Genomic DNA, 277,937 nt, shown 5'->3' with positions numbered 1-277,937 from the left:
GAAGCAGCAAGAAAAGCTTCATGCAGACAATGGAGTCCAAGGTGAGTCTAGAAGGAAGCCAAGAGGTAGATCTAGAGAGGAAAACAATCTAACCCACTCATTTTTCAGATGAGAACCAAGGTGAGGTTGTTAGTGTTTGGGACAAACTGCCTCAGTTTACCCAAATAACTCGAGGAGACCACCAAGTCAAGCAGAGACAGATTTATTACATCCTCATGAGGACAGGCAAAACCCAATTACACATTGAAGTCTTGCAAAGATAGGCCCGATCCTTTAGGTTTTTATAGTAATCTTGAAAAGGACTGTGCCCACATACACCTAGGGTGGATGAGCTCACAATCTAACATCCAATCTTGTCTCACCCAAGGTGCGTACCTAGCTCGTGATCCATGTATGGAGACATGTCCAAGAACAAAGGGGAGAAGGGGAAGGGGGTACAAGTCTGAGGAATGTCAAAGAAAGTGGGAGGCAGAAATCACTCCCTTATCTGACTGCAATTAATCCATGACAGGGACTGGGGTTTTGACATGTGAGAGGGGAGTTTTTTATTACAGGCCATAAACTAAAGTGTAGCTGGCATGTGGGAACTAAGCAGAATTAAATAGTGCACTTCTGGATAATTAAATAGTGCAATTAATCCACGACAGGGACTGGGGTTTTGACATGTGAGAGGGGAGTTTTTTATTACAGGCCATAAACTAAAGTGTAGCTGGCATGTGGGAACTAAGCAGAATTAAATAGTGCTAATTGGTAGAACTGTGACGAATAATAAAACTTACTGGGGGACTGGATATCTCCCAGACCCCATCCCCAAAGTTTACAGAACTGTCCCAAGTCCATTATCTCAACAATAAAATTTAAAGGAGACAGTGAGAATTTAGCAAGCAATTAACTTTTAGGCAAAGCAAGAGGCTAGCTTTGGGGGGTGGGGGGAGTAGGTATCTTTCATACTCTATCCTCAGAGTTTAATCTGACTCAAATCCATAATTGTCCCACACACTCGTAAGTAGTAAGAATTGTTTTGTCATTCGTTCAGACAAGGACCATGACATCAGGGTGATGTCATGACTTGCACTGAATTGGATTGAAGTGAGGTAGGGCTGTGCAAGGTCACCAACCTCACTCTCTCTTCCAGAGTCATCTGGGTCCAGTGGAAAGATATACATCAGAATGACTGGAGATGGTCCCAGATGTTTTAAGGCAATTGGGGTTAAGTGACTTGTCCAGGGTCACACAATTAGTAAGTGTCTGAGGTGACATTTGAACTCAGGTCCTCCTGACTTCAGAACCAGAGATCGATCCCCTGGGCCACCTAGATGATTTGAACCCAAGGTCCCCTGGTTCCCACTGCAATGATTTTATCCATCATACCTTAAATATGTACATAGGACTCTGCACTGGAAGCTGAGAATGGGGTTGGGGGAGAGGTGAAGGGGTCTTAGTTTAAGTTTAAATGGAGGGTGAAGCTAGGTGGCACAGTGGATAAAGCAATGGCCCTGGATTCAGGAGGACCTTAGTTCAAATCCAGCCTCAGACACTTGACACCTTACTAGCTGTGTTACCCTGGGCAAGTCACTTAACCCTCATTGCCCTGCAAAAAAAAAAAAAAGATTAAATGGAGAGGAAAGACACTAATAACTATGGTGAAATTCAATTCAACAAGCATTTATATTGATACAATAGGAGGAGAGTCATGGGGAAATTCTCTAAGAAATTGAAGGGGGGTAAAATGTCATTAATGGCCAGCAAGCTTAACCTAGGAGATTATGGAAGGCTTCATGAGCTATGGAAAGAATTCTAGATTTGGAGTGGAAGGCCCAAGGCTGAAGTCCTGGTTCTGCTTCTTATTAGCTGTGTGGGAAAATGGAAACCTTGATTTGCTAGAGTCCCCCAGTTATCCAAGTAACCAGAACAACTGTATGAGGTCTGGCCGCATTGACTAACATACCAACGATCCTTTTCAAGACCAAGGGTAAGCCTAGCTGGATGTGCAGGGAATCAGTAACTCTGAAACCAATCAAAGACTCATATTGGGGGCAGCTAGGTGGCGCAGTGGATAGAGCACGGGCCCTGGATTCAGGAGTACCTGAGTTCAAATCCGGCCTCAGACACTTAACACTTACTAGCTGTGTGACCCTGGGCAAGTCACTTAACCCCACTTGCCTCACTAAAAAAAAAAGAGAGAGCGAGAGAGTGTTTGCCTCAGTTTATATTTACAATCTTCAGCAAGTCTCTTACCTAACCTCAGTTTCCTCATCTGAAAAAAATGAGGGGCTGTTGCACTAGATGAGGTGCCAAGGAAAGAAAGGAAGCCCTTTCCATAGAGAAGTATCTCCCATTCCTCAACCACTTGGCTTACAATAATTTTGCAAGACACTGCCATTTTATAACTAAAGATCCCCTAAGCTGCATCTCCCCGGTGATGCTGATTTCAAGCAGTAGAGACTGACTACAGCAAAGATAAGGGCAGGAGAAGATGATGAAACCGAAATTAGTCTAGTTTGTCTGAGACTTGGAGCAACTTGAGGAGAGTCAAGTGAGATAAGATTAGGAAGTAAAGCCAGCATAAAGACACCTATTCATTACATCAGAATCAGAAGTATCTATTCCATGAGAAACAAGGAATCAAATGAAGTTGAGGGGAGCAGGGTTTGGGGGGGGGGGGTAGGGCAATGAGGGTTAAGTGATTTGCCCAGGGTCACACAGATAGTAAATGTCTGAGGCCAGATTTGAACTCAGGTCCTCCTGATTGCAGGGCCGGTGTTTTATCCACTGCACCACCTAGCTGCCCTTCCAAATAAAATTTTAACATGGTGGAGTGCCACAAGGAAATAAGCATTTATTGAGCAACTTCCATGTGCCAAGTTAAGTCCTTTTTGCAAATATCTCATCTGAATCTCACAACAACCCTAGGAGGTGAGTGCTATTATTATCCCCATTTTACAGTTGAGAAAACTGAGGCAATCAGCTGTTAAATGACTTGCCCAGAGTCACACGCCTGACAAGGATCTGAATCTAGATTTGAACTTATCTCTTCTGATTCTATGTCTGGTGGCCTATCCACTGTGCTACCACCTGCCTGAAATAATCAGACTGATTCTGTTTCTGTTTTTAATTGATCTATTTACAATTAATTGATTTTGGCCAGTGGCTGCCTAAGTCATAATTCAGCCGTTCTGTAATGAGTTAAGTTTAGAAATCCAGTTCTCTTGTTAATTACTGTTCAATTCTTGTGTTAAGGAATCTGTTACCCTTAAAGGATTTCTGGTTTGTTCTCCAAAAAAGTCTGGTCCACTATCTCTAATACTTCAGGTGGACTCAAACAATAAACATTTCTTAGGAACTGGAGGGAAGGAGGGGGTTTTCACTAGCCCCTTATTCCCAATTTCTCACCACTCATAACTTGTTCCCCATCTACAAAGTCCTGTTCTTTATTCTGCACTTCCCTAAAAACTATAAGAAAGGGTAGTCATTTCCCACCTCAGGGTCTTAGCTTTCTGAGAACACTGAAATCTTATTTATTGGTAAATTCATACTGTACTATTAAATTGATCATGCTTGGAACTTTGTACCTTGGTTTATCTTATTTTGATCATAGCAACTAGAAGCCACAAAGAGATGGGGTAGGGGAGGGCTAGTCCTTGGAGTAGTAACCTCTTAGCCACCTTCCTCCCTTCCCCCACCAAGAGCCTTTAGGTGACATGTTCACCAGGGTGGGTTTCTCTGCAGATAATTGCTCCAAAGACCTGACTCCCCAGTCCTAGCCTTTCCAATTCAAGGTAAGCCCTCATACTGTAACTGTTGTAGCTTTGTTTGTCTTGGCGCCTATCTGTATTTAGGTATGATTGTTTGGTAGTACTTGGCAGTAGAAAACTCAGAAAATCCCCCTAAAGCACAGGTCCCTTAGAGAAATTGTCTTTTCTTGAGGGAGACTCCTGGCTCAGGCCAAGGAGCCATCAAAAGATGCATGCAGTGCTGCCCGTATAGGGAAGTCATAAATAAGTCCCAGGCCACTCACTGCCCTCAGCAGGAAGGGGAAGTAAAGTCCCAGGCTTCTTGATATAATTGGCAAGTAGGAAGAGTGACACTTCTCATTCAAAAGGGTTCGAGTAGCACCATGTCACAAGTCACATTATTATCGAGTGGCATAGCCGGTAGTCACAAATTACCAAAGTTGGCAGGTGATTGATAAACTGGTAGTGGATTCTTCCCAGCCAAAAGGTAGTAACTAAAAGTAGAAGTCAAAAAGATTAAGTTGAATAATGAGAGAAGTCTCTCGAATTGAATCAACCTCAATTATACAAATTAGTCTAAGATATATCAGAATCTGGAGAGGTTCCATATTTGAGCTGAGAAGGGACTTTGCACCTGTGCACACTATTTTTTTTTTTTAAGAAACTTTGTCACTGGTGTTTATTGTCATTGTATGAACAGAGTTAAGAAGAAAAAATCCTGCTGGCAAATGCTTCTCTGTTTTTCTCTGTGTTTTGTAAAATAACTTTTTCTTGGGAAAAAGAATGGGAACTTTTATGAATAGTTCACTAAGTGTTCAAAAAGGCCTCCCTTTCTCTCTACATTTCTAAGCTTTGGCCAAGTTTTGGAAATACAGAGAGACAGATAAGAAAAGGGAATCATTTCCCTCAAATTATATGATGTTATGACATTGTAAACTAATTGGAAACTGAATTTGTGACTAAAATGTAAGTTTTTATTGCAAATTTACAAATTGTGGTTTGAATAGTTTTATAAAATCTAAAATATTCTAGTGAGTTTGGAGTTAGCATTCTTTAAAATATGTTTTAAGGAAATTCAGAATATAATTATGAATGTTATATAGATTTGTTTTATCACTCTTCCTGTGGAGAAGGAGAGATTTATTGTTTTATAGCTGAGAGGTCATTTTGCTGATTAGAAAGAAGCTAGTTCGAAAACAGTATCAGGGGCAGCCAGGTGGCACAATGGATAGAGCACCAGTCCTAGAGTCAGGAGGACCTGAGTTCAAATGCAGCCTCAGACGCTTGACACTTACTAGCTGTGTGACCCTGGGCAAGTCACTTAACCCCAAGTGCCTCACAAAAAAAAAGAAAAAAGAAAACAATATCAATGAAGTTTCACAGTGAAGGGAAAAAAAAACAAGTTTGCAATTTAAAATGGTATTTTTATGATTTCTGCCTTAAGCATGAGAATGGTGTAGACAAAATTAGGAGCAAGATCATAGATATACATGAGAGAAAGAACAAAGGAAGAGAAAATCTGAACCAACATCTCCACCCTGACCCCCAGGAGGGTTTATACCTTTGCAGCTTAAAGAAGGGAAAGTGGATTTGGGCTAATTTCAAAGGAAGTTTACAATTTGAATTGTAAGAATTGTCTTGTTTTTTGCCCATGAAAAGAGAAGTTTATTTAAGGGAGCAACTTGAATGTAAGTGAAATTTAATTTGGAAAAATTCTATATTTTATTTCTGTGACTAATAACAGAACTTAATTATTTGGGCAAAGTAGAAATAGGTCACCAAAGGGTATTTGATAAGATGGATATGAGAAACATTATGTGGTTATTCTTTATGATATAGATACTATAATAACATTTTTCCAACATGGAGTTGCTTGAAGATAGTATACTAAACGTCTGTCCTTGAAGGACCTTGGGAAGAAGAGTACATTTTATATATGTGAGGAATGTAAAATCCTTCCATACCCTAAAGAAGGCGATGAAAATATAAGACTGCCACTTTAAATCTTTGACAGTAGACTAACTGGAAGTAGCAGGCCCTGTAATGTAAAGTACTGGGAGTACATGGCCCTTAGGAAGATTGAGATTTTGATTTTGTGATTGTAAATCCAGATTCGATGTGGTAAAGGTTTGTCCTGAAATTCAATTATAATGCAGGTTGGCAGTAAGGCAAAATGCCAAAAGAGCGTGGATCAAGGAAAATATGAGTTCTCTTTTGTTGGCTGTGCCTACTTCCCAGGATTTTTATGAGAATCACATGATGGTGAAGTGCTTAACACAAGACAAGGCATATGGTAAGCTCTGTATAAATGTTGATTATTGTTATTTCTTTAATTAAGGCAATTGTTCCGTATCCTAGGTTTTAGACATGATTAGTATACGCTGCCAAATGTGATAAATGAATAATTTTCTATGTTAGTTAATTTGGAAAATGCATTTGGCTGAACTGATGTCATCTGACAAAATAAGTTTTTTTCATGTTTTAAATTCATGATATTGTGAATAATATTATGGTGTTTCTAAATTTTCTAGTATTGTAAAGTCTGGGAAGCCATCATATAAGAAAAACTGTTAGAAGAATGATGAAATTGTGTCATTGGAGAATTTAACTCCTTTTGATTTGGATTCTGTATAATTATTAATTGGGCTATTAGTGGCTTTTGTCATCATGTTAAAAACCTATCAATTATTTAATGGAATATGTTTTAAAGGGGAAGAATAAGACACTGTATGGGAAAAAGAAAAAGAAGAAAAGAATGGTGAATGGTTTTTTTGAAGGCCCGGTAACTTTTTCATTGCTAACTAACTTATCGCAACAACATGAGAGTAATAATAACTATATCCATCCCTACGCTATGATTGGTGAAACTTTGCTATTTGAGGTGAAATGTCATGGGACTGTAACCTGCTATTGATTTGAGTTTTGAAATCAGGTACGATTGTCAGAATGATCAAAGCAATAATCCACCATTTGAGGGACATGCCACAAGCTGATCAAAGAGAGCCCAATCTGAGAAGTACTGCAGGTAGATGTCTGTGCCTGGGAAGGTTGAGGGGATGACCTTGCCATGGACTATGGTAGGAGCCTCTTGACTTAGTTTTCTCATTGTATTATTTCCTTTCCCAACAGGAATGTTTCCTACCTGATTAATCCTGAGTATGGCTATGATACTATGTGGATAAGGTGGAACATTGCTGTATAATTGGCTGTTCCAAATAGTAAATACAACTCTTAACTAAAATCAAACGGAACTAAAGATGCTTTATCCTATTCCACCTGTGTTGCATCATTCTATGCCCTTAGGCTTAACCTTGGAGGACCAGTTCTGTTGCTGTTGTAACTGTGTCCCTGCTTCTTTCTTTCATAGCAAATCTTTCTAAGCAGGGCAGGTAAAACTGTGATTTTTTTTTTAATAAGGAATCTTCTTGTTGCAATAGCACTCCAGCATCTCTGCACTGCTATAATAGGATGAAATGTCCTTGAAATATCTCAGAATTATATGAGAATAAGTGAAGAAGTTTGTGGGACAAAGACATTAATCTATTAATTGGTAAGGTTAAAATCAGAAACATTTTCTGTTTGGTTATAAGGACAAGAATTTGCATGCAATCAGTTATCTTAGAGGAGAGAAACTTATAAACCATCTTGTGTTACCTCAAAGGGAAAACCAATTTTACTTAGATTTATTATTTAGTTTGGGATTAACACCTGCGTGTAGAGCATGTCTTGAAGTGCTGGCAATTTACATGTAGACAGCTTGTTTGAGACCCTTCTCTCTGTATACAATCTGAGATTAAATACTTAGTATATTTATACATCGTAGCCTAAGTCTTTTGTTGTCTGTTACAACTGAAGCTACATAAGGATTTAAGTCCATTTGTATGGCCAATGAACCGAGAGATGAAAGTCATCTACTTTGGGGGGGGGGTGCAATGAGGGTTAAGTGATTTACCCAGGGTCACACAGCTAATAAGTGTCAAGTGTCTGAGGTCAGATTTGAACTCAGGTCCTCCTGAATCCAGGGCCGGTGCTTTATCCACTGCACCACCTAGCTGCCCATTACCTACTTATAATAGTGCTATTTTTAACTATGTTTTCATGTTTAGGATTAGATCCGTAAAGTGTCTCATCCTCTTAAGGAGAGAATTAGGTGGAATAGAAAATTTTAAGAAAGTGACAAGACTAAACAATTACATACGTCAGATGTAAATTTTTCTAATGGGATATATGGACCTTGAGCATGTTCCAATAAGTTGTTCTAAAAATTGGTTCAAGGCTTTATATATAAAACTTTATTGTTCACCCTCTGCACAAACTATACTTTAAAAAAAATGCTTAATTTAAAAAGCGTCAAAGTTCTGCCTTCTGAGGTGCTTTAAAATTGTTTAGTTTCTGATTTCTTTGCAGGGAAATCTGAGGTTCTATTTATTGGCAAATTCATGTTTTACTAATAAAATAATAATAATAAATGGTTGTCCTTGGAACCTTGTGCCTCAGTTTACCTTATTTTTGTTTGTTTGTTTTTTTGGTGAGGCAATTGGGGTTAAGTGACTTGCCTAGAGTCACACAGCTAGTAAGTGTCAAGTGTCTGAGGCTGGATTTGAACTCAAGTCCTCCTGAATCGAAGGCCAGTGCTTTATCCACTGCGCCACCTAGCTGCCCCCTAGGCCCATTGTTCTGTTCAGAAACCATTCTCATTATTAGAAAAGTCTTTCATATTCTACCTCTATGTAACTTTATCCAATCAGTCAGCAGTGAACAAGCACTTATTAAATGCTTATTGTATGCTAGATACAGTGCTAAACATTTGAGGATACAAAGCAAGGCATCCCTTCCCTCAAAGAACTTACATTCTAATGAAGGAGGTAACATGTAAATATCTAAGCACATACAAGAGATACATAGTCTCGGTTCTGCCTCTTTCTCAGCCTTTGAGATAGTTGAAGACAGAAATTATGCGTCCACTAACTTTCATATTCCCAAAATCAAATATTCCTAATTCCTGTTCTTCATGTTTCATGGTTTCCAGATCACTCAACATCCTGGTTCTATTAGAGGTGAATAAAGGTAACCATCTGAAATGGTTAAATAAGTGAATTTGTTTTGCTTGAATTATGTGGATTTGTTACAAGGGTTTTTTGTTTTTCTTTTTTTCCATTGGAAAGAGAGGAGAATAGGGAAGCAGAAGAAATTGTTTTTTGTTAATGAAAGAGAACATTAGTTCACTTAAAATTTAATAGCAAGATGACCATCTAGCTGGAGGCACAGAAAAGAGAAAATACTCTCCTAAGTCAGGGTAGGGGGTAGAACTCATTTTTCCCCCTGGGTTGAATCAATTTTAATGAAATGGAGTCGGCCAGGTTTAGGGGCTTTCACTTAGGGAAAAACATCTCTAAAGACAAAAACATCTAGTAATCCTGGGCTATAGAACTTAAAGACAATCTAGTCCATTTCATAGATACAGGAACTGAGACCCAAACATGATTTGCCCAATGTCAAAAATCTTTAAAAATAATTGTAATATAAAAACCTTAAATCCTTAGAACTAAAGTCCTTCTCATACCTATTTATAATATGGCAATGATCCTGAACTCTGGAAGGCTGTGTGCTCTTGTAGGTCTTTCAAAGATAATAAAGAGTGCTTCAATTCCAAGAAGATCATAGTCTGGGGTTCGGAGAACAGGTGGTGAATTTTATAAGCCACAGCAGCTCAGAGAAAACACCTATGAGGAACGATAGCAATCTGTGTGGGTGGAGACATGAACACTGATGAAAATCATGAATCCTTGAAGTTCAGAAAGAAGTTGCCATCTGCCTCTGGTGTTTAACTCAGAAGTGCTATTTCTACAAGCCTGTTTAATTGGCCAGCCCCAACATCTGCTACTCCGGCATGGATCCATGTCTGTTCTGTGCTGCTATGCAATTGTAAGATGACACTCTCACGGGCTGGAATCTCAGAGCTGGATGGGACTTCAGAGGCCACTCACAAGGAACTATAAGTGCCTGAAAAACCTCCTCATTTTCCTTCTTCTCAATCTTTCCCCCTATCACGGAGCTCAACTATTCTAGTGATTTCCCCTCTCCGATTGTTATGGAAATCGCTTCTTTTGTTTTCTCATTCAGGCTTTTTAGCCCTACCAGCCCAACTGCTTATTTGCCATCCAAATCCGACATGTGCAAAGAGCACTGGACTTGGAGTATAAGGAACCAGGCTGAACCCTGCCTCTGCCACTGAGGCACCTCATATGGCCTTGGGCAAGTCATTTAAGCTGCTTGACCCTGGCAGGTGCTTAGTGAGTGTCTACTGACTAACTGCTCCTGGACTTAGTTTTCCATCTATAAAATTAATGAATTCAATTAGACACCTTCTCAGGGACCTTCTGGCTCTAAATCAATGGTCCCACAAACTAATCATTTACAGGCCCATCTCCATCCCCATTTTCCTATCTCTGCCAAGGTATCATCACTTTCCCAGGCACTTAAGACTTAAAACCTTAGTTATCTCTCCTCTCTTCCCCGCCCCCATCTAATCAGCCACTAACAGTACAAGATGGCATAAATAATAATTATTGCTAGGGCTCCTCAGTGGAGCTGTACAAGTAGATAAGACTACAAATCTATTTCAGGTTAATTATAGTTCCCCTTATATAGCACTTCATGTTTTACAAAGCACTCTGAACAACCTTGAGAGGGAGGTAGTCAAAGTATTATTACCCCATTTTATAGGTGAGGAAATTATAACTCAGAAAGATGATGAAAGTTATATATATATATATATATATATATATATATATATATATATATATATATATATATATATATATATATATATATATATATATATATATATATATATACTGACCTTGGACATATATGTGTGTGTGTGTGTGTGTGTGTGTGTGTGTGTGTATATATATATATATATATATAAAACTTTCATCATCTCAAGGTTGTTCCCCTGTCAGTTTGTAGCAGGAAAATGACCTTCCCAGAAAGGCAGTATGGCCTAGTGTAGAGAAAGTCAAACTTGGTGTCAGAAATGACCTGATTTCAAGTGTTATCTCTGATACAAAACAGGTGACTCTGGGCAAGGAACAACTTGTCAGCAGCCTAAGCAATTCTCTAAGGCTATAAATTACAAACTGACAGGGTCGGTGGAAGGAGTTGCCACAGTAGTAGATCCCCCACACCAATGGGATCATCCATTTAGAAAAAAAACAAAAAACGAAATCAGAGGGGCAAGGGAACTATTGTTATTTTATTTTATATTATATATTTTTCATTTGCATTCTGGTTTAGTCTTAATTCCATTTTTAATAGAGCCTGGAACAAATGAGAAAATAAGGCCTTTTAGATGATTCATTCTTCATTTATTTGTTTATTAATCATTTATTAAGTGCCAACTACTTGCAATGTGGTTAGGAGCTAGGTTGAGTACAGGAGAAATCCACCAAGGCCTCTTCCCTCAAAGACCTTATAATCCAGTAGTTATTTCCAAAAGGGGGTATCATAAGTGAAGTTAAGATTTAAGTTTATAGGCAGAGATTCCAGAATCATGTCCTTTCTTTCTGCTTTTTGATTTGGGGTTTTTGATAGGAAGGAGACTTCAGACCAAGTCAGGGAATGGTAACTGCCATCTACAACGATTTAGCATTAGCAAAATGCTTTGCACAGTCAATCCTAGTAACAACTCTATGAGGTAGCTACTATTTGGGGAGGGATGCTAAGGAAGGTTGGACCTGTGATTTTACTCACGTAGGGACCTCCTCCTGGGGAAACCACCAAAGCAGACCAGCAACTGTTCTTCAATTTACAGTCTTTGAAAGCTGACTTGGGGCATTGGAAGTCACCCAGGGTCCCACAGACAGTATGGGTCTACGGCTGGATTCCAATGAATCCAGTTCTTCCTTATTTCAGGTCCAGGACTCTATCTCCTAAACCCACACTCCCCACAAACCCAGGAAGAAGATAGAGAATCAAAAACAAATTGACAACTTGGCCGGAGGTGTTTGTTTTCCATTAAAGGTAGGTGTTTGTTATTTGTTACTTTCTGGACACATTTCTTGTCCATTTCGGTATATTTCCCACTTCCTTTTTGTGACACCTAATTTATCTTTTCTTGGGGAAATGTTTCCTCCATACAGAAAATGGCTTCTCTTCTATGATAGAGGGATTTGGGGTTTTTTTTCCATTATTTCTAAGGGCTCAGGTCAAGCTGTCGAAATTCGCCAGTTTTTGTTAAGAAATTGCACCACAATCTATCAAGGCCCAGGAATCTGAAATGGTTTCCATTGTAAATTAAGTATTGGCTTCTAGAGAAACTCATCAGGAGAAATATCTGAGGACTGCCAGAAAACACTTAGAAATGCAGGTCAGGGTTCTAGCATTTGGGGCTGGCAAGATGAGAGTCGTCTTGTCTTGGGAAATGGTTCGAAGTGGATTGTGGGGGGAAGACAGATGCCAAGGAAAGAGGGTTTGGTTCTCAGTATGCATTTGGAACACTTCAGGGAGGGAGAAGATAAACGTTTGTCTAGCTCTGTAAGGACACAGTAACAAGAGGAGGGAACCGGGGAAATGGCGGGGGGGGGGGGGGGGGGCATCAGAAGACAAAGTTCACCCTAGCAGCTTTAAACTGGTCTTAACTTTTAGCTAAAAGTTTGCTGTACGGGCCCGGGGGTGCTTGCCAAGCCCTCCCTTAAGGACGTGCAGAAAGCAAAGGGGGGAAGAGGGAGATAAGCAAAAAGAGCTTCTAAGTCAGGAGAGGCGGCAGATCAGTGAATTCTCCAGAGTTAACTGCAAGATTCTTTATTAATCAATATTTATTAAGCGCCGACTATGTGCCAGGCACTATGGTAGAAGCTAGGGGTCCAGAAAGAGGCAAAACACGCTCCCTGTGCTCAAGAAGCTTACAATCTAATGGGGTGGACAACATGCCAACAAATATGCAAAAAGCAAGCTATATACAGAATAAATAGGAGATAATTAACGGAGCAAGAGGGGTTGGAGAAGGCTTCTTGTACAAGGTGGGATCTTGGCTGGGACTTCAAGGAAGCCAGGGGGGTCCGTAGTCACCGCGGAGGAGGCAGAGCGGTCCAGGCGTGGGGGACGGCCAGAGAGAATGCCCGGAGCCCAGAGAATGAAGGTCTTGCTCTTGAGACTGCAAACACTGGATCGAAGAGGGCGTAGCGACCAGTTGGGTGTAAGAAGCCTGGGGAATGAGGGGAGATGAATTAGAAACCCTGGTCCGGGCGGAGACGGGAACCATCAGTTCACTTTCCAGGTACTTTAGCGTTGCCGAAATCCAAGAGGCTCCTCTCTAGCCGTTCACCCTGCCCTTTAAGGCCTCTCCTGGGAAACAGACTTAGCTAAACTGACGGCTTGAGGACTGCCCAGCCCCGCCACATGCTGGGTGAAAGTAGTGACGCAGCGCGCCTAAGGATTTCCCGCGTCTTTCCCGGGTTCTGCCCTGGCTACTTTCTAACCTTCTGGTTCCACTAAGGTTCCAAATGGATCTGGAGTTGTTTTTTTCCTTTTGGTAAACTGGGGCTAAAATATGGCCTGAGAAAAATTACTATCCGCCCAACGTGGGGCTCGAACCCACGACCCTGGGATTAAGAGTCCCATGCTCTACCGACTGAGCTAGCCGGGCAGGTCGGAAATTTAGGCTTTTCCCTGTCCCTTCATAGAGTAGAAGCCGCACTTCCTTTTAAGGCGTGTGATGAATTGCTGTCTGAGCAGAATGCTTCACCGAACACTTTTTGCTTCGGGAAAGTTTTTTCGCGACTTCTATGGAGTTTGGGCTGAACTTTTTTGATTCTGCGTTTCTCTGGCGGGTGATTTTTAAGACCCGCCCCGCCCCCGGCCCCCCGGCCCCCCCACCCCCCCTTCCAACTCTGAGGCTAGTCCTATGATTTCGCAAGAATGTCACCTCCCCCTAGTGGTGAGTACCTTTTCCCCCGTTTCATTCCTGCAACTGCCCTGCTGGTAAATCTACTAGTTACTTCTTTGCCTTGGCTTGCAGATCGCCAGGAAAAACCCTTGCTTACAGAACCCAGACCCGAGACTGTAGCTGCTGAGGCAGGGAATGAAATCACGGAAGATTGACCATCCGTGCTTTTGTGACCCCCTGCCTCTGGGAGCGCGGGGTTGGGCCGGGGCGGCTTCTTCAGGGAACCTTCGCAGAGAGTTTAATATGCAAGAGATCGTGGCCGACATTTAGTCCAACTGGCTCATTTTACAGATGAGGAAACTGAGGCACAGAGATTAAGGTTCTGTGGTTTTATATTGCAGGACCATGGTCTTTGGATATATTTTGTAGATCCTTATAATGTTTCCTCCCTTATAGCATGTAACTACCTAGAGGGCAAGGTCGACTTCATTTTGTCTTAACATTCCTAGCAGTGCCTGGCACATTTCACTTAATAAATTGCTTATTGATTGATTGATTGCTTATATAATAGGATCCTAGAGTTAGAAAATCCCTAATTTTCCAGATGAAGAAACTAAGTGACTTGCACAAGGACACACGGGGAGTATCACAAAGAGAATTTAAACCCTGGCCTTATGACTCGACATCCCCTTGCTCTTTCCATTTCCTAGACCCTCCCCCCACCCCCCTCCCGGTCCCCCCCCCCTCCCGGTCCCCCCCCCCCCAATCCCCTCTAGGTACTCTGCGATTCAGTGACTGGCCTCCAGTCTATTCCTCCTCACACGGGACTCTGCCCCTCCCCACTCCATGTCTTTGCCTTAGCTGTTCCTCTTGCCTAGAACGCGCCCTCCTCGCCTCTCCCTCTGGGCTCCCTTCCAGACTCGGCTTGGATTCCAGCTTCTGCAAGAAGCCTTTCTCGATTCCCTTTAGTGCCAGTGCCTGCGCTTTGAGATTCCTTTGCATCTCTTCAGAATATATTCTAATATACACGTCAGCCGCTAAGCTCCTGCTTCCTTCGAGCTAAAATCTCGTTTTCTGCAAGAAGTTTCTCCCGATCCCCTTTCATCTTCGCGCCTTTTCTCAGAGATTCTGCCCGATGCCTCCTGTGTCTCTGTCGTTTGCCCATAGCTCTTTGCGTGTCGTTTCCCCTGGTGAGCTCTTTGAGGACCGGGCTGGCTTTTGTCCTTTTTTTGCCTCCTCAGCGTAAGCACAGGGCCTGGCGTCCGGCAGCCACTTCCTGTGTTTGGTGACTTGATGAAGAGATGATCATTCTGTCAGGGTACAGTAAGACTTTGAGGAAGATGAAACCCAAGCAGAGGTTAACCCAAGACTCCCGAGTCAGGTCTGGGATAAAGAAATAGGATGCCTGATTTATGGACTTCGGGAAGAAAGCAATGAAACCTAGACTTGGAGAGTTGGAAGGGACCCTGTTGGTCACTGACTCTAACCCTTCATTTTATAGGTGAGGAAACTAAGGCCGAATGAGCTAATGACTTGCCTAAGGTCACAGAATTAGTAAAGTGGCAGAGCTGGGACTTGACCCCAGGTTCTCATATTCCTGACCCTAGTGATCTCTTTCGAGAGGAAGAGCATACAGCCTGTTAATGGCACCAGCAGAAAATCAAGTCTCTCAGTCTAGAGCCTGGTTTATTTTAGTTAAATCGGTGTAGCTCCTAACAGGGCTTCCCAATTCATCAGTGGGCTCAGAGTTCCTGAGGAGGTGAGGAATTACTCCAAGAAAAAGGTTTCATAAATGTGTTTGGAAGTCCCAGTATGAGAACTCTCTTCACTCATACAGATTACAACCCATCTAGAAACCTACTGTATAAACCCTAGAAAGTTGTATAAAGTTAAGTGACTTCTTGTGGGGCACTTACCTAGTTAATGTTTTTAAGCCTAGCACTCTCCATACACAGACTACATTTTTCCAAGTGGATGGAGGTACTATTGTGATTAATAAAATACAAATGAATTGTAAAGTATATGAATTCAGATTAGGGAGGCAGCCCTGACAGTCACAAATGGTGAAGTTTGACCTTTGACACTGGGTGACTGAGCAAATCAATTAAACACTGAGTCTCATCAGATTACCTGCTGTCTAGGGGAGGGGGGAGTGAGGGGAGGGAGGGAGAAAAATCTGAAATTGTAAAGCTTGTATAAACAAAAGTTGAGAACTATCTTTACATGTAACGGAAAAAAAATTTTTAAAAATAACATACCTTATAATTAAAAAAAAAACTCTTAGTCTCTCAGTTCCTCAAGTCCATAAAGTTATGGACAAAAGAGTTCAAAATACTAGATTTTTGTCATTGTGGATTTCCCCAATAGATATTATTAGCAGACTATTTTAATGTTGGGGGAGGGAACTTGACTTTTAAGTTTAAAAGGGCTCTTTATACTAAAAAAAAGTAAAATAATAATAAGTAGTACTATTCATATTTGAAGCAGAAGTATGGTACTGTGGATACAACACTAGGTCTAGAGTCAGGAAAACCTGAGTTCCGTTTTGACTTTAGACACTTATTTTCTGTGTGACTCTGGACAAGCCACTTGACTTCTGTATGCTTCAGTTTTCTCATCTGTAAAGTGAGGATCATAATAATACCTACCTTCCAGGGTTGTTGTGAGGATCAAATGAAATAATCATTGTAAAGCACTGCTCATAGTGCCTGACACACAGAGTAAGCACTATATAAATGATAGCTCTAATCATTATTATTCTGTAGAGGAAAAAACGGTCAAGAACCTTAGGGGAAATGATGGAAAGAAATGGAAATAAAGGAGGTCTAACAGCACCAGATCTTAAATTATAGTGCAAATCAGTAATTCTTAAAATATTTTAGTAGTGGTTGGTAAAAAAATAGGGAGGTTGATCCGCAAACTAGACTAAACATAGTAGAGAAGCGAAAGTGTCTAGTGCCCTCTTAGTATTTAATAAGCACAAAGACTCACTATTTGAAAAAAAAACTGTTAGGAAAATTGGACAGCAGCATGGAAGAAATTAGATTTATTTACAATACCACGTGCTTTATCCCAAGATAAACTCCAAAGGGCCACATGACCTAGATATGAGGTCACATCTGTTGCCTTGAACCCAACTTGATGTATCACAAACAAATGAGAGAAAAAAAATTCCTCTCAGATCAGTGTGTAGGAGAAAAGTTCACGACTAAAGAAGTGATTGAGGTTTACAGAAGAGAAAATGGGTCATTTTGATTATTACACAAATAAATCCAGTAAAACTAAGACTAAAAGGAAAACAGCTCTGTTGCAAAAAATCTTTTCAGCAAGTTTCTCTGATAAAGATCTCATTTCCAAGATACATAAAGAACTGGTTCATATGAATAAGAGTAAGAGTCATTCCCCAAGTAATAAATGGTCAAAAGATTTGAATGGGCAATTCTTAAAGAAAGAAACCCAGGCTGTCTATAGCCATATGGAAAAAAAAAATGCTCCCAAATCACTACTAATTAGAGAATTGAAAATTAAAGCAATTCTGATATTCCACTTTACACAGATCAGATTGGCAAAAATGCTTCTTCCAACCCCACAAAGAAAAATAATAAATGTGGGAGACTGTGAGAAAATAGGCATATTAATGCACTGTTGGTGGATCTGTGAAAGGGTAAAATTATTCTAGTAAGCATTTTGGGATGATATGCAAAAAAGCACAAGCCCTTTGACCCAACTATACCACCGCTAGGCCTATACCCCCAAAGATATCAAAGAAATGGGAAAAGATTTTATATATACAAGAATATTTATAGCAGCTTCTGTGTGGGCAGAGGGGAGGGAAAAAACCAAACAGAAACTAAAAAGATGGCCATCAATTAAGGAATGGTCAAATCAGTTGTGGTCTATGAATATGATGGAGTACTGTAGTGCTATAAGAAATGAGGAAAGAGATGATTTCAAAAAGACGTAGAAATATTTATATGAACTGATGTGGAGGGAAGTAAGCAGAACAAGGAGAACAATTTATACTAGAACATCAATATAATGAAAATGAACATTTTGAGGATTTTTGTAAACCGATGAAGGATGAAATCGGCAGAACTAGGAGAGCAATTTATACAGTAACCACAACACTGTAAAAACAAACAACTTTGAAAGCTGTGAGAACGATGATCGATACAATAACCATCCCTGATCCCAGAGGACCAAGGATGAAACATGCCCATTTACAACCTGACAGAGAGGTGATAAATTTAAGGTTCAGAATGAGACATTGCTAGATAGATATTTTTGAACATGTAATAGAGGTTTACTTTGCCCTAACAGAAACAAGAATATGGGATAAGGAAACGATGGCACCAGGCTTCTCCGGACATGGCCTGCCTTATTTCCATCTGGAGATGCATCTGGTCAGTGAATCATCAGGGTCTGGTGACTCATGTGATCTTAGGCACACACCAAGTCAGAGAGGCCGACATTGATATTTTTGTTTATTGCAGATAAGGGAATTTGTTTTGCTTCACTGTGCATATCTGTTATAAGGAGTTTGTTTTTCTTTTCTTTTCTTTTTTCCTCTAATGAGGTGGAGTAGAATGCAGAAGGGAGATAGACTACATTTTTGTTCATTAAAAAAGCAATTTTAAAAATTGAGTTTGGAATGATGCTACAGATGTAGGATGATTGCATACCCTTTCAGATGAGGTCAGTGCATTGTTAGTTTTGCTTAATTGTTTTGTTTTGTTAGAAGAGCCCTCTCAACAGTGAGGATAATATGTAAACGTCTGTAATGGAATGGAAAAAATAAAGTACATCTATAAAACTTTTTTTTTAAGTCCACCCTCTGTTACTGTGTGACTGTGGCCTCTTCCATTTTCTGGAGCTCAGTTTCCCAATCTGTAAAATTGTGAATGGGGGAGGGGCAGGGAGTGAAAGAGATCACCATTAAAGCCATTTCCAACTCTTGGTCTATGATCCTCTGAGTCCAAAATGGTGACTGTAGCAGCCCAAACACAAAGAAAGGAAAAGGGAGTAGATGGAACTTGCTGCTGGTGTTGTAGGTCAGTCAGAAAGGCAGAATACTAAAAGTAAGGGCAATTAGAGTTTACCTTCTCCTGGTCAGACCATATCAGGAATCCAGCATTTACTTCAGACCAGCCCATTTTGGGGGACATTACAGGTGTGATGGAGAGGGTCCAGAAGAGGGTTACCAGGGTAGGGAGAAGGCTGGAGACCATGTCCCACCTGAAGATCCTGGGAAGAAACTGGCATTGGGCAGCCTGGAGGACTGAGGACCGACTTGGGGCAGGGCTGGCAAATAGCCTGACTTCCACAGTTGGAAGTACCATCACCAGGAGCAGCAGGGTTGGGATTATTCCGCTTGGCCCTAGGGGACAGGATGAGGCTCAAACTTCTCAAAGTAACAGCTCAAAGATTTATTCTTGGTAAGGAAACAACATATCAAGGTGGTCTTCATTAGAGGTCTTCAAGAAACCCTCTGCTGGGTGGTCCCTCCCTGGAGATTCAGGTTCAAGTTGGTTCCCCCCGGTCTCCAAGATCCCTTCTGAAAAGTTGGAAGCTTTGATTCTGTGATATTTTGCTTCATCTGAGGATTTGCATGTAGGGCAGATTGAATGTCTGGGTTGCTTTTTCCCATTAGTGGGATCTGAGGATTTTTTTTTTCCCTTTGGTTACTTCTGATAAATAAATTCCTCTGTTGCCAATATGTGGTGTTCTTCCATTCTCTCAATGTTCTATTTTTATAGCTGTCAAACTGACACAGCTGAGCCTTTAATAAGCTTTATTCATTTCAACTCTTTCTTCTTATTTTTCTTCCCCAAGGCTAAGAAAAGTCTGTCTCTATTAAGCATGTTCATCTTTTAGTATACAAACAGATGTATGAATCCAGTGGCCTTTCTCTGCATTCCTACTCCTCTGTGTTTCTGAAGCTTCTGATGCTGTTCACCTCTTCCTTGATCGAGGCCATCTATTATGAGCTCCCTCTCCCCCCACCACCCCAGGGCTCAGAAGCTATGGTTTTATAGGTTTTGTAGAGCTGAGATAGCATCCATGTGGAGTCAGAGGAGTTGGGTACAAGTATCCTAGCTCTGGAACTTATTTACAATGTAAATTGAGGCAAGTTGTTTGTGCTCTCTGAGACTCAGTTTACCCATCTGTGGAATGAGGGGGCTGGCCTAGATGATCCCTGAGAGTTTATAAGTCTCTCCTACCAGTATCAGAGAGGTGGCATCCTTTCCAGGTCTATGTAAATGACCTTCCTCACCTGTATCCTTGAACCTACCTCATCCTGTTTCCTCCAGGATCTTGTGCCATCCAGCATCTTCATTCTCTCTCATCTTCAACCTCTCCCATTCTACCAACTCCTTTTCTTCCTACAAATATGTTTAGGTCTCTAGGTGATCTGTCTTAGACCTCTACCATTCTACTGAAACTGCTTTTTCTAAAAATCACTAATAACTTCCTAATCACTAAGTCCAATAGCATCTTCCCAGGCCTCTTCCTGACCTTTCTGCAGCCTTTAACACTATTGAGTATCCCTTCTCCAACACTTTTTTCCATTACATTGTTCTTAACTAGTTCTCCTCCCACCTTTCTGATAGCTCCTTCTCATCTCTTGAGTTTCCCCTTCCTCCTTATACACTTAAGTATGGGCATCTGCCCATAGTGTGTGAGGATGAGTTACTAGATGGGATAGGCATGCATCCCACGTGGAATCCATTGGTCTGGAAGATCCTAGAGGAGGGGCCTTGTATCTGGATTTCAGCAGTGTGGAAAGAATAAATACTGATCCTGAGATCAAAGCTGGCACTCTCCACTGATACTTTGAACTTGGGACACTGCATACAGCTTGGGACTCTTTTGTCCTCCCATACGGTGATAGCAACATTAGGGAATCAGTGTGGAGAGGACCTTAGCAGATAGTTAATTGCCTCTAGCTAGGCTCCACATGGGAAAAAGGAATTCTTAGCAAGAAGCTAACAGAACAAGTCTAGATATCAGTGTGTGTGTGTGTGTGTGTGTGTGTGTGTGTGTTGGGATCTATAAAACTGAAAAACTACCCCTTGTCCCTTTGCGGTTTGGAAATCCTACCTAGCCATTGAGATTGGATTCAAATACTATCTAATGGAAAGAGCAGGACGTTTGATGTTGTTGGTATTGGGAACTTCCTCTATCAATATAAATGGTCACATTCTCAGCAACTTATTCTTTATTTTTTTTTAACAGGGCAATGAGGGTTAAGTGACTTGCCCACGGTCACACAGCTAGTGTCAAGTATCTGACACAGATTGAACTTAGGTCCTCCTGAATCCAGGGCCGGTGCTTTATCTACTGCGTCACCTAGCCACCCATCTCTGCAACTTATAGAGAGAGTTACCCGAGGCACAAAGGAGTTAGTGGTCTAACGTGTGTCAGAGTAGGACTTGAATACAGGTCTTCCTAAATTTAAATTGACTCTCTCCATTACTTCAGGCCACGTTTCATAGTTATTATATTGTACTGGGAGCGGGGGAGGAAGGAAGGAAGGAAGGAGGAAAAGGAAACAAGTCTCTATTAAGCGTTTACTATGCATCAGGCATTGTGTTAAATTCTGGGGCTATGCATAACATAAAACAAGACAGTCGCTGCCTGACCAGCTCGGCCCTCCTACAAAATTTAGGCCCCAGAAAGAGCTCACAAAAGGAGAAGGGGGCAGGCCTTGCAGAGGCCCAGTCTAGGTTATAAAGGCAAGCCAGAGTGCTTGGATGTTCCCGGGTGAAGAAGTCCTGTGTGTTAAGGGAAGTTCCACGATAAGTGTGGCAAAGCCATGGCTTTGATGTGTATTTGCTGATAAGGTCACATAATAAGACTTCCAAGGGCTCCTAGATGTCAGCTAATACAACGCTTTCATCTTATAGTTGAAGAAACTGAGGCTCCGAAAGGTTAAACCATTCATCCAGGTTTAGAGGTCCTAAATAGCCGACTTGATATTCAAACCCAGGTTTTCTGATTCTGATATGGTTTGCGCCCCTTCTTGCCAAACTGACTGAGAGCAGAAACCAGACCTTAATTACCTTGATCTCTTCCCCGTGGCATAGTTCCCTGCCCATAGTAGTTGTTTATGTTTCCCAACACTGGAGGTCTTCAGGCAAAGACTGGATGACTGTTAAGGGCTAAAATTCTAGCTAAACTGTCTAAAATATCTAATGAGTGGTCGCCAATAAATTATAAGCTTTAGCAAGAGTTAGATTTTTAAGCATTTATTAAGGAGAATAAGAATTTGGTAGAGAGAGAGAAAGGCCTAGATTCCTATCTATTAAAGGGAGAGCACATTTCTAGCTCCCTTCTCCCCCAGAGTCCAGAGGAAGGAGCGTGAGACCGAGCGCCAGTCTCTTCCTTCCTCCTCCCACTAGCCCGCGTCACTTCCTGACGCCTGGTCTTGCCCTCAAAGACCTTCGCTTCATGGGCAGAACAGAACAGTAAGTATCCAGCAGGTGGCATCATTCCAATCGTTACATGACCCTTTGCCTATGGTGTGGTGGCTAGGATTCTGTTCCAAGTACAGGCTGGATTCAATGGCTACTTCTGTCTCCTTCAATTCTGAAATTCTGTGTGATTTTGTGCTTTGAGCTTACAGAGTCATCTTAAAACCCTTCTTAGATCTTGCCGGTTCCTTGCTTCTTACTTAGACTAGAAGCTTCTTGAGATGAGGGACCATTTTCATGGTTTCTTCAGCAAAGTCTTGCATGTATTCACTTAACAAGCCTTAAGTACCTGCCAAGTACCAGGGCCTGGGACTACAGACACAATACCAAAACAGTTCACATTTTCAAAGGTGTTGTGTTCTATTGAGAGAAGCGGCATGTATATACACATGTAGTACACTCTCCTGGACTAATTCCCAACTTCCACTATTGGAATTCTAACAGTCTTTTGGGATTTTTTGGGGTTGTTTTTGTTTGTTTGTTTTGGGGTTGGGTTTTTTTGGGGGGGCAATGAAGGTTAAGTGACTCGCCCAGGGTCACACAGCTAATAAGTGTCAAGTGTCTGAGGCCGAATTTGAACTCAGGTCCTCTTGCATTCAAGGCTGGTGCTTTATCCACTGTGTCACCTAGCTGCCCCCAAATTCTAACAGTCTTGCTCATGAGCCCCCATATGGTGTGCTCCTCATACTGATTAAATAATATCATTTAGCTTTTACAAAAGGATATTTATTAAGAAGGTGTAACATAAATAAAAGATATTTTAAAAAATAATGCTTCAAAAGGGGAGTGTGATCTCCTCTGTGCATGCATAGTTAGTACCTAGGGAGCGTGAGCTCAGACTTGAAGTACAAAGTACTGAGAAACACATGTAAGAAATGTGTGAAACAGAGGGATACCTTTCAAGTTCTTGACCCAAAGAATCTTTTGCTCCCCTCAGTATGATCTCAGAGTTCCCTTCTGGGTGTGGTTTGGCTGGTGGATAAGTTACTCCCTTAGAGGACTTAGTGTCTCAGACGACAGGTCCATCTGCTATTAGACTGGGTCAAGCTGGTGTAACGATTGGAATGACACCACCTGCTGGAGATTTACTGTAGAAAAGCTCCGCCTTGAAGTGAAGGTCTTTGAGGTGTGATGAAATAATTAGATTTAGCAGATACTCAAAGACCCACCTGGAGATTAATCTAGACTGATTGAATCAAGTGAGAGTGATTAACTGCTGATTAGCCTACTTCAAGTTAACTGGATTGTAATCACAACTTGAGAACACCTTCAGAACCAATGGATTTGGATGATGCCAACCAATCAGCTTGAAGCAGTGTGTAAGGACCGCCTCTGTTCCAGAACTATAAAAAGCTTCCACAGTCAGCTTGCTGGACAGTTCCTGATTAAAGCAGGCTCCTGGAGGAGGACTTGAGGAAGAACCCAACCAGGTTGGAACTCTATGCGAGATAGGCTTTTTCTTAACTTTCTGAACTCCTTGCGAACACCTGTATGCTTTAATAAATGTTTAATGCCCAAAGACTGGTGCTGAAGCTTCTAATTTAAGGCGACCACAATTTAGATTTTAAACATCACATAGGGCAAGACCATGCGTCTTTTCTTTAGCGTCAGGAAGTGATGTTTCCTTGTGGGAGGAAGAAGGGGGAGCCTGGCACTCTGAATGAGCTCTTTCCTGAGGACTCCGGTGGAGAAGGGAGCTAGAAATGCGCTTTCCCTTTAATAGATAGATGAATGTAGGCCTTTCTCTCTCTCTTTACTAAATTCCTATTCTCCTTAATAAATGCTTAAAAGCCTAACTCTTGCTAAAGCTTATAATTTATTGGCGACCATTCACTAGATATTTTGGACAGTATAGCTAAAATTTTAGCCCTTAACACTGGTCATTTCTCAGTGAACTCACCTACAGTTGTTAGCAGTTCCAGTAGTCCTTTGCTACCAATTCTCATGATGGTGAGGGACTACTGACAGCTCTTCCAACCTTCCTGGGATCACAAGGTCATAACCTGGTTTAGTCTAATAATAACTTGCATTTCTATAGTACTTTCAGATTTGCAAAGAACCTTACATATTTTCTCATATGATCCTCACAGCAACTCTGGAAGGTAAGTGCTATTATTATTCCCATTTTGCAGTTGAGGAAACTGAGGAAAATGGAGGTTAAGTTTTGCCCAGGGTCACACAGCTAGTAAGTGTCCAAGACCTAATTTAAACTTAGATCTTCCTGAAACCAGAACTCTATCCACAGCACGACTTGGCTATCTCTATCTCTGGATACCTGTTTAATTTATATTTAGGGAAGAATAAACACAAAAGTCATAAAGGAGTGAGAGGGGCTATATATTCTTGGACACATGACAACTGAGTAGGAAGTAGGTTGTTCAGCCTTTCTCCCTGTCAGAGATTCACAGCATCCATTCTTTTTTTTTTTTTTTTTTTTGCAGGGCAATGGAGGTTAAGTGACTTGCCCCAGGGTCACACAGCTAGTAAGTGTCAAGTGTCTGAGGCCGGATTTGAACTCAGGGAGTCCTGAATCCAGGGCTGGTGCTTTATCCACTGAGCCACCCAGATGTCCCCCACAGCATCCATTCTTTTTTGTTTTGTTTTGTTTTTTAGTGAGGCAATTGGGGTTAAGTGACTTGCCCAGGGTCACACAGCTAGTAAGTGTCAAGTGTCTGAGGCCGGATTTGAACTCAGGGAGTCCTGACTCCAAGGCCGGTGCGCCACCTAGCCGCCCCCCACAGCATCCATTCTTTTTTTTTTTTTTTTTTTTTGGCAGGGCAATGGGGGTTAAGTGACTTGCCCAGGGTCACACAGCTAGTAAGTGTCTGAGGCCAGATTTGAACTCAGGTACTCCTGAATCCAGGACCGGTGCTTTATCCACTGCGCCGCCCCCGAGCATCCATTCTTAATGAAAAGGTTTCAGGGAAGTAAGTGAGAGGAATGTGCAGACTTCTGGGTACAAATCCTCATTTACACTTCTTCAGCCAAGGAGAAGTAGAAGACTCTTCAGTACCACACTACCAGCCTGAAGTAGACAACCTCTCAGTCGTTCATGGCTGAGAGTAGATGCACCAAGTCTCTACAGTGGGGCTGAAACCTGCAGGGAACATTGTGCATGCTTTTTGTAAGTCACCAGGGAAAACAAATCAGCATATGCTTTAAGGACTGAGTCCTCATTGGCCCATCCCTCCATTACACATAAATAGACAGACAGATAGCAAAATAATTTGAGTGGGAGGAATACTAGCAGCAGTGGAGGTTGGCCACCATCCCAAGTCATGTGACTGCTAAATCAAAATGTGATCCTTGACCTTGTGGCCAAACACCTACACTGAGTGGGCAAAAAGGCATGAGTTGCCTTCCTTTTCCATTCCTCTTCCTTTTTTTATGCTTCCTTTTCCTGATCTCCAAAACCTTACTAGGAAAGACTATTGTGCAACAAGGTCAAGTAGCCAGGGAAGCAATGGTATATAAAAGATACTGTATGGTTGCTCAGGGTCCTTTGAATCGAGTGTTCTGCTTCCCATTCCAGCCACTGACCAGTATTCCACCTCTGTCCAGATGTTGGGGTTCTGGTGGGACTGCATGTATTCTTTCTTCTACTTCCCTTCTCCTTTTGTAAGTTACCCCCCCCCCCCAAAGCCTGTGTGTTTGCCTTGACCACAGTCTATGCAATGTGACTGGAGCCCAAACTGGAGCAAGAGAATAACTAAGGCAATTACAAAGAGCCTTGAGTAGGGCATGGCAAATGAACCAAACTAGGAAGGATGTGAGGGGTTCTCTGCAATGAGAGAATACATTCCAGGCAGAGGAGACTGCTTGACAAGGGCATGGAGCCATGAGATGGGTTGTGATGCTCAAGGAATAGCAAGTAGACCAGTTTGTCTGGAACACAGAGTGCCTGAAGGAAAGAAACGTGTAACAAACCTGGAGAAATGGATTGAAGGCAGTCTGTGAAGGGCTTTTTAAAAATTTAGTATTTTCCCCAATTATGTGGAAAAACAACTTATTCTCTCCCTCTCTTCCCTGACCCCTCCCTGATACAGTAAGCAATTTGATATGGTTTATACTTGTACAGTCATGCAAAATACATTTCTATATTTGTCATGTTGTGAAAGAAAAAACAGACCAAAAAAACACTGAGAAAAAAATAGAGGAAGTAATGAAAAAGTATGCTTTGATCTGCATTCAAACTCCATCAGTACTTTTTCTGGAGGTGGATAGCATTTTTCATTATAAGTCCTTCAGAATTGTCTTGGATCACAATATTGCTGAGAATAGCATTCAAAACTGATCATCATAACAATATTTCTGTTATTGTGCACACTGTTTTCCTGGTTCTGCTCATTTCACTTTGCATCAGTTCATCTAAGTCTTCCAGGGTTTTTCTGAAACCATCCTGTTTGTCATTTCTTATAGAACAATAGTATTCCATCACAATCATTTACCACAATTTGTTCAGCCATTTCCCAATTTATGAGCATCCCCTCAATTTCTAATTCTTAGCCACCACAAAACTGCTATAAATATTTTTATACATATAGATGCTTTTCTTTTCTCTTTGATCTCTTTGGGATATAGACCTAGTAGTGGTATTGCTGAATCCAAGGGTATGCACAGTGTTATTGCCATTTGGGCATAGTTCAAAATTACTCTCCAAAATGGTTGGATCACAATTCCATCAATGGTACATTAGTGTCCTAGTTTTCCCACATCCCTCTAACATTTATCATTTTCCTTTTCTGTCACATTAACCAATCTGATAGGTGTGAAGTGGTACCTCAGAGTTGTTTTAATTTGTATTTCTCTAATCAATAGTGATTTAGAGCTTTTTTATATGACTATAGATAGTTTTGATTTTTTTGTCTGAAAACTGCCTATTCATTTCCTTTGATCATTTCTCAGTTAGGGAATGACTTGTATTCTTATAAATTTGACTCAGTTCTCTACTTGAGAAATGAGACCTTTGTCAGAGAAACTTGCTGTAATTCCCCCCCCCCCCCGCCAGTTTTCTGCTTTCCTTCTAATCTTAGGTGCATTGGTTTTCTTGTGTAAAACTTTTTAACTTAATATAATCCAAATTATTTCATATCCTATAATATTAACTATCTTTTCTTTGGTCACAAATTCTTTCCATATCCAGGTAAAATTTTCTATGCTCTCCTAATTTTCTTATAGTATTACTCTTTGTGTATAAATCTTGTACCCATTTTTGTAAGATATTGATTGGTCTATATCTTTTTTGTTTTTGTTGGTTTTTTTGGTGGGGGGCAATGAGCGTTAAGTGATTTGCCCAGGGTTACACAGCTAGTAAGTGTCAAGTGTCTGAGGCCGGATTTGAACTCCGGTCCTCCTAAATCCAGGAACGGTGCTTTATCCACTGCGCCACCTAGCTGCCCCCACCTTTTTTGTTTTTCAGTGGTTCAGTCATGTCTGACTCTTTGTGACCCCATGGACTGTAGCACTACAAGCACTTTCTTCCTCCACTATCTCCTGAAATTTGTTCAAGTTCATGTTTGTTGCTTTCATGACATTAGATAGTATCCAATTCATCCTCTGCTGTGCCCTTGTCCTTTGGCCTTCATTCTTTCCCACCATCAGAGTCTTTTTCAATGAGTCCCGTCTTCTCATTATGTGGCCAAAGTATTTACGCTTCAGCTTCAGTATTTGACTTTTCAGTGAGCAACCTGCATTCATTTCTTTAAGTATTGATTGCTTTGACCTTTTTTCAGTTCAAGAAACTCTCAAAAGTCTTCTCCAGCACCACAATCTGAAAACATTGATCCTGGGACTTTCTCAGCTTTACTCATAGTCCAATTCTCACAGCCATATATTGCTACAGGGAAAAACCCTAGCTTTGACTGTATAGACCTTTGTTGACAAGGTGATATCTCTGCTTCTTAGTATGCTGTCCAGATTTGCCATAGTTTTCCTCCCAAGGAGCAAGCATCTTTTAATTTCACTGCTGCAGTCACAGTCTGCAGTGCTCTTTGAGCCCAAGAATATAAAATGGGGCACTGCTTCCTTTTCTTCTCTTTCTATTTGCAAGGGACTGAGGGGACCACTAGTCAAGATCTCAGGTTTTTTGACGTTAAGCTTCAAGCCAGCTTTTACACTCTCCTCTTTCACTCTCATCAGTGGTATCATCTGAATATCTGAGATTGTTGATATTTCTCCCAGCAACATTAATTCTAGCTCTTGATTCATCCAGCCTGGTATTTTGTATGATGTACCCTGCATATAAGTTAAATAAATAAGGTGACAGTATGCAGCCCGGTTGTATTCCTTTTCCAATATTAAACTAATCCGTTGTCCTATGTTGGTTCTAACTGTTGGTTCTTCTTCTTCTTCTTCTTTTTCTTCTTCTTCTTCTTCTTTAGTGAGGCAATTGGGATTAAGTGACTTGGCCAGGGTCACACAGCTAGTTAAGTGTTAAGTGTCTGAGGCCAGATTTGAACTGAGGTACTCCTGACTCCAGGGCCAGTGCTCTATCCACTTCGCCATCTAGCTGCCCCCAACTGTTGCTTCTTAACCCACATATAGGTTCCTCAGGAGACAACTAAGATGATCTGACACTGCCATCTTTTCAAGGACTTGCCACATTTTGTTGTGATCCACACAGTTGAAGGCTTTAGTGAAATCAAGAAAGCAGAATCAAAACAATTTATAGTCATGTGAAAACATGCTCTAATTCATTGTTGATTAGAGAAATGAAAATTAAAATAACCTTGAAATACCATTTGAGATATCATTATAATTGGCTAAAATATTTGAAGGGGAAAGCAACAAATGCTGGAGCAGAAGATGTGGAAACATCGGAACACTAATTCATTGTTGGTGTAACTGTGAACTGATTCAACCATTTTGGAGAGCAATCTGGAATTATGTCTTGGTGATGGTCAAATCTTTCCTGTATAGTTCTTTTGTGTATTTTGCCAACTCTTCTTAATCTCTTCTGATTCTGTTAAATCCCCACCATTTTTGTCTTTTATGATGCCCAGTTTTGCATGAAACTTTCCCTTGATACCTCTCAATTTCTTGAAGAGATCTTTTGTCCTTCCCATTTGATCATTTTCTATTTCTTTGCATTGCTCATTTAAGAAAACCCTCGGGGGCAGCTAGGTGGTGCAGTGGATAGAGCACCAGCCCTGGAGTCAGGAGGACCTGAGTTCAAATCCGACCTCAGACACTTAACATTTACTAGCTGTGTGACCTTGGGCAAGTCACTTAACCCCAATTGCCTCACTAAAAAAAAAAAGAAAAAAAAAAGAAAACCCTCTTCTCTTTTTTTGCTATTCTCTGGGATTCTGCATTCAGTTGGGTATATCTTTCCCTTTTACTTTTCTTATTTACTCAGCTATTTCTAAAACCTCATTAAAAAGCCAATTTGCTTTCTTATTCATATTTTCCTTTGGAATGTTTTTGTTGTTGATGCCCTCTGTACGATATTATAAACCTCCTCTATCGTTCTTCAAGCATTCTATCTACGAGATCTAATCCCTTAAATCTATTCATCATCACCACTTCATATTCTTAAGGCTGTTACTTAGGTCTTACCTATACGGTCTGATGGTTTTCCCTATTTTCTTTAATTTAAGTCTGAATTTTGCAATAAGAAGCTCATAATCTGAGCCACACAGTCAGCTACAGGTCTTCCTTTAACTGACTATAGAGTTTCTCCACCTCTGGCCGCAAAGCATATAATCAATCTGATTTCTTAACCCTCTGGTGATGTCTGCATGTAGAGTCACCTTTTGGCTTGTTAAAAAAAGAGTGTTTGAGGGGCAGCTAGGTGGCACAGTGGCTAGAGCACCAGCCCTGGATTCAGGAGGACCTGAGTTCAAATCCAGTCTCAGACACTTGACACTAGTTGTGTGACCCTGGGCAAGTCACTTAACCCCAATTGCCTCACCCCCAAAAATAAAAAAAAAGTGGTTTTGGGGGAAGCTAGGTGGTGCAGTAGATAGAGCATCGGCCCTGGATTCAGGAGTACCTGAGTTCAAATCTGGCCTCAGACACTTGACACTTACTAGCTGTTTGACCCTGGGCAAGTCACTTAACCCCCATTGCCCCAGGGGTGGGGGGAAGAGTGTTTGCTATGACCAGTGGGTTATCTTGACAGAATTTTTGTTAGTCTTTTCCTTGCTTGTCTTTGCTCTCTAAGCCAAACTTGCCTGTTATTCCAATCAACTTTTGATTCCCTACTTTAGCCTTCCGGTCCCCTAAGATGAATGTGACATCTTTTTTGGTGTTGTTTCTAGACGATGTTGTACGTCTTCATAGAGCTGATAACTTGGGCCTCTTTGGCATTAGTGATTGGAGCACAGATCCGTATTACTGTGATGTTGAGTGGTTTGCCTTGGATTTGAACAGATACCATTCTGTTTTTTTAAAGATTATACTCCAGTACTGCCTTTCTCACCCTTTTTATGACTATAAGGGGTATTCTATTTCTTCTAAGGTTTTCTTACTCACGGTAGTATATGTAATGATCATCTGAATTAAACTCACCCATTTTCAACCATCCAAGTCCACTGACACCCGAGATGTCAATGTTTAATAATCTTTCCATCTCCTGTTTCACCACATCCATCTTACCTTAGTTCATAGATCTTACATTCCAGGTTCCTGTGCAATATTGATCTTTATAGAACTGGGCTTTCCTTTTGTCACTAGACACATACACAGCTGAGCTTCTTTTCAGCTTTGGTCCAGATGCTTCAATGATACCTGAGCTACTTGTATTTGTCCTCTGTTCTTCCCCAGGAGCGTATTGAATACCTTCTGACCTGAGGGGCTCATCTTCTGATACCATCTCTTTCGTCATCTTAGTACTGTCCATGGGGTTTTCTTGGCAAAAATACTGGAGTTGTTTGCCATTTCCTTCTCTAGTGGATCAGCTTTTGTTTAAAAAAATTCCCCACTATGACCTGTCCGTCTTAAGTAACCCTGCATGGCATAGCTCATAGTTTCATTGAGCTACTCAAGTCCCTTCACCACAACAAGGCAGTGATCCAGGGTGGGGGCAGGGGGCAAAGAAGGAAAAAAAATCACCTTTTGTTATTTTTGTTGTTCCATTGTATCCATCTCTTTGTGACTCCCATTTGGGGTTTTGTTGGAAAAGATACTGGAGCACTCCAGCTCCTTTTACAGATAAGGAAACTGAGGGACACAGGGTTAAGTGACTTGCCCTGGTTAAGCCAGCTAGTAAGTGTTTGAGATCAAATTTGAACTCAGTGGGGCAGCTAGGTGGTGTAGTGGATAAAGCACTGACCCTGGATTCAGGAGGACCTGAGTTCAAATCCAGCCTGAGACACTTGACACTTACTAGCTGTGTGACCCTGGTCAAGTCACTTAACCCTCATTACTCTGCTCTCTCCTCCCCCAAAAAAAGTTCTAACTAAAATTGTAATTTTTGTTATATTGGTTTAACCTACCCAAGGACAATCAGTATTTCTCCAGTTGTTTAGATTCGACTTTATATGTGTGAAAACATGTTTTGTAATTGTGTTCATATAGTTTCTGGGTTTGTTGTGGCAAATAGACTCCCAAGTATTTTGTGTTGTCTGTAGTTATTTTAAATAGAATTACTATTTTTTCCTCTTCCTCTTGGACTTTATTGGTAAAATATAGAAATGTTGATGATTTGTGTAGACTTATTTTATATCCTGTAATTTTGCTGAATTTGTTAATTATTGCAGTATTTTTGTTTTGTTTTGGGGAGGGCAATGGGGGTTAAGTGACTTGCCCAGGGTCACACAGCTAGTAAGTGTCAAGTGTCTGAGGCCGGATTTGAACTCAGGTACTCCTGAATCCAGGGCTGGTGCTTTATCCACTGCACCACCTACCTGCCCCTCAGTATTTTTTTTTAGTTGGTTCTCCAGAATTCTCTAATATACCATCATATCATCTGCAAAAAGTGATTGTTTTGTTTCCTTGTTGCTTATTCTAATTTCTTCAATTTCTTTTTCTTATGAAATTTTAAATAAGTAAATTACATGTCGGAATCACATCATCTGCTAGCATCACCATGGAGATGAGAACAAAGATCAGTACCATGGAGTCCTTCATAAAATCTCTTCTCCTTTCCTCTGTCCTAATCAGCAGTTCTACCAGCTTCAAGTGTGGTTTAGCAAAGAAAGGGAGAAAAAAGAAAAAACTTAAATTAATTGGGGAAAGGTAAATTGTTTAGCATAAATCATGTTCCCCCCATAACTAATATGGGGTGAGTGAGAAAAATGGAGGTTGGATAGGATGAGAGGATGGAGATGGAGAGCCTGAGCATCCTGGGACTTGGGTTAGAGCTTGAAATGACAATGAAGATAATTTAGTCCAGTCTATTTACTTAACAGATGAGGAAACTGGGACATAGATAAGATGATTTACCCAAAGTCACACAATTCAGTTCAATCTGTTGAGAGACAGCAGAGCATAGGGAACAGTGGAAAGACTGGAGAGAGGCAGAAGTAGAAATGGGGCCACTAAATCACACATCCCTATCTATGTTCAATTACATTTTAATCTGGTTCAGGCCACCCTGGGAGTGTTCTGGGCCATGTGACTGAGACCTCTGGTGTAGTAGAGAGTTGGCCAGGTGGCACTGGGTTCAAATACTGCTTCTGAAACAAACTGGTTGTGTGACTAAAGACAAGTCACTTGATCGTTTCATGCTCTAGGCCACTCTCTCAAACCATAAGTAGTAGATCAGTGGGCTCATCTGTCAGGGTTGAAGAAGTTCCCCGTACCAAGGAGATCACAGTCTAGACCACAAAGAAAGACTCCTGGACCTAGAGCTAGGGAACTTGGGTTTGAATCCCTGCCCAACCATTCCTAGCTGTGTGGTAGTGAGCGATTCACGCCACTATTCCAGGGTTTAATGATATATACAATCTCTACATTATATATAATTTATGTACATACAGATATACGTCTTTATACCTTCCTCAGCTGTGGGACCTTGAGCAGTTAAAAAACAAACTGCATAAAACAGACTCCACACTTTCCTCTACAAAGCCCTTGTTCTTCCTTGGCCAGTGAAAAGTCTGTGTTTTTTCAATGATTGTTAAGTTCACATTAAAAAAATACATTTTGGGCAGCTAGGTGGCACAGTGGATAGAGCACCGGCCCTGGAGTCGACAGGACTTGAGTTCAAATCCGGCCTCAGACACTTAACACTTACTAGCTGTGTGACCCTGGGCAAGTCACTTAACCCCAATTGCCTCACTAAAAAACAAAAACAAAAACAAAACATGTTATTGTTTTGTATTGAATCTTCTCATGTTCTGTTGTGTGCATGGCAATGTTGTTTTTTCTCTTCTCATTTTGTATTTTCATTTAAAATATATTTTAAAAGTTACTAAAATACATTTTCATTTTTGAAAAACTCCTGTGTGACCCTGAGTAAGTCACTTAACCCTCATTGCCCTGAAAAAGAAAAAAGAAAGGAAGGAAGGAAAGGAAGGAAGGAAGGAAGGAAGGAAGGAAGGAAGGAAGGAAGGAAGGAAAGAAAAACTGAAAATTCTGAAGCTCTGAAAGAACAAAGGGAAGCAAGTCATATTCAGTAACCAAATTCTGAGGGTCCGCCTGTCCTTCCGGTTGTTACTGATGAGTATTTTCTTTTTACAGATTAGAAAACTAAGTCTCATGAAAGGGAAACAACTTGACTAGTGTCAAAAACAAGATTGGAACCCAGTTCCTTGAGACTTTTAGAAACCCAGTTCTCTGATCATTATACTGTAATGCTCCTTGAGCAAAATCACACATTTTGTAACAGATCTGGGACTAAAATTCATGTCTCCTGGTTCTTGGTCCAGTCTTCTTTCTGCTACCATGGAGTTGGGAGGAGGGGAGAGCAGAATAGACAGCTTCCTAGGCTGAAGAGGATATAGCAAGGGACACTTGTTTGTATTATTTTAATAAATGCACATATTTTAATACTCAGACCTTTGCTCTATGAGGAATGTATTGTTTTAGTGTTTATTTGTTCTGTCTCATGTAAATGGCAAGTATTATTATAGAGAGAACTTGGTATAGCAGGAGAACCATTCACTGGGCATAGAGACAGGAGACCCACTGTTCAGATCTCAGCTCAGTATCTCTCCTGGGGTAACCATTCTTCATTTCTGAGTCCATATCCTTAACCACGAGGATAGCAATGTTTATGCACCCAGGCTCACAAGTTTGTTATGAGAGACGTGCTTTGTTAACCATTAAGAATGGGGTCATTATTATTAAGAGAGGTGATGTAGCACAGTGGGGAAAATGTCGTATTGGGGGTTAGAGGCTTGGGTTCAAAGTCTGGCTCAGACATTTACTAACTATGGGCAAGAAGACTGTAAACTTTGGCAGATCCTGGCAAAGTGCAAAAGCTTCAAGATATGGATTGTATATATATGTGTGTGTGTGTGTGTGTGTGTGTGTGTGTGTGTGTGCGTGCATATATGGAGAGAGAGAGGGAAGGAAGGAGGGAGAGAGGGAGGGAGGGAAGGAAGGAGAGAGGGTGGGAGGGAAAGAGGGAAAGAGCAAGGGAGGGAGAGAGAGAAGGAAAGAGGGAGGGGGAGAGAGAGAAAGAAAGAGGGAGGGGAGAGAGAGAAGGAAAGAGAGAAGGGGAGAGAGAGGGGGGGGGGGAGAGAGAGAGAGAGAGAGAGAGAGAGAGAGAGAGAGAGAGAGAGAGAGAGAGAGAGAGAGTCATGGTTGTTTTAAAGCTGGAAGGGAACTTGGAAGCCACTGACTCTCCCCACTGGCCCTCCAATTTTGCAGATGAAGAAACTAAGGCTCCAAAGAGGTACCTTGATGTACCCAAGGTCACACAGCTAGCAATTGCCTGAAGCAGGGTTTGAATCTCGTCCTCCTGACTCCAAATATTCACTACATCCTTCTACCTCTCAAAGGTATCGGTGAGGAAATGTTTCTTTTTCCTTTTTCTTCCTGAGACAAGCCTTGATCAGAGAGACTCGTTCTATCCCAACCATTCAGGAAAATCATTGACTGAATCATGGAGGGTCTTGAAGTGGAAGATTTGCCTACACAGAGGAAATCATGGATCCTTTTAAGTCCTGAAGAAATCCATGATTATTCTATTCTTTGACTATTTTTAGCTAAAGGACCATCCCTGGGAACCACTTTTTCTTTCCTTTGAGCCCAAGTTAAAAGACAGGCGCATGAAATCAGAAGCAGACCTTGGAGTCGGCTCCCATCGATTAATCACACACTCGGGGACTTGGCTTATGGACTAATGAGACATTCTTTCCTGACAGTAGGAATGGAGGTGGCATATAAGGATAATCTTCTGTGGCATCTAATCATGTCCCCTTCAGGGACACAGCAGTCCTTTGAAGTGCTATGTTGAACAAGAAGATGCTTTTTAGGTTATTTAAAGGGCTGGCAGCTCCAGCCCTGGAGCAGTGGGTTAGAAGGATACTGTACATACACCTTAGGTCATTAAAAATATTTTATTGATAATGTGTTCATGTTCTAACATAACAAGTATTTCCTTATCTATCTTGCCCCAGACCCTCCCTTATAACAAAGAAAAAGAACCAAGCCAAACCAACCAGCCCAGGCAGCATCTGAATCTGTCCACATCTACCACATTCAACATTTATAGTCAGCTGAGCTCTAGGTTCAAGATGGGTCATTGTGTTTCTTCCGAGTTTCTGTATCATTCTTATTTTCAATATTCTTGTCATCGTGGATAATGTTCTCTTGGTTCTGTTTACTTCACTTTTGTATCAATTCATACCAGTCTTCCCGTGTTTCTCTGAGTTCTTCATATTTGTTATTTCCTACAACATAGTAATGTTCCATTCCATGACTCGACCATTTGTTCAACCATTGCTCAGTTGAGTATCATACTCTCTTCCCAGGTTTTGCCATGACAAAAGGTGCTGCTATGAATATTTTGATATAAATCCCTTTCTGTCAAATGTATATTTAATTTACACTTCTTTATTTCAAGTTTCTTTAAAAACAGAACTCAATGGGGGCAGCTAGGTGGTATAGTGGATAGAGCACCAGCCCTGGAGTCAGGAGTACCTGAGTTCAAATCTGGCTTCAGACACTTAACACTTACTAGCTGTGTGACCCTGGGCAAGTCACTTAACCCCAATTGCCTCACTAAAAAAAAAAAAAGAAAGAAAGAAAAGAAAAATAGAATTTAATGATATATTTTGTAGCACCTTCATTTCCAAACATAAATTTCCCCCTCCAATTTCCCATGAGGCCACCACTTGTAACAAAGAACTAAAAAGGAAATGAAAATCCCTGCAAATCAACCGACTCTGACAGCATATGTAGTATTCCATACCAGTTGTCCCCCACCTCTGCAAAGATGGGATAGAGGTACCTTTTTTCCTCTCTTTTGGGGAACCAAGCCTGTAATTACAATTACACAAAGTTCAATTTCATTTTTGCTATTGTTCCCATTTATATTTTTGTAGTCATTGTGTTTATTGCTTTCTGACTCCTAGAAAGTTCAGTTTATATCAGTTTATAGAAATCTTTCCATACTTTTCTAAGTTCCTCCCATCTGTGACCTTTTTTTTTTTTTTTAGTGAGGCATTTGGGGTTAAGTGACTTGCCCAGGGTCACACAGCTAGTGAGTGTTAAGTATCTGAGGCCGGATTTGAATTCAGGTACTCCTGACTCCAGGGCCGGTGCTCTATTCACTGCGCCATCTAGCTGCCCCATCTGTGACTTTTCTATGATGCAATCACATTCTATTACATACATACATGATAATTTAATCAACCCTTCACCAAATTATTGGCTTCCACTTTCTTTTCATGGTTTGGTATTCCCCCCACCCCACTCCTGCCTTTTATTGTTCAGTTGTTTCAGTCATGTCTGACTTTTTGTGACCCCATTTGGGGTTTTCTTGGCAAAGATACTGGAGTAGTTTGTCATTTCCTTCTCCAGTTCATTTTACAGATGAGGAAACTAAGGTAAACAGGGTTAAGTGACTTGCCCAGGGCCACACAGCTAGTAAATGTCAGAGGCCAGATTTGAACTCAGGAAGATGGCCTCTATCTACTGTATTACCTAGCTTCCCTTTTTTTAGTCTGTCACAAGAGGTGCTGCCCTGAGTATTCTGGTATATATGGGACTTTTCTTGTACTCTTTGATCTCCTAGGGTTATATGTCCAGGAGGGGGATTTCAGTACCAAAGAATAAAACAGCTCTGCAACTCTTCTTGCATAAACCAAATTATTTTCCAGAATGGTGGGACCAATTCATGGCTCCACCAATGATATATTCACATGCCTCATTTTTTTGCCATCTCAGCTCCCAGAAACATAACAAGGCAACATGGATATGTAAACTTAATCTCACTCACCATATAATTTTGTAAAAAGAACATTCCCTAGATTAAGAGTCAAAGGACCTGGGTTTGAATTCTGATTCTGCCACTTACTTACCAGAGTAACCTTGGGTAAGTAATTTCTCCTTCATTCCATCATCTACAAAACAAGGTGATTGGACTGGATTTTACAGAATTTTAGAATTGTAAGGAGCCTTAAACACCATGTAGACCAACCAGTAATTGAACAAGACTTCTTCCTTCAAAGTCTCTCTCAAGTGGTCAACCTGATTTTGAAGCAGATTTATTATGAGGATGTTTTCCCTTACCTAAAACCTAAATCTATCTCCCCATCATTCTGAGTTCTACCTTTTAGGTCCAAGATATGTCAAGGCTTTTTAGATCAGAGGTGTCCAACACTAGGTGGGGGTAGAGAGAGTAAAAAGGGAATAAGTATTTATATAGCATTATTTGTCTCCTGGCATCCTCATAACAACCTTGGGAGGCAAGTGCTATTATTATCCCCATTTTAAAGTTGAGAAAACCGAGGATGACAGAGGGCAAGTTGCCCAGAATCATACAGTTAGTGTCTTGAGATGGAATTGGAATTCAGTTCTCCCTGACTCCATGCCAGCAAGGTGTGCGCTATAGTGCCTCCTAGCTGTCTGTGTGGATCCTGAACCAGATTGAAATACAAGTGGGAAATGAACAAAATAGAAAATGCAATAAACCATAGATGATATGTGGCCTAGAGGGGTTCTTACATACTGACTAGTTTCTATTTGAGTTGATTTGGTTCTTCTGGCTCTAAAGCCTAGGATTCTATGAGTTGAAGATTTTTGTCCTGGATACTTGAAGCTTAACATCCAAAAAGACTCCTAAGATCTTGGCAACCGGTCCCATCACTTCTGGGCAAATAGAGGGAGAAGAAATGGAGGCAGTGTCAGATTTTATATTCTTGGACTCAAAGATAACCATAGACAGCCACTGCAGCCAAGAGATTAAAAGACATTTGCTCCTTGGAAAGAAAGCTATGGCAAATCTGGACAGCATGCTAAAAAAGCAAAGATATAACCTTGTCGACAAGTCAGCACTACAGTTCTTCTAGTAGCAATGCAAGGCTGTGAGAGCTGGGCTTTATAAGGAAAGCAGAGTGCCGCAGAATCAATGCTTTCCAATGGTGGTGCTAGAAGAGACTTTTGAGAGTCCCTTGAACAGCAAGGAGGTCAAATCAGACAACACTTAAAGAATTTAAATCAGACTATTCACTGGAAGGTCAAATACTCAAGCTGAAATACTTTGGCCACGTAATGAGAAGAAAGAATTCTTTGGGGGAACAAAACAGGAAAGATTGAAGGCAAAAGGAGAATGAGATGGCAGAGTATGAGATGGATAGTGTCATGGAAGCAACCAACATGAGCTTGGATAGACTTCGGGAGAGAGTGGAAGAAAGGGCCTGTGGTGCTACAGTCCATGGTGTCAGGAAGGGTCAGACACAACTGAATCACAAGCATGGCCCAGTGGAGAGAGAGCCAACCTCAGAGGCAGGAAGAGCTGACTTCAAATACTGCCTCTGAGATATATTGGCTGTGGGGGGCAGCTAGATGGCGCAGTGGATAAAGCACCTACCCTGGATTCAGGAGGACCTGAGTTCAAATCTGGTCTCAGATACTTGACACTTACTAGTGGTGTGACCCTGGGCAAGTCACTTAACCTCCATTGCCCAGCAAAAAAAAAGAAAAAAAGAAAAGAAAAGAGATATATTGGCTGTGTAAGCCTGAGCAACCCCTCAGGGTCTCAAGGAAGCTCTCTAAGATGATAAATGACCAAATATTGTGAGAGGAAGTTCCCCACACACCTAGAAAGCACTACCCTCTTATAAAGTAATGTAAACAGTTCTTGGCTTTGTGCATTGAGGGTGAAGTTAGCTCTTGGATAAATCACTTCCTTTTTCTGAGATTCTTTTCTTTATAGACAAATAAAGATTTTTGAAAAGATTGTAAGAAGATAATAGGAGCAGGGTACCTCTAATGTTCTACAAAATATACATGGGGTTTCTTGGAAGACAAGGGAAGATTTTCTGCAGTAGTTTTGGATTTTTATTGGATGTACGTTTCATTCACTTCAATTGGACACATATTTGAGTGGCTACAATATGTAAGGTAAGGGACTGCCTTACCTAGTGGACAGAGGTCAGGATAAGTTGGGTTCAAGTCCTTAGGTTATTGGCTTGTTTGGTTGTGTATTTTTTTTTAAGGCCTATTAGTTTTTGCTATTTTCTTAATCAGTACCTAATGTTTTTAAACAAGGAGTTTAATTGGGGCAAACTTGTATAATAGCTCAAGATGGAAGAGGAAAAACTCTGACAAGAAGAGGCAAGAGAACTGAATGGTAAAAAGGAACTTGGGAAAATGAAAGGAGCAACAGGAGGGGAATCAAGCAAGATTCTTGGGACCCCCCAGTCCTGGATTTCCAGGAGTATGGTGGTAGGAAAATATCTCTGTACTGGTCAGATCTCACTTTTGTCCTATGCAACTAAATTTGGACCAGTGATTCTATTTTCCAGACCTCTGTTTCTAAATCTAAAACAGAGATGAGAGTAACTATCACACGAGGTTATGGTGAACGTCTTTTCTGTTGGGCCCTGGCCTGAGGTCTGTAGATGATTATAGCTGCCCTCTCTAAGGTGTCACTTAGGGATGGGGTGGAGACCAACTATCACACAAGACAGAAGTAAAGAGCTTTTCAGGCTATAAAGCCCAACTTGAAAGAGTCAATATCCTGGGGGAAGAGGCAGGGTGGACTAGGGGGCTTAGCCTTGGACCTGATAAAACCATTGACTATTAGAACTAGAAAAACCCCTAAGGAAGCTACTTATCTATTCCAGAACCCCTCATTTGATATATGACTTCGTTTAATTTTCTTTTCTTTTTTTTTTTTGCAGGGCAATGAGGGTTAAGTGACTTGCTGAAGGTCACACAGCTAGGAAGTGTCAAATGTCTGAGGCCAGATTTGAACTCAGGTCCTCCTGAATCCAGGGCTGGTGCTTTATCCATTGTGCCTCCTAGCTGCCCCAGAACCCCTCATTTGAAATATAAAGAAATTGAGGCCCATTAACTTGCCTATGATTACAAGGCAAGTTAGGGCATGAGACAGGAGAAGAACCCAGGTCCCCTCCTGGTCTTCCATGAAAAACCTATAAAAGTTTCACAGAATGTTAGAAATGTCTGAGACCTTCAAAGTCATCTTTTCCAACACTCAACCCAAGGCTCTTTCATCATAAGGAAGGCATGGCCTCCATTAATACCTTCTCTAACGTCTAAAGATGGCTCAGTATACAAAGAGCAGGATGAGATCCATAGGAAATTCAGTATCTGACCTAGTAAATTTCAAAGTGAAACTGGGCAGATGGAAGCCCCTGCTGTGACTAGTAATACATTTTTCATGGCAAGGCTAGATTCCCAGAGCCTATGGCTCTGTGGAGAGACGGCTGGTAACTCCACCAAATGAATCGCTGTGTCCCTGCACCTTGGGACCCAAACAGGTTTGAGGAAACAGAGAAGGTGCAGATGGTTAAAGTAAGGCATCACTAGGCAGAAGGATCACTGGATCTGGAGTCAGGTGAAGTCCACAAATATTTATCAAACTCTTATCAAGCCCAAGGTTAAGTGCTAACAGTACCAACACAAGCAAAAAGAGAGACAATTCCTACCTGCAAGGAGAATAACAAGGAGCTCAAAAGGAGGAGGAAGTAGATGTGAAAGCAGTGGTTGGGGGTGGAGATGAGTCAGAAGTGCACCCTGGACGGAGATGAACACACCATTGGCCTGGGCCTCCCCCTGAAAATGGAGGTTCTCAGAGGACCTGGCCAGAAAGAGAGGCCAGAGGGGCAGGATGTGAGTAGTTCAGGGGTAAAGGGAGCTTCCAGGGTGAGGAAGATTCTATGTATGGTAGATAACGTCCTATGGAGGTGAGTCAGCAGGGCAGCCTGGAGAGGAAAAAGGAGTTCAGAGGTCTTGGGTTCAAATCCTACCAGTGCTACTTACTTGTGTGACCCTGTAGGTATGTCCCTTAATCTCTTTAAGCCTGTTTCCTCCTCTATAAAATTTGGGTTTGAACCAGATGACCTCTGGCCAGATCACATCTAGAGTTCTGTGTTCAGTTCTGGACATCGCATTTCAGGAGGGACCATGATTCCTAGGTGAACATCCAGGAAAGCAAATGGCCTCAAGTTCATGCTGTGGAAAAACCTCTGGTTTTCGAGCCTGTCTTTCCTTGTCCAACATCCTATCTCCTTCCCAGCCACATGCTTTCTTCTTCTGGTATTTCCCTTTTTATAGATGCCCAGAACTTTCCAAGCCAGAAATGTTCAGTTTCCTAGTTGATTAGCAACTCCCTAAGTGGGACCTCAGCTGTAGGAATCCAATCAGACCCAGCTGAATGTTCCCTGGAAAACACATAAACTTGCTTCATCCCAGAGCTGCCTTGTATGTATATGGTGTGTAGATGGTTCCAAGGCTTGCCCTTTCTGATCCCACTTGGGAAGTTTCAGTCTCAGTCCTAGTCTCAGTCTGAGGAGTTAGTGGACTGTCCTAGGTTGGCGATGCTAGTCCTATCTTCAGAATCTAGTGGGATAACCAAGTTTTTCAGGTGTTAGCTACTGCCCCAGTCTGAGCCCTAGAATCATAGAACCCTTCCCTTGTTTCCTCTGCTCTTCCCTCCATATCTCCTAGAGTATTTACAATTAAATCATGTAGCCTTCCCTTAAAGATGCCAAGTAGAAGTGCTTACTGCTTTCAGCATTGATTGGGCTGTCTGATTCTCCTATGAAGCCTCCCTAAGTCCTAGCAACAGACCCCAGCATCTTATCAATCCTATTATACCAGCTTATAATAGAAGTAAAGAATCCTCTCCTATTATCTACTGCCCACAGGGAGCTTCGGGGAGAGAGAGGGAGGCTGGGATTCTTGTTAGGTCTATTGGCAGCAGCTGCTGTGTTATTACCCCAAAGATCACCTTCTCTGGCTCTCTACTAAAGTAACTTCCAATAAACCAATCTAAGGAATGGAGCTGAGAAGTGGGAAGAATGTTCCACCCCTCAAGATTGTGTATTATAGGCAGTGGAAGCAAAAACCATTACATATTAGGCAAGAATCAGGGGATCCAAGTCTTGCTGAGAGCTGGTATGTGCCCATTATCCTAGCTCAGTAGAGGCCCATACCCAAAAGCAAACATGTCACCACAGCCCCAAACAAAGTCATTGTAAGATAGGCTCACAGTAAAGAAGTATTTATAGAAATCAAAACTAAACAGCCCCAAGAAGTTTTTTTTTAAACTTCTCCTTTATACAAATAAAACAAGGCTGCTAAAAGCTCTCTGAATAGGAGAGGCAAGGAGAGCCAAGCAAGTTAACTAGACCTGACCTTTCACAAATCTTTTCCATTTCCCATGTCACAAGTCCATTCTTAGGTACAAGAGGCAGCCTGGTTAAGGGGAATGAAGACTGGCCTTGGAACCAAATGACCTGGGATCAACTCTCACATCTGTCAGGTACTCATTGGGTCAAATCAAGTAGCTTGACCTCTTCGAGCCTAGAGCTCACCTTTTCCTCCCCTGGAAAATGGGAGTTGATAACATCTACCTGGCTCACAGGACTTCTGGGAAGCTCAGTGCCCTAGAGCTGAAAAGGAGCCTCTAGTCTGAGCCCCTGTTTATACAGTTGAAGAAACTGAGGTCCAGAAAGGGTAGGTGATTTGTCTCAGTGGTAAGATCTGTACCCTTTTCCTTTGAATTCTGAGTCAGTATTCTTTTATCTATACCAAACTGACTCTAAGACAGAATGAAATATGAAAGTGTTTTACAAGTGCATGATTGGACATTTCCAAAGGACCCTACTCACCCACCTCCAGACAGGTGATAGATACAAGATGGGGAATCAGACATATGGTCCTGGCCACTGGCTGGCAAGGTGAGTGTTTGTTTTACTTGACTTTGCACATATGTGGCAAAGGTTTATTTTCTCTTGTCCTTTTCAATTTTTGGAGGGAGAGGAGATGAAAAATAGGGAGAGGATAGCAAAGAAAAAAGAAGACAAGAGGGTCACTGATGCCCTTTTTTTATAATGCCCATAAGAGAACAGAAGGCTGGAAAGAATCACAGGCAACAAAGTGCATACTCTTTGATCCAGCAATACCACTGCTAGGTCTATATCCCAAAGGCATTTTTTTAAAAAGGGAAAAGGACCTATTTGTACAAAAATATTTATAGCAGCTCTTTTTTTGTGGTGGCTAAGAACTGGAAATCGAAGGGATGTCCATCAATTGGGGAATGGTTAAACAAGCTATGGTATATGATTATGATGGAATAAGAAATTATGAACAAGATGCTTTCAGAAAAACCTGGAAAGATTTACATGAACTGATACAAAGTGAAGTTAACAGATCCAGAAGAATTTTATTAATAGTAACTGCAATATTATAGATGAATAACTATGAATAACTTAGCTATTCCCAGCAATGCAATGATCCAGGACAATCCCAAAAGACTAAGGATGAAGCATACTATCCACCTCCAGAGAAAGAACTGATATTGTTTGAATACAAACTGAAACGTGCTATTTTTCACTTTGTTTCTTTGTTTCTTTATTTTATTTGAGTTTTCTTGTACAAAATGACTAATATGGAAATGTTTTACATGATCACACATGTATAACCTATATCTGATTGCTTACCATCTCAGGGAAGGATTATGGGAGGGAGGGAAGGAGGGAGAAATAGAATTTGTAACTGCAAACTTAAAAAAATGTTTAAAATTGTTTTAACATGTAATGGGGGGGAGAACCATATATTTAAAAAACCCTACAGACTGTATAAAATGCTTGGGAATTTACCTGTCAAGACACACACAGGAACTATATGAACAAAATTACAAAACTCTTCATAGACATAAAGACAGATCTAATAATTGGAGAAATAGTAATTGCTCATGGGTAGGCTAAGCCAATATAATAAAATGACAATACCAAAAAAAAAAAAGAATCACAGGCAATCAAGATAGCCTTGAAGGTTATATGTTGAATTTATTTTATATTTAAAAATAAAAGCAAGTAGTACACAAAGAGCTACACTTTGATACATAGTCCTCTTTTTATATTCTGCTGTGTATATGGAATTGCCTTTTTATTTTGTTTCTTATGTTCAGAATAAAGAAATAAAAAGAAAAACAAGTGTATAGTATTGTATGTAGACATGTATACACATATGTAGAAAAGATACATGGTTTCATTCGTATCAGCATTCACTCCGCTCATGAAGATTGTGACTTCTTTACATTTTGGCAGATTGTCTTCACGAATTCCTGGGGACAAAAGGAAATCAATATCTGTTGGCCAACTGCCTGGTGATGAGCCTCTTGGAAAAGCTCCCCAGACTGGCCTCCAAATGCCAGGCCTACAGTCCAACTGCCACAGCTTTTTTTCCAGCTTGGGCTCTAACTGGCACAGCCTTTAAGAACCCAGTCACCTCCATGCCAAAGAGCCATAAGGCTTCAGAGAGTCTAGCCAGAGATAAAGACTCTAGCCTGGGCTAAGAGAGAGCTGCTTGTCTGCCATCCAAGGACCACCCTTCTCCATCCTCAGAGCTGGCCCCCAAGTGATGAAGGGGTTGAGGTCACTCCCAAAGACTTAAGGTGTAGAAGGTTCTGGATCAGTCAGTAAAGCAACCACTCCAGGAGAAATCCCAGATCTTTGACTTCCATCTTTGTACTCATTGAACATGAAGGAGATTCTGTCTCTGCTTCTCATCTGGATGAAACTGAAGACTGATGGAGGATTCCTTGTCCTAGCTCGAGAGATCTCTTTGTCTTCTATCCTGGCTACAGCCTCCTCCTCAGGACATAAGGTTGAGAGGGTTGATTTTCTTGTGTGAGATATGCAGAGATTTGAGCCAGTCAGTCAGTTAACAAGCATTCATTAAGTGCTTACTATGGACCAGGAATGAAGTACCGGGGATATAAAACAAGGCAAAAACACAGTCCCTGCCCTGGAGCTCCTAGGGGAGCTCACATTTAAACTGGGGAAAAACATATAAGTAGGTGCAGCCAAGACATATACATAGTACATGGAGGGAATATGAAAAAGGAAGTCATTAGTAGCTGGGAGAAACAAGAAGGGGCCCCTGTAGGAGGTGGCATTTGAGCCTCCTGAAGGAAGCCAGGGAAACTTAAAGGGCAGAGGTACAAAAAATGGTCAGAGCCCATGGAGTGTCCAGTTGGAAAAATTGCAAGGAGGCCTTTGTGGCTGAATCATGGACTATGTTTTAGAAAAACCATCTGCCACCCCCAGCTCCACCTTTTAACATACCATACTCACAAATTGGATAAACTATCACTGCTCACAAAAGCAGGCTATGAAGCCAAAAGACGTGGTTTTAGGTCCTGGTTTTGCCATTTTCTAGGCTTATGGGATACTCCTGGGTAATGATATCCCCTTCACCCAGCATGCTTAGCACAGTACCTGACACATAGTAGGGGCTTAGTAAGTGTTTATTAGATTGGACTGGATAGTGCAATGCCTGGTATTCAGTAGGTATTAATAAATGCTTAATCAAGTTTTTGAGTTTAATTCTTTGTGCCTGTTTTTTCTCTAGCCAAGAAATGGGGATCTGTTTCCTTCTCTGTGAAATGAGGAGATTTATAAGGTCTCTTTCAGTTTAAACATTCTGCTAGTATCCATCCAATATGGAGATTCCTCACTCACTGCCCCAAATAGTTACAGCTCACTGATCAATTTGACAGGAAAGGGAAGGGGATCAGAGATCCAGTTGACGATGGTCAGAAACTACTGCCAACATGCAGACCAATTCTGAAGATGCATGGGAAATGAAGGTCATGTGTAGCCTAAGGAATGAAGAGAGTCTGAAAAAGGAGGGTTCAATTTTCATTCAGGGAGTAAATTAGAAGAGTTCTCTGATTGACTTTAGAGAACAAATTAATTTATGATTCTTTGTTATTTGATATTGGCAGCTAGGTGGCACCATAGTGCAACAGAGCTCTGGGCCTGGAGTCAGGAAGACTCATCTTCCAGAGTTCAAATCTTACTTTAGACACTTACTAGCTGTGTGACCCTGGGCAAGTCATTTAACCCTGTTTGCCTCCATTTTCTCATCTGACAAATGGGCTGGAGAAGGTAATGGCAAACCACCCCAGTATCTACGTCAAGAAAACCCCAGTTGGACACAACTGAAAAACAACTGAACAACTTCAATTGGGTGTTGAAGCCAATTATCTGTACTGACCTTCCCTGCCCCCCCCCCCCCATTTTAGAAGACTTACCAGAAAGCAGCAGAGCTAAAAGTGGACCTGAGTGTTTCTGTACAAGGGAATGGGGAAGTAGACACTCCCTGTGTGAATGAAGGTACATCTGCCACCTCTTCTGACATTTTTTTTCTCTGAAATCCATTGACTTTTGCCTGTGACTGGGGCTTTGCTGTAAGTTCCATTTAAATTACTATTAGGTCAGCCTATGGTGAAGTCTGCAAACTCCATGCTCATTGGAGGCCTTATACTCAGTGATTCCTTTTACCAAGTGCTTGCCATGTGAGAGGCCCTTTCATGGAACACTGAAAACCAGTCTCTGGGACTTAGTGAAAGAAGGACTCAGAAATAACCATGGCAAAGAATATGGCAGTGTGCATATGTTGTGTGTGAGGAAGACCCGAGTTCAGATCCTGCCTTAGATGCTTATTCGCTATTTGACCCTGGGCAAATCATTTGGCTTTTCTCAGCCTCAGTCTCCTCATCTGTAAAATGGGGATGGTAATAATAGGACCTACTTATTGGAAGAATCAAAGGAAATAACATGTGGAAATTGCTTTACAAACCTTAAAATTTATAATGCAGGATGATGATCATAATGATGGTGATGCTTCAGGAGAGGGAGAGGCAAAATACTATAGAAGTGATATATATATATATATACATGTATATGTATGTGTGTATGTATATGTATATGTATGTATGTGTATTTAAGTTCTATATATAATATAGAAATTGTACTCTAGGAGGAGTAAGATCCCTCCTAGTTCCTGAAGCAAAGAAGGCTTCCTAGAGGAAGGGGTATTTGAACTGACCTTAAAGGATGGCTAGGCTTTCCAAAAGAGATGAGAGAATAGAATGGAGATGAGAAAGGTTGTATTCTTTCTGGAATAAAAGGAATCAGCAGGAGACAGGGCAGAAAGCTAGGTTGAAACTAGGTTCCAGAGGAACCCGTTGTCAGATTAACGAAGTGGGATGTTCTGTAGCTGATTGGAAAGCCATAGAATGTTTTTGAAGAGGGGAGCAACATGATTTGGGCTGTGTAAGGACCATGGGACTCTTGGCCCATCTAGTCATGATCATGAAGAGTGAGAGCCAATTATCAGGCAAGCATTCCATGGTGGGGCTCATCCCAACAGGAGAACCTAGATTGAATCCTCACAGTGGCTCTCACCATGAGACACTTAGGAATTCTTTCCTCTGGAGACAATCTCTTGACTAATGATTCACGTGTTAACTTTTGTTGGTCTTATCTTGTCAGGCAAGAACATTCTTGCTCTCAGGAGGTATCCACTTTCCCTAAGAGCCAGGCACTGGGGGCAGCTAGGTGGTGCAGTGGTTAGAGCACTGGCCCTGGAGTCAGGAGGACCTGAGTTCAAATCCAGCCTCAGACACTTGACACTTAATGGCTGTGTGACCCTGGGAAAGTCACTTAACCCCAATTGCCTCACCAAAAAAAAAAAAAAAAAGAGCCAGGCACTGAATCCCAAAGTGGTGGATTTAACACCTGCCTCTGTGTGTCCCTGGGCAAGTCACCTAATTTCTTAGAGCCCTGGACAACACTCTTAAAACTCGAAATTTCAAATAAGTTGCCATCCAGCCTTGCTGGAAGGATCTTCCTCACTAAGTTATCTATATCGTTTAAAACACAGCCAGAATAATAATAGCAGCTCATGTCCCAATCGACCACCCATGATCAACTAATAAATTTAAAGTGCTTGAACACACTTCCCCCCCCAACAAAAAATTCTCAGGGTGTTTATTTAATTGACCGCTATCTCTAAGGGTTTGGTACTGTTAGTATATTAAATGCTGAACCTGGCAGAGTGATTAATTCAGTTTATGCTGTTCCCAAGACTCCTTGCTTTTTGTTTCCTCTTTGTTTCCTCTGGCACACTATTTCTTTAGAAGCCTGTATGAACTGCTAGGCTCCCCTAAGGAGGACAGGTAAATAAACAACCTAATAGGCTGAGGATGGCAATGTCTGTCCTGAGGCAATTTTGATATAGTAAAGACAAATCTCCTCTCAGGACCCATTTCCTTCTCAAAAAAAAAAATGAGAGGGTTGGGCTGGATGATCTCTGAGGTGTCTTCTGGTGCTAAAATCTATGATCCAAAAGGGACATGGCTTATGTGCCATTCCCATCAAATAATTCAGTGTTGAGTAAAGAAATTGAGGCAAAGAGACCTTTATGTCATCTACGTTTATCAGTACCTTCTCATCCTAATCTTCTCTGAGTTGTTCTCCACAATTTTGTATCTTTGGTACATACTCCTTCAGGCTCCTAACTAGCTCTTGGATTTGGTTATCCCCAAGCCAAGCTGCCATTTTGTCTGTTCTCATGACTTGGACATTACCTTCTTTCCCCAAAAGGGTTATTATCTCTTTAATTACTAGAAAGAGAGCACAATACTCTAAGGTAGGTATTCTAGGGATGGTACCATTATAAGTTATGAATCTGCTCATCTTAATGATCTTTTGTCCTTATGATAATTAGATTTTTCAACCTTACCCTGGTATTAGTTAAATGTAGTAGATTCTCTTAAGACATGGAGAGTAACTTCTGGAAGCTGATGACCTTTCTCAAAATGGTGAAATCCACAGACCATTTTAGATGTCCTAAAGACCCCACAGACCACCTATTCTTAAACACTTGCAACAGTCCCCACCCAAGCCCAGGACAGTATTTTTGTTTGGTTTGGACATGTGATTTCATCATTATAGGATCGAGGATTGTAGATTTTAGTTAGAGGAGGTCTTAGGGGCCATCAATTTTAACCCCTTTCATTTTACATTTGAGGAAACTGAGGCCCAAGGAGGTTAAGTAACTGCCTTGAGGTAAAAGAGACAAACAATATGCATCAGTGGTGGGATTCTAACCCATGTCCTCTGACCCCAGAGTCAATGCTCTTTCTACTGTCCCATACATGAGGAGATTTCCTTCACCAATGACAATCAGCATTTTATCTATAACTTATAGGCCCAACGAGTTGCTTGGAACATGCATAGGTCATGTAACTTGACCATGGTCATTCAACTAGTATATCTCAGAAGCAGGACTTGAACTCAGGTCTTCTGACTAAAGCTGTATGGCTGCCCATCCACTTCACCACCCTACCTATGGAGACAAAAAATATCACCAGAGTAACTGGAAATATAATAATGAAGATTAATTAAATGACCTCTTTTTCTTACTTTCCTTGACCTTTATGTAGTAATTGTCATTGTTGATTCTCTTTCCTCTGCCAACCTCAGGACAGTGTGATATAGTGGATAGAACAATTGATTGGGAGTCAGAAAAGGTTTAAATCCTGCCTCAGGTGCTTACTAGTTGTATGTCTCTCAGTAAGTCACTTAATTCCTCTGAGAATCAATTTCCTCATCTGTAAACAAATAAAAGGGAAGGGGTGTTATAATGTGGTAAGGATCAAATATGGCACTAGACTTGGAGTGAGGAAAATCTGGATTGAAATCCTGTCTCAGAAAATCATTTCACCTGTCTTGGTCTCAGTTTTCTCATTTGCAAAAGAGGGGAAGGATCAACTCAATAGCCTCTAAGATCCTTTTTAGCTCTAAACTGATGTTCCTGTGAGAAGAGCACTTTACAGTTAAGCACTATTTATGGGGTGTCCCAAAAATCTTAGTGCAGCCTTAGTGCACTTTTGGGACAACACACACATATGCACAGTAGCTTCTATAATTATTATGCCCTCTTTGTTCGACAGAATACCTTCCTGATTCTCCCTCTGTCTTTGGAACCACTCCTTTTCTGTCTTCTTCACGGGCTTCTCTTCTTCCTCCTATGTCCTTTCTCTAAATGCTCTCTAGGATTCAGTCCTTAGGTCCTCTTTGTACACACTCTTCTCTTTACGAACTTTCCTTGAATAACTCATCCACCCATAACATAACTCATACCATTCTCCTCATCAGGGATTCACCTAGCTGACTCCTCTGCATCCTTCAAGGTCAGCCTTATCCTGGAAGCCTTCACTGACTGTTTTAGCTCAATGATTATCTTTTTTTTCTCTGATCTCCACTTATTTTGGGTCCTTTCATTTATTATTATTTATGATTCCCTTTTTAGGTTTCTATGTCTGTGACAATTAGCAAGCCCTTGGAGGACAGAGAGTCCTAAATATTTTTATATTGCCTTGGGCTAAATGTCTATGGCAGTCAGAGGTTTTCAATTCTTGTTCTAGCCTACCTTTCTAGGCTTATTTCCAAATGAGTCCCCCTCATACACTCTAGGCCACTGATGTTTCCTATAAATGATCTTCCATCCCTTCATGCCTTTACCCAGGCTACTCACTAAGTATAGAATTTCTTTCTCTCCTCTAGGTCTTGGAAGCCTTTGTTCCCTTAAAGACTCAGGTTAGCTGTCTTCTACCAAAGATTTTTCCCACTGCTCTCAGTTGTAAAGGTTTTACCCACTTCAAGTTATGTTGCATTTTATTTGTATATATTTCGTATTTATCTATATTTTTTGCTGCTAAGTGATACATAGACAGAGTTGGAGTCACCAAGACCTGAGTTCCAATTCTGCCTCAGACACTTAACAGCTCTCAGCCTCAATTTCCTCATCAGCAAAATGGAGATAATAATAGCACCTCCTTCAGAGGGCTGTTGTGGTGATCAAATTAGATAATATATATGTAAATTCATCTTGCAAGCCTTAAAACACTATCACCAGGGCAGCTAGGTGGTGCAATGGATAGAGCACCAGCCCTGGAGTGAGGAGTACCTGAGTTCAAATCCGACCTCAGACACTTAACACTTACTAGCTGTGTGACCCTGGGCAAGTCACTTAACCCCAATTGCCTCACTAAAAAAAACAAACAAAAAAAAAAAACACTATCACCATCATCGTCATCGTCTCCCACCTGCCCCCAGCAAAATGTAAGTTCCATGAGAATAAGATGTTTCATTTCTATCCTCATATCAGCTGTCCCTGCATTGTGTTTCATGCATAATAGTTGCTTACCAGGTGCTTGTTGAATTGAATCACATCCTTCTTTCCCAGCCTCACATAGTGTAGGGCCAGGCACACAGTAGATGCTTAATAAATGGATGCATTCCATCGGATTTGACCACAAGGAATCAGCCTACAACTGCACCTTAAAGACCCTTTTAGATTCCAATTTGAGGAGCACCATTCTAGGATCCTAGAGAAATACTGCTTCAGAGATTTAAAATAAACAGCAACCCAGACCATGAGTTGTCCCAAAGCCTCACTTGCTACTAGGGAAAATCCTTGGCCCTAGAGTCTCAGCCAATGGTACCGTTGTGTTCCATGCATATGGATCACAAGTGGGTGTTGTTTATACCAACAAGAGACCAGCTGAGAATCTAAAAAGATAGAGGAAGGTGATGAGGGTGGGCAGAAATTGGGGTGAGGGCCAGGGAGAGAAAAAAATTCTCTTTTGCTCCCAGGGAACAATAGGCATGTGAGGGAGAACTGGGAAGATAAATTAATGCCTCTGTTTATAATTAACTGAAATCAATGCTCAGTGCTAGCTTTCAACTCCTGTAATAGTTTATTCTCAAAGAAAATCTCTCAGAATTCAATAAAACTTGCATACTTCTCAACTGTTCCAGGAGCAGAAGAAACTTTCCCCACCATTCAGAAATTTGAGAGACACCACAGCCACCTACTTCTAAAAGATGATATGGGCTTCATTTAATAGGCTCCTAGTCTTTAAATTTAGTCAAGTCCAGCCAGTTCATTCCATTTTGCCAACAGGTCCTGCCCAGGCATCTGTGTGGGGCTCCAGTTGCTGATTAATGCATTTTCCCAGCATATTTTTCTTTCCACATTCTAATAAATGAGTTTGCTCCATTATAGCTGGCAAGTGCAAGGGGTTTTTTTTGTTTTTGTTTTTTGGGGTTTTTTTTGGAGAGCCTTGAGAGGGATGAAATTATAACCACTGACCTCGCATTGGCCACATCTCTAAATGATGCAAGACCCACACAGTGAGTCAGAATGGTAGCTGTGGCTGGATAAGATATGAAAATTGATTTAATTTATCCACCTCTGGGGTGGGGGAAAGGGCAGCTAGATGGCAGTGGATAGAACACTGGGCTTGAAATCAGGAACACTCATCTTCCTGAATTCAAATCTGGCCTCAGACACTTACTGGCTGTGTGACCCTGGGCAACTCACTTGACCCTGCTTGCCTCAGTTTCCTCATCTGTAAAATGAGTTGCAGAAAGAAATAGCAAACCACTCCAGTATCTTAGCAGCAGTAGCAACAGCAACAACAAGAACAACAACAACAATAACAAAACCCAAACAAACCCAGATAGGGTCACGAAGAGTCAAACAGGACTGAACAGCAATGGGTGGGGGAAGGGGACTCTGGGATTTAGAGAGAATATTGTAATAGTAGATGAGCACAATGAGCTTATGTGCTAGCAAACAGTTCAAAATATTAGAAGTTTAGGACATGTTGAAGAAACTCATCCATTTAATCTGATTTGACCACAAGGAGCCAGCTTACAGCTACACTTTAAAAAGCCTTTTAGATCCCAATTTAAGGATCACCATTCCAAGGTTCTAGGAAAATACTGCTTTCATTTCAAAAGAATAGATTGTTCCAAATGCTTCACTTGCTACTGGGGAAAGTCTTTGGCCCTAGAGCCTCAGTTCAGTGCTTCCATTTATAACACACATGAAGAAATTGAGAACAGGCTAGTACAGAGAAGAAATTTCCAGTCTGGCCATCCTGGGAAGGGGTACTAGCATGAGTGGTCGTGGTGGCCCTCATTTGGTCTCAGGAGCAGAGTAGGTTGGGTTTTTTTCCTTTCATGTATATATGTTTATTCAGTCAGAATGTGTTGGAACTCATCTGAGGCTCAAAATTGTCCCCCCTTTCCCTTGAGGCATGTTTTTTCATGCTTGAAGTTTCTCTGCAATCAATATGCTTAGTTAATGGATACAACCCATGAGCTCCCTCCTCCACTCCCCAGCCAGACCCACACAAAAACAAAGCAGGGATTTTCCAGAGTATAAAAATCTTAATCGATTAAAAAGAAAATAAGCATGCTCTCATTTGTCACTGGATGATAGAACTGCAGGTGATGAGTGAACCGAGCCTTGAGAGCCAAGGCTCTGGTGGGGCCCTACGTCAGGAAAACATTATTGCCGAGACCATCTCTTCCTAGCCCCTGCCCCTAAACCCAACCCGCCCCGGGCTTGCGTCCACACACAGCCCGGCCACACACTGTCAGCTCAACCGGGAGCGAAGGGAGGCAGGGAGAGGAAAGGGGCGCTGAAGCTGGCCTTAGGAGGCGCGGATTTTGGTCCCGACTCTGCTTACTTACTCGTTGAGCCCTTAAGTGAGTGGCTTCCTTTGACCCAGCCACAGTTTGCTCATCTGTCAAGTGAAAGGGTTGGGCTCCCTCATTTCAATTCCTTTCCATGCTAACTTTTCCCCCAGAGAAGCCACTGCCCTCTCTCCTTGGTCCTGATCCCCCTGAGCTCAGCATCGGTCCGTCAGTCCTTCCCTCCCTTCTGGCCCTGGCCAAGGCGGACCGCGGGGCTTCTCGGGCTCAGACTCGGCCCGGTGGCGGCGGCGGCGGCTCGCTCTGGGCCGGTCCAGAGGCAGCGGTCGCGGGCCCGCCCTTGGCTGGGCGGGAGGATGAGAGACCGCAGCGGCGGCAACACAGCTCCCACAGCAGTTGCCGGAACTCCGGGCGCAGCAGGCAGTAGAGCAGCGGATTGAGGCAGCTGTTGGCGTGCGCCAGGCAGATCGTCAGCGGGAACAGGTAGCTGTGCACCAGGTAGTAGGCCCGGTCCCATGGCACAGCGTTGAACTTAACCAGCACCCCCCAGAGAGTGATGGCGTGATTAGGCAGCCAGCAGAGGAAGAAGGCGAGCACCACCACCGTCACGGAGCGGGTCACTCGCGAGGGCCTCCGGGGACTGCTGGGGGCCCCCGACGGCCCGGCGGCCCCTTGGAGCCAAGGCCGTGGCCGCCGGCGCAGGAAGCGCACAAGCAGCAGGTAGCAGGCGGACAAGGTGACCAGGGGCAGCAGGAAGGCCACGGTTATCTTCTGCACGTGGTAGACAGCCAGCCAGTCCCAGCTGCCGTCGGGGAAGCGGAGCAGGCAGAGCCGCTCGCCGGCCACGCTGGCCACGGTGGAGAAGAGGGCCGTGGGCGCCGTGGCCAGGGAGGCGGCTGCCCAAAGCAGGCCACACACCCAGCCCGGGGTGGCCGCTCTGCAGCAGGCGGCACCCCCGCCGTCGAGGCTGTGGCGGCGCAAGGCCCCAGCCACAGTGAAGTAGCGCGCGATGCTCATGGCGCTGAGGAAGAAGGCGCTAGCGTACATGTTGAGCACGGTCAGCGAAAGCACAATCTTGCACATGGCGCTGCCGAAGGGCCAGCTGAAGTCCCGGGCCGTATCCACCGCCCAGAATGGCAGGGTCAGCACGAACTGGAAGTCGGTGGCCGCCAGGTTGAGGACGAAGCAGTTTAAGGCCGATGGCCGGCGTCTTTGCCGCGTCCGGACCAGCACCATCACCAGCACATTGCCCACCAGGCCCACCGCGCACACCGCCAGGTACACCGACGCGATCAGCAGTCGCAACGCCAGCGCCGCCCCCGCCGGCACCTCCATGGTGTCCAGGCTCCCGGCGCTGCGGTCCTGGGTCCCCGGCTGGGACCCGTTGCCCGGGGTTCCCGCACAGGCGTTTACTGGCCGCTGGGACTCCGCACCTTCCAAGCCGCTGCAGGAGGGCACCGCCCCGACGGCTCCGGGGCTGCCTGCGCCCCGCTCTGCGTACATTGTCCCAGGCTGGAGTCGGAACGCCGCGGCCCAAGGGAAGATGCAACCGCGGTCCGCCTAACCCGCCCCCTACTCCAGTGTGTCAGGCAGACCACTGCACGCAAGGACACTATGTCCTGGGCGAACTCCGGGGCGCAACTCACTGGAGGTGAGCATTCGTTTGGTGCTTTTACCAAGAGAGGAGCCCGCCCTTGTGGGGCGGCGATTGGTCAGCTGCAACTGTAGCCCCGCCCCGAAAACACCAGCTCCCGTTAGCATTGGATTCTTCTACCCCAGCCTCCTGGGGTTCTCTTGCCCTGCTGGGGTTCAGGGTGCCCCTGGGAAGCTACCCAGGTCACTTGTCTGGTCACCCCGACTGCTACGTTTTCTGCCAGCGGCTCAACTAAGACGGAGGGCTCGGAGCTGTCCCAGTTCCTTCTGGGAGAACGCAGGCGCTTCTTTGCGGGAGTGTGGGTTCCGCTCCGAAGGGATGGAGAGAAGGGGAGGCTCACTTTGTCCAGCTCCTGGAGAGGGGGGGGGGCGTATATCTTATATTACGCAGCTCCTTTCCAGACTGCCTTCCAGTGGGTCAAGTCCCCTACACACACCCAGATACTCCCCGCCCAACACAGACACCGACCCCCCCCCATAGATCCTCCTCCACAGACACCCCCCCCATACATCCTCTTAGTCTTAGCCTCCTCCCTTTTCCTTTTTTTTTTCAGTCTCTTTCTCTTCCTGTCTATCCCTCTTCTCTTATAGTGTCTGTGGTCCGTCTCTGTGTCTGTTTGTCTCTGCCTGCCTGCTGCTTTCCTGGCAGCTTTTCCTGCCTGTCTGTCTGTCTCTGTTTCTGTGTCTCTCTCCTCTTGTTCTTTGCCTTTGTGTCTCTCCCTCTTTGTGTCTGTTCCTCACCCTCTCTCCATGCCTCTTCATGTTCTTCGTCTTTATGTCTCTCTGTCTCTGTCTCTTACCCTTTCTGTCTCTTATTTCTTTGAATATGACTAACTTTGTGTCTCTCCCCATCTCTATCTCTTCATCTCACACTCCCTACCTACTGGGCACACTACCTCCATATTTTTGTAACCCTCCCCCAACCCCCTTTATTGCTCTGTAGAGACGGATGACCTTGGTGAATGGCGCTGAGGATTCTAGCTGTGTGAATTTGGCCAAGTTACTTCACCTCAGTTTCTCCATCTGTAAAGTGGGGGGAGGGTAATAGTACCAGAATCACTTACCCCAGAAGGTTGTTGTGAGGATCAGAGAAGACTGTGAACATAAAGCTTTTTGTCCAACGTTTTCTAAAATGTGAGTCATCCTCATGGGGTGTGGTGCTGAAAGCGCTTTGGCCTTAGAATCTCATTTGTGTCCAAGTCTTAGCTCTATTACTTGCTAGCAGGGTGACCTTGGGCAGCCATCTTGCTTCTCAATTTGAGTTTCCTCATCTGTTTAAACAATAGATTGGATTTATCAGATCTTTTTCAGCTCTCACATTCTATGATTATTTAGAAAGGTAGTGTGGTGTAATGGATGGAGCACTGGACTTGGTTATTAAAGGACTTGAGGGAAATCAGGAAATCGCAGAATTATTAGGGATCACAGAGGACACGTTCTCATCTATTTTCTGTATTCCTTTTCTTTTCTTTTTTCTCCTGAGGGGCAATGAGGATTAAGTGACTTGTCCAGGGTCACACAGCTAGTAAGTGTCAAGTGTCTGAGGTCATATTGGAACTCAGGTCTTCCTGAATCCAGGGTCAGTGTTTCATCCACTGAACCACCTAGCTGCCCCCTCTCATCTATTTTCTATTCAGTGTTCTGAGATGGGGCCACTAACTCCTGAAGGAGCCTGTTCAACTTTTTGCTGATATTCGGTCATCTCCAACTCTTTGTGACTCTGTAGACCACATTGTCTATGGGATGTTCTAAGATGTTGGAGTTGTTTGCCATTTTCTTCTTCAGTGGGATGAAGGCAAGCAGAGGTTAAATGACTTGCCTAGGGTCACACATGTAGTGTCTGACAACTTCCGGACTCCAGGCCCAATGCACTATGCACCAAGCCACCCAGATCCCTCCTGATTCCACTTTTAGACAGCTCTAATCATCGGGAAGGTTTTCAATGCATGGAGTTGAAATTGGCTTCTATATCTTCTACCCATTGCTCCTACTTCTGTCCTCAGAGGTCAGGCAGAATAAGTCACTCTCTCTTCCACTGTTAAGTATTAAAAGAGAAATCATGCCCACTCAGTCTTTTGTCTAGGCTAAACACCCCCACTCGTCCTACTGGATCCTTTTTTTTTTTTGACCTTCAGCTCCTTCTGCATCCTGGGCATTGTCCCCAATTTTGAGATGTAGTCACCACTCCAGGTAGCAAGGCTCCTTAAACTGAAAAGCTAATGGAGATATAATGACTTTCACATTGTTTCGTTAGAATACTTAAACATTCATTTGGGAGGTCAGGCTTGACTAGCATGAAGAATTGCCTGGAGACCTTCCATTGATCACACAGTTACTCCATTCTATATCCTAATCAAACTGCAATGAAGTGGATCAGTTGTGCCTCAGGTTGGAGAATCAGATGGACAATACCAGTGCTTCTGAACAACAATTGGGAAGAAAGTTCTTTTATTCTGCTCTGCCTTTTTTATATCAAGAAGACATTTCATGTTGGCAATCCTCCTGAAGCTAAAATATCTGTTGGAAGCATGAATTGCTATGTCATAAAGAGCCTTGTATTTGGAGTGCAAAAACTTGGTTCAAACCTCGGTTGTGCTACTTTATTAGCTTTGTGAACTTAGGTAAGTCATTTAACTTCCCTGGGTGCTATTTTCCTCCTCTGAGACATGAAAACAAATCAGTTGGCAAGTCATATTAATTCAAGTTCCATATTTATTTCATCCACCCCATTCTTTTTACTTCTCCAGCCAATTACCTATGTCAGACATATCACCTTTTGCTCAAACTACTGCAATTGCCTCCTAATTGGTCTCCTTGACTCAAATATTTCCCATTTCCAAATCATCCTTCATGTTGCTGCCAAAATGACATTTCTAAAGCATAAATTTGGCCATTTGCAAAACTCTCCTGGGATTGCCTATTGCATTTAGAATAAAATATAAGGGGCAGCTAGGTGGCGCAGTGGCTAGAGCACCGGCCCTGGATTCAGGAGGACCTGAGTTCAAATCTGACCTCAGACACTTAACACTTAACTAGCTGTGTGACCCTGGGCAAGTCACTTAACCCCAATTGCCTCAAAAATAAAATAAAATAAAAACATAGAATAAAATATAAAATATAAAATCTATACTCTGGAATTTAGAGGGATTGAAAATCTGATTCCCAGCCAGCTCTCCATCTATGTACCCATGGACTTGTGCTCAGTTGAAAATAAGCTCCCTGAAGGCAGAGACTGTTTCATTTCTGCTTTTGCATCCCAAATGTACACACTGACTTCCATATAGTAGATACGTGATGGATGTCTAATGAATTGAGTTGGATCTTGGACGAAATGGATTAGATGATTTAAAAGCTTTCTTTTAACTCTAAAACCAATAAGCCTACTATCTTCTGTCTAAATGAGCAAATCCCCGTACCACATTATTCACTTAGGTTGTAGGAACAGGCATACATTTATAATGGACTAGAGATTTTTCTGAAGCTAACCCCAATTGGCTCTCTGAGCAGACTGTCATGCAAAGATTCCAGGCCAGTACAAAGGAAAGTTTTCAAGGTGAATCAAATGGTTCTTGGGAACTAAAGTGAAGTGATGATTTTTCCTTCACTTTGCTCTAACTTTGTGTACCAATACTATTGTGAGTACCATGTCTTTAGCTGAAAATCAGATGGGAGAAGCCTTGTATTCCACTTTTGTTCACCAATGTAGGTAAAAATTTGGTGTATGAAATGGACATGAGTTACACAAGATGGGCAGGAATGGATACGGCTTCATCTTCATTACTTTAGGGGCTGGGCACATTAAGAGCACAGATCCAGTGAATCCTTCAAGTATTAGCCATTCATCTGCTGCATTGCTTTTAAATAATAGTCCTGGGAAACATAGAGATGGACTGATGATCTTCTAGTGATCCCCCTAGTCATTTCAGCTTTATACTCTGGTTGTGACACAGGGAAATGGCTTGACTTCAAGACTTAATGAACTCCAAATGCCTATAGGCAATCTCCAACTAGATAAACCACAGGAAACCTTAAATTTAGCAATGCACAACCTTATTTCCTTCTTCCTCCCTCTCTTCCTCCTTTCCTCCCTCCCTCTGCTTCTTTTTTCCTCTGTTCTTTCTTTCCTCCCTCCATCCCTTTCTTCCTTTCTCCCTTCTGTCCTTTTTTCCTTCTTTTCTCTCTCCTTCCCTTCCTTCCTCCCTTCCTCCTTTCTTCCCTCTCTCCTTCCTTGCCTTCTTTCCTTCCTCTCTCCCTTCCTCTTTTCCTTCATTTCTCCCTCTCTTCCTTTCTTCTTCCCTCTCCTTCATCACTCTCTTTCTCCTTTTCTCTTTCTTTTTTTTCAGGGAAATGAGGGTTAAGTGACTTGCCCAGGGTCACACAGTTATTAATTGTCAAGTGTCTGAGGTCACATTTGAACTCAGATCCTCCTGAATCTAGGGCTAGTGTTTTATCCACTGCACCACCTAGCTACCCCCTCCTTTTCTCTCTCTCTCTCTCTCTTTCTCTCTCTCTCTCTTTCTTTTTTCTTTCTTGCTCTCTCTTTACTTCCTTCCTTCCTTCCTTCTTTCTTTCTTTCACTCATTATCTTCCTTTCTCCCCCTCCCTAAACTTGCTTCTCTTGCTGACTTCAATTTAATAATTCATTTTTTGGACATTTATGTAATGCTTTGATGGCTACAAAGTGCTTTACATACATTATCTCACTTGAAGCTCACGATATCCAGATATATATAGATGACAGAGATATTATTAGCCTTATTTTACAGATGAGACTACTGAGGCTAAGCAGCTTGCTTATGGCCACACAACTTGTTAATGCCAGGTGTGGGATTCAGACCAAATTTTCCTTTAATAATTCAATTTAACAAATATCTATTAATCTCTTACCACATGCCAGACACTGTGTTAGGTTCTGGGGATATGAAGACTGCCTTCCAGATCAATCAGTCTCTGTGCATTTATTAGACACCTACTATGACCTATGATGTGTCAGAAACAGTGCTAAGTACTAGAGATAAAAGTACAAAGAATGAAAAAATCCCCACACCCAAGGAGCTCACATTCTAATGAGGTAGACAACAATGTGTATATATACATCTATGAATGTACTGTATGTATATATATATACATACATATATATATATATGAAAGTTAATAAATGCTAATAACTATAAGCTACTTTGAGATGGAATGCAGTAGCTAGGGATGAAGGAGAGAATCATGAAAGGCTTCATGTAGAATATGGTGCCTGTACTACTTTTTTTTTTTTTGGGTGAGGCAGTTGGGGTTAAGTGACTTGCCTAGGGTCACACAGCTAGTAATTGTTAAGTGTCTGAGGCTGGATTTGAATTCAGGTCCTCCTGACTCCAGGGCTCTATCCACTACGCCATCTAGCTGCCCCCCCCCTACACTACTTCTTAAAGTAGGTGGAAGTAGGGAGAGAGTGAATTCCAGGCATGAGGAATGGCTAGTGCAAAGCCTTGGGGATGGATGCATGTGGGAGGAACAGAAAGAAGGTCAGTTTGGCTAGATCACAGCTGCCTAATGAATCTGGAAAGACAGGGTGGGACTAAGTTGTGTAGAGCTTCAAAAGCTAAGCAAAGGAGTTTATATTTGATCCTAGAGGCAACAGAAAGCCACCAGGGTTGGTTGATTAGGATCAGTGTTTAAGGAAAATGACTTTGGCAGGAGTGTGTAGGCTAGCTTGGAGTGGGGAAATACTGGAGGAAAGGAGACAAATTAAAATGCTATTGCAATAATCTAGGATAGAGATGATGACAACCTGAACTAAGGTGGGAGCTGCCAAGGGGTTGGAGGGCACAGATGTTCTGAAGATAGAAACAGCAAGACAGCATTTCCAGGTACTTTGGCTGAGTATGGGAGGAGAAATATAAGATAATATCTTGAGGGGATGAGAGGGTCTAATAAAGGATGTTTAAGGGTGGTGGAAAGCTGGACATGATTGAAAGCAGTGCCGTAGCTAGGTGGTAGAGTGGATAGAGCACTGGACCTGGAGTCAGAAAGAGCTGAGTTCAAATCCAGCCTCAGATACTTACTAGCTGTATGACCCTGGGCAAGTCACTTCACCTCTGCTTGTCTCAGTGTCCTCATCAGTAAGATGGGGATAGTAATATAATCTACCTCTCCATATTGTTGTAAGAATCAAATGAGATAATAATTGAAAAGCACTTAGCATATAGTAAATGCTATATGTGTTAATATTATTATTAAGGAAGGAACCAGTTGATGTAGAGAGGTTGCAAGTTCAAGAGACAGGTGGTGGTAATTGAGGATGCAATTTACTGGTGAAGATGGACTGGGATGGGACCAAGTATACATGTAGAAGTGTTGACCTTGGCAAGAAGAAGGCTTATCATATCTGACCAGTTAGCAAGTTTTATTTTGCCTCCCAAATGTTCATATTTGTTCTAGGGTGGTGATGCCGATAAGACTATGTCAATCCCCTTCTCAAGACACTTCAGTGTCTCTCTATTTCCTCTAGGATAAAATATAAGCTCCTCTGGATTTTAAAGCCCTTCACAATCTGGCCCCTTCCAACCTGTCCAATCTCATTACACCTTACTACCCTTTCTATACTCTATGCTCTAGTCAAAATGGCCTACTATCTTTTCTTCACTCATGATTCTCCACCTCCCACCTCCATGCATTTGTAATAAAATATTTCCCCCACTATGTATATGTATGTGTATATATATATATATATAAAATATATTCTTGCATATTTACATAAGTATATGTCTCCCACAATGAAATGTGAGCTCCTTGAGGGCAAGGATTATTTAGTTGTTGTCTTTGTATTCCCAGTGCCCATCACATTGTCTGGTACCAGTAAACCATTAGCATTTTTGATTGCTTGAGTGAGATCTGTCCCCTTCTCTCTGCTCCCATTGAGCCAATCCTTAGAAAGGCATTTGTGTCACCTACCCAGACAATTCCAATAACCTTCTAAGATGTTTTCCAACCTTGACTTTGTCTTTCTTCCAGTCCAGTCTTTTCCACACTGCCAGACCAAAAGACGTCTTGCATAGATCTAGTCTAGACCCTTCTCTGTTCCATGTTCTTCATTGCTTCCCTATTGTCTACCAGGTCAAGTACATGTTCCTTAGCTTGGCAACCCATCTCTGCTGCTCTCCTCTGCATTCCTAGTGTCTAACCAGATTGGAGCACTAGTCTTCTCCCATCCATTCCCTGTTCTTACCCTCCCCATATTCTTATCTTTCCTCAGAATACCCTTCTTTCTTCCCTATTGCCTGTTGGATTTGTACCCATTTGGTAAAAGCTAACTGAAATGTCCCCTCCTTTCTTGATCCTCCCAGTTGGTAATAACCTTCTGGGGGGGCCCATTTCTAATGCACTTATCAAGTACTGATACACTTTATTATTGTTAGTGGGGAGGGGCACTGTCTAGGCCTGTTATTTCCCAGCTGTAGAGAAGTCCTGTAGAGGAAACTTCCTTGACCAATGTATATCTGCAAATGTTCTGCAATTTATAGTATTGAAGAGTTTGCCCCCAGGACCACGTAGCCAGTAGGTCATGGAACTTGAACCCAGATCCTGCTGATTCCAAAGCCAGCTCTCTGTACACTATATCAGCCTGCCTCTATGGTTTTGTATGTGAAGGATTGCCCCATCCCCATAAGTTCCAAAAGGGGAAGCACTGGGTATCTTGTAAACTTTGTATTTCTGCATTCAGTAGATAAGAAATCAATCAATCAATCAGAATACATTTACTGGGTACCAACTATGTGCTAGACACTTTTCTAGGTTCTAAAGCTCAAAGTGAAATTGTACCTTACCCTCAATGAGCTTGCATTCTATTGAGAAGACAACATATAAAAATGTAAGTATAGGGGTGGCTAGATGGCGCAGTGGATAGAGCACCGGCCCTGGATTCAGGAGTACCTGAGTTCAAATCCGGCCTCAGACACTTAACACTTACTAGCTGTGTGACCCTGGGCAAGTCACTTAACCCCAACTGCCTCATTAAAAAAAACAAAAACAAAAACAAAAATGTAAGTATAGACAATTATAAACAAGATAAATACAGAGTGTTGCAATAATTATTTTATTAAAGCTTTAAACTGCACTAAGACTTTTGGGAGATCCTGGACGTGCTTTTTTTTAAACTATTTTTTGGGGGGTAGGGTAATGAGGGTTAAGTGACTCACCCAGGGTCACACAGCTAGTAAGTATCAAGTGTCTGAGGCCAGATTTGAACTCAGGTACTCCTGAATCTAGGGCCGGTGCTCTATCCACTGCTCCACCTAGCTGCCCCCTCAGTATATACTTTTAAAAATTAAAATGGCCAAGACCTCTCTGGGATAACCATGGATGATTCCTCCTTTCCAAGGTTTTCTCTTGGCAGCTGAGATCCTGCTGACTGGTGCACCATCATGAAATTCCTCAGTGGCTGAAGATCTGGAGGCCCTGTGCAAAAATAGCTAAGGGACCTCCTTTATTTACCCTTTGCTAATTGCAAAGTAGAGAGATCTTCACCCCCTCATAAAGGCATCAGATTTTAGAGGCAGAAACTTTTGAGACCAGCTCAAAGAGGTGGAAATGGAAGTCTAGAGGGATTGAATGATAAAGGTCAGAAGCAGGATAATGGCCTCAATGGAATTTACCCTGATGGAGAGAGATACTCTTTCCAGATACAGTGGAGCCTAAGGGATAATCACCAACGAGCTGAGTCACTTATCCTCGATAAAGGGGAATGTCTTGCAAGGTTAGAAATTGTAGCTGAAATGGCTGCTGCATGTCTAGACGGTTTGGCTGAAATGAGTGTTAACATATGAAGTCTCCTAGAAAGAGGTGGATTTTATTTCAATTGATATGTGGCCACTAGCCCTATCGTCCTGAGTTACAGGTCAGTCCCTTAAGGCAAGAAAACAAAACCAAGCAGACCCTCAGTGTTCTCTCTGTGTCTACACACAACTTTATTGTCCATTCCCATCCTCATCACCACCACGGCAGATTCAGGCATGGAAAAGACTTTAAAAATTATGTAATCTAATCCCCTTATTGTATAGGGGAGAGAAATGAGACCTAGAAAGTTACTGCGCCACCTAGCTGCCCTCCTAGCCTACTTTTAAAAAATATATATATAGGGGCAGCTAGGTGGCACAGTGGATAGAGCACCGGCCCTGGATTCAGGAGGACCTGAGTTCAAATCCGGCCTCAGACACTTGACACTTACTAGCTGTGTGACCCTGGGCAAGTCACTTAACCCTCACCAAAAATGAAAGAAAAATAAAAAGTAGGATAGGTTTTCACGAGGACAGCATCTCTTGATGCCCTAGAAGTGAATAACTGGTGTTATTCTAGTATTCAGCTGGTCCAGCCTTTCATTTTACTGAGTAGGAAAGCGGTTAGGTGGAGTAGAGAGAACGTTAGCTTGGTTCAGATACTGACTATCTGTATGGCCCTTGGCAAGTCCTAGAATATCTCTCAGCCTCAGTTTTCTCATCTATAAAATGGACAATAATAGTAGGAGCTACCTTGTAAAGTTGTTGAGAGAATCAAATGAGAATACTTCATGTAAAATGCTTTGTAAACCTTGAAATGCTATACATGACCGCTAGGTGGCGCCATAGTGCATTGCATGCTGCACCTGGAGTCAGGAAGACTCCTGAGTTCGAATTTGGCCTTAGACTACTAGCTGTGTGAAGTCACTTAACCCTGTTTGCCTTGCTTTCCTCATCTGTAAAATGAGCTGGAGAAGGAAATGGCCCCATATGGGGCCAACACAACTGAAACAACTGAACAACAAGGATAATGTGGTATAGAGAAAGAGGATGGGAGAGCACAGGTTCCAATATCAATCCCCGTATTGACTATGTGCTGCCATGGACAGATCACCTCACTGGAGCAGAGTCTGGAGACAGAAGACCTGGGTCTCAGCTACTTACTATCTAGACGAGCTTTGGCAAATCACATAATCTCTCTGGGTCTCAGTATCCCCATCAGTTAAAAAGTGGATCGGAGAGGATGATTTCTGAGATTCTCTTCAGCTCCAAATCTGCTTCACGTTGCATTTGTCTTCCTTAAAAACCACAACAAAGCAATAAAACAGTGTTAACACGAGTCTAAGCAATTACATTTACTTGGTAGCTACATTTAAATTAATTTTTGGCATAATCCATCATAACTTTTCAATCCCTCCAGTTTCCTAGTCACTGGGATTCTTTGTTTATCCCTTCGTTTCCACTCACTTTTCCTCTTGTATGGTTCTGGCTGATTTTTTTCACTCTGCATTATTTCATGAAGGACTTTCCAGATGTCTTTGTATTCCTCAAACCTACTGGTCTTCATGGTGCCGTGGTATCCCATCGCATGAAGGTCCCCATGATTTATTTAACCTTTCTTCTATTATTGTACATTTAGGCTGCTTCCGGGTTTTTGCAGTTGCATGGGAGCTTGCTATTAAAATCTTTGACTAGGACTGCACAGACTTATTCAGCACTTCAAGGAATCATAATCTCATTAGATCGTGCATTTCCTCCTCCAAGGCAGACCATAAACACTCGAAAACCTAATGAGGGGAAACAGAAAAACAAGCAATCGGTCAAAACAACACATACACTGATAATAAGGTAAACAGAAAGGATAAAATGATAAATGGCCCGAGGGGTCATTATAATGACCAATATCATCCCAGAGAAGAATTGAAATAATTATGAGGATAATAATAGATAATGTGTATACAGTACTTAGCATGTGCCCGGCACTGGGCTAAGCTTTTTATAATTATTGTCTGGGAGCTAGGTGCTATTATTATCCCTATTTCACAGAAGAGGAAACTGAGGCAAACAAAGGTTAAATAACTTGCCCAAAGTCACACAGGTATCATAAGGCTGGATTTGGATTTAGGTCTTCTTGATTCTAGGCTCTATCCTCCCAGCTGTTGTGGCTCTATGGGATCACTTGGCTTGGACCCAAATTCCACCTCTAAAACTTACCTCCTTTATAACCTAACTTAAGCTAATTGATCTGGTTGGGGGAAGGAGGGAGCTTCAGTTTCCTCATCTGCAAACTGAGGGTTGAGCTAAATGGTTTCTTAGGTCTTTTCCTGCTCTGGATCTAATCAGTCACCTCTGCCTTCCAGAGGTGGTGGACTATGGGTGTGGAATATTGCATACTGTCAGGCACCATTGAAATATTGGTTCATTTTGTGCGTTATGAATGCAGATTGAACCATACTGTTTCTCCTTTTGGACTGTTTTTTTCCTTTTTTTTTTTTTTTTTGAGATTTTCCCCTTGTGCTCTGATTCTTCTTTCACAAGATGACTAATGTAGAAATATGTTTAATGTGATTGTACATATACAACCTATATATCAGACTGCTTTCTGTCTTGGGGAGGAGGGAGGGAAGGGAGGGTGGGAGAAAAATTTGGAACTAAAAATCCCGTGAAAACAAATGTTGAAAACTATCCTTATACGTATCTGGAAAATAATAAAATACTTTTAAATTTTTAAAAAAATGTTGGTCCATTTTACTGGACTTACTTTTTTCTTTTCCTCTTTTCTTTTTATCTTTGTACCAAGGGATAACTGAATGAGGGAAAGAGGAGAGAAGTGAAGGTAATGTTAAAACAAAGGGTATAAATAAAAACGTGTGTGCATATATATATATATACATATATGTATATGTGTGTGTGTGTACAATCAGCCAGCACTTAACTGTGCCAGACCCTCTACTACAAATACAAGTAGAAAGAAAGTTAGTCCTTGCCCTCCAGGTGTTTACATTCTGGGTGGGGAGGCGGGAGGCAATGAGGATTGAGTGACTTGCACACAGCTAGTGTCAAGTGTCTGAGGTTGTATTTGAACTCAGGTCCTCCTAACTCCAGGACTGATTCTCTATCCACTGTACCCCCTAGCTGCCCCAGGAATTTATATTCTAATAGGGAAACACACACACACACACACACACACACAGAGGAAAGCAAGCTAAAAAGGTAAAAGCAAAGGGGCAGTCAAGTACTGGTCTTGGGGGCATAGTGAAGAAAGTCCAGAGCTAGCCTGGAGAGAAATGGGACCTCGATGGCTTGGGTATGGACCTTCCTTAAATGGAGGTTCTGGGAAGTCATCCAATCAGAGGGAGAGGCAGCAGGGGCAGAGGGTACGCCCACTGTGTGAATTCCAGGGCTGGAGTGAGAAGGCTTCAGGCTCCTTAATTGTAAATCCCCAGTTTTGTCTATTTCTCAGCAGCTTTCTTTAGACCCTTCCAGGGTTGGCCAGCAGACCACTCTTGCCCACCCACTAGAGGAAACACTGCCCCGATCCCGCTGGACTCATTGTTTGCAGAGAGAAAGTGTTTGCCAATGCATACCAACACATGGCTCCAGGAAAATCTGGTTTCTATCAAGTTGCGATCTCTCTAGCAGCAGCCCCGCTGTGTACCACTGGGAATGCTGCCTTCCTAAGCAATGCCAGGGCGGGAAAGGGGGGAGGGGAGAATCATTCTGCGGGCAGAGGCTGTGTTTGCATGAGGTTCCCATGTTTTGATAAATGCACACGCAGCAAAAATTAAAGAGAAGCTACTGCCAAGAAATGATATGCTCTCCCCTGGGATGTCTGTCATTCATGAAACCACTGGGGTGGGCTGGCAAGGATGCTCTACTCTTTGACTGAAAGCCGGGGGAAGCCTTCTCATCCCAGCCAAGAGTGCCTCTGTTTTCTTGAAGGCGGGACTGGGGTATAGGCGCCTGGAGGATGGAAGGCTACAGAGATGCGATCCAAAGCATTTTCCTCCTCTCTCTGGCTGCTGCCCTTTTCTTTCCAGAGCCTCTGTCACAGAGGCAAGTAAGGCTTCAGGCTTCTCCATTTTATCCACAGATTGGCACAGGTCCTCATTACCATCTATCTACCAGGGCTATTTCAATAGCTTCTCCACTCTCCCTTTGCCCATCCCTCCTGCACAGGCTGCCAGGGTTATCTTTCTTATAACACAGATCTTCTTGTGCCACACCCTCCCTCACCCCCTGCTCCCATTCCTTCAATGGCTCCCTTCGGCTTAACCAAATGAAGTTCAAACTACTTTGCTGGACATTCGAGCTGCCACCACCCCCTCCCAATCAGATACCACTTGAGCTTTCTAAATCATTTCCTCTCTGGTCTACAAGTTTTCTCATCTGTAAAATGGGGGGATTGAACTAATTGATTTAGCTCTGATTCTTGATTCTATGACTAATTTCACATCTCTCATAGCTTTGGTGGAGGCAAGGTAAGCATTCCCTCTCCTGCCAGGAGGCCCTTTCACTGCCATCCAGCTAAGCTGAGGTGCCTTTATTCAAGGGGGGGGGGTCCTTCTGCTGCTATTCCAAAGTCCAAGAGACTGCTGTTCAGTCAGTCCACTGGTATTTATGAAGCAATGGGTCTACTGTGGGCCAGACACTCTGCTAAGCTATAGGGATAGGCAAGGCAAAACTCAGTCCCTGATCTCAAGGAGCTGATCTCAAGTCTAATGAGGGAAACAACATAAAACAACCCAGTAGAAACAACATACACATGGATAAAGTGGAAATAGCCGACTATCTGTTGTCAGTAGCAACCAAGTCAACGTGTAGTTATTTAGCACCTGCTGCTTGCAGAGCTGTGTTGAACTTGAAAAGGAGGTGAGATACACAAAGATAAAAAATGGCATAGTCCCTGCCCCCAAGGGGCTACAATCTCTTTTGAGGAGGAGAGTAGCATGAGAAATATACATGAATAGGCATTAACATGTTAGGAGATGATTGCCAGGAAGCCACAGGGTTGTGAGTGATTCAAGGCAGAAGAAATCACTGCTAGCTGGGAATTACAGAAGAAGGCATCATAGACAGAGACCATAGCAGACCATGCAGACCACACTACATAAGACGTGGCTTGAGAGCCTTTCCACCTGTGTAAATGGTAGCATGGAAATTTGTTCTAGGAATGAGGGAGAGCCTTCACAAATGTCCAGAGGCAGGAAGGAGCAGGGCAGGAATAGAGCCCAGTTGGTATTCTAGTTTGGTTGGAATGCTGAAGGCATAAAACGGGCAGGGCAGAAATGATAGTGGAAAGGTAACTATGTTGGAACTAGGTTATGGGGGGGCTTTGAATGACAAACTAAGGAGTCTGAATTTTACCCTATAGGCAAAGGGTTTTTTTTGGGGGGGGGCATGGTCAGACATGTACAAGGAAGCCATGCCAAGGATTTATTGGCCAGAGGAACAGCTACAGAAAAGGGAGACCAGTTAGAAGTCTCCTGGACAGGAGCTAAGATCAAAAGTGATGAACCAGGCTAGGGACAGAATGAAGGAAGACAAGAAGAAAATTTAAGAGAGATTTCCTCAATCTTCATCTCACTTGACTTCTGCAGCTTTTGGCATTGATGGCCCATTGCCCCCTCCCTCTGAACTCCTCCTTTGGCTTTCCTAGCCCTGAGCTCTCCCAGTTCTCCCACCCTTCTGACAGTCCCTTCTCATTCTCTCTCTCTCTCTCTCTCTCTCTCTCTCTCTCTCTCTCTCTCTCTCTCTCTCTCTCTCTCTCTCTCTCTCTCTTTTGGGCAGGGCAGTGAGGGTTAAGTGACTTGCCCAGGGTCACACAGCTAGTAAGTGTCAAGTGTCTGAGGCCAGATTTGAACTCAGGTCCTCTTGAATCCAGGGCTGGTGCTTTATCCACTGCGCCACCTAGCTGCCCCCTTTCTCATTCTCTTTTACTGTCATCACTGACTTTTTTTCCTTAAGTGGGTGTCCCCCAACTTTCTGCCTTGAGTCCTCTCTAGATCGAGTTCTTAACCATTTTGATGTCATGGAACCTTTTGCCAGTCTGCTGAAGCTTATGGATCCCTCACAGATGAATGGTTTTAGGGGGGAAATAACTGAAGAAAATGCAAAATTCCAGTTGGACATTAGTGAAGATAAAGATGTATTTTTCCCATTCAAATTCATTCAAGTTCATGCAAGTTTTCCTATTCAAAATCCTTTGAAATCTCTCCCCACCTTCCCCAGATTGAGAATCCCTACTCTGTATTATCTCCCTGTGATAGTTCAAAGAATATCCGTACTCAGATAATTCCCAAGAGTCAAGTTAGAGGCAGTGACATCTGGGTGATGTCATGACTTGCAGTAAATTGGGTTTTAGTGAGGGAGGTTTGTGTAAAGTCACCAGCCTCACTCCTTCCTCCAGAGCCAATCTGGTCCAGTGGCAAGATGACTGGAGATGGCCCTGGATGTTTTTTAAGGTAATTGGGGTTAAGTCACTTGTCCAGGTCGCACAGCTATTAAGTGTCTGAGGTGAGATTTAAACTCAGGTCCTTCCTACTTCAGGGCCAGTGTTCTATCCACTTGGCCACCTAGCTGCTTAGAGGCTGTAGGTGGTACAGGGGATAGAGAAAAGGACTTAGTGTCAGGAACACCTGAATTGCAATCTTGCCCTAGACACTTACTAGTTGTGTGAACCTAGGCAAGTCATTTAACCCTCTGTCTGCCTCAGTTTCCTCAACTGTAAAATGGGGGTAATAATATCACCTACTTCACAGGGGGTGTCGTGAGGATCAAATGAGATCTTTATGGAAGGTGGTTTGTTACTATCTAAATGCTCCCTATTACTACATCTACCCAGTTGTCTGCTGTCCCTGCCGAACGCCAGATGCACGTCTCCAGCTGCCTGGAGTCATCCGCAACCGAGTCTTCCATCACCATCCCATGTTGAACTCAACATGGTCTAAACTAAATTCATGAGCATTCTCCCTAGACCTTTAGCTCCTCCACGCTATCTCTTGGGGTTGCAGGGATGATTCCTGGCCCTCTAAGGGCTAGACTAGACAACCTCTGAGATGCTTTCCAACTCGGAGATTCTGTGCAAAGAACGTTCCAGCAAAGCCTGAAATGACATCCCTTTTGGAAGCTGTCCGAAGGACCAAAGCAGCCCCGGAGTCCCGGAGTGCTCCCCTAGTCGTGTCCAGCAGAAGGCGCCCTCGTACAGGCTGGGGCCGGGAACCGGACCAGTACTCTGGAGTTGGCTGGGGTCCCCAATCGCGGGTATGGGGCAGACGCGCGTTCCGGCCCCTGGGGAGAGGGCGGGCGCTGCAAGAGGTCAATGCCCAGAGTTCCAGCGGCCGCAGCGGGGTGGAGGGAGACCTGGCCTCTAGGCTCGAGGGCGGCCCCCACACTGGGGCCGGGGGGGCGCTCCTGGCTTAGCCTCGGAGCTAGGGGAGGGGACAAAGGAAAGAAGAGGGAGGGAAGAAGGGAAGGAGGGGGGCGGGGGGCCGAGGCTGAAGGAAAGCCCTCTCGGCTGTATGCAAATGAAGCCGGGCCCAGGAGCGGGCGGGGAGGGGGCGGGGCGCAGGAGAGGGGGCTCGCTCGCTGCCGCCCAGTGCCGGGCGCCTGTGTTGCTCCGTGGCTTCACTCTCTTTTTCTCTCTTTTTTTTTTCTTTTGCAATCCACAAAAGGGGGCCGGCCCTGCAGCTTTTGTTTGAGAGAGACGAGGCTAGAGGCGGCTAGCTCTCGGGAGCTGGGGGCCGGGACGTCGGGGGCCTGGGGGTGGGCGACCGGGGGACAGCGGGGGCGGGGGGTGGGAGGGAGGGGGGCATGTCCTAGGAGAGAGCTTGGGGAAGTTTAAGGCTTAGGAGAAAAAGAGGCCGCCGAGGAGGAAGCCGTCCTGCCAGCGCCCTCCTGGGACCGAGTGAGGCACCCCGTGCCTTGCTGCGCTCGGGCTCCGCGTCTACACCCGCGCGCCCTGGCCATGGCCGCCCCCCGGACCCCCCGGTCCACGGCGCTCCCGCGGCTGCTGTACCTTCTGTTCTTCCATTGTGAGCTACTGCCGGCGATGGCCTTCGCCAGGGCCCCCGAGCCCCGACCAGGTGGGTAACTTCTTAGCCACCCATTCACGTGTCCCCATGTCTCCCCTCGCCCTGGCGGTCTCATCTCGGTCGGCCGAGACCACCCCCTCTGCACAGAGCAGCCTCTGGCCTCTTCCTTGACCGTGGGGTGCAATGGAAAGAACCCTGGATTTCGACTAGGTTCGGAACCCTCCTCCGCCACATTCGAGCTGTGTGACCTTGGGCAAGTCACTTCACCTTCATCAACGCCAGTTTCTAGGGCTGGAAAGCGAGGGGGTGAGACTAGACAATCTCCAAGGTTTTTCCCTTCCAGCTCTAAGTAGTATGACGCTCTCGGTGATCTTCATGCAGCCACCTATGCAGAAGGGAGGAAAGCGATGGGGAAGTGGAACTCCGCTGGGGACAATTCCGGGACACCCGGAACCCTAAAGGCAACGTGGGGGACCTACTCACTAACCGCTGGCCAGCTGCCGCGGAGCCCCGGGGCCTGGCGGTCCGAGGATGTGTGTGTGTGTGTGTGTGTGTGTGTGTGTGTGTGTGTGTGTGTGTGCGCGCGCGCGCCCGCCTTTCCCTCGGGTCCGGGCGGTCGGCGCGGTGCCAGGGCCTTGGGACCCCCGGGAGGAGGGCGCAGCTCCGGGGGCGCTGCTGGAGGCTTTGTGGTCGCCGGGCACTGCTCGCCGAAGCTCAGCCCTGCCCAGCCCAGCCCAGCCCAGCCCAGCCCAGCTTGGGGCTGGGATCCCTCTGTCCGCTGGCTGGCCTCTCTCTCCTCTCAGGCTGTGGTCTGCTAAGGAGCTTGGTTTCTTGGAGGTTTTAGGCGGAGCTCAGCCGGGAGGGCAGGAGCCAGTCTCCCGCTTCGCGGAGAGTGCGTTTCCCAGCCCTCGGGTTTAGGACCCCGGTTTTAAAGTTCACAGAGCTTTAACTCTCACCAATGTGGCTCGAGGAGCTGCGACTCCAACCCCTTGGGCGCTTTCCGTTTGGCCACACTGCCTCCTTTTGTAGTGGGAACGGCAGTCCCCCTCTACCTAAGTAATCACTGGGTGACCTCGGGCGGATGGCTTACCCTTCTGGGGCTCGCTTTCCTCATCCGAGGTCTGGGGGCCAGCTCGAGCTCTCTGGCACGCTCCCCCGAGGAAGGGGTGAGGAAGGCTCTGGGACCTGGGAATCCCAAGGGAATAAGCTTTGGGGCTGAGCAGTTTGGATCACTTGTTTCTGGCTCTACTTGGGAAGGACCTCGGGTAGAATCTTGGCTTTAAAACCAGACTCGATCACTGAGGTCCGCTAGTCCAACCCTTTGGTTTTTCAGACGAGGGAGCTGAGGCTCGGAGAGGTTAGGTTACTGGCCCAAGGTCATGCAAGTAGTAAAGACATCGCAAAGCCAGGATTTGGACCCGGTGCTTCTGCCTGCATGAGGAGGTCTGTGAGCTCAGCGGGGCCCCAGCTGAAGTGGGAACCCTAGCAGCATTCCGACCTTCTCCCATAGAGAACAACGGGAGAAGGGATGAGCCCTGACCTAGGAATCAGAAGGTCTGGGTCGGGAGCCCCAGCTTTGTCATTAACTGTGTGGCCTTGAGATAGTCACTTCCCCCTTTGAGCTTCTCTTTCCTCATCTGTAAAATGAGAGGCTCTTTGGAGGAATTTCTTAACTTGGTGTCAATTTGAGGTGTGCAAAGGAGGAGAGAGTGGCAAGGCTGGGCTGGGGGCGGGGTGGGGGACGGAAGAAGGGAAGAGGGGGGAGGGGAAGGGCTGCAGAGCCAAAACAGAGAGAGGGGGAGAAGAGAAGGGGGAATAAGGAAGGGAAGACAGGAGGGAAGAAGGGGCTGAGGGAGAGAGGGGAGGGAATGAAAGGAGAGTGGGGCCAGGGATGGAAAAGAGGAATCAGGAGGGAAGCTGAGGACAGGGAGAAGATGGGGAAGTGGAAGAGGATATTGAAGGGGAAAGGAGGGATGAGGGAGGAGAGTGGAGCAGAGAATGGAGAAGAGGAGAGGAGCGGAGGGGAGAGCTTATGAGTGCTGAAATCTGAAATCTCCTCTGCACCTTTCTGGGACTTTACAGGCTCCTCCCTGCCTTTCCTCTTTTGTTAGGGCCCTAAAGATCAAATCCTTTGAATGGAATCTTGGGGGGGGGGGCAGGACCGTGCATTGGCGCAGGGGGGGGGTCGCTGTTCTGCTGGAGTGTGTGGTGGGGGAGGGGGAGGGGGTGCTGCTCTGCACTATCTGACAGCCTCTCCAGCTGTTTGCTCTGGCTTTGGGGCTGAGCAGTCTTGGTCACTCCTGTTTCTGGCTCTACTTGGGAATGATCCAGTCCTGCAGGGAAAGAAATGGCTCAGGTCTAGTGGTGGGCACTAGCAGTGTTGTGCTTCGCAGCAAGGGAAGAGATGAAATAAATGGGGTATGTATGTATGTGTGTGAGTGTGCACATATGTAGGAATAGGTGATAAGGGGCTGGGCCTGCATAGGGAACTCCCAGATGAGGAAATTCCCTCCACCAGTGCACATCTGCTTCCTTCTCTGGCTTGAATCTCAGAAGAGTTGTTTAGCACACTGAGAGGTTAAGTGACTTGCCTAGAGTCACATAGCTATGATGTATCAAAAGCAGACTTGAACCCAAGGCTTCTGTCTCAGAGCTCAATTCTCTAGGCACTAGACTATGTCATCTCTCTCTGTGCTCTGTCTCTCCTTCTCTCTATCTCTCTGTTTCTCTTCTCTTTCTCTCCTCTCTCTTTGTCACTCAGTCTCTGTCTGACTCCAATTCTCATTCTCTCTCTCTCTCTCTCTCTCTCTCTCTCTCTCTCTCTCTCTCTCTCTCTCTCTCTCTCTCTCTGTCTCTGTCTCTCTCTCTGTCTCTGTCTCTCTGCCTTTGTCTCTTTCCCTCTCTGTCTCTATGTCTCTCTGTCTCTTCCTCTCATTCTATCTTTGTCTTTGTCTCTCTCCCTCTTCCTCATCTCTCTATGTCTCTCTTCTGTGTGTCTCCCCCTGTCTCCCCCCTTCCTCCCTCTTTGTCTTTGTCTCTTTCCCTCTGCCTCTCTGTCTCGCTCTGGCTCTGGCTCTGGTTCTCTCTCCTTGTCTTTGTCTCTCCTTCTCTCTTTATTCTTTCTGTCTCTGTGTCTGTGTGTTTCTCTCAGTGTCTGTCTGTTTTTCATTTTTTTTCCCCATGAAGCTGGAAAGCATTGCATTTGCCATCAAGAGAGACTTAGGGGACAGCTAGGTGGCACAGTGGATAAAGCACCAGCCCTGGATTCAGAAGGACCTGAGTTCAAATCCAGTCTCAGACACTTGACACTTGCTAGCTGTGTGACCCACGGCAAGTCACTTAACCCTCATTGCCCCACCAAAGAGAGAGAGAGAGAGAGAGAGAGAGACTTGGAGTAGACTCTTGCCTCTGACATTGGCTGTTTGATCATGTGCTTTAGAACACAAGCCTCCCTCTTTGCACCTCATTTTCCTGTTCTGTGAAATGGAGCATATAATGTTTATAGCATATTACTCTCCCCTGTAATACTTATGATATCTAATGCACCCCCACTTCTCTTTGCTGGGAAAAGGAGATGAGGTAATACATGGAAAGTTCTGTATCACTCAAAGTGATGGGGATGTTGTCTGACCCAGTTCTGTGCTTTAATCTGTGCGGCGGAAGTCCTGGTGTGGAAACTCCCTCCACTGGTAGAAAGCAGGCATTGGTCTGGTACTTTCTTCTAGTTTTAGAGTTGACCATGGGCACTGGGAGGGATAGTCCCATAGTCTCACATGTGTGCTCATGCCCACCCACCTATGCACATTCAAACACATGTGTATGCGCATGCATACAATGCCCGTGTGTGTGCACACGAGCACGCGCGCACACACACACACTTCAGAGGCAGATCTTGAGCCCAAATTGCTTTGACTCCAAGGTCAGCCTAGGGTGCTTCAAGCCTGGCTGAGAGCAAAGAGATCCATGGGTGGGAATTCTTTGTGGAGCCTGGACCTGCCTCTCTCTTTCCTGAAGCCCGGGAGGCTCCTCCAGCTTGCTTTTGGTCCCCTCTTCCTTCCCCTCCTGCCTGGGCCCCCTGGCTCTTCCTGACATTCTCTGCTCTCTACAATGCAGCGGTGGACCCCACTGGGGCACAGTCTTTGTTTCCCAAGAATAGATCTGGATTCTCAGGAGGTAGCCAACTCTCATCTCCCCTCCCTTTACCTGCTATGGAGTGGGAACTAAGAAGTCTCATTTCTGAGCTTCCCCCACCAAGTGTTGGCTCAGGTCATTTGCTGCAATTAGCAGCATCACCTCTTGGTCCTCGGGTTCCTCCTCTAAAATGGGAAAGGGAAAGCCCCCAAGTTGCAAAACAATTAAATCTTTTTGCTGGGGGGGTGGTGGGGGGGAAGACAGAGAGAGACAGAGACAGAGACAGATACACAGAGAGAGACCAAAGACAAAGAAACAGAGAGGCAGAGAGAGAGAGAGAGGGAGAGGTGTCTGATGATACTGAAAAAGGTCCTGGGTTCAAATCCTGCTTCAAATCTTTGACTAGATTGCTTAAACTCTCTAGGCCTTAGTTTACTTGCCTGTCAAAAGAGGGTATTGGAATAGCGGCTTCTGAGGCCCTTTTTATGTCTATATCACTGATCTTGTGTTCTTCAATCTGCCCTGTGATTCTTTCCTCATTCTTGCTACATTGCCCATCTTAGTCTGGCAAGCATATGGAACTGGATGCAGGTGCCTTCTGGAATAGGAGAACACACACACAGAAAGCAAAGGCTCTCTGGGCCATGATCCTTGGCTATATCTCAATCAGTTGCAGAAATTGATCGACTGGCTACTCTAGTAGGGAAGAAAAGATAGACATCTAAGAAAAATAGTTGACACCAAAATGTCAAGAGTCAATGTCAGAGGAGGGTCAAGATCCGGGGAGGCACTTTGGAGGAGGTAAGACTTGGGGTTGTATGAGTTTGTGTCAGAAGCCTGTGTTACACATGAAAGGACCATCTCATCCAAGCTGTATCTGAATGGGAATTTCCCCACCCCTACCCCAGAGCATCTTTGAACAATAGTTACTCTTCCTCAAGATCAACATTTCCCAAGGCTAAGCTTTCTGCTTGGGGACTGCTCGTATAGTTAGGATGATTTTGCATAGAGTGAACTGAAATTTGCCTCTGAAAGTTCCACCCAGTTCTCTAACCTCCGTCTTCTGGGGCCAAGTAGAACAAATCAAATCCCCCTTCTCCATGACCTCCTTTCCAGTGCTTGAAGACACATACCGTATCCTAAGACCTCTCTTCCCTAGGCTTCACCTCCGAGGTTCCCTCCCCTGATGTCCAGATATAAGGTTCTTGGTCCACCCGAGCTCCTCTCCAGCTCCTAAATTCCTTTCCTAAAATTCGATGCTTAAACTCAATAGAATATTCTCGATGTGGTTTGACTAATGCATGGAACAGCCACAACTGTCACTGCCTTAGTCCTGGATGCTCCATCTCAGTCAATCAAGCTTATTATATACTTTCTATGGGCCAGACATTAGATTATATTATATATTAGATTATTATATTCTATATTAGATTATATCAGCGTCTTAACGTTAGGTCATTCTTTCTTTTCTTTTTTCTTTTTTCTTTTCCCCTTTTCAGGGCAATGAGGGTTAAGTGACTTGCCCAGGGTCACACAGCTAGTAAGTGTCAAGTGTCTGAGGCCGGATTTGAACTCAGGTCCTCCTGAATCCAGGGCCAGTGCTTTATCCACTGCACCCCCTAGCTGCCCCCTTCGATGGCATGTTTTTGGTTCTGTTAGATTCGTTAGTTTGGAATCCATCTAACTGTGCTCTTGTCTAGCACATATCTCCTCATCCTGTTCCCAAGGATATTTTTGGAGACCTTGCCAAGTGTCTTGCTTAAATTCAGGTTTACTTCTTTTAGGCAGCCTTTTTCTCTTTCTACCAGTTGAGTAATCCTGGCAAGAGACATAGTGAAGACTTCAAGCCTAGGTTGCCTTGAGATAGCCTCAAAGAAGAAAGGAGAATGTTTGGGAGGGGAGAAAGTAGGAGAAAACAGGGGAAGTAGAAGCAAAGGTGTGGAGGAGATATAATGCACAAGATGCCTTTGGAGTTCCACTGAAGGGACCGGGGTGATGGAGCCAAGAGGAGTCGAGTCATAGGATCTTGGCTGAAAGGGACTTAAGAGTTTGTCTAGCCCAACTCTAACCCAACTGGGAATCCCTTTTTTTGCTGTCCTGGACAAGTGGTTATCTAGCCTCTGTTGGACTGTACTGATGGGGGCCTTACTACTTCCTGAGGCTGTCGATTCTGCTTTTTGGACAGCTCCCCATCGTTACTGTAATGCCTTTTAAGGAGCAGAAATGTGCTTTGAAAATAGAACTTTCACCATTGGCTGCACAGCTTACTAATGATAAATCCAAGATTGAATGCAGCCAGTGACACATTCATTTATTCATGCATTCATTCACACATTCATTCATTCAACATATAGTGAAAAGAGTCAGAGGTTCTTAGCTTCAATCCTGGCATTGCTACCAGCTATCTGTGTGACCTTGAGGAAGTCATGTTGGGCTCCAGTTTCTCTATCTCTCAAATGGAGGGCAGGCAGACCTAACAGTAATAATAATAGCAGACATTTCTATAGTGCTTGCTTTGTGTCAGGCACTGTGCTAAGTACTTTACATTTATTATCTCATTTGATCCTCATAGCCCTGAAGTTATGCTATTTGCATCCTCATCTTATAGATGAGGAAACTGAGGCAAACAGAGATGAAGGACTTGCCCAGGGTCACATATCTAATCAATATCAGAGGCAGAATTTTAACTTGGGTCTTCTTGGCTTCTTGGTTTCAGCACTGTAACCACTACATCCTCCCTCTAGCTCCCAGATGACTAGAGGATATCTGTGGTCCCTTCCAATTCTAAAAATCTTACTTTCTTTAACCTTATAAGATCTTTCATTTAGACTTGACAGGGATCTTAGAGACCATCTGATCCAAGCCCCTCACTTTACAGATCAGAAAACAGGTGAAATAACTTACCCGAGGTCATACAAGTAGGAAGTGACAGACCACAAAGTACACACATTTTTTAGACTCCAAACTTAAAACACATCACAAAAAAGTGACCATTTCCATACACAAAATAGAAGAAAACAAGAGGATGGTAGATGAGATCACTAATTTCTATTATATACAACCCATTTTTTCTTTTTGTATCTAATAAATTCAACATGTAACTTTCAAACCTGTCCTGCGGGTCTGTGCTTCCTTCTGGTCTTCTTTTTGCTATGCATAAAAAATACTTCAATGACCCTCTTTTCTTTCTTTTCCTTTTTTTTTTTTGACACCATCCTTTTTCTCTCTCCCACCTTCTTCCATCCTGTTCCCCCACCATAGTTGGGTGGAAAGAAAGAAAAACAGAAGCCTTATAACAAATATGTGTAATCAGGAAAAACAGATCCCATAGTGGCCGTGTCTGAAAACATGTCTCATTCTGCACCTTGAATCTACCACCTCTCTGCCAAGAGGTAGCAGAAGCCCACAAAATTAGTCACATGTTCTATGTGAAAAATATTTTGGGGACTGGGAGAGGATCACATGGTAGCTGGGAGATAGAGACATTCAAAGATAAACTCACACTGTCAGAACACAAAGGGCCAAAGATATCATTTGTTTCAATGTCTTTGCTGTATTTTCTGATTTTTAAAATTAATGTTTTATTGATTGATGCCTTTTGTTTATATGATAGTGATTTCCAGATACACATACACATGCACATTACTCTTTTTGGGGGGGGGGCAGGGCAATGAGGGTTAAGTGACTTGCCCAGGATCATACAGCTAGTAAGTGTCAAGTATCTGAGACCAGATTTGAACTCAGGTCTTCCTGAGTCCAGGGCGGGTACTTTATCCATTGCACTACCTAGCTGCCCCCACATTACTCTTTCAGTTAGCTTTCTCTTTAAAAAAAAACCCCAGTTATACAAAGCCATTGGACACAGTGACCAAGTCTGAGAGCATATCCAACATTTTGCACCCATGGCCCCCTACCTTTTCAAGGAAGGAAAGCAAATTCATTTCTTCATCTATTCTATGGGACCAAGATTAGTCATTCCAATTTACATAGCATTCAACTTTGTTCTAGAATTCTTTTCTCCATCTCATTTAAAAAAATTTTTTTGTGGGACAGCGAGGGTTAAGTGACTTGCCCAGGGTCACACAGCTAGTAAGTGTCAAGTTTCTGAGGCTGGATTTGAACTCAGGTTCTCCTGAATCCAGGACCAGTGCTCTATCCAGTGTGCCACCTAGCTGACCCCCTCTTCATTTCATTTTAATTTAATTTAATTTTTTTGGTGGGGCATTGGGGTTAAGTGACTTGCCCAGGGTCACACAGCTAGTAAGTGTCAAGTGTTTGAGGCTGGATTTGAACTCAGGTCCTCCTGAATCCAGGGCCAGTGCTCTATCCACTGTGCCACCTAGCTGCCCTCCGTTTCATTTTAAAGAGGAGGAGATTGAGGTTCATGATGGGGTAGAAGGTGGGAGGAGGCTTCCCCAAGGCTCATTGAAGAAGTCGATGGCAATGATGGGATTAGAACCAGTTCTTCTTTCTCGGTGTATTTTTTGGCTGCTTATTGACTGGTGATTTCCTTTTTCAGAGACGCTCCCTTGGGGCCAACCCTCCCTGGACATCGTGCACCCCATCCGAGTGGATGCTGGCGGCTCCTTTCTCTCCTACGACTTATCTCCCCGGCTGCTTCGGAGAAGGGACCTTTCCTCCAAGGCCGGCTCTCCCACTTATTATGAGCTGTTATACCACGGACGGGAGCTGAGGTTTAACCTAAGCATTAACCTCCAGCTCCTGGCGCCGGGCTTTGTGAGCGAGACCCGCTATGGCGGCATCACCCACGCCAAGATCCGTCCGTACACACATTCCTACGCCTGCCACCTGGTCGGAGAGGTTCAGGACTCTGAGCTGGAGGGCGGGTTTGCGGCCATTAGCTCCTGCAATGGCTTGGTGAGTGATATGCTGCTGGGGGGGGGGGGGTGTGAGTGTGCATGTGCTCACCCAAACAATGGTAGGCGGTACCCAGTGAGTGTAGGGGAAGCACAATGGAGGGTTTGTAGCCTAGGCTCTTTACTCACACCTTTGAACTGTGTCCCTGGGTTTTCATTTAGTAAAATAGAGACAGAGGAAATACAGCGTCGTGGATGGAGTCTCATTGAACTTGGAGGTCGGGACACCTACATTTAGATTCCACTGGGTTAATCACTCATGAGATTGTGAGCTACTTGAGGGCAGGGACTATCTTTTGCCTTGCTTTGTGTCTCCAGAACTTAGCACAGTATCTGGCACAGAACAGATGCTTCATAAATGCTTCTGGTCTGACTGAGTGATTAACGAAGCTCTTTGTATCTCAGGTTTCTCCTTTTGCCTCATCTAAGTCATGGCTGGGTTGAAATCTGCCAAAGTGAAGGGATTTCTCATGCTGAAAGGCCCTTATACTGACACAGTCCTAGCTCTCTTTCCCTCCTTCACCTAAAAGGGAAATTAAACAGACATCTAAGTAGCTCAATGGATGGAGTGCTGGACATGGTTTTCAGGAAGTACTAAGCTCAAATTCAGCCTCAGACAGTAACTAGCTGTGTGATCCTGGCTAAGTCACTTAACTGCCCTTGGTCTCAGTCTCTTCATCGGTTCCTTCATAGGATAATAATAGCACCTACCTCCTAGGATCATGTGATAAAATGAGATATTTGCAAAATATTTTGTAAACTTTAAAGCACCATATAAATGCTAGTTATTATTATTACTATTAAATTATTAAAGGATTTCAAGTCAGGAAAACTAGATTCCACTCCCCGCTCCATTGTTTACCTGCTGTGTGACCTCTCTTTCCTCCTTAGTCCTCTTGTCTATAAATGAGAATGATGGTACCCAGATCAGCTGCCCCACAGGGGCACAAGCAATTTAGTGGAATCAGGCATGGAAGGTGTTTTGTAAACTCTGAAGGACTACAGAAATAAGAGCCATTAGGATTATTTTGAGGACCTATTTGAGATGTCCTACATTAAAGGCACTTTGAAGTGAATGCTGTGCAATTCAAATGCAGGTCATTATTACTAGAGACACATGAAAGGATTAGCTAAACTTTATAAAAAATAAGAAAAAGACCGGCAAGCCAAAGTAGCATTTAATTCACCAAATATTTATTGCAAGCCCCTATTATAGATGTAGTGATATATTAGAGCCTTGATTTAACTGGAATACATGGGGAATGGTGGTTTCTGGGTAATTGCATATTTTGGTTAATTGAGCAAACCTGCCCAGCCTTTATGTTTCAACCTTTTTTGACAGGAGGAAGGGGCTTGGAATGTATTTGCAATTCAAGTCAGAGTGGGTCCTTAAAAAGCCTGTCAGGTTGCTATAGTATCCCCTCTGAGGCCACTCACCTACATTGGTAGGTTGTTTCCACAGGAGAGAATACCGAATCTTCTCTCTGGGTCCTAGGGATATCTCCCAGAGGTTACAATTTCTAGTACTTTCACTTTTGAGCCCCCATCTGGCTTGTTCCCCAATACCAGTCAACCAGTAGAACTATATTACCTTCTAGAAAAAAGTATCTACTGAGAGGATATAGCAAGAACAGTAATTACAAAATATTCCTTCCCAACCACAGCGGAGCATTCCCTCATTGCTCAAAAGTCAATGAAGTAGACATCATCGGCTGGAATCTTTTGTATTCATATGTAGTTCTCTGCCACAGCTTCTCCTATATTACCGATCCTTTTGACTCTGGGAATAATTAGAAGACTTTTAATGGCCAAATAGTACCTGTCCAACAGTCACTCATGGCTGGAAGAAGGTCATCAAGCCTCCCTATATGGAATCAGGCAGGGAATATTTGTATATGTTCTGTGTAACTCACCAGGAAGGGCAAGTCCATGTATGCTCTAAGGACTGAATGAATAAAGCATTTATTAAGCACTTACCATATGTGAAGCACTGTACTTAGATCTATAAATGCAGTTAGAAAAGCAAGACAGTCACTGTTCTTTTTTTTTTTTTGGTGAGGCAGTTGGGGTTAAGTGACTTGCCCAGGGTCACACAGCTAGTAAGTGTCAAGTGTCTGAGGCTGGATTTGAACTCAGGTCCTCCTGAATCCAGGGCCAGTGCTCTCTCCACTGTGCCATCTAGCAGCCCTGACAGTCACTGTTCTAATGGAGCCCACATTCTAATGGAAGAGACAGTACATATGGAAGGTTTCAGGTGCAAGACAGACAGAAAGGTCCCTTTGTCCTTAGAAAAGAAATGTCAATACCTCTTTGTAAATGCCATTGCTATTGATAAAGCCATGGCTCTTCCTGATGTTGAACCTTTTCTGACGATGCTGAATACTTTGGTGGCAAAGGCTTTGGCTGGGGGCGGGGCGTTCAATAACTATGGCTATAGCACCCATATGAGCACTTGCCAGGTTTCATCTCCACAGGGGTTGCTTCCCAGGATGATGCTATTCCCAAGGCTTTGGGGCTGGCTCCATCAGGGCTTGTGAGGAGATGATGGTTCAGGTGGAGGTTTGACTTACCCGGCATGTGACGTCTCCTGTCTCTCCCTCAGGATGCCCATGAGTGGCAGTTGGTTAGCGATCGGTGGGGACGGCTGGCTTGTTCTCCAGATGAGTTGGCTCTCTGGGTGATGGCTGTGAGGGACCGGCTGGAAGCAGGACCGGTGATGTGAGGGATGTTGCTATCCTCGAGCTCCTGTGCTTATCTGCCTCTTTGTGGCAGTTGGTCAACACGTGTTGCTGGTGCTAATGAGGAAGGCGGGCTCCTTCTCTGCCACGATGGCTGTGGGGCTAAGAGCAGGGCTCATGGTTTGGGCCACACTGCTTTCCCCAAGGCTTTTGGGCTTCGGGTCCATCAAAATCGGAGAAGTCAAGGAGATGATGGTGCTGGTTTGACTTACCTGGCATAAACTGCCTTTTGTCTCTTCTTCAGGATGCCTTGTTGCTTCGGCTAGTCTGGTTATTCTCCCCTATTACACAGTGAATTCTGTCTAGGGAAAGGAAGGCTATGGGAGATTAGAGTCAATTTAGTTTTATAAGGGAGATCCAGAGAATCATAGAATCTCAGCAGTAGGAAAGAACCCACATCTGATTGGGAATCCCCTCTAAAATGCCCCTGATAGGGGGGCATCTAGGTAGTGCTGCAGTGAATAAAGCACAGCCCTGGATTCAGGAGGACCTGAGTTCAAATCCAGCCTCTGACACTCAACACTTACTAGCTTGTGACTCTGGGCAAGTCACTTAACCCTCACTGTCCTGCTCCCCCCTCCCAAAAAAATAAAATGTCTCTGACAAGTGGTCATCCAGCTTCCTCCTGATGACCTTCATTGATGAAGAGCTTGTCAACTCCCAAAGCAACCCATTCTGCTTTTGGAAATTGTCACTGGGACATTTCTCTTTGTATTTTGTTATTCTCTGCCTCCCCATAACTTCTGTCCCCTTGTCTTGGCTCTGCTGTCTTAAGCCTTACACAATAAATCAGACTCCCCTTTCAAGTGATAGCCCTTTACATGTGTGAAAACAGTAATCGCAGACCCTACCTGTTTTCTCTAAATTACAATTATGACCCCAGTGATTCCCTCCAACTTTTTTGTTTTGTTTTGTTTTTGCAGGGCAATGAGGGTTAAGTGACTTGCCCAGGGTTACACAGCTAGTCAAGTGTCTAAGGCTGGATTTGAACTCAGGTCCTCCTGAATCCAGGGTTGGTGCTTTATCCACTGCACCACCTAGCTGTCCCCTCCCTCCAACTTTTGATGGACACCAGAGAAGCTAACTCACTTTCACTGATCTGCCAGGCACTACTTTGCCACAATGCCCTTGCAGTATTTGCCCCCACCTGCCACCTGCCTGGCTGTAGCCCTGTCCTGGCCATCACCTGTCCATTGAAGGTGAAGATGGTAGTCCAGTGGGGTTTGAATACAAAGTGCAGGGGAGGAAGGGGGAGGGGAATAATGCTAGATTATGGGAGGTCTTAAATGCCTGACTGAAGAGTTTGTACTTTATCCTAGAGGTAATAGGGAGTTACTGAAGACTTGTGAGCCAATGACATGGTCAGACCTATGTCTTAGGGAGATGGTTCCCCTTCTGTCATGCCTGCAGGGCCTCTGGACCATATCGACTTAGAAAACCCAAGTTAACATTATCTATGTTATATCGTATTTTTATTTATTTTGTTAAACCAGTTACAGTTTAATCTGGTTCAAGGTCATTGCCCCTAAATTTGACTCCTCTCATGAGTAGATAGAGCATTAGACTTGGAATTTGGGGGCCTGGATTCAAATCCTGCTGCTTCGTGACCATAAGGAGATCACTTATGTTTGTTTGTTATTTTTTTGCGGGGCAATGGGGATTAAGTGACTTGCCCAGGGTCACACAGCTAGTAAGTGTCAACTGTCTGAGGCTGAATTTGAACTCAGGTACTCCTGAATCCAGGGCCAGTGCTTTATCCACTGAGCCACCTAGCTGCCCCCTGTCTCTGTCGCTCTTAAACAAACCTGTGATTTCATTGGTGTGGGAGCTTGCAGTGCTTTCTCTCCCAATACACACCTGCCTCTTCTCTCCTACTGATTGCTTTAGAAATTTGCCAGGTTGGGGCTGGGGTGGGGAGGGACACCGAGTCTGGGCAAGGCTTGCCCAGAGTCAGGTATCAGTAGGTATCTGCCATGGGGCCAGGTCTCCTGGATTCTAAAGCCTGTTCTCAATCCCTCAACTACTCTATCCTGCTTCTCTCTGATCTCTGATGCTTTTCTTTTATATATATATATATATATATATATGTGTGTGTGTGTGTGTATGTGTGTGTGTATACACAAATATATATATATATATATATATACACACACACAAATATATATATATATATTTTTTTTTCAGGGCAATAGGGGTTAAGTGACTTGCCCAGGGTCACACAGCTAGTAAGTGTCAACTGTCTGAGGCCGAATTTGAACTCAGGTCCTCCTGAATCCAGGGCCGGTGCTTTATCCACTGCGCCACCTAGCTGCCCCCTCTGATGCTTTTCAAAAGTGTTTTCTTTTACCTTGTTGAAGCAGCTGGGTGATGTAGTAGAGAGAGTGCTAGGTTTGAAGTGAGGAAAACGAGTTCAAATCCAGCCTTGGCCCCTTACTAGTCATGTAACTCCAGGCAAGTCGCTTAACCTCTGTTTGCCTCAGTTTCCTCATTTGTAAAATGAGGATAATAATAACACCTACCTCCCAGGATTATTGTGGAGATCAAATGTAAATTTAATTTGTCAAGCCTCTTGCCAATCTTAAAGTGCCATACAGATGTTGGTTGTTGTTATTATTAATGATTACTGAATACCTATTCTTTATTCAGTCATTCAGCATGAGCATTTATGAATTACCTGCCCGTATCATTGAAGTCCCCCTCTGCTGGCTCATTCTGGCTTGTAGGGTGACCCTGGGATTTCGAAGGCTATGCCATTAGTGTGCAGGCTTTGACAAATCCTCCTAAGTGGTAGAGGTTTTGAATACAGGCCCAGGGATCACCTGTGTAGTTTTTTTCCCTAGTACTAACCTAGTTCAGCCTAAATTAAACCTAGTTAAGTTGGTTGACCAACATTATGGATTGTTTTGGTCACAGGAACTCTTAAAGACAATCTACTCTGGAGGAGTGGTGGTGGTAGGGACTGAGGGGTTGTAATCTGTGTTAGGGAAGGGAGTAGGGCACAGTGCCCACACCAGTGACATTACAGCTCATTTTAGTTTAAGAATTTCAAAGCACACTGCTAGGCTCTGAACTTGGCAGGAGGAAAATGGGAATGAATTGTCTTTTCTTTTTTAAAAAAATTATTTATTTTTAGCATAATTTTTTTTTAATTTTTGAATTCTGAGTTCCAAATTCTCTCCCTTTCTCCCACTGCCTCCCATCCCTACTGAAAAGACAAGCGATATATCAATTACACATGGGAAATCATGCAAAATACTTGCGTATTAGCCCTATTTCAAAAAAAGCAAGAAAAACAAAGGGAGAAAATTATATTTCAGTCTGTACCCAGAGTTCATCAGCCTTCTGTCTGGAGATGAATAGCATTTTTTCATCATGAGTCCTCTGAAATTGTTTTGAATCATTGCATTGATCACAATAGCCAAGACTTTCACAGTTGGTCATCATTCCAACATTGCTGTTACTGTGCACAATGATCTCCCACTTCTTCTCCCTTCACTTTGCATCATCACATCATATGGGTCTTGCCATGTTTTTCTGAAACCATCCCCCTTGTCATTTCTCAGCACAATAGTAATTCATCACAATCATATGCCACAACTTGTTCAGCCATTCCCCTCAGTTTCTAATTCTTTGCCACCACAAAAAGAGCTGCTATAAATATTTTTGTACATATAGGTCCTTCTCCTTTTTCTTTGATCTCTTTGGAATGCAGACCCAGTAGTGATATTGCTGGATCAAAGTGGTTGCATAGTTTAAAGCCCTTTGGGAATAGTTCCAAATTGTTCTCCAGATTGGTTGGACCAATTCACAACTCTACAAGCAGTTCATTAGCCTGTTTTCCCCTCATCCCTTTCAGCATTTGTAATTTCTGATAGATGTGAAGATGAAGGTGCTTCAGAGTTGTTTTAATTTGCATTTCTCTCATCAATAGTGATTCAGAGCATTTTTCCATATGACTATAGATAGTTTTGATTTCCTCTGAAAACCGCCTGTTTATATCTTTGGACATTTATTATTTGGGAAATGGCTTTTATTTTTTTTTATATAATTTTGACTCAGTTTTCTACTCAATATGTACTTGAGAAATGAGGCTTTTATCAGAGAAACTTGTGGTAAAATTTTTTGATATGATCTCATGGTCTATGGTACCTTTTAGTATAATATATTTTCCCTGATTATCTCTTTTAATTAGGTCTGTTTTTGCTTTTGCTTTGTCTTTTTTTTTTTTTTTACTTAAGCTGAAGCATATTAGATTCTGCTCTAGCCCTTTATTTTGACTCTGAGTGTGTTTTTCTGTTTCAAGTTTGTCTCTTGTAAACAACATATTAAGTGGATTCTTGTTTCTAATCCATTCCAATACCTCTTTCTTAGGGGTGAGCTCATCCCATTCCTATTCACAGTTCTGATTACTAACTAACAACTAACTAACTATGCATGCGCACACACGCGCACATACACACACACACACACACACACACACGTATATATCTCCTTCCTGTTTTCTTCTGTTTCTTCCTCTCTCACTTTTTATCCTGTTCCTCCTCACTGCCTCCCTTATTCTGCCCTGCTTTATATATCATCCCTCCCCCTCTGCCATGTCTCTTATCCCCTTTCCCTCCTATTTCCCTATTGGGTGAGATAGATGTGTATATATAGCTGTCTGTGTGTGTGTGTGTGTGTGTGTGTGTGTATTCATATTATTTTTTTTGGGGGGGGGGACAATAAGGGTTAAGTGACTTGCCCAGGGTCACACAGCTAGTAAGTGTCAAGTGTCTGAAGCCAAATTTGAGCTCAGGTCTTCTTGAATCCCGGGCCAGTGCTTTATCCACTGTGCCTCCTAGCTGCCCCCATATTCTTGTTTCTTTGAAGCAATTCCAGTGAGATTGGGGTTCAAGCATTGCCTGTCACTCTTCCCCATTTCCCCTCCATTATTATTATTTTTTTTTCAGTGAGGCAATTAGGGTTAAGTGACTTGCCCAGGGTCACACAACTAGTGTTAAGTGTCTGAGGCCGGATTTGAACTCAGGTCCTCCTGACTCCAGGGCCAGTGCTCTATCCACTGCGCCACCTAGCTGCCCCTCCCCTCCATTATTAAAAAGTCTTCCTTGTGCCTCATTTTTGTGAGAAAATGTCCCCATTCTACGTCTCCCTTCCCCTTCTCCCAGCACAACCCTCTTTCTCACTCCTTCATTTTTGGGGAGATTATTCCAACAAAACCAAGTCACACACATGCCCTTTAAAAACTCCTTCCAACTACCCTAAAAATGGTAAAAATTCTTAGGAGTTACATGTATCATCTCCCCATGTGGGAATGCAAACAATTTAACTCTATTGAGTCCCTTCTGATAACTCTTTCTTGTTTACCTTATATGCTTCTCTTCAGTCTCCCATTTGAATGCCCTGTTTTCTATTCAGCACTGGTCTTTTCATCAAGAATGCCTTAAAGTTCTCTATTTCATTGAATATTCATTTCTCCCTGAAGAATTAAATTCAGTTTTGCTGGCTAGGTTATTCTTTGATGTAATTTAGCTGCTTTTCTTTCTAAAATATATGCTAAGCCCTCCACTCCTTTATTTATTTATTTTTTTCAGGACAATGAGGGTTCAGTGACTTGCCAAGGGTCACACAGCTAGTAAGTGTCAAGTGTCTGAGGCTGGATTTGAACTCAGGTCCTCCTGAATCAAGAGCCAGTACTTTATCCACTTTGCCACCTAGCTGCCCCTAGCCCTCCACTCCTTTAACATAGAAGCCGTTAAATCTTGTGGGATCTTGACTGTGGTTCCAAAAATATTTTAATTGTTTCTTTCTGGCTGGTTGAAGTGTTTTTTCTATGACCTGGGAGCTCTGGAATTTGGTTATAATATTCCTGGCAGTTTTCATTTTGGAATGTCTTTCTGGAGGTGATTGATGGATTCTTTTGATTTCTATTTTACTGCCTGGATCTAAGGTATCAGGGCAGTTTTCCTTGATTATTTTTTGAAATATGATGTCTATACTCTTTTATTGTGGCTTTCAGGTAGTCCATTAATTCTTTTTTTAATCATAAAAGTATTTTATTATTTTCTAGTTACATGTAGAAATAATTTTCAACATTTGTTTTTATAAGATTTCTAGTTTTGAATTTTTCTCCCTCCCCAAGACAGAAAGCAATCTGATATACGTTATATATGTATAATCACATTAAATATATTTCTGCATTAGTCATGTTGTGAAAGAAGAATCAGAGCAAAAGGGAAAAACCTCATAAAAGAAAAACAAAAAAAGTAGAAATGGTATAGTTCAATCGACATCTAGATTCCACAGTGTTTTTTTTCTTCTGGATTTAGAGAGCATTTTCTATCATAAGTCCTTTGTAACTATCTTGGACCATTGTATTGCTGAGAAGATTAAAGTCTATCTATCATAGTTGATCAACACACAATGTTGTTGATACCGTGTACAATGTTCTCCTGCTTCTGTTCATCTCACTCAGCATCAGTTCATGTAAATCCTTCTAGGCTTCTCTGAAATCCATCTGCTCGTTCTTTCTTACAGCACAATAGTATTCTATTACATTCCTATACCACAACTTTGTTCAGCCATTCCCCAATTGATGGGTGTCCCCTCAATTTTCAATTCCTTGCCACCACAGAAAGAACAGCTATAAATATTTTTGTACATGTGGGTACTTTTCCCTTCTCTGTGGTCTCTTTGGGATACAGACCTAGCAGTGGTACCACTAGGTCAAAGGGTATGAACAGTCCCATAGCCCTTTGGGCATAGTTCCAAATTGCTCTCCAGGAATGGTTGGATAAGTTCACAGCTCCACCAACAATGCATTAGTGTTCCAATTTTTCCACGCCTTCTCCAACATTTATTATTTTCCTTTTTTGTCACAGTAGCCAATTTGATAGGTGTCAGTTGGTACCTCAGAGTTGTTTTAATTTGCATTTCTCTAATCAATAGTTATTTAGAACATTTTTTCATATGGCAATAGATAGCTTTGATTTCTTCATCAAAAAACTGCCTGTTCATATCCTTTGACCATTTTTCAATTGGGGAATGACTTGGATTCTTATAAATTTGATTGAGTTCCTGATATATTTTAGAAATGAGGCCTTTATCAGAAATACTGGCTATAAAAATTGTTTCCCAGCTTTCTGCCTCCCTTCTAATTTTGGATGCATTGCTTCTGTTTGTACAAAACCTTTTTAATTTAATGTAATCAAAATCATCCATTTTGCATTTCATAATATGCTCTATCTCTTGTTTGGTCATAAATTGTTCTCCTTACCATAAATCTGAGAGGTAAACTATTCCTTCCTCTCCTTTTATGTCTAAATCATGTATCCATTTTGACCTTATTTTAGTATAAGGTGTAAGGTGTTGGCCTATGCCTAGTTTCTGTCATACTGTCTTCCAGTTTTCCCAGCAGTTTTTGTCAAATACTGAGTTCCTATTCCAGAAGCTGGAGTCTTTGGGTTTATCAAACAATACATTGCTAAATTCATTTATTACTGTGTCTCCTGTGCCTAACCTATTCCATTGATCAACCACTCTATTTCTTAGCCAGTACCAAATAGTTGTTTTTGTTTGTTTGTTTGTTTTGGGGGGGGGAATGGGGTTTAAGTGACTTGCCCAGAGTCACACAGCTAGTAAATGTTAAGTGTCTGAGGCTGGATTTGAACTCAGGTACTCCTGAATCCAGGGCCAGTGCTTTATCCACTGCGCCACCTAGCCGCCCCCCAGTACCAAATAGTTTTGATGACTGCTGCTTTATAGTAAAGCTTTAGATTTGGTACAGCTAGCCTACCTTCCTGTGCATTTTTTTCATTAGTTCCCTTGGTATTCTTGACCTTTTGTTCTTCCAGATGAATTTTGTTATTATTTTTTCTAGCTCTATAAAATAATTTTAGGTTGTCTGATTGGTATGGCAATGAATAAGTAAATTAAATTTGGTAGAATTGTTGTTTTTATTATATTAGCTCATCCTATCCATGAGCAATTGATATTTTTCCAATTATTTAGATCTGATTTGTGTTTTGTAATTGTGTTCATAGAGTTCCTGGGTTTGTCTTGGCAGGTAGACTCCCAAATATTTTATATTGTCTACCATTACTTTAAATGGAATTTCTCTTTCTATCTCTTGCTGCGAGACTTTGTTGGTCATTTGTAGAAATGCTGATGATTTATGTGGGTTTATTTTATATCCTGCAAGTTTGCTGAAGTTGTTAATTGTTTCAAGTAGTTTTTTTGTTGATTCTGTAGGATTCTCTAAGTATACCATCATATCATCAGCAAAGAGTGATAGTTTTGTTTCCTCCTTGCCTGTTCTAATTCCTTTAATTCCTTTTTCTTCTCTTATTGCTAAAGCTAACATTTCTAGTACAATATTAAATAATAGAAGTGATAATGGACATCCCCATTTCACCCATGATCTTATTCAGAATGCTTCTAACTTATCCCCATTACATATGTGGTAAAATATGAAAGTTTTTAACAGCGCATGTCAGACTGCCTGCCGGGTTTTTTGACTTCCGGGGTGGAGAGAACGAGAGTAGGCCTTTTTTGCCTGCTTGGCGGGACTCCTGGCGGCGCGGCACAGACGGTCTCCCTCACTCCAAAGGTGGCCTTTTTGGTTTGGTGAGTTTTTATAAGGAATATAGACTAAGCCTAGATTTAAGACGATTTGTACTGTATTTCTATTTTCCTATCCTTCTAATCAACAATACCTTATATACAATAAAGGCTCTATCTAGAAAACCAGAAGCTTCTTCCATTTACTAGTCTGGGAGATAAATTAAGGGAAAAGTTAAGTAGGGGAGATTTATGATCTAATATCCAATTTTAAATCTCACACATATAATGTTTGCTGATGGTTTTAGGTAGATACTGCTTATTATTTTAAGGAAAGCTCCACCTATTCCTATGCTCTCTAGTGTTTTTATTAGGAATTGGTGCTGTATTTTGTCAAAAGCTTCCTCTGTATCTATTGAGATAATCACATGATTTTGTTTAGTTTTCTTATTGATGTGGTTGATTATGTTGATAGTTTTCCTAATGTTGAACCAGCCCTGCATTCCTGGTATATTAAGATTTTTGTATCAACATTCATTAGGGAAATTGGTCTATAGTTTTCTTTCTCTGTTTTGATTCTGCCTGATTTTGGTATCAATACCATATTTGTTTCATAAAAGGAATTTGGTAGAATTCCTTCTTCACCTATTTTCCCAAATAATTTGTATAATACTGGAATTAATTGTTCTTTAAATATTTGGTAGAGGGGCAGTGGTTAAAGCACCGGCCCTGAATTCAGGAGTACCTGAGTTCAAATCCAGTCTCAGACACTTGACACTTACTAGCTGTGTGACCCTGGGCAAGTCACTTAACCCCCATTGCCTACAAAAAAAAAAAATATTTGGTAGAATTCACTTGTAAACCCATCTGGCCCTGGAGATTTTTTCTTAGGGAGTTCATTAATGGTTTGTTCAATTTCTTTTTCTAATATGGGCTTATTTAAGGATTTTATTTCCTCTTCAGTTAACCTGGGCAATTTATATTTTTGTAAATATTTATCCATTTCATTTAGATTGTCAAATTTATTGGCATACAGTTGGGCAAAATAGTTCCTAATTATTGCTTTAATTTCCACTTCATTAGTGGTAAGATAACCCCTTTCATTTTTGATACTGGTAATTTGGTTTTCCTTTTTTAAAATATCAAATTAACCAGAGGTTTATCTATGTTGTCAGTTTTTTCATATAACTAGCTCTTAGTTTTATTGATTAATTCTATAGTATTCTTGCTTTCATTTTTATTAATTTCTCCTTTGATTTTCAGGATTTCTAATTTAGTATTTAATTGGAGATTTTTAGTTTGTTCTTTTTCTAGCTTTTTTAGTTGCATGCCCAATTCATTGATCTCCTCTTTTTCTTTTTTATTCATGTAAGTATTTAGAGATGTAAAATTTCCCCTAAGCACTGCTTTGGCTGTATCCCATAGATTTTGGTATGTTGTTTCATTATTGTCATTCTCTTGGATTAAGTTATTGATTTTTTCTATGATTTGCTGTTTGACCCTCTCATTCTTTAGGATGTGATTATTTAGTTTCCAATTAATTTTCTGTCTACCTTTCCCTGGCTCTTTATTACATGTAATTTTTATTGCATTATGATCTGAGAAGGATGCATTTGCTATTTCTGCCTTTCTGCATTTGACATGATCAGTGTTTGAATATGTGCCATGTACTGCTGAGAAAAAGGTATATTCCTTTCTATCCTCATTTAATTTTCTCCAGACATCTATCATATCTAACTTTTCTAACATTCTGTTCACCTCTTTAACTTCTTTCTTATTTATTTTGTGGCTAGATTTATCTAATTCTGAGAGGGGAGGATTCAGATCCCCTACTAGTATAGTTTTGCTATCTATTTCCTCTTGTAACTCATCTGACTTCTCTAAAAATCTGGATGCTATTCCACTTGGCGCATACATGTTTAATATTGATATTACTTCATTATCTATCATACCTTTTAGCAAGATGTAGTTTCCTTCCTTATCTCTTTTAATTAGATCTATTTTTGATTTTGCTTTGATAAGGATTGCTACCCCTGCTTTTTTGAAGTCAGCTGAAGCATAATCTATTTTGCTCCAACCTTTTACATTTACTCTGTGTGTATGTCTCTGCTTCAAATGTGTTTCTTGTAAACAACATATTGTAGGATTCTAGTTTTTAATCCATTCTGCTATTTGCTTCTGTTTTATGGCAGAGTTCATCCCATTCACATTCACAGTTATTATTACTGTCTATTTCCCTCCATCCTATTTACCCCCTTTGTTTTTTTCCCTTTTTTCATGCTATTCTTCCTCACCAGCTAGTCCGTTAATTCTTAAATTATATCTCCTCAATCTATTTTCCAGGTCAGTTGTTTTTCCAGTAAGATATTTCATATTTTCTTCTATTTTTTCTTTCTTTTGACTTTTTTTTGTTGTTTCTTTAAGTCTCGTGGAGTCATTAGCTTCCACCTACCCAATTCTCATTTTAAGGAATTTTGCCATTAGTTCAATTCCATTTTTAAAGGTGTTATTTTCTTCAGTATTTTTGTGCCTCTTTTACCAAGCTGTTAATACTCTTATCATAATTTTCTTGCATCATTCTCATTCCTTTTCCCAATTTTTTCTCTACCACTCTTATCTTTTTCTTTAACTCTTCCAGAAATTCTTGTTGGGCTTGGGTCCAATTAGCATTTAGGTGGGGGGGTTATTACTGTTTCCACATTAGTGTCTTCTGAGTTTATGTCTTGGTCTTCTCTGTCACTGTAGCAGCTTTTTATGGTCAAATTCTTTTTTGTTGTTATTTGCTCATTTTTCAACCTATTTCTTGACTTTGGACTTCATGTTAAAGTTGGGCTCTTCTCATCTTAGAGTGGGGAGGCACTGTCCCAAGCTTCAGGCTTTTCCATGCTGCTCTTTTCAAGCTAGTTACAGGGCTCTGCAAGTTTTTGGTGCTTACAAGAGGATGTGATCCTGGGAGAGGTGTGGTCACTGCTCTCTTGGTCTATGCTCTGGTCTTTACTCAGGATGGGCTACTGGTGCCCTGCAGCTACAAGTGCTTTGGAACTGTGACCAGGGCCCCTTCTTCATTTTGACTGACACCCAATGTACACCCTTAATTGGTGACCCAGAACCACATCTGTGCAATACAGAGTAGTTAGAGGGTAACTTTAGAAGATAAGTCACTAAAACTGGTAGAATTGGGAATGGCCTTCTGTAGAAGATAGAGCTTGAGCTAAGTCTTGAAAGAAGTCAGGGATTCTAAGGGACAGCAGTGAGGAGAGAGAGCATTCTAGGCATTGGGGGAAAGCAAGTGTAAAGACAGATGAGAGATGGGGCATCATGTTTAAGGAACAATACGTAGGCCAGTATGGCTAAATCATTGAGTTTGTGGAGGGGAATAAAGTGTTAGAAGGCTTGAAAGGAAAGAAGGGATGACCTTACAAAGAGCTTTAAATATGGAAGGACTTTCTATTTGATCCTGGAGGTAATAGAGAGCTTTTGGCATGGATTGAGTGACATGGAAGAAAAGGGATGTGTGTAGACCTGTGCTTAAGGAAAAAATCACTTTTGACAGCTAGATATAGCAGGGAGAGACTTGAGCTACTGTAATAGTCTACGTGAGGGCCTATACTTACTTGGGTGGTAGCTGTGTGAGTAAAGAGGACTTATAAGAGAGTTCAAGAGGTAAAATGGCAAGATTTGAAGTGAGTGCCAGGGAAGAGTCAAGGATGGCATAGAGCTTGTGAGCCTGGGTGACTGGGAATATGGTGCTGCCGTCAACAGTAACAGGGAAGTTTAGACGTCTGGGCTTGGGGTTAATGAATGTAATGAAAAGAATACTTGATTTGGAGTTGGGATTCTTTGGCTCTACTATTTGGGTAATTTAAACCAAAAGAATTAACAATCACTTATTTTCTCTCCCTAACTTTCCCCCTTCCCAATTAAAAAAAAAAACCCTTATAAGAAATATGTGAAGTCAAGCAAAACAAATTTTCACATTGGTCACGTAAAAACATCTTTTTTTTTATCATCAGCCCACTGCCTTTCTATCAGGAAGCAGGGCAAAATTCTTTGCCATCAGTCTTCTGCATTTGTGGTTGGTCATCGCATTGATCTGAATTCTTAAGTCTTTCAAAGATGTTTGTCTTTATACTGTTGTTATTATAAATGATTCTCTTGGTTCTGCTCCACTCTGCACCAGCTTATACAAGTCTTCTCAAGTTGTTTTGAAACTATCCCTTTCATCATTTCTTAAAACACAGTAATGATCAATTATATTCATATTCCATAAGTTGTTCAGTCATTACACAATTGATGGGTACCCTCTTCATTTCCAGTTCTTTGCCATTACAAAAAAATTACTTCTAAAAAAATTTTGTACAAATGGATCCTTTTCTTCTTTCTCTGATCTCTTTCCAGGATAAGTCTGCTAGTGGTAAATTTGGGTAAAAGGATACAGTTTGGTAACTTGGGGAAATATTTCCATATTACTTTACAAAATAGCTAGACCAGCTCACAGTTCCATCAACAATGTTTTAATCATCAAGGAAGAAAACAAATATTTATTAAGCACCTACTATATTTGGACACTGTGCTAAGTGCTTTAAAAATATCTCATTTGACTCTCACAACAGCCCCAGAAGATAGTGTGGTAAAAAGTACGCTAGTTTTTGAAGGACCACAGAGAGAGGTTAAGTGACTTGGCCAGGGTCACACAGCTAATAAGTGCCTGAGGCATTCATTCAACAAGGAATCTATCTTAGCTGTGTACTGTGCAGGAGACTAAAGAAATGGGAGTCCTGGTTCGTACTAGCTGGGAACTCACAGTCTAGTGGGAGAAACAACACACACACACACACACACACACACACACACACACACACACACACACACACGAAATCCCATAGGTGTGATCCCTCTCAGACCTTAGTGATTTTTCTTTCCTCAGTTTATTTTACCTTATTTTCTTACACTTTGTAGTCCATGATATTCCTCTCTCTACCTCTCAGTACTCTCCCATTGCCTAGGGGAACAAAAGCTCCTTGGGGGCAGGGACAGTTTTGCTTTTTACTTTTTGTTCTCCAGTTTCTACCATGTGACAATAACTGGTTCTTGTTGAATAAGTAACCTCATAAGGTTGTGTGTGATTAGGTGCTATACCAAGCAGTGAAGGGGCGGGAAGAGTTCTGAAAAGTTGAAGGAGGAGGTAACTAGGAGCAGGAGTAGTCAGGGAGGGCTCCAGGGAGGAGGTGGAACTTAAGCTGAACCTTCAAAGGTAGATAGGGCTTGGATAAGAGGAGAACATTCTGGTTTTTTTGTTTTGTTTTGGTTTTTTGCAGGTCAGTGAGGGTTAAGTGACTTGCCCACGGTCACACAGTTAGTAAGTGTCAAGTATCTGAGGCTGGATTTGAACTCAGGTCCTCCTGAATTCAAGGCCAGTGCTTTATCCACAGCACCAGCTGCCCCATGAGGAGAACATTCTGAGCAAAGAGTTCAGGTACAGAGTTAAGGATTTGCATGGCAAATGGGAGATGGAAGGAACAACTGTAAGGTGAGTGGTAGGGGTCAAGTTCAGAAGGGTAGGTTGGGTTCAAACTGGACAGAGCCTTGAACGCCTATAGGTAATGAGGAGATGTGAACAGTTCTTAGGGTCATGAGATCATACATTTAGAGCTGAAAGGCACCCTACATCATCCAGTCCACCTCTATCATTTTTATACACAAGGAAGCTAAGGAAGGACTTGGCCGAGGTCACACAGGTGTGGCAGAGCCTGGATTTGAACCCAAGTCCTCAGATTCAAAATCCAGGACTCTTCTTGTTGTCCTACAGTGACCTTTGAGGTCCCTTACAACTCTGACGTTCTGGGATTCCATAATGCTGTAAGGCAGATGTGTCAAGCTCACCAGAGTGGGGAACTAGATTAAAAGGTAATTGAGGGGGGCAGCTAGGTGGCACAGTGGATAAAGCGCTGGCCCTGGATTCAGGAGGACCTGAGTTCAAATCTGGCCTCAGACACTTGACACTTACTAGTTGTGTGACCCTGGCCAAGTCACTTAACCCTCATTGTCCTGAAAAAAAAAAGTGATTGAGAACTGTTTGCTAAAAAAAACAAAAAAAAACCAATACAATGAAGATAAATGTTAATTTGTGAGGTTTTTGTTGTTGTTGTTTTTTAAGTCACAGTGCCTCTCTGGCAGAGTATGACACCCAAGGTGTGTAGCATCAGTTGTCCCATTCTGAGAACTGACAATCCACTCCCCAAGGCTGTGTCGGAGCCGGCCTTTCCTGTCCTTCTTCCCGGGGAGTGCTTCCAAGTTCTTGGGCTTCCTCAGGATTCTCTGATTTTTCCTGAAGGTGCTGCTGGGGCTGTGTGGGCCTTTGATCTATTTCTGTCCACCCTTCCCCCCAAAGAATTTCTCTGTGGGTTGGGACGAATCCTTAGGACGGGGGACCAGGGGGTGGAGACTTCCCGAGGTACGATTCCACTGGAGCCCTGGGAGAAAGGCAACAGGAAGAAGATTCTGAGTGGCTCCTAGAACTGACTCTGGGAAACTATTTGGCCAATTCTGTGGGAGTTCTGGGAAGGCTCTTCTCTTTCTTTCCCCACTACTAACCTATGTGCCTATTGTTTAAAATAGCAAAGGAAAAAAAATAGGCAGAGCACGAGACTCCCATATACAGAGATCCCATACCAAAGCAGACATGGATGGTGTAGAACAATGGAAAAGGTGTTATACTGGGAGTCTGAGGGCCTGGGTTTGAATCCTACCTTTTCCACCGAATACCTATGTGACTTTGGGCAAGTCATTTCAACTTTCACAGCCTCAGTTTCCTCACCTGTAAAAGAAGAGGGTTGAATTAGATGCCTTTTAAGGGCCCTTCACATTCTTCACGTGTGACCCCCTGAAGTCAAGGGAAGACCAATTTTTTTTTTTTGTAGTGAGGCAGTTGGGGTTAAGTGACTTGCCCAGGGTCACGCAGCTAGTAAGTGTTAAGTGTCTGAGGTCGGATTTGAACTCAGGTACTCCTGACTCCAGAGCTGGTGCTCTATCCACTGCGCCACCTAGCTGCCCCCCCCCCCCCCCGGGGAAGACCAATATTTAAAAGCAAGAACAAAACCTCACTTAGGGCATATGAAAAATGGAGGAAGTGGCACTGTAAGGAGGTAAACCAGTCAATCAGAGGTAAGAGGGAGGATGAGAAAGGCAGAGGGGAGGAGCGCTTGGGAGTTGAGATTTCTGCAGAAAAGAGATTACAAGCGTGCTGCAGGATGGATGGAGAACCAAAGATGTCCTTTTCTGGAGGTATGGAGGGGAAAGGGAAGGGAAGGATCCAGCCAGCAACAATCCCATGGCTTGCTTTTGCTCCTGGCAGCTCCTGTTCCTTCTCCCTTCCCCCAGGCACTAGTCCTGAGAACCTGGATGTCTCAAGCTGTTATTCCTCAGTTTGGTTTCTGCTACCATTTCCTGGTTTAACAGTTCCACGTTCTGATAAGGATCATGTCAGTGGCAAGTTTCTTATCCCCATATTCTGACTGGAACTGGCTTAAACAACCCATCTGCCTAGATTCCTGACCTCAGGTTGCCGCCCACTCTCTAAAACTTTCCTGCCAGATTCCTGGCTTTTAAAAGCTGCCTGGCCCCTTCCAAATCTCATTAACTTCCCTAGCTAGATTCTTGAGCTCTGAAGGCATTCTGCCCCCTCCAGACCTCACCTGTCTGCTTGGATACCTGACTTCAGAGAGTTGCACATCCTTTCCAGTCTTCATATACTTCCCTGCTTAGATTCTTGATGTTTTGAGAGTTACCTGCTCTCTCTAGTCATCACCATCTTCCTCTGGAAGTTGCCTGTATTCTTTGAACCAGCGCTTCTTAAACTTTTTCCACTCATGACCCCTTTTCTCCCAAGAAATTTTTACACAACCCCGGGACTATAGGTATATAAAATAGGTATACATAACTTTTTACTTTTTTTTGGTGAGGCAATTGGGGTTAAGTGAGTTGCCCAGGGTCACACAGCTAGTAAGTGTTAAGTGTCTGAGGCTGGATTTGAACTCAGGTCCTCCTGACTCCAGGGCCAGCGCTCTATCCACTGCGCCACCTAGCAGCCCCGACTTTTTACTTTTGCCAAATTTTTCATGACCCCCAGCGTTCATTACACAACCCCATATGGGATTGTGACCTACAGTTTAGGAAGCTTTGCTCCTTCAGGGATAAAGCACTGGCCCTGGATTCAGGAGGACCTGAGCTCAAATGTGACCTCAGACACTTGACACTTACTAGCTGTGTGACCCTGGGCAAGTCACTTAACCTTCATTGTTCTGGCAAAAAAAGAAAAGAAAAGAAAAAAAGAAGCTTTGCTCTAAACCTCACCTGCCTACCTGGATTCCTCATCTCTTTCTTTTTCTCAACAGCAGACACCTGCCTACCTCTTCACACCTTACATGGCTGCCTTGGTTCTAGGTCTCCTGGCTGTCAGTTACTACAACTCCTTAACGTGCATATCAAAACCCCTGACTTCTCCACAGCTCCAAGAGTCTCAATCCCCTCCTGACCCTTCCTCAAGTCCATTCAGAGCTGGAAGGGATCTCAGACATGAGCAGGAGCCCCACTGGCAAGATTTCCAACTACTTGGCAGCCTTCTGTGAGAGGGAGGCAGCTCATTCTCCATTTTTCTTGATAATGAGACTGAATCTGCCTCTTGCTAGTTTTACCTGTAGATCTGAATTCCTTTCTTTAGAAAAAGATATCTCAATCATCTTCCACTGAATTACCTTTCAGATACTCAAAGACAATTATTTCTCTCTCTCTCTCTCTCTCTCTCTCTCTCTCTCTCTCTCTCTCTCTGTGTCTTTCCTCTCCCATCAGTTTTTTTTCTCTAGGCAAAATATTTCCAGTTCTTTCCACCAATCCTTGTATGGTGTGGTCCTTAGTCACCTCACCATCCTAGTCATGACCATTGGGATATACTCCATCTTGCCAACATCCTCCTGGGCCTTAGCACTCAAGGGCTTTAATCAGGGCAGAGGATAATGGGACATTCATCTTTTCTGTTTTGAACACCATTCCTCTGTTAGCACAAGCTAAGTTGACATTCTCTTCTCTTGGCATTGAATCGCATCTGACTCATGTCGAATTTTCAGTTCATCAACCCACCCTCCCCCTTTCCAGGTTTTCTTCATACAAACTCTTATCTAGTTTCCCCTTTCAGGCATTTTTTTTTTTTTGCAGGGCAATGGGGGTTAAGTGACTTACCCAGGGTCACACAGCTAGTAAGTGTCAAGTGTCTGAGGGCGGATTTGAACTCAGGTACTCCTGAATCCAGGGCCGGTGCTTTATCCACTGCGCCACCTAGCTGCCCCCTTTCAGGCACTTTTGATGTGGATTTTTTGAGTTTGAGACTTTCTATTTATCTCTGTTAAATTTCATCTTGTTAAATTTGGCTCATTATTCCATGATGTTGATCCTAGATCCTGTCACCCAACACATCATTTATCCCCTCCAAGCTTTAGGTCATCTAGAAATTTGATAAGCATGTCATTTACCCCATCATCTGGGTTGTTAATTAAAATGTTGAACAGAACTGAGCCAATGGGAGAAGTCTGGGGCATTCCACTAGAGATACCTCTCCAGATTGATCTTGATAAAGGGGTAAATGAAAGAGGAATTTAAGAGGCTTCCTATTTTGTTTTTTAGGTTTTTTTGTACTTTTTTGTGGGGCAATGAGGGTTAAGTGTCTTGCCGAAGGTCACACAGCTAGTAAGTGTCAAGTGTCTGAGGCTGGATTTGAACTCAGGTCCTCCTGAGTCCAAGGCCAGTGCTTTATCCACTGTGCCACCTAGCTGCCTCAAGAGGCTTCCTATTAATCACTGTGCCAAGCACTGAAGACATAGAAAAATAAGACAGTACCTGCTTTCAAAGAGCTCACACTCTAACGGGGAAGTCAATACATATAGGAGGTTTTGCTAGAAGTCAGATGAAAAGGCCCAGTGGTCCTTGGGGTATAACAGCAAAATAGATAGTTTTGCATCTTCTTTAGAGGAATTCCAACTGATAAAATTGCACAACACAAGTCCAAAGCTATCTTTCTCTATTCCAGTGTTGCCTCTCACATTTATTTATAATAACTATCACGAGTCCTATTTATTTAGCATTTCATGGTTTCCTAAGAATCTATTATAGGATCACAGGATTTTAAGAGTCAGAAAAGCTTTTACAGATCATCTGATCCAATCTTCTCATTTTACAGATGAAACTGAGGCCTAGAGAGGTTTATAAAACACTCGGCTCTTACTAACACCATGATGGATGGGGTATACATAGCATTCCTATTCATTGCAACTTTCAGATTGTCAAATGGATCTATGATCTCATTGTTTTGAGAGTTCTCTCCAGCAATTCAGATCATAGCCCACTCATGGCTACTCATCTTTTGTGATTCTTCTTTCTGTTCTACCGAAAGTTCATGTGTGGGGGAGGGGAGGGATTCACCCAACATCTGGAGGCCTTCCTCAATCTCTCTCTATGTCATAGGATTCCCATGAAGCCCTTAGGCTGACTACCTGTTAACCCTTATCCCTGCTACATGACTAGACCATCATCCCTTCCTATGACACAATGCCTTTTTTTTCTCCTTTGGAGTTGCTCATTGGGTCTCCATGTTGCATTTTGCTTGATAGGCATTTTTCCGTTTTCAGAGGCAGCAGTGTCCTCTGTCTCACTGATGTATAGTAACATTGGCAAAATGCTAGCATCAAAAAGATGGATCTTTGCTTTCACAGGAAGCTGGAAGTCACTAAAAGAGATTTGCAGTTTTCTGATAGCAATTCAGCCTGCACATAGCTATAAACCCATAGCAACAATAAAATCTTACAAAGAAACACGATGGACAATTAATAACAGATAGAGAACTTTAAGTTCTGCAAAACACTTGAAAAATAAAATCTCATTTGATTCTCTCAACTGTCCTGGAAAGTAGATGCTATTATTATACCCATTTTTACAGATGAGGAAACTAAGGCACACAGAGGTTAAGTGATTTGTTCAGGGTCCACAGCTAGTAAGTATTTGAGACAGAATTTGAATTCGAGTCTTTCTGACTCCAAGTCCAGCATTCTCTCTATCATGCCACCAGCTGCCCAGTAGGATTGTGTCATAAAGCAGAGAGAAGCAGTGAAGGGTAAAACTGGTTTATAGAAGACTTAGCAAGTGATCGAACTAAGCAAAGTCATCCCAAGGATGTTAAAGATGAAAATGGAAGGAGGGCTATAAAAAAAAAAGAGGAAAAATGGAAGCCATTTGGAAAAGCCATTTCAATGAACTGTTTCTCCACTGAGGTTAGTGGGAGCTGTACACCTAGACCCTAACCTCAAAGGACTGTGTGCTTATAGAAGTAGAAATGTCACTAGAGAGAACAAAAACAGGAAAAGCAGATGGATCGGACCAAGACTCCACAAAGGTGGTCTGTGCTGGAGGTAAGACAATGGTGGGAGCAGTATACAAGCTATCCAAAGGGAGGAAGTTGTTGGGGAGAAAAATCTCTGACCTTACAAATATTGAAAAAAATGGTTGAGGAAACATCAATAACTACTGACCGATCTTCCTACTCTCCTATCTATACACAATCAAATTTAAAAGTCTTTATTATCCCCATTGATCAGATGAGGGAAATGAGAGAGTGGTAAGAAGACTTTGCTAATATCACATAGTAGGTCATTTTCAAGGCTAAGACCCAAGTCCATGCCTTCTAACTCCAAATATAGAGTTGTTTTCACCACAATGGACCACCTCTCAATAAGCCAGACTCTTAGGGCCTCTTTACAGAGAGAAGGGGTAGGATTGCAGACCATCATCTACTTTTTTTTAAAATTCAGGGCAATGAAGGTCAAGTGACTTGCCCAAGGTCACACAGCTAGTAAGTGTCAAGTGTCTATGGTCAGATTTGAACTCAGGTCCTTCTGAATCCAGGGTCAGTGCTTTATCCACTGTGCTACCTAGCTGCCCCCCATCATCTACTTTTTAAACTTTTAGAAGTGAAATCATGGGAAAACCCATTTTACTGCCATTTGTACCTGAGAAGACCTGTTTCCAAGACCCTTATCTCTTTCTCCAGATCCTTACCTAAGAGGTCATAACTTATTCAGACCCAGTTTTTTGCTGATGTCCCAGGAAGGGGCTTCTAGCAGTTTTCTCCTCTCCCGCCAATAGATTGCCTGCCCCTTGGCTGGCAGTAAAGCTAATGATGGGGAAAGAGCACACAGCTGAGCTGGAGGACACAGTCTAGAGTTTTCAGACAGTACTTGGGATGCATCATCAGTCTTTGGGCTTCTGACTTTCCATCATGTGGGACTTGAGAGCCCAGTGCTGATTTGAGTTCAACTTAGGATAAGCTCACCTGGTCCAAGACCATGGACCTTGGTGGATCCATGGTTTCTTTGTGGTGACTCTTTCTTCCTCTAGTCTTCTTGACCATTCTTGTTAACAATCAGTAGGACAGTCCCTGGACAATGTATTCTAGGGTCATAGCAAATCTGTGGATTAGAGAAATACAAAACAGCCCTTGGTTGTTGGTGTGGACTCCTTCCTTAGAGGTGGTGGCCCTCTAAGTCAGTATAACCCTTGGTACTTAATGATGTCTGTGTGTAGGTGGACAAAAGGCAAGAAAATATAGAATAATAAAATCTTAGATCTACAAAGGTCTTTTTTTTTTTCAAATAAAATTTACCAAAATCTTTTTTGGAGGGGCGGGGCAATGGGGGTTAAGTGATTTGCCCAGGATCACACAGCTAGTAAGTGTCAAGTGTCTGAGGCTGGATTTGAACTCAGGTCTTCCTGAATCCAGGGCCGGTGCTTTATCCACTGTGCCATCTAGCTGCCCCTCAAAATCTTTTTTTAATCACTTAAATTTTCCACTACATCCTTCCTCCCCATCCCTCCCAGAGAGCTACCGTTTATAATAAAGAATGAAATAAAGAACAGATAAAAAGATTCCAAAAAGTAACCAACAGATCAAGAGCCTGACATCCTATGCAATATCCAACAACCGTGATTTCCCACTTTTGCAAAGGGGCTCAGGGTGGCATCTTCTCATATCTTTTCTTTGAGGCTGAGTTTTGGTTGTTTTGTTGTCATTTCTATCATTTACATTGTTTTATTCACTTTGTATATCGTTTTCCTGGTTTTGTTTGCTCTGCATCAGTTCACAAAAGTCTTCCCACACATTCCTATTTTCATCCTATTCATCTTTTCTTATCAATAATATTCCCATTCATTTACCGCTATTTGTTTAGCTATTCCCTGATGAATGGGCATCTGCTTTGTTTCTAATTCTATTCTACCACAAAAAAAGTGTTGCCTTAAGTATTTTGGTATATATGGGGCCTTTCTGTCCTTTACTTCCTTGGGGCATATGCCTAGCAATGGGCTTTTCGGGGTCAAAGAATGAGGATTTTAGTCACTGAACAAAGATGGGCATTTTACTCCACTCTGGTTGTGACAAATCCTGCAAGGGATATTATCTCTTGGAATTAGAGAATGTTAAAGCTAGCAGGAGTCTTAAAGGTCAATTAATCCAATTCCATTTTATAGATGAGGAAACAGCCTCAGAGAATGGAAATAACTTGTCTGTCAGATCAGCACCCACCTCTGACTCCCACTATACTGCCTCTCCATCGCATTGTCTTAAATTAGTTCAGGTTTTTGTCAAATGCCTCCTGGGTGCTTGGCCCCATCTGAAGCACCGATGGAGATGGAGAGAATGAGAAGGTATTTATACTCAGGGAGCTGTCAACCTCACTGGGGGAAATGAACTATACACAGAATGGCCCCTAGGCTCAGACTTTCTTTTCTATTGACAGCTCCGGTGAGATCAAAAGACTTTTTAAAAATACCTGTTTCACCTCCTTTTGCAATATAAGCCCTTCCTCCCAGGAAAAAAATAACTCCCTAGAATAAAGATGAGACTGTTTTGGATGAACTTGTCTCATTTATACTCAATATTTTGAGTAAATTATTAATTCATATTAGATGCTGACAACATCAAGAAAGCTAGGCAGTTGATCTGTATCAGATCTGTATTAGAAGCCCCAGAGAGGGGCTCTCTTTTACTAAAAGGCTGCCCCCAGGCAGCAGCTAAGAGCAAAGAGGGGCTGGTCTGGTTGCCTGGTGTCTGTCCAGAGCATTGTTCTCTGTTGGTTGAACCTCTTGTTTGTTTGGTTTTTGAAAGGATAGGAGAGTAAGAGAGCCACATGAGAAGCCAAGCAGGGGAGCTCTGGGGAGCTTTCCTTATGTTTCTGCATTTCTCTTTGTTGCATGGGCATCCAAAGGAAAAGTCGTGCTCATTGGGCTGTGCTATAAACTACTTGAGGACTTAGTCTTGGAATATATTAAAGAGCTGGGTAATAATGGATATTTCCCAAGATCAGTGACCCTTGTATCCATAACAATACCTTCTACATTCTTCCCTGTTCTTCTGGCCATGAGATCAACGAATGGATCTCTCTAATCTTAACATTTAGAGATGGAAAGCCCTTAGAACATGGAATGGAGAACATGAGAAATGGAGGAAACTTAGGGCATAGAACTTAAAACAGCAGTGCTAAAGGGCAGCGTAGAGCATAGAACTGAGGATGTCAGAGCTGAAGGAGATCCCAGAATTTAAGATACAGACTTCTGTCCCCTGAACGTGATCAAGAAAAGGCTGGAGGACCACCTGTCAGTGCCTGGCTCATAATTGTCACTTAATGAATGCTTATTGATTAATTGATGATATAGAGGGGGTTTCTGTATTGGATGGTCTCTTCCCGATGAGGTTGGGGATGCCTCCTATCCTCCAGATAATGAGAACCCTTTGGGACAATTGTGTTCATTGTTCCCTGTCTACTCCTGCTGTTATATGAAGGCACCGTAGTGTGGGGAAAACTGCCTTTGAAATGATTCTTCAGAAGCAAAGAAGAGAGTCCAGGGACAAGGCTGTTCTGTGCCCAGCCCAGTGTAATTCTTCCTACTCCATCTAGAGACAGAGGTAGGGAATGCCAAACTCCAAAGTGGAAAGAGCCAAGCGGAGGATGGAGGGGTCACCAAGTGGAGTCTGCCCAAAGCATTTGGCCTTCACAGCCTTAGCCCCGATTTCAGGATGGGGTCAGGCAGGGGCAGCAATTCCATTGAGGTCTCCCAGGGCTTAGGTTGGGGGAAGAGAGAAGAACTAAAGTAACAAAGAGCCTAAGCCTGCCCTCCTGACTCTAGCGCTCCTGCCCACTCAGAATCCGTTGGAAAATCTCTGAGAAGGGTCTGTGTCTCATGGCGAGAGGACCGTGTGGGCAGAGCCTGACTGGCATCTGTCCAGACCAGCTCCACACATCCAACTGCTGCTTGGCATGGGAAAGAAAAGAGGGGAAAGTGGATAAGGAAGGGAGTTTTTATCTGGGCAGGATAGGTGGAATTTCTGTGCCTGTTGACATTTGGTAGCTTGCAAATGAGCACGCATGTTTATTTTTGAGTTAACATGTGAGGGGCTTTTTGGTTGGGCAATTTGGTAGAGGAGCAGATACTTCTTGGGATTAGCAAACATTTCTTGGTTGACCAGAAGTCACTAGCCCCGTTTCAGATACGTAAACTGAGTCAGCAGCGGGCCTTGAAGTGAGGTCTCATAGATTCCCAGATTGTTCACTGACTTCAGATTCTTGGAGTTGGTTGGGAGCCTGGAGGTCAAATTGCCCATCCATCCCTGAAACAGATCTTCCTCTGCAGTTGTCATAAGTGGTCATCTAGCCTTAGATGGGAGGGAAGGAGGACCCCACTCTGTCCCCCAACCCTGTCCTCCCTCAGTTCAGCCATGGAGAGCTCTCATCTTTAGAGGAAACCTTTCCTGATGTCAAGTTTAAATTCACTTCTTTTCTATTCCACCCATTTCTCTTGGGTCTGCCTTTTGGGGCCATGCAGAACAAATCCTTCTTACTATCCCCCACCTCCACCCACCCAGTCCTTCTAATAGTCAATAAGCACCTACTATGAAACAAAAGAAAGGCGAGACCTAGGCCCTGCCCTCAAGGAGCAGGAAACAACTAGGTTGTAGGCATGCTACAGACAGGATTAAGTGGGAATAATCCAGAGAGATAATACAGGGCTCCATGTTAGCCAGGGATTAGTGAGAGCCTTGGGCCTTCCATGGGCAGGAGTGGTGGGAAGGTCCCCTGTCACCCACCCCACAAGAGCATCTGACCTCGGGCACCCATTGTCATCTCTCCTTCTGGACACTGATATGAGGTCACTGTGCCCAGTCTAGGGTTAGCAAAGGCCAGAGTGCACGGTTGTTCAGAACATCTTCATAGAGAGGCATCATTGACCTGCCAGAGCATGTAGTTGCCTCCCCTGCTGATAGACACATACGTGCCCCTCAAAGAAGAGATAACAGAATGGTCTCATCCCCCACCCAGTGGAGAGGGGTGACAGAAGGGCATTTGCCTACTCTATACCTCCTTAAAAGGTTGGCTCAAAGGCACATCAAAAAGCCAGGGAAGAACCTGAGGGGTGGCAGGGAGGCGGGAATGAGCATGGGGACCAGGAAGAGACCAGCCTGAGTGGAGCCGAGGGTCCCTACGGGGAATGGGAGGAGAGGTGGGAGAAGGCCTTGGCCTTGGTGTTGTGGGGGATGGGGAGCTGAGTTCTCTCAGCTGATTGTTCCTATTCCCATCGGATGCCATGATGACCACATAGCAATGACCTTTTCTTGTCCCAGAAAGGTGTGTTCCAGCTTTCCAGAGAAGACTACTTTATTGAGCCACTGGATGGAAGCGAGCCCAGGGCTGAGGCGGCGCAGCCTCATGTGGTTTACAAGCGACAGGCACCGGAACACCAGGAAGACTGGAGGACAGGAGCCAAGGCCCATACAGGAACCCCCCTCCCCAGGGTCCTGGGCACATGCGGCATCAAAGGTACCTTTGGGAAGAACATTGGAATGGAGGTTTTTTGAGGGCAGGGACTGTCTTGTGCCTTTGCTTTGTACCTTCCACACCTAGCACAGTGCTTGGCACATAGTAGGCCCTTCATAAATGTTTATCAACTGACTGACTTTCCCTCCTTTCCTTTCAAACAAAATGTGCCTGGCACTGACTGCTGTCTCACTTATTTGGTTTGGCCAGAGGGCAAGACCGAGTGACCGCAGGGAAAGCGCCCTCTTTATTAAGGATTTGATGGCTTCCAGATGGATGCTAAGTTTCTAGTGGGTGTGTGAGCCAGCCACCTCTGTCGGTCAGGCCAGGGTCAGGAGCTCCATGCCCTTCACCCCTCCCTCACCTCCACATGGTCTTTCTCTCAGGGGCCTGTCTTTGACCTGGGAGTGGCTGTGACACTTAAGGCTCTGGGGCCTGCAGGGATCATTACAGGTGGTTCCAGGAGTGGTGTTGAGAGATGGGCCTGTGGGGGCGAAAGAGCCCTGGGCCGGGGGTCCTGCCCTTGGAACACTTGCATCCCATCTCCGGGCCTCACCTGTAAATGAGGAGGTTGCACTTAATGTTCTTTCCTATTCGGAGGCTCTTCATCTCTGTGAACGCCTTTTCTCTGATTAGGGAAATCATCATGGGCTGAAGATGATAACAGCTATAAAGCTATACTGTGCTTTAAGTTCTGAAAAACCCCTTCCAGTTCGTCATCTCATTTGGTCTTCACAACAACCCTGAGCGGTAGGGGCTATTTATTATCCCCACTTTACAGAGAAGGAAACTGAGGCACAGAAGGGTTCAGTGATTTACCCAGGGTCTGAGCAGGATTTGAACTCAAGTCTATGTGAGTCAGAGCTCTGAGCTCTCTCTCCACTGCACCACCTTGACACCCTAATCAAATTGTGAGATGGAAGGAGCCATTGAGTCATCTAGACCAACGCCTTCATTTAAAGGTGAGGAAACTGAGGCCTCGTGGCAGAGCCAAGACCTCTGAGTCCAAATCTAGCGCTCTTTGTAGACCCTATGAAGGGACTCAGGAGGTCCAACTTCTCCTCCTGGGTCCTGCCCCACAGAGCTGTGGGGTCTTAGCAGACACTTGCAGGGCCTCGGTTTTACTGCATCTAAAATGGAGCCATTAGACAAGGACATCCATCGTTCCCTCCAGCTCCAGGCTGCTGGGGTCTGATGTCCGTAGGGAGCCATCCGGCCTGTGCTGAATCCTCAAATTCTCCCCGGCTTATAGCTGGATGAAGAAGAACTCTGCTAAGGTCAGCGCTGCTCAGTAAGAGGGGGTGGGGGACCCTGGTGCTGCTGCAGGTGGCAGGAAGGAGGAGGCAAGGCAGAGGCCAGCGGGCCAGGGAGCATCTGTTAGCCCAGCTGGGAGAGCGGTTGCCATGGAGATGGGAAGAACAGGAGGGATTGAGGTGAGGGGAGGTATCAGGAAGACTCCCAGTAACTGGCTGTCAGCATCTATTGCCCGCGCTCCTGAAGCTCATGGAGAAAACACTCATGGGGTGTTGGAAGACCTGGGTATGAGTCTGGACTTTTCTGTTCCATGGGCCCCGGGCAAGGTGCTTTAGCCAGCTCAGTGGTGCTGTAGTGCATGGAGCACTGGGCCTGGAGTCAGGAAGACATGAGTTCAAATCTGACCACGGATACTTACTAGCTGTGTCACCCTGAGCGAGTCACTTAAGCTGCCTGCCTCAGTTTCTCCAACTGTAAAACAGGATAATTATAGTACCTACCTCCCAAGGTTGCAAAGATCAAATGAAATAATATTTGTAAAGTGCTTAGCATGGTACCTGGCACACAGTAGGTGCTATAGAAATGGTTACTCTCTTCTTCCCCTTGTTCTGGACTGGGAGTCAGGAAGAATGAGGTTCTGATCCCACCTCCGACCTTCCCTAGCTATACAACCTTGGACGACTTCTTTGGCCTCAGTTTCCTCGTCTGTAAAAAGGGTGTGATTGTACCTAAAGCGCTTACCTCCCAGTCTTGCTGTTAGGCTCAAATGAGATAACGCGTGGAAGTTACTTTGCAGCTTTTAAAACCTTGTGCCAGTGCCACCTGCTGCTGCCGCTGCTGCCGCTGCTGCTGCCGCTGCTGCTGTCTTTGAGCCTCGGTTTCCTTGTCTGTAGAATGGGGATGACAATACTTGTAATGCCTCCTTTCCTGGGTTGTTGTAGGAAAGGTGAAATGGGAGCTTGTTTGGCGATCCCTTCCCCCATTTGAGGACGCTCAGTCGGCCCTCCCTACATCTCCGGCAGGTGCCCAGTTTCCTTCTGGAGTAGCCCCGCCCAGGCCTTTATCCAGAAAGATCTTGTCTTCACAGACTCAGGGAACTCTTCCCAGTCCTTTGGCTATTAAGGGCCACCATGTTGGTGTCAGCCATTGGTCCACGGGCTCAGTTGCATTCTGCTTTGAAACAGCACTTAAAACAAGACTCACCTCACGTGGCTTAAATGCTTTATAGCTGGTGGGTCCTTTGACACTCACAGTAGCCTTGAGAGAGAGGAAGGAGAAATCTGATCATCCCCATTTCACAGAGGAAGAGACTGAGGCTCCTGGAAGTAGCCTGGCTAACCCATGGTTAGAGAGCAAGGCCCTCAGCTGAGACCCTCTCCCCTGCCCACCACCACCACTACAAGTCGAGCTCTTTTCTCACTGCTATCTAAAACTACGTTTGCTCTTATGTTCCAGCTGAATTATTTCAAATAATAATAACAGCTTTCCTTAACATAGTGTTTTGATTGTAAAGCATTATCTAATTTGGTCTTCACAATAACCCTGCTTCTCCAGATAGGTTATTATGCCCATTTTATATAAGTGTGGAAGATGAGGCCCAGAGAGGTGAAGGGATTTTCCCATGCTTACATAGCAAATAAGTGCCTGAAGCCTCAGATAATCATAGCTTCGGAATTTGCTAAGTGCTTTATAGAAATTTTCTCATTTGTGCCTGTGAGATTCCCATTTTATAGATGAGGAAATTGAGTGCAGTAGATAGAGTGCCAGGCATGGAGTCAGGAAGACTCAACTTAATGAGTTCAAATCTGGCCTCAGAAATTTACTAGCTGTGTCACCCTGGGCAAGTCACTTAACCCTGTTTGCCTCAGTTTCCTCACCTGTAAAATGGGTTGGAGAAGGAAATGGCAAATCACTCCAGTCTCTGCCAAGAAAACCCCAAATGGGATCACAAAGAGTTGGACATGACTAAAACCGCCAAACACAAAAATATTTCCTAGTTCTGTGACTGTGGGCACATTATTTAACTTCTAAATGACTCAAACAACTCTTTCAGACTTCTCTACAAAGTCATATAAGTTCTGTATTTGTTAAATCATAGATAGTTGAGGGAAAGAATCTCCACACTGAGAGCTCCCCATACTTCATAGATCCATGTCATATCCACCTTTATCTGAGGAGCCATGTTAGAGTGGGACCTGAACCAGGACGTTTTACCATATGAAAGTGAACCTTGCCTTCTCAAACTGAGGCAAGGCCTCAGTTTCCTCACCTTTAAATGAAAGTGTTGGTCTAGAACTGGAATGGTTTGTGATGGGTGTAGATCCAGGGACAGACTCTGTGTCTGCTGTTCAAGAACAGGACTAGCTACTTGTGGAAAAGTTCAGTCTTCACAAGGTCCCCAGCTGACAGAATTTTAGGAGGCAATGACTTCCCATGGAAGGTTCCATCCCCTCCTTCCTAGAAGACATACCAGAGACATTCTCTCTCTCTCTCTCTCTCTCTCTCTCTCTCTCTCTCTCTCTCTCTCTCTCTCTCTCTCTCTCTCTCTCTCTCTCTCCATCTCTCTCTCTCTCCATCTCTCTCCATCTCTCTTTCTCTCACTCTCTATCACTGTTTCTATCTCTGTCTGTCTCTGTCACTGTTTCTGTCTCTATCTCTCTCCCTCCCTCTCTCCCTCTTGCTGTCTCTCTGTCTCTCCCTCTCTCTGTCTCTGTGTCTTTTTCTCTGTCTCTGTCTGTCTGCCTCTTCCTCTCTCTCTCTCTCTCTCTCTCTCTCTCCCTCTCTCTCTCTGTCTGTCTGCCTCTCTGTCTCTGTCTCTGTCTGTTTCTGTCTGTCTGTCTGTCTGTCTCTCCCTCCCACCCTCCCTCCCCCTCTCTGTCTCTGTCTCTGTCTCTCCCTCCCTCCCTCCCCCTCTCTGTCTCTCTGTCTCTGTCTCTGTCTCTCTCCCTCCCTCCCTCCCTCCCCCCCCCCCCGTCTCTCTCCCTCCCTCCCTCCCTCCCCCTCTCTGTCTCTGTCTCTCTCTGTCTCTCTGTCTCTCTCTCTCCTTTCCTCCCTCCCTCCCTCTCTCTCTGTTCAATCCCACAGAATCTCCTGAGAACCACGGAAAATCTGAGAAGAGGAGGGAAAGGTGGGAGCAGAAGCAGCAGCAGCAGCAGCGGAGACGGCGGCTGCAGCAGCGTTCCATCAGCAAGGAGAAGTGGGTGGAGACCCTGGTGGTGGCGGATACCAAGATGGTGGAGTACCATGGCTGGGAGCATGTGGAGAACTACGTGTTGACGGTTATGAACATGGTAAGGGCTTTGGGCATGGTGTCGGGCTTCCCGGCTGGACTACGTCAGCTTTCCAGTCTCGGGACTTTGTGGACCATCCTGTCAGTGACTCTGCGTGTTGCCTTCATTCGGTTTTTGAAAAGCCCCCTTGTTGAGCACTGACTGTGTACGAGAGTCTGGGTTCGATGTTGGAGTCTAAATTGTAAAGGACACATACCTGGTTCTTGAGCAGGTGGTTCTGGGAGGTAAAGATGGTCGTGAATATGTGGGTACGCAGATGATTGTGACAGAAGGAGAGGGAGAAGATCACTTTCTCGTATGGATTGTGGACCGGGGAAGATCTCATGGAGGAGGAGGAACTAAAACTAGGTCTTGAAAGAAGGAAACGATCTGATCACCTAGACACAGGAATAGGACAAAACCAATCCCAAGCATGGGAGGCACCAATAGGGGAGAGGAAGGCAAAGTAAGAAGGGAGGAGAGAGAGGGCAGGCTGGTTCAGCTAAGACTTAGCAAGCAAGTCAATCAATCAGCAAGCATTTATTAAGCGCCTTCTGTGTACCAGGCACTGGGAAGGAGAATAATAGGAATGAAAATGGACAGACTGGGGTGAAGACAGGATAGTGCAGGGGAGTCAAATCCTATCTTAACATGGGCAACAGATCATTCAAGTCTATGAGTCTCACTTTCCTCAACCATAAAATGGTTCCATCAGGGAGATCGCTTAGGGTCTTGAATGCCAAGATCAGTAGTTTAGACGTTACCTGGTAGGCCATGGGAAGCCTTGAGAGATTAACTTTTGGTAGACTCAGATTCTCATGTTTTCCCTCATTCAGTCACTGAGCTCTGTGCAAGGCCTGGTCATAGGGGCTGTAAGAGATACGTAATATATGTATGACAGAGTTCCCACCCTCAAGGAGCCCAAGGGGAGACAAGATGAAGCAGTGATAGCATTTCTGAGTTCAAGGGAACTGAGTTCCTGACCAGTGAGGTGACTCACCCAAGGTCATACAGTAAGTTAATGGCACGGCCTAGACCAGAATTGTCAAACACATGGCCTGAAACACCTCAAAGTGTGGCCAGAGCCAGATTAAAATATAATTGTAATATTTACAATGGGATATTTAACAATATAAATGAAAATACAGTAGAACATAGATAATGTTAGTATGTGGTTTTCTAAGTCACCTTTGTGACCCATAGAGATCTTATATGGACATTTAGCAGGTCCCTGTTTTCTATTTGAGTTTGACCCCATTGACCTAAACCTGCTCCCCCCTTCATACCACAGTGGTCTCCTCCAACATCTATGAAAGAGAAAACAATAATTCAACAAACCCATACATCCTCTTCTGTGCCCTGCATATAGTAGGTACTTAATAAATGTTCTCTGATAGATTGATTAACCCATTTTGTAGGAGCAAGTCTCTTCAATCATCTCTTGGTCAATATGAGTCAATGGTGTGACACGGAGACCCAAGTTGCTAATCTTAGGCTACATTAGGAGATGAAGAAGTCTGTAGTTCTTAGTCGAGTTATGTCAACGAGCATCTATTATCATTTGTTATGGGGCTACGCACTGTGCTAAGTGCAGGGAATATAAATAAAAGCAAAAAGAAAAATAGAACCTGCTCTCAGGATGCTTCCATTCTATAAAAGACATCATGAAAAGGGAGCTGAAAATCTGGGTGAGGGTAAGGGAGTCATGCTGGGAAGTCCAGAGTCGGGAATAATAATGGGAGAGGAGTGAAGGAGCGAGTACGTCTGGCCCGGACATTTCCTCAGAATGGCCACTCCAGGAGAGTCCGCCAATTGGAGGAAGGTGGGAAGAAGGGGGAAGCTATCTTCCAGGGTGAAAGGGCTGCTGGGACATGGGAGAGAAGTCTGGCGAGCCAGGTGGAGAGCTGAGGGAGAAGTGGAGGAGTGTAAACGCTTTCCTGGCTCCCTTTGCTTGTGGGACGGGCATCTGGCATATTGTGTAGAGAAGTTAGCACAGGGCCTTGCGTCTAGTGACATTTAACAAATGCTTGTTTGTTGATTGGTTGGCACAATGCCCCATTGCTGGTTAGTGTAGTCTTTCCCTCTACTTGACCGCTCCCTAGTATAGCCTTGATCCTTGAATCATTGAGTCAGAATTAGAAGGGCCCCTAATCCAGAAGGGAATCCTGTCTATGACACCTACCGGTGGTCGTTGTCTCCGTTTGAAAACTCTGATGATGGGAACTCACCATCTGGAGACTCCCCGGCTCCTTTTCTTCTCCTATCATTTGCCCAGTGCCAAGAAGTCCACCTAAAGTTTCATCCCTTTACCCATGGCCTTTAATCCCCAGTCAGGTACAAATGGCCTCCGGAGAGGGGACATTGGGACTATGTTCTGTGTGAGTGATGGATATAAAGACAGGCTGGATAGAGAAAGCCTGAAGAAAATGGCAGAGGGCAGGGCCCCTGGGGTTGTGTGTGGTAAGACTTAGGACAGGAAAAGGCCCCAGACATATTAGGGTTGTGGCAGCACGGTCTGTGGACAGAGCTGACCATGGAGGCCAGCAGACCTGGGCTGAAGTCTGGCCTCTGCCAAATACTGGCTGTGTGACATTGGGCAAGTTACTTAAACCTCTAAGAGAACCAGGAAACTTCATGAGGATTAAAAGTCAAAGATGGGATCATAGATGTAGATGTGGAAAGAACCTTAGAGGTCAATGGAGTCCTTTTTAGTTTTATTTAATTTCAACTAATAAGCAGGTATTTTTTTCCCTCCCTTCCCCCAATTGGGAAAGAAAAACAACACCCTGGTGACAAATACAGACAGTCAAATAAAATGAATTTCCTCATGGGCCATGCCCCTATGCCAGCCTCCTTCTGCTTTTGAGTCCGCCACTTCTCGGCAGGAGGCGGGAGGCAGGTAATTCATCATGCGGTCCTCCAGAATCATCGAATCTGTCAGAGTTCTTAAGTCCTCCAAAGTCGTTCATCTTAATAATGTTGTTGATGCCATCTCTGCTCTTCTCCTAGTCCTACTCACTTTATTCTCCATCATTTCCCACAAGTCGTCCCAGGTTCCTCTGAATCCACCCCTTTCACAGCATAACAATCCTCCATTACGCTCATCTCCCATCGTTTGTCCAGCCGCTCCCCAGTTCCTGGGCAGCCCCTCATTTCCAGCTCTTCCTTATAACCAAGAAAGCTGCCTGATGTATTTTTCTTTCCTCTGTCTCTGATCTCTCTGGGGGCGTAAGCTTGGTATTATCAATCCCCTCATTTTACAGATGAGGAAACTGAGGCTCAAGGAGGTTGAGTGGCTTGCTCAGTATCATAAAAGGTAATTAGGCGGGATTTGAATCTGGGTCTTGCTGACTCTAGATCCTGTGGTTCTCTCTATGCCATCTTGATCTCTTAAGACTAACTTGTTTAGTGGGCTTGGCTAGAGAGAATTTCCTCCCCAAGAGCTGCCTACACAGAAGCGAAATCAGGTCTACTATGAAATGTACTGGGAATGCTAAAGACTGGTCTTTGGGGCCTCAACTGGGAAGCCTGGATTCTCTTCCTGGCTTGGCCCCTGACTCACTGTGGGCAAGTTAACCCTCCCCTGCCTTGGGTCTCAGCTTCCTCATCAGCAGAATGAGGACTGGGCCTGCCTCTCCTCCTACCCCACGTGAATCACTTGGCTGAAGTGGTGCAGCGTATGGTAGAGAGCCATCCCCCCACCTTCCCCTCTATCAGCCTTTCTTTCCACCACACATTCTGTTTTTCCGTACAACTGCCCATGATTAGCTGGCAGCCGCCGCCGCTGCAGGGTTTGGACTCAAGCTGGGTAATTACCTGGCTTGTTTCTCTAGCTGACTGCCGCCTGACTCCCCCTTCCCACTGCCGACCATGGACCCAGGGGGGGGCCTGGCGCCGCCTTGATGATCCTTTCCCCCTCCTTTTGGCGATGAGCACAGTGGAGACACCTCCAGACGTGCCCACTTAAATCCCGGGCCAGCTCTGTGGCAGGGGGAGGAGGAAAGAGGCCTGGCCTCTGAGGCAGAAGGCCTGAGGTAGCTCAGCCCTTTCCAGGCTGTGTGACCTGGGAGGAGTTGCTTAACCTCTCTGGGCCTCATTTTCTTTATCTATAAAATGAAGGATATGTAAGTGCTGAGGCTGAGTTACAGAAATGGGGGTGACAGTCCCTGTCCCCCAAGATTTCACACTGTATCGAGGGAGACAGGACTCAGCCCAAATTTCCAAAGTCCCTTCTAGCCCCAAATCGCAAGAGCTCTATTTATTTTCATTTCAAGTGGAGGGGACAGCTTGCTCGACATCTTCCTCCTCCAGACATCATAGGATCCCAAAGTTTAGAGTTTTCCGGTATCATTTTGTCCATTCTTCTCATTTTACAGAGAAGGAAACTGAGGTGGTTAAGTGACTTGCCAAAGATCATATAACTAATTAGTCACAAAGCCAGGTTTTGAACCAAGCTCTGTTGACGTCAAGTGCCACGATCTTTCTGTCCCAGTACACTGCCTCCTATGCCACGGGAATAGCAAATCACAATCACTTCTCTAGACCCGACCTGCACTGTTACCTCTTGCTTGGAATATTACAACAGCTTCCTAATTGGTTTCCTCACTCCATCCTTCCCTTGTGTTTCCAGTCCAGCCTATATCAGTTAATCTGATCCCATTTCCCTGATCAAAAAACAGCCCCTTATTCTCAGTCAGATAAATCCCAGATTCATTAGCCTGGCAGTAACAGCCCATGGACCTAGGGAGTTCTGTATATAGTAGGTGCTCAATTAATGTTAAGTGAATGACTGCATAGATCACACAGTTCAGTAAAACCTCATAACCACATTCATAGGTTAGTGGCTAGAAAGGACCTTAGAGAGATCATGTAGTCCATTCCCTTTATTTTATAGATGGGGAAACTGAGGTTCAGAGAGAATAAGTCCAAGGTCATAGAGAGTCGATAGTAGAGCACATTACTGTCTCAGGTCCTTGGACTCCATAACGATAATTCAAAGAAATAGCCATTCCTTTGCCTGGTCTGGTCTGAAATCAAGGATGTGCTCAGAAAATATTTAACAACCAGCTCTCAAAAATATGCCATAAGACACTTTTCATTTTAATCTGCACGGTTAACATTATGTGTACAGACAGATGGAAAAATGCCAAGTCAGGCCCTGTGTGTAGCATTTGGTGATTTCTGAAGTGTAAATGTTTACGCTGACAATTTAAACAGCTTCAGCTGGCTCTGGCACACCTCTGGCTGACGTACGTCTTCTTGACCTTTCAAACCTCATCCAGTTTTAATATTTTGTGAGTTCACACTTCATTCTTTCCCAAAGATTCAGACAATCTCAGAAGTGAAAGGGACCTCAGCTCCCATCTAGTGTGAATCCCCGCTGTGTTACCACTCCTTCAGTGAGGGGGAACCTCTTCAAGCCCCCTCCCCCCTTCTCTTTGGGGTAGCCCTCATCATTAGGAAACTTGTCTAAATCTGCCTGTCTACAGCCCATCCCCATGATTCCTTGGTTTACTTTCTTTGGCCAAGGAGAATGACGTCCTCTTGCAGATGGCCACCTATCGAGGTATCAAATTGGGAAATAGATGTGTGCCAGCACATGGAAGTTGCCCTGGGTGAGGTCTGAACCAGAGAAGGGAGCGTAACAGTGGTGAAGCTCCAGATGGTCCTTTAGGCAATTAACATTTTCTGTCTTGTTTCTAGCCCTGGACCCCTACCATATGACACAGGACTGCAAGCTGTATGTCTCTAACCACTGGACTCACTGGCTAGGGGATTGTCGAGGCTAACCACCGAGCTCCTTGACTGTAGCTGATTTGTTTGGAGACTATGCTGCATTAACTGTTGGCTGTAGATGAGGGAGCAAAAGCATCAATCTGGTCTGGGCTCAGCCCCACCAGCTTCTCTCCAGGATGCCTCTGTAGACACCGTGTTGTATAATCAGCCCTAACCAAATTGGCCATTCTTTGTAAGGCTATTGTGTGAGTCTGGTGGGCTTGCCTTTCTGCTTAATCTCCCCTTTGATGCTAATGGAAAAACTAATTGGAATCTAATTGGCATTTAGACTCCCTAGACCTGGCTTCACATTTTAAAATGTCATCAGCAAATTTGCTTCAGGGATCTCCACACCATCTGTAAGCCTCACCCTTTGTGCAGGGGAGAGAGAATGGAGCAGACCTCCCCATCCCCCCTCCATGACTTCTTGTCATCTGACCCCACTCGGCTGTTGCAGCTTCCCAGAGAACCTCTTCTCTATCTTGGAAAGGTTGACTACCTACCACAAAATCCGAGGTGTTGGGCCCTTCTTGAGCCAGCCGATTTCAATCGCTGTCACTTAATTTGAGAAATATTTATTAAGCACATGATGTAGTAGATGGGCAGGTGGCCAGGAAGACATGGATTCGAGCCCCACCTGTGATATATGGGGACTGAGTGACCCTAGACATATCACTTAACCTCTTGATGCTCTAGGCCAGGGGTGTCAGATTCAAATAGAAACTGGGGCCACTAGACCCTGCAGGATCCCTGCAGGCCACATAATTACTTAGAAAACCACATATGTTTATGTATTTCTTCTTCAAAAATTAATCCCTTAATACATTAAAATCAAATAGGAACTACATTTTAATCCTAGTCAGGCCACACTTGGGAGTGTTGTGGGTTTCGTGTGGCCTGTGGGCCATATTTCTGATGCCTCTGCTCTAGGCCTCTAAGACTAAAATCGGAGGAGAAAATACCAACCTGTGTGAGTCGAGTTTCCTCACTCGGGAGTTCCGATGACTAATAAAACCACAGTTCTAGGCCTTTCCCCAATCATGATCCATCCATCATTCAATGAACATTTATAAAGGCCCTACTATGTGCCACTTATTGTGTGAAGCAATGCGCATCTGAAAAAAGGCAAAAACCCAGCCCCTGCTTTCACAGAGGGTACATGCTAAAAGGAGAGATGACCTGTAAGTAACCAGTTACATGGCAGAGAATAGATGGGAAGTCACCTCAGAAGCTACGGTGGTGGAAAGAAGGGGGAACGGGAGAGACCTCCAGCAGAATGTGGTATTTGAGCCACATCTTGAGTCCCCGCCCCAAAGACGTTTTCCTTCTACTAAGGGAGCTGGGACGACAAGGTGTGTACAGATGAGCCGTAGACAGATGAGCATGTGCCAGGATAGAGAAGACACTCAGGCCAAATGCTCTAAGAAAATTTAAGGCAGGAAGGAGAGCTTGCTTCCATTCATTCGGGTGAGGCAGATGCTTCCCAGGGGACCCTACAATCCCATCATTCTGGGTGTTGGCAGCTGGGCTGGCTCTTGGGGAAGAGAAGCATCTGGACCGATGTGGATGAGGAGTGGGGGGCAGCCTGCACTTCAATGTACAGAGAAGGAGACCGGGGAATAGTTAGCTGAAATGTAGAGAACGGGAAAGCAAATGATGGGAAATAAGGCTAATGAGGTGCTTGGAGCCAGATTATATGGGGAGGAGGGCTTTCAATGCTAAGCTGAAGAGGTATAATTTTATTCCACTGGTAATAGGGAGCCACAGAAAAACTCTGAATGGGTCAGGTAGGATGGTTAGACCTGTGTATTAGGAAGATAATTTGGGTACCTGTCTGTTAGTACAGCGCTGGAAGAGAACTTGAAAGAAATCCAGTCCAACCCCTTCATTTTACAGAGGGGGAAACTGAGGTTACAAGACAGATCTTAGTCTCAAGACCTGGAAGAGGCTTTGGAAACCATGGAATTCTACCCCCTGGCTTCCTTCCAGCCCCAGGGCTGGTTCTCTCCAGTGTTTCTCCCAGACTGACTATATATGACCATGAGCAAGTAACTGTGAGCCTCAGTTTCCCCATCTGTAAAAAAGGGATCATGATACCTTCAGTGTCTACCTCAAAAGGTTGTTTCAAGGCTCAAGTGAGATGATGTAGAGAAAGCATGTTGTAAGCTTTATCAATATCCATCATAATTACAGATGAGCAAACAGGCCAAACTCCCAAGTCCAGGTACTTTGCACTCCCCCACATTTTGTAGATGAGAAAGAATCTGGGAACAGTCCCCTCTAATGTGAACTCAAGAAACCATAATAGGCAACGGAGGTTCCTTTACTCCCCAGCTTCTCTCCCAGAATATATCAAAGACCATTCCAAGGTTCAATTGAGTTGAATTCACAGTGCTGGGAGAGGACCTGATTCATGAATTGATGGAATCTGGAGTCACTAAGATCTTGACAGGTTGGAAGGATGAACCAAAATTAGCAAGATGGAATTTCACAGGAGTAAATGTCAAATCGTGCATTTAGACGTTAAAAAGAAAGATTGCATAAAGGAGAGACCAGACTTGGGTGCAGTTCATGGGGGGAAAGACTTTAGTCGACTCAAATGGCTGCTACAAAAAAGACAGTAAAGTCTGCCCCAATATTTCACAGTAGCCAGGATGTCTTCAGGAAGGACCCTTCCCTTCCTATCAATCACTCCCACCCACTTGCCTCTGTCAGTTACTACCTGTGTGAACTTGGAAAAGCCATCAATTACCTCATCTGTAAAATGGGGCAGCTAAGGTGGTGCAGTGGATAGAGTGCTGAGCCAAGAATCCAGAAGACTTGTCTTCATGAGTTTAAATCCAGTCTCAGACACTTCCCAGCTAGCTGTGTGATCCTGGGCAAGTCACTAAACCACCCTGTTTGCCTCAGTTTCCTCATCTGTAAAATGAACTGGAAAAGGAAATGGCAAACCATTCCAGTATCTCTACCAAGAAAACCCCAAAGGGGGTCACAAAGAGTCGGACACGACTGAAACAACCAAACATAATGAAGAGATTGGACTACCTGACTTTTAAGCTCTTTCCAGCCCTAAATCTCTAATCTAGTGATCCTAGGAAGGCAGAGTCTCTGTTATCCACAATCTCATTGGGTAGACAAGCTTTGAAACCACCATAAGATAGGTAGGGGGCATTGGGGGCATAGAAAGTATCACAAGGATTCAGGGAAGCGAGAGATCTCTTTCAGCCAAGGTACTTAGAGAAGGTTTACCAGGGTATGTGGCATCTGAGCTGGGACCCTTATAAGAAACAACTAGACACAGAAAAAAATGTTCTGAACTTAGCAAACACCAAATAAAAATGATCACTTTGATATGGATGTGTATGTGTATGTATATCCATACATATATCCATATCCATATATATAATATACACACATATATAGTAGATTAGAAAATATATTATTTTTTTTTAATTCAATAATCTTTTTTTATTTTGCTTTTGTTGGGGGAGGGAACTCTATCACTGATTCCCCTCTTCCTCTCCTCTTCTGCCCTCCCCCATTTAAAAAAAGAAAAGAAAAGAAAAACCTTTTCACCAATATGTCAAGTCCAGCAAAGTACATTGGCACATTATCTGCTTGTGAAAAAACGTGCCTTGGTCTGTATCTTTAGTCTATCACTTGTCTGTCATCATTCTTCATCTGGTTCCATGGGGACCATGGCTTGCCACCATGCTGGTGGTCCTTCTTCAGTCTTTCTAAGCTGCTGTTTTTACTATATTAATTGTTTGCCTGGTTGTGTTCCCTTCACTCTGCATAAAAGTCTTCCCAGGATTCTCTGGAACTGTGTCCTTTATCATTTCTCATTCATACCATTATGTTCACATACCGTCATTTGTTCAGCCATTGCTCAGTTGATGGGCATCCTGTTAGTTTCTAATTTTTTGCTCCAAAAAAACAGAGCTGCTTGGGGCAGATAGGTGGCACAGTGGATAGAGCACCGGCCCTGGAGTCAGGAGGACCTGAGTTCAAATCCGGCCTCAGACACTTAACAGTTACTAGCTGTGTGACCCTGGGCAAGTCACTTAACCCCAATTGCCTCACTAAAAAAACAAACAAACAAACAAAACCAGAGCTGCTGGGGCAGCTAGGTGGCGCAGTGGATAAAGCACCGGCCCTAGATTCAGGAGGACTTGAGTTCAAATCTGACCTCAGACATTTGACACTTACTAGCTGTGTGACCCTAGGCAAGTCACTTAACCTTCATTGCCCTGCAAAAAAAAAAAAAAAAAAAAAAAAAACCTCAACAACAACAACAAACAACAAAAAACAGAGCTGCTGTAAGTATTTTTCTGTATATGTTTCCTTTTCCTCTTCTTTGAGCTCTTTGGGATATAGACGGACAAGTGGTCTTGAAGGGTCCAAAGGGTCAGTGATTTTTGGAGTTGCCTTTTCCTTGTTGAATGAGAAATGCTCCTTCTTCTATTTTTTTGGACAGGTGGCCGGACTCTTCCATGACCCCAGCATTGGCAACCCCATCCACATCTCCATCGTGCGCCTGATCCTTCTGGGAAAGGAGGAGGTAACTCATTTAGAGGCTCTGATGCCTGCCCCCACTGGAAGCTCAGGGCACTCTGGGGGTCTGGCCTACCCTAAGCCAGAGCCCCAAAGTGGAAATTTGTTCAGTCTATCTCCTGGCAGTTCCACTTAGGACTGCAGCTGGCAGGTCCCTGAATGGTAGGTTATGAGATATATTGAAAGACGCGCCTGCTTCCAAATCACTTTCCTATTGGCCCAACGCTGCCCCAAATTTCTACCAGTCACTGTTCCTTTGGGTTGAAGCATTGACCCTAGAAGGGCCCTGTTCAAATTTCCATCCCTTACCTAGTTTGGGTAACACTTTAATCCAACAGCACAAATGACTTGACAATGTTGGAAGGACCTTAGGATATGGGACAGAAGCCCAGGTGGAGCATAGGGAGAAAAGCACCAGTTTGGGAGTCACAGGGACTGGGTTCAAGTCTCAACTTTTCCATTTAGTCCTTGAGTGACCAGGGTCAAATTCACTTAACCAGATGACTTTCCTCATCTGTTAAATGAGAAGATTGGTGTAGGTAGCCTCAATTCCAGCTCTAATTGATGATACTTTGGTGAAGGGAAAGGAAGGGGCAGGTTCTCTTGCTGTGTCTAAGTTTTGTTGGCCAGAGCCATGTGGCTTCAGGGGTCACCTGAAGAGATATACATGGAATGTCCAGGCTTGTGAGGATCTCAGGGCCAATTGAGGCTATCAGCAAGAATGTCAGACTAGGGAGGGAGGAAACCTGGGAGGCATCAGCAAGCCACACTCTGTCTTTGGACCTTTTCTGAGCTTTCCTTTGTCCCAGGGGAAGGGGGTGGTGCATGTGAGCGGCTTGTCTCTTTTCCCAGGAGGACCTCAAGATCACTCATCATGCAGATAACACTCTGAAAAGTTTCTGCAAATGGCAGAAAAGTATCAACATGAAGGGCGACACTCACCCACTGCATCATGATGTGGCAGTCCTGCTGACAAGGTACTGGAGTGGAAATGGATGCCTGTGTGTGGTGAGAGCCTACTTTTTACTGATGTTCTATTGACTTCCTCAGAGAGCCTCTGACTCGTGGGGAAAGCATGGCCCTGGCCCTTGGAGAGCTTCAGTATAGCAAGGGAGTTATAACTTCTGCTATTAGGAAGCACTTATTCTAATGAGTGAGGCATATCTAACCCTCAGAGAGCTTCCAGTCTAATGGGGAAGATATGTGCTCTACCTAAAAGGAGCTCTCAGTCTAATGGGGAAGATGTGTGCCCTACCTAAAAGGAGCTCTCAATTTGATGGTGAAGACATATACCTTACCTTCAGGGAATTCTCAGTCTAATGAGGGAGATGTGTTTTGGAAGAAATATGTTGCCCAGACCACAGAGGGATCTTATCTTATTTTGATTGGTCCCTATTAAGAATTCCTAGTCTGAAGATTATAGAGTCCCTGTTCTTGGAGACCTACACAAAGCAGCCTCTCTTCAGAATTTCCCAGATTAACAGAGAAGCCATTGGTTGGCCCTCAGTTAGCAAGCTTTTATTAAGTTAGTGACAATCCAGGGTGACATAGTCAGACATCAGGAAAATCACTGGCACCTGAGTAGAGGCTGGATTGGAGCCCAGAGAGGCTTGAGGCAAGGAGACTTACTAGAAGTTGTTGAGATAGGCCAGGCTTGAAGGGATGAGGTTCTATAGCAGGGGACATTGAGGAGAGAGAGGGAGATAGAGGAGAGATGCTGTGAAAATGGAAACAGCACAATTTGGCAAAGAACCAGATATGTAGGGAGAGTGAGTGAGGGGTCAAGGATGAGTCGTTCTGGCTGATATCATCACCAGGCAAGGAAGCATGGAGGGAAAAGTGAAGAAGAGAGAATGATAAAAACCAATGACCAAATAAAGGAATTTGGGGGTCATTGAGCAAAGAAGCAAAACACTTATGGGTAATGGTGAGATATTGGATGTGTGTAGCTGAGATGGAGAGCTGAGTCATGTTAAGTGAGCAGATTGAAGAAATGGGAAGTTAGAGTATTTGGGGGCATCCGTGTGAATGTTGAAGTCCCCTACTATGATCTCATAAGGGGAGACAGGGTCAGTCTCCTTAGCACGTGGGCTTGAACTTTTTCCTCTAGGAGTGGGCATAGAGTGCACTGAGCCATCCACACCTCCCTTACCAGGTCCTCTTGGTGGATACATATTTTCTGTAGCCAGGAAACAGAATGAAATGTAACCAGCTTTGAGACGGTGATGATAATGACTGACATGTTGCGCTTGATGGTTTACAAAACACAGCAACTCTGAGCTGGATGATAGAAGTATTATGATTCCTGCCAAATAACAATTGAAGAAACTGAGGCTCAGAGAAGTCAGCTGATTTTCTTGTGGTTGTATAACTGCCAAATATCCCAGTGGAAACCCAGACCTAGGCCTATCTGAAGGCAGTGCCCTCCTCACTGTGCCCGCTCTGAGCGACTTGAAGGCTAGCATACCTTCTCCATGTACATACAGGTCGGGCCACAAGTCACCAAGGGGCTTCAGTATTTAATGACTCCTTTATTTTTTGCTTTTAATTTACACTACCATGGCACCATATAGAATACATATGGGAAATGAATTTACATTATGTGTGAAAAATCAAATCTTGTAAGTGGCAAAAAAATAATTTTCAAAAAGTTATTAAAACATCGTGACTGTGGACCCACCCTTTAAGAGGTCCCTTGGTGCCTATCCCAGTTTCCTGTATATCAGAGGATAGATATTTATTGAATTGAATTGAAATTAACTGAGGTGTCTGTGTTTCTCTCTGTGCCTCAGGAGAGATCTCTGTGCCTCCATGAACCGGCCCTGTGAGACGCTGGGTCTGTCTCATGTGTCAGGGATGTGCCAGCCCCACAGGAGCTGTAACATAAACGAAGACACTGGGCTCCCTCTGGCCTTCACTGTGGCTCATGAACTCGGACACAGGTAGGTATCTACCTCCTGTCGAAAAGCGGTCATCTTATGAACAAATGCAGACGCTCCTGAAGAATTATACTTTACTCTTTCCAGCAAGAGATTCCTGATCAGCCGGGGGCTGGATTAAATGATCTCTGAGCTCCTATGATTCTGCTACATACATCATCATTATCGTCATTTAGATAGATACACACACACACATACAGATAGGTATATGATGGTAAATAGATGATGGATTGATGAATGGATGATAAATAAGTAGGTAGATGATAGATGGGTGATCTATATTTATAAATATATGTGGATATATAAATGATAAATAGATGATAGATGAGTGAATAATAGAGGGATAGCCGAATGGATGGATAGATAGATAGATAGATAGATAGATAGATAGATAGATAGATAGATAGATAGATGATAGATAGATAGATAGATAGATAGATAGATAAAGTCTACAGAACACTTCAAGGTTTCCAAAGCACTTTTCACATGGTATCTCCCTTGGTCCTCCTATAGGTCAGGAGGCAGTAATTAGCCCAGTAAGTTCTAGGCAGAGGTTCCCAAACAGTGAGGCAGGACAGCTGATCTCTTAGCAGGTGCTGCCTGTGGCCCTCCTTACTGAGGGCAATAAACTCCCCTCTCTGCTGAGATGTCCCGTAGATGGTCTGTCACAGAGGAGAGGTCCCAGGTCTGTGGACTGGCCTTCCCTAATCTGGTCCCTTCTACTATGATTATGTTAGGAGGAAGGAAAATGAGGGAGTCTGCGTGGTAGGTGTCCTCTCTAGTGGAGCAGGGGGGCTCTGGGGAGCTAGCCAGCTGGGGCAGCTTCCCTCCGTGCCTGTGTTGTGAGGGTTTCTAGGAGATCTTTGTTCCTTAAGCCCAGTGTCACGAGGTCAGTGGTGGTGGCGTCCCTGGCAGAAGCACCTTCTGACTCAGGCATGCCTGTGTTCAAGAGCTCTGGGCTCTTGCTGTTAGTTGTCATGGGACCCTGACACCCTGCCTGGAGAAAGGTCAGTCCACCAACCTCTCTCTTTTGAGTTCCCTAACTCCTGTCCTTCTGCCACACCCAGAGTCCACAAGGGAGTCGGTTTCATTAGCCAAGCACATTAAATACCTCAAATAGATTGTCCAGAGGCTCCAGTCAACTCTGCCCCCAGTGTTTCTGTCTCAGCTGTGACCCACAGCACTGAGGTTATTGTGTGGGGCCATGCCCCTCACCTTCCTGTCTCCAGATGTCTGCAGAGTGACTCATGTTTTCATTTCACTAAACCCTCTTGAGTCAAAGGTCATGAAATTCCCCTTCAGGGGCACAGGGGCAAACTTTGGCTCTGGCTTTGTTAGTTTTCTGGCAGAAGGTTCTTTCCTAGATGTTGCTCTGATGAGGAGTTTGGGAGCATAGATCTAGATAGAGCCAGAAGGAACCTCAGAGGCCATCCAATCCAACCCCCTTGTTTTTCCACTTGTGGAAACCGAGGCCCAGAGAAGATAGGTGACTTGCCCAAGATCCCACAGATAGCACACATCAAAAATGGAAATTGAACCCGTGTCACAAGATACTAAGACTAGTGCTCCCAAGGAGATGTGGTATGGCCTTGGCCGAGTCACTTCTCGATCCAGGAATTAATTTCCTGATCTGTAGCATGCGGGAATAGCCCGGATACCACACATAGCCTAAGTGAAATAAGTAGCTGAGTTCATTTGCCTGGAAACTGTGAGGACATCTTTAACTTCTGGATTAGGCAGGTAATTTAGAGCTGAAATGTATCTGCGAGCTTCCTGGCTGATGGGAATGATTCTCATTCCTTCGTGCTGGGAAAACTGGGACTCTGGAGCCCTCATTCAAGTGACCTTCTGGGTCATAAAGTCAGACCCACCAATGGGGGACTTGTCATTGTAGGGACCAGGCTGGGCTAAAGTTCACGTTGGAGCTAGTCAGAAATCCTGCTAGACTGGATGTCATGAGCAAGTTAAGGGAACAGGGGAGATTGTCCAGAGGATGCTGGACCTTCAAAGAACTAGCAGTCTTCTAGCCTAGGAGAGTGCTTTCCAAGGACCTAACCCAAACCTTTGACTTGGGACTAATTATAAACCAATCTTATCTCTTCACCAAAGTGGCTGCCCTAAGGGCCTCTTCTAGGGAGAACACAGTTTACTAGCCTAATTATAGTTACTTTAAGTACTCAGAAGAAATAAGAGTGCATTAAAAAAGCAAGTAGGATTTTAAACCTTTCCCAAGTTCCATCTAAATTAGTGAGGTTGTAAAGTAGACTCACAAATCAGCAGGAAAGAAAAATGGTCAAAGTAGCCACAGCTGGAGCCAGCTGTGGGCAGCTGCTCTCTCTGTTTGGTGAGGTGACCCCTGCTTCATGGTCTTAGATGACCCCAACCTGTAACCGATCATATTTCTCTTTCCCCTTCCTCCATCTATTCCCCCATCCCTTCCCACCAAATCAGTCACTTAATGGGAGGAATGGGGGAAGAGAGAATTCTCCTCATGGTGGGGGAGGGGGAGCAGAGAATCATCTGCTTTGGTGGAGGGACTTTCCTCATCTATAAATAAGCAGTGCTTATCAAACCCATTTTGCAGAATAAACAACCGAGGACATAGAAATCATAGCACTTAAAGTGGGAAGGAACCAAGAGTGTGCTAGTAAATGTTTAACAACGAGCTCGATGGAAATGTGTGCACAACACACTGTAAAATATATTCTACATAATTAATCATTTCTCTATCACTTTCTTAAATCCAGTCAACAAAACAGTAAACTGAGGCCTGCTTTCTAACATTTGATTTCTGAGGTGTAAATGCTCACACTGAAAATTTAAATATTAGCTCACCCCTGGAAGGGACTGTAGCGGTCATCCCATTAACAGTTTATAGATTTGGAAGCTAAAACCCAGACGCATTGTAAACAATTTATCCAAACTCACACACGGTGTGTCAGTGGGAGAACCAAGATTAAGACCCAGGTGTCCTGACTGTCTGCCCTATGCTTCTCCCCTCCCAGCAGGCTTTTCTCTAAACCTGCCAGGTAGAGGTGGTCCCTGCCCCACGTCTTTCTCCTGTCTTGGTCAACAGTCTCTGCTGTGTTTTTATAAAGGGTGGGATGTCTACAGATGGGGAGCGGTGGGGGCCGGAGGCCCAGCAGCTCACCCCGCCCCTGGTGGCCCTGTGCTCTTAATGCAGTTTTGGGATTCAGCATGACGGAAGCGGCAATGACTGTGAGCCCGTTGGGAAAAAGACTTTCATCATGTCTCCACAGCTCCTGTATGACAGCCCCCTCACCTGGTCCCGCTGCAGCCAGGAGTACATCACCAGGTTCCTCGAGTAAGTGCCAGGTGCCCTCCCAGCCCCTTGGGGGGGCGGGTTTGTCAGCTGGCAGGCCGTCCTTATTGTTCTGCCAGTTCTGCCTGCTGCTCTTTCTTTGATCTGGTTAGACCTTCGGTGATTTCCTTTAGTCTAACAGATATTTATAAATGACCTACTGTGTGCAAAGGCAGGGTGTTGGATACTGGAGACAGCCAAAAAACAAAAGGCCCCTTCCTTAAGAAGTATGCCTTGTCCTCCGGACTGGGGGCTGGGGGTGGGGAGCGGATGGGTATGGAATCCAACGTGCACTTGGATAAGGGAATACAAGAAAAGGGGAGGGAGGAGAAAGAATGGACAGATGGGGGATGAGAAGGGACTTTGGGAAGGGGATGGCATTTGAGCTGGGGAGCTTCAAAGATGGAGGAATGAAATAGGAGTGGGGAGCAGCCTGGCACAGCCCAGCCGGTAGGGGAATGACTGGCAGGTCAGTTTGGCTGAAACATAGAATGCCTGAAGGTGAAGCAGGTCAAGAAGCATTGAGGAAGTGCCCACTATGTGCTAGGGTATAAGTACATGCACAAAGAGAGTCCCTGCCTTCAAGGAGCTTACATGGGAATGGGGGAGGACAACATGTAAAAAGCATCGAAAAGTGGGCAAGGAATGAAAGGCTGTGGAGCAAGATCTATTTCCCCCACCCCCATGAAGTGTCTGGAAAGGTTGATATTCTTACCCAGACTATGAAGAGCCTGGAATGCCTGACTCAGGAGGTAGAGGAAAGGAGCCACTAAAGGTTTTCAAGCAAGGGGAGTTACACAGGAGTTTGGTTATACAGGAATATGAATGGGAATGCCCTCAATCGTACAGTGCCATCAGGAGGCTTCTTGTTTGATTAAGCATGTGAGACAACAAACTTGACACAGCACATCCTACTGTGTGAATATCAGTTTGTGTGTATGTGTGTGTGTGTTCTCACTGTCCTCTCTTCTCTCTCCCCTTCCCTCGTTCCTTGTCTCTCATCTCTCTTATCAATCCCCCCTCCCTCCCTCTCTTTTTCCCTTCCTCCCCCTTCTGTCTCTCATCTCTTTCCCATTTCTGTCTGTCTGTCTGTCATTCTGTCTCTGTCTTGCCTCTGAAGAGGTGGGAAGCTATGGATGTTCCACACATACTGTCAGACCCCTTTGGTGTGTTGATTAGTTTTGCTAAACCGCTTTTCTTTCTTTCTTTTGAAAAAATATTTTCTTTGCCATGGATGACTTGCTGGGGAGGGGAAGGATATATTTGGAACCGAAGATGATATAAAAAAAACAAAAGCCACCATTGATTTTATTTTTCTTTAAAGAAGCTGAGGTTCTCTCCGTCTGGGACTGGGCACTTTTTATTGCTAAGCACGACACATGACCTTCCTCAGACGGAGCATTTTCAAGTGTGTTTGTTTTCCTTTTCCTTGTAAACACATCTTAGAAAACACACACCCTTGTGTGGTCTGGACTGTGTGGAAAGTGAGGCAGAGGGAAGAGGCACCAGGCACTTGGGCCCTGGACAAAAGCACTTCCTGCCCTCCCAGCAGAGACAGGACACCCACAGAGAAATAGGACATCAGGCAGGGGATGGGTGCCCAGGTACCACCTCTTCTGGGAAGTCTCCCCTGATTCTCTTCCCCCACATTGATCTGTGATGAAGGGATATTTCTTGTGTTGATTTCTTTGTTATTTCTCCCCATAGAATGGAAATTGGGGGGGGGCAGATAGGTGGCACAGTGGATAAAAGCACCTGGCCCTGGATTCAGAAGGACCTGAGTTCAAATCCAGCCTCAGACACTTGACACTTACTAGCTGTATGACTCTGGGCAAGTCACTTAACCCTCATTGCCCTGCAAAAAGAGAGAGAGAGAGAGAGAGAGAGAGAGAGAGAGAGAGAGAGAGAGAGAGAGAGAGAGAGAATGGCAGCTTTTTTGAGGGCCAGGATTGTTTCCCTTGTGATATTTACATCTCAAGGGTATAGCACAGTGCCTGGCACGCAGTGGGCACTAAATAAATGCTTACCGATGTGGGCACTCACTCAGATAGTAGGGGTCATAACCAATGGGTTAGGTCTTCTTGTGCTATGTCATTCTTGTCCATGTCCTCCCGGAAGGCCTCAGTGGGAGAGGGGGAAGGTGCAGTTAACTTGCTAAGGAAAAAACCAACAACAACCCATAAACACATTTATTAAGAGACCAGTACTAGTAGGTGCTTTATAAATGTTGTCATGATCCTCACAACAGCTCTGGCAGGAGGGGCTATTATTAGCCCCATTTTAAAGTTGAAATGGAGGCAGACAGAGGTTAAATGACTTGTCCAGGGTCACAAAGCAACATTTGAACTCTAGTCTTCCTGACTTCAGGACCTGTGCCCCTAGCTATCTACTAGATGTCATTGTTTGGTCATTTCAGTTGTTTCTGACTTTGTGATACTTAGTTGGGAGTTTTCTTGACAAAGATACTGGATTTTCCATTTCCTTCTCCAACTCACTTTACAGATGATGAAACTGAGGCAAACAGGATGAAGTGACTTACTCAGGGTCACACAGCTAGTAAGTGTGTTGGGTCAGATTTGAACTTGGGTCCCCCTGACTCTAGGCCTGGTACTCCTTCCGCTGTGCCACCCAGCTACTAGATGAGCCCTCTTTATGAAAGGAGATGATGAGAACAGGGTTGTAGCCAGTCTGGACTCTAGTGCTAACCCCCCACCACGGGGCGAGGCTCCAGGAGTTATGGGGGAAAGGAGAGGTAACAGTGGGCTGAAATACAAGCGCAGAATCTCCAAGCTGGAAGGTGACCTCTGCTCTCTATAACTCTGAGAGTTCTGTGAGTGGTCAGAGGGAAGTAGGAGCCGAGGATGTGAGCCTCGAAGGACAGATCGGACAGCTACAGGACCTTGGATGGAGACCTTACTGTGCTCAAAAACAGTGTTACTGTCACAGGCAAAGTTACTTGGCCGGGGGCCAGGGCTGAAAAACCCCAGATGATTGTGGTCCCCAGAGAGGAGAGGAGGGCCCGGATCTAAGGCCTCCTGGCAGTCACATTCTGGGGATTGAAGGCTCCCCTGCCATTGAGCCTGGGCCCAAGTGGTCTCGGCCCTCCAGCTCATTAGCATGGGCCCTGCCCAGACTGTCTCCTCTGTCCTCAGGCTTCTGTGGAATGTTTGTCCTTCTCAGCTCCACTCGGAGGGGGCAGGGAGGGGGAACACCTGGGCAGCCGGGCCTTGGACCCGGAATCCTGAGAGAAGGCGATTTGGACTGGGGGTGGGAGGAGGGCCAGGGCAGGGGGAGATGGGGGAGGAGCAGAGAAAGCCACACAAAGGGCCCGAAAATGAGGAAAAAAATGTCCCTTTGTTTTCTGGTTTGTTTGCCTCGTCTTTACCAGGTGCTTAAACCCCTAATGTCGTTTGATGTCTCAGTGGTTGGTGGGACCAGGATTATTATTTTATAGACAGGGAAAAGAAAAAAACGCAAGCTTCTTACAGTGGAACAGTCAGGTTGGGCTTTCCATTTATAAGGGGGGGGGGGGGGAGACACGGCCTGGAGCCAAATGCACCTAAGCCATTGGTCTTCCCATTACCTTAAATACCTGGGCCAGTCAGCCAGCAAGTCTTTACCTCCATCAATTCAACAAACATTTATTAAGCACCAACTACATACAGAGCCTCACTCGCAGTATGGGAAGACCGAAAGATAGCTAGGTGGGATTCTGGTTTCTAGTGTGGGTACTAGGTGATCCCCAAGAGTCCATCCATGATATACCCCAGGCCTTGCTCTCAAGGAGGTAGAAAGGAAAGGAAAGGCAGATGATGATGGAGATGATGGAGGAGGAAGAAAGTGTGAGATCAGAGGTGAGGCATGGACAAAAGGAAGGAAGATGTTTGAAGATGGGGAGGGGCCGCTCTCACCTGAATGGGTAGGTCAAGGGAGGCTCTCTGGAGCAGGTGGCCTGTGGAGGAAGGGAGAGCCTCCAAGAGGGGGTAGATGCCCAGGTATCTTCAGGCATGAGGAATGGTGTCAGCACATACAATGATGTTGTCACAGTATTCTAAAGTTGACCAAGTGCTTTCACCACTGTGACAAATATTGTTGTTTCTCCATTTTATAAGATGGGAAAGGAGGCTCAGCAAGATTAATTGGCTTGTCTGGGGGCACACAGTATAGGAGACTCAGACCGTGGTCTCCATGATGAGGCCAGTCAGTACTTTTTCCACTGCACAAAAATGCTTGTTAATAACGGCTGATGGATGGAAGAACGTGGGGCCAGAATGGGGACTCTGAGAAGTCTTTTCTGTGGGGATGTCATGCATCTCAAAGGGAGATGGCACTAGCGGGGAGGAGTTTAATGAAGCAATCATCAAGGGGCTTCTTCATTAAGTACTTACTATGTGCCAATCGCCGTGCTTAGGTACAAGTGCTGGGGTACAAGACAAAACAGTGAAGCAGGGCCTGCCGGCAGGGAGCTTACACACTACAGGGCCCATTGGTGACCTAAGTACTACACTGTGTTAATATGCCCTGCTGGGGGGAGGGGGAAGCTAGGATTATACCCCATTTCACAGAGAGGGAACTGAGGCTCACAGAAGTTCTTGCAACTTGCCCATAGTCACACAGCGTCAAAGGTGGAATTTGGGGCTGGGCCTCTCCTGACTCCCGGTTACTCATCCAGCTGGAATAACTTGGGCCCAGATTGTGAGGGCTGAGGAGGTTTGGCCTGTATTATCCAGGCTGGAGGAGTGATTGATGGGAGTTTGGGCTTCAAGGAAGAAACAGGATGGAAGTTGTACTTGAGGGAGGTTAGCCTGGTGGTCCTCACAGGACCTTAGGATTTAGAGGCAGGAGGCAGGGGTAGCAAGGGCCCTGCAGATGAACTTCAGAGAAGAGGCGTCTGGCTGTCGGCCTGGGCTCCAGCTTCACTGAGGCCAAGGGAAGCTCACTCAAGGACTTAGTAGCAGAGCGGGGGGACATCAGATTTCCAATCCTCTGCTGTCCAGGATGAATCAGAGGAGTGTGTCTGCTGGGGTGAAACCAGGGAGTCTGGGAGGCTGGTTAAGAGACGCATTAGGCAGGTCCTGGACCCAGGGGCCCAAACCTGCCTGTTTCCCTTTCTGATAAAGTTGCTGGCAGGTGGGTTTCCTCCCTGCATGCCACTCAGGGCAGAAGCTTGGTGATGCTGGAGAGCCCAGGCAGACAGCCAGACTTCATCCCCAGGGCCTTGGTACCTTTCGTTTCTGTGCCATCCCGGCCTGCCCGCTTCTCTGATGGCATTGTTGCCCCCAGGGGCGGAGGACTCAAGCTGACTGTTACTGTTGTGTGGTTTTAGGAATGCTTCATTTCTGCTTTTTCTGTTGCCCTTCTGTCTTCTGATGACTGGGCCTTCCCACTCTGATAGAATCTTCCCTTGTCACAAAGTATGACCCATAAGCAAAAAAGGGGAAAAAATGTAGAACACTCTGGCCCCTGTGAGCCAGTGTGTGCCTTATTCTGTGCCGTAGTCCAGAACCCCTCTGCTGAAGTAGAGTCCCACTTTAACCGTGGGTTCTCCTGAGCCCATGGCTCCTGGTCAGTAATTGCAACGATCAGGCTTTGCATGGTTTCATTGCCTATATTCCTTCATGTTACTCTGGTCATCTGGTACCTTTTCCTCTTGGTCCCACTTACTTCACTCTGCATCTTATCATAAACTCTTCCCAAGATTTTGTGAGGCTCCTCTCATTTTCTTAAAGTCCCTTGTCACATTGCTAATAGGGATCTGAGGCTCAAGATGAATAGAGAGGGAGTAAACTGTCCCTAGCAAGTTCATATTAAAAGTGGGCCAAAAGGATTCTACCCTGGGGTGCTAAAAGAATGGGCAGAGTGATTGCCAAACCCTGGACAGTGATGACAACAGTCCTAGATGGGGTGAGAGGAGGAAATATAGAGAAAAGCAGGGGTTCTGATTTTTCAGACATGCACAAGAATGAATCCTGCACACCTAAGCCAATGAGTTGAACACCAAAGACCCAGGACACGTTATTGAGGAGATAACTGGGAAACATTTAGGAAGGAAGCAACCACAAACAGCGAGCCCTTTTGGCTTTGTTGAGAACAAATTGTGCCAGGCTCAGCTCATTTCCCTTTTCTCCCAGAGGTCAGGGTTACTAGACTAATAGATTGGGGGAAGCCAATTGATTGAGTTTAGCTAGATTTTAGGTATACGTTTGCCAAAAATGCCCCATGTAGTTCTTGTGGGAAAGATGGAATGAGGTGGGCTCTGTGATGGCCCTGTCAGGGAGATTCATTCCTGATTGAATAAGTGGCCACAGCCAGAGGTTCCTTGAACAGATCTCCAGTGGTGACTCTGTGTTTGGCCCTGGATTTTTTTAGCTTTTTTGCCCCCCTCTGACTTGATAAAGGGGTGGATGGTATACTTTATTTGTTTATTTGTTTGTTTTGGTGAGGCAATTGGGGCTAGAGTGACTTGCCCAGGGTCACACAGCTAATAAGTGTCTGAGGTCAGATTTTGAACTCAGATCCTCCTGACTCAGGGCCAGTGCTCTATCCACTGTGCCACCTAGCTTCCCCCAGATGGCATACTTTAAAAAAAACTTGTAGATGGCACAAAGCTCATAAGGAAAGCTAATAAAATTGCACAACAGACTTGGGATCCAAGAAGCCCTTGACAAGCTAGATCATTGTACAGCCCCTAACAAGGTGATGGCGATGGTAGTAATAGTATACAACAACAGCTAGCATTATTTATACAGCAGTGCCGTGTGCCAAGCGCTGTGCACATGTTGTCTCATTTGATCCTCACAGTATCCTGGGAGGTAGTTGCTATCATCAACCCACATTTTACAGATGAGGAAACTGAGGGAACAGAAGTTGAGTGGCCTGCCTAAGGCCTCATGGGCTAATATGTCTGAGGCCATATCTGAACTCGGATCTTCCCGACTCGAGGTCCAGCCCTATATCCACTGCACCACTTTGGTGCCCAAGTGACATTTAAGAGGAATAAAATATTAAAATCTTAGACCTTGAGTTAAAAAAATCAACTGTACTAGTACAACAAAGGGGAGGACTGCCTAGACAGCTATTTATTGAAAAAAATCTGGGAGTTTCAGGGTAAGTAAGGCAAGCTCAATACTAGTCAATCATGCGGGAAAACCAAAAGTGTACAGGATTAAACGATGCCCAGTGGCCAAGGCTAAAATACAGTCCTCTGCATTGCTCCCTGGTCAGTCAGTCCATCTCTGGAGGGTTTTGCTGAGTCCTGGGCTCCCCATTTTAGGAAGGGCGTTAGTAAACCATTGAGCGCCCGGAGGAGGCTCATGGAGGCGGCCAAGGACTTGAGATGATGTCATAGGAACACTTGGCTTGTGTCGCCCGGTTAGGAGGACACTCAGGGATATGTCAGCTGCCTTCGACATTTGCAGGGCTCTCTCTGGGAAGAACATCTCATTTGTTTTGTTTGGCTTAGAGGGCAGAGTTTAAGAAAAATGCGTGGAAGTCCAACGGAAGCAAATTTAAGCTTGATAGAAGGAAAAACATCCTTCTAATTAGAGAGATCACAAAGTAGAATGGATTGCCTGAGGAGGGAAGCCCGAAGAGCAGACAGGAAGGCCCCTCGTTGGGTTTTGGCGGGTTATGACAGAGAGGCGATTCCTGCTCAGATAGAGGTTGGACTGGATGGGCACCCTTTCAAATCTGCCATTCTGCCATCTTCTCTCTGTCCTTTGTCCCAAATTCCCTGTCCTCACTGTTTGTCCCTCCCCTCCCCCCAGTCACCTCTGCTTTATTTTGTTTTGTTTTTGGTTTTTTTGCTGGGCAATGAGGTTTCAGTGACTTGACCAGGGTCACACAGCTAGTGTCAAGTGTCTGAGGTCAAATTTGAACTCAGGTCCTCCTGAATCCAGGGCCAGTGCTTTATCCACTGCGCCACCTAGCTGCCCCAAGTCACCTCTGTTTTATTTTTGTTTTTGTTTTGTTTTGTTTTGTTTTTGCCAGGCAATGAGGTTTAAGTGACTTGCTCAGGGTCACACAGCTAGTAAGTGTCAAGTGTCCGAGGACGGATTTGAACTCAGGTCCTCCAGAATCCAGGGCAAGTGCTTTATTCACTGCGCCACCTAGCTGCCCCCAAGTCACCTCTGCTTTAAATCCTCCCTTGGAGTCACTATTGATCCTTAGTGGCTCACACCCTCCATATCCAGTCACTTGATAGTTAATTGCTGTTCATTCTAATTTTAAAATGTCTCTTGCATCAGTTAATCAACAAGCACTTATTAAGCACCAAATTTATATTGGATTTATACTGTATTTATGTTATATATGTATTTATACTGAACAACAGTTCAGTCATGTCCAACTCCTTGTGACGCCTTTTGGGGTTTTTCTTGGCAAAGATACTGGGATGATTGCCATTTTCTTCTCCAGCTCATTTTACAGATGATGAAACTGAGGCAAACAGGTTAAGGGTTAGTGACTTGCCCAGGGTCAAACAGCTCACAAGTGTCTGAGGCCTGGATTTGAACTCAGCTCTTCCTGACTTTAGGCCAGTACTCTATTCACAGCGCCACCTAGCGGCCCTTATAAATTAATCAATTAATGAAGCTGGTCACTGTGGATGAGCTGAGAAATACAAATACCAAGAAGGAAATGATCCCAACTCCCACTGAATTTAAATCTTATCCATCACTTCCTTTGCCTTCTATCTACTCTTGGAGGCACAAAAGTACTGGGTGCGTTGAGAAAAGATATGTGATTTCTCTCACATCTGAATTCCTATGGCATGGGTCCAAGGTCCCTCAGTGAATAGTAACAGAGCCAGGTTTTGAACCAAAAGCTCCCTGATCCCCTCAGTATTTCTTTTTTTTTTTTTTGCAGGCAATAGGGGGTTAAGTGACTTGCCCAGGATCACACAGCTAGTAGTGTCAGGTGTCTGAGGCCGGAACTTGAACTCAGGTCCTCCTGAATCCAGGGCCGGTGCTTTAACCACTGCGCCATCTAGCTGCCCCCCTCAGTATTTCTTTTTAAACAACTCATGTTCTGGTAAGATACCGCATGCATGTGCCAACAAACAGCAACACTTGGGGCCCCAAGCGCACTGGGCCGAGCTAAGAAGAGCAAGCTTGTGAAGGCTTTGCTATATAGACTGGCATCTCAAGCTCACCGTATCTGAAACACATAAACTGCATAGCACCTTCTTCCCTAAGCCCTCTCCTTCCCCAAAGTGCCCAGGGCACCACTATCTTTCCCCGGCACCCAGATTCACAGCCTTGGAATCATCAAGGTATTCTCTCTCACACCAGACCCAGTCCGTCGGCACATCTGGTGGATGCTACTTCCCAAAGTTTTCATATCCATTCCTTTTTCTCCTCTAATGAGAGAACTACAATACTTGTTCTGACACGCATTCCCCAATTCACTTAAAAAAATTTTTTTAAAAATGAAATTATCCACAAAACATGGACATTTCAGTATACAGAAACAAGCAAAAACAAAACAATGAGGATTTTATATGAAACTGAACTTATGTGCAGTTTTTAAAATAGATATTAAGGTCTCACGGTAGTAACAAAATTGCCCCTGTTTTTGTCCCCCTTTTGAACTTTTTTCTCCCGCTGTGTATTTTCAATTTTTATTAATACTCTTTCTATCTTTTTCTTTGCATCTATTATCACGAGTCATTAAGTTAACCTCCCCCTATACATAATACCCCCTCTCAATAAATAAAGCCCTTCCTTGGGCAGCTAGGTGGTACAGTGGATAGAGCACCGGCCCTGAAGTCAGGAGTACCTAAGTTCAAATCCAGGCTCAGACACTTAACACTTACTAGCTGTGTGACCCCAGACAAGTCACTTAACCCCAATTGCCTCACCAAAAAAAAACCCAACCAAACAAAAGCCTTTCTTATAACAAAAAAGTATCATTAAGCAAAGCATAGCAATTCATTGGCTGTGTCTACAAAGGTGTGTCCCATTCTGCACCTCTCTGCTCCACCCCTTCTCTGTCAAGTGGTGACAAGCATCCTTCATCATCTCTCTTCTGAGCTCATGGATTAGTTACTGTATGGAAGACAGTTCTGAAGTCTTGCAAAGTTGTTTCACTTGACATTTTTGTGGTCACTGTATAAACTGTTCTGCTGATTCTGTTTATTTCACTCTGCATCAGTTCTTACAAGTCTTCCCAAGTTTCTCTCGATTCATCCTGCTTCTTATTTCTCATGGCACAATCCTATATCCAATCCTATACCATAGTTTGTTCAGGTAGTCCCCAGTTGATGGAACCCATTTTGTTTACAATTTCTTTGTTCCACAAAAAGTGCCACCATATACACTCCTGTACACTTGAGTCAAGGGTACTTTTCTCACAACAGCCTGATGAGCTGAATAGTGGCGACGTTGGTTTTTTTATCGCCATTGTACATATGATGAAACTGAGGCTCAAGTGGACTAAATACCTTGCCTAGAAATACATCCACTCATAAGTGCAACATAAGAATGGCAACCCCTTTTAGTCCCTTCCTACTTGATGGTTGTGCTCTTCCATACTCAAATCTGGTGCTACCAACTTCTCCCAGAAGCCAATTCAGATGCTAAAGATTCTTCTTCCTGTCTAATCTAATCTTAAATTCTTGCTACTACTTGGTCCTCATTTCTCATTATTTGTCATTATTATACTGTCATTATCATTATCATTATTATAGTCACATAGTGATGTATTCTGGTCCTCTTTGACCATGAAGGACAGCCATTGTTGTTATTGTTACTCCTCCCTCCTCCTCCTCTCCTCCTCCTTTGGATTTCATTGTATAAGAGCTCCCATGAAAGGAAACTCCCTCCACAATGTAGATTCCACCTGTTCTACACATATCATCCTTAGAGCATTCCCTGGGTGATGATTGAGTGACTTTCTCTGGGTACACATTCAGAGGCAGGATGTTGGAACCTAGATCTTCCTGAGTCTTAGGCTATCTACGGAGTGCATCATGATGTCTTTCTGTTATTATTTCTTGTTATTCTAATATAATTCATACTTTTGGGACAGCAAGGTGGTACAGTGGATAGAGCACCAGCCCTGGAGTCAGGAGGACCTGAGTTCAAATGCGACCTCAGACACTTGACACTTACTAGCTGTGTGATCCTGGACAAGTCACTTAATCCTCATTGCCCTGCAAAAAATATTTTATTGATGCCCATTTCTTTTTCGGTATCTATTACTACCCATTAATTCAATCCCCTCCCCTGTCTCCCCAATAGAATTCCTCCCTTGTGACAAGCTATAGTCAAATAAAAATAATGAACCCTTTGGCCATGTCACGATTTCAGAAGAAGGATGAAGAAGGATGCTTCCCAGCCTTGCAGAGAGACCATGGATTCCAGGGGTAGTGGGACATACATTTTCAGAATCAGCCAGTTGTTGGTGTCTTTTGCTTGGCTATATTAACATGTAATGAGAGTCTTGAGGGTTACAAATCACTCTTCTCACAACAAACTGCTGAACAGGTGATGCAAATATTGGCTTGCCCATTTTACTAATGAGGAAATTGAGGTTCAGATAGACTGAACTTGCACATAGGTAGCAATTAACAGCTGTTGGGGTTGAGATAGGAGGGAGATTCTCCTGACTCCCTGGTCTAATGCTCTTTTTCTGTCATCTGGCTTTTCTTCCCTCTGTTTTGTGGGCTAGACCATTAAAGCCTCCCATGCAAGTCCCATCCCCAGCCAAGGCAGCAGGGTGTTGGCTGTCCTTATCACACTCACCCATTCCCTTTCTTTCATCCTTTCCATCTGCCCTACATGGGCTGACCAAGGAACCTGGGAAACCTTGAGTGGATATAAAAGCAATGAGGACTTTTCTCATCCAAACTGACTTTCAAACACACCAGCAACCCAGTTTAACTTGCAAATTGCCCTGGGAATAGCCTAATGAACAGTGGAGTGATTTGCTTCTGTCCCTCAGATATCTGTCCCCCTCCCAACACACACACACACACACACACACACACACACACACACACACAACGGCAAACAGGAGCTAGAAAAGCAGTCAGTGCTTTGTATTCTCACTCCTGCTTCAAGTTGCACCCCCCCAGGAGTGCCCGGAAGGGAGTCAGCAGCTTAGCTTGAAGGCAGGCCCCCAGTCCATCCCTGGATGTGTTTGTCTTTGGCCAAAAGCTGCTGACTTTGGAAGCTTGTCTGGGGGGACCTCACGCCTCCCCATCCTGCGGGACTCCTGGTGGATGGCGTCCATTGGCCCCTGCCTAGGGACAAAGAGCCTCCCCCTCTGGGGGGGAGGAAGGAGGAGAGCTAGCAGAGCCCCCCAATGTGTTTTCAGATACGGAGGGAGGATGGTGGGTCCCTGGTAAAGCAAGGCCACCCAGACACACCACCTCCCAAGGTTTATCCCAGCTTTCTAGTCTCTATCTTCCCAGCTGTTGATGGCATGAATAATATTAATATTCATCAAATAATAGAAAGAATCCCTTCTGTGAGTTGAATGCTTTTAGCATTCATCATTCATCAATCCTCCCCCTAGCACCATGAGACACCCTAACTGTCAGGTTCATTCCATTTATAGGGAATGTAGAGTCTGGCCTCATGCCTGGCGTTCTAAACCTTCCCAGATTTGTGCTTCCTCGTCTATAGGATTCTCTGTTCTCAAATTCTGTGCCCTGTGATATGTGAGCCCAATCTGGCTGGCTGCACTCATTGCCATGGCTCCACAGCACACACTTTGTGCCTTAGCCGGCTCGGTCCCTTTACTGTTCCCCAAATACCCCATAATACTTCATGTTCTTGGACCTTTCTGTCCCTCCAACATGAAGCACTCCTTCCCCCTCCCCCATTCAAGCTGAACTCACAAGCTTCATCTTATCCAGGAAACCTTCCTTGACCATCACATCCAGAAGTATCTCTCCTTCCTCTGAATTCCTATGACAATTGGGCTGAAGTTTCCACTTACCTCTTTATGACCATCCAGATGTTTCCTGCCCATCGGTCCCCTTTCCCTGAGCAGACCCCGCACTCCCAGGAGTGCCTGTGTCTTCTCTTTCTCTTTCCGCCCCTACAATGCCTAAAATGGCCAGGGCACACTTGCTCAGGGCCTCTGTTGTCTGACTAATGGAAGAGAGTCCTGCTATCAGCAAACAATTTGACAGAGGTTGGGATTTTTTTCAAAACCACACATTAATGGTATAATGGATAGAGAGCTGAGTTTGGGGTCACGAAAACATGGCTGGGTTCAAGCCCTGCCTCAGACACTTATTAACGTTTGAGCCTGGGCCGAGCCTCAGTTTCCCCATCTGTGAAATGACTGGATGATCTCTGAGGCCACTTCTGGCTCCTGATCCACAATCCTGTGGTTGAAACCAAAAGAAGCCTTTGAGATCATCCTGGACCGTGGGTTCTTACCCTCGTGTGTGCCATGGACCTCACTGGCAAGAGCCTGGTGAGATCTGTTCTGAAACCCTCCTGAAAATCCTGTTTTCTAAAATTTATAACAAAAGGAAATGGGAAATTTCAGTTAGAGGTCAGTGAAATAAAGATATGTGTGTGGAGGGGTTTTCCATCCTAGTTTACAGACCCCCTGAAATCTATTTGCAGATCTTGTGGCAATCTGTGGTCCTCAGGCTAAGAGCCCCCAGTCTAGTAGTCCACCTCCCGCGACCCTACTGCCCACTGTATTCATCACACTCGGACATTTGCCCAAAGTGGCAGGGCTAGTGTGTCCTTGTGCCCAGGGAATTTATGTTCTGCTAGGCAGGGACTGGTAGGGGAGGGGTCTTCAAGAACACAAAATGCACCCAAGTGAATGTACTACAAGGTGGGGTTATGTGTACAAAGGAGAAATCCAGGAAAAGTGTCCATGGAGTTTACAATATATTATATTATTATATTATTATATAATTATTTATATTATATTATAATATAATTATAGTATAATTTATTATTTATATCATATTATATATTATATAATTTTTATATATTTTATATTATATTTATATATTATAATATATAATAATGAGGGAGAAAATACTTTGGGGGAGGAGGTGTCAGGGAGAATCAGGGGTACTTCATGGAGAAAGTGGCACCTCAGGTAAGCCTTTGGGCTCCAAATATAGTGCTACCACACCAATAACTCTCCAGTGCCAACCTAAATCTCTACCATCCAGGGCTCTCCACAGGCCAGGTTACTGGACCACTTATTTCAAGCTAATATTTGATAGAAGCAACTTCCAGCCCAGCCAGTCCTTGGGATGATCACCATTGTAGGATTATGGATTTAGGGCTGCATGAAGCTTCAGGGGTCGTTGTAGCTTCCAAACAAAGTGAAGCCCAGAGAGGTCACCTTGTTTTGCCTAAGCTCACCCAGCTGGTAATGTGAGAACCCAGTTCTCTGACCCCCAAATCCAGTCCCCTTTCCACCACACCCACTGTACCCCTGAGCCGCCACAAATTGGCATTTTCCAAGGGCATCCTCTAGTTTTCAGTAAATCCTTTAAAGTACCATGTAAATGTGCTATTATTTAATTGTCTTGTTTGTTACCTATAGGACCCCATGCTCTGGTCTGGAGGGATATAAAAGAAACTGAAGACCCTGCCGTCCCCTGCTCTTCCAGGGGTTCATAGTCTAGTTGGGGAAGACAGGACACGTGCACTCATAAAGGTAACTCACAGGGCATGTGTTCGGAGGCCAGCCCAGGTTAGGAAACCTGGATTTGAAACTCAGCTATGCCTCTTATAGAACATATCACATCATCTTTCTGAAACTGTTTTTCCCTCTCAAAAATGAGGATAATCCCTCCTGCCCTAGCTACCCTCAGAGGATGGAAAAGACTCCAGCTGACCTCAGACAGACCAACATCCCCTCTACAACATCCCACAGGAAGGAAGACCTCCAGGGAAGAGGAGGCAGCATTATATAAAGGGTAGACTTATGGTCAGGAAGACCTGGGTTCAAATCCTCCTCAAAGTAGTTGGGCAAGCCCTGGCCACAGTTCTACATCAATCTGGCCTCAGTTTCTTTATCTGAGGGTCTTGGACTGAGGGTCTCAGTCTGGGCCCCACATTGTAGGAAGAACAATTGGAATGGGCCAGAGGGCTTCCTCAGGTGGGTGAACGAGGATGGGTGAAGGGGCTGGAAACCAGGATTCACTTGGAGGAGGCAGTTGGAGACAGTTGAAATGGGTGAGAGGAGGGTACAAGGTAGAAGGATCCCTTTCCTTGCCCTGGGGCTGGGCCTCTGTTAATGAAGTCTGAGGAGGCATTAGCTTTTCTGGCCAGCCGTGTCCTCCTGTGTCTTAGCAAACGACCTCAGCTCCCGCACTCCGTGGCCCATCACAGAGCCTTGGCTGTAGTGGTGTCCTTCAGAAAGAGGCAGAGACCCAGCCTTCAGTCCCTTACTCCCTGCATGACCTTAAGCAAATCACCTGTTTTGGGTCTCAACTATGAAATAAGGAGGAAGCACAAGGCAGCTTTTGAGGACTATTTCTAGGTGTCACTCTGGTTCTGGGGACCTTGATTGGTGAGATGTCCCAAAGAAGAGAACATGTACTAAGTGCTTTGGAAAACTCCAAAGCCATATAGAAACACTTGCAATTCTTGTTAGCCTCGGTGCTGCAAGAATTCTGGGGCCGGGGAAGTGAGGGGGGTTGTTTATTATATAATGAGAGGAAGGCCTGCAGCTGAGGGGTCAAGAGCTCTTCTGAGGTCACTGCTGCCTCCTATCTCCAGCTCTCGGGCAGGTGGCAACCTCAACGTGCCTACTTATAGGGCCGACCCTTCAATTACCAGAGGCCCCCAGGCACTTGGAGTGGATGCTGCCCCATTGCCCAGGGTGTGAACAGCTTGGGGAGAACCCAGCACCTGGAGCCCAGGGGCCAGCTGTTTCCCTTCCATCTCCATTTGTGCCAGAGGGAGGACTTGGGAGCCGGCCAATGCCGCTGGATTTTCTGAGCCCTATTGCTGGCCCATCTCGCTTCCCAAACAACCTCTTGGGACAGTGGAGCCGGGTTATAATTACTTGGAGGAGCCAGTTAAATAGAGAGATGACAAATTTCAGGCCCCTGAACTTCTGAGCACAGAAAATGCCTGGCACGAGTCTGTAGGAAGTGGGGGGGGGGTGGGGAGGAGCCGTTTGGGGGAGAAGAAGCCAGCACATGTTCCTTCTCCCCAAAGTGACTTTTCTCTTCTACCCTGGAAGCAGAGAATAGAAGGAAACCTCAGCGAGCTCCTGATCCCATGCCCACCATCTCTCCGACAGGAACCCGAGGTAAGTAGAGGGGCTGGGACCAGGGCCATCCCCCAGACCGCTTTCAGATGCCCAAACCAGGACCTTTTATCATCCTGCCAGCTATAGAGTTCAGAGCTCAAACCAGAGGAGAAAAGGGGGAAACTGAGGCACAGAGAAGTTCAATTACCGCCGGTAGTAATGGGGAGCCAGAAGGTTTTTCTCGGCTAAAACACTAACTCAAATGGAGATGTTTCTGTTCTTTCCCATTTACCCTGTTTGGTTCTCTCTTCTGGTCTTTGAATCTCCATCCCTTCCTTTGGGAGAGCCCTTTAGAGGTGGCAGGTTCCTCATTTAGTCTTGACTGGGATCCTGAGATACAGGCAGAGTGAGGACAGAGTTATTCTGTCCATTCTGCAGATGAGTCAGCAAAGACCCAGCCGAGCCCCAGATTAGTCATTAGAACCCAGCATTCTCTCCCGGGCCTAATCTTCACCTAGTACTTTGGGGAGATGCGCTTAAATGATGCGAATTAGGGGCCAGAGCAGCAGGCTGCCACAGTCCCCAGTGACCTGTTCAGGGTCCTAGTCCTTCCCCCTTCCCATTGGTCTCTAAATACGGTAGGAAAAGGAGGGAGGGTTCTAAGGGGGAGGGGGCTAGCAGGGAGGGGGAGGGGGGAATGACAGCTCCCTCCCTGAGGCAAGAGGCCAGAGGAAAGTTTCCCTCCTTCAGCCCCTCACACCTCTATGTGAATGAATCTACAGCTAGAGAGTCATGCAGTGTTGGAACTGAAAAGGACCTTAAAGACGTCTCAAACGAGATCAGCTTTGTAAAGCACTTATCCCAGTGGCCGGCACACCAGTAGGTTCTTAATAAATATTGTTCCCTTTCCCTTCCCTCCCCCCATCTAGTCCGGCCCCCTCGTGTTAGAGACATCCTGGTCTGGTAGAATGCTGGCTTTGGGGGTCTTCAGATTCCTGCTCTGCTACAGCTTTGGGCTCCTGGGAAAGACTTAAACACTCTGAACCTCAGTATGTAAATGTGTAAAATGGGCAAAATAATGCCTGTGGTCTCGGGTCTCAGTCTCTCTCTCTCTCCTCCCCCCCCCCAGATGTTGGGATTATGAGATCATAAGATTAAAAAGAACCTTAGGGGGCAGCTAGGTGGCACAGTGGATAGAGCACCGGCCCTGGATTCAGGAGGACCTGAGTTCAAATCTGGCTCAGACACTTTACACACGTACTAGCTGTGTGACCCCCGGGCAAGTCACTTAACAACAATTGCCTCACAAAAAAGAGAACTTTAGAAGTCACCTCTAGAGTTATAAAACCTGGGTTCAAATCTCACTTCTGATGTTTACTACCTTTGCCTGGAATATAGTAGGTGATAAATTCTTATTGATTGATCTCTTCACTTACACTCCTTGAGTCTCAGTTTCCCTTATATGTAAAATGAGGGGGTTGGACCTGGAGGCTTGGGAGGCCCCTTCCAGGTCTATATCAGTGATGACTGTGATCTAGTCCAGTGATCTTCCCCCTCAATATACAAATGAGGAGGAGCCTGAGGTCTAGGAGGTCCAAGGATTTGCCCAAGATTATACAGATAGTACACATAGCAAGATTTGAACCCAGGCCCTCTGACTCCAAATCGGTACTCTTTTCTCTGCATGTTTCTCACACTAGGGGGCATCTAGGCCTATGCTTTTGATTTTGGACATATTGGGGTGAGAGGAAATATCTTGCCAGTGTTCACACAGTTAATTACCAGTAGACTCAAACTCTTGGCTTAAGTGCACAGAACATCAGGCTGGAGTCAGGAAAACCTGAGTTCAAATCCAGCCTCAGATACTTGCTAGCTGGTGTGATCCTGGCAAATCATTTATCCCCTCTGTCTGCTCAGTTTCTCTTCAGCTGAAAAAATGGGGATAAATATAGCACATGCATGGCAGAGTTATTGTGTAATTATATATTTTAAAGTGTCTGTCATATGTAGGTGCTATATAAATGCTCATTCCTTTCCCTTCCCCCAGGTCTTTTTTAGTGTCTTCCTCCTGGCTGAAAGGACCCAGGAAACAGGAGGAGCCTGTTCCCAGAGATGGTGGGGGGTTGGGGGACATAGATGCTGAGAATAGGGCTCGAGCTTGGGTCGTAAGCTCCCAGGATCCTTGGCATCTGGTCAACCTGCACTCCCCTAGAGCCTGAGTGGTTGTTTATAATTTATGGTGCCTCTCCGTGGGAAGCCTGGGCCCTCCCTCCAGCACATGCAGCCCCCAAGCGCCAGAAGGGAAGAGACCTCAAGACAGCGGTGGGCAAATACTTCACCTGTATGGAGTTGAATCAGTGTTTGGATGGCAGAGAATGGCAGCCTGGGGCCTGGTTTCCCCAGTCTTTATAGCACACCCACCCCCTCTCCCTCTCTGACTCTGGGCCTCCTGAGACTGCCACCAAGACAATTACCTGGGTCATTTAGGTGAAGGGTCTGGGCTCCAGTTACCAAGCGCTTGCCAGCTTGCCTCCCCAAACCCTCTGCTGGGCCTCTGAGACTGGGGGAGGAAAGTGGTAGCTGGCTCCCCCGTGCCAGGCATTCAGCTGACTCAGCCCAACGTTTATCCAGCCCACTGGGCACAGGCCTTCTCTTCATCTCCTTGGAGGAGGGTCTCTCCTGTGCCCACAATATGGTTCCATGTCTGGCCGGGCTGACATATCCAGAGTGGAGCATAGAGCCCTGGCTGACCCCTGCCTGCATGACCTTGGACCAGCTCACTTCCCGTTGTTACCAGCTATAAGAGATACTGAACAAAAATTCAGTTCTGTGGTCACAGGAAGCACCTACTATGTGCAGTCATTGAGAAGTATCTATCAAGTAGTCAGTTAACCCTCACCATGAGGCTTCTATGTGCAAGGCAGTGCAACAATCCCTGCTCTCAACGAGCTTACAGTCTAGCCAGGGAGACAATATGTTCACAGATAAAGACAACATGCACAAAATAAATCCCCAACATTGTACTGGTGGGGGTGCCTGGAGGAATCCAAAAATGACCCCTTGCCTGCCCCGGGGGAAGCTTGTATTCTGCCTAGGAAGGTGATAGGGTCACATCTAAGTCTGTATGAGAAGTGTTTTGGACACGCCCTGTGATTTCATTGGCACAAGAAGCTTCCTCACTCTGAGGCAACCAGTGTCCCTTTGCCACTTAAGATACATCCAACATAAACACAAGGCAATTTCTAGGTGAGAGTATCTGGGAGGAGCAGGACCGATCTCATGTAGGAGATACTATTGGAGCTGAGCTTTGAAAGAAAGGAGGGATTCGGAGAGGCAGAGGTGTGGAAGGATGGTGTTCCAGGCAGGGGGGACAGCCCATGCAAAGGCGCAGAGGCCAGAGATGAATGTCGTGTAAAAGGAACAACAAAAAGTCAAAGTGTGTAAAGGGGAGTAGTGTTTAATGAGGCTGGAAGGTCCGCTGGAGCCAGGTTGAGAATGTCTTAAATGCCAAAGAGAGCAGTTTGTAATAGGAGCCACTGGGCTTTATTGAGTGAGGGGTGGGGAAAAGGTGACGTGATCTGACCTGTGCTGTAGGAACGAGGCTTCAGCAGTTGTGGAGAGGAGGGAGAACAAGGCATTTTTCTAGGCTAAAGAGAACCGAGACCCCAAAGAAACTAATTCACCCCCTTCCTTCGAGGAACTTAGATTCCACTGAAGGATAAGTAAATACAAAAGATGTTCAGTCATGTCAGACTCTGTGTCTGACCCAATTTGGGGTTTTCTTGCAAAGAGACTGGAGTGGTTCACCATTTCCTTCTCCTCATTTTACAGATGAGGAAACTGAGGCAAACAGGGTGAAGTGACTTGCCTAGGGTCACAGAGCTAGTGATTATCCAAGTCATATTAGAACTCAGGTCTTCCTGACTTAAGACCCTGCACTCTCTCAACTACCAACAAAAGTTAGGGATTTATGTTTCCCCCTGCGATTTCATCAGTGGAACAAACTTTCAGTCTGAGCAGTCCTACTTCTGGGTGGGTCAGTAACTTGTCTTAGAGAATTTCCTGGGACATTAGGCAATCAGAATTTGAAACCCAAGACTTCCTGATTCCCAGCCCAGCTGCATGTACACCACTCCAGGGGTGTCAAACATGCCTCAGGCCCAGTACAATCCTGATCCACCATGGTCCTGAGGGCTGCCCGAACCAAATTATATTGTACTTGGGAAATATTTAACATAATACAATAAAACACAGATAATGTCAATGTGTGGTTTTCTAAATCACTATGTTACCTGAGATCCTTCTGTTCAGTTTTAGTGACCACCCATTTCTATTTGAGCCTGACCCCACTGGATCCAGCCTGTTGCCTCTCCTATGTGGAGTTATACAAAGGGATTTCAAGCCCTCAATGCCCATAGGACTGGCAACTCCAGAAAGGAGAAACGGGGTCCCTTGTAATGACCTTGCATGGCTCAGTCACACAAGGACACACTGTGCCCTAGTGATAGAGAGTGGGGTGGAGGGTGGGGAGGGTGTGCTCATTACATCTGGTTCTGTTGGTCCTGTGTCCTTGGATTGCCTGCTTGATTCAGAAATTCCCCTAAATCAACCACAAATGCCAAACTAAAGCTTGACCTAAGAGAAGGAGCCTTGATCTGGGCATCAGAACTAGGTGGAAATCTTCCTGAATGATGGGAACCCTCATAGCTGGAAGGTATCTCCAAAGTCCCCCAATCCCTGCCCTGCAGGAGACCCCTCCACTGCATCCCCAACAGGTGGGCAGCTTCCACTTGGAGAGCCCCAACGATGGGGACCTCACTCATCTCCCAGGCAGCCCCATTGGATGTTCTCCTTACCTCAAGCTCAAATTTCTCATCACTTCTCATTCTACCCTTTAGGGTCAAATGAAATAAGTCTAATCCTTCCCCTTGGCAGCCCTTGAGATCTCAGAAGACACGGGTCATGACTGCTACTGTGGTATGGTGGAAACAGTACTGGGTCCCAGGACTCAGGTTCAAATCCCACCCCTGACATTGCCTGTTTTACCCTGGGTAAAGTCACCCCTTCGGACCACCGTTCCTCATCTGTAAACTAGGAAGTTGAACTTAATGACCTCAGAGTTCCCTTCTGGCTCTAAACTCCACCAGGTCTTCCATATCATTTCTAGTCCCATCACCATCCTGGACGTCTTCCCAGCTTGGCCAGTATTCACTTTCTTCCTAAAATATGGCACTCAGAACTTGACTGTTATCTTCCCTTCTGTGGCCTGGCCAGAGCAGAGGGATGGTGGGACCCTTCTCTCCCTCCCCCTAGGACACCATGTTCCTATTAATGTGAGCTAAGGTCCCACATTTGGCTGGGGGTGGGGGGGTTCCATGTTATACCATTGACTCACAGTGAGCTGGCAGTCCCCACCTAAGCCACCCCACCCGCACACACTAGCGTTTTTTTACCCAAGGGTGTTGTCTAACCACATTATGCCATTCCCTTGTACAGGGACAGTTGATCTTTCTTTCTTTCGGTGAGGCAATTGGGGTTAAGTGACTTGCCTAGGGTCACACAGCTAGGTAAGTGTTAAGTCTCTGAGGCTGGATTTGAACTCAGGTCCCTTCGGTATCAGGGCCATGCTCTATCCACTGTGCCACCTAGCTGCCCCAACAGTTGATTTTTTTAACCCAAGAATAATCTTATTTTTGAGGCTCAAGAGTGGGTACAATACTCTCTGTCTTGTCTCTTTCATGGTGCTCTCTTAAAGATCCAATGGCACAAAGATTTCTCCATCTGGGCCTCTTTATCTGCATGACCCTACCCCAAAGGACTCCTTTTATTTGCCTTCCACAGTCACATATGTTCTGGTATCTCCCAGCATTGTTTTAAATGTCTTAGCTCTTCTTGGAAGAGACTTTTGGGACCCCGAGATCTTCAGGAGGTCTCTGCTGCTGGTGGTGTCATGTAGAAATTTTATTTCACCCATTGTGCACCCACATAGACTCATAAAAGGTCATGACTGGAAGGGACGTAGCAGGTGTCCAGTTCAATCTCTTCATGTCATAGATGGAGAAACTGAGGCCCAGTGAAAAGAACAGATTTCAACCAGGTAACTAATTTTTTTTGTTGTAGTTCAGTCATTTTAGTCATGTCTGACTCTTTGTGACCCTATTCAGGTTTTCTTGACAAAGATACTGGAGTGGTTTGCCATTTCCTTTTCCAGTTTACAGATGAAGAAACTGAGCCAAATAGGGTTAAGTGACTTGCCCAGGGTCACGCAGCTAGAAATTGTCTGAGGTAATATTTCAGCTCAGGTTTTCCTGACTCCAGGCTGTGTGCTCTATCCACTGCATCACCTGGTTGCCCTCCCATAATACAGGGTAGGCCAAAAAGCATGAAGGGGTTTCAATATTTAATAACATTTTTGTTTTTAATTAACAATACCATGGCATCATATATGGCAAATATATGACATAAAAAATAATTTTCAAAAAATTATTAAAACATCAGATACCTTCATGACTTTTGGCCCACCCTATAGATACGTCAATACCAGTCATACATTCCTCACAGGGTTGTGGCAAATTTCACAGTAAGATTAACCGTGTGAAAGTGGTAAGAAGTGTCTTGGAAACAAACTGAAGGAATTCTCATTGTAACGAAATTTCAAATATCTGGACACTAGCCTGCTAGAAGCTTCAGTTAACTGGAATCAGTATGCCATAGTCAGGTGGCTTTGAAGGGAATCTAAGGGGAAAAAAGCTGAAATCCAGCAGTTTTTCCAAAGCCAGCCTCCCAGGACAGATGTAGCAAGAAGAGGTATGGGTTCCAGTCCCTCTGGTCACACACTAGCTGTGTGACCCTAAGATTTTTAAGTTACAGATAAATTGCTGGCCATCAGTGTAATCTTTGGCTCTTTGACCAAACCTACCCAGCCAGGCAGTCAGAAAACATTTATTAAAGAACCTACTATGTGTCAGGCATTGTGCTAAGCACTAGGGATACAAAGAGAGGCAAAAGACAATCCCTGTCCTCAAGGAATTTACAATCTAACTGAGAATTCTGGTCCTTCACGATGATCCTGAGGTCCTTTGGAATTCTAAGTCAGCAAAGAAATATTCAACTGGGGCTCCTAGACTAAGGTCGGCCTTATACAGTGTTTTAGAAAGATCAATACAAAACGAGAATGGGAATCAAAAGGAGTGTCTATCACATTCCTGCAGTCAGGAAAGCAAAGCCGGGAGCTGTGGGGGAGGGAAGGCAGCAGCTGCTGCCACCAGCCTAGTGTGGGCACCAGCCTCCCTCCTCCTCTGAGGGTGGTCATTGGTGGATGGAAGGGAGGGCTGCCAGGACCTCAGGGCTGCTGTTCCTAAATTAGCCTTGACTGGAAGTAGAATAAAAGCCAGATGCAGCCTCCTGTGGCCCAGACCCATGGATAGCCTTGCTTGCACATCTGTGTGTGCTCCACTTTGCTTATGTTTATGCCTGGAAAGTCTTCTGTGATGGAGATCCTGGAAATCAGAGGATCCCACATCTAGAACTGAAAGGGGCCTTAGAGGTGATCCGGCCTAACCCTTTCATTTTACAGAGGCCCAGGGAGATTGAGAAAGCACAGAAGGATTAGGAAATGGAGGATCCCGAGTCCCAGAGGTAGTGATATCTCTTAGCCCCAAGGACCTCTACCTCCCAGGGTACAATGGAATAACTGTAAAGGGCTTAGCACGTGGGCACATAGTAAATACTATAGAGATATTTATTACTATTATTATTATGTCCAGTTGTCAAGAATTTGTGATCTCAGTGAATGCTAGCTCGCATTTACATTAACATTTAAATGTGTGCTAAATACTTAACAAATACTAACTCAGGGCAGCTAGGTGGCACAGTGGATAGAGCACCAGCCCTGGAGTCAGGAGTACCTGAGTTCAAATCCGGCCTCAGATACAACACGTACTAGCTGTGTGACCCTGGGCAAGTCACTTAACTCCAATTGCCTCACTAAAAAAAAAAACAAACAAACAAAAAAACAAAAAAAAAACAAATACTAACTTACTTTATCTTCACAACAACCTTGTAAGGAAGTTTATTGTTATTGTCATCATCCCCATTTATAGTTGAGGAAACTGAGGCCGACAGAGGTTAGGGGACTTTCCCAGGGTTACACAGCTAGTAAGTTTCTAGTTCTGGATTTGAGCTCAGGTCTTCCCTGACCCCAGGCCCAGTACTCTATCCACTGTATCACAAAGATTACAACCCATCTATAACCCATAATTAAATGCATAAACTGTATTAAATATATAAACCTGTTATTAAGTCTTTTTTTGTTGTTGTTTTTGTTTTGTTTTTTGCAGGGCAATGAGGGTTAAGTGACTTGCCCAGCGTCACACAACTAGTATGTGTCAAGTGTCTGAGGCTGGATTTGAACTCAGGTCCTCCTGACTCCAGGGCCAGTGTTCTATCCACTGTGCCACCTAGCTACCCCTTTTTAAATTTTTTTTTATTGAATAGAATTTTATTTTCTAAAATATATGTAAAAACAGATTTTAACATCAATTTTATTTTAATTTGTGTTCCAACTTCTCTTCCTCCTCCATTCTCACCCCCGCCCACTAGAATTCAAGCATTTCAAAAATAAGTTATACATGAGTAGTCATGGAAAACATTCCCACATGAGCTACGTTGTAAGAGAAAACAGTCAAAAAAAAACCCCAAACTTCAGATTGAGGAATTGTCAGAGGACTTAAGAAAATGGCAAGCCATCTACAGAGAAAGAACTGATAGTATCTGAAAACATATGGAAACACATTTTTAAAAAAATTTTTTTCCCTCTTTGACAATTCCTCAATCTGAAGTTTTATGGGACCATTTAAGACAGTCAACTATCCCCTTTGACCCTCTAGATAACTGGTTATGGCCACAGGATGTCAGTCTTGTGCAGTGGGGCAGGAGTCCTCTTAGTGAGGACGGTGGTAAAAATAATAATAATATATGTACACACACATACATACACATTCCAAAACACCTTCAGTCTGACTAGCCAAGTCTTCTAGAGCCTTCAGAGGTTTTCATCAGGTCCGAGTCTGGTGCATCTCCAAGGTCACCCCAGCCCCTGATGCTTTGAGTCCCACCAAGCTAGAACTGGGCAGGGACTTGGTGCAACAACCAGGGAAACATTAGGAAGTGGTCTGAACTCCCAGAGGTTTTTTTTTTAAAGCCCTGGTATTCACTGGTATTCATTTGCAGACTGAGCAATGTAGTGGAAAGAATGTTGACGCCGTTAGGAGACCTGGGTCTTGATGCGGTTCCACCACTTACTTAACAGCTGTGACCGTGAGCAACTCAAGCCTCAGTCTTCCCACCGATTAACTGGGGATAATGCTGGTACTGTGTACTTTATAGAATTATGGGGAGAAAACCCCAGCTTTGCATTAAACTGCTTCTTATAAGCTCAGGAAGACCCGAGTTCAAATTCTACTTACAAGCTGTGTGACCCTGGATATAAAAGACCATAAGATGGGGGGGTGGAGAGAATTATATCTTTATATTCAGCTTTGATGCTTATCTGTGAAATGAGTGGAATAAAACCTGCTGCATCTGCCTCACAAGGATATTGTGAGGATGAAATGAGATAATGCATAAAAATGAACACTTTTATGGCATTTTAAGGTTTGCAAAATGCCATATACATGCATGCATGCAAATGTATGTGTACGTACACACACACACATATATACACAATCTCGTTCTCTCTCTCTCTCTCTTTCTTTTTTTTTTTGGTGAGGCAGTTGGGGTTAAGTGACTTGCCCAGGATCACATACCTAGCAAGTGTTGTGTCTGAGGCCAGATCTGAACTCAGGTACTCCTGACTCCAGGGCTGGTGCTCTATCCACTGCGCCACCTAGCTGCCCCTCGTTCTCTTTTGCACTTATTATTCCCATTTTATAGTCAGCGGGTTAAACGAGGCATTTATTAAACACTTACTGTGTCCCAGTGCTGAGAATACAGGCAAAGGCAAAACTCTGATCTAACTTCCTTAAGAGGTTGTTGTGAAGATAAAGTGAGTTAGTATTTGGTTTTGTTTTTTTTTTGTTTGTTTGTTTTTTAGTGAGGCAATTGGAGTTAAGTGACTTGTCCAGAGTCACACAGCTAGTAAGTGTTGTGTCTGAGGCTGGATTTGAACTCTGAGTTCATTGATTGTTTTAATTACATTTCAGGCACTGTGCCAAGCACCTGTGATACAAAGAAAAGCAAAAATCTGCTCTAACAGATATTTATTAAGCGTCTACTGTATGCCAGGCATGGTGCTAAGTTCTGGGTATACAGGAAGGGCTCTCAAGGAGCTGACGATCTAATGGACTGAGATCACAGATGAGGAAATGGGCTCATTGAGGTTCAGTGCAGTGTGTTACTGGGAAAAGAAGGCTACACATGGAGTTGGGAGATTTGAGTTCGAATCCTAGCTCTCCTGCTTACCCCTTGTGCAGCCTAGAACAATTAACCATCTCTCTGGACCCGCATCTATAAAGTGACAGGGTTGGACTAGATGGCACCTGAGATCCCTTCCTGCTGTAAATCTAAGTCATATGACTTACATAGGGCTACAAAGTTCCTAAGCAGGATTTGAACTCAGATTAGCCTGACCCCAAGCATGGCACTCTGACTAAACCACCGCCTGGCTGTTTGAGTGCTTCATAAACCATAAGATGCTTCGTAAATGTCAGCTGTGATGGATTCTTCTCTTAGGCATCATCCTCTCTGCGTGTCTTTGGACCTTTGGCTCCTTTGCTAAGCTGAAGAAAGAGCAGCTGTTCCCAAAGCCTATGGTCTGGAATGAGTCTGGGCCCTTGGGCTCAGTGAACCTGCCTGTTCGGACAGTGCTTATGAGGTCATTCTCTTTATTAGAAGAATACAGGGAGAGGCTCCACTCTGGGATGGTCCCATAGCCCCCCAGACTTTCCCAGCACATTTGCTGATGGAGAGTCTGTGTTTTTGTGGGGGGAAGAGGGAAGGGATTAGGAGACCACCCTCAGGGGCAATCTCTTTCCCCAAACCTAAGAAGGCTTTGAAACAAACAGCAAGTTTAGGTTTGTGTGTGTGTGGTTTTTTTCCTTCTTCGAGACTCAAGATGTCAGTGACTAAAAAATGCATTAACCTAGATGTCTGTTTAGAAGGTTGCTGTAGAAACCAGCTGAAGCTCAAAGGGGTTGGGAAGAGGAAATCTGAGAAGCAGATGGAGTCGGGGAAAACAAACGGAGCTGAAGGGACCAGTGGTCAACCACAGGGCTGTTTTAGCATCACTGAAGCAAAACATTTTATAGCCCAGGGGAGACTCTTATTGCTTCCGGTTGGGAAGGAGAGATGGGAAGATTCCTAATCTTTGCTTTTTATCCCTGGGGGCTACCTCCAGGTTTCTCAGAAGGGGAGAAGCCTTTGTGAGCACCATTTATGGAGTAATTCTGGGCAAGGTGGTGTGTGTAGAAGAGAGCCCTGAACTGGGAGCCAGCAGCCCTGGCTCCAACTCTCGTTTCTCGATTCTAGATTTCAAGCCAGCAGGTATCCTAGAGAATGTATATCTAATTCCCTCCTTTTCTACAGCAAGAAACAAGCCCAGAAAAATCAAGTGACTTGTCTGAAGTTGCTTTTAAGGGGACTGTTTTTTCTGGATCGGACTTGTAATTTCAATGGTGTAAGGAAACGTCTTCAAACCATGGAGATCAGTACCTGCTGGGCAATTTACAACCTGAGAAAGCTGTCTGAGGGTGAGGAGAGGCGAGTGACCTGCCCAGTGTCACCGAGAGAGGGCCGTTCTCCGGGCTCCAGGGCTAGTTTTTCATCCATCATCTCCTGCTGCCTTTTGTCTTACCCCAAGAATATACAGGTAGTGAGGGGCCAGCCGGGATATGGGCTCAGGTCTCACACCTCCCCTTCCCCGGATCCAGGCTCACTCATCAGCTGCCATGACAACATCTGGAACACAGGATTTCCTGGAGAACATACGCTCACTCACTCTAATTCACTTCTTAGTCTCACTGTTGTCTCTCCTCTCTCTGGTGGTCACACCACCTTCATCCCTGCCTCCCACAACTCAAACTCCCTAGTCTTTCCTCCCTCTGTTTTGTGTATACACCATACTTTATTCCACAGAGGTGTGGTCTCCACTTCCCCACAACAGACAATGATCATCGGCATTAAAGGAACATCTCAGGGGCAGCTAGATGGAGCAGTGGATAGAGTACTGGCCCTGGAGTCAGGAGACCTTGAGTTCAAATGTGGCCTCAGATACTTGACACGTCCTAGCTGTGTCACCCTGGGCAAGTCACTTAACCCCTCCCCCCCCCAAAGGATCATTTCATAGCTGCTTATGAAGTCAGGGAAGATTCTGGGGTGGCAGGGAAGGAAACTTACCTAACAGCTTCTGGACAGCCACCTACCCGCTAAGAACATCCTTTCAGGACTCTGCTTTTCTCCTCAGCATTCTCAGTTTCTCAGTCATTAGACAGAGTAGATCAGGGGGTATCATAGACATATCTGCATTTCAGCAAAGTATTTTTACCAGGACTCCCCCAATACCTTTGTGGAGAGAGGAAGTGAGAGGAAGTCAGCCAGATGGATTGGTGCAAGCACAGGAGAGCCTTGTATGCTTCAGGTGATGGACCTACATGGTCGATCAGTCAGTCAGTCAACTAGCATTTATTAAGTGCTTACTATGTGCCAGGTACTGCACAAAGTGCTCAGCATACAAAGAAAGGCAGAAAGGTCCTACCCTCAATAAGCTCATTCTTTTTTTTTACTTTAATAATGTTTTATTTTTCCCAATTATATATGAAAATAATTTTTAACATTCATTTAAAAATGTTTGAGTTCCAAACTCTCTCCCTCCCTCCCCTACTCTGTTGATGCTTTGTAATAATTAATTTGTCCCCCCACAGGGCAATAGGGGTTAAGTGATTTGCCCAGGGTCACACAGCTAGTGAGTGTCAAGTGTCTGAGGCTATATTTGAACCCAGGTCCTCCTGAATCCAGGGCCAGTGCTTTATCCACTACACCACCTAGCTGCCCCAATAATTAATTTTAATAAGGAAGTTGTTAATCACCTGCTGTGCAGCAGGCATAGTACCAAATGTTGGGGATACAAAGATGTAATTGAATCCATTCTCAAGGAGCTCACGTTCCACTGGGGAAACAATGTGATCACCAAGAAGAATAAAACATGTACAGAGTAATCTCTGCTTGGGGAGGCACTAGCAGCTGGCGTGAGGGGGGAGGGCAGGATAATCCTTGTATAGGAAATAGCTCATAAACTGAACATTAGGGGAAGATAGAGATTTTACTAGTTTATGTTTCTACTTATTATAAATAATACTACTATTATATAGTATATTATATAGTACTGTATTATATATAGTATTATTATTTCTAATACTATAATTTATAATTAAAAATGTTGAACCAGCTGTGATTGTATTGGTATAAGGAATTCCCCATAAGGAAACTGTCTTGAACCAATGTAGATAAGCCAAGCCCACCCCCGACCCCCAACCCCTGCATCTTACAGCCTTAGAAAGAGAGTTAGTTGCCTAGGGCAGGAAGAGGGGAAGTGACTTGCCTACAGTCACACAGCTTGCAGGCATCAAAGGTGACTTGCACCCAGGTCTTCCTGGGTCAGCTCTCTATTCACTTAGCCACAGCTACTTTCAAAGTAATTATAGTTGATGTTTTTATGGCTCTTTATAGTTTTAAAAATGTTAGATATGTGCATATCTCTACATTTATATATATTAAAACATTGTATCTAAAATATGGATTACAGATTTGCATATTGCATATAAAATATGCAGATATCTGTTATATGCTCATACACATGTATAACATGTTTATGGTGATTGTATATTTATATCGACGTACACAAACATGCATGTGCATATAACATCATGTATATAGCCACACATAATACCTGTGCACACATATAACATGTGTGTTTATAGCTATCATAAGTGTATACATACATGCATACACATATATACACATACTCATAATAGCCCTACAGGTAGTTACTATGGGCATCATTAGGCCCATTTTATAGATGGCAATGCTGTGGCTCAGAGCCTTCAAGGCACTTGCCCAAGGTCACCCAGCTGCTATGGCTTGGATGTGAGATTAGAACCCAGGTCTTCTTGGCTCTTGGGCCAGCATTCTTACTGTGATGCCACTTGGCCTCTCTGCCTGGGATTCTGTGAGCTCTGAGTGTATCTGTCCCTGTACTTGGTACTGGTAAGGGCAGAGGGCCTGTCCTCAGGAGGCTTACATTCAAGTTGAGCAGTACAGACCTGCACAGGTGAATGTTTGAAGAGCACAAGCAGGCAGTGTTTGACCAAGCAGCGTACTAGGTAGTATTCAGGAGTTCTGAGAAGGGGTTGGTCAGTGTGGGCAGATGTAATCTGGGAAGGCTTCCCAGAGGAGGTCCAATGTCAGCTTGACTTTGAAGTATGAGTCCTACTTAGCTGCCCAGTGAGGAGAGGGATGGCAAAAAGCCGGTTGTTGGGGAGCCTGTGGAAAGAGCAAGAGTCCTGGGTTCGAGTGTGTTCTGCCATTTACCACCTGTGATATTTTGGGTAATCCATGTTTATACCAGTCTCAGTTTTGGAATCTATCCAGTGGAGGGTCGGACCAAGTGATCTTGGAGATCCTTTCCAGCACTTACAATCTCTGAATCTGTGCTTCACGGAGACCTCTGAGAAGCAGCAGCAGCTGCTCAAAGCATATCCAGGTCTCTTTGTCCCCAGCAGCATGAGCCAGGCCTAGTTTTAAAGTTAGAAGGGACTTAAGAGGCCTATTTACAGATGAAGAAACTGAGTGAAATCAAGAGATTAAGTGACTTGCCTGTGGTCACACAGTTAGTTAATGTCTGAGGTAGGATTTGAACTTAAGTCTTGCTGGCTACAAGTTCACTATGCCAGGCTGGCTCCGAGCTTGTAAAGTGACATGAGCTAGTGGGTTTTTTCCTTTTGTTGTGGGGCATTGAGGGTTAAGTGACTTGCCCAGAGTCACACAGCTAGTAAGTGTCAAGTGTCTGAGGCCGGATTTGAACTCAGGTCCTCCTGAATCCAAGGCCGGTGCTTTATCCACTGCACCACCTGGCTGCCCCAAGTTGGTGGGTTCTTAACGATCTCTGCAGAGTCCATGGAGTTGCTTGGGGTCCTTGGATGCCCGGGGCTGATGGTGTCACTGATACAAGGGTTGAGTTTTCCCAGTAAGGGAGCACGCCTGGAAGCCCTGAATACCGGCTCCCAGGAAGCCAGGATTGCTATGGGTGGGGAGCTGGCGCATGCCTCAGCACCCCAATCTTATTACGTGCATCTCTGGATGGAGACCAGACAGCCACCCCTTCATCATCACAGAAATAGTCAGGCCCTGTGGCAGGGGGGGAGGCGGATCAATGGGGCACTGTCATGTGAAAGGGCAGGGCACTGTGTGCTCGGCTGGAGCCGCTCAGCCCTGCCCTCAGCCACACCCATCGCCCATCCCAGGAACAGAGAGCTCATGTCCTCAAGTTCTGTAGGTCCTTGTCCCCTGTTCTCATAAAAGTGTGGCCAGACTGCGGAGCTGAGAGGTCACAAGAGAGAATTTGCCTCCCTCACACATCAGAAATCTTCCAAAGAGCCTTTAAAAATCTCTAATAAATCAAGGAAAAAGAATAACACAATAAAGGAAAAAAGACATTACGGCCATGAACCATCATGAATAGGAGCCTTAGAAACAAAGGAGACTTTTCCCAAGACAATAAAGTGGGGAACAAACACGTTTCAAGAATTAAAGGAAGGAACTGACAAAAATAAAATTGGGAGGAGAAAGAAGGAGTCAGGGCCTGCAGTGTGTGTGGTAGGGGGAGGGGCAGAGCACTGGGTTTCCAGTTGTGGCTCTAGGGGACCTTGGGACTTAACCTCTCAGCTCCCTCTTGGGTGAAATGTGGAGAGGCCTTTCCAGCTCTGACTCCAGGATCCTACATGGTGGATTATGGGGCGAGGTCATGGTGAAATTGCAACTTAGAAAGGGGATCCCCTGCTTTGTGGGATCCCCCACCCCAAATCAAACTAGACATGCATTCATGATGGTGGAACATGGCCATCTTCCCCTCTTCTAGGCACCCTGCCCCTGTAGATCAGTTTAGAAAATGTACTGTGTGACTGGGGAATGGCTAAACTAATGGGTACGATGGAATCCTATTGTGCTGTTAAGAAATGATGCATATATATAACCTATATCAAATTACCTACTGTCTAGGGGAGGGGGGAGGGAGGGGAGGGAGGGAGAAAAATCTGAAATCGTAAAGCTTGTATAAACAAAAGTTGAGAACTATCTTTACATGTAACGGAAAAAAATAAAATACTTTATTAATTTTTAAAAAAAGAAATGATGCATAAGATGGAGACAGAGAAGAATGGGAAGATCTATTTGAACTGATGCAGAGTGAAGGAAGGAGAGCGAAGAAAATTATGTAAATGATGACTAAAATCGAATATAAATGGAAAGAACCCTGCCAAAGCACCCAAAAGCAAATGTTGCAAAATTACAAAGAAGGAGCCTGGCCCCAAAGAAGAGAGATGAGGAGATAGCCCCACTCCCCAGCCCACTTCTTTCCAAAGGTGGGAGGTACGTTGCAGACCTCTGCAATGTAGTCATCAATTTTTCAGATTTTTTTCTCTTCTTTTTTGGCCTTTAATAGTAATAATAGCTAGCCTTTATAGAACACTTCAGGGTTTGTAAAACACTTTATACATATTGTCTCATTGATGGTCACAGCAACCTTGTGCTATATAGGTAATATTATTCTTTCTATTTTACAAATAAGGAAAGGTGACCTGATACCACAACAGATGGTAGCTTTTATGTGACCTTTGGGCTTAACCTCTCTGGACAGGAGTAAGGATGAAATGAGTTCAAATCCAACCTTAGATTCTTACTAGCTTTGTGACCTTGAGCACCTGAGGTTTGTGTGAAGTGGGGAGGGAAGAAGTGGGGGACCTATAGAGTAGGAACCAACTAGTGCTTGGTGAGGCTGTGGCCACCCTTGAGACTATACCCTTTGATCTGTCGTGTCCAGCTAGAGAGTTTGGCATTGCCAGGACTCTTGCAGATGATGGGCTTGCTTTATTTCTTTGTTATCTGAAACAAAGTAAACAGCAGGCATTGGAACTCTCAGGTAACCAGCCTTGGTGTTTGTTGGGTATTAGGGTCCTTGGAAGGCTGCATCAATGAGTTTCATTGCTTGACTTCCCAATCTCCCACTTCTCTGTTTGCCACACAGACTGGATCTTTTCCAGGGAAGCGCAGGAAATGAGGGAGCTCAGTCAGCACTTATTATTAGCATTTATTAAGTACCTACTGCGTGCCAGGGTTAGGGCAGGGTCAGAGTCCCTCTGGCTTTGTCCCCATATCTCCATTTGGACTCCACTGGGAGCCAAGGGAATTCTTGCCAAAGTGTCTTCCAAGCTGGGGAAGGAAATTAGAGTGGGGGCACAGGGGAGTAGAAGGTGAGATTAATGAAATACTGAACTTCTTTTTCTGGGCTTCCCAGGTCACAGTCTGTGGTGTCTTCAACATCCTAGCAGATTTTTTTGAGAAGTTTTCAAAACATGTGTTTTTCCCTCTCTGGCTTAGTACAGTGCACAGTACACAGTTGGTGTTTAATAAATGCTAGCTGGCTGTTTTGTAAACATCAAATTCCTCTAGAAATGAGTTGGTCATTGTTTTAAAGGAGGGGTAGGATTTCTATATGTGGAGACAGGCACATTTGGAGTCAGGAGAGGGGAGTGTTTCGAAGCAAGGCCGTGGTATATAGCCAGTCAGTCAATAAGCATTTATTGATTTAACATATGACAAAGTGTCCCTTGCTCCTCTTTGGGTCGAGAAACAATGATTGTTGTATATCTCTTCCTTAAGGTTTTTGTGTGACTGAAACAAGTCAGCCAGACTGGACTCTAAAATCAGACTGTAACTTTAAGCAATGGCCAAAGAGGGCCCCGTGATCACATTTTGTGGAGGTGATTGACAAGGTAGATTTTCAGGTTCTAATTCACATTAAGTTTACACAAGTAAAATTTGAATGGAAACTAACAGAGAAATATAAAAATGACAGCTCCCAATGGTGTGTTTTGTTAGGGGGAGCATTTTAGAATTAGAAATCCCATCCTCTACAGATCTAATATTGGGTAAGAAAGTGCTTATCTACAGATAATAGTAGAATAAGTGTTTTTTTTTACCCCAAAATGAACAATAGTGTTCCTGGCTTCTTGCATGCAATTAAATCCATCTGGTATAAGGGGGAAAACAATGTGAGAGGTAAGGTTAAGCACAGGGGATCCCAAAGGGCTCACACTCTCCTAGGGGCTGGGGATTCAGACAAACATGAAAGGGTCCCGGCCTGTGAGGACCCCCATTCTGGGGCGCCATCAGGAGCCTGTCCAGTCTGGCCATGGCAGGGAGTTTGTTGGGGGAGCTGGCAGAGGTGGCCAGCCTTGACCTGCAGGGCAGATTTGGATTCGCTGTTGGGCTTTTATAAGCTCCCAGGTTCCACTAAGAGCAGGCTAGTTCTGGATAACCATTTCAAACCATACAGAAAGGAGTCAGAACCATTGGGAGGGGAAGGGGTCCTACAGGGGAGTACGGCATTCTTGACAGTGGCCATTGGCCTGTGTGATTCACAGGGCTGGGGACAGCCACTTTCTAGCTTTCTCAGGTGGTCAGTACCTGGCATGTCAGGCCACAAGGATGAGTGTCCACAAGCCGAGCACTCTCTTTGGTTGGATAATGGGCCAACGGGCAGCGCCCATCCTCTGGATGGGGCTCATGGCCCGCCCTTCCCCTCCACCTGCCCACTACCACCTAGGTGACACCCAGCGGGCAACGCGCGCTTTATTTCACACCAGAAAGCCATCCAGGTAATAAGGTTCTCTAGGTCTGTGTATTCTGCAGTTGCCATGCCTCAGTTGGGTCTCTGGTCCAGAGGCTAGAGTAAGAAGGGGCCCCAAACACCATCTGGGGAGCTGACTCCTTTCCCTCTGCCTCTAACCTGCTGCTTCCCTTCTTTTCAGCCGAGGATGGGGCCTGTGCCTGGACGACCCACCCGCTAACGATGTGATTGACTTCCCCATCGTCCCACCTGGTGTGCTGTATGATGTGAGCCACCAATGCCGACTCCAGTACGGGGCCTATTCCACCTTCTGTGATGACATGGACGTAAGCCAGACCGACTCTCAGTCAGCAGGGAATCGGGGGCCGGGGGTTCTGAAAGCAGCTGGGCACAGACCAAGGAGGAGCCTGGGTCAGCAAAGGGAGGTTCTGAAGGGGCTAAGGAAGCACTGGGAGCCTCCTTGAAATGGCACGATCTAAATCTGATTCTGCTCTAAACTTTTATCTAGAACTGGTGTTCTCTACCTGGGGTCATGGACCCTATTTTCTGTGACCTTAGGAAGAAAATTATAGTTTTTTATTTTCACTAATCTCTTACTGAAATTTCCTTCAGCTTGTTAAAACATTCTGAGCAAGAATCTAAAAGAGGTTTCAAGGTGAAGGCAACCATGTTTCAGGTTCTCAGCAGGTGATGTAAACTGCAGGAGGACCTAGCGATTTGGGGGACCAGCCCACCACTAAGTTTTTTTAATTTTTAAATAAAGTTTTCTTATATTTAAAATAGAAAAAGAATTCTTAGCTCAGTAGGTGATACAAAACAGGCCATACCTAGTTTGTGACTCATTCTTGAAGTAAGTGGGGGGTGGGAAGGAGATGGGGGGGGAGAGTGAGAGTTGGGTAAGAAAACACTGTCCTTAGTGACCCTCTCCTGAATGTTCTGATGCTTACTTGTTCATCAGGTACTTTTGATCAGGCTGGTCCCACCATTACCCATCCATGAAGAGATTAGGGATGGGTGATAGAAGGGAAAGAGGAGAAGAATCATGGGATAATGGAAAGAGAACTCCATATTTGGAATCCAAAAGCTGGCCTTAGAATCCTGGCTTTTCCCCATTTGCCATAAAAATCTCCTCTCTAGGTCCATGCCCTCCCATAAGTCATTTGGACGTGTCTCTGTGACCTTGAGCGAAGTCACTTCCTCTCTGTCAGCCCCAGTGTCCTTTCCTGGGAAGCAAGGGGGTTGGATTCAGTGGGTCCTAGGGTTGGATTTGATGCCTTCTAAGGACATGTTGGCTCCAGAATCCTATGATTCATCCGTCTATTTGTATTCCATGTGCCCTCTACTCAGCTCTCCTGTCAGGGAGCTACGGAAGACTCGTTCCCTTCCCTTGGAGAGCTCTGGTCTAGATAAGGGAATAAGACTTATTAGATACATCAACAAACTGTGTTCCGGCACTGTGCTAAGTGCAGTAGATGCACAGAGGCAAAAAAAAAAAAAAGCAAAGAAAAGAGACAGTCCCTGCCCTCAGGAGCCCCCAGTCTGCTGACAAGAGTGGTGGCCACATATCCCTTAAAAACTCAATGGCAATTGTGATACTATCAATGGAGGGAGACAGACTCAGGAGGGTGGAAGCGGGCAGGGGAGCCTTTCTGGAGAAGAAGAGCCTTGATCTGGGCTTGAATGACGGACCATTAGAAGAGAGGAAGAAGGAGAGCAGTCCAATACATGCCGGGCCACTCTGGTGGGACCTGCACCTGAGCCGCCTCCTAGCCTGGCTTGTCCTCCACAGAATGTCTGCAATACCCTGTGGTGTTCGGTGGGGACCACCTGTCACTCCAAGCTGGACGCTGCGGTGGATGGCACCCGATGTGGGGAGAACAAGGTAGGGGGACAAGGGCAGGTGCCCTTGTATGGAAGAAAGGGTGGTGTGGACTGCGTCGAGTGGGAGGGCCTTAGTGGCCTGAGTCACGTGGGAGGGCCTCAGGGTTGGCGGGTGGCCTGTGTCAGGGCTTCAGGGGTGGGGTGGCCCAGCTCTGGATCTAGGATGCAGAGGAAGCTTTGCCCAATCAGCCAAGGAAGAAGGGTCACAGGGTAATGAGTCCAGAGGTCATTGCCACCATTCATGGGACTAACGCGGAGGGTCCTCCAGCCTCCCCTCTATTGCTCCAGGGTGGAGGCCTTTGACAGAAAGGCCTTCCTCATCCATCCTCTTAGAGGAAAAGGGAAGGATTTGGAGAACATTCCCTGGAAATATTACGGGGCTGAGGAAAAAGGTAGCATTCTTCCCCGGTGGCTGCGCCTTATTGCAGTCCTTCGTGGCACAAGACCTCTGACCCAAGCCTGGCCTCACTTCTGAGTACCCGTGTCCTCGACCTGATCTCAGCCTGGTAGAAAAGACTCTAAGAACGAACTCATATGTGTGAATAAAGGCCTAGCGTGTGCCTTAATCCAAAGGGTCAGATGATGACTGGGTCCTTGGTACCATGAGAAACCTGTGTCAGAGGTTGGAAATAGATGGAAGGTAGAGGTTTGGAAATACACGCATACCCCCCTCCCCACCCCAATAGAATAGGACATTCCTTGCGATGAGTACCTTCTAGTTAAATTAAAACAGATCGTCCCACTGGCCACTTCTGAAAGGGCCCCGTCTCATCCGTGCACCTCTCACCCAAGTGCCATCTTGCACCTTCTCTGCTGAGTAGAAGGCGGCACCACCGTTTGGCAATGAAGCAGTCGTGTTTTCCCTATGCTATTATGCGCATTGTGCAAATTGTCCTTCCCTACGCCTTCATTTCCCAAGCACCAACCCTGTTTTTAATGAATTCCTTGCCTGAGAAAAAACAAGTGGCTATTGACAGTCACGCTTGCCCTTCTCTCTAGAATGTTCTCCCAGGAGATGTGGCCTCTGCTAGCTCCTCTCTGCTCACGTGTGCCCCTTCTCTCTGTGCTGCTTATCTGCAGTGCGCTGATTCACATGTTAATTTTCTTTTTCTCCACTAACTCCGTGTGTGTGTGTGTGTGTGTGTGTGTGTGGTGGGCTTCCTGCTTCCCCCTTCTGTCCCATAACTGACACCCACCCACCTGTTTCATCTACCTCCAGTCTCCTGTCTCCCTCCCACCAGCACTGCCCCCAGTGTCACCGACTTCTCTGACACTGCATCTACCCATTTAACACCTTCAGTTGCCTTCACCTTTTTCCCCCGGGGCAACCAGGATCCATATGGGAGTCCACCCCACTGCTCTTTGTTCTCAGGGCATCTCCGCCTGCCCTGCCCACAGAGCTATGAGAGACATCCTCCCCCACCCATGGGGCCACCCACCATTGTTCCCCATTACCCCCACACTCAGCCTGGGATGCTGGCCAGCCACTTCAAATGCCCCTACCAGCTCCCTGTTCCCATCCCTACCATCCCATCAGACAGCGCTGACAGCTTTTCATAGATACCATGTATGCCCAAGAGCTGCCTTCCGGCCCGGAGCTTAAGATTGAGTCAAACCTGCCCAGTACTGGTCTGCCAAGTCAAACAGCAGACTGCACGATTGGAGGGGAGAAACTCCCCTAAGAGGCCACAAGTCTGGGGATTTCAGCACCCAATGACCCCTGACCCAGCCCCAGCCACGTGAGCTGGGATGACCCAGAGGGTCCAGGTAAGGACGGAGGTGCCACTGCCCATGTGATGCAGTCATCACTGGATAAGTGAAGGTCTTGAAGGGACCTTTAAGGTCATCCTGTCCAGCTCATTCCTCTTATGGATGAAGAAACTGCCCCAGAGAAATGGAGGGACTCAGTACCCTGAGGTGTACTTGGCTAGGAAGCGCAAACCAAAGATTTAAACCCAGTTCTGCTTGACCCCAAGTACTGCACTGCCTCTCATTAGCCAGCCTCTCCACATTCTCTGTGCTCCAGACCTCAGGTCACGTGCCACAGGGCCCAGGCCACGAGAAATCCCTAGAGACAGATAGGGGGACAACACGCCCATTGACACAGAGGGGAAGCCGCCAAGTAACCAAGGCCTCTGGAGCTTCACTATTCGGTAACAAGGGCCTCACCCAAGCCTCTTGTCCAGAAGCTAAGCGCCAGCAGGGTCTTAAACAGTCAGAGCAGGGAGAATCCTCAGAGGTGATCTAGCCCAAACTCTTCATTTTTCAGGCCCAACAAAGGAGAGACTTGACTTGTCTGTGGCAGAGTTGGGACCAGGGCTATACCGAGGGTGGGGCAATCGGGCCTTTATCCTGGAGGGCCACAATTTAAAGGCCACTGAGAGCACTTGACTTGTAGGTAGAAACAACTGACTTTAAATCGGCAAGGACATTTAATTATGATAGGTTCTTTCCCCAGCTGACTATATCCCTAAGTGAAAACCTCCAAGACCCCCTGACTCCGCCTTACTCTCTCACTCTGTGGGGTGGCCTCACCCCTTCTGACCTTCGGTTCCAGGATCTCTATAACGCTAAGAGTGCCATAGAGGAGACTAGTATCACCAGGGATGAGGTTTTTGCCTGGACACCATCCCCTCCACCCCCAATGAAGTCTGCGTTGGCCTCCCCCAGTGGATCTTGGCCCAAGGGACAGAATTGCTCTGTCTGGCTCTGCTCTAATTTTACCTTTTTTTCTTTAAAAGAAAATCTAAAAACTGTTTTATTTCCATTCTTTTATTTTAAAAAGTAGCTATAACTTTCTACTTACTCCCAACCCCAACAGAACCCTCCCTTGTAACAAGTTAGTATAGTTTAAGAAAAACAAATCATTACATTGGCCATCTCTGACAGCATATGCCCCATTCTGCTCCCTAGTCCACCACCTCTCCCCCAAGAGATAAGGTCTCAGAGTTCTGAAGGGTTTTGGTCTTGTTTTTCTTTACATTATTTGTTGTAAATTGTTTTACTCAAGCACCAGTCTTATCATTAATCCCCAGACTGAGAAAAATTGGGCCTGAACAGTTGGGTGTAGAAATAATCCCTCTTTCCTCCCCTTGGAGATACCGCTTCTCCAACTCCTCATGCTCACACGTGCCCCTTCTCTGTGCCTCTCGGCAGTGGTGTTTCAATGGGGAGTGCGTGTCTGTGGGCTTCCGGCCCGACGCTGTGGATGGTGCCTGGGCCGGCTGGAGCTCCTGGTCAAGCTGCTCCCGAAGCTGTGGCGTGGGCGTGCAGAGTTCGGAGAGACGGTGCAGCAACCCCACGTAAGAGCCGAGCTTTGTTTTAGGGGTCAGGGGGGCATCAAAGGAGGGAAGGCGTGCCGTTCAGTCTTGGAGACTGGGAGTTCTATAAGCTCCCTGGCATGGGCAGTCCCTCCACCAGGGCTGATTGCAGTCTATTGGTATCTTCTTAACTTGAGTGCTTCTTGTCTGCGCCCTTTTCCATTCATCATAGGATCCCAGATCTGAGCTGGAAGGAACTTTAGAGTTCATCTAGTCTGGCCCCCCATTTTAAAGATGAAGTCATCAAGGCCCAGTTTACCCAAGGTCACATGGGCAGTAAAGGGCTGGGTTGGACTGGAGGATCCCTAATGTTCTTTCTAGCTATAAATCCCACAATCCGTCTCTCAGCCCATGTTAGCAGTGCCCAGTTCACCAGCTTTCAGCCCAGGCTTCTCTGCTTTGTTGTCACCAAGGCTTTATAGAGAAGAATGCTTACCTCATGCCTGACCCTATGCTGGGACCTGTGGGAGGTGGGAGGTGGAGATGCTCAGAGACAGGGTTCATGTGCAGGAAACAGAGGGAGCAAGGGGTGGGGGCTGTGCATGTGCAGGGGCCGGGGGTGGTCATAGACTAATGGTGAAAGGCAGAGGAGCTGGGTGCGGATAGAGGAGGTCCCACCCAGCAAGGCCTCCTGGAGAAGGCAGCCACCATGAGGACCTGACCTCTTTGGCCAGCCTCCTGTGGCCAGGCCTTCCAACACCGCTGTCAATGGTTATGCACATGGTGTCTTGGAGTCCAGCCCCTACCTCCATCTTTTAGAGGTAGCATAAAGAGCACTGGCCTAGGAATTAAGGGACCTGGATTCAAATCCCACCTCTGATCACTGCAACATATGTGACCTGAGCCTCACCTCAATTTCTTCATCTGTATAAAGAGGACGGGAGTCTGGACCACCTTTCAAGTCCTGTGACCCACTCTGTCCCTGATGCATTCTGGGACCTGGAGTGAGTCAGTTCCCATCTCTGGTCCCCAGTCATCTTAGGGCACATCTCGTGACTTCTCCAGGCCTCAGTTTGCTTATCTGGACAGAGCACCAGACTTGGAGCCATGAAGACTTGGGTTGAAATCCCACTTCAGATATCTACTAGTCATAATGAACAACTCACCTGACCTTCTGAACCTCAGTTTCCTCGTCTGTAAAATAAAAAGGTTGATCTCAACAGCCTCTAAGACAGAGGATGTAAACTCTTTTTGTGTCCTGGACGCCTTTGGCCTCTGGTGAAGTGTACAGATCTCTACATGTTATTGCCTATATTTCATAATTGAAAACAAATGGGGCAGCTAGGTGGCGCAGTGAATAGAGCACCAGCCCTGGATTCAGGAGTACTTGAGTTCAAATCCGGCCTCAGTCACTTAACACTTCCTAGCTGTGTGACCCTGGGCAAGTCATTTAACCCCAATTGCCTCACTAAAAACAAAACAAAACAAAACAAACAAACAAAAGAAAACAAATACTAAATCCTCCTTAGACTTCAGGAAAAATCAAGATAGTATTTTCTCCCATCTGAGTTCAAAGACCCCTGGAATCCTCTTCTCAGACCCCAGGTCTAAGCTCTCTTTCAGTAACAATCATAAGCAGCTGTCATAGCAATTGAAAGTTTACACAGAACTTTATAAATGTTTTCTAATTTGGTCCTCACTACAACCGTGGGAGTAAGATGCTATCAGTATCCCCACTTTACAGATAAGGAAACTGAGGCAGGCAGCAATCATTTAACCTCTGTGTTCTTAAATGACTTATCCAGGGTCATATAGCTCAGAGGTGTCTGAGGTAGGATTTGAAGTTGAGTCTTTCCAGCTCCAGGTCCAATGCTATGTTTAAGGAGCCACCTAGCTACCTGGTATTAGGTTTATAGTAGATGACCTTTGGGGTTCCCATTCAGTTCTAAATCTAGGTCCCTGTAATTGCGCTATATAATCTCCAAGTGGGATTACAGCAATCTTTCCGGCCTCTTCCAGCTCTGATAATTGGGATCTTAGGGTTCCTCCCTCAGAGCAAGGAAGCCCCCCTTTTTCCTTGGCCCTCATCTGTCTGTCTGTGTTTGACACACAATGATTCCTGATTAGGCCAGGCAGGAAGTGCTGGAGATAGGCTTCAGAGAGGAGGCTTGGCTATCAGCGCTGGAGGCTGCCCTTCCCCCTTTGGTCCATCCTGGGCCAGACTCTGGCTCCCTAAGCCCCCTGAGAGCAGCCTGGGTGGCCTCTATCTTCCTCGGATTCCAGGGGCTGCACATGCATTGTAGATTGTGTTTTAAGCAGTGACGCTGGCTTTAATCTGCTTAGTATCTGTCCGTGGGTATGAAGGCTGCACTGGGTCCCTGGAATGTCACCTCCCTGACATCCTGAAGCAATTGGTCTCCACTGACTGTCGGTCAACATTCCCAGGTCTGTGCTCTGAGTAAGCCTTGCCTTCCCGCTGTGAGATCCTAAGATCTCCAGGGCTGGGCTCTGTGCCTCCTGGGACATGAGTGAGCCGGAGAGGGCCTGGGGAGACAGGAGAGCTGGGCTCTCCTCCCCACCCAGCCCCTAAGTCACTCTGGGATTGAGACTCGGTTTCCCCATATGGAAAGCAGAAGGGCTTGGCTGGATAATGTTCTCATTCAGGATTGTATGAGTTGACCTCAAGGACAACTGAGGCCAGAGAGGAAGAGATGCCCTGAGCAGCAGTCGGGACTCACAGCCAGGGTCTGGGATGTCTAGGACAGGGCTGTGAGGAGCCCACATCACAGCAGCTAAGGGAGCAGCAAGGCACAGAGTCATGGTCTTTATCCCCCCTCCCACCATTTGCTCCCAGCTCAAGGATGAACCTACCGGGATCAGAAGGAGCCTTTGAAGGGAGCTCCTTCACCCTCCAGCTTCACCCCTTCCCCGAGGCCACTTTTCCAAATACTCTTAGGGGAAATGATGGAAAGAATATTGGCTCTGGAGTTAGTGGGCTGGGGTTCAAATCCCACCCATTCTGATTACCAGCTATATGACCTCAGACAAGTCACTTTGACCACACCTTGGTAGCACTGTGCATAGAGTGCCAGATTTGAAGTCAGACTTGAGTTAGGACCCTGCCTCAGATGCTTCCGAGCTATGTGCCCCTGAACAAGTCACTTAAATCCTGCCTGCCTCAGTTTCTTCATCTGTAAAATGGGGTTATAATAGCACCTACCTCCCAGGGTGGTTGTGAGGATTGAATGGGATAATATCATGAAAGCGATTAGCATAGTGGCTGCTTGATAAATGTTTATTGAATTAGTGAGCTGATCTCATGACCTTTGAGCACTCATGACAAGGTGCCCCTTCCTTTCCTCTGGATGACTCATTAGGGCATTGGGGGTGGGGAGCAACATTACATTGGGCTACATGGGGTCTTTGCCTGAGAAGGAAGGGTCACTACTGCTGGATGGTGTTTTCTGGTGGGAACATCAGTGGATGAGAGACAGACAGAAGAGAAAGAGAGAGATGGAGAGAGAGTCAGAGAGACACACACACAGAGACAGACAGAGAGACAGAGATGGAGAGAGGTGGGAATCCAATTAGCCTCATTAGCTGTTCCAACTTTAGGCCATCCTCTCCCTTCCACCTCCACCCTCTAGCTGATCTTGCAGGGGGGAGGAGTTTACACTTTTTGTTCTGTTTTGTTTTGTTTTTGTGGGACAGTGAGGGTTAAGTGACTTGCCTAGGGTCACAGAGCTGGATTTGAACTCAGGTCCTCCTGAATGCAGGGCCAGTGCTTTATCCACTGTGCTACCTAGCTGCCCCAAGACAAGTTATTATTTTAAGTTTTTTGTTTGTTTATTTGTTTGGTTTTTGCTTTTTGGTTTTTTGCAGGGCAATGAGGGTTAAGTGACTTGCCCAGGGTCACACAGCTAGTATGTGTCAAGTGTCTGAGGCTGGATTTGAACTCAGGTCCTCCCGAATCCAGGGGGTTACACTTTTTCATGGGGGGTTTTAGGGACCTTCCTCACCTGTAGAGCTTGGAGGGAGACTAGAAATCAATTAAAGTGACAGGATCTTGTGGGAGAGAGAGCCCTGGGTTTGGAGTCAGAGAACTGAGTTGAAATCCTTCTCATTCACTTATTGCCCTGTGACTCTGGGCAAGCCACTCTCTGGGCCTCAGTTGCCTTATCTGTTAAATTGGGACTTTGGAACCGATGCCTTCTGGGGTCCCTGTCGGCTCTCAGTCTGTGCTGTGATTTCTGGGCGATTTGAAACAAAACCCTTCTCTCTTGGCTACCATTTCCTCATCTGCCAAAGAAGAGGGTCATTGTCGGCTCTGGAATTCAGCTCGCCACACAGAATCCTGGGACGTCAGAGGCTGGGGCACCGCTGAGATCAGCTGGTCCACCCCCTTTATTTTACTGATGGAGAAGAGATGGCCTCTGGGACCCCTTCCTGCGCTTATGCTAATCAGTCATTTAAGGAAGCATGCCATTGGCCAGCAAGGTCAGGAAATGCTGTCACTTAATCCTAAAAATAGGATGCTGGGGTGACCGAGGGCAGATTCCTCTAGCCCAGCCCCTTGCCCCGGTGCCCCTGTGCCTCTGCTCTCTGCCCTGGCTCATAGGCCCCTTCCCTCATCTCCCTGCTGGAGGCTTAGATCCCTTCTCGCTGCCAGTGGCCCCAGCTCCTTGTTCGGGCTCCCTGCCTTACTCATGCCCAGTGTTCTAGACTGGTGGAGCAGAGCAGGGGCATGAGCAGACAAACCATCTCAGCTGGATTTGGGGGTCAAGGTCCCAGTGCTACCATTTGCCATGCCCCAGGCAGGAGAGGGCCAGCCATGGGCTGACGGCCCAAGGCCTGTCCTTAGGCACATGACACACTGGCTGGCAGCCCTCTCTCCGGGGAACTGTTTGTTTTGGCTCCTATGGGAGGGGGGATATTTTGGTCCCGGGCCATTCCAGCTGGACCAGCTGTGGGACGGAGGATCCACTTCCCTCCTGGAAGGGCTCAGCATAAGAGACTGTTTGGAGAAATGTCAGCTTTCCTTGAGAGCAGCTCTCTAGGAGTCAGGAAGAAGCAGCATCCCCTTTGGGGCTCTCCTGTATAGGCTAACGACGAGTCCCACATTTTTGATCCAAAATTAATATGAAAAGTACTTTGAGGGGCAGCTAGGTGGTGCAGTGGATAGAGCACCGGCCCTGGAATCAGGAGGACCTGAGTTCAAATCTGGCCTCAGACACTTGACACTTACTAGCTGTGTGACCCTGGGCAAGTCACTTAACCCCAGTTGCCTCACCAAAAAAAAAAAAAAAGTACTTTGACGTCCACTCTCATAAGGTCAGTGGGGCAACAATCATCACACCTGTTTTACAGAGTAGAAAACCAAGGCCCAGAAAGGGCAAGTGGTTTGTCTAAAGCTGGGACTCGAACTCTGGCCTCCCAACTCCAAATACTACCAGTGTGACCTTGGGATAGTCACTTATCTCTCTGGGTCTCAGTTTCCTCATCTGTAAAATGAGGGAGTTAGACTAGAGGGCCTCTGGGGTCCCTCCTGCCTCTGTGAACCTTAAGAAAGGAATGGATGACCCAAGGTGGTGTAGAGTCATCACCCTAAATCCTGGGCGCTGGACTTCATAATGGTTTAATGGAAGAATGGCAGATGACAGAAATCATTCAGTCCAGCACCCTCCTTCTGCATGGGAAACAACAGAGACCTGGCAAGGGCAAGTGCCCAGACTGGAACCCAGGACTCCTAATTCCTAGACCTAAGATCTTTCCCCAGAACCAAGGAAAGAAGAAAAAACAATGTCTAATTGATGTTTTCCCTTTCTTTACCTGGTTCACTGCCCAATGACTCCACCCAACCACGGCCCAGTAGAACCCGACTCTTTGACTTTGTAAAGTGGAGCAAACAAATGAACGTGTTGGCCGTGTCTGACCACGCTTCCTTCTGCCCTTACATCCACCTTCTCTGGCCTGCCTTGCTTCCTGCCTCCCTGTCAAACCTTCATCCCAGATCCAGGGCAGCTAAAGGAGCACAAGAGGCCCCTTAGGCCTCACCATCCTGTGAAAGCTGCTTCTTCAAGGTCCCATTATTGGGGGAACTCCTGCTGGGGCAGATATCAACCAGTCTACAACTTAGTAGATAGGTCTATAACTAGACTTTACTAGTCTATAACCTAGTAGCCTATAATTTAACTAGTCTATAAGTTAGTAGTCTAGAACTTAACCAGTCTAGAACTTAGATAAGTCCATAACCTAGTATATATACTTAACTAGTCTATAACTTAGTAGTCTATGACTTAACCAGTCTAGAACTTAGTAGTCTATAACTTTACTAGTCTATAACCTAGTAGTCTATAAACTTAACTAGTCTATAACTTAGATAAGTCCATAACTTAGTATATATACTTAACTATTCTATAACTTAGTAGTCTATGACTCAACCAGTCTGTAACTTAGTAGATAAATCTATAATTTAGTAGTCTATAACTTAGTAGATAAGTCTATAACTTTACTAGTCTATAACCTAGTCATCTATAATTTAACTAGTTTGTAAGTTAGCAGTCTATAACTTAACCAGTCTATAACTTAGTAGATAAGTCTATAACCTAGTAGTCTATGACTTAACTAGTTTAGAACTTAACCAGTCCAGAACTTAGTAGATAAGCCTATAATGTAATAGTCTATGACTTAACCAGTCTAGAACTTAGTAGATAAGTCTAGAACTTAGTAGTCTATTACATAAACAATCTAGAACTAAGTCTATAACTTAAGCAGTTTTAGGAGGTAAAGCTTAGGGAGTTGGCAGGTGGCCAGAGAGGTTAAACACAGCAAACTTGGAGGTTGGATTTGAACCCAAGTCTTCTCTATCCTGTGGACCTCTTGTCTCTCATGATGCCTTCAGGTTATATACCAGTCAGTGAGCATTTATTAAGTACCTACTATGTGCCCACATTTTATTGGGTGCTGAGGATACAGACAAAAACAAATCATTTCCTCAAAAAATCGTCATGGATTCTGCCGGGCGACGTTTTCCACAGTCCCACCACACACAGGCTCTTGGGCTCTAGAGTGTTCTAGAGAGATGAGCCGCATCCTGGGACAGATGGTAGGGCTAACCCAGTTCTCATTTTACACATGGTGAAATGGAGGTGAATCATTTCACCTCTCCCGGAGTCTCTGTTTGCTCACTTGAGAAAGGGAGGCCTGGCACCCGATGATCTCCCAGGGCGCTTTCCGGTGGAAATCCTATAATCAGAGGGAACCGCTCCCCACCCCCCACCCCCCTACCCACCCCCCAGCCAGACGTGGAATGCTGGTGGCCTCTCCACAGCAGCCTCCTTTAATGTGGCTTCTTTGTAGCCCTGGGGAGGGGGAGGAGGGACTAAACAAGGGCTCCTCTCTTCCAGAGCTGGGTCAGGGTCCCATTTGTTCTGGGGTGAGGTTGGAAAGCTCCACTGCCTCTCTCTCTCTTTCCACCCCTCCCCCAAGGTCGTAGGAACACGTGCGTGCGTAGCTTATTGGGGGTCGAGAATCGCCCCTCCCCCCAGTTCTGAATCTCCTGTTGTACAGTGCCCCGCCCACCTTGGAGAGGTGTCTTCCACAGCTGTGCCCCTAAGACCCGGAGGTCATGCTCACAATATGTGCATTCATAAGAAGCCACATAAAAGGAATTCCTCCATGGGCCCTTGGCAGCTGCCCACCTTGCCTACCCCTAGTGCCGGCTCTGCTCTCTTCCTGGGCTGAGATTTGCCTTTTTCTCCAGGCGGGTGGCATGCATCCAGCTAGGGGACGGGTGCTGGACAGGCGGAGGAGGTGAAAGGAAGCCACTCTGGCCATCTGTGTGGCTACCCCATTGAGAATTTCCTGAGGGCAGCAGCCGGGACGGGGGCTCCCTCCTGGAAGTCGGGGCAGTCGGGCTGAATGTAAGGGAGACGGCCGCTTCCATCGGGAAGCCCCTGAGGGCCGGTGGGTGATCCAAAGGGAACAGGGCAGGCAGGAGGTGCACAGCCAGGCAGGAAGTGCACAGCTGGAGGGACCTCCATCCCGCTGACTTAAGCCAACCTTCCAAGAGGCCGCCCAGCCTCTCATAGAGGGTCAGAGCACTATAGAGCGAGAGCTGGAAGGTCTTCTGGTCTATCCCCGCACTTTACAGACAAGGAAACTGAGGCCTGACTTGCCCAAGGTCACCCAGCAGATCTGGGATTCAAACTCGGGTGCTGTATTCTCTTCAGGGGACCCCAGAGGTGATGTCTCTTGGGACCCCAAGCCCAGACAGAAGCCAGTGCTCTTGTCTCACTTGGTCCTATTAGCTTCTTACCCTGTAGATAGGCCCTGTCCCCCTATCCTCAACTCCGACCCATATCCCTTTTGCCCTTCCTTCTTTCCCATTTTTCTTGCCTATTGATAACAATTCTGGGGATTTCCTCACAACAACCTGTTGTAAATAGTGCCAGTATTTGGGGAAGGAAGGTGGCAGAGAGTCTGGCTCTGGGATTTCATTCATGTGCAGGATCTACCAGTTTGGAAACACCTTCTACCAGCTTGGCTGCCAACTCCTCTGCAATAGACAGCTAGCTGGTCCAGTGGACAGAGCATTGAGCCTGCACTCAGGAAGATCTGAGTTCAGATCTGACCTCAGGTGCTGACTATCTATGTGACCCTGGCCAAGTCACTTAGCCTTTCTCTGCCTCAGTTTCCTCCTCTATTAAGTGGGTATCATAATAGCAGCTGCCTCCTAGGGTTGTTGTGAGGACTAAATGAAATATTTGTAAAGGACTTCAAATAATAATTAGTACATAGTAGGCTCTATATAAATGTTAGCTACTGTTATTATTATTAGTCTAAGGGAGCTGCCAGGAATAGTTTGGCGCTAAGAGACTTCGCCACGTCCCCACCATCTAGGACTAGGACCAGGTTTCTCTGACACCCCAAGGCTGCCAACCCCATGTCAGCCTTGATACCTTCGATGCCGCTGCATCTCTTGTGCAAGTATCGCTCTGTCCATTTGGCAGATGGTGGAACAGAAGTCCGGGACACGAAGCAGCCACTGACTTCCTCAAGGTCCCACAGCCAGTAAGGCCTCACGAACTCCAAGGACGATGTTCTTTCCACTCGACCTCTGGGTCTCTCCCAGGACTGGCCCGATTCCATCCACAGCAGCCCCATCCCTCCCCCCACCTCTGGCCTGTGTCATTGTGGTTCTGTTCAGGAAATGGCCTTGGCCTAGGAAATACTCAATTAAGTTGTTTTACCATTCCTGGGAGGGCTTCACCTAATTCCATTTAATACAGTCAGACCACACTAAGTGAGAATGATGATGGTAATAACTCACATCTCATGGTGCTTAGCATATAGTGAGCCCTTGGGAAATGCTTTTGCATTCATTCATTCATTCATTCATTCATTCATTCATTCATTCATTCATTCATTCTCAGTGTTTCACTGTGCATAGCCATTAGTTCATTTGATGGATGAGATGGATGAAGCATGGGGAGTATTACCCTTGTTTTGTACATGAAGAAACAGGTTAAGCTTACCTTTAACTCAAACCTGGGTCTTCTGGAATTTTCTTCCTTTCTACATCTTTCCTTCCTTCTTTCCTTCCTTCCTTGCTTCCTTCCTCCCTTGCTTCCTTCCTTCCTCCCTTCCTCCCTCCCTCCCACAGTCAGAGTTAAGTGGCTTGCCCTGGGTCACACAACTAGTAAGTTTCTGAGGCTGGATTTGAACTCGGGTCCTGCTGACTCCAGGGCTGGTGCTCCATCCACTGCATCATCTAGCTGCCCCTTCATATAGTAATTTTCTGAGCTGGGAAGGACTGCAGAAGTCCTCTCCTCTAGAACACTGTTAAAGAGCTAAAAGATCTCTGAGGAGGGGGGAGCTCACTACCTTTCCAAGCAGCCTGTTCCACTTCAGGATAACTTTTAATTGTTGGTAACAACCACCCAAATTAGGACAGGTCTCATTCTTATTTCAAGCCAAAATCTACATCCCCATCACTTGACCTCAACTGTGGCCTGCCAGGGGCCTGACAAAACAAGGTCTAATCCCTCTGCCCCGTGAGAGCCCTGACACCCCATGACATCTGAGGGAGGCAGCATGCCTCATACAGAGGAAATGTCACTGGCAGATCCCAGCTCTGATGCTCGCTAGCTGTGTGACCTTGGGTTAGTCACGTGCTTATTGGACCTCAGCTTTCTTATCTGCCAGATGGGTTTATAGATGATTTCTGAGGTCCCTTGAGCTCTAGCTCTCTGTTCCCATGAGTTGTTTGGGGAAGGATCAGAAATGTGGAGCTTTTGGGAGACAACAATTCTAGAATTCTGAAGACAGAACTTCATTGGATCTAAAACTAAATTGGATATTTAATAAAAAGGTGATACATTCATGGAAATGTTTTATGTCAAAAAAAAAAAGAAAGACTTTTTCAGCACTCCCTAAGTACAGGGCCCTGGGCTCAGTCCTGGGGGTACAAACATTTAAAAAATGATATTGTCAGGGGGCAGCGAGGTGGCGCAGTGGATAAAACACCAGCCCAGGATTCAGGAGGACCTGAGTTCAAATTTGGCCTCAGACACTTGACACTTACTAGCTTAGCTCTGTGACTCTGGGCAAGTCACTTAACCCTCATTGCCCCACCCCACCCCCAAAAAAAGATACTATCCCTGGCCTCAAGGAGCTGACAGTCTCATAAGGGAGAGATACAACATATATACAGAACGGTACCATACACAATCAAGTTTGTTGGGGGGCAACATTCTCAAAGAACAGTCCACTAAGGGAGAGATCATTTTTTTCAGCCCCTTTCTATGACTTCTCCCATTAGAATGTAAGCTTCTTGAGGGCAGGGGTTGGGGTTTTTTTTAGCCCTTTTCCCATATCCTCTGCACTTAACCCAGTGACTGAAATAATAAGTGCTCAGTAAAGGCTTGCTGACTAACTGATGATATATGACGAACAGGCAGGATGGATTAATGGAGAGCTAGCGTCAAAATTAACTTTGTTAACTTAACCAAGTACAATTCTCTCCTCTGACACGTTGGTGTGACCTTGGGCAAGTCACTTAACCTTTAAATGCTCTAGGCCGACGGGGATCAAACTAAGAAAAATGGGACCACTACATAAGGATCCCTGTGGGCCACATATTGAGAAAACCACATGTTAGTATTATCTATGTTCTGTTGTATTTTTATTTATTTTGTTAAATGTTTCCCAAATATATTTTCTTCTGGCTCTTGGGGCTGTGTGCTGGACACCTCTGCTCTGGGAGAGTCTCTAAGATGATAAATTGTAAAGCAGGTAGGGGCCTGGTCTAGGTGATCTCTAAAATGCCTTCCCACTCAGACTGTTCTGAGTCAGCTCCATCCCAGCATCCTCGGCTGCATGTGGTGGGATGGCTCACTGCTTGAAATACCAAGGCCCAGGTGCCTCTGGGGAGGGCAGGGAGGGGGAGAAGGGAGGCAGTGTCCACCTGTGGTCATTCTCATGAGCTTGGCCCCAGCTTCATGGCTCCAGACAGGCCGGCCTTGCCTAGAAAGCAGGTCACCCCTGAATACTCCATTGTTTCAGGGGTCACGGAGGAAATGCCCTGCTCAGCTGTGCCTCTGTTGGGGGAGGCCTGACATGGGTATGCAGACAGCCCCCCCCCAGTCCAGGGGAGAAGAGCAGAGGGTCTTTGTCTCAAGGATCAAGACCCCTTCCTCTCTCTCTCCCCTCCTCACCCAACCCGGATGAGCCAGCTGGGCTCAGAGATGGGCCACATCACTCCCAGAACACAGGGTGGTCTATGAGGAGGGTCATTCCCCAGGCAGGCTCAGCCCCGTTCCATCCCCATCCAGGACCGGGAATGGAGGGAGTTAGTTTGAGGCAACGCCCTGCCCCCCAAAGATGTCCAGGGGGCTCGAAAGTGTCAAGGAACCAGGAAGCATGAGCTCATGGAAAGCTCACCAAACACAGAGTCAGTTGAATGCAGCCGGGCGACCTTGGGAAGGAAGGTCACCGCTACTCCTCTGTGCCTCATCTGTAAACTGAGAGGACTGGGTCTTCAGGGTCCTCCCAGCTCTGCCATTCTATGATGTCATTCCCAGAACCCCCAGACCCTTAGCTTGGCATTGAAAGCCCCCTCCCCAGTCTTCTCTTTCTGTCGTTAGCTCATCTTGTCCCACGTCTGTCCAAACGTCTTGCCATCCCCTGAGCACATCTGCCATTATCTCACCCATGAGCCTTCCTTCACCCCCTCCCTTTTTTGCCCAATAAATTAATAAATGAATGAAAAAGCACCTCTCAAGTGATTACAACATGCCAGGGGCTATGTAACCTGTGTTTCCAAGCCCAGGTGAAATGGCACCTCTTCCCTGAAGCCTGACCAGATTTCCCAATGAATCCATCAGTCAACAATCATTTATTTATTTTGGGTTTTTTGGGGGGGGTTTTTGTAAGGCAGTGGGGGTTAAGTGGCTTGCCCAGGGTCACACAGCTAATAAGTGTCAAGCGTCTGAGGCCGGATTTGAACTCAGGTACTCCTGAATCCAGGGCCAGTGCTTTATCCACTGCACCACCTAGCTGTCCCAACAATCATTTATTTATTAAGCCCTTTACTATGTACCAGGGGCTATGCTAAGCACTTGATATATCTCTATCTCTATCTCTATCTCTATCTCTATCTCTATCTCTATCTCTATCTCTATCTCTATCTCTATCTCTATCTCTATCTCTATCTCTATCTCTATCTCTATCTCTATCTCTATCTCTATCTCTATCTCTATCTCTATCGGTGTGAACAGGATTGGCCTTGCCCTTTGGGGAGCTCTCCTCGTACTTCGTCCCACCTCCCCCAAACCACATTTGGACGGTTGGACTTGTTTCCCAGGCTGACCCCACTGGCCACCCATTTGTGAGCTCAGGATCCAGTTTTACTTCTCTCTCTGTCCCTGTCAGTACCCAGCCCTTGGCCTGGAATAGGATAATAGTAATAACCATAATTGTAGCAATAAATAATCATAACAATAAGCAGCATTTTTGAGATTTATAAAATGCTTTACAAACATATCTCATCCAATCCTCACAATAACCCTGGAAGGTTGGTGCTACTATTATCTCCATTTTGCTGATGAGCAAGCTGAGTCAGACGGGTTAAGTTACTTGCTGGCCCAGGGTCCCATAACTAGTAAATGTCTGAGGCAGGATTTGAACTCAGGTCTCCTTCACTCCACATCCTAAGTACCCTATCACCTAGGCCACCAGCAGCCTCAAATGCTAAGTACTACTCATAGGATTGTAGAATTATAGAGGGTTAGGACTAGAAAGGATCTTTTGAGACAACTCATTGTTCCCCTTGATGTATGCTATATTCCAGGACAACTGAACTACTCATTGGGCTTTCCATTTCCCACCACCGCATCTTTGCACAAGCAGGTCAGATTATCGTGCTTTCTTTCAAAAAAAAAATACTTCTGGGGGCAGCTAGGTGGAGCAGTAGATAAAGCACCAGCCCTGGATTCAGGAGGACCTGAGTTCAAATCCGACCTCAGACATTTGATACATACTGGCTGTGTGACCCTGGGCAAGTCACTTAAACCTCATTGCCATGCAAAAAAAAAAAAAAAAACAAGAAAGAAAGAAAGAAAGAAAAATATACTCCATAAAAAGAGAAAAAGGGCCAATATGCACAAAAATATTTATAGTATCTCTTTTTGTGGTGATACAGAACCAGAAATAATTGGAGAATGTCTAAACAAATTATAGTCTAGGAATGTGATGAAATACTGTTGTACTAGAGGAAACTGTGAAGGGGGTGGTTTCAGAGAATCCTGGGAAGACTTGTATGAACTGATTCAGGGTGAAGTAAACACATCCGAGAGAACAATTTATACCGTAATAACAATTCTGTAAAAACAATTTGGAAAGAATTAAGAACTTTGATCGACACAATGTCTACCTGTGATCCTAGAGGACCAATGTCACCACCCTGGTAAACACATTTTTTGGACATGGCCCAGTATAGAAATATGCTTTGCTTGACAATACATATCCATTATAAAGGTTATGGTTTTCTTCTTTTTTATCCTGTGGAGTGGGAGGGGTATAGGAGGGAGAGAAAATAGTGTTAACTGAAAAAAATTAATTTGTATTTTTTTGTTTTTAATGTAACTTTTCCTATTAAAATTTTTTCAATTGACAAGCATTTATTTTCTCTCCTTTCCATCCCCTCTCCACTAGAAAAAAAGAAAACCCTTGAAATAATTATGCTTAGCCAAGAAAAACAAAATTTGACATTGTCCGTGTCTAAAAATGGGTGTCCCATTCTGCATCTCAAGTCCTTCATCTCCCTTGATCTGATGGTAGGTAGCATGTGTCTCAACATCAGTCCTCTGCAGTTCTGGTTTTTCAAGCCTTCTCCTCCGTTAGATTGTCAGTTCCTTGCGGGCAGGGACTGTTTGTCTTTCTATCTTCAGTGCCTGGCATGGTGTAGCCACTTAGCATATGATGATTGATTAATTGGTTTGTCTTGTGATTCTCTTTGTTTCTCCTCTCTCTTATTCCTCTCTGCCCAGGCCCAAGTATGGCGGCAAGTACTGTGTCGGAGAACGGAAGCGCTTCCGCTTGTGCAGCATCCAGGCCTGCCCTGCTGACCGGCCCTCCTTTCGCCACATCCAGTGCAGCCAGTTTGATGCCATGCCTTACAAGGGAGAACAGTACAAGTGGGTTCCTGTGTCTAATCACAGTAAGTCCCCTTCAGACACTGTGGCTGGATCTCTTAAGTAGCATCTCTCCCTCTCCTGAGCCTCAGACCCTGGAGCTGAGGTTCTAAAGACCTAGGCCATTTTTGCTCCACATCGCACCCTGGTACCGATGCACCCCCAAAGGGTCGTCCATCCTCTATCACTCCCTGGTGTCGGAGTCTGAGAGGAGAGGTAGTCGCTATTTTGAAAACGTATGGATTTCTTTTTTTGTAGCCTTGCAGATAGCTACTGGCCTGGCCCAAATTGTGCTGCATTAGTTTAATGCCTTTATTAAGGGGTTGCTTGCCCAGAAGTTTAACCATACACAGAGAGTAAGAAAGAAACAGTCCTTAAAAAAGAAAAGAAAAGAAAAGAAACAGTCTTTGACCTCAAGAAGCTATTATGTTTTTTTGTTTTGTTTTTAGCTATTATGTTTTTTTACAATTTTCAGTTGTGTTCGACTCTCTGTGACCCGTCCTCCTTTTGGGGTTTTCTTGGCAAAGATAATGGAGTGATTTTCCCTTTCCTTCTCCAGCTCATTTTACAGATGAGGAAACTGACGCAAATGGTTAAGTAACTTGTCCAGGGTCACACAGATAATGCAGCAATAGAGTCAGGAAGATAAGTTCAAATCCTGCCTCAGACACTTACTACCTGTAACTTTGAGCAAGTCACTTGAAGTTCCTTCATCTGTAAAAATGGAGATAATAAATAACAACACCTCCCCTTGCTATGAGGATCAAATGAGAATAACAGGCAAATGCTTTGCAAACTTTAAAGCACTTTATAAATGCTAGCAGTTATTATTGTTATTAATTATTGTCATTTTAATCAATAAATAAACATTTATTAAGTACCTACTATGTGCTGGGCACTGTGCTAAGTGCTATCTGCTTATGTTCTCAGGGGAATGTTTGGTTTTTTTTCCCTGAGCTGGTAAAAATTCTGATGAGAGGCAGCATGGCCTAGTGGTTAGAGAGTCTGCTCTGGAGCCAGAAAGCCTCTGACTATACAGTCTGTGGGAATCTGGTTGAGTCCCTTCACCTACTGATGTTCCAGAAATCTCTCTCTAAGATGATAATAGGCAGAGAAGGTACCTCCTTGCACTGACAGAAGAAGTGTCCTTCCTTAAGAAGTCACAGGTCCAGTTAAAATCCAAATTGGCCCTTTTTTTTTTGCTGAGTTACTTAGAAACCTTCTGCCCTGCTTGGTTGGGAATGCCTAAGTCTTCCTCTCCTCACTGACCCACACCATCAGATTCCTAGAAATGGGCTCCTTCTCCTGGCTCACATCTTGGGGGATGCCCTTCAGGGCTGGTCGGTCCTTTCTGATCTCTCGCTTCTCTCTCTGGATCCATCCCCATAGTTAATCCCTGTGAGCTGCACTGCCGGCCTGCAAATGAGTATTTTGCAATTAAGCTTCGAGACGCTGTCGTGGACGGGACTCCTTGCTTCGAAGGGAACACCAGTCGTGACTTATGCATTAACGGAATCTGCAAGGTATGCCCCCGCCTCTGTGGGCCCAGGCCCCCACAGGCTCAGGGGCAGAAGGAGTGGGAGGGGAAGCCATGAGCAGCATGAGACACCCTTCCCTGAGAAGGCAGGGTCTCTCCCCAGCTGCTGTGGTGGCTGAGTGTCCAGGGGCTTGGGCCTCAGGCACTTCCTGTCCTGGGCTCCGCACTGCCTGGGTGGCCAAGACCCAACAACATTATGAATGTTTTCAGCTCATGAAGACCAACCACTAAGGTATGGAAGGGCTGGGATCATAGAAAAGCCCAAGCACCCGGACAACTGAATGCTTTTCAAGTATCCCAAATAGTTCAACTACAGTAACCCTGGGTCCTTCATGGATATGTGTGAGATTCCCCATGCCAGCCCCAAAGGGAAGACAAAGAGAAGTCAGGCCCCTGTCTCCAGGGAACCCTCGGTCTCACCCAGGACGCAAGATCCATGCAATAATCTCAAGGATGGCAGCTAGGTGGCGCAGTGGATAGAGCACTGGCCCTGGAGTCAGGAGGACCTGAGTTCAAATCCAGCCTCAAACACTTGACACTTACTAGCTGTGTGACCCTGGGCAAGTCACTTAACCCCAATTGCCTCACCAAAAAAAATATAATAATAATAATAATAATAATAATCATCATCATCATCATCATCATCATCATCATCTCAAGGAACAGGACATGATTTCCTCATTGTACTTGGAGCCACGATTAGAATACACAACCCAGTCTGGTCCCATAGGAAGAGCATTCCATTTAGAGTCTCGGGTCCTGGCTTCCAGGTATGGCTTTGCCACCCGTGTGACCTTGGGCAAGGCACTGAAGCTCTCTGGACCTCGGTTTCCCCAACTGTGAGATGAGGGAGTTGCACTAGAAACCTTTCTTGGGGAGTGGGGAACCAGACCTGTGATGTCATTAGAGTAGAGTATTCCTAGTGGGGAAGTTTCCTTCCATCCATGCAGATTGATACCTCCTCTATAACTTGCAGTCTTACAGAATTCCTAGGGACACTGTGAGCATAAATGACTTGTCCAAGGTCATACAGCCAATACAGGTTAGAGAACTGAGCTGAAGTCATCCAGACTCAAACCCTAGCCCCAGCCCTAAGCCATTTCCCCAGAGTCCTTCTCACTGGGTGTTTCTCAAAGGTATCTTCTATCCCCCAATCTTACCCTCCTATTCAGAAGGCTGCCTTTACTGATCCTTGGACAGGTCTCGCCTCTTTGGGCCTCCTTTCCTCATCAGGGATTAAATAACCTCTCCAGCCCCTCCCAGCTCGAAATCTAAGCTCTTTTGAGACTGAGAATGACCTCTTGGCTGGATTGGCCAATAAACAACACTAAGTGAATCATCTGGGTCTCATGGATTTCCCTGCAGTCCCTAGAGGAAATGGGAGCTGGGGAGGACAGGATGGCAGGTGGGGAGGCAGCTTAGTTAATGAGAAGAGTGTTGGTCCTAGAAGCAGAAGCCCTGGGTTTGAATCTCACCCTTATTACTCATTAGCTTTATGACCTTGTACAAGTTCCTCAGAGCCTCCATCTCTTCATGTGCCAAAGCTGGTCTCTGAGGCCTTTTCTAGCTCAGAAATAGAAAGTCTGGTCCCTGGTCCCTAAGACTGGAAAAACCATTTCACACAACGGAAAAACACCCAAACAGATAAAAAGCCAACTTTGTAGTGTAAAGGTGGCTGAGTTGGGCTTTTTTTTTTTCTGATAAAGGATCTGTGGGCAGCAGGTTGAGGGCAGGGCAGAGAAGGAGGGGGGGAGGGGGAGGAGGCCAGGAGGCCAGATTTACCCGAAGCCTTCTTTCTTTGGTAGTTCCTCTAGCAATAGGGGATGGGATGAGAGAACCAAAAAACCCAAACTAAAGCCTCTCTGCTCTAAGGAACCTCAGAGACCACCCAGTCTGAACCATTCCATGTTCTCTGAGCAGGGATCCATGTCCATTGCTGGAATCCTCTAGCAATGGGAAAGTCACTACCTCCCGGGACAGCCCCATTTCACTATGGGACACCCTTGGCAGTTAAAGAACATTTTCTTTGGTTAATGTTTTCTTTAATTTCTTTAGGATGGCTTTAGGGGGATCCCAGTGAGCTCAACCGAGGCAGATCTGCAGCTTAATTGTATTAGATTTTGCTTGGTGTATTAGAAGGTTCTATAGCCAGGATGAGTCAGAGGTAGACTGTGAGACAAGATCTTCCTGGCTCCAAGGCCCCCTCTCTATCTACTGAGCCACACTGCCCCTCTAGGCTCCCTTTTAAGAAGCATCATTGGTCAGCTAGGTGGCCCAGTGGATAGAGCAACGGCCCTGGATTCAGGAGGACCTGAGTTCAAATCTGGCCTCAGACACTTAATACTTACTAGCTGTGTGACCCTGGGCAAGTCACTTAACCCCAATTGCCTCACACCCAAAAAAAAAAGAAGAAGAAGAAGAAGTGGCTCCTACTAGAGTAAAATACACACATCTCTGTCTGGAATTTAAATCCTTTACAAGCTAGCTCTCCAGACTGATTTTCCATTACTCCCCCTCATAGACTCCATGTTCCAGAGAAACTGTCCTATTTGCCTTTGCTTCTACACTCCTGTCTTCATGCCTTTACACGGTCTTCCCCCCACCTCCCGACCTGGAATGCCCTTCTTCCTCATCTTTGCCTCTGGATCATAGTCCAGAGAGTGTGAGAAAGCAGCCAGAAAGCCACCTTCCACCAGTGCCATCCTGCCATGAGGTCAAACACTGGGTGGGGACTCGGGGTGAATCCTTGTAATGACTGTGAGAGGAGGTGGAGAAAGGAGAGGGGCTGGGCCCCATGAGCAAAGGGATAATGAGGGTGAGATGGGATTTAAGAGTGAGACAGGAAGAATCATCAGAGAGGAGATTCTTGGGCATTTCCCAGATGGAAACTCCAGCTGGTGGTGGTTGTTGGGGTTGGGATGTTAAGCCTAAAAAGCTGAAAAGTAATATTAGCTAACATTTATCTTGTGCTTACTCTGTGCCGGGCCCTGTGCTAAGACCTTTATGATTGTGATCCCACTTGATGCTCACAACAACCCTGGGAGATGGGTGTTATTATTATTCCCATTTTATAGTTGAGGAAATTGAGTCAACCAGAGCTTGTCACCCAGTTAGTAAGTGTCTGAGGCTATATTTGAACTCAGATTGGCCCTGTACTAGTGACCTCTCCCTCCTTTGGGTCCTCTGTTACCCATCCCGCTTCCTACACTCTAGGGCCAGAGGGACTCCATGAAAAGTTCTACTTAGGACGTAAGTAGGAGCCACACATTCCTTCCAGCTCCAACATTCTGTGAGATGCATTAGGGGGTGAGGGTGCGGCAGGGCAGCGCAGTAGGATTAGATATTTGGGGGTGGAAATGCTGGACTTAGCATAGGGAGTCTTGAGATTAGAATCCCAGTTCTGAAGCCACTAGCTTTGTCTTAATGGGCGAATCACAACCTCTCCAGGCTTCAGTGTCTTCTTCCGTAGAATGAGGAGAATAATAGTAGCATGACCTTCCACCCACCTGAGGGTTGTGGGGACGGTGCTTTGTAGCTCTCCAAACACTCAAAATGAATCATTCTTCAAACGATTGATTATCCTTTGTTCATCTACCTGAGTTTGTATGTGTTTGTGGACCCCTATTAACTCTCGGATCAAATCTCTTCTCCTCTGTTTGATATTTAAAGCCCTTCCCAGTCTGGGTCCTTCTTACTTTTTCAGTCTTACTACGTTCCCTCCTCCACATACTCTGCAGTCTGGCTTTCTTGCTGTTCCTCACACACGATGATCCATTTCCCATCTCTGCCCTTGCACTGACTGATCCCTAGTCCTGAAATGCTCTCCAGGACTCTTACCTCAAGTGCCCCTTTATGTATGACATCTTTCCTGCTCCTCCCAGCTGCTAGCATCTTCCTTTCTACCCAATCCCTCCCTCACCCCCCACAAGTTACCTTGGATCGCTTTTGTATGCGTTTAATATGTAACTGTGTGTGAGAGTGTGCATGTTGTCTCCTCCATTAGACTGTAAGCTTTTTGGAGGCAGAGGCTTGTGTCTTCATTTCCCGAGGGCCTGGCACACAGTAGGTACTTAATCACTGCTTCTTGACTGACTGCTCCTCCCACCATTGCAGAGGACCTGCCAGTCCCACGCTGATGAGGTGGGAGCCCATCTGGGCTGAGAGGCAGAACCAGAGAGGCTCATGGGAAGGGTGAGGGAAGGTCCATCGGGCAATGACCTCCATGGCCGGCTGTGTTTCAGAATGTAGGCTGTGACTATGAGATTGACTCCAATGCCATTGAGGACCGGTGTGGCGTGTGCCACGGGGACGGCTCCACCTGTGAGACGGTGAAGAAGACTTTTGATGAGACTGAAGGCCTGGGTAAGAGGCGGGGTGGGGGTGAAGAAGCAGAGGTCTGTGGTAGAGGACAGGGCAGCTTTCTCTGTTGTCACCCACAATTCAAAAAAGGCACTGGATCCCCGGGGTAGCCCAGCTCTTCCTCCCTTGATTTAGAGCAGTGTTTCTCAAAGTGTGGTCCAGGACCCTTGGGGGTCCTTGAGGCCCTTTCAGGGGGTCCTTGAGGTAAAAACTTTTCATAATAACACCAAGATATTTTAATGTCTGATAAAGTAAATATTGATTGACAAGACCCACATAACCAAAAGCAAGCTCTTTGGGGGCATCTCAACCACTTGTAATAGTGCAAAGGGGACCCGAGGCCTCACAAAGTTTGAGAACTAATGATTTAGAACAAGTCATTTATGACTGATTGCCTAGAAGCCTCCACAAAAGCATCTGGTCCAAATCTCTCTTCAGGCCTTGTCCCCTGAGCAGATGGCTCCTCTGTCTATTTCACTGAACCTTCCATCTGCACATCCTCATTTCTTCTTCACACCTAAAAACTCATCTTCATCCATCTCCCTCCAACCTCAGAACGATCCCCTGGAGACAAAGGAACTGAGTTCAGATTTTACCTCTGACGCTTATTACCTGTGTGACCCTGGGTAAATCACATCCCTTCCCCAGGCCTCAGTTTCCTTACCTGTCAAAATGAGGGGGTTGGACTACATGGCCTCCAAGGTCCTTCCCTGTGCTTCCTCCTTCTCGGTTTTCTCTTCTCCCTCAGTTTTTGTGACTCATCTCTCCTGTTTCCCCTCTTACCTCTCTGTCCCTTCTTGGTCTCCTTCATTGGTCTCCTAATTGCTCTGTCCTCAGTTCTCCTGGTTTTCTGTCTGTTTTCATTCTTGTTCACTTTTATGGTTCCAATGATCACCCCTCTGCAGGTGACTTCCACATTTACATGGCCAGCCCCGATTACTCTCATCTGTTGGCCACTTTCAGTTGGATATCTTGCCATCAATCTACTCATACTGTACCAAACTGAACTTATTGTCCTTTCCCCCAAACTGGCTCTTTCTTCCTTATTTGTGTTAAAGACACCACCCTACTACTTGAAGTCATCCATGCTGAACATCTCTGAATCATCATTGACACTTCCTTCTCCCTCACCCCGCCCCCCGCATCCAATCAGCTGCCACATTTTGTCAATCCCACCTCAATCTACAATCCTAAATTCTTACCCAATTGTCATGGATGCCTCCACAGGACCCCTAGTTTTCCATCTCTTTCTTTTTCTCTGTCGTTCTCCATTTCCCATCCCCTCTCTCTAGCTTTCCAACCATCTCATCAAAATTTTGTGTTAAAAGCCAGTTTTTTTAGTGACCACCCCATTAAGAATCCCAAGGTCAGCCATGTTGCTTCTGTGCATTTCAGAAAGCCAGCCTCCTCTTTCTGGACTGACCTGAAACATCCCAGGTCTCCCTTCTGGGGTTGATTCTTGTAGAAATAAGCTTCTCTCCCTTCCTCTGAGTTACTCTCTGGAATCCCTCTCATGTGGGCCCTAGCTCCTACAAGCTGAATGAAGAAGGAGGGTTAATGCATACTTTTAAAAAACAAACCACAAATTACGGAAGTCTGCAGTTTCATGTACAGTCATTTTTTAAATTCTTATTTGTTTGTTTTTGGTTTTGGTCACTAAGTTTAGAATTTTTTTAGAAGCGTGGCCTTTACCAGGGGCATGTAGGGAGCAAAACCTCCAGTGCAAGGGGGGAGAGTTGAGAGAGGGATTTCAGGCCTCCACCAGTGAGAGGGGAAGGAATGGGGTGGAGCCAGGACACCCAAGGGTTTTCTCAGTTACTCTGAAATCACATCTTTTTGGGTGGGTACCATCCTTGCCCGTGGGTGGATGGAAAGAAGGGATGTTCAGATGGATTTCTCTCTAGCTGAAGGAATTCTTGAACCCTTTACAGGGTACGTGGACATTGGGCTGATCCCGGCAGGAGCAAGAGAGATCCGGATCGAGGAGGTCGCTGAGGCAGCCAACTTCCTGGCGCTGAGGAGCGAGGATCCGGAGAAGTATTTCCTAAATGGTGGGTGGACCATCCAGTGGAATGGCGACTACAAAGTGGCGGGGACCACCTTCACATATGAGAGGAATGGCAACTGGGAGAATCTCACATCCCCAGGCCCCACCTGGGAACCGATTTGGATTCAGGTATTTCCATACCTTACTCTGGAGAGTCCATTGCAAGGGGGGCCCTGTACTGGGTACCAGGAGAGGATTACAGATGCTACAGCCATTACTCTTTTTTTCGATGGGGCAATGAGGGTTAAGTGACTTGCCCAGGGTCACACAGCCAGTACATGTCAAGTGTCTGAAGTCGGATTTGAACTCAGGTCCTCCTGAATCCAGGGCCAGTGCTTTATCCACTGTGCCACCTAGCTGCCCCCTTATCATCTGCTTTAAATGCCAACGGATGAACTTGATGTTTGATCCAGAGCCCCTGGTGTTTACTATGTGTGGGGGTGTGAAGGACAGACCCAGGCTTTGCCATCTGAGCAGGGAAACCTGTTAGAAGTGGTCATCCAGGCAAGAGGCGATGGGGGCCGGGACTAGGGCACTGTCTGTGTGAGCCAAGAGAAGGGCACATATGAGAGAGACGGAATCAAGGGAGAAATGACAATGAGTTTGGTAGATGGTGTGTGTGTGTGTGTGTGTGTGTGTGTGTGTGTATGTGATAGTGTGAGTGTGAGAAAGAGTATGCATGTGTGTGCACATGTGTGTGCACATGTGTGTGTATGTGTGTGTGTGTGTGTATATTCAAGGATGACCCTCAGGTTGTGAGCCCAGGGGACTGGGAAGACCACAGTAATACCACAGTAATGAGCTCTGTACAACAAGCCCCCTTGGTAAATGTGGCTCTGTCCGTGGGAGGGGCCCCCACTTACTGGGCCAAACGACCCGAAGAGCCACCGAATCAGTCCTCGGAGGGGGAATCAGCACATTTTCTTATATCTTGCACGTGCCTAGTTATTGATTCTTGTCCCTGGTCTGTGCCTCGGTTTCCCCCTTATAAAAAGGCAAGGATGTTCCCCACCACCACCACCACCACCACCTTCGAGGTGATGTGAAGTCCCATGGTGTATAGGCCCAGTGCAGATCATTATGAGATGCCAGCGCGTGCATCATGGAAGGCAGATAGCTTATCCCCATTTCACTGAGATGATCCACAAGGCCCCCGTACCTTCACCAGTGAAACCCAGCTTGACCCGGTCGGATCAATGAGTGGAGTTTGTGAATAAAGGTTCCTTGTTCCCATTTCACAATAAATGCTACATCATCAGCCTCTGGGAGACGGGAGGTCCAGGGAGCATTGAGGACTCATTGGACAGACTCGTTCCTCAAGCACGGAGCTACTCTTCTTGGTGTAAGGTGTACTAGAAAAGGAGTGAAAGAAATTTCTGATATGTCTAGTCCAGGGGATGCTTAAGGGAAGCTGGCTGGCTGTGCATGTGCACGCGCGCATACACACACACACATGCACGCATACACACACACGCGCACACACACACGCACACATACACCCTTAGGACAGATTAGGTCCCAGGCCAGTGGTCCATTGTCTGTTAGCTAAGACCATCCCTTTGTAGCACCGTGTCCCTAGTAAAACCTCATGTCTAGATGTTTCCGATGGAGACCGAAAATCTCCTCAGGTCCAGGGCCCGTATTGAGAAGGCATGGGGGGACTTTAGGGCTCTCTCCCTCCGACTCCAAGTCAGACACTCCTGTCTTGCCAAAGTCAGGCTGCTTGGGATCCCCTCCCCCTCCCACCACCCCTCTCCCACCTGGGCCAGATGCATAGGAAACCTGGGATTGATCCCAGAATACTCCTGGCACAGCTCTCCCACCCCACTCCCTCCACTTTCCCGCTTAGATCTGAAGTCTAGTTACTGGCTGGCAGCCTGCCTGATACTGAGGCAGAGTCAGGAAGTGTCAGCTAGGCTGGAGGCTACACTCCAAAGCTTTTCAGACAGACAGATGATAGGTAGGTAGAAAATAGAGAGGTAGAAACACTGATATAGATGGATGGATGGATGGATGGATAGATGATAGGTAGATAGATAAATAGAAGAGAATGATGGATGGATGGATGGATAGATAGATGGATGGATGGATAGAAGAGATGGATGGATAGATAGGTAGAGGGGTGGATGGAGGATAGAAGAGATGGATAGATAAATGGATAGATAGCAGACAGACACACAGACAGACATGGATAAACACAAAAGTGCAGAAGCGCATGGTGAGCATTTCCAGAAAGGAGGGAAGCCATCCCTGGCATCACAGCCCCATCTTTGTCCTTCTGAACCCTGAAAGCAGTATCCCAGGGGCCAGAAAAGGCCAGCAGAGGCAGTGCCCTGAGCTGGGCACTGCCCAGGACGGAACCCCGTGGGGGCTTCCAGTCTCAGGTGGCTGGTGCACTGACAAGTCTGGAAGCAGCCACCTCCTGAGGAAATGGCCCTGGGCTGGGAGCCAGGACGCTCGGGTATGAGCCCCACTTGTGCCGATAAATGACAGTGAGACTCTGGCAAGTGACTTAACTGTTCTAGGACCCTGTTCCCATCTGTCAAATGAAAGAATTATCCCCACCCTACCTACTTGGGCAGCTGGTATCTCAGTGCTTAGAGTGCTGGACCTGGAGTCAGGGAAACCTGAGTTCAAATTCAGCCTCACACACTTATTACTGTGTGATCATATGCAAGTCACTTAACTGCTGTCTGCCTCAGTTTCCTCATCTGTAAAATGGAGGTGAGAGATCATGCCTTACATTCTTCATTTCATTTCTCCACGAGATACCCTCAGAACCCAAATCCTTGCCCAGTTCAGGCCTCCCAGGCCTTGGCTGTGGGGACCTTGGGAAAGCAACAAATTGGGCCCAGAGAGCCTCATTTCACAGGCCCATAGAAGAGGCCCAGATTGAATCATCCTCTGGAATTCTACCCCTGGGTTATCTTGCGGCTTGTAATGTCTTTGCTTTCCTTTACACTTTCTAAAAGTGCCTTTGGTTGAGAATGAGAGCCTAGGGAAGCAGGGCCCGCCCCCTGTAGGGAACGACAGGTCCCCAGAAAGATCAGTAACAAACCCTGCCCATCCAAACCCATCTCCAAATCGAGGACTGGGACTGATTTAGCTTTGACTTTGTGTCCCCAACCCCTAGAATAGTGCCTGGAATACATGCAAGCATACACACATGTATGTGTATATGTGTATATAGATATACACTTAAATACTTGGAAGGAAGGAAAGAGGGAGGGAGGAAGGAAGGAAGGAAGGAAGGAAGGAAGGAAGGAAGGAAGGAAGGAAAGAAAGAAAGAAAGAAAGAAAGAAAGAAAGAAAGAAAGAAAGAAAGAAAGAAAGAAAGAAAGAAAGAAAGAAAGAGAGAGAGAGAAAGAGAGAGAAAGAAAGAAAGAGAAGGAAAGAAAGAAGAAAGGAAAGGAAAGGAAGGAAAGAGGAAGGGAGGAAAGAAAGGGAGGGAGGAAGGAAGGAAGGAGGGAGGGAAGGAATCTATCTCTCAGTCGGGCAGAGCCCAACAGAGCCCTGCAGGAGACCAGGGACAGGGGTTCGTGTGCCCCATCCTGGGCAGCAGCTCCAGACTCTGAGGTCCAAAGGCCCAGGCCTAGCACTGTGCTGTCTGATGCTGTCCTGGTCACCAGTCCCCACCACATAGAAAGCTTTCTCCTGACCCAAGCCTAGAAGGGCTGACTCAGGCCTCCCCCTGAGGGCAGCCCAGAGCAGAGGAGAGAGCATTGGTCTGAGTGCTAAGGGTCCACTCCTGGGCCTGCCATTAATCTGCTGTTTGACATGACCCCCTCTTGGACCTGTTTTCTGCTCTTTAAAATGACAGGTTGGGGGCAGCTAGGTGGCACAGTGGATAGAGCACTGGCCCTGGAATCAGGAGTACCTGAGTTCAAATCCAGCCTCAGACACTTGACACTTACTAGCTGTGTGACCCTGGGCAAGTCACTTAACCCCAATTGCCTCACTAAAAAAAAAAAAAAGACGGGTTGGACTAGGCGGTGCCTGAGGACATCCGGTGGTAGATTTAGAGCGAGAAAGGGCCTGGTGGTCCATCCACTCCAGTCCCCTCATTTGCTTGGATGGGAAAACCAAGGTCTCTCAGAGAAGTCTCATCTTGGCTGAAGTCACATCACACGGGAAAGAAAACAAGAAGGGACTGAGCTCTGTGTGGCGTCCACTCTCAGCCCGGCTCTGCGGTCCTTCTGTGTCCTGACTTCCAGGATCCTGGGAAGGGTAATGAGGCCTGTGAAAAGGGCCTGGTCCAGACCGGCTCTTGTGTCTCACTCTTCTCCACTGTTCCCTTCCCCTAGCTCCCTCAGGGCATGAAGGGCATGCTCTGGCCTTGGACCGCAGCTGTATCCCCAGATGTTTTCATCTGGATGTTGTGTTCTCTTGTGTCCTATCCCATCCCCCCGGGACACCTTCTCCAGGGCCAGGTGGGGGGAAGCTGGACAGCCAGAGGGTCATTCTCAATTGAGCAGGATATGTGGGTGGGCAGAAGGGGTGGGATTCGACCTCTCCCCTCCTGCCAAACTTAGAAACTCAAATGGGGCTTGGAAGGGCCTTAGAGATCGAGTTTGGCCACTTTATCTTACAGATAAAAAATCCTGGAACCCAGAGGAATTAAGGGGACAGCCCAGAGTCACCCAGCTTGCAAGTAGAAGGGAAGAGGAATTTGTTAAAATTGCATTCAGTGAGGAAAGACGGAAGGATCCCAGGGACCTTAGACAAGGGCCTCCCCCAGCCCCCTCAACTTCTATATTTGGGTCTGACATCAGTTCAATTCAATCAACCTTTACTAAGTGCTCCCCCTGTTCCCGGCACTATGCCAAGTTTGGAGGACACAAAAAGAGAAGACGATCCCTGCCCTCAAGGGGCTTACAGCAACCTAGGGTGATGGTTGTCAGTTACCCACAGCCCCTCTGGCCTCCTGTGAGGTCAGGCTGCTGCTGACCCACTGTGTGTCTGGGAAGCACCTACTATGTTCCTGATGGGAGATACAAAGATGAAATTCAGACAGTCCCTACCCCCCCGGAGACTTCCATTCCACCAGAGGGGACAGTTCATACATACATGTTTTATAGACAGAATAAATACAAACTAAATGCAAGGTGGTAAGGGAGAAAAGGGGGCCTAGCCATTGAGGGGATCAGGAAGGGCAGCAGATGTGTAGAAGTGGGGGCTTGAATTTAAGAACCCGATCCATGCAATGACCAGCCAGGGCTCCGGGCCATCAGGGCTGAAGCCTGATATTCACCTCGTGACAGAGGGGTCAGAGACTCAGTGCAGAAGGACACAAACATTTTGGGACATGACCAATGTGGGAATTGGTTTTGCTTGACTGAATATTTGTTATAAGGACTTGGTTTTTCTTTTTCCTGATGGGAGAGAGGAAAGAGAAAAAAATAAATGTTTGTTAATTGAAAAAAAACCTAAATAACTTTTTTTCAATTGTACCTAAAGGAGCGGCGCTTGAACCTAGTCTTGAAGGAAGTGAAAGATTCTGTAAGACAAGGTTCCTCTGCACTGCTGCCCAGACAAGAAGCCATCCGGTTATTATTTAAAAGCCTCTTATGATAATAGCTGGTATTTGTAGAGACTTTCAGGGTTTAGAAGTTGCTTTGGATACATTATCTTGTTTGAATCTCACGATAACCCTGTGAAGTGGGCAATATGTGTATTATTATTCCTGTTTTACAATGGAGGAAACTGAGGCAGACAGAGGTTAAGTGACTTGCCCACAGCCACACAGCTAGTAAGTTTCTGAAGTGGAATTCAAACCTAAGTCCCCTTTCTCCAAGTCTGACACCCTGTTCACTATATACTAATCCTTCTCTTGTGAGGGGGACCCCCTTACTCTGGACCCACAAACCCAAAGAAACAGGCAGTGACATATGGGACAGACTGGAGTCAGGGGAGGCCATCTGGCAGCAATCCAGGTGTGAGCTGATGAGGCCAGGACCCTGGTGGTGACGAGGGGAAGGGAGATGAAGCCCCCAACTCGCTAATGAGGTGTCCAGGCTGCCAGACCCAGCCAAGCAGGCTCTGCTCACAGCCTGTGCTTACAGAGCCATTGGCAAACATTCCGGAGCCGGGGCTGGGTCCTGACCCCCGTATCATAAACATCCTTCCCACCACCACAACCACTGGGCACCAACAGGTGGGTGTGCTCACCACTGCCTCGGTTTCCCCTTCCAGCTGCTGTTCCAAGAGAGCAATCCTGGTGTCCGTTACCAATACACCATCCGGAGGGAGGCAGACAATGAGAATGAGATCCAGCCTCCTGAGTTCTCCTGGCGCTATGGAGCCTGGACCAAATGTACCGTGACCTGTGGCACAGGTAAGGCACGGGGGCCTGGGGCAAGGAGGACACCGGGCAGACCCTCAGGGTCCTGAGAGATCAGGGTAGGAACCAAGGGCAGAGGGCTCAGCTAGGTGGCCTCTGGAGGAGCCTTTCAGCCATCGCACATTTCACAGGATTTGAGAGCTGTGGACAGGCGAGAACATGGGGGTCCAAACCCCTCTTATTTTATAGACGAGAACACCAAGACCCCACAAGAGGTAAATTTGGCTTATCCCACAGAGCCAGGATTTGAATCCCCATCTTCTGACTCCAATCCAGTGTCCTTTTGACTTCTTCATGTCCCTGCTGCCTCTCCTCATCTCCTTGGGGATGAGCTCTCACCCTTCCAGATAATTTACAAAAATGTTGAGCAAGACTGGCCTTTACAGGAGTCCCCAAGGGACAAGAGACCAGGAAAGAGGGGGATAAGTGGACATTCTTCTGGATGGAGAATGATAAACAGCCGCGTTCCCCAAGTGTGTGTCAACCAGCTGCGGAGATACTGTGTTTAAAGGTTGATGAGTGAGTGTGTGTGTACGTGAGAGAGAGAGAGAGAGAGAGAGAGAGAGAGAGAGAGTGTGTGTGTGTGTGTGTGTGTGTGTGTGTGTGTGTGTGTGTGTGTCCCACCTCTCAAGCTTGGCCCCTAAGTCAGCATGCCTCTGATGGGCTGTCAGTCCAGTGGCTGCTGAGGGGTCTCCCAACCAGGAACCCTTTGCAGCTGCACCAAGGACTCTGGGCCAAGCTCGGTCTTGGAGAGGAGAGTGTGGAGGCTGCCTTCCCTGGGCCTACTGGGTTGGTTCAGCTCCTCAGGCAGAGTCTCAACCTTGAGTTTTTTGGGCCGATTCCCAAGAAAGCCATGGGTCAACCCTGTGATTACCGCTCATGCCGCCCATTTCAGAGAACCTTTGTAGGGGACAACATGGTGTCCTGGAAACTCTCCTGGGTTTACTGACGTAAATAATGCCTTCCCTATAAGACGTAAGCCCTATGAGAATACAGGCTTTCGTTTATGTCTCTGTGGGCGGTCAGGTGTAGCTAGATATTGGATTCACCTACTGCCTCACATGCCTACTTGCTGTGGGACCCTATGTAACATCTCTTGCCTCAGTGATCTCATCTATAAAATGACGATAAGAATAGAACCTACTGGGGGCAGCTAGGTGGCACAGTAGATAAAGCACTGGCCCTAGATTCAAGAGGACCTGAGTTCAAATCCAGATTCAGATACTTGACACTTACTAGCTGTGTGACCCTGGGCAAGTCACTTAACCCTCATTGCCCTGCCAAAAAACCAAAACAAAACAAAACAAAAAAACAACAACAAAGAATAGCACCTACCTCCCAGGGTGGTTGTGATGATCAAATGAGATGATGTATGTCAGATTCTTTGCAATCTTTAAAGCACTTTATAAATGCTAGCCATTGTTATTGCTCTATCATTGCCTTTATTGTATCTCCCATGGAGTCCAGTGTTAGGCATATAGGAAATACTTAATAAAAGCTTGTTGGTTCATTGGCTCAAATCTCAGCTCTTCAGTTTCCAGCCTGTGTGACCTTGGGCAAGTCACTGACTCTCACAACTTAACTTCTTCACCCATAAATGACAGGGTTGGCCCGGATGACTCTTCCCATCTCTTCCAGGCCCAGATCTTATCATCTGAATGCACTCTCTTCTTGAGAATATGGATGGTTTCATCTTTTGGTATTTGTATCCCGGTGCCAGGCACATAGTAGGCACTTCATAATTGTTTGTTGGTTGGTTCAAGTTTCAACTTTCCCACTAACTGCCCATGTGACCTTGGACAAGTCACTAAATCCTTTGGTATTCATTTCTTCGCCCTTAAGATGAAGGGTGTAGACTGGATTTCTAAGGTCCTCCAGCTGTAATGTCACAATTTTGGGATGGCTGACGTGAATCATGAGAGGCTTCCTAGATCAAGTCGGTTTTTTGAGGGGGTCCTTGAAGGACAGGTAAGAAATTGTTGGAAAGGAGAAAAGGAGGTGGTCTGCACACATGCAGGGATGCATACGGGCTCACCACAGCAAGGTTTCTGTAATGATAGACCCAAAACGTTGAGACCCGAGGTCCTATATTCTAGACCTAGTGTGTCCTCTTTTTCCTCCATCTCCCCCAGACTTGGGAAGCATTAGGTATTTTGTGAATGGGAAAGTGAGGACATTGGTCCTGAGCATCTCAACCTACCCCCAGGAGCTTCTGAGCAGGAATCACCCCATGATGCTCCCCTAGAGAATGGAAGCTCTTTAGACCAGAGACTTTCATTTTTGTCCTCATATCCCCGGCATCTTACACGGTGCCAGGCATATAGTAGGTGCTTAATAAATGCCCATTGGTTGAGAAGGTCTGAGAGCATCTGCTGTTGCCCATCTCTATATTTCTGGACTGCTGTTGATGAGGCCTAATTCCCCCACCCCACCCCACCCCCAGGGTTTTACATTTGCAGTGTAGTTTGGCTTAAGCGGCCTCTCTCTAGCTCCCGGTATGAAGGTGTTCCCTACTCTGCACCCGGTATGGTTGGCCCGCCCCGCCTTCCTTGACTGACCCTGTGGCCCCTCCCCCAAATCTGCTGCTCTATTTAGGGACCAGGCCTTCCCCTCACGGCCCCTTGGTTGGTCCCCAGCTGCCTCTTGTCACATCTCAGCAGCCCAGCTCGCCTCAGTTCCCTCCCATGCCAACTTCTCACTCCCCAGCAAGAAGCTAATAAAGGCTGGGGCCACGTGTGTGGGGCGAGGTGTTGTTGACATGGAAAAGGCTGCAGATGCCTCCTGGGAGCTTTGCCCTGACCCGCAGCCAGCCTGGGGCCAAGCGAGGCCCTGTGGTCACGGCAGAGATTTGGCTTGACTCGGCTTTAGGGCACAGGCCTGTACCAAGTATTTATGAAGCCCCTGGGTGGCAGTCACTGTGCTAAGCATGGGGTTACGGGTAAACCTCTTCACCTGCCCTGCCACATGCTTTGTTTTAGGGGATGCCCAGTATCTAATCTCTTCTAACAATTGGGACCATGGAGAGGCATAGCTAGGTTAGGAGAGAGAGAGACACAGAAACAGAGAGGAGGGGGGAAGGAGAGACAGACACACAGAGAGACAGACAAAAACAGAGAGGGGGGGAAGGAGAGAGACACAGAAAGACAGAGAGAAATGGGTGGGAGAGAGAGACACACAGAAACAGAAAGAAACGGGGGTGAGGGGAGAAGAGAGAGACACAGAGAAAGAGAGAGAAGGAGGGAGGGAGGGAGGGAGCTAGAGCGTTTGGCCTTTACTGTTGAGGCATCTTGGTATGGATTGAGGGGAAAAGTGGGGGTGGAAGCTTAATCCCCACAAGATAAGACAGGATAAGGATGACAGAGCTCTCAGTAATGATACTTGCACTGCTCACCTCACCAAGCTCTTGAGAGGGAAGTGCTTTGTAAACCATAAAGCATCAAAGAAATGAAATCATACAATTCAGTTCAACATGCATTTATGAAGCCCCTTCTGTATACTGGGCATTGTGGCAGGAATTAGAAAACAACAACAAGAACCCATCCTTGCCCTTGGGCAGTTTATATTCTCTGAGGGTGGGGGCCTGGAGGATTCTGTATGATGCATAAAGAAGCCCTTTCTCTGGCAAAGGACCTGAGGTTTTTGTGGTTTTGTTGAGGCAATTAGGGTTAAGTGACTTGCCCAGGGTCACACAGCTAATAAGTGTCAAGTGTCTGAGGCCGGATTTGAACTCAGGTACTCCTGAATCCAGGGCCAGTGCTTTATCCACTGCGCCACCTAGCTGCCCCTTGGAACTGAGTTTTAATCCTGCTTCTGCATTCTACCACTTGTGCAACCTAAGCCAAGTCTCCCAACCACTTTGTGTCTCAGTTACCCCACCTCTAAAAGAAGGGTTTTGCCTTGCTTGCCTCCAAGGTCCCTTATAGCTCTGTATCATTGATCCTATGAACATGGATTAGTAAACAGAACTTACTAGGATTGAGTGATTCCATTGGTATAAGGAACTCCTGGGTCAGGAAACACCCTCCACCAGTACAGGTTGACACCTTCTCTGCACTTAGTCTTAGAGAGTTGCCTAGAACACTGAGGAAGTGAAATGACTTGCCCAGGGTCACACAGCCAGCATGTGTCAGAGATGGTTTGGAGGCTGGCTCTCTAGACACTGCACCATACTGTCTCTAAAAACATGTGAGCCTCTTGAGGGCAGGGACTGTCTTCTTGCTTTTCACTGGAACTCCAGCACTTAGCACAATACCTGGCATGTGGTTGGTGCTTAATAAATGCTTACTGAGTGACTGACTAATGAAAAGTCTATAGAAAACAAAGGAGAGAAACCAAACAGCTGGGAGAATTGGGAAAGGCCAGTGTAGCAGACAGCAGGCACCCAGGCTGTGCTTAAAAGGCTGCTTGGGTTTGATTTGATGAGGCCAAGTGGAGGACAGAGAGTGTTCTGGATGTGAGTACCTTAGTGCAAAGGTGCAGAAATGGAGCAGGGCCAGCCAGCTCGACAAGGAGGGAGAACACCCGAAGGGACAGAGCTCCTAACTATGGAGGCCTTGTTTGTATGTATGTATGTATGTGTGTTATGTATGTGCATGTGCATGTGTGCATGCATGTATGTGTTTGTATCTATATATGCATGTGTGTGTGTATGGAGGCACTAGAGCTGTACTTTAAAGGAAGCCAAGGATTGTAGATGGTGGAGATGAGGAAGAAATACATTTCAGAAATAGGAAACCACTTTGGCAAAAGCCAGTAGGTGGGAAATGGAATATCAAGCAGGAGAAGAAAGCCCCAGCCCAATTTGACTGGTAAGGAGAATATGCAAAGGGAAGTTCTATGAAATAAGACTGGAAAGCTCAGTGAGATGCAGGCAGTAGGGAGCCACTGAGAATTTTTGAGTAAAGGAACGACATTCTCATTTTGCATTTAGGAATATCCATTTGGCAGCTCTGTGAAGAAGGGAGGATTGGAGAGGGGAAAGACTAGAGGCAAGGAGACTGACTAGGAGACTGTTACAAAACTTCAGATGAAAGCCTGAACTGAGGCAGAGGCCATATGAGAGAGAAGGAGACCAATGGGATGGCAGAGACGTTGGGGAGGTCGGGTTGACAAAACTTGGGCCAAGGTTGGGTAGAAAGGTTAAAGATGGGGATGGGGGGGAAGGGTCAGGAAAGACCCTCAAAGCTCCCACACATTGTAGGTTTCTTTCAGTGTTGGCTTTCGTAGTCTCCATGGTTCCATTCAACTGAGCTTGTACATGAGTGGGTCTATGCCGAGTCAGTCAGGAGGTGCCTGGACCTGGAAATTTGTCATCTTGGTTGCTTCTCAGAAACCCTCCAGGACTTCCTGCCCAGGCGCGGTAGGGGGTTGGAAAAATGTTTATGAACTGTCTAAACCCGGGCCAAAACTAACTGAAGAAATCTTTCAGCTGCTCCGGCCCTAAGGCCCCTGTGCATCTGTTCAGCTGTCGGCATCCAGCTGGGGAGATGGCATAAGCCACGAGGGTAATTAACATGTGGGGAGTGAGTGGACATGTTTGCCTCTGGGTGTTTGGGTCTCTGTCCATAGAGCCCTTCTCGTACAACCTCCTCATTTTACAGAGAAGGAAACAGATCCAGAGAAGGGGATGTGACTTGCCAAGGTCAGGCAGGTGGGACGTCACAGAACTGGGACTGGAACCCAAGCCTTCTGATTCCATCCCAGTGGTCTTTCCACCACCCTCATGAAGCTATAGAAACGTTTCAGCTGTTTATAATGGAAAGGAAGTGGCGTTGGTCATCGCAAGTGTTTCCCTAGGTAGAAAAGAACAACAGGCCAATTATAGAAACCAGGCCCTAATGGGACTTTTGAGTCTTTGAGCAGATGCTTCCTATCTAAAGTCACACTTATGGGCAAGGTCAATAGAGCAGCAGATCTGAACCATTGTGTTCCAGTGACCCAGCACTCGTGGGCGAAGGTCACCCGGGGAGGATGGTGTTGGAGGTGAGGTCAGCACCAGGAAGAAACCAGGGGCACAGGAAGGGCCCAATGAAGGGACCAGGCCCTGGGATGAGGTGTTCCTAAAGCTGGGCTGCCGTGGAAACTGCAGCCTCATGGGGTAAAGCAAGGCTGAACACTGAGGTCTTAGCAGGAACCATTCCATCCCCCAGGCACATCAAGCCAACGTAGCAGAAGGTCTCTTGTTGGGTATTATGGAGGGCAACTGGGCGGACCAGAACAGGGGGGTGGGTGGAATTGGAAGATCAATGGAAGGAGACTCAAGGAAGATGTGAAAGCTGATGAAGGACGGTCGTGGGGAACTTATTCTTTGTCACCCTAGAGAGCAGATCTAGGGATGAATGGAGGGCGTAGGGTAGACTTCATCCTGATGAAAGCAAGGGAGGTTCTTTCCATGGGAGAAGCCCTTCCTTTGAAGGCAGAAGGCAAAGACTGTGTATGAGGGGAGTCCTTCATCTGACCAGGACACAGGCTCTCCACCCTGGGGAGCCATGGACATGATGGGTGCAGGCAGAATCCACTCACGAGGCACTTTGTCCAAGCACCTACTCCTAGGGGGCACCCAGCGAGTGTTTTAAAATTGGTTTGTTCATTCACTGTCACATTTGGAATGTAGTCGGAATAAATCAGTAAATCAGAGAGCACCAAGCTTTACAAAAATCATCTCATCTGATCTTCACAACAACCCTGGGAGGTGGGTGCTATTATTATCTCCATTTTGCAGATGGGGAAACCCAGGCACAAAGAGGTGAAGTAACTTGCCCAGGGTCACGCAGCTACCAAGTGTCTGAGGCCAGATTTGAACTTGGGTCTTCCTGATCCCAAGGCAGGCACTCTCTCCCCTGCACCACCCAGCTGCCTCTAACGGGTGCTCCCTGAGTCTTCTCTCCTCCAAGACAAGCATTCCCAGTTCCTTCAGGTGGTCCTTATATAGCAAGACTCTTCCCTATCCTGGTTTCTCTCCTCTAGATGTTCTCCAGCTTACCACTCAGTGTCCTTAATTTGTGGTACCCAGAAATGAATGCATACTCCTGCCTGGGATGGAGGACAGACAGGCTCTTCCTCCTTATTCCTGAAAGCTACTCTTCTCTCAATGCAGCCCGAGATCAAACTCACTTCTTTTGGCTACCCTATCCTACTGCTGATTCACGCTGAGCTTGCAGTCCACTAAAACCCTCAGATCTTTTTTCATGCAAATAAATAGCTTCCTAACCTTGCTTCCACCATTTCATACTTGAGAAGTCAGTTTTTGGAACCCAGGACTCTGAACTTTTCCCTGTTGAAATTCCATCTAATTAGATGCTGAATAAGTAATTCATGTTTGGACCTGGCCAGTGTGGGGATGTGTTTTGATTGCTGTGCTTATGTCATCCAAGGTTTCTACATCTCTGTTTCTTTCTAGTGGATGGGGGGAGGTGGGAAGGACAAAAAACCCGAATGTTTGGGGGCGGCTAGGTGGTGCAGTGGATAGAGCACTGGCCCTGGATTCAGGAGGACCTGAGTTCAAATCCAACCTCAGACACTTAACACTTACTAGCTGTGTGACCCTGGGCAAGTCACTTAACCCCAATTGCCTCACCAAAAACAAAAACAAACAAACAAACAAAACAAAAAAACCCCAAATGTTTAATAAAACAGTGCAATGCTGGGCACATAGTAAGTCCTATTGTGGGAAATTCTGACAGAGAAACCCAAACGGTACTCAGGAATAAGGAAGAGCAGTTTATTGACACACGCCAGCCCAAAGTAGAGTAGCCTCTGATACTCTGGGCAGCCCACAAGGGTCCAAACTGCAGTTTTTATATCTCTTAAGTGTGAAAATGCATGCATGTTTTCACAGGTACATAGTGGTGAGCTACTTAGCAGACAGGAAGGCATATTTCAGTAAACAGAGGCATATGTCAGGAAGTTGGTACTAAACCACAGACTTCAGGGGAACAAACAGTATGTTCTACTTTCATTTTGGGGGTCTCGGCTCCAGCCTCAGTTTCATCCTCTGTATTTTCCCATATCACTGTGAAAATGTTAGCTATTATTATTGTTAACTGCGTGGCCTTGGGTGAGTCTCTTCACTTTTCTGGGCCTCAGTTTCATCCCCTGTACAATGAGGGGGTTAGACTAGATAATCTCTAAGCCCTACCTTTAGGTCTAGATTCTATGAATGAATGAACCAATTTTAAAACACTAGGAGTGGGCGCTTGGACAAAGTGCCTCGTGAGGGCATTCTGCCTACACCCATCATGTCCATGGCTCCCAAGGGCAGAGAGCCTGTGTCCTGTCAGGCTCTAGATTGCTCCCTGACATTTCAAGCTCCTAGACTTATTTCTCACCTTTCACCTATACTCTGCATTGACCTCTGACACATACCAAGGGTCCTCCCTTACCCTTCCATTCCCTCCCTCCTTGCCTCTGCCCAGGGATCAAGTTTCAAATTCCCTTCTCCCAAGCAGGATACAAAGAAGTCATTGTTCCCCTGTGAGGCCAGGCCCCTCAGTACGGAGTGCTGAAGTCAGTGGCCAGGAAAGGAACATAGCCCTGGGCATTTTCAGGGTCTCACCCAATGGAGCCTGAAGGAAAAGTGGGGAAGAGTTTGGCCTGCTTGAACCAAAAACAAAGAAGCAGGCTCAAGAAACAGTATCACAGGGTTTAGACCAAGGCATCTTAACCTTTATTTGGACTCCCTGGGCTACCTGGTGAAGCCAATGGACCGCTCTTTGGGGTCAATAAAAATATAGAGAATGACAGAGGAAACCAAGCATAATGAAATAATTTTCTACCCATCCATCATCTATCATCTGTCTATGTTTATCTATCTCGTCTATCTCTGTATATCTATATATGTATCTAACTATATCATCTAGTTTTTATAACTATGATCCATGTATGTATGTATCTGTCTCTCTGTATCATCTACCATCTATGTATCTAAATATGTATGTGTCTTTCTACCTGTATCATCTATGTATTTATATATCTCTATATCTCTCTCTCTTTACCTATCTGTCTACCCATATCATCTGTCTATCTTCTTATATCATCTCTCTTTCTATCATCTATGTATCTGTATACAAATATATATGTATACATATATATATATTTATCTGTCTTTCTATCTACCTATATCACCTATCGTCACTATATCTATATGTCCATCTGTCTGTTTATTTATATATATAATCCATTGACCCCAGATTAAGAGCTCCTTCCTGTCTTAGGGTCTTTTCCAGGCCTGATTCTCCAAAAGGCTGGTGTGCAGAAAGACCTGCAGGAGGGGCTCAGTATAAAGTCTAGGATTTTCAAACATTGCTCGTTGTCTCTGATCACGTTCACAGATATAAACCTTGGGCTGCTTCTGAATTATTATGTCACCATAGATTTTCTCTTACCCTGAGTTGGGGTCCCCTTCCCCACGGCCACTACTAAGAACTGATTTAAGTTACCTGTGAGTGAGACGTAGACATGCTGTGTCTTCCTTCCCCTTACCTCCCTTTCCAAGACGGTCACCCCCACACAGACAGTGCATGCAGAATGCAATTCCATAAGGATCTACCAAACCGGATAAGATTGATCTGGAAAACTGTGAAACAGTGAGTTGCGGGATGTTCTGTTGGATGGTGGTGTCCAGATTTTTTATTTTAAAAGATCAAAGTGTGACAGAATGGTGGGCTGATAATAAGATGAAATGTGATCAGGATAAATGTAAAGCTCTTCATGTGTGGTCAAAAAAATCAATTGCCTAAGACCAAACAGTTCGTGTGAAAAAGACCAGAGGCCTGTGGCAGTAACCTGCCAGCTTCATGTCAGCCAGTCAGTGAACAAGCATTGATTAAGTGCCTACTGTATGCCAGGCACTATGCTAAGTGCTGGGGATACAGAGGAAAGTCAAAGACAGCCCCTGCTCTCAAGGAGTTCCCAGTCTAATGTTGAAAACAACATACAAACAACTATGCACAAACAAGGCATAGACAGGCTAAAAGGGAGATCATCAACAGAGGGGAGGCACTAGGATTAAGAGGGGTAGGGAAGGGCTTCTCATAGAAGGTGGGATTTTAGCTGGGACTTGAAGGAAGTCAGGGGAGCCAGGAGGCCGATGAGGGGGGAGAGCCATCGAGAACACCCAGAGCTGAGAGATGGACGGTCTTGTTGGCCCGATGGCCAGGAGGCCTTGTCACTGCATCACAGACTATGTGGGGGGAGAGGGAGGTGGTGTTCTTGAGAGCAAATCCCCAAACTGGAAATAATTTTAGAAAGAAATTGATTAGAGGTGGTGCAGTGGATAAAGCACCGGCCCTGGATTCAGGAGGACCTGAGTTCAAATCTGGCCTCAGACACTTAACACTGACTAGCTGTGTGACCCTGGGCAAGTCACTTAACCCTCATTGCCCCACCAAAAAAAAAAGAAAGAAAGAAGAAATTGATTAGAGAGAGAGAAGCGCACACGAGCGAGCAGCAGAAAGAAGGACTGGCTCCCTCTCCCAGGGATTTTGACAAAGACATCTGAATATGAATCACGTGTGAATTACATGTAGGGAACCCCAAATACAAGCTTGGGTCGACCCAAGCCAAGAATGCTTTGGGTGGATCCAGAACCCAGGGGAACCCAAATTTCTTTGTCACCATCTCCAGCCTTCCTAGAGAGTTACTGAGGTCGAGCAATCTACCTCTAACCACATCAAGCTGGATTCAAACATTATTAACAACTGATAAATAATCCAGAGAGAAGAGGGGAGGTATAAGAAGACTGGGAATGTCGGGATGGGGGTTATGAAGGTCCTGTAGGAGATAGGGAGACATTGGAATTTATTGAGAAGGCTGTGACGTGGTCAAGAGCTTCCTTTTGGAAGATCACATTGACAGTCAATGTTACCATAGCGGCCAGGCAATAAGTCAACAAGAATTTGTTAAGAACCGATGTGCCCAGGGCAGCTAGGTGGTGCAGTGGATAGAGCACCGGTCCTGGATTCAGGAGGACCTGAGTTCAAATCCGACATCAGACACTTGACATTTACTCGCTGTGTGACCGTTGGCAAGTCACTTAACCCCCATTGCCCTGCAAAAAAAAAAAAAAAAAAAGAACTCATGTGCCAGGCATTGTGCCAAGTGCTAGAGATAAAAAGAAAATCAAAAACAGCTCCTCCCCTCCGTGGACTCCCAGACTAACAGGGGACACTACATGCAAATAAATGAGTATGTTCACATGAAATACATATCAAGTAGATGGGAGCTGACCTCAGAGTGAAGGCACTAGTGGTGATGGGGGTGGCACGTGGGACGGGAACGTGGAAAGGAATGGAGCAGCATAGAGGAAGACCTTAAGAGACCCCGGCATAGGAGGATGTTTGGCCTGAAGGAAAGAAGTCTCAGGTGGGACATGCCGGCCATCCCCAAGTGTTTGTAGGTGGAGCCTCTCTCAGCCCACCCTGCATATACACACAGTGTGTCTTCACTTAGGGGTACAGAGACAGGCTGTACACTGTGTGGAGAAGCTGGCAGGCCTTGTGGAGGAGCGGCATTGCGATGCCCTGACCAGGCCAGATGACAGACAGAAGAACTGTAGCCAGGAGCCCTGCCCTGCCAGGTAATGCCTCCCCTGCCCTCTCCTCTCCCATCAGCCCTTTCCTGCTGCTCCTCCCAATACCCAAGGATACCACTTGTCAACTCTGTGGTCAGGGGTTGGACATGGCCTCTGAGGTTTCATCCAACACGTTGAATTGTGTGGAAAGGAGCCTTCCCCCTGCCCCTGCTCAGCTCATCGGGTCCCATCCGATAACCCCTCTTAGGTTTCTACAGAGATCACTCTGCCTTTGTATAATTTCAGTTCAGTTAAACGGTCATCCCTTAATGTGTTCAGGATGCTCGTCTGGGGAGAGAGAGGGAGAGAGGGAGAGAGGGGTGACAGGTCCTGATCTCAGGAACTTAATGGGGGGAAAGATGTGTGTCCAAATAACTGTGATGTAAGAGAGAGGGAGATATGCCCCCAAGAAGGAGCACGAGGCAAAGGCTTATGGGAGAGGTCACAGCCAGGGGAGGGGATCAAGAAAGAGCCCATGGAGAAGATGGAGCCCAGATAGACCGTGAGGAAAGAGAGAGGATTTAATAGCTGGAGCTTGGGTGGGTCCATTTCTGGTGTGGGGAGGAAATGCAGAAAAGGCAAGTAGACAGGAGAGTGCAAATTGAGGCCAGGAACTGAGAGAAGACTCACCTTCCAACTTAACTTGTACCATTGGTTTGCTCTGCTCAGGCAGAAGAGAGAGAGGGAGAGAAAGAAGATAGGGGAGGGAGAGAGGGAGAGAAGGAATGAGGGAGAGAAGATGAGAGAGAAAAAGAACAAGAGATAGGGGGGTGGGGAGATGATACCAGAGAGAGGAAAGAATGAGAGAGAGGAGAAGGTAAGGGGAGAGATGGGGACAGGACTTAGGTCAAAGTCCAGGCTCTGCCATTAATTTGCTTTGTGATCTTGGATAAACCATGTAATAACACCAGACCTCCAGTGTCCACTTTGTAAAATGGGGAAGGGGCTGTTAGGAAGAGGAAGAGGTGAGTAGAAAATGCTGGTGGGAAATAGTACCAGAGCTAGGGGGCAGCAGATCCCAGGGTTCTGCAGGCTGCTGCTGGTCCCCCTTCAGGCCCTGAGCTCTCTCTCCCTGCTCTCTGCCTGCCCCGGACCCTCTTGTCTCCAGGTGGTGGTTTGGAGAATGGAGGAGCTGCAGCAGAACGTGCGGACCTGGAGGCCTGGCCCTGCGCACCGTCCTCTGCATCCAGAGTGTGGGGCTGGATGAACAGAGGGCCCTCCGCCCCGAGGACTGCCATCCCATGCCCAAGCCAGAGGCCACCCAGTCCTGTAATGAAGACATCCCCTGCCCAGCCTCCTGGGGAGTGGGCAACTGGTCAGAGGTGATTCAGGCGTGTTCCCAGATGTCCTGGAAGGTGGAGGCAGCTCTGGAGAGGAAGCAGGGTCCCTGCAGGCAGAATCCAGGCCCCCCTGAGTGGCATGTACCGTGGAAAGTGTGATGGACTCAGAACCAGAGACCTGTGTTTGGATCCCAGCTCGAACACTGATTGGCTGGGGGGTCTGAGGGGTTTCTTTAGATCTCAACTGGATCTCACAGTTATACTTTGTAAACCTTAAGTTTATATAAATGTGATGTAATGAGAAGAGACTCATAGATTCAGAGCTGGAAGGGACCTTAGAAGGCATCTGTCCAATCCCCCTCTTTTTACAAATGAGGAAACTGAGGCTCAGAAAGGTTCAGGGCCTTGTCCCGGGCCATGGACCTAGCAAGTATCAGGGGTGGATCTGCCTAGGTAGAATGTTGTGATAGGTAAAAGCTTTCCATCCCCACCCCCACCCCGCTTTAGAGCCTCTCCTTAAAGATAGGATTGAGTTGAGTTCAAGAAGGGACCTTGGCAGAAAGGGACTTTTGCCCTGGAAGGTGACAGCTGAATCACTGGGACTAGTGGAGTGGAAGGTATGCATGGGTCCAGCCATAGGTTTATACTCAGCCTTCTAATAATAATAGGATCTAATGTTTATAGAGCACTTACTATATGCCAGGCGCGCTAAGCTTGTAGGGTACTGAAGGTAGCTCAGTGAGAAATACATTTGTCAGGATAACTAGTCATGGGATCATTGATTCTGAGCTGAAAGGGACCTCAGATACCCTCCAGTCAAGGGATCCTTAACTAGGGTCCACACATGCCAATGGACAGACTTCAGAGGGTTCCCAGGGGAGAAAGAATAAGTGTTTATTAAGCATCTACTATCTAAGGCATGATGCTAAGCACTTTTACAAATATTACCTCATTTAACCCTTAAAACAACCCTGGGAGGTAGGTGCTATTATTAACTCCATTTTACAGTTGAGGAAATTGAGGCAGATAGTGGTTAAATAACTTCTCCTGTGTCACATGGCTTGTAAATGTCTTGGGTCAGATTTGAACTCAAGTCTTCCTAACTCCAGACCTAGCACTCTACTGTGCCACCTTAAAAAAAAACAAAACATGAGGGCAGCTAGGTGGCAAAGTAGTTAAAGCACCAGCCCTGGATTCAGGAGGACCCGAGTTCAAATCCAGCCTCAGACACTTGACAATTATTAGCTCTGTGACCCTGGGCAAGTCACTTAACGTTCATTGCTCCGCAAAAAAAAAAAAAAAAAAAACAAACAAAAAAACATTATCCTGAGAAGGGTCTGAAGACCAGAGGTTTCACCAGATTACCAAAAAACACCATGACACACAAAGAGTTTAAGAACTCCCAACCAGATCCAGCCCTCTATGAAAACCTTGACAGAGAAGGGGTTTGCTACCGTTGGCCAATCTCGTGTCTTTCACTTGGATTTGTCTCAGCTTCTGTTTCAGAAGCTCACCTGTTTTGACCTTGTCCTTAAACTGGGAGGTGCCACGTGCTTGGGATGAAGGGGCCTATCATGCTTCTGGTATTTGTCACAAGATTTAAACTAATGAAAACACAAGAGAACATAGGAGAGTGTATGACCAAACACAATACTCGTTATCGGTTAGAATGAGTCGCTGCCAGATGATGCCAGGGAAGGGGCGGATCTGAATGGGAAAACATAATCAAGGGAGCTTCCTGGAGGCAATGGAATGTACAGAGTCTCTTATGTGTGGAAGGGCTTGGCCTGAGCAGCTGCCAGTTGGGTGGGTGTGTGGGTAAGATGGAGCGCTCTTATCCAACACCAGTTCCTGAATTCTCTTCTCTTTCTCCTAGTGTTCTGTGAGCTGTGGGATGGGCATACACAGCCGGACAGTCTTCTGCACCAATGAGACGGGCACCCCCTGCGATCCCACCCAGAAGCCCATCTCGGAGACAGCCTGTTCCCTGCCGCCATGTCCCTGGATGCCCGAGAATCCTGTCCCAGAGTGGTCAGGGAGCGGTTCTTCGAGCAGGGAGCTCTTCAATGAGATCGAGTTTATCCCCAGCAACCACATTCCTCCATTCGGACACCCAGCCCCCGGCGCCCCTGGCCCCCAGGACTCCAATGTCATCACCGAGGATGACTTCTCACCCAACGATAAGAAAGGCAATGTCTTTGTGGATGATTTCTACTACGATTACAATTTTATCAACTTCCACGAGGATCTCTCCAACAGTCCCTTTGAGGATCGGGACAAGCCCAGCGAGGAGATCGGTGGCGACACATCTGATGAGACTCCCCTGGCTGCACCACCCAGCTCAGAGGGTGAGGACCAGGGCGATCCGGAGAGCCACACAACCCAGCCCGGCCCAGCTCAGGAGGAGGTCATGAGGACTGATGGCCAACGGTCTGTGGGCTTCACAGCTGAACCTCTACCTTCCATCCACACCCCCACCTTGATACCCTTCAGTCCCAGCCCGGGACAGAAAGAAGGGACAGGGCCCCCGGAAGATCTCCCAGCCCCTCAGCCCAGTTCTACAAATAGTGACCATAATTTCTTCCTGGATAAGTTCCCAGAAGGCCCCATGACAGGCACAGTCTCCAAAGAGGACCCAGCATTCCCGGCTTCCTACCCTCTATCCCCTTCTTTACCCCCCTCACCCACAGTGATGCTTGTAGACAGTGACAAAGCCACCACCACTACAAGCAAAGGAGAGGCCCAGGGAGACGCTACCAGCCCTCAGGGGCCCGGAGTCCTCAGGAGCAAGGATGACAATGGTAACCATGTCCCCACCGGGGCCTCTGAGAAAGACCCCGACGGGTTGCTCTGGGAAGGATTGGACGTGGCATCCGACGACGACAGGAAGAAGTTCCCTGGGGGGATAGCAGCTTCAGGGACAACCCCTGCATCCCCTCCCCTTCCCCACGAACTGAATCTGAGTCTGCCGTCTCCCCAGATAACCAGCCTGCAGCCATTCCTTTCTGCTTCTCCCTCAAACCCTCCAAAGACAGAAGTCCCCATCATTCCCAAAGACGCCCATCCTACTGAAAGGTCATGGAGTTCAAGTGACCCCAGACTGAGAGACAATGAGCCCCTCTCCCCTGAGGGGACCTGGAGGGCTACCTCTTCCCCCATGCCTTCTGACACTAAGCCACCAGAGACCTCTTTACCCCGTGTCCCAGAGCTGGGGAGTCCCGAGCTCCCAGCCCGAGATCTGATCCAGTGGGACCTCCAGATCCCAGTGGGGCCAGTGACTTCTGATCCCAATGACCTGGCTGGTCCAGGAGTCATACCTTGGAATGACCATTTCCTTTCCTCTGCCCTGACCCCCAGTCCGGGGTTAGAAAATTTGTCCAATGAAATCAGGGTATCCCACAACCCAGATTTCTTGTCTCCCCCCAGCCGCCCCTGGGCTCCCCAACCAGCTGATGCGAACAAGTGGCTGGGAAGTCCAGGTGGGGAAACGTCACCTAGCAACATTTTATATGATGGAGGAGACCTCAAGAACAAATTCCAGAGCCCGACCAACACTGAGCCAGTTGGTACCAAGGAGCCTCCCCAGGGAACGTTAGCTACGGCTGAAGCCCCTGGGGGAGCCAGCTGGGAAGTCGGAGACTGGAATGAGGCGAGTACTGGCTAGAACTGCTCTGAGGCCCACGACTCTCCTCTGTCCCTCCAGGCACCAGAGGAGAAAAGGCTGGTTTTATTCCATGTGGTATTTAACTTGGCAGGGTGGTCTGGATTATTGGTTTGTGAATTTGAGTGACAGAGGGTCAGAGGGCGGCCCATTTTTCAGCATCACGGGGTCTCAGCTCTCTTGAAATCAGATGTTAGTGATGCCGAGGAACGAGCCAGGAGAGAGACGGCGGGACCAAATTCCAGGCTGTCTCAGAGATTAGGAAAATGAAAGGTGCTAATCCCGAGGGTCCCGGCTCTCCTCCTTCCTTGTGGTGTATCCCTTTGATAGGAGGGAAGCAGCGGGTTAGGGTAGATGCTGTGCCGGCATGTCAGGGTCTGGGAACCCACAGAGAGAAGGGTTCCAGTTAGGGACTGAAGAAGCTAACTGAGCTCAGGATAGAACCCTGAATCTCTGAGTGGCCCCTGAAGAACCGATCCCTGAAAGGAAGAGAATTCAAGTGTTGTAAGCTCCTCTCATCCAAGCTCTCATGATAAAACAAATCCCCTGTGTACAAGTTTCTCCAAGATGTCCACTCACTGCTTAAATACTTCCCCTAGCACAGAGCTCCCGCCTTGACAAGAAGCCCATCTCAATTCCGGACCAGTTGAGTTGTCTGCAGTATTTTCTTGTAGGGGCTGCAATTGGCCTCCCTGTCACGCCCCTGGTTCTGCTCCCTGGGGCCAAGGAGGACGAGTCTAAGCCCTCTCTCTTGTAATAGCCCTTCCGATCCCTGTAAACCGCTCTCCCCTCTCCCTTCAAGCTCAGTATTCCTGATCCTCCCAAGGCATGATTTCTAGCCCCTCGCCATTCTGGCTCAGCTTCTCTGGGTACACTCTAACGGCCCTTCTAAAATCTGGTGCCCAAGATGAGGTTCTGTGCTCCCAATAAGATGTGACTGGTCCTGAGTATTAGGGGTGAGGAGGAAGGAGGAAGGCAGTGGCCTCCCTTGTGGACCATGTTCATCTGTTCATTCAGCCCCGTATCAGCCAAGTGAGCAACTGATAAGTCCATGCAAAGAAGACGGAGCAGAGAGCTCCCGGGCCTGCAGCCTCCATCTCCCCATCCCCCACCTCCCCAGGTCCTGCACCCCCTAAAAGTATAGAAAATTGGCATCTGGAAAAGGACTCAGTGCTGCAGTCTGTAGTCTTCTCCCCTTCTTCCTTTCCCCTTCCCCCCCCCCCACACAAGGCTAAAGAAACTGGGGCTTGATTGTCCCCATCACATACTGGCATTAGAAGGCCCGTTTTTCAGATGGAAAAGTTCAGGCTGAGAGGGGGAATAGGTGACTGTCAGCTACAAGGCTGGTTCCAAGCTGGGATTTGAAGGTGGATATCCTAACCCCCGTGTTCTTCCCAAGTTGAGACAATAACTTAATGGTTCTGCATTGGAGGGGAGGGGGTCAGTGCAGAGAAGAGAGAGAAGGGTCATCCCCAGGCATAACCGCCAAACCCTATCTTGTCAACCCCAGATAGTTTCCCTCACACCCTCACACTTTGCCCATCATTCATCCATTCCACAAGTACTCCTCATATTGCTGATGTACATATCTGATCCTCTCTGCCATTAAAAAAAATTGTTTGAGCAGCTAGGTGGCACAGTGGATAGAGCACTGGCCCTGGATTCAGGAGGACCTGAGTTCAAATCCAGCCTTGGACACTTGACACTTACTAGCTGTGTGACCCTGGGCAAGTCACTTAACCCCCATTGCCCTACCAAAAAAAAAAATGTTAAGCTTATACACATAATCCCTGCCCTCTAAGAGCTTACCTGCTAATAACAGACAAGACAAGGGTGATGTAAGAGAGCTCCAGGGCGTTCCTGATACTGATAATTCTGGGTCTCACCCACCTAGGCCTTACGACCCTAACCAGCCATGTGTGGTAGTCAATTCACTCAGCCCTGAGGGGATTGGCCCATTGTCAGGGAGTCCTGCTGGGGGGCAATGGGTACCAACCTCACTGTCCCCCTCCAACAGTGTTCCACCACCTGTGGCCTAGGGGCCATCTGGAGGCCCGTGCACTGTAGCACGGGGCGGGAGGAGGATTGTGTCGCCACCAGCAAGCCAGTACCTGCTCGTCGCTGCTACCTGAGGCCCTGCTCCACATGGCGTGTGGGCAACTGGAGCAAGGTAAGGGTCTGTCACCTTCCTACACCTCCCCCCACTCATCCACTGGGCTTCAGGGGAACCAAGTCTTTGACCTGCCCTTGTCCATGATGAGTAGCTGTCCCCCCTTGGGGAAGCTGAATGGCTGGGGTTGGGGCAGAGGGCATTTACTAGGCCCCTGCTCACAGTTATCCACACGAGTCCCGAGGGCTGGGAAGGGCAAGTGGAAGACATCTAAGATACCAAGTCCTAAGCTTGGGCCCTGAGAGGCCACCCAGCCTCCTCTTCTCCACCATGGAGGCCATGGAGAGAGGCCTGGATTTGGATGGGCTGGGAGCCGGCTGCCATCCCCTCCTGCTCTTGATGGTGTGTCTCCCCTTCCCTCCCCAGTGCTCCCGGAACTGTGGGGGTGGCTTCAGGTTTCGGGACGTGCACTGTGTAGACACCCGGGACCGCCGGCTCCTGCGCCCATTCCACTGCCAGCCCGGCCTCTTCAAGCCTCTGGGTCAGCTCTCCTGCCACGTGGACCCCTGCCTCGACTGGTACACGTCATCCTGGAGAGAGGTAAGGCTGCGGCGGATTTGCTGCCCAGGAGCCCAGGCTGTGGCTGGACAGCTCTGCTAGCAGCACAGCCCCCGCCCCCAGGCCCAGCCTCCAACTATCTTCCCTTATAGTGCCCTTTTCCTTGTGTTTGGACGTTCTTACTGGCTTATCAACCCAGCCAGGGGTCCAGGAACCCCTAGACATCTGGGTCCTTCCTCCAAAGGACAAAACTCTCCCTAATTCATTCCCTGAGGCAGAAGAGACTAAATGTAACCCCTGAAAGAGTGGGGGGGATTGGAAGAGGGTATGTTGTACAAGAACCTAAAAGGGGGCCTGTTCAGCCAACAAAGTGACTCAGTGGTGGAATTCAAGGTCCGGTGCCTGGTCTCTGAGGAAAGAAGCTATTTAGAGACAGGCATATTTTCCTGGTGCCTCTCTCTTCACCTCCGTGTGGCCAATGCCTACTGCACTTTCGCTTAAAGCTGGCCTCAACCCCAGGATCTCTCTCCCCCAAACCAGGAGGGTTCCCTCACCCCACCTGGGGCACTACCCCAGCTTCCCTCGCTTAGAATGCCTGGTCCACTGACAAGTGCTAAGATGGCTTCCAGGCTCAGGTGTCTCATGTGAGGTGGGCAGGGAGGGGATGGATGCAGGACCTGTCAGAGCTCTTTTCCAAGAGACAACGGCCTGATGTCAGGCCCCTGACGGCTCCTCCAGCCTTTACACAGAGAGCAGACCACCAGTCAGCAGTTCCTCCTGCCAGCTGCCCTCTGCTTCCCTGTGGCTCTCAGTGACCCTGAGTCCTAACTGGGAGACCTGGTGGTCTCCATTTCCCCCTCAGTGCTCCGAGTCCTGTGGAGGAGGAGAACAGGAGCGCCTGGTGACCTGCCCGGAGTTTGGCCGCTGTGAGGAGACCATGCGGCCCAACACCACCAGGCCCTGCAACACTCACCCATGTACCAAGTGGGTGGTGGGGCCCTGGGGACAGGTGAGCTGGAGCTGGTGGGGACGGCCACAGGGGAGCCCCCAGGCATTATAAAAATGAACCCTAAATGACACAGTGAGTGTAGAGGGGTGCTGCTTTTCTTCCTAGGGTGGGCTTAGAATCTGCATCCTAACTCTGTCCCTTACTGGTTATGTGACCTCAAGCAAATCAGTGAACATCTCTGGGTGTTAGTTTGCTCATCTGTAAAATGAGGGGTCCAGTTAGGGATGGTCTGAGAGCTCTTCCAACTGTAACCTCCTGTAACCCTTTGGGGGTAAAGATGTGGCACCGTCAGCCACAGCCCCTCCAGTCACACTGTACAAAAGCCCCACGTAGCCCTGAGAGGTTGGCAAGGCCCACAGTCATTGACACTCATCGAACCACGGAGGCTGCACTAGATTCCCCGCGGTTGTTGTGGGGATTGAGAGAACGTGTGTAAAGTGACCGCCATTATGACTAAGCACCTCTGGTATTTCTAGGGCTCTAAACCATCCCAAAATTACTTAGCTCCTTTGAATCTCAGTTCCCTCATCTGTAAAATGGGAATAAGACTTAACCCAGACTGTATGTGGACAGTGCTTTGGTAATGTCAATGGCAGTCATGAGCCCCAGGGGCTCCCGTCTGGAAAGGAGCCGAGGGACCCCGGCTCTCTGCACCTCTTCTAAGATGCCCGCCGGGTCCAGGTGGAGGTGTAAGCCCAGAGCTCCCATCGAAGCTCCATCGGTTCCAAGGCAGAAGCTTCTCTCACATAAGATCTGAAGCTTGATGGCTCCCAAGAGGCCATCTCATCCCACTCCCCTCACTTTGTAGGGGAAGAAACTGAGAAAGGTTAAGTGCCTTAACCAATATAGCAAGTGGACAGGTCAGGATTTGAACTCGTGACCCTTGGCTCCCAATTCCATCAGTCTTTCCAATGGAGCACACACCTCAAGAGTCCTCTTCCATCCTCTCTTCCTCCTACACGGGCCCTGGTTCCTATCAGCAGGGCAATTACAGCAGCCTTGATAGTGCAACACCAAGGCCATCTCCTCCAGGAAGTCTTCCTTGATTATTCCCATGGTTAACGGGCCTCACATGTTGCTTCATTTTACACCCTTCTCATGCCCTTATTATGTGATAAGTGTGTATTCAGTTCTAAGTATTTTTGTCTTATCCCACTACTGGACCATAAGCTCTCTGAGGGACCATGTCTTGTCTCATGTCTCCCCGGGGCCCAGAGCAATGCTCAGCACAAGGTAACTTTTTAATGCCGAATGAATGAATGAATGAGTCCTTCTTCCAACGATCTCTTTCCTCCAGTGCTCAGCCACATGTGGTGGAGGGATCCAGCGAAGGCTGGTCAAGTGTGTCAACACTAAGACCAGCCAGCCAGAAGAGGACAACAGTCTTTGTGACCATGAGGCGTGGCCTGAGAACTTCCAGAGGTGCAACCCTGAGGACTGCCCCGCCAGTGATCCAGGTGAGTGGCTTTCAGCTGCCCTGCCTCCCTGAGCTCAGGAGGCCATGGGGGAGGTGGGGTCCTCTCTTTGGTGCAGTCTGGGAAGAGAGGATGGCAGCATGAAACCTGAGTTCAAATCCTAGAGCTGCCTCCTCCTGCCTGACTGTGGGAAAATCATTTCCCCTTTCTAAAGCTCAGTTTCATCCACCTTGAAATGAGAGGGAGCTGGGCTATATGATCTAACAGCCTACATTCTGTGATCTCTCCCAGTGCTGACGTTTTGTGATGGGTGGATTTGGGGGTTTTGTTTGTTTGTTTGTTTTTTAGTGAGGCAATTGGGGTTAAGTGACTTGCCCAGGGTCACACAGCTTGTAAGTGTTATGTGTCTGAGGCTGGATTTGAACTCAGGTCCTCCTGATTCCAGGGCCAGTGCTTTATCCACTGCGCCACCTAGCTGCCCCTGGTAGATTTGGTTTTAACGTTCCTAAGGCCCTTCCAGCTCTAACCCTCTGTGTTCTAAGGACCCACCCAACTCTGACATTCTAGGTTCCAAAGTCCCCCTTTGCTCTGACATTCTAGGTTCTAAGCTTCCTCCTTGATCTGACATTCTCTGTTCTAAGGCCCCTCCCAGTTCTTATAGCCTGTGTTCCAAGGGCCCTTCCCACTTGTATATTCCATGATTCTTGTTGATCATCTATCCAATTTATCAATTATCTAGCTTGTTTGCAATGATCTTTTTATAATCTTCAATTGATTATGAGTTGGGGGTGTTTGATCACACCCCAAAAAGCTGCCCTGATCTTGGGCTGCCCTAAGCAAGGCAGCATATCTAGAATGAGGAAGACGGTGGCTTTCGTAGAGGCAGGGTCTTTAACCTTTCCTGTGTCCTTGACCTACCCCCCACTCTTGGCTATCTGGTGAAGCCCGTGGACCCCTCCTCAGAATATGGTTGGTTGCCTATTTTCATAATGGAAGGAAATGCTTAATTTCACTTAGAGTTTAGTGAAAATAAAGATTGATATTTTTTCTATCCAAATTCATGCACCTCCTGAAATCTATCTATGGAGACAACTGGATAGAGTGCTAGGTCTAGAGTCAACAAGACCAGAATTCAAGTCCTATCTCTGATAGGTATGATGGATGGATGGATGGATGGATGGATGGATGGATGGATGGATGGATGGATGGATGGATGGATGGATGGATGGATGGATGGATGGATGCATGGATGGATGGATGGATGCATGGATGGATGGATAAAAACATGATGGATAGATAGGATGGGAAGATGGATAGATGGATAGATAGATAGGATGGATCAATGGATGGATGGATAAAATATGATAGATGGATAGATGGATGGATAGTTAGATATGATAGATATGATAGATGGCAGGATGGATACATGCATACTTACATAGGTTGATGGAAAGAGAGAAAAAGAGAGGCACTATTAAAACACTGGGAATACAAATAGCAATCAAGACAGTCCCTGCCCCCAAGGAGCTTACACTCTCAAGAGGAGCTGAAAAGTGGGGGGTGGCAGGGAAGGAATCAAGGAAGGTGGAACAGTTGGCCAGGATTTGGGCTGGGTGAGAAGGCTGGCTGGCGTGGGTAATTCCTCCAGTGAAGAACCCACCCATCCAAGGAGGCCGCCATAGGCGTGGGGGCATTGCCAGTATGAGAAGGTCACTGGGTTGAGGTGGAAAGTAGTCAGGATGTCATAGGCTGAGGCAGGTTTGAATGTTTATACAGTCAGTCCATCGATGTTCTCCTCTAGTAATTTATAAATATTAAAATGGAATCATAGAAGCGCGTGATTTTGTTATGGCGCGGGTTCCTGGCCTAATGGAGAAAATGCCAGACTCAGAGTCACAAAGCCCCATGCTCAACCCCACCTCTGACAGTTTCTTGCTGTGTCACCCTAAGAAAATCAGAGTTAATCTCTGACCCATCAATGAGTCACTTCCCTATAAAATGAAGGGATTGGACTGGGCCACCTCTTAGGCCCTTCCCTTCCAGCTCTACAGACAGGCAGCTACATGCTCCATGGAGGGAATTCCCATGTTGGGAGTTGCTAGCGCAGTGATGCCACAGGGCCTTCACAGAGCATGGAAAGGCAGTGTAGAGCAATGGTGAGAACACAGGTTTCAGAGCCACAGTCCTGGCACCAACACGTTCTGTGACCCTACACCAATCACTCTGCCCCAGTGATGGGGCCTCAGCTTCCCTCCCAGGGTTGGTGTGAGGAAATGGCTCTTTCTAAACCTCAACGTTCTGTAGAAATGGGGCATTATTACTGTTATCTGTAAGTTCTGTTGAGTAGCCCCTCTCTGAGGGTGGAGGGTGGCTTCAGTCCTCACCATGCTCACATGCTGTTGGGAGGAACAACACACATGCACACAAATAAATGCAGAACAGGGGGAGGTGGGACTGACCTCATTGATCTAGGGATCCCCCTTTCACCCCAAGCTGAAACTCCCTCCGCTAATACAGATGAGCACCTTCTCCAGGATTTCCAGGATTGGTTACCTAAATCACTTAGCGGCTGCAATTTACCCAGGGGCACACAGTATGTCAGTGGTGGGACTTGAACCCAGGCCCACCTGACTCTAAGACCAGTTCTCTCTCCACTAAGTTACACCATCTCCACACATACAAAATAATCCAAGCTAATTTTCATTTGAGGGGTGGGAGAGCAGCTGGGAGGGTTCAGAAAGGCCTCAGGTCGAAGGTGACATTTGAGCTGAGCTTGGAAGGAAATTAAGAATGCCAAGAGGGGCAGCTGGGTGGTGCAGTGGAGAAAGCACCAGCCCTGGATTCAGGAGGACCCAAGTTCAAATCTGGCCTCAGACACTTGACACTTACTAGCTGTGTGACCTTGGGCAAGTCACTTAACCCTCATTGCCTCACCAAAAAGAAAAAAGGATGCCAAGAGGCAGGGGAGGCCTGGAAAATGACCTGTGTGTTATGGGGGTGCTCGGTAGGCTTATTCATAGCACTGGCTGGGCTTGAGAAGGAAGCCAGATCCTAGATGTAGCTCCAGCCTCCTGCTTTCTCTGAACCCTTTCCCAGCTCTCAACCTCAGTTTCCTTCCCTGAGGCCCCTCTGAGCTCTGTCTGCCAGCTGGGACTCTGTGTAGATCCCCCATCTAAACAGACTCCCACAATCCCCTGCATGGGGATAACTAACCTTCTTCCATGGGGTTCTGATAAATCTCAGCTAATTAGGAAGAAGTCAGAAAGCCAAGCAGACCCTGTGGCAGGCCTACCGCAGACATTACCACAACTGCACTAAGGATGGTGTGGGAAGGGAATAAACCACCACAAATTTCGTAGCCCCAGCCCCAGAGCTTTGGGGGTACAGTGCTAACAACCTTCAAATGGCCCCTTGCATTGGTAGCTCCTTGAAGGCAGGGAATGTCATCTGCCTCATTTTGTATCCCCAGGACTTAGCCCAGTGTCTATCACATAGTAGGCACTTAATAAAAGTTTGTTGACTGACCGACTGACCTGTTGGAGTCCATGCTCTGAAGAATAGCCCAAAGAGGACATTGATTTGGCTTTGGACTCTGTAGTCGCTCTTGGACATCCAGGAGCAAGGGTGGATTCAGGAAGGGCTTGGGAAACTTAAAAATTTGCCCCAGAATAAACAATGGTGTAGTGAAAAGATTGCTGGCCCAGAAGCAAAAGACCTGGGCAAAGGGGCATCAGCAGAGGACCTGGGTTCAAATCCCAGCTGCGTCATTTATGAGGACGTTATCTCTCTCAGCCTCAGTGTCCTCATCTTTACAATGGGGGTGTTAGACTAGATATCCCCTAAAGCCCCTTCTAGCTCAGAATCAGACTCTGTCAGAGAGCCCAGGATCTCTGGTCTGGACAGGCTGTTCAGCTTTTCCTAGGGATATGACTTTGGGGGAGCAATCGCTAAACTTTAGGCCTTGGTTTCCTCATCTGTAAAATGGGGGTGTTTAACTTGAGGACCTCTCTAGCTACATATCCCATGAGCCTATGTCAAGCTGAGAGCCTCTTTCTCCAAACCAGCAGACCACGCAGGGCCTCTCCTTCTGGGAGGGCAGGAAGGCTGCCCTTGGTGACTCAGTGTCTCCTGCTTACTTCAGAGGAGTGTTTTTGCCAGAACTCTTCCCCATTCCCCATCGTTCCCTGCAGCCCTCCTGGATTATTCACTGACTCCTGGCCTTATTTTATTCCTTCCTGCTTCCACGCCTTTGCTTGTGCTGTGCTTCCTTCCTGATATGCCCTCTCCCCTCATCTCCTATCCATCCATACCCTTGACCAGTACCTAGTGATCATCTCCTCTGGGAAGCTTATCCACTTCAATTTGACAAGATTTAGTGGTGCCTGCTGTGTTTTTCTGGGCCATGTGCGAGATAATGAGGCTACACAGAGATAAGGAATGACCCAGTCCCTACCCACAAGGAGCTTTTGCTCTTAGTTGAGGGGAATGGGAGAGCAGAAAATGGACAAGCACAGGCACCGGGAGAGATTCTGGAGACACAAAAGCAAACTTTCTGCCCTCAAAGAGCTTACGTTCTAAGGAGGGAGACAACATGCATATAATATCTACAAGATAATTTGGGGGAAGGCTCCAATGTGAGAACATCCATGAAGTGCTCTGCAAACTCTAAAACATCCTCTGAGTCAGTTATTGTTGGCAGAAATGCCCTTGGCTTTGGGTCTTTGGGAAGGAGTGCGTGGCTGAGTCAGGAGACTGGGACTGTGAGGACTTCCTGAGCCTCGGTTCCCCACCCCCTTATAAAATGGGACCAGTGATTCCTGCCGTGTCTGTTACACGGAGGTGCCAGGAGGCATGAGTGAGGCACTAACGGTCACCCCGTTCGGAAGGATCTCACTGGTGCCCATGCTCACGAAGTAGCGTCTGTTCTCTGGACAGCTACTTTCACGACTTGCGACCAGGCGGAGTCTCGTTTTCATCCTGGCCCTCCCTGTGTGTTGCATCCCTCCGTGCCCGAAATCCCCCGGAAGGGGCCCTTCCTGGTTAGGAACAGTCTGAGTGTCAGCTGCCCCGCCGGACAGAGCAAGGAACAGCCGTGGAAATGGATGCGGTTTCCTGGCCAGCTGGGAATCGTCCCAAGGCTCTCCGATGGCAGGAAGTCCCCAATGCCGGAAGCTGGGAGCACATGTTACAAACACATGCAGACACCCCCCCCCAAGAATACACACACAATGCAGCAGACACGTGTAGTCACACATGCACCAGGGGCATGTGCAGTGCTCACACAAAGGATGTTACCACACCCCAATACAATAAATAAGTGTATACATTTATGCACACATCTATTCAGTGTTCAATGAAACTGGACCATGTGTGGAAATACACAGGCACATGTAGCACACATATCAGTTCCTCCAGGGAAGCGGCGGTTGCATTTTTGTCTTTATCTCTTCAGTACAAAGTGCTCACTGGTTGATCGGTTGAATACATGAAGGTATATTCAACAGACACACATGCACCTGGCAGGGAGCGGGGATAAGCATTTATTAAGCTCCAATTGCATATGACTCTGAGCTAAGCGCTTTACAAATGTGATCTCATTTCATATACACGTATCAAAAAGTAGCTTCCTTTAAGTCCCAACTAAAATCCCGTCTTCTCCAGGAAGTCTTTCCCAACCCTCTTAATTCTAGTGCCTTTTGCCTTCCCTCTCGGAATTCCTTTCTGTGCTTTTACCTCTTTGTTCACTTGTTGGCTTCTCCCTTAGACTGTAAACTCCTTGAGGGGAAGGACTGTCTTTTACCTCTTTTTTTTTTTAATATATCCCCAGTGCTTAGCAAGCACTTACTAAGTATTGATCCACTGATGTGTACACACAAGCCCATGCACACACGCTTTGCCTGACTACACAGTGGACAAGACTAAGGAAGGCTTGGCCATCAATGAGGGGGTTGGCTAACCAGTAACCCAGTGAGGTCCCCTAGTGATGGAAGACCAAGACTCACTGAGGAGTTCACCTTTCCCCTCACTCTGTCTATGCTGCGGCCCCACCCCACCACCTGTAGCTGTTCTCAACCTCCTTCTCCCCCATTCCCAGGAGGTCACCCCTGGGTGTGGATAAAGGCTTTGGCTGCGGAGGCATGAGACCAATCTCTAGCCCCTGCTCCAGGTCAGGCAGGATGTGAGAGCTAGAAGAGGCCGTAGGAGATCAGGCAGAGTCCTGGATTTGAATTCTGCTTCATAAACATGTTAGCTGTGTGATTTTAAGTCAAAACACGGGCTCTCTGGGCTTAGAAATGGGGCCTTGGGCACTTTGTGAGGGAAAGCCCAGAAAACCAGAGGAAAGCACCGTTCATGCCCTGATGCTCTCGGGCACGTGTTGGGCTCCCCCTCCACCTGGCCGGGAGGAGACAGCTGGCAGGGGAGTACTGGCCAAGCTAAAGCCAGCCACTCCCTGCCAGGACAAACAACGGAGCAAACATCTGGCAGCCAGAGAGTGGACGAGAATGACCTTCCCCAGTCTTTCCGCTGCAGGCTGTCCCCAGGCCCCTGCCCGGTCCTCTCCCTGCCACCCATGTCCAGAGGCTCTTTGGGCTCTCAGGGTTCAGAGGAACCTCTGGGATAGCCGGGTGGCACTTCACCTGCGCTTCCTGGTATTCACAAGGTCTCAGAGCTGCAAGGGCCCCAGAGAAGAGGGACACGTGCCAGGGGGAGACCTGGGATCAACTCTTGGCTTACTGCTGGCGAGTCACTTTGCCGGGCCTCAGTTTCTTCTGCTGTAAAATGAGGGGCTTGGACTATTCAGAGAAGCATAAGATCATAGACATAGAGCCAAAGGAAATGTAGAGTCCACTCGGTCCAAGCCATTCATTTTACAGATGGGGAAACTGAGTCCCAGAGAGGGTGAGTGACCACTCAGACCCCTCTTTTTATAAGAGGCCTCCCAGCTCCCCATCACTGCTAATGCCTTCCCAATGGGCTTTCCTCCCATTTATGCTGCATATGTCTTGCACGGACTGGGTGGGTCGAGTCTTATCTTCCCTATGAGAATGTGAGTTCCTTGAGGGGCAGGGACCATGCTTTTGCCTCTCTCCCTATCCCCAGCTAACATAGTAGGTGCTTCCTGAATACTTGTCCATGGATTGATTGCCTGAGTTATGCAGCTGGGAGTCAGAATGTGAATACAGGTACTCGCACTCCTCTAGGTAGGAGAGACCTCAGGTGTCACTTAGTCTAACACCATTGCCAAGATCTCTCCACTCCCACCCCAGTCCTTTTGACAACATCCCCTACCAGATAGTAATCCATCTTTTGTTTGAATACTTCCAGGGATGGTGAACTCATTACCCCATGGGGTAAGCTAACCCCACTGCTGGATATTTCTCATTATAGAAGGTTTGTTCTTTTGATAACGACATCTGCTTTTACATGTAACTTCTACTCTTTGATCCAAGGGCTACCTGATGGAACTATAAAGAATGAGTTTACTCTCTCATCATCATAACCATTGTTCAGGGATACAAAGGCAAGTGTCTTCTTTGAAGGGAAGTTGCTTCAGTGGCTCCTCATCTGGGCTGGTTTCCAAACATAACCTTCTTGGATGCCCTGCCCATGATACTCTCCACCTTAGAGTGGCTAGCGCACAGTAGGTGCATCCACATGGAGCCAGCCTCCTGGACACCATGGCCGTGTTCCATAGGGTCATAGCCTAGACTAACCTTCTCATTTTACAGATGAGGAAACAGGCCTGCAAAGAGGAAGGGGCTTAGGAGCAAAGATCTAAAGGCGGAGTTGACCTCAGAGACCCTCTAACCCCCTCCTCTCATTTTATAGCTAGGTCCATGTGACTTGGCCAAGGTCACATAGGCAGTAAGCATCATGGGCAGGATCTGACCCCAAGTCCTCTGACCCCTCCCCCCAAGTCACAGCAATTGTGGGTGAGACAGCAGAGTACACTCTTGGCTCGTGTTAGATCCACAATCCACTAATACTCCCAGGCCAGAGCAGACCTTTTTAACCTGAGACTGGCCAAGCCCAGCTTTTCCCATCCTGTCCTTGAGCGATCGGCTTTCTGAAGGCCAGGGCTGTTCCCGGGAATCCAGGGTGGGGGCCAGAGGTCCTGGGTTTCGTCCTCTCGTCTTACTCCCTCGCCGCCAAGCAAAGCGCGCTTGTGTTTATAAGACCTGTGGCAGGAAGTTTCTTTTTCTCGGCTCTACCGTGACCCACTGGCTTTGCAATAATAACGATGATGATGGTAACTGACAGTTATGTGGCATTTTAAGGTTTTCAAAGCACTTTATAACCATCTCATTTGATTCTCACAACGATCCCGTAGCGATCAGAGTCAGAACAATAATCCCTCTGTTCTGTTACAAAAAGCAGCCATTTAATCCAATTGTCCACAGGACATTAAATATAAAAGAATTGTAGCAAGATGGTGCCCGGTTCCAAGACCATTTCTAACTGAAGTCCTGTCAAAAACGATTCACAGAGAGGGGCAGCTAGGTGATGCAGTGGATAAAGCACCAGCCCTGGATTCAGGAGGACCTGAGTTCAAATCCAGCCTCAGACACTTGACACTTACTAGCTGTGTGACCCTGGGCAAGTCACTTAACCGTCATTGCCCCACCAAAAACAAAAACAAAGCAATTCACAGAATGGGACAGTAATAAGAACAACACTAACAGCTTGGCCTTCCCATGCTGGTGTGCAGATACAAAGGATTTTATACCCATGTCATGTAGTCCACTTTATATCCTCATTGAACACTTGTCACCTTTTGGATATTGGGGAGAAAGTGTTTAACCTTCCCCGGCCTCACCTGCAAAATGAGGGGCTTCAGAAACTTCTTCTAGTTATAATTTGTAACCCTCCCAACCCCAACCCTATGATCTAGGGAGCTCATGTATTTTCCCCATTTTGCAGAAACTGAGCAAAATGCTATAGAGGAGTGGCATGTTGGAACACTCACTGGATTTGGGGGTCAGAAGGTTTGGGTTTGAGTCTCAACTCTGCTTCTTACTTGTTGTGTGACCTTAGATCGCTCGGCCTGTTTCCCCACTGGAAAGATGAGTGTTTCTGAGGCATCATCCCTCTCTAATACCTAGGAAGTACCGTGGCTGGAGTGCTGGACCTAGAGCGAAGAAGACTTGAGTTCAAATCTGGCCTCAGATATTAATAGCTGTGTGAGCCTGGGCAAGTCATTTAACCTCAGTTTGCCTCAGTTTCCTCATCTGCAAAAATGAGGATAAGGATTTCACCCACTCAGAAAGGTTGTGAAGATCAAGCGAGAGAGTATTTGTAAAGTGTTCTCTAAACGTTAGCTATTATTACATTTATTCTGGGTCACACAGAGAGCAATTGAAACAGCTGGGAAGGACAGGATCATTGAAACTCTCCTCTGTGGGAAGCCTAGGGAGGAAGTGAGAGAGAGATCTTTGGAGGGGGTGTGGAGGCAGTCTGATGTTGTTTTCCCAACACATTAAACGGGCTGGGAAGGTAAACTATTTCTCTAGATTAACCCCCTGGGTTGAAGGGGGTCACTTGTAGGAAAAGGGAGTGAAGGGAAGGGTGGAAATGTCAGGCAAAGAATGCATCATATTAAGGAGACTGCAGCAAGGAGAGCTGGGAAAGTCACCTCTGGCTGAGATAGGTTACAGCTGGAAGAACTCGAGGAATCCTCAGGATGTAGAACCTTCGACGGGGCCTCTTAGAGAGCCGAAGGGAGCCTTAGAACACAGAGTATCCCATCCGTCAGGATCCTTCGTGGTCATCCAGTCCTACCCCCTCATTTTACAGAGAAGGAAACTGAGGCCCATCAAGGTATTGCCCAAGTAGAGAAGAGTTTCAGAGGTGGGATTTGAACCCAGGGTCTCTGACTGTGGAGCCCTTGTTGCCCTTTTCTGCGTGTCCTGGCTGCCTAGTTTGCCCATCCCGGGTCCCAGTTGGACCTCCGAGTGAGGCTGGCTTTGCGAGTGTTGTTGGCCTGGCCAGGCCAGGCCCCTTCTGTCTAGGAGGAGAAGGGTCCAAAGACTCACCTGATGCCTCTGGGTAGTGCTAGGCAGGGTCACTTGGAACCGCTTTATGCCAAAGCTTCTTTTGTCTATCAGAGCAGGGCCAGCCCCTGTCATGGTGGGAGTGGGAGGGGGCAGGTAGAGAGGGATTCCTAGGGTAGCATCCCAACAGCTAAGTGACGCAGGTGCTGCAGTAGTCTGAAGGACCTGGATTCGAATCCCAGCTCCACTGTTCTTTGACCTTGGGAAGTCATTGAACATCTCTGGGGCTTGGAATCAGGTTGGACTGGATGACCTCCAAGGTTCTCTCCAACTTAACCCCGGCCCAAAGGGGCTGAGGAGCCCTAATGTTGTATGTTTTCCAAACTCTTCTGATCGGGGTGGGGGTGGGAATGATTCAATTACTGAAGGAGGAACTCTTCCCTGTCCTGGTGTTAGGGACCCCTCAGGCTGTCTGGGGAAGCCCAGAGACAGGCTTCTCAGCATCATGTTTTGTTTTATTTTATTTTATTTTATTTTTTGTGGGGCAATGAGGGTTAAGTGACTTGCCCAGGGTCATACAGCTAGTAAGTGTCAAGTGTCTGAGGCCAGATTTGAACTCAGGTCCTCCTGAATCCAGGGCCAGTGCTTTATCCACTCTGCCACCTAGCTGCCCACAACATTGTTTTTTATGCATCAAATAAATTCCATAAGTATTCAAAGTAAACCAATTATACTGAAATACAATTTTCAAAGTATTTTTACAAAACAAGCTATAAACAGATATGCAGGCTCCAGGTTACGAACCTGGCTAAAGGAATGAGGAAGAAGGGCCCCTCCTCGCTTCTCCCTTTTCACATCCCTCCCAATGGTTTTCCTTGGCTGGGCTCCCCAAGGGTGGCCACTGGGCCTGTTCTTCTTGCTCCCTACTCCCCCACTTTCTCCCCCTTTGCATGCCCCACCCCCACCCTGTGACTTCCCACGGCCACAGGCCCAGACTCCCAACAGGGCTCAGCAAGGTCTGGTCTCCCCATCATCTGGGCTCCATCACACCAGCCCTGCCCCACCCCACTTCCCTTCCTCCTTCCCACTCCTCCTGGGTGGTCAAGTTCTCCAGGCGAGGAGTGGAGGGGGCTCCCCAGCCGGCAGGCAGAAAGGGAAGGATGGTCCCCGGCAGCTGAACAAAGCCCGGCCTCGTGTGCTTTCCCAGGGATCCCTGAGTTCAGGCACACACCGATGCTGGAGAGAGGGAGAGAAGCATGGGAGAGGTCAGTGGGTGGGAGACAGATGAAAGGCAGTCTGGGAAGTGACTCATCTTCTTGAGTTCAAATCATGCCTCAGACACCTACTAGCTGTGTGACCTTGGGAAAGTCACTTCACCCTGTTTGCTTCGGTTTCCTCATCTGTAAAATGAGCTGGAGAAAGAAATGGCAAATCACTCCAGTATCTCTGCTGAGAAAACCCCAAATAGAGTCATGGAGAGTTGGACGCTACTTGGGGGGAAAATGACTCAACAACAACAATAATAATAACAACAAAGATAGAGACTAGAGGCCATGAGACCAATTACAAGACTTGCAATCAATTGTCCAGGCAATAGGTGATAGAGAAGGGATCGGACATTGTGGAGGTGGAATTAACAAGAGTTAGACAGTAGAGGAAAAAGAGGAAGGAGCCAAAGACAGTTCTGAAGTTTCAAACCCCGGTGACTGGAAGGATGGTAGTGCCCTGGAAAGGAATCAGGAAGGGACAAAAAAGAGACTCAGTGTCCCTTGTTCACTGGGATGTTTTTGAAGGTCACTGACAATTACACAGTCTGTTCCTTTCAGTATTCTGGACATAGTTTTTCCAGGCCCAGTGATGTAACCTCTTTGGAGATAATTAGGCGATCTCTTCTCATGAATGAATGAAATGAAATGAGAGTTGGGTAGTTCTGCTTTTTTCCATTGTCCATTTGCACATTTCCATCTGCCCCAAGCAACAGTCCTATCCCTAGGGTGAGCTTCTTGTCATCAGCCTCTGTCCATTCTGAGCTTCAACCCTCCTAACGGTATCTTTACCTTCTTGAGGTCCAGACTGTTTTTGCCTTCCTTTGTATTTTGTATGTCCAGTGCTTAGCACAGTGTCTAGGATTGATCATCCTTACAGGCAGTACTGTTAGGAAGTGCCGCTTTTGTATTTGTCCTGTTACCTGCACTTACTTTTTTTTTTTTTTTTAGTGAGGCAATTGGGGTTAAGTGACTTGCCCAGGGTCACACAGCTAGTAAGTGTTAAGTGTCTGAGGCCGGATTTGAACTCAGGTACTCCTTACTCCAGGGCCGGTGCTCTATCCACTGCGCCACCTAGCTGCCCCTCTGCCCTTACTTTTGAACCTCTTATCTTAGGAATCTTATGCACCTCTTTTTCTCTGCTTTTGTTAAAGTAACAGTCACTAAATTTTACTTTTTTAACAAGTATTTGTTTTCTTTATATCCCACTTCCCTCCCAAATTGAAAAAAAAATAAACAAAAACAAAAACGAAAATTAAAAAAAAAAAACTTGCAACAAATAGTCATAGTCAAACAAAACACATTCCCGTGTTGGCCAGGTCCAAAAATCTGTCTCCTTCTGCATTTTGAATCCATCACCTCTCATGGACACGTCTTTTAAAAATCTGAGTCTGGGGGCAGGTAGGTGGCGCAGTGGATAAAGCACCAGCCCTGGATTCAGGAGGGCCTGAGTTCTAATCTGACCTCAGACCCTTGACACTTACTAGCTGTGTGACCTGGGCAAGTCACCTAACACTCATTGTTCCACCCCCCAAAAAAAATCTGAGTCCACTAGCCTTCTTTCACCCCCTTTTCATAAGCATCAGCATGTATTTGTATCATTAGGATTTTGTTCTGGAGAGCTTCCCACCCCTCCTGGGCTGATTTCCCTTGCAGAACTTTGGACTCTTCTCAAATCTAGGGTGTGTAGCAGATTCTGCCCAGCTTCCCTGCCCTTCTTTCTTCTGAATTTGAAGACAGTGTGGTCAATTCCTCCCAAGATTCCCATCATGTCTACTTCAGTTCCTACTTGTTGGTCAGAATGGCATTTCCTCTTCCCAGTGCCTCCACCCTTTGAGAAGTAAAACAATCATTATGGGGCCCAACTGCCCTGATTTCAAGGGAGCTTCAGAAAGTATCGAGGTATTAAAGTTCGGTATAAATGTGTAATCTGGTCCTCCCTCATCGCTACTATAAATTGATAGCAATATTTATACAGCACTTTAAATATGCCCCATAGGTGGTATCACTATTCTCATTTTACAGTTGAGGAAACCAAGGGTAAGGATCGAAAACAGAATTTGAACTCAGGTCTTCCTGACTCCAAACTCAGTGCTCTACCCACTACACCACCATGCCCAGTTTGTAATCTGTTTTAGGGATAAAGGACCTCCATGACCATCCAATCCATTCCAACCTATACTTGAATAAGACTCCTTACCCACTACAGAATGAGCTGGAGGCCCATTGACATATTGGAAGCTTGTCTTGGAACACATTTCAGTGGCTCAGTGTCCTACCTAGAATGTAACACCGAGATATGGTCCAACCAGGGCAAGACAAGTCGACAAGCAGTTTTGAAGCACCTACTATGTACCAGGCACTATGCTAAGCCCCTGGGATACAAAAAGAGGCAAAAGACAGTCCCTGCCCTCAAGGAGTTTTCAATCTAATGGCACACAGTAGGCATTTATAAATGCTCATTGATTGGGTTTTTTAAACATAGCCCAAGATTGAATTACCTTTTGGGGGGGGGGGGCAATGCGGGTTAAGTGAGTTGACCAGGGTCACACAGCTAGTAAGTATCTGAGGCTAGATTTGAACTCAGAGCCTCCTGGATCCAGGGCCAGTGTTTTATTCACTGCGCCACCTAGCTCCCCCCGAATTACCTTTTTGAGCCACTCTATCACAGTGTTGACTCACAATGATCTTGTTGTCCTCTAATACCCCCCAAATCTTTTTCTGACAAATTCCTGAGCTGTTGCTTCTTCCTTTCCAGATGCTTTTTAGTATATTTCTGGGACACCGTCCCTCTTGTTTCTCACTCCTTATATTCTCTCCCTATACTTTCTTCCCCAGTTCTGGGATTTTTTACGTAAGTTTTTCTTTTCAAAATCCAGTGCTCTGCCACCCTTTCATGTATTCTGTTCCCTCTCTTATCTTTGCCTTTTTATCTCTAACATCTGACATATGGGTGATTATTAATAAATGACTGCTGATTGATTGACTCTGAATTATGTACAGCTTTCCAGAGTCTTAGTACAGTCCTGACTTTCCCACCATTCATTCAAACCCTCACATGCAGATCTCACTATAAGGTACACCATCCTTTAAAAGGCTCTTTTTAGGGGCAGCTAGGTGGCGCAGTGGATAAAGCACCAGCCCTGAATTCAGGAGGACCTGAGTTCAAATCTGGTCTCAGACACTTGACACTTACTAGCTCTGTGACCCTGGGCAAGTCACTTAACCCTCATTGCCCTGAAAGAAAAGAAAAGGCCCTTTCTATCATTAAACAGCTCCGCATGAGGAAGGCCTATAAGAACCAGCCCCATCTGTCACCCTATTTCTCACATGTGTTTTGTAGATATCAGAAGCCATGGGCTTTGTTACTGACCCTTTTCTAGGGTAATATTATTCTTCCTGTTTTACCTGCCACCATCTGTGCTATCTTCTCATAACTATTTGTAGAGAGGCTTGTCCTCCCCCACCCTTTTCGGTGTGAGGTTCTCAGGATCAGTTCTGCCAGATTCCAAGTCAATATGTTTTTACCGCTCCTTATTAAGTGCACTCCATCCCTGGCCAAGATCCTGTCGTTCCTGCCTTTTCAGCCGTGCTCCGGGGATCCAAATTCCATTCTCAGACTCCATCTTCTTAACCAGTTGTTCACTTTTCAAATCTCCCTCTTTCCCGAAGCCTTTGCCTTCAGGCAGAGGGTCGAGGTGGGATTCTCGTCCCTGCGGCTGGCTGTACCCCCTGAACCCAGGGCCGTGTACTCCCATTTTAGTAATGATGATGATAATAACCACCACATATAGCGCTTCCTATGTGCCACGCACCGTGTTATGTATTTTTAGAACTATTGTCTCATCTGATCCTCACAACAACGCTGGGAGGTAGGTGCTATCATTATTATCCCCATCTTACAGTTGGGGAAACTTGGCCAAGCAGAGGTTAAGTGACTCGCCCAGGGCCACAAAGTTAGTAAATGTCTAAGGACAGATTTGAACTTGGGTCTTTTTGATTCCAGGCCTGGGGCTCTATCTTCTTTACCACCTAGGTGCCTCTAATACATGGTAAGTGCTGTTATGAAATAAGATTAGAGAAGGTGGGTGGGAATCAGACTTTGGAGGGCCTTGAGTGCCAAGCTAAAAAAAGACTGTGGTCCAAAGTTATAGATGGTGTGAGACGGGTTAAAAGTGAGGACATTTAAACTAAGAGTCATATAACCAGGGGCTAGTAAGGCAAGAGTCTCATGTCATACATTCAAACAGCTGTGCAGAATAATGTTAACACCTAGAATCAGAAAGACCTGAGTTCAAATCCTGCCCCAGACACTTCCTAACTGTGCAACCCTGGGCAAGTCACTTAAACTCTCTTGGCCTCAGTTTCCTCCTCTGTCAAATGGGGTCAACAGTGCCTCCCTACCCCCACAGAGATAACATATAAAACCCTTTGCAAACCTTAAAGTTCCATATAAATGTGTAATCTGGTCCTCTTTTTCACAAATGGATGCCCGAGAGCATGCATGCACCCCCTCACACACACACACACACACACACACACACACACACACACACACACACGGGCAGGGGGAGGGGCACATCGTTGTGATGACAACATCTGGCACATGTGGAGAAGCAGGGCCTCGTTGGGCTCTTTATCATTCCCCCCCACCAGGCACAGCCAGGGCTTCGAGCCCCAGACGAGGTGTGTCAGGCCTGGCAGCAACAGGGGCTTTTCCATATGTGTCATCACTCCCCACAGCTGGGTCTCCACCACTGCCAAGAAAAGTCTGTATGAACAAACAAGGCAGACGCCGAAGGACGAACCCTGGGAGCAGGGGAATGGGTTTTTATTTTCCATCTTAAACAAAGGAAAGGACTCACAGACCAGCAGCGCTGGAGAGGATCTAAGAGACAATTAGTCCAGCCACGTCATTTTCCTGAGGAGGAAACCTAGGCACAGAGAGCACAAGAGTCACACAGCGAGTGTCAGAATCAGCTATAAATATTTTTGTACATGTGGGTCCCTTTCCCCCCTCCATGATTTCTTTGGGAAAAAGACCTAAAAGTGGAATTGCTGGGTCAAAGGGTATGCACAGCCTTATCGCCCTTTGGGCATAATTCCAAATTGCTCTCCAGAATGGTTGGATCAGTTCACAGCTCCACCAACAATGAATTAGTGTTCCAATTTTCCCACAGCTTCTCCAACATTTATTATCTTCTTTTTCTTCTTTTTTTGTCATTTTAGCCAATCTGATAGGTGTCAGGTGGTACCTCAGAATTAATTTGCATCTCTCTAATCATTAGAGATTTAGAGCATTTTTTCATATGGGAATAGATAGCTTTGGTTTCTTCATCAGAAAACTGCCTGTTCATATCCTTTGACCATTTCTCAATTGGGGAATGACTTGGATTCTTATAAATTTGATTTAGTTCCCTATATATTTTAGAGATGAGGCCTTTATCAGAAGTACTGGCCTCAAAAATTGTTTCCCAGCTTTCTGCCTCCCTTCTAATTTTGGATGCATTGCTTCTGTTTGTACAGAAATTTTTTAATTTAATATAATCAAAATCATCCATTTTGCATTTTATAATATACTCTATCTCTCGTTTGGTCAAAAACTGTTTTCCTTTCCAAAGATCTGATAGGTAGACTATTCCTTTCTCTCCTAATTTACCTATGGTATCACCTCTTATGTCTAAATCGTGTATCCATTTTGACCTTATTTTAGTATAAGGTTGACAAAGGCTTTTAAGAAATGTTAAAAAAAAAAAAAAGAATCCGTCTAGAATGTTCCCCATCTCTCTGTTGTTGTTGAATTGTGTCTGACTACAAGACTTCATGGACGTTTTGGTTACGTGACTTGCCTTGGGCCAGATTTGAACTCAGATCTTCCTGAAGGCAAGCCCGGTGCTCTATACACTGTACCACCTGGCTGCCCCCTACATCTCCTAGAAACTATGTTACTGACAAGTTGTGGAAGAGATGGTCTGATGGAAGAAATCGAGTTGAGCTGCATGTCATCCATTTCACTCCTCTTTGCATATTCAGGTGAGGGATAAAGGGAAAGACTTTGTGAGTGCGCTGCCCAGAAATTTAACTGTGGAAGAGGTCAGAGAAGGGCCTAAGAGAGAGAAAGGAGGGGTCTTCACTTAATAATGATAATTAGCATCATATCATGATTTAAGATTTGCAAAGTACTTTGCACATTTCATCTCCCTCTATCCTCCCCAAAGCCCTGTGAGGTAGGTGCTATTATTACCCCCATTTTGCTTCCCCATCTGTAAAATGGGACAATGATCTTTTCTACCTGCCTAGTGGTCATTTCAATAGCATCAGGCTTCTCATGGGAGAAGGGCCCCCCCCCAAATTCTCTCCTTCTCCTGAGAGTCTTCTATGGGTGGGTTGCAGCCCCCTGTTCCTTTGCACAGAACTGAGCTGCTCTATAGCTGTGGCTGACTGAAGGAAGGGGTTGGGAGTCCCGCGCTCCAATGCTGCCCTGGTCTTTACAAATCCATCTCTTCTCCATTACCTTATTTCTTCCTCGTGTTCTCCGAGGCAGCTCCGACACTCCCTGTTCGATAGAAAACTACAGAGGGATGGGGTGGGGGAGGACAAGGATGGGTGCATGGCCCCCAGGAATCCTTGCTGAAATCCCCCTTCATCATCACCCACAACCCTCCCCTAGCCCAGGTGCAGAGAGCCTCCCAACCCTTCCCTCCTCTCATCCAGCCTCAAAACAGCTCCAGAATGTAGGGAAACTCGCCTAGAACAGTTGGGCGATTGGTCTCCCAGCTGAGTCATGGCACACAGGTGGGTTTGTGTTCCCGACTTAGCACCCAGCGCTCCTTCCACTAGACACGTCCCGCCCCAGTGTTGAACAGGGGGAGGCTGGCAGAATCAGCAGGAGAATGAACCCAGACAAGCCAACTCCCAGCTCACTCATGCTCCATAGCAATCGATCAATCAGTAAGCATTTCTTAAGGGCCTACTATGCACCAGCACCTGCTGCTGATAGGACACAAATCAAGCAGCCTCTGCCTTCAAGGGTCTTATATTTTACCATGGATCCAACATATAAATTAGGAATTATTGATTCATATAAGCGTGTATGTATATACACACACTGAAAGCAAGGTAAATGGGGAGGGGGGACTCACTAGTAGCTGGAAGGACCAGGAAAGGCTTCATTCAGGGAGAAGGGGACACCCAAGAAGAGTTTTGAAGGAAACAAGGGATACTAACAGAGATGAAGTGGGAGGGCATGCCAGGCATGGAGCACAGCCCGTGCAAAGGCATGGAGATAGGAGATAAAGTTTTGTGTATGAAGAACAACCAGAGGGGAGTGTGGGTGGATCACAGATCATGGGCAGGAGAATAATACGTAACATCACAGGAGGCTTTGAAAGCTGAAACAAGATTCCATTTGACTCTACAGTTAATAGAGAACGAGCAGAATTTATCGAGTAAGGGAGTGATGTGGTCAGACCAAAAACCCATTGATGAACTTTCCTTACGTCAGATGAACTAAATTAAATCTTTCCTCTGCCCACGCCACAAGGTCCACCTGCACCTGGGGACATGGCAGGAGTGAGCATGGCTGTGCCCAGGTCTGTACCTGCATATACAAGACGTGCTCTGATCCTGAATTAGACTGGGCGCATCTCTCAGTTGGGGACCTGTTCCTCCAAACCCCCCCTCACCCGTGCTCTCCCCATTTCCTCTGCAGATCTTGACTGTGACCGGGACCGTCTCACTTTTAGCTTCTGTGAGACCCTTCACTTCCTGGGCAGATGCCACCTACCCACTGTCAGGGCCCAGTGCTGCAAGACCTGCCTCCAGGACAGTCATGGTTCTCGGGACCGGGGCAACGAGCGGGCGTCACGTCGGTGAGCTAGCTGCGCCCCCTCCTTTGGAGGGGCCTTCAGCAGATATGAGGAAGCAACTGTTCCCTCCCCTTGGGCCTTTGCCCACTTCGAGGGGCGGCACAGAGGGCCTGCCCTGGAATGAGGGACTCGCGGTGCTCATCACAACCCAGGGAAGACTTTGCAGTTGTGACAATTATTGTTATTTTTAATAATATTATATAATTATTATTATTTTAAAAGCACCCCCCCCGGGGTGAACCATTCCACAGCTGAGAAGGATGTGGCCTTACCTCATAACCCACTTCCCTGGGGAGAGCCTTCCCCACAGAGACCACGAGGCATCCCCCTCATCTCAACCCTTCCACTCACTCACTTGCCCTCAATGGTGCTAACCCTGCAGGCCCTCCTGCTCCGTCTCACCTGGACCCACAGTGGCCAGACACACCTCTGCTTCTGGGGAATGGAGGGAGGCTCCTTTTTCCCCCTCTCCCCCCAAAAAGTTTTTAATTTTTTATTCTAATGAAGGTTCAAGGAACCCCCACTTTTGTATCATAAATAAATATCTATCATTCCAAAGATAGGTTTTCTCTTTGCTTATTTGGGGTGGGAGGGAATGAGGAAGGGAGGGGTGGAGCTGAGAGAAGGTCCAAGTTGGGTATGGCCCTGGGGTCAGCTGACTGCGAAGTGGACCCCCTTGGACTAGCACCACAAAGTGAACCGGTCAAGAGGGGCAGGGCTGGGTGTTAGACAAAGGAGACCATGCTAAAAGCCCGTAATTGTTGTCAGTAGCACTCCTGCCCCTTGGCAGCCCAGATGCAAAGCGCCTCCCATCTCTTCTCTCATCTGAGCCCCAAAACAGCCCCAGAAGGTACACTTGCTTTTCCTCACAACAACCTGGCCAGGTAGGAGGTACAAACGTCATCTCTCTTTTACAAATGGGGGAAGTGACTCGCCCACAGTTACATGGCTAGTTACTGTTCAAAGTCAGGATTCCAATGTACATCTGAACCCAGGTCTGCAGGCTGTCCCTGCTACGTCCTGCGGGCTCCCTTTCTCCTACACATAATCTCACATTATCCTGCTAGAAAGGCAGGGCAGGAATTACTATCCTCATTTATCTAGAAGAAGCCTGGAACCCAGAGGGTTGTCAATGGCCCGTAAAAGAGAGAGAACACACCTTGACCGGAAGAAGGGAAGGGTAGGTGCTGATGACCCACTTACTGTGGTTAGAGTTGGGGTGGGGTGGGGGGTCAGAAAGATGGGAACTGGCGGATGACCTGGTGACGACAGGGAGAAGACTCACTCATCCACAGGCCCCAGTGCCCAGTTTGGACATGCTTCTCGGAGGCCACCCAACCTCCTGGCCTCAATCTCTCCAACAACGCTCTTCCTGGGACTTCTCCTGATATATGCGGCTCTTCTGCCACACCCCAGGTTTGTTTCTGGGGGAAGGTGATCATTCTCTAAGGAGAGCTTCTGGGGTCCATGAACTTGGCTTTTTTTTTAATGTTTTGATAACATTATTTCCATATAACTTGTCTCCTTTGTATCTTATACATTTGATGCATTTAAAGACATGATTCTGAAAAGGGTTCATAGGCATCACTCACCAGCTTGCCAAAAGGGTCCAGGACATGAAAGGTTAAGGCCCAACTCAAACGTCACTCCCATGAAGCACTCCCCCCATCTTCCCATTGGCAATGGCATTTTGCTCAGTGTATCTCCAAAGCATTTAGCACAAGTTACAGTTATCTGTGGTTCTGTCTTATCTTCCTACTAGGATAGTAAACTCCATGAGGGCAGGAATCAATTAACGAGCATTTATTATGCTGCTGCTGTGGTGCGGGAAGTATGCTGGGTGCCAGGAACTCAAAGACCAGAGTGAGGCTAGTTCCTGCTCTCAAGGAGCTTACTAGAGGGATACAACACTAGGACACTAGGGAAGTGGTGGCTAAGAATGGGAGCTTTGGTCTACACAGTCACAAGATTGTGTGTGGAGTCCAAGGGCATTAGATCACTGGGCCTTTCCCAATAGCATTAGTAATACTGAATATTGTTCCCTGGAGCAAAGGGAGGAAAGGAGGTGGGAGTGGTCCATAAGCAGGGGCAAGGCAGATGGCAAAATGCCCACCTTGGCTAAGCCCTGGTGTCTGTGGAGGGTTGGATGGGAGCTACCTCTTATCTGTGCTCTCCATACACTTAGCACTTAAAGGTTTGTTGGGTGGATGTGTGATGAAATAATGAGATTTAGCAGATACTCAAAGACCCACCTGGAGATTAATCTAGACTGACTGAATCAAGTGAGAGTGACTGACTGCTGATTAGCCTACTGCAAGTTAACTGGATTGTAATCACACCTTGAGAACACCTTCAGAACCAATGGATTTGGATGACACCAACCAATCAGCTTGAAGCAGTGTGTAAGGACCGCCTCTGTTCCAGACCTATAAAAAGCTTCCACAGTCAGCTTGCTGGAGAGTTCCTGATTAAAGCAGGCTCCTGGAGGAGGACTTGAGGAAGAACCTAACCATGCTGGAACTCTAGGATAGATAGGTATTTCTTAACTTTCTGAACTCCTTGTGAATATCTGTATGCTTTAATAAATGTTTAATGCCCAAAGACTGGTGCTGAAGCTTCTAATTTAAGGCGATCGCACAATATAGATTTTAAACATCACAGATGGATGGATGGATGGATGGATGGATGGATGGATGGATGGATGGATGGATGGATGGATGGATGGATGGATGGAATAATTCACAACATCAGAGATTCTTAAGTTTGGAAGGGATTTGAGAGATGCCCATGTGCTGGGCACTATACCAGACTGTGAAGAAAGGGGAGGAATAGAACTTGGTCCCTGCCTTCAAGGAATTGCTACTCGGGATAGGGAGAGAAGACACCCTGAAGATCTTGGGGGAAAGGGGTATTAGCCTGGGTTCTTAGGTCCATTCCAACTCCAAACATCTGTGATTTGGGAAGCATTTCAGACTCTAAGAGCTATGGGAGTTCAGGAAGAAATCCTCAGAGGCTGGGGTGATCATGGGAGACTTCCATGGGGAGGTCCCAAGTAAGTTAGATCTTAAAGAAGCAAAGGCATCATACTCTCAGATGAATAAAACTTGGTGTGTGTGTGTGTGTGTGTGTGTGTGTGTGTGTGTGTGTGTTTATGTGTGTGTTTGCACATGCACGTGTGCGTGCATATGAATCTTTTATTTTTGTCAGTGACCTCCTTAGAGTGTATGCCTCACAGTGGTGGGTCAAAAGATAAGGATGTTAGGGGCAGCTAGGTGGCGCAGTGGATAGAGCACCAGCCTTGGAGTCAGGAGGACCTGAGTTCAAATCCAGCCTCAGACACTTGACACTTACTAGCTGTGTGACCCTGGGCAGGTCACTTAACCCTCATTGCCCTGCAAAAAAAAATATATATGTAGAAAATTAGTAGTAATTCCCAAGTGATTAAATGGTCAAAGAGTTGTTCTCAAAAGAACAACAAACCATTAACAAACATGAAAGAATGCTCTGAATCACTAATGATAAAAGAAATGCAAACCAAAACAGTTCTGAGGTTTCATCTCCCACTCCATAAATTGGTAGTGATGACAAAAGATGGGGATAGTCAATTACTGAAGAGTTTTTAGAAAGCTAGGCAACTGAATATATTATCGGTGGCATTGTGAAGTCATCCAATCTGGAACAGCAATTCAGAATTATGAAATGAAGAACTAAAACGTCCTTATCTTTTTGTTGTTGTTGTTTTGGTGAGGCATGTTTGTTAATGGTTTGTTGTTCTTTTGAGAACAACTCTTGACCACAATTACTTGGGAATTACTACGAATTTTATATTTATATATATATATATATATATATTGCAGGGCAATGAGGGTTAAGTGACTTGCCCAGGGTCATACAACTAGTAAGTGTCAAGTGTCTGAGTCTGAATTTGAACTCAGGTCCTCCTGAATCCAGGGCCAGTGTTTTATCCACTGTGCCACCTAGCTGCCCCCCTATATATCTTTGATATCAAACCTTTATCAGTGACATTTTGATACAGAATTTGCTTTCCAAATCCACTAACAAAGATTTTTAACAGCCTGGTCACACCCCTGTGAGACAGACCCCAAAGGTATTATCACCCCACTTTTCAGATGAGCAAGCATCTCAAGATCCCTCACACCGGAAGCTGAAAACCAGACCTGCATCTCCTAGTTACATCCCTTCCACAAACACACATAAATGAGTAAGGCCATTGGTTACTTTGTCCAAATGACGGCTGGGGAGAGGGGGGGTCAGAACCTAATGTGGGACATGCCTTGTCCTTATGCAAAGTCCAAGGGAAAGCCCCATCCAGTGAGTGCCCACGAGGCCCGTTGGCTCCAGGCCAAAGCTATTCAAGGGCAACATCTGCCTGCCACCTCCAGCTGACTAGCAGGGTCTGGCCTTGGTTCTGTTTCCTTCCAGCCTTGGAATATGGGCATTTGTAGCAATCCTTCTGGCTGGGCTGGGCTGGGCTGTTTGCTCCCAGTAGCATCCTGCTCACATTAACTGTCCTTGGCTCCCATCCTTGTTGCCTCTTTCTACCTTTTCTCTTTCTTCTTCATCCATCCATCTCCTCCTCCCTCCTCATTCTCTCTCCTGCTTTTTCTTCCTCTTCCTCTCTCCCATTCTTTCCTCTTTCTACTTCTTATGTTCTCCTCACTTCCTTTTTTCTCCCTCCCCTACATTTTTCTCTCCCTCATTCTCTCTCCCCTGTCCTTTCCCCTCATTCTTTCCCTCCCATCCACCTTCTACCTCTCCCTCATTATCTCCTGCTGCCCCTTTATCTTCTCCACATTTTCTTACTCTCTCATCCCTTCTTTCTCCTTCTAATTCAAGTCTTTTTGAACCTATTTTTATTTGTGCAATTAAAAAAGAAAAGTTCCCTAAGTTTTCTGCCTGTTATGTGACTTCCTGTATTGTCCTAAAACCACCTCCTCCTAGCTCCCATGGGGTCTTCCTAATGGTCCAGGAAGTGAAGAATGAGGTCATGGGCACTGGTCAAATCCCTTCTCAAACTAAAAAGTCCTCAGTCACCCTAATACGTATGTTCTAAGAGGGCACTGCTAGAAGTAGACAGCCTCTCTCAGAACCACAGAACTGGGTTTCCAGAACCAGCAAAAGGGGCCTTTTGGATCATCCAGTCCAACCCTTTGCTTGTATAGAGCAGGGCCCATTGTATCCCCAGCTCTTAGCATTTAGGAAGCACTTAGCAAACACTTCATTCATTCACTAGCTCATTCATTCATTCTATAGGGGGAAACTGAGGTCTAGAGAGAGAAGGATTGGAACAATGGCGCACAGTGGCCAAGCCCAAGGAGAACCTTTGACCCCAGATAGATTCCTTTTCCTACTGTGACTAAGAGAACTAGAGGCCATGTAGGCCAACTTATACCCAACAAAGGTGTCTGGCCTTTGTCTGCAGCCTGCACAAAGGTCATGTCTACCTGCTATAGCCGAGGAACCTGCCGTCTCATCAGGGCACCTGGGAGCCAAGAGGTTAGCAAGGCTAAGGCTAGGACCGGCCCAGGATGCAGTAATTTCATCCAGGTGGTGTCTGGAAGAGGGAGTTGATCATACTGCTCTCCCCGCCCTCTCTTTTTTTTGGGGGGGGGTGAGGAGGCAATTGGGGTTAAGTGACTTTCCCAGGGCCACACAGCTAGTAAGTGTCAAGTGTCTGAGGCCGGATTTGAATTCAGGTACTCCTGATTCCAGGGCTGGTGCTCTATCCACTGTACCACCTAGCAGCCCCTCCCTCCTCTTTCTTTCTTTCTTTTTTTTGGTGAGGCAATTGGGGTTAAGTGACTTTCCCAGGGTCACACAGCTAGTAAGTGTTAAGTGTTTGAGGCCAGATTTGAACTCAGGTCCTCCTGATTCCAGGGCCGGTGCTCTATCCACTGTGACACCTAGCTGCCCCTCCCTCTCTCTCTTTCTCTCCCTAACTGTCTCTGTCTCTGTCTACTCTTTCCCCTTTGCCATTTCCCCACTCCTCTCTCTGTCTCTCTGTCTCTCTCTCTCTCTCTCTCTGTCTCTCTCTCTCTGTCTCTCCCTCTCTCTCTCTCCCTCTACCTCAGACACTTAACTCTCTCTGTCTCTCTCTCTTTGTCTCTCCCTCTGTGTCTCTGTCTCTCTGTCTCTCTCTCTCTCTCACACACACACACACACACACACACACACACACCATATTTTGTCAGTCTAAAGATTATACTCATTGTGGTTTTACCCGATCAGAGCCACTCTGATCCTCAAACACAGGCCAAACTTGACCTCCTCCCTGCTCTACCCATTTCCGAATAGTATTAATCATACAGTCTTCGCATAATAATGTCTGTCAGCTTCCCCATGGGAATGAACAGGCATGCTTGAATACTGCATGCAGTGTGTTATTCTTTACATAAAATGAACAAGAAGAAATAAATTATATAGAAAAACACACCTACTACATTGCTGGCTGCATGTCCAGTTTCTCCTGGACCCAGGCTGTTCAAAATCCAGCAGTTCTAGGAAAGACACAGTTGAATTTTTTTAATCCTCTGTGGCTGTTCCTCCCTTGGGTGGGAAAAAATGTAGAAAAACACAACACATGATAAAGCATTAAAAAAATACAGAGAAGGAAGTTCAGAAGGGGACACAGATAAGCACGGCAATTTTGTTGTTACTGTGTTAAATTTAATATACTGGCTATACGAGAAATCCACCATTTCATATTCCATCCTCTTTTTTTCTGTTCTTTGTACTTTTTAAGGTTTGTGTCTGCTGGTGTTTGTCAAGTTCATAATAAAAAGAAAATGAAAACAGACAATGGGATCATCGTTTTAGAGCTAGAAGAGACCTCTGAGTTCATCTAGTCTAAACCCCTCATTTTACAGTTGGAAAAAATGAGGAATGAGGTCAAAACAGGATAAGGGACTTACCCAAGGTCACACAGATAATAAGGAGCTGAGCTGGAATGGGTGACCAGGGCCTGAGTCCAAATTCAGTGCTTCTCCCCCCCACCCCCCACCCCCACCCCACTACCAAGCTGTCCCAATAGAGGCTCCGAGAGGGATCCACATCCAGGAAGGCTGTTTATTAGGTGAAAGCGACAGGATTTGACCCTTGGTTCTGGATCCCGGTCACTGTTCCTCTAGAACATGGCAGGAACTCGGATAACAGAAGCTCCTCTGGCTCCTCTGACCGGTGTGTTTGCTTTCAGTGTCCTGTTGAGGCGGGCACCTCCAGCTGCTTCTTACCAAAGTCTAGAACAAGGATGGAGGAAAGGACAGGAGAGGCATTGAACGATGCTCTTGGCCCCACTTGCCAGCGTGCCTCATCTGTCCCCCTTCATCCTCCATGTTGAGCCCTTTAGTTCAGGTTTTCTGTGGCTGAGAGCTGTGTCCCATCTCCTACTTTCCGTGTTTTTCCTTCTCCGGGAAGGGCTGGGAGTGGGAGGTATGACTGTTAACCCTAAGGAAGCTGGTGGCACAGTGACGAATCTGTCCTCAGGATGCTGGAAACGTCCAAGAGATTCTGTGAAGGAAGGGTTGTCATGGCAGACAAGCAACCCGTCTTGGTTAATCACACACACACACACACACACACACACACACACACACTGGAAATCTGTCAGGCATTGGCCAGTCTCGATGGCCCAAAATTAGTCACTAATTGTTCTGAATAAAGCATGGTCCCCAATCACCTGCTTGTGTGTATACCTTAGCAGAAAGTATGTCAAATAATACCCATCTAATTACACAATGGCTAACATTTACACACCACTCCTATGAGGTAGATAGTGCAAGGATCATGTGCCCATTTTTACAGTTAAGGAAACTGAGGCTTAGAAAATAACTTAGGGGCAGCTAGGTGGCATGGATGAAGCCCGGTCCATGGATTCAGGAGGACCTGAGTTCAAATCCGCTCTCAGACACTTGACACTTACTAGCTGTGTTACCCTGGGCAAGTCACTTAATCCTCAATGCCCTGCAAAAAAACAAAAAGATAAAAAAAAAAACAAAAAGAAAAAGAAAATAACTTGCCCGTAGTCCTACAGCTAGTAAGTAAAGACTAGATTCTCATTACTGTATACAGTCAGTCAACAAGCATTTGCCAGGCACCATGCTACAGGATTCAAAGAAAGACGAAACACAATCTCTGCCCTCAAAGAGCTTCCACTCTCAAGGAGACAGCAGAGAGCTGGGGTGGGGATGGGGGAGGGGGAGGTGATGCATCTCTAATTCCTGCAGCCTAATCTTACTGCTACAAGGAATTGAATCATAGACTTTGAACCTGAACAGCCCTTATCTGATTCAACTGATTCACTTTACAATGGAGGAAAGGAAAGCCCAGCTTGGTAGGTAAGTGACACAGTGGACAGAGTGTCCAGCCTAGAGTCAGGAAGGCTTGAGTTCAAATCCAGGCTAAGACAATGACTAGCTGCAGGACCCTGAACAAGTCATTTCACTTCCATTTGCCTCAGTTTCCTTATCTGTAAAAGGAGGATACAAGGGCAGCTAGATGGCACAGTGGATAGAACACCGGCCCTGGAGTCAGGAGTACCTGAGTTCAAATCCAGCCTCAGACACTTAACACTTACTAGCTGTGTGACCCTGGGCAAGTCACTGAATCCCAATTGCCTCACTAAAAAAAAAAAAAAAAGGAGGATACAAGTACCTAAGCTATCTGCCAGGGTTGTTGTTGGGATCTTAGTGCGTTGCCTAACCTATAATAGGTGTTTAATAAAGCCCCTGCCTTCTTTCCTCACTCATGTTTACACAAGTAACCTCTGCTTTGGGAGTAACACGTCCTCTCTGCTGACACATCCCTGCCTCCCCAAATGATGTCTCTAGACCCCGGGAGCCACAGGAATCCAGCTCCCCCGGGCCTGGTCTATTGCTCTCCTAATTGTTTATTTACCCGGAAATGTAGTCTGTGATGCTCGGGACCTGCTAAGGGCCAGGCTGCCAGGCAGCGGGTTCTGGATGGAGAGAAGACATAACCTGCCAAGCAAACACATGCATCAGCCCCTGGTGCCGGCCCTCACTCCTTTCCCAGGGGCCCAGAGGGCTGAGGAGGCTTCTATCTGCCTGGTAGTTGTCTTCACCTGGCCAGCTTTCAAAGCTTCTCTGAGCCTGTGGTTTGTCGACACATCCATCACTCAGAGCCCAAGTATTTGCTAAGCCCCCAGCTCTGTGCCCAGGCCTGTGCTGGGGGGAAACTCGAGAAGGAGGAGGCCAGGTTCCTGCCCCCAAGGAGCTCAGTCTGGCTGGAAAAGGTCAGAAACTATACACGATGATGTGGGATGAGGGCCAGACAGTAAGTGTTATGGGAATTTAGAGAGTGGTGATGATAAACTGACATTCTGATGGTAACTTAAGATTGATGAAGCCTTTTTCATAAGTGACAGAGCAGGAGGAGCATGTCTGTCCTCTGGCTTTTGACTTGGGGGGGGGGCATCTATTAGGCCTGGCTTAACCCTTTAGTGGCATTCTCTGAGGACAGACAGAAAGAGGTCTCATTTCCTTCTCCTAATTCCCCTCCAAAATATTGTATTGGTTGAATTGAATTGAATCCAGTTGCCTGTCAATATTTGGAGAGAGGAGGAACACAAATCAGCATGATGTGGGGTCTGTTTACTCCTGAGAAAAGAGGTGTGAGTGTTCCAAGGCTGACCGATGGGGTACGTTTTCTCTGTGACTCATGCTCCTGCCCTAGTCAGGGTTGTCAGGCCAGTACATCCTCCTGGCTCTCCCTTCAGCTGTTTCTGGTCCCTGACCCCTGAGTGAGATGCCCCTAGGAGGCATTTCCTACCAAGGAAATAGAGCTGGGGTCTGGGATTTCCCCAAAAGGAAACCCACGGGGGGGGGGGTGAAGGGAAAGAATAGAGTGATGGGTGAGCAAACAGGGGGTTTCCCCAGGAATAAGGCATCTCAGGACAGCTCTGCTCTGCCTGTGGGCTATAAAATAATAAGATCTATAACTGGAAGGGTCTTCCTAGCACTTAGGAGAGTGCCCGGTGCACAGAGTAAACACTTCACTCATTCATTTACCTTCCTCACTTTACAGGTGAAAAAGCTGTGGAAAGTAGCTTGTCTAAAGTCACACAGCAAGGAGCAGAGTTAGCGATTGGCCTGGGTCTTCGAGCTCAGGTCCATGGTTCTTTCCTGGACACGGAAACCAACAATTGGAGAGGACCTCCATGGTACCTCTGTGCAGGAGGGGACGTGAACTCACTGAGAAGAGCAAGAGATGGAAAGGCATCCCCTGCTTTGGGGAAGGATGTTCCTATAGGTTAATCCATCCATATCTATTTATCCCTGCATCCATCCATATCTATCTATCCATCCATCCATCCATCCATCCATTCATTCACCAGCCACATTATTGAGTGGCTTCTCCATGCAAGACCCTGTACGGGAAACAGAGATGGAGAAAACCCAGTTTCTGCCCTCATAATGCTTACCATTGAGTAAGAGAGGCAAGAAAGATACATAAATAACTATCATACAAAGAAAAATGAGATGTGACATAAGATGATGAGATGCCATCTGATTCCTGAGGTCTTTAGAGACAGCATGGGATAGCGGATAGGGCACTGGAAGGGAGAGAGAAAATTGGAAACTCAAAATTCTAAAAAAAATGAACATTCAAATTGTTTTTAAATGTAATTAAGGAAAAAGTAAAATGTTAAATAAATATATTTTTAAAGAGAAAAAAATTAGGGCTACCCAAAAGTGGAATGAGCTTCTTAAGTGAGTGGTGAGTTACAGGTCATTGGAGTTTTTCTAAACAGAGACTGAATGATTACTTATTATGGTTGATATACAGGGAAACTTTCCCGAGGTATAAACTACACTGGATGACCTCCAAGGTACCCACAGACTTGATGGTTCTGTGATCTTTAGATGACCTTTGAAGGTACCAACTCTGAAGTTGTCTGGTTCTATAATAATAAACTCAAAATTCTGGAAAGTAGCAATGCTTTCAGGCTAATCTCAACATGATCCAGAATATAAAAAGCTAATGTTAACATTATGGCATACCAAAGATATCAGTTCTGTCAGCTCCACTATAAGCCTTCATCTATCTATGCCCAGGTAAGGAAAAAGGAATCTGTCCAGGGTGCAATTTCACTTTGTTCAGACCTCCTGGGCTAATGTTGATTACCTGGCCGTTATCAACTCTTTCCAGAATTTGGGTGAACTTTAGTGTATGGGAAGGTATAGTTACCAAAAATGAGAATTCCATAGATTGACATTTGCTTCTAACTCTTCAAGGAATTTTTCACAGCAGAAACCAAGGACCCCACAACCCAGCTACCTTAAAAATGGAGAGCGGGGCAGAGCTAAAGATTAAATGATAATGATCACTAGACACATTAGAGATCCATGGAGAACACACACACACACACACACACACACACACACACACACACACACACACACATTTCCCATCAATCTGTCACAATGCCCAATATTCCACTATTGGAAATCCATGTCCTCTGTTAGAATGCAAATCTCCTTGGAAGAGGAAACACATTAGCCGTATCAGTCATTAACACCTCGTTTTTAGCCACCACTTTATCACTGTCTAACAGTCCAGTAGCTAAGTGTAAACGGTGAGGATAATAGAGAGAATGGTCCAGAAACACTTAGGGAATCACTGGAGAAAGAAAACTGGAGGAGAGACCTCATGGGTGGGGAACATGGAATTAGGTAAAGGTCTTTCTAGGGTTTGGGCATTCTGAGCATTGTTGGGTACCCAAGAGCAGCTTGAAACAGAAATAGAGGCAGGATCTGACGTGACAAATGTCAATGGTTTCATGATTTTGCTCAGACCAACCCAAATTTATTCATGATCCTCTTGGAAATGAGGGGAAAAAACACAAAACGGTGTTTCATTTAGAGAAATACACTATCTAACTGATGCTGGCTAATTTGATTGGGCCCTTTCCCCAGTGGGACAGGGGGAAGAGGGCAGACAGCTAGAGTGACCGAGGATGCAGTGTTTATCCTTGACATCATGAACCCGTCTTAATCTGTGTCTAACCTACTCATCATTGCTATGGTTATTATATGTGACTCTTAGTGACCCCATTTGGGGTTTTCTTGGAAGAAATGGTGGAATGGTTTGTCATTTCCTTCTCCAGCTCATTTTACAGATAAGGATACTGAGGCAAACAGGATTTAAGTGACTTGTCCAAGGTCACACAGCTAGTGAGTGTCCGAGGTCAAATTTGGACTCGGTTCTTCCTGATTCCAGGCCCAGCATTCTATCCACTACACCACCTAGCTGTCCCAACCTACTCAGTATTCCTGCACTACAAGGGGCCTGGGTCTAGTTACCTAGATCTATGTATTTAAGAAGTTTCCAGCTTCTCTTTGTTTAGCTCTGCAAAGCTACATAGTCCTTAAGAACCTCCAGCCATGGCAGATTTCCCTAGATTTTTTTTTTTTTTTTTTTTTTGCGGGGCAATGAGGGTTAAGTGACTTGCCCAGGGTCGTCACACAGCTAGTAAGTGTTAAGTGTCTGAGGCCGGATTTGAACTCAGGTACTCCTGACTCCAGGGCCGGTGCTCTATCCACTGCGCCACTTAGCCGCCCTAGATTTCTTAAGAGAACTTCTTGGATGAAGGTTACATGTATGACTTCATTTCCTAGAACTATGAGACTAGAACCCAAGGATAAATCTCAGCATTCATTTTTTTTTTTTGGCAAATGAGTGTTCCACCAGCAGTTCATAGCTAATAACAAACCTGTAGCTAAATTAGAGGTGGATATGACTATGTTTCTTCACTGTGAGATCCAGAACGGGATTAACTTGCTAGTGTGCAGGTAGGCTGGTATATTGGGGAAAGCACTGAATTTGGAGTCAGAAGATCTGAGTTCAAATCCTGGTTCTCCTGTATGACCTTGGATAAATCACCCTCCTCCTGCAAGTCTCAATTTATTCCTCTATAAATGGGGAATAAAAACACTTCCACTATGAATCTCATATGAGTGTTATGAGGAAAGTTATCACTTTAAATGTGAAGTCCCAGAGAAAAACAGATGCAACAAGGTCATTTAGGGAGATGGGAACTGGAAAAATCCGCAGTTTAAGGAGACTGCACTGAAAAACTCCAGTGAGTCCAGCAGACAAGGCATTTGGGTGGAGAGGAGTCCTGTTATGCTGCCAACCCCAACAAGAGTATCCGCTAGTCCCCCAAATCCCATGTCAGTCCCTGATAGAGACAACTTGAGGCACTTGGGGTATCAGTACAGGAACCCAGTGCCAAGGGGCTCAGGAAGGTTGACAAAGCACCCAAGGAGATTAGCATTCAGAAGGGATCTGCAAGCCCTCTCAGGCCCAATGCAGAGGGGGACAGCTGCTCTAGGGCATCCTTCTTGGCTCACCCACAGACCAGGGCTTGGGGAAACAAGCCTTCCACTTCCTGTGCATGCCATATGCTGGGGGTTCTAATAGTGTCCTCTGATTGCTTACCGTCTCTTATTATTTTCTGATCATTTCCTGCAGAAGCTTCCGACCAGACTGTGGACACCCTCAGGGTAGAGACTGTGGGCTTTTCCTCTTCCTCCATTGCCTTCTTCCCATTATTCCCCAAGTACAAAGAAGTTTATCAGACATTATAGCTGGGAGGGACCTTAGAACCTAGAATATTAAAGCTGTGAGGGACCTTAGAACTCAAAATATCAGATCTGGGAGGGAAGCTAGGTCTTAGAACTTGAAATGTCAGAATTGGAAGGAACCTCAGAACATACAATTTCAGAGCTGGGAGGAATCTTAGAATATAGAATTTAAGAGCTAGAAGAGCCCTAAGGTCAACATGCATAGAATGTCATAGCTGGGAAGACCCTTAGAACTTAGAATGTCAGAGCTAGCAGGGATCTCAGAACACGGAACACAGATGTGAAATTTGGGAGAGGCCTTAGAGGAAAACAGAGAAGAAGAAGATGCAGTCTCTGATCTAAGGAACCTCAGTCTAGTTGGGGAGACTTTGGGCACATGGAGCAGATGGGTAGCCATGTCAAGGGACTTGTGATTCAGGGTCCTGCTTAAACACTAAAGAATCCAAAGAGGGGGGAAGCTTGATGGCATAGTGGATAAAGCACCAGCCTTGGATACAGGAGGACCTGAGTTCAAGTCCAGCCTCAGACACTTGATTGACACTAGCTGTGTGACCCTCGGCAAGTCACTTAACCCTCATTGCCCTGCAAATTAAAAAAAAAAAAAGAATCCAAAGAGGTCAGCAGGTGCTGGAAGAATTGAGAAAGTCCTCAAAAAAAAAAAAAAAAAGAAAGAGAAAGTCCTCAAGAAGTGGAATCTTGCTCTGGGCCTTAGATTCATTGAATTTCAAGGCTGGAAAAGACTTCATTGAGTCCAGTCTTGGGCCTCTGCAGTTATACTCTGTGCAGGCATCCTCAACAAATAGTGAGCTGCCCATCAGTGAAGGTGTTTAAGCCAAGGCTGGATGACCATCACCCTTCTGAACAAATTTTGGCATTTGGGGAAGTTTTCCCTTATACATCCTTGTGTGTTACTTCCATTGTTCCTGAGCTCTGGAGCCAAGCAGGACGAGTCAAGCAACCATAACTTTAGAATGGGAAGGGATCTTAGTAGTAGGCTTCCACCAGTCGTGAATGACCATGGATCAGTGCCTTGAAGAGCCACAGGCTATGGTGTGGCTATGCAGTCTGATACGGGAGCCGCGGCTCCTGCCACAATGAGGACATAGGAAAACTGCGCTCTCTGTTGCCCGTTGGTTCCTGTGTCTCATTCGTTTTTCTTCCTCCCAAGCTTGAAGGCCCATCTCAGCTGCACGCAAGCTGCTCCTGAGTACTGAACTCCATCGGGCGTGGTCCTTGGCCATGTCCTCCCAGCTGCCAGTGTCTATTCCCAGAGCCCTCAAGTCTCGCTGGCATACATCTCTGTAGCGAAGCTGGGGACGTCCAGCAGGTCTTTGGCCTGAGGCTAACTCGCCATAGAGTAGGTCTTTAGAAATGCACCGGTCTTGCATGCAGTGCACATGACCAAGCCAGCACAGTCGTCTTTGTTTCGCGTTTCCTGCAAAGCCACAATGTCAACATTTAGTCTCCATAGCTCGTTGTTTATCACCGCTGTTTTCCAAAAGTCTCTGACTGCTTGTAGGTCATTTGAGAGTCTGGTCATCATAGTCCGGATATTCCAACTGCCCAACTTTAGGGCAGGTGGCTTGGAATGTGAGTTAACTTTATTGTTTGCTGGTGCTAATGCTTCAGGTCACCTGTCAGGCCGTAACCTTAATCCCCATGCACCCAATGAGGAAGATGAACCATGATGGGACAACACCTTACTGGCTGGGGTTTGCCCAGCTTAAGGCGGGCGGTAGCCGTCCAGTGGAACTCGATCATTCCTCCCACCGTCGAATGTAGCCCTTGGCGTCAAGCCCTACGTCAGTCGGGCAAGTGACTTATAACTAGTAACTGCCACATCCTGTGTTGTATCTACTCCATGAGGAGTAGCTGAAGTGTCCTCTCCAGAGCACTGGCCTGGGCAAATCAATATGAAAAACAAGCTGTTGCCCATGCAGCAGGTTTTCCCTCTCCGAGACATTGGTGGATCCAAAGGAGAGGCAGAGCCAGTACAGTTTGGCACCAGTGCCATGCAGGAGTTGCCAGAGGGATGTGATGTCCAACATCCAACTGCCTAAGGGACTCCGGCTCCTGATTTTTCCTCAGGGTTAACTCCCGAAGCCTTTCCCATATATGGGTATAGCCTCAAGGCAGTGGAGTTTTAAAATCAGGGTTTTCCTTCCCCTGAAGGGTTCTTGGACATATAATAATAATAACTGGAATATAACATTTTAAAATTTGCAAAGTGCTTTTCTACAGATCCTCTTATTTGAGCTCCATTGCAAACCTGTGAAGTAGTTGGGGGACATTGAGGATAAAATTATGACACTTGAAGTCAGGAAAACCTCACTTTGAATCCTGCCTCAGACATATTAGCTGTGTGACCCTGGGCAAGTCACTTAACCTGTCAATTTTCCCATCTATAAAAACAGAGATTATAATATCATCCACCTCATGGGGTCATTATAAGAATCAAATGAGATAACCTACACATAGTGCTTTCTAAACTTCAAAGTACCATATAAATATTTCATAAAATAATCACGAAAAACTCTTTTTCTTAGCTTGGAATCTCTCGGTCCAACAGTCTGTGTCTTCCCTGGGCAAGCCTCCTGCTTCTCCCTGTTACCCCCTCTTATTTGCCCTGCTCCTTCTCTGGAATTTCTTCCTATGCTTCATCCCACCCTGCCCCTCCCTCACCTCAACTTCTCTAGAATCTTGTTTCAGACCAGAGCATTTCAGTTGTTCCCTAGCTTAGGTGTTTCCTTGCCTGTGACTTCAAAGAGGCTCCTGAGTGGAATCCCCTCAATTCTCTATAAAGCCCTCATCCTAGAGCTACCCCTATCTTGCACTCGACCAGCTCAGCAATGACCATGACCCTCAAGGTGAACAAGCTGCCCTAACCTTCAGGGCTACCTGAATTCTCTACTGACAACAATGACCTCGCTAGAGAGTCACCATGGTGAGCATTGCCACTCGAGACACATAAAGGTGAGCTTTAGAGACCTAAGTTTTCATAATTAAAACTTAGAAGTGTGGGGGGCAGCTGGTTGGCGCAGTGGATAAAGCGCCGGCCCTGGAGTCGGGAGGACCTGAGTTCAAATCCGGCCTCAGACACATGACACTTACTAGCTGTTTGACCCTGGGCAAGTCACTTAACCCCAATTGCCTCACAAAAAAATAAAAGTAAAATAAAAAAACAAAAACTTAGAAGTGTGGTTCTGACTTCCTCACTTTTTGCCTTTCCCCACCAAAAATCCTTCTCTGATGCTTCATCGTGTTGTGCAGGTGGCCCTGGGTGCTTCAAGGTGATGTCAGCCCAGGACAAAGTCGGCCCAGTTCAACTCATCTGGAAAAGCTTCGATTACAGTTCTGACAACAGCCTGTGTCTGCTTTCCGAGGCTGACCACTAGATGATGGATTCTTTGACCCTGGACATCCGTGAAACAAAGTTACAAAATGGCCTGAGGTCCCAGAGCTCCTTTCTATTTCCGTGGTGATGATGGAATAGTAGGAGAAAAGAATGTGAAGGCAGCTACCTTAATGCTTAGGACACAGTTTTAGGTCATCTAAAAACATTTAAAGCAAAGGAAGGTCAACAGATTCTCTATGACAAGGGGGAAAACCTTCAGGCTCCATTAGGGATCCCAAGAGGAAAAAAGATAAACAATTACCGCCTTGGGGTCTATAGTTAGGGAGCTTTCAGCCCAAAAGCTTTTGTCTCAGTGCTCTTCATATACAATCTATGCACAGCCTCACTCCAAGAGTCCTTTCTTTGTAATAGTTCCTTTTCTCTGTGACTCAACCCTCCCATGTCCATGTGGCTGCTTGGAGACTCATTTTCTCCAGTTACAAGCATCTTCTCCAACTCTCATCAGGTGTTGGATCTGTTTGCATCCCTCTCCTGGCCTGCCTGAATCAATATTTAAAGTTCCCCTGGGATAAAGCACCGGCCCTGGATTCAGGAGTTCCTGAGTTCAAATCCAGCCTCAGACACTTGACACTTACTAGCTGTGTGACCTTGGGCAAGTCACTTAACCCCCATTGCCCCGCAAAAAACAAAAAACAAAAAACAAAAAGACTGTTTTTTGGACCTTTGGGTCTTTTATTTTTCTATTGCTTGAACCATGTTTCTCCAATATATTTTTCACCACCCTTCCCTATACTCTCCTTTTTTGCATTAAAGTCACCAAATATTAAAGCTTTTGTTGATTTGATTGGAGCTTGTTGACATTTTGGGAGAATTTCCTTATCTCTTCATCCTTTGCCACAAATACTGGTGCACACACTGCAATTATGTTTTTGTTTGTTTGTTTTTAGTGAGGCAATTGGGGTTAAGTTCCCCTCGATGCAAAGTCCATCATTCTTTAACCTATCACATTGCTTCCTTTCTGATTCACTTGTGCCACGTAAATGGTCAGCAAGCATGGCTGCATTTCTATAGTTAGCTCAGTGTCTTTTTATCTGGCCCCTTTGACATATTTAGGTCTGTGGAATACCAAACCCCTCACACCAACAAAAACATAATTGCGGGGCAGCTAGGTGGCGCAGTGGATAGAACACCAGCCCTGGAGTCAGGAAGACCTGAGTTCAAATCTGGTCTCAGACACTTAACACTTACTAGCTGTGTGACTCTGGGCAAGTCACTTAACCCCAATTGCCTCACTAAAAACAAACAAACAAACAAACAAACAACATAATTGCAGTGTGTGCACCAGTATTTGTGGCAAAGGATGAAGAGATAAGGAAATTCTCCCAAAACATCAACAAGTTCCAATCAAATCAACAAAAGCTTTAATATTTGGTGACTTTAATGCAAAAAAGGAGAGTATAGGGAAGGGTGGTGAAAAAATATATTGGAGAAACATAGTTCAAGCAATAGAAAAATAAAAGACCCAAAGGTCCAAAAACCAGTCAAAATTGCTTTCTTTTTTTTAAATCATCAGTAACAAGAGAATGAGTCATGACATCAGGATTCTCACATCACAGTCCTGTTGTGCTGAATGAGGAAGCAAAAACGGCTCTCAAGAAGACAAGGATGGGGAAAACAGCTGGGCTCGACCTAGTAAACATGGAAGAGACCCCAGCTGGAGGGGATAGTTTTGAAGGCATCGAGGGTTCAACTTTCAGATTACCTGGAAGAAGAGAAGAAATCTTGAGGAAAAACTCACTGGAAACTAACATTAGCCTCCAGACAAGGTGACCATTCCGCCTCTTTTCCTTTCAAATTTCCTACTTTCTCTATGAGTGAAGCCAACGACTCTGTGGAACTCTGCCTCACTTAAATCCAATTCAGACATGATGGCATTGGTCCTCCTCAAAAACAGAGGACAAAGTAACGTTCTCTATAAAGTTTTCTGATAATCTATGCACACGTTGAAGACTTCCTTGATGAAGGTATGAGAAGGGAACAGTCAGGCTTTCATGTATGACATTCCACAGTAGACTGCATCTTTCCAGATCTCCAACTGATCAAAAGGTCATATAATATAGAATATGAGATCCTCAATTGGAAAAATCCATGTTGCCTTTAAATAAGAGGGTATGATTCAGGAGAACAGAATGCTGTTTTAGGGATTCTACAACAAGGCATTTCCCATTCACAAGGCAAAATCATACAGTGCCCTTTACTGCAGCAGAGGGAACTGTTAGAAAACTCTTATTCTTAGTCTCAAGAAAGGCACAAAATAGGGAGATATATTGGCAATGGAGCTCAATGCCTGGCAACATTGTAGTTGTTTGATAAATGCTTGGTGATTGGTTGTGTGACCTTGGGCAAGCCACTTTCTGTTTCCGAGCCTCAGTTTCCTCATCTGTAAAATGATGGAGTTGAACTAAAATGGCATGTAGGGTTCATTCAATCTCTAAATATTGTTTTCTCTGTCTCTCTTATTCTATTTCCTCTTCTCTCTGTCTGTATCTGTCTGTCTCTCCTCTATCTTCTCTCTGTTTCTTTCTGTCTCCTATCTCTCTCTCTCTCCTCTCTCTCCCTCTCTCTCTGTCTTTCTCCCCTTCTTTCTGTCTCTCCTCTCTCTCCTTCTCTGTCTATGATTCTCTCTCTCTCCCCTTTCTTTCCTTATCTTTCCACTTCTCTTTGTCTCTCTCTGTCTGTCTCTGTCTCTGTCTCTCTCTCCTCTCTCTCCCTCTCTCTCTGTCTTTCTCCCCTTCTTTCTGTCTCTCCTCTCGCTCTCTCTCTCTCATTCTCTCTCCTCTTCTCTGTTTCTGTTTCTCTCTGTCTCTCCTCTCTCTCCTTCTATGTCTCTGATTCTCTCTCTCTCTCCCCTTTCTTATCTTTCCACTTCTCTTTGTCTCTCTCTGTCTCTGTCTCTGTCTCTCTCTCCTTTCTTTCCTTATCTTTCCACTTCTCTTTGTCTCTGTCTCTGTCTCTCTCTCTCCTTTCTTTCCTTATCTTTCCACTTCTCTTTGTCTCTCTCTGTCTCTGTCTCTCTGTCTCTCTCCCTGCTTTGTTAAGGCTGTGATGGAACTCCAATAAGATAATGTGTGCTAAAGTGCATACAAGGAAACTGGAAAGGCTGAACAGGCCATGTCTTCTTGCTATCATTCAGTAGCTGATCAGCTCAGCCCTGTAGCATCAGGAAAACAGTGACTCACACAAATCTAGATTCACCAAGCTGACACAGATTGGATTCTCAGTTCCGTCTGTCTTCCCCTCTTCTCTGCCTCCTCCCATGGGGCCTGGGAAGTGTCTGGGGTGCCATGTGAGTGAGTAACAGAGGGCCAGGCATGGGATAAACAGACCCAGGGCTTGGGAAATGTTCCATAGCAGAAGCAGGGAGGAATCACGTGGCATTGGTCAACCACGGCTCCAACTCCAATGGCAGCCACCCAAGAGCTCTGGAGAGGGATGATGTGTGTTTGTGAGAGATAGACACAGAGAGACAGAGAGAGATACAGAGACAGAGACACAGAGAGAGACAGATAGACACAGAGAGAGACAGATAGACAGAGAGACACAGAGAGACAGACAGACAGAGGAGAGACAGACAGAGACAGAGACAGACAGAGACAGAGAGACAGAAAGAGAGACAGAGATGCAGAGAGAGAGAGATAGAGACAGAGACAGAGAGACAGAGAAATAAAGGTAGAGACAGCCAGTGATAGAAAAATAGAGGCAGACAGATATAGAGATAGAGAGACAGAAAGACAAAAGTAGAGACAGAGAAACAAAGATAGAGATGGAGACAGAGACAAAAATAGATAGGAACAGAGACAGAGATAGAGACAAAGAGACAGAGAGAAAGATAAGGACAGCCAGAGAGAGAGATAGAGAGACAGAAATACAGAGATAGAGACAGAGGCAGAAATAGGGATGGGGAGACAGAGACAGAGAGATGGGGCAATGGAAGAGTATATGAGCCCATAGGAAAGCCTGGCAAATGAAGGGAGACAAGGGCAAGCCAGACTAAAGCAAGGACTGGCTAAGGGTCAGTATAAAGCCAGGCCACGCAGACAGCCACAGTACAGTGAATATCCACTGAGTGTGAGTCCCACTTCCAGCACTTCTTCATTTCTTTTCTTTTTTTTTTTTTTTTTTGGTGGGGCAATGAGGGTTAAGTGCCTTGCCCAGGGTCACACAGCTAGTAAGTGTCAAGTGTCTGAGGCCGGATTTGAACTCAGGTCCTCCTGAATCCAGGGCTGGTGCTTTATCCACTGTGCCACCTAGCTGCCCCCCGGCACTTACTTCTTGTGTGACTGTGGGCAACTTGCTTCTCTTCCTCTTCTTCCAAAAAAAGGGACAGGGTTGGATTAGACCAGGGGCTCTGAGCCTTTTTTATGACAGGGCCCCCTTTGACCCAGCCTGGAGAAGTCTCGGGACCCCTCCTCAAAATCCTGTTTGGAAATGCATCAAATGAAAGCCACAGGTCTACAAAGGAAACCAATGATCTGAAAATCCAGCCATCGACATCAAAGGCACAAGTTTATGGACCTCAGATGAAGAATCCCTAGACTGGATGATCACTATGGTCCCTTTTGGCTATAAATCCTATGAAAGCATGCCTGAGTTTCTTCCCTAATTAGAATTTCTTCTCTCCATTTTTAATTTACACATGAGATAATAATAATTCCTCCCACCCTCAAGTGTCCCCGTGGGGTGGGGGCCTGTGTCCTGAAGGCTATGACAGCAGAACCAAGGTCTTGACCAAAGGTCCCACCAAGCAAGAGAAGAGGTCAGACACAGGCCCTGGGAAAGACTGAGCGTCTGTGTCAGGGGTTCTTCCCCCTTTTGTGCCACCTTGGGCAGTCTGGGAAAGTGTGGATATTCTCCTTCTCACAATCCTGTTTTTAAATGCAGATAAGATAGTGGGATTATATCGGGGACCACTTACATTGAAACGCAGTTATCTGGAGGCAGACCTAAAATGGAGGAGGAGCAGGAAGTAGTGTAGCTGAGCTCCTACCCACAAAACTCCTGCAAACAAATACAGCAGACCGAATCCTAATGGGTAAATCCAGAAAAAGTCACCATGAGCCATTCGTCCCACCCAACCAGGTATAAGGAGATAGAGCAGTCTTTGGACACTGGAAATGGGGTCAGACCAGGAGCACACTGGGGGAGCACTCCAGCACCCAGGGAGAGGCTTTACACTAGGACAAGAGGAGGATCCCAGGCCCTATACAGGGCACCATTAGACCAAGGCATCCAGACAGAAACAGGTGCCAATTGGCAGCTGCTACCTTGTTCCAGGTCATAGTTCCAAGGCAGAGTGAGTAAGGCAACCTGTGCATGAGGATGGCATTCACACTAGGGAAGTCTTGGGTGATATACCAAGAAAGAAGTTCAGAAGCAAGCAGCAGTGTTGGGGCTCAGAACCCAGAAGCAGAGAGAAGTCGCATCTTCAGCTTCTAACCCAGCCTGCAGAGGAATAACAGAGGCAAGAATCCCAGACCAAAGCAGAGCCTACAATTCTGCCACCCTGAACCAGCAGCAATTTCCAGTGGGCTGATAGAGTCTGAGTCCAAAAGCAATCCACTATATTATTCAGACCCAAGCCCAGGTCAGGAACTTGCAGAGCTCAAACCAGGGGCAGACAACAAACTGACTTTGTTGTGGACCAGGATGCTTTGGGAAGACTGAAAGCTTGCAGATCCCCAGCCTGAGCTCTTCCTGGGATCCTGAACTAACACAACACAGCAACAGGACCAGCTTGGACCTTCCTTGCAAGAGGGCAGCAGAGTCTGGTCCAAACATCAAGTCCAAAGTTAGGAAGTAGGCTGAAAAAATGAGAAAACACACAAAAAAGAAACTATTTTATGGTGGCAGGGAATCTCAAGACACAAACACAGAAGGAGAGAATGATTCCAAAACATCTATAAGCAAAGCCTCAGAGAAAAACACAACTTGGGCAAAAGTTCAATTAGAATTCCTGGAAGAGCTGAAACAAGAGTTTAAAAAAAGTTTAAAATGTTTTTTTATAAATGAAATGAGAGTGCTTAAGAAAAATATTGGGGGGGGATGAGAGCTATGGAAGAAAGAACTAGAAGGGAAATCGACAGCTTGGTTCAAGAAGTATAAAAACTTGCCCAAGTAACAAACTCCCTGAAAATGAGAATGGACCAAATAAAAGTTGAAGATATAGGCTAATGCCAGACTGGGGAGATCCTTGAATGCCAAGCCAAGGAAACTGAACTTGAAAGACAATAAATTTCAAATCCCTATTCCAAACCTCTTTTACTATACCCCACTGCCTTCCAGTGTTAAGTAGAACAAATAAAATTGTGGCCATGGAAGCATCTTAGAAAGTATAAAGAAAACTATAAATGTCAGAGTAAAATCAAGGAGTAAATAGCAGACCTCGGCATGATATAGTGCAGTGGAAAGGGCACTTGGAAGTTGGAAGACCTAGGTTCAAGTCCTGTCTCTGACCTATCCCAGGGGTATGACTTTGGACTTTAGGTGGAAAGGGTTCAATCTACTTGGCTCCAGAGGGTGGAATTCGATGCAATGGTGGAAATTGTAGAGCCATTTATTTAGACATCATTCATTCATTCATTTGTAATTATTACTGCTATCCCAAAGTAGAATGGGGGCACCTAGGTAGTACAGTACACAGAACACTGGCTGGCCCTTGAGTCAGGAGGACCTGAGTTCAAATCTAGCTTCAGACACTTACTAGCTAGGTGACTGTGGCCAAGTCACTTAACCCTGTTTGCCTCAGTTCCTCATCTTTAAAAATGAGCTGGAGAAGGAAATTGCAAATCATTCCAGTATCTTTGCCAATAAAACCCCAAACGGGGTCACCGAAGAGTCAGACAGGACTGAAATGACTCAACAACAACAAAGTAGAATAGGTTGCCTCAGGAGACGGTGAGTCTCCCTTCACTGAAAGTCTCCAGATGGAGGGTGGATGACCCCTTCTTGGGGATATTATAGACAAGATTTTCAGTGAGGCACAGACAGGCAGGGTTGTGCTGGAATCAGCTTGAATAGGCCGGTGAAAACTGGTAGTTAAATTTCCAGCGTAAACATTTACAACTCAGAAATCAACAAACACTCCAAGTAAGGACTTAATTTATTGTTTTGTTGACTGAACAAAAGTGATGAAGAAATTGCATATTAAACGTATTACTTTCTTTTAGCAAGTCAGTCATTAAATCATTTAGCAGCAGGGCCCTGGTTACAGGTGAGAACAGATAGCCTCTGGGGAGCCCTCCGTCCTGGAGAGCCTTAGCTTCCCCATCTGAAAATGGAAATGATAAATTCTTGCACTAGCTTGAGGAGGCTCAGAAGGAGCCAACAGGCACTAGAGTCTGAGGGAGGTAGAAGGAGGCCGGGAGGGTTTTCTCTCTCTGGGTTTGAGGATCATTTGTGCGGTCCAGGTTTTCATTGATTTTTTTTTTCTTTTTTTTTTTTTCAGGGCAATGGGGGTTAAGTGACTTGCCCAGGGTCACACAGCTAGTAAGTGTCAAGTGTCTGAGGTTGGATTTGAACTCAGGTCCTCCTGAATCCAGGGTCGGTGCTTTATCCACTGCGCCACCTAGCTGCCCCTTCATTGATTTTTAATTAAGCCTTTGGATGAATTTCTCCATCACTGGGTTAGGATCAAGGCATCATCCCCCACTTTGGAAGTTCCTTTGCTTCTAGTTCCATTCATTCCCCTTTCTGACATGGGCCGGTCTCGTGTTCTCTTAAGTCGGGCTTTTAATATTTTTGTAGATAATCTGGAGGAAGAACCGGACTGGGCCCTGTGCTCTGGCGCTCACTGTCTGGGGGATGTAAGAATAGAATCCCGGGGCTACTCAGGGCTTTCCCTCAGAGAACTCAGTCTGGGGGATTAGGAAGGAGATGATGCTCAGAGTCCTGAGGGTAGATCAGAACAGGCCAAGGCCCTGCTCCTGGGGCACAGAGATAGTGCTGGACAGTACCAAGAGCCACTGGAGCCAAGGAAGGCCCTGGGGGAGAATTCCTCCGGAAAACAGCCCTTGGACAGAAATTCTCTGGCCACCAGAAGCTAGAGTGAGGCCAGCTGAGCTGGGCTGGCCCCAAAGCCCTTGCCTTAATTTGGAAAATGTTGGGGGTTTGGTTTTTCCATTCTCCAGAACAGATACAAGGTCAGGGCTTGGAGGGATCAGTGATTCTCTGCTGGGCCCCATGCTGCCCCAGGAGTTGGGCAGTCCCTCTTCCCAAAGCTGCCCCAGGATAGAGGAGCCGGATGTCTCATACAGGTACCTGGAGTCAGCTTCTCCTGCTTCCCCAGGGGTGGAGGTAACTGATGTCTGTGCTGGGAGGCAACTTCCTCACTCTGCCCAAGTTGTAACTGTACCCTGTTGAGTGCTTCTCCCCCTCCCTCCCTCTCTTCTTCTTTCTTCTTCTTCTTCTTCTTCTTCTTCTTCTTCTTCTTCTTCTTCTTCTTCTTCTCTCTCTCTCTCTCTCTCTCTCTCTCTCTCTCCTCTCTTCCTCCCTCTCTCTTCCTCCCTGTCTCTGTCTCTCTCCTCTCTCCCTCTCTCTCCTTCTTTCTCTCTGTCTCCATCTCTCCCTCCCCCTCTCCCTCTGTCTCTCTGCCTCTGTCTCTCTCCCTCTCCCTCTTTCTTTCCAGTTTGGATAATCTCTTCCAAAATTAATTCTACTTCAGCTTGTGGAAGATGAAATGGAAATGTAGAACAATCCACTTCATATTGTCGGTGCATCTGTGGCCGTCTCTCCCCTTATGCAACTCAGCCTTAACTTGCAAACAGAATTTAGATTCCGGTGTCACAGGCAGTCAGCCGTGTAGAATGGTCGAGCTGAAGAGTCTCATTCTGCAAAGGAACTTAATACCAGGCAATGATCTAGACCATGATCCTTGAGGTACACTGTAGCAAGTTACTGTAATTCGAGCTTAAAAAAACATCAGATCAAAAGGAATCCTCGCCAATGGGTTTAAATGTGTTTTCTTTTAGACAACCTACATGACAATGTTTTTAAAAGCAATGCTTCCATTCCAAATTAATCCAGGTCAAAAATAAATGAGGAAAGCTCAAGATGAAATGAGTCCAAGTTTGTGCTAGTGTTGTATAAATGACAAAAAGCAGCAGCCCATAATGATGACAGGGGACTCAATGTAACCGGCTGAGTTTGTTAGCCTTTCTCCTTTTCTAAACCATCCTTGAAGAAAATCACAAATGGGGTCTCACCGTCCTCGGGAAAGCTCGAAGGGCCACCATTTGGAGTCAGGCTCTTGCCTACAAAGAACTGATTGTTTTTATCAAATTAACAGAGATAGCTTTAATTTATTGGGCAGCTCCCATAACAGACAGTTTTACTGTGTGGCTTCTGTCCTTCGAGTCTGGCTTTGATCGCTCTCATGTAGTCTCTGATGTGCTTTTTGTAGGATTCTTTTGTGGGGTTGGTCTCTTGTAGATGGTGGTTAGCTACTGTGTTTACTCCAGTGATTACAGTGTTATCTGTTCCTGCATTCTCAGGGTATTCCTCAATGAGTGAATCGTCCCTGGTACCCTCTGTCCTACTGACCATCTTCCTTCCACCCCCAGGCACAACCCCCCTTTAGGAATTTGTCGGTGTTGAATGACATTTCACCATGGCTGATGAGGTCCCAATAGATGACTAGAAGTGCAAGACAGGAGGTGGTAGTGACAGCACCAGCATCCCAGTCTAAGTGGGATCCCAAGCAGAGGCAACGGAGGAACCATGGGAAAAGCCTCATTGTTTGGTTTTGGGTTTTTGGTGGGGCAGTGAGGGTTAAGTGACTTGCCCAGGGTCACACAGCTAGTAAGTGTCAAGTGTCTGAGGCTGGATTTGAACTCAGGTCCTCCTGAATCCAGGGCTGGTGCTTTATCCACTGTGCCACCTACCTGCCCTCTCATTGTAGAATTCAAAGTATTTACACAAGCCTGGAGATTACAGCCCATTGGTGGGGGAGCTGGAACAAGACTGATATCAACTAAAAATGTTTTTTTTCCCCCTCAGATTTTTCTAGGGTGCTTTGGAACTTTTGTTCGTGTTTATACTTATTTGTAGGTAAATGTCTATGTGTGTGACAGACAGTCAGAGAGAGAGAGAGAGAGAGGGAGAAGGGGGAGGTGGGGGTGGGGAGAGACAGAGACAGTCAGAGACAAATACGAAGAGAGACAGAGAGAGACAGAGACAGAAAGACAGAGTCTCCCCATCTTGTCCAGACTGGAAGTACAATGGCCAATCATAGGCCTGATCTTAATATTGATCTGCAGGAAAGCTTTAATCTGCTCTATTTTTCCAGTCTGAGCTAGTTCTCCTCTTCTTAAGTAGCATGGTAGGCCCCCACTCTTGGAGTTTCACCTTATTAATGTGAATATACAATTGACTTTAGCCTTACTACAACTCAGAACTCCCAGACTCAAGTGATCCACCAGCCTCAGATTCCCCCAACAGGAAATACAGACATGGTCACTACACTTGGCCACACTTATTTGTGTACAAAATGCAGTACCTGAGGCACCCCATTGCACCCCCAAGAAAAGCTTCTCTAAGTTCAAGGCACTCAACATCCATTCAGAAATGTCTCTCGTAAGCCCCCACTGATGTATTTACTTTTATCCACTATCCAGGATACATACATTAGTTGCCCTCCAAAAAAGACATTTAATAAAATATTCTAGCAAATAAAGTGACAAGAAAAGATCCACCCTACCCTCATTCCCACATTAAGTACATTCTAGTAGAGGTTAGAACACCCCCATGGGGAAGGATGCCCAAACAGAGAATACATGTGACCAGGGGCCTGACTGAGCATTACTAAATAGTTCCCCTTCCCTCCTCTCTGTGCTGCCATTTTTTAGCCCCTAGGGAAGTTAGGGGGAGAGCCAGCTTGCTCTGGAGCAAGAGGTTAAATAAGAAGACAACAATGACAACACAGCTCATGGACATCCTTGATTGGATGCTCTTCCCTTCCTCCCACTTGCCCTTTAGATTCAAACTGGACTCTTTTCCACCCTGCAAGAAGAAGGCTGTCTGGCTGCCACTGAATGAGGGTGGGCAGCCGATTGCCACATAGGCTAGCTACGGGCCCACATCGCTGCATCCGTGGGGAGCAGGAGAGCTGGGTGTGCTCAACAGCCAGAGCAGCCATTTGACAACCAATATGCAGGTAGCCAGAGCACATACTGTTCCATTCCACCTTTTCCCCTTCTCCCAATATTTCCTCTGCTTTCCAGTGCTTATAGCCCCTAACCCCAAGAAGGATCCCAGACAGTAACTCCTTTCTTAATTCTTCCATGACCTACAGGAGCAGATGGTGCGGGACCCCTCCCCCAAAGAAGTTAGGAGGGCTTGGAGACATTTGGGCAAAGGGCTTGGTTGGCAAAGAGACGCTTAGTCTCGTCATTTTATCTTATTATGTTTAATAAACAACATCATAATAATTACTAGCAATTACATAACGATTTTCAATTTGCAAAGGACGTGTTGATCCCACAGAAATATGGCCTTAGAATATCTGGTTGCCCATGAATTATCACTAGAGAGGCTCAAGAGACAGCAGCTGATTTCCTAGAGTTGGAATGGGGACTAGAACACAGAGATTTTCATATTTTAAATAATTCTGAGCTACATTTTATATCATACCCCTAGACCAGTATTCTGGGTATCAGTATTCTGGGGTAGTTCTAGGGCGGACACCCGCAGCACCTCAAAGAACCATCACAGGTGAAGTAGCCCAAGAATTCCCACATGGAGCATCCTCTAGTGGGCAGTGGAGGTACTGCATCTGTAGTAGTAGTAGGTTCACCCATGAGGACTGCAGAGGAAGCCTGAAACGGAAAACAATAATAATAACAGCAAGTATTGATATAGCTCTTACTCTGCGCCTGGTGCTATAAATATGTTTTAGAAATATTATCACATTTGATGCTTACAACAACCCTGGGAGAAAGGTGCTGTTATTATCCCCATTTTGCAGATGAGGAAATTGAGGCAAACAGAAGTTAAATGACTTGTCTAAGTTCGCATGAGTAGTGTCTAAGGGTGGATTTGAACTCAGGTCTTCCTAACTCCAGGACCAGCACTCTATCCACTGAACCATCTAACTGCTCCTTAAACTACTTAGCTGATGGCTTGAATATAGTGCCACCTGGTGGACAACTTGTGTTACACTCCCACACTGAGTAAGTAATCACTAAAGAAACCTGTTTTCTATAGGTTTTCTCCCTCTACAATTTACAAAGCCCTTTAGACATGGTCTCATTCGATCTTCAGAAGGGCCCTACAACAGAGGGAGACGGCTGCCTTTGGTTGGCACCCACCTGATCCACCAATGCCTGATTGCTAAGCTCCTTTCTGGCCATGATCCAGGACCTGTACTCTCCTTTCCCCTTGCTGTTATGACAAATGGCAGAAAAATAAATGTGGACACGTCCGTCTCATGTGACTTCCCAACGGGAGTTGGCATGGCCCCGGCAAACAGCTGTGATTCAGGGGGCCTGCTCAGACAAGAGGAGAACATCTCTGTGGCTTTCACAAAGCTTCTGTCTGGGCCAGCAGCTGTATTCACCCCCAGGCCATCTTCCTCTTCCAGGGAGCTTTTGCTGATACCCCCTTAGGTCTACTTGGCTTGGCCTCCCACCATTTCCTGCAGCACTCAGGCTCTTACATTCTGCCCGACTTCTCCCATGAGTGGGACTCTTCCCTCTACAGTTGGCCCTTGGCCTTCCTGAGCACCAGGTTGGCCAAGAGATGGCGATGGAGGTGGGCAGACCATTCCAGACATGGTGGATGACTTGGGCATCATCAAGGGTGGCTGCAGTGGGAGTGGAAAGAAAGAGCCAGATGCAAGAGATATTGCAGAGAGAGAAAGGCCAGGACCTGCTAACTGGACGGGAAGGGTTCAAGGTTCTTAAGGCAGGAGGTCCACGGCAGAGGCAGTGTTCTGCCTTCGGGACCCTCTTGTTACAGGCCCAGATAGCATATCAGATCATTGCTTAAGGTCTGCAGAGACCTTTACATACATTGTCTAAATAGAAACCACTCAATGACTTTTTTTTTTTTTTAGGCAATTGGGGTTAAGTGACTTGCCCAGGGTCACACAGCTAGTAAGTAGTAAGTGTCTGAGGTCGGATTTGAACTCAGGTCCTCCTGACTCCAGGGCCGGTGCTCTATCCACTGCCCCACCTAGCAGCCCTCAATGACTTTTTAAAATAGGTCCTATAGATATTATTAGCCTCACTCTACAGATGGGCTCAGAAAGTGCTTACTCATGGTTGAACAGAAAGTTCTCTAAGTGTCGGGGGTGAGATTTGAACACAAGTCTTCCAGATCCTAAGATTAGCCCTCCCTCCATTGTTCCATGACGCCTACACTCAAGTTGAAAATCAGCTCTTCCCCGCCACCTCTGCATTTCTCATAGCATTTTACATGCACCTCTCCTTGGCACAGACCTCAGTTTACCTCAAACAGCAAATATTTATGTATGTCTCCCTTCTCCTTAGATTGCAAGCCCTCTGAAGGCACAGACCTCACTTTTCATGTTTCTCTAGCCTCTTGCAGAGTGTTCTGCTTCATTACTGCCAGTTGAATTGAATTGAACATCAGGAGTTAGAGAAGCCACTTCTTGACTTGATTCCCCTGGTCTTTCCAGAGAGATGGGATAATGGTGGTCTTCTTCTCCCCTTACAAGGTATGGCTGCAGGAAGATGGTGTCAACCCTGTTGGTATTCTCCATATCTTTGGCAGCTCTCTCCTCCCAGTGACCTTCCCTGTAAGCTTTCTGATGACATGGGAGGCTTAGAGTATCAGAGGTGGAAGGAACCAAAAGGTCATTTGGTCTCACCCCAGTGTTTTACAGAGAAGAAAACCGAGGCTCAGAAAAGGCAATGATTCAGCCAAGGTCCCATCAGAACCCACACAAACTTAACCAGCAATCTCACTGGAGCAGACTAGGCATGACACACGAGGAGGGGAGCACAATAGCCATGGGCTTTAGAGCTCGGATTACAACAGTACTCAGTCTCCCGTTGCCAGGCCTTTGCCCAGGCTGTGCCCCATGCCTAGAATGCACTCTCTTCACTTCTGCCTTAGCGTCATGCAAAGCCTCCTTCATGAAGCTGATCCTGATCCCTCTAATTGCTAGTTCCCCTCACCCTAAAAATTACTACATGTGTGTATTGTATATACATAATATACAATATATAATTACTATATATCATACTATATATAAATTACTATGTATATATTAAAATATATATGATATATGTATGTTCTGTATTTTCTTATCTTGGTGTGCTGATAAATGTTTAATAACCAACTCTCCAAGAAAAAAAAATCTACTCTCCACACACTTGTAGGCTTACTCTTCCTCATCAGCTTTCTCTCCATCTCTTTCTCAATTCTAGACGATCAGCAAAACAGTAGATCAAACCATGAATCATTGTTGAGTTACCAAGGCTAAATGCTCACACTGAACACTTACTCCTGGTTGAATAACCTCAATGGAACGGAAGCTCCTTGAACTCAGGTGCTCTTACGTTTTTGTCTTTCTATTCCCAGCACCGTGGCCAGCACGTAAAAGATACCTAATAAATGTCTGTGGAGTTCATTGATAGGGCTACTTCCAGGGACTGTCAAAAGTAATTAACCTTTCATTATTCTTAAGATTCCTTAAGATTTAATTAAGCTTAATTAATCCTAATAGAGGTAAATTGCACATAACCTTGGGCAAACATTTGATGGGCAATCTTTTACTTCTCACTTAGTATGGTGTTTATTTTTCATTTATTTTTCAAAGTATTTTATTAGGAATTCAATCGTCAGCCAACACAATGGTTTCATTATACACAGAAGAACACAAAGAGGATTATATGCTGAAGCCTATGAAGGTTGCACACACACAGAGAGGCACACAGAGGCACACACACGCCCTGAGGTCTAAGTTTTCTTAAATGTCATTGCTTTTCCAATGCACCCTCATGGTCTGGAAAAGGCTTCAAGTATAGTCCCAGTAATAACCCATATTTATCATTCAAACACCAGCCTTGGCTAAGTGCAGAGAGGCTGACAATGCTGAGCCTTGCCTCTGGGAGATTCATTCTGTGAACGCAGACGCTCACTGAGAAGGTGCCCATCCCGATCTCTGCTTCCATGATGGACTAATTCATTGAAGGACTCATTCAGATTGGTTTTCCACTAACTCATCCTTAATCAAATGTCCACACCTTAAAAGTGTTCTTTTTGTGTAGCAAAAGGTGGTGCGTGCGTGCGTGCGTGCGTGTGTGTGTGTGTGTGTGTGTGTGTGTGTGTGTGGTTCACAGGCAGGCAAGAATGGACATCTCCAGTGTCTTCTCCCCTCACCTTTATCCAACAGAGGCTGATTCCTGCCAGGAGGAAAAGCCGGAGGTTGGCAGCAAAGAGAGCTGCTCTGCTCTCTTTGGAGACAAGGGGTGTGGGGCTGCAGTTATATCTATCTGCTCCCTTAATATACTTAGTCTGGGGGGGGATGTCGTTTTTAGATTCAAACTAAACTGATCACCATTCCTTGATGGGAAAGGAGTACCCCCAACGTTCATATCCAAGACTTGGCTTCTTTCCTGCCAAATGCCAGTTCCACAAGAAACATACATAAAAAATGGCAAAGAAGCCCATTTTCCTGCGTTGATAGCAGAACAGAAATCAGAGAAGGTACACATAGGAGAATACACACCAGATAATACGGAGTATATGAGCTCTCTTGTTTGGGAGCAAGATAATATCAGATCATCCAATAAAGTCTCGGACCTCACACAAAAGGAAATTTCCCTAAGGTCACTAGCAAACGAGTTTGGATCAAGAGAGCAGGAGGGATGGAGGCTGTGTCAGGTGAGCACTGGTTGAAGGAAGGAGGAATGTTCACCCTGGAGAATGCCATGAACGCAATCATCAAACACCTTAAAGAGTACCATAAAGCAGCTGATTGGATGGTTCAGTGAGGGAGCTGGAAGAAAGAGAACAGGGTGATCCTAAAGCAGCAAACATGAGTAACTGGAAGGATGGGGTACCTTTAGAAGAAATAAAGAAGTTGGAAGAAGGGCCAAGTTTGGAGGGAAAGGTAATGAGCTCCATTTTGGAAATGTTTAGCATGAGATATAGATGAAACATCCTGGTGGAGTCATCCAACAGCCAACTGGTAATGGGAAACTGGAATTCAGGGGAGAGCTACAGGCTGAATGAATAAATTTCTTATCATAGCTCAAAAGATCTCATCTTCTGCAGCAGACATTGTTCCATGGTATTTCTGCTTATGCTTAATAAGCACCATGAAACAAGATGACCAAATGCCCTATGAAATGATGTTTTCTGTTGTCTTTGGATATACAATTGTTGTACAGTTGTTTCAGTCCTGTCCCGTTTCTTTGTGACCCCATTTGGGGTTTTCTTGGCAAAAATACTGGAGTGGCTTGCCATTTCCTTCTCTGGCTCCTTTTACAGACTGGATACACAAACTACTTCTTTTATTTGCCTCTCCGAAGAGAACCTGTAAGTCATGCTTCAATTTATGTCACTTCCTTTTATTTTCTGGCTTCATTTACATAGAAAAAAATGAATTTTCACATGGCTTAGTTTCTGATTGCAATGTTATTATAATGATATTGTCCTTTAAAAGAAATAAAAGAGGGCAGCTAGGTGGCGCAGTGGATAGAGCACCAGCCCTGGATTCAGGAGGACCTGAGTTTAAATCCGGCCTCAGACACTTGACACTTACTAGCTGTGTGACCCTGGGCAAGTCACTTAACCCCAATTGCCTCACCAAAAATAATAATAATAATAAAAAAAAAGGAACCCCCCTCTGCCTTCTTTGCAAAGTGGCAGGGCTATAGGTATAGAATATAGCATATGCTGTCAGATTTAGACACCTGTCAGAAGAATGAAGGGAAAGGGATATAGATGGAAACAAAGATGGTATGAAACTAAATAGGTATCATATATATATGTGTGTGTGTATACACACTGTATATATGCATATTCATATGTACACACTACATATGCATATACATATACATATACACACACATAATATACACACACACACACACACACACATATATATATATGGAGAGACAAAGAGAAAGGGAGAGAAGGAGGAAAAGAGAGAGAGCATTTGGAATCCAGTTCCTCTGGCAGTATGGAGATTGATTAGTTGCTAGACAAAGATCTCACACTGAAATCACCAGCAGTTATAATGTCTTTAGGCGGTCCATATGTAATATGACTGAGAAATGACGTAAAACAAATATACCGTGTAATTTTTATCTGTCCTCTTCCACTGCTCTCCCACTGCAGAAACAGAAGGCAGCAAAGGACAGAGGGCCATTTTTCCATTTTTCTTTGTTTCACGGGTCACCAAGAGCAAAGAATTCCTCACTGAATGGTCAGCTTCTGGAGAGGCAATGGGTCTCTCCACATTTAGGAGAGTTACTAGGATGATACTCAAAGTCTTTCCAGCATGGGAGAAGCTGCCACTGTCTATGGCTCTGTTGGCACAACCCTCAAGACCTCAGGGTCTTACCTCCATGCTGTAACAAAGCATTGAAAGAGGACTTTTTTCTTCTAGAGCAATGAGGGTTACGTGACTTGCCCAGGGTCACGCAGCTAGTAAGTGTTCGAGTGTCTGAGGACAGATTTTTTTTGTTTTGTTTTGTTTTTGTTTTTTTTAGTTTTCTTAGTGAGGCAATTGGGGTTAAGTGACTTGCCCAGGGTCACAGAGCTAGTAAGTGTTAAGTGACTGAGGCTGGATTTGAACTCAGGTCCTCCTGAATCCAGGGCTGGTGCTCTATCCACTACGCCACCTGGCTGCCCTTTGAGGACAGATTTAACTCAGGTCCTCCTGAATCCAGGGCTGGTGCTTTATCTACTGTGCCACCTAGCTGCCCCCGAAGGAGGACTTTTATGGAAGAAATTTTAACAAGTTGTTGCTGATTTTAAGTTCAATCCTGGGTGTATATTTTTTATAATGTAGAGAGACAACCATGATGGTGGTGGTTCTTAAGTTCATGCCCTGTGAGGTTCATTTGAAGGCACTGGGGGGTGCTTAACCCAGAGAAGAGGTAGAGGATGGGATGGGGTTGGGAGATGGTAAACATATACTTGATTTGGGGATTTTCAAAGGGTGTGATGAGGAAGAATCAAAGGGTAGTGCAGGAGCAATGAGTAGAAGTTACAGAAAGTTGAATCTGGTTATGGCTACACATTCTCCTTCCTTCCTCATCTTGATCTTCTAGTGAACTAGTTCAACTCTAGACCATCTCTTCTTTTGCCTGCTTATCCCATTGATGATCCAGCCCCGGAGAAAATCAAGAAACCAATGCTGGCTGAATCTAGTACAAGTTTGTGTTCTGTAATACCAACTGGGCCCTCACTGCTGTGAGGCAATTCTTTTCTACCTCTTTAATTGAATCACTATCCCACTTTCCACATTGGCTCTTCCAGACCTTTTCATCCCTCATCAAGCCTCCCATGGTTCCATGTCAGACCTGGGAGGACTCTTAAAATAGAGGATAAGTCAAAGTGGGAAGGGATATTAGGGGTTTTTTACATATTCCAATAAAACCTCCTTACACTAGAGAGGAAAGAAACTGATTGCCAAACTGGTCCAGACACAAAAAGGAATTAGAACTCCTGCCCTAGGAGCCCATACCTCAGAGCCTGATTGACTTCTCTGAGTGGAAGAAATTGAAGTTGAAAGTAGGGGCAGATGGTTAAAGGATAAGAACAGACAGTTTTCTGATAAAGAAATCAAAGCTGTCTATTGCCATATGAAAAAATGCTCTAAATCACTATTGATTAGAGAAATCAAATTAAAACAGGTGGTAACCTGACACCTATCAGATTGGCTAATGTGACAAAAGGGGAAAATAATAAATGTTGGAGAAGCTGTGGCAAGGTTGGAACACTGATGCATTGTTGGTGGAGCCGTGAACTGATTCAACCATTACGGAGAGCAATTTGGAACCATGCCCAAAGGGCTATAAAGCTGTGCATACCCTTTGACCCAGCAATACCACTATTAGATCTTTTTTCCCAAAGAGATCATAAAAAAGGGAAAAGGACCCACATGTACAAAAATATTTATAGCTGCTCTGTTTGTTGTGGCAAGGAATTGGAAATTGAGGGGATGCCCATCAATTGGGGAATAGCTAAACAAGTTGTGGTATATGAATGTAATGGAATAATTGTGCTATAAGAAACAATGAGCAGGCAGATTTCAGAGAAACCCGGAAGGACTTACATGAAATGATGCTGAGTGAGATGAGCAGAACCAGGAGAACATTGTACACAGTATCAACAACATTGTGTGTTGATTAACTGTGATAGACTTGACTCTTCTCAGCAATACAATGGTCCAAGATAGTTCCAAAGGACTCATGATGGAAAATGCTCTCTAAATCCAGAGAAAAGGAACTGTGGCATCTGGATGCAGATTGAACATGCTATTTCTATTTTTTTCTTTTTTGAGGTTTTTCCTTTTTGCTCTGATTCTTCTTTCACAGCATGACTGAAGCAGAAATGTGATTAATGTGATTGTACATATATAACCAAATCAGATTGCTTGCTGTCTTGGGGAGGGGGGAGGGAGGGAGGAAAATTTGAAGCCAGAAATCTTATAAAAACAAATGTTGAAAACTATCTCTATATGTAACTGGAAAATAATACTTTTATGAAAAAAAATCCAAATAAAAAAACTATTCTGAGGTACCACCTCACACTTACCTAATTGGCTAATATAACAAAAAAGAAAAATGATAAATGTTGGAGATGTGGGAAAATTGGAACAGTAATGCATTGTTGGTGGAGTTGTGAGATGATCCAACCATTCTGGAGAGCAGTTTGGAACCATGCCCAAAAGGCAATCCAACTGTGAATACGCTTTGACCCAGTAATACCACTACTAGGTCTGTATCCCAAAGGGATAATAAAAAAGGGAAAAGGACCCACACGTACAAAAATATTTATAGGGCTCTTTTTTGTGGTTGGCAAAGAATTAGAAATTGAGGAAATGCCCATCAATTGGGAAATAGCTAAACAAGTTATAGTGTGTAGTGGAATACTATTGTCCTATAAGAAATGATGAGCAGGCCGATTTCAGAAAAACCAGGACAGACTTCCATGAATTGATGCTGAGTAGAACCAGGAGAACACTGAACACAGTATCAACATTATGTGATGACCAACTGT

At 45.6% G+C, this 277,937-nt stretch overlaps 2 protein-coding genes, 1 non-coding gene and 1 pseudogene across 3 annotated transcripts; 1 reads left to right on the top strand and 3 right to left on the bottom strand.

The window, feature by feature from the left end:
• Positions 1-13,310: 13,310 nt before the first annotated feature.
• On the bottom strand, positions 13,311-13,383 carry TRNAK-CUU. Its single transcript has one exon. It is a non-coding gene; the product is annotated as a tRNA-Lys (tRNA).
• Positions 13,384-29,650: 16,267 nt separating this feature from the next.
• Positions 29,651-30,924, bottom strand: LOC122738217 (annotated as a pseudogene).
• Positions 30,925-54,256: 23,332 nt separating this feature from the next.
• On the bottom strand, positions 54,257-55,324 carry LOC122738216 (relaxin-3 receptor 1-like). Its single transcript, XM_043980275.1, has one exon. The coding sequence runs from the start codon at positions 55,322-55,324 to the stop codon at positions 54,257-54,259; it is 1,068 nt and encodes a 355-aa protein (XP_043836210.1).
• Positions 55,325-72,265: 16,941 nt separating this feature from the next.
• On the top strand, positions 72,266-241,213 carry ADAMTS7 (ADAM metallopeptidase with thrombospondin type 1 motif 7). Its single transcript, XM_043985901.1, has 24 exons — positions 72,266-72,491; positions 81,091-81,449; positions 109,457-109,652; positions 113,988-114,193; positions 124,425-124,508; positions 125,354-125,478; positions 127,294-127,443; positions 130,625-130,765; positions 166,036-166,180; positions 167,644-167,736; positions 170,892-171,037; positions 185,545-185,714; positions 187,078-187,211; positions 191,467-191,587; positions 193,516-193,760; positions 199,824-199,965; positions 211,420-211,546; positions 212,649-212,862; positions 214,697-216,469; positions 218,499-218,651; positions 219,018-219,191; positions 220,012-220,158; positions 221,456-221,615; positions 240,542-241,213. Exons 1-24 carry the CDS (start codon positions 72,374-72,376, stop codon positions 240,703-240,705), a joined length of 5,487 nt encoding a protein of 1,828 aa, XP_043841836.1. The 5' UTR covers positions 72,266-72,373; the 3' UTR covers positions 240,706-241,213.
• Positions 241,214-277,937: the final 36,724 nt, after the last annotated feature.

This window comes from Dromiciops gliroides, chromosome 2, assembly GCF_019393635.1.
Source record: "Dromiciops gliroides isolate mDroGli1 chromosome 2, mDroGli1.pri, whole genome shotgun sequence".
NCBI classification, from domain to species: domain Eukaryota; kingdom Metazoa; phylum Chordata; class Mammalia; order Microbiotheria; family Microbiotheriidae; genus Dromiciops; species Dromiciops gliroides.
The sequence above is the reverse complement of the archived record's forward strand: the minus strand, read 5'-3'. Positions and strand labels throughout refer to the sequence as shown.

Excerpts from the sequence above, each read along its gene's own strand:
- LOC122738216 (XM_043980275.1), bottom strand. The coding sequence starts at position 55,324 with ATGGAGGTGCCGGCGGGGGCGGCGCTGGCGTTGCGACTGCTGATCGCG.
- ADAMTS7 (XM_043985901.1), top strand. The coding sequence starts at position 72,374 with ATGGCCGCCCCCCGGACCCCCCGGTCCACGGCGCTCCCGCGGCTGCTG. Across the intron at positions 127,444-130,624 it reads GCTCATGAACTCGGACACAG|TTTTGGGATTCAGCATGACG; the intron begins GTAGGTATCTAC and ends CTCTTAATGCAG. Across the intron at positions 191,588-193,515 it reads TGATGAGACTGAAGGCCTGG|GGTACGTGGACATTGGGCTG; the intron begins GTAAGAGGCGGG and ends AACCCTTTACAG.